Source organism: Neodiprion virginianus, chromosome 4 (genome assembly GCF_021901495.1).
Source record: "Neodiprion virginianus isolate iyNeoVirg1 chromosome 4, iyNeoVirg1.1, whole genome shotgun sequence".
In the NCBI taxonomy this organism is placed as follows: Eukaryota; Metazoa; Arthropoda; class Insecta; order Hymenoptera; family Diprionidae; genus Neodiprion; species Neodiprion virginianus.
In genome coordinates, this window is record NC_060880.1 from 5,428,142 (window position 1) to 5,710,917 (window position 282,776).

The 282,776-nt window shown below is 37.6% G+C and overlaps 11 protein-coding genes, 4 long non-coding RNA genes and 1 other non-coding gene across 33 annotated transcripts; 7 read left to right on the forward strand and 9 right to left on the reverse strand.

Moving 5' to 3' along the window:
* Positions 1 to 1,112: 1,112 nt before the first annotated feature.
* Trnaw-cca (transfer RNA tryptophan (anticodon CCA)) lies at positions 1,113 to 1,184 on the reverse strand. The gene has a single exon. It is a non-coding gene; the product is annotated as a tRNA-Trp (tRNA).
* Positions 1,185 to 2,062: 878 nt separating this feature from the next.
* LOC124302348 (protein NATD1) lies at positions 2,063 to 3,153 on the forward strand. Its single transcript, XM_046758459.1, has 3 exons — positions 2,063 to 2,424; positions 2,692 to 2,798; positions 2,923 to 3,153. Exons 1-3 carry the CDS (start codon positions 2,301 to 2,303, stop codon positions 3,151 to 3,153), a joined length of 462 nt encoding a protein of 153 aa, XP_046614415.1. The 5' UTR covers positions 2,063 to 2,300.
* A 79-nt stretch (positions 3,154 to 3,232) lies between these two features.
* LOC124302346 (tetratricopeptide repeat protein 21B-like) lies at positions 3,233 to 10,121 on the forward strand. Its single transcript, XM_046758456.1, has 6 exons — positions 3,233 to 5,376; positions 5,793 to 6,106; positions 6,199 to 6,533; positions 6,615 to 6,822; positions 6,906 to 7,219; positions 7,813 to 10,121. Exons 1-6 carry the CDS (start codon positions 3,233 to 3,235, stop codon positions 8,443 to 8,445), a joined length of 3,948 nt encoding a protein of 1,315 aa, XP_046614412.1. The 3' UTR covers positions 8,446 to 10,121.
* LOC124302347 (proton-associated sugar transporter A) lies at positions 9,700 to 20,819 on the reverse strand. The gene is made up of 10 exons (XM_046758457.1): positions 20,646 to 20,819; positions 19,179 to 19,403; positions 17,537 to 17,799; positions 16,607 to 16,861; positions 15,079 to 15,329; positions 14,435 to 14,548; positions 14,074 to 14,370; positions 13,181 to 13,311; positions 12,413 to 12,587; positions 9,700 to 10,986 (listed from the first exon to the last, which is right to left on the reverse strand). Exons 2-10 carry the CDS (start codon positions 19,376 to 19,378, stop codon positions 10,756 to 10,758), a joined length of 1,917 nt encoding a protein of 638 aa, XP_046614413.1. The 5' UTR covers positions 19,379 to 19,403; positions 20,646 to 20,819; the 3' UTR covers positions 9,700 to 10,755.
* Positions 20,820 to 27,240: 6,421 nt separating this feature from the next.
* On the forward strand, positions 27,241 to 35,566 carry LOC124302244 (synaptic vesicle glycoprotein 2C-like). Of its 4 annotated transcripts, none has more exons than XM_046758184.1 (12): positions 27,242 to 27,376; positions 28,241 to 28,291; positions 28,487 to 28,648; positions 29,272 to 29,434; positions 29,532 to 29,653; positions 29,946 to 30,184; positions 30,422 to 30,766; positions 32,093 to 32,240; positions 32,582 to 32,741; positions 33,206 to 33,333; positions 34,527 to 34,630; positions 35,182 to 35,566. In XM_046758184.1, the coding sequence occupies exons 3-11, from the start codon at positions 28,528 to 28,530 to the stop codon at positions 34,601 to 34,603; spliced, it is 1,503 nt and encodes a 500-aa protein (XP_046614140.1). In that variant the 5' UTR covers positions 27,242 to 27,376; positions 28,241 to 28,291; positions 28,487 to 28,527; the 3' UTR covers positions 34,604 to 34,630; positions 35,182 to 35,566. The 4 variants fall into 4 exon arrangements, with proteins under 4 accessions (XP_046614141.1, XP_046614140.1, XP_046614137.1 ...); XM_046758181.1 differs by lacking the exon at positions 27,242 to 27,376 and adding an exon at positions 27,721 to 27,858; XM_046758182.1 differs by lacking the exon at positions 27,242 to 27,376 and adding an exon at positions 27,721 to 27,858 and having other exon boundaries at positions 32,096 to 32,240.
* LOC124302246 (uncharacterized) lies at positions 27,741 to 29,277 on the reverse strand. Its single transcript, XR_006907662.1, has 3 exons — positions 28,580 to 29,277; positions 27,935 to 28,450; positions 27,741 to 27,860 (listed from the first exon to the last, which is right to left on the reverse strand). It is a non-coding gene; the product is annotated as an uncharacterized LOC124302246 (long non-coding RNA).
* LOC124302247 (uncharacterized) lies at positions 30,077 to 40,201 on the reverse strand. Of its 4 annotated transcripts, none has more exons than XR_006907663.1 (5): positions 40,063 to 40,201; positions 38,040 to 38,277; positions 32,565 to 32,835; positions 32,076 to 32,218; positions 30,077 to 30,203 (listed from the first exon to the last, which is right to left on the reverse strand). It is a non-coding gene; the product is annotated as an uncharacterized LOC124302247 (long non-coding RNA). The 4 variants fall into 4 exon arrangements; XR_006907665.1 differs by having other exon boundaries at positions 32,076 to 32,270; XR_006907664.1 differs by lacking the exon at positions 40,063 to 40,201 and adding an exon at positions 38,821 to 39,347.
* On the forward strand, positions 40,133 to 52,370 carry LOC124302245 (synaptic vesicle glycoprotein 2B-like). Of its 3 annotated transcripts, XM_046758188.1 has the most exons (12): positions 40,133 to 40,268; positions 43,127 to 43,283; positions 43,608 to 44,312; positions 45,379 to 45,435; positions 47,036 to 47,197; positions 49,235 to 49,397; positions 49,537 to 49,658; positions 49,777 to 50,242; positions 51,208 to 51,425; positions 51,542 to 51,701; positions 51,813 to 51,940; positions 52,036 to 52,370. In XM_046758188.1, the coding sequence occupies exons 3-12, from the start codon at positions 44,309 to 44,311 to the stop codon at positions 52,089 to 52,091; spliced, it is 1,536 nt and encodes a 511-aa protein (XP_046614144.1). In that variant the 5' UTR covers positions 40,133 to 40,268; positions 43,127 to 43,283; positions 43,608 to 44,308; the 3' UTR covers positions 52,092 to 52,370. The 3 variants fall into 3 exon arrangements, with proteins under 3 accessions (XP_046614144.1, XP_046614143.1, XP_046614142.1); XM_046758187.1 differs by having other exon boundaries at positions 43,127 to 44,312; XM_046758186.1 differs by lacking the exon at positions 43,127 to 43,283 and having other exon boundaries at positions 40,134 to 40,268.
* A 1,368-nt stretch (positions 52,371 to 53,738) lies between these two features.
* Positions 53,739 to 64,689, reverse strand: LOC124302654 (homeobox protein Nkx-3.1). The gene is made up of 4 exons (XM_046759025.1): positions 64,193 to 64,689; positions 61,040 to 61,198; positions 55,261 to 55,364; positions 53,739 to 54,364 (listed from the first exon to the last, which is right to left on the reverse strand). Exons 1-4 carry the CDS (start codon positions 64,476 to 64,478, stop codon positions 54,053 to 54,055), a joined length of 861 nt encoding a protein of 286 aa, XP_046614981.1. The 5' UTR covers positions 64,479 to 64,689; the 3' UTR covers positions 53,739 to 54,052.
* A 12,044-nt stretch (positions 64,690 to 76,733) lies between these two features.
* Positions 76,734 to 81,482, forward strand: LOC124302027 (uncharacterized). Its single transcript, XM_046757772.1, has 6 exons — positions 76,734 to 76,981; positions 77,703 to 77,903; positions 78,296 to 78,489; positions 79,013 to 79,287; positions 80,281 to 80,552; positions 80,954 to 81,482. The coding sequence occupies exons 1-6, from the start codon at positions 76,734 to 76,736 to the stop codon at positions 81,132 to 81,134; spliced, it is 1,371 nt and encodes a 456-aa protein (XP_046613728.1). The 3' UTR covers positions 81,135 to 81,482.
* An 8,270-nt stretch (positions 81,483 to 89,752) lies between these two features.
* Positions 89,753 to 101,064, reverse strand: LOC124302185 (odorant receptor Or2-like). Of its 4 annotated transcripts, XM_046758045.1 has the most exons (8): positions 100,897 to 101,064; positions 98,603 to 98,969; positions 97,109 to 97,283; positions 96,877 to 97,018; positions 95,326 to 95,425; positions 95,105 to 95,209; positions 89,951 to 90,109; positions 89,753 to 89,867 (listed from the first exon to the last, which is right to left on the reverse strand). In XM_046758045.1, exons 2-8 carry the CDS (start codon positions 98,891 to 98,893, stop codon positions 89,811 to 89,813), a joined length of 1,029 nt encoding a protein of 342 aa, XP_046614001.1. In that variant the 5' UTR covers positions 98,894 to 98,969; positions 100,897 to 101,064; the 3' UTR covers positions 89,753 to 89,810. The 4 variants fall into 4 exon arrangements, with proteins under 4 accessions (XP_046614001.1, XP_046613999.1, XP_046614002.1 ...); XM_046758043.1 differs by having other exon boundaries at positions 96,877 to 97,283; XM_046758046.1 differs by lacking the exon at positions 95,105 to 95,209 and having other exon boundaries at positions 96,877 to 97,283.
* A 6,155-nt stretch (positions 101,065 to 107,219) lies between these two features.
* LOC124302187 (odorant receptor Or2-like) lies at positions 107,220 to 116,427 on the reverse strand. Of its 2 annotated transcripts, XM_046758047.1 has the most exons (7): positions 116,260 to 116,427; positions 113,965 to 114,331; positions 112,239 to 112,645; positions 110,688 to 110,787; positions 110,476 to 110,580; positions 107,745 to 107,903; positions 107,220 to 107,671 (listed from the first exon to the last, which is right to left on the reverse strand). In XM_046758047.1, the coding sequence occupies exons 2-7, from the start codon at positions 114,253 to 114,255 to the stop codon at positions 107,615 to 107,617; spliced, it is 1,119 nt and encodes a 372-aa protein (XP_046614003.1). In that variant the 5' UTR covers positions 114,256 to 114,331; positions 116,260 to 116,427; the 3' UTR covers positions 107,220 to 107,614. The 2 variants fall into 2 exon arrangements, with proteins under 2 accessions (XP_046614003.1, XP_046614005.1); XM_046758049.1 differs by lacking the exon at positions 110,476 to 110,580.
* A 401-nt stretch (positions 116,428 to 116,828) lies between these two features.
* LOC124302028 (uncharacterized) lies at positions 116,829 to 118,541 on the reverse strand. The gene is made up of 2 exons (XM_046757773.1): positions 118,426 to 118,541; positions 116,829 to 118,179 (listed from the first exon to the last, which is right to left on the reverse strand). Exons 1-2 carry the CDS (start codon positions 118,539 to 118,541, stop codon positions 117,138 to 117,140), a joined length of 1,158 nt encoding a protein of 385 aa, XP_046613729.1. The 3' UTR covers positions 116,829 to 117,137.
* A 19,498-nt stretch (positions 118,542 to 138,039) lies between these two features.
* LOC124302339 (uncharacterized) lies at positions 138,040 to 140,490 on the forward strand. Its single transcript, XR_006907689.1, has 2 exons — positions 138,040 to 138,102; positions 140,433 to 140,490. It is a non-coding gene; the product is annotated as an uncharacterized LOC124302339 (long non-coding RNA).
* Positions 140,491 to 140,917: 427 nt separating this feature from the next.
* LOC124302338 (acetylcholine receptor subunit alpha-like) lies at positions 140,918 to 281,987 on the forward strand. Of its 6 annotated transcripts, none has more exons than XM_046758443.1 (11): positions 140,918 to 141,121; positions 195,794 to 195,838; positions 200,676 to 200,785; positions 217,953 to 218,133; positions 242,497 to 242,612; positions 247,056 to 247,224; positions 258,526 to 258,662; positions 277,859 to 278,005; positions 278,834 to 278,992; positions 280,491 to 280,746; positions 281,288 to 281,987. In XM_046758443.1, the coding sequence occupies exons 1-11, from the start codon at positions 140,918 to 140,920 to the stop codon at positions 281,477 to 281,479; spliced, it is 1,716 nt and encodes a 571-aa protein (XP_046614399.1). In that variant the 3' UTR covers positions 281,480 to 281,987. The 6 variants fall into 6 exon arrangements, with proteins under 6 accessions (XP_046614399.1, XP_046614401.1, XP_046614400.1 ...); XM_046758445.1 differs by having other exon boundaries at positions 278,849 to 278,992; XM_046758444.1 differs by lacking the exon at positions 217,953 to 218,133 and adding an exon at positions 219,746 to 219,926.
* LOC124302340 (uncharacterized) lies at positions 265,858 to 268,682 on the reverse strand. Its single transcript, XR_006907690.1, has 3 exons — positions 268,278 to 268,682; positions 266,710 to 266,923; positions 265,858 to 266,096 (listed from the first exon to the last, which is right to left on the reverse strand). It is a non-coding gene; the product is annotated as an uncharacterized LOC124302340 (long non-coding RNA).
* Positions 281,988 to 282,776: the final 789 nt, after the last annotated feature.

Sequence of the window (282,776 nt, forward strand, 5' to 3'; positions counted from 1 at the left end):
TCCTCAAGAATCTGTCCCAAATTTTATGTATTTCAGCCGTACTCTTTCATTATCTAATCGCAGCGTATTCAGACTGAGTGCAATCGATCCTTCTCGCAAAATGATGTCGATACAGAGCATCGGAAATTTTATTCCATCATCTCTCAAAGTCATCGAAATATTGAAAATAATCCAAAGGGTTTCGTCTCTCTTGCTATGTAATTTTGATGCCAACATTTCTTTTGTTCAATATCAAAGCTCAGAGTGTTTGTACTCATCCAATCATGGCATCTCACTCAAGTGAGTTACTAGTTTATGGATGGAGAACTGGGATATTCGAATCGAAGGATTGGTGCGGCTGGGTTTCATCGTTCCAATGTTTCACGTCTTTCATTATTCTGGCTTCATTTTTCTCACATAAGTGAACTGTACCCATAATGGTTCTTGCCATTTCAATTTCTCAGCAATCGCGGTCTTCGCAAACTACACAATAAATTCAACAGGCGGCAGTTTTTCCGGATCACCATACAACTTACATCCTTTCTACTGTGTATTCGGCCTGATATGCCCATAGTTATGGTAGGATTAAACAAAAATTACGTCGATCTGATCTTCACTTTATTTCATTATATCAAGCTTAATGCAATACTCACTTTCAATCACTCCAGTTATATCAATTAATACATAATTTTTATAAATTGCACAAGATAGATTTATTCATTAGTAGCTGTTTTTGCTCGTTTCCAATCAGACCTCAGAGAAAAAAGGGCTGTTTCATTTTGTCAACTTCAATCGTCTCCCCATTTCTATGTACTCGTCTATAGGAACGTGTAGAAATTGACGTGGTATTTGGAGCACTCAGCCAGGCTCTGACATAAGGATCTTCATTGTTCCGCATGCAACAATCAAACGTTTTTATTTTACAATTAGTCTGAAGAAATTTCCTGCTTCATTTTTATTTCTCGATGTACACAACGTGAAATTTTTGTAATTCTGGAAACGATTCTCATTCCATTCTACCGTCTTCCAAAGTTAAAGTTCAACAGAAGTAATTACTTTAATACCCTCGATTGCAGTGCGAACTGCCAATGTAAATTTCATGGCTAAAGAAAAAAGAAAAAAAAAATTTCCCTTGACCCCGACGTGATTTGAACACGCAACCTTCTGATCTGGAGTCAGACGCGCTACCGTTGCGCCACGGAGTCTCTTGTGAAGTCTGATGTACGTTGGTGAAATGAACAAAAGCATTTATTTCAACGGATCGCACATCTGTCCATTTGTTTCAAAATTTGACTATTATCACAGAAATCACGATGCTTCGTTGTAATTGATACTGGTCACAGCTACTAAATTTTAATTTTCAACAACGCTGAATGGCTTAACTAATCGAAGCTTCTCGAGAAGATAACGGCCGTTGGACGTTCGCTGATCCTCTGTAGATTGCGGAGTGTCAGCCGTAGGTAAGATTATTCAACCGACGAAAGCTTGAGAATTGGGCGACATCAGCTGTAAATGAAAAAATAATAATTTAAACCAAAAATATATCGTTTTCATTTTGAAATGAACTCCTCAGCATGAATTTAATGACGGCGTTTCTGTCGTATCTCAGTAACATAATATATGTACCTATACCCCTTATTTATGGTTTTTCCAACAATTACTGTTGTAAGAGCGAACAAATTTTGACATTTCATGTTTATTCTAGCTGGATTACTCGCGGGAACAATTGAATCAACGATATTCATTGAAATTCTGATAGACGTCAATCAATCAATCAATCAATACATGAAATGCGGCGACTCATGTCTTTCAGTTTTTTTAATTTTACTAATGATTTGGATTTGTGAACATATTTCATTATAATTAACTCCAAAATTCACTCGGTGCAATTGTTTTCGATTTATTTGAAAGACCGTAATACAGTCTCGGTTACGGACGGTGCGTTACATTACAGAGAAATATTTGTTCAAAATGGCCACTCTAGACGAAAATGGCCTCTTTTATGAGCAAAGTGGTCCCCTTCACCAAAGCGTGGAAGCACGTGTTACAAGCATAGCCTTCCGTTGCCTAGCAACGCGACGCCATTGGCCAGGATGCCTTGATAGGGATTCAGTTGGTTGTCTAAAGCGTTGCTTAACTGTAAGTCCGTTATCGTTGATAACTGACTCGCCGAACAAAGTTTTACAACGCGTGGAACTATCTGGCTTTTTCTAAGCTGAAATTGAATTATCATCGAAGAAGATGAAGCCACTCAGCCAGTAGGGTTATCCTGCGGTAGCGATAAATCGCAGTAAATCACAAGACAACAAAATTCCAATCACATGCTTCGGCTTAGTACCTTAATTACTGCTCGAATTAAGTCAGCGATACGACCGATCGGCTTAAGGTACTTGTACGGTGTTAACCATGATCCTGGTGTATTCTACGTGAAGCTACACCCAAATGGTATACCTTAGTTTTCAATTAACGAGTGTTCGATTACTGCATTACCAATTCTCATCTCCGATCAATCATGTTCGTCAGTTGTTTTTAGTTGTACGAGAAGTTGTATTTTCTTATCAATAAATAACGTACTGCTCACATCACCTTGGATTATAATTTCGTCGGCAGCTACTCGGCACTCAATTCAAATAATCATTCATTAAAAACTCATAACAAAGTATTGCCGACATCAGTAGCTTTCAGCTCAATTTATTTATTCTACTTCATCAGATCGTGCGGTACTTCTTTACAAACAAAATGATCGGGTATTGGACATGTATGCCGTAGAAGTACCAAAAAAACACGAGGGAAAAGGATTGGGAAGGCTATTGGCAGAGGTAATGAAAGATTACCGTGATTACATTCACGAACGATTGAAACGTAATCGCACGACGAACTAAACACGTGAATTAATCATCTTGTTCTTATCTGATTTAATCCTGATTTTGTCCAACGTTTCAGACAGCGTTCATTTACGTAATTGTTCGCAATTATCGCATGCACCTAACTTGTACGTACCTGCAACGCTATTACGAAACAATCAAGACGCAACAACTCAGTGCATATGTGGTTGGACCTCCGCACCTTTTAACTGGTCCTCATCCAGTGGCAATGTTTCCTACTGTAGAGGCCGATAGGCTTGAAGGCATGCCGGATCCTACGGACACAAAGAACAGATTCAATAAGGACTAGTGTTGAATTAAGGACTTGACATTTTTAGAGATGAAATAAGTCAAAAACTTGTTATTAGACCGTTAAAAAAAAAAAAAAAATGGATGAGACCGAGTATAAAGCACTGATACAGTGGTACTGCCGTAAAAAATATTATAATGGCATGTTAGTCCACGCGAAACAAGCGTGCGATGCTCATCCAGCTAGCGACAACTTGAAAATTTTACTCGCTTTGGCTTACGCACTGATAGGACAAGGCAGAGACGCTGCTAAGGAAGTTTCAGGATTAATCGGCTATGGAGATACAACGCTGGCTGCTTTATTAGTGCAAAGCTATGCTCACAGATTTGGCAATAGTATTGATAGAGGTGCATTGACTCAGCTGGACGCCCGTATCCGCGAAGATAAAAGAAAAGCTACACCTCAAGCACTAACATTGGCTGGCACCGTGCTGTTTTTACTCGGTAAAGTCGAAAAAGCTAAGGAATATGCTGACCGAGCATATAAGTTAAATCCTACGAATATGGATGCGCTATTGATCAAAGGATGGATTAGTTTGCACCTACCAAAAGAGGGGAGCGCAGGAAAATTCACAGATTACTTCGAGCAGGCTCTGAAACAAGACAGAAAACATCTTAACGCTTTACTTGGCTCTGCAAGCTACAAAGAACAGAATGGAGACCACGAAAGCGCGATATCTATACTTAACTCGATCATAGTTCGATATCCAAAACTGTCCATGCCGTTGATAGAAAAAATGTCCAACCAATTGGCCATGAAAGATTGGGAACAGGGGCTAGAAACTTCTAACAGAATACTATTACTTGATTCAAACAACACAAGCGCTGCAAAACTTAAAGCTATAGCATCGCTGTGCAGGGACGGCGACTACGCCGAAGGGTTAAGATACTTGCAAACATTTTTCAGATACTTGTTGCTATCGGAGCCTAAAAATATACACCTTCTCATAGATGGAGTACAATTATTCTCTCGAGTAACTGGACGGGATCCAGCCATATTAACAGAGCTGACAAAAATCACTGAGAAATGTGTACAGCAAAATCCTCAGAGCGGTGAATTGATGGTTGAATTAGGGAACCTGAATGTATTCATGGGAAAAATCAAGGATGCCGAACACTGGTACCGCAGTACGGTACGAATCGATGAATCTTCGCTGCCAGCATTGATGGGACTGGCGCATTGCCAGCTACTCGACACTTCTTCAGGGGCGACAGATTTGGCCAGACAGCAAATTGACTTTCTCAGAGAGATACAGGTGAATGCCACAAGTCCCAAAATTCTGTACATGTCAGCTAAATTGAGCAATCATGAGCCAAGTATAGCTGTAAATTATCTGGACATGGCAGCTATGATATTGTTGGAAGACTCTAAAGGTATTCCTTACGGATTTGAGTATCTCAAAACTTTGAATCCAGATTTTTGTTTGGAAATTGTAAAAGAGTTCTTGATATATTTACCAAGCACGTCAATTGGCAGTGCTCCGGAAGAGAAGAACTCGTCAAGCGATACGTTGAAAAAGCAGTGCTTGAATATACTCGAAAAAGTTTGCGACGCTTGTCCTGGCTTAGCGGCAGCTCTGATGTTGTTGGGAAAAGTCAGATTGCAAAATGGGGACTTTGACGGAGCTTTGGAAGCATTGAGAAAACTACTAGATTCGGTTGATCCAACCAGCGCTCCAGGTCACTTGTTAATGGCTCAAATTCTCGCTCGCCAAGGAAAGTATCAGCAGGCTTCGCAAAGTTTGGAAGTTGGATTGAGCTACAATTTTAAAGTCAGAGATGATCCGATGTACCATTTGATCATTGGACTGGTCGAGAAAGAAAATGGAGACCTGAATAGCTGTATTCATAGTTTGCGTGTTGCTATGTCGTATGCCGGTCTAATGCCTGGCGAGGGTATATCAACAACCACTTCGATACCCACCGCAGACAAGGCGACGCTTTACCTTGAGCTCATATCTGCTTATAGTAAAGTCAAAAAGTATAATGAAGCAATTTCACTTATGGCGGAGGCTATGGGGGAATTATGTGGCACTGTTGAGGAGAGTCGCATAATAATCGGAAATGCTGAACTCTGTCTGGACATGGGCGATGTAGACCAGGCCATAAGTCATTTGTCAAGAGTTCATCCAGGTCAACCTTACTACTTGCAAGCGCACACAAGACTCGCTGAAATTCACCTCAAGTGGAGAAAGGACAGGAATGCTTTTGCCAAGTGTTTCAGGTGAGATATCGTGCGAACAAAAAACTAATCCGGGGTTGAAGTCGGTAGCGTTAATTTGACGAATGACTGGAAAAAAAAAACACTTTTTTGCAACTTGAGTATTATTCTGAAGTATTCGAGTTTGATAAACATGAGTATACTAATACTGATTGTGAGAAATAATGACATTTCATCAAAATGCATCATTGGATTGGCGTTACTTGCTTTCACTATTAATTTCTCTCATCAATGACACTGTAGTCAGGACGGCTAGGTGGTCTAGTGGAGTAAGTCTCCGGTAAAGCATCTCTAGATACCAAGTTCGATTCCTAGCTCCGTCGTTAATGTTTCAACTCACCTGGAAATTTTCGAAATTGTACTCCTTCTATTATAAATAAACCAGCTTGTACGTAACCCACCATCGTTTTTGCAATCAGAGAACTAGTCGAGCACTCTCCTGGTCCGACAACATACAGCATGCTTGGGGATGCCTATATCGCCATTCAAGAACCGGACCGAGCGATAGAAGCCTATGAACAGTCCCTGAAGAAAAGTCCATCGGACAAAATACTGGCTAGCAAAATGGGAAAGGCACTGGTCAAAACACACCAATACGGAAAGGCAATAAATTACTACAAAGAAGCAACGCGCCAGGAAGGTTGCGGTGATCTGAAATTGGATATGGCAGAATTGTTCATGAAAATGAAACAGTTCGACAAAGCGGAAGCCACTCTTGCTCAAGAGTTGCAAGTTAAGTCCTTTTGACGGAAATGAGTATTGGCTATACACATCAGTTTCTCGTCCAATGCCCAAATTCTCACAGCGATTTGTGATCGTTTACAGATTGTCGCAATGCAAACGACCTACAGAGCTTAGAACTGCGAACAAAACAGCTACTGTTATTGGCCAAGGTTCGCAAAAGAGCAGGCAATACGCAGGCAGCCCTCGCAACTCTGCGTGAAGCCAGAGAAAATCAAAGTAGGGCTGTTCAGAGAGCTGCTGTCACGCCTGGTTCAACAATGCAGAAAGAGTTGCTGGCTCAAATATGCTCGAGTATGGCGGAGCATGCTTCATCTCTGAGAGATTTTGACCAGGCTATCGTCTACTACAAGGAGGCTTTGAGTCATAATTCTAGTGACACTAAAGCTCTGCTTTCGCTCGCCAAGATTTACATGCAGGTATATATGACGTGTTCTACTCAAACGTAGCAAGCCTCGCAAAGAAATTTATGCCAGATCACATGACCATATTTTTTGCAGGTAAACGACCTGGATCGTTGCGCTCAAAACTGTGCAACCTTACTAACAATGGATCCGAGCAACGAGGCAGCACTGGTGATGATGGCTGATCTGGCCTTTCGCAAAGTGGATTTTGAAACTGCTGCGTTCCATTTTCGTCAGTTATTAATTCGTCAGCCGACTTATTGGACAGCGCTGGCAAGACTGATAGAAGTTTCTCGTCGAACAGGTAGAACAACGAGGGTCAAATGTTAATTATTTTTCTGCGAGCGAAGCAAAGTTTTCATTAAATGAACGAAAGTCGTACCCTAGGCAACATGGATGACCTTCACGAGTGGATCTCTAGGGCAGAATCTAGTATGAGTGGTTCAAACCAAGAAGCTGGCTTCTCTTACTGCGCCGGTCTGTTAGATTGGAGACTTGGCAAGCTGAATTCTGCGCTTCGGTACTTTAATGCTGCTCGACGAGATCCGGAGTGGGGTCAGCAGGCCATCTACAACATGATTGATATATGCTTGGACCCTGACGATGACTCTGCGCTAACCAATGATACTTTCAATGACAGTAATTCTGAGTACCAAGATTCAAGATCACTGGCATTGAAAACAGCTCAACGATTATTGCAGGTACCATATTATGATACGTTTGAAAGAGAGTGACGTTTCAAAGAAATTCTATTACATTGCAAAGAAAAGTGCCGAGTCATATTCAGGGAGGTGGGAATCAGTAAATATACTGAAAGTTACGGTAACTAGATAGTACCTAATAACTTTTTCAAACTTAGCAGTGTTTTACAGGATAGTGACTATCTATTAATTAGGTAATATCTAGATGAAGATACAAATATTCGTATACAAGTTGTCGATAAAAATGCTTCTAGATAATATAAAAGATAGTTTTTCAGGCAATTATCTCCATAAAATGTAAGATTATCTATTTAAGATTAAAATTAAATCTAAAATCATATTTTCGGTACATGATTTGTTATGTATTTTGTCTCATAATCTATACTCGCTTTGCTGCACATGATTTGTCATGTGATTTGTTATATATGAATTCGTATCCAAATGTTAAATTACATGATAAAATACATCGGAATTTCGGTAATAACGCTGTGTGATCCATCACAAAATAATTTTCATTAGGCACATTACCTGATAAATTTCAGGCCTCCAAAAGTAAGTCGAAATAACGTTAATTCCAATAATTTTGTACCCAGGAACTGAACCCAAAGGGAGGCATCCAGGAGATGCTGACCCACCGATTGCTGGGTGATTTCTTCCTCTTGGCGACGAAGCAGAAGGGAAACATTGAGCGTGCCCTACAAGATTGTACAGCTCTGGCGAGCCAGGATGCGCTCAAGGATCACGTCGGTCCAGCGCTGGGCTTGGCTACGGCTCACATCCTGCTTAAGCAAACGCCGCGAGCACGCAACCACCTCAAGAGAGTTTGTAGGAATGTTTGGTCCTTCGAAGATGCCGAGTACTTGGAACGTTGCTGGGTCCTGCTGGCCGACATTTACGTCCAGTCGAGCAAATACGAGCTGGCCAACGAGCTACTGAAGCGCGTTCTTCAGCACAACGCGACCTGTGTACGAGCCCACGAATTGTCCGGCTACATAGCCGAGAAGGAACAGAATTATCGCGAGGCCGCCGTCCAGTATTCCCAGGCCTGGAAGTACGGAGGAAGGTCGAAACTCTCCGTCGGCTACAAACTCGCCTATTGCCATATGAAGAGTAAGGCTTACGCTGACGCCATTGAAACTTGCAACGAAGTGTTGAAACAAAATCCGGATTATCCACGGATAAAAAAAGACATACTGGAAAAGTCTATGAACAATCTGAGAACTTAGTTTTACAAATATCATTCTACCGAAAGGCAATATTTGCATGCAAATGAGATTGTACCGGGAGGATTCCTGGAAATCGTATGATTTCAAAGACGCTTCGCCGGCAGATAGATCTCCGAAGTTACGTACGAAGTATTTTACTACGTGTAATATGTAACTACGGTTGCCCATTTGACTCCCAATAACTGCAAAAGAATAAAATTTCTAATATGATCCATTCCGATTTCTTTATCCGAAAATTCAAATAAAAACGAATTTGAAGGAGGACGATCCGAATAGCTGCGAAACGTCCTTTGAAATGTTCGTTTTCAGGGAATCCTCCCGGTATAGTTGATTATTAAATGAATTATTCCGTCCACTGTAATCGTAAGCATTAATCGCTCATAAAACTGAGGAACAAATATTCACTGCAACGACGTTTAAAATTTCACTCCTGACAAATAAAATGCGATCCGATTGAATTTCATTCTTTTTTATTTTCACTAGTGAGTTATGAAAATTTCTGCTATTACGAATATTTATGGAAATTGAAACATTTTGTATTATTTCGTACAAAATTGTAAATATGCATAGTTTTTCGTAAAGAATTTTTAATATTTGTGTTTAAAAATTTGAGTAGCTTGTAGATTTTTTTTTTTGTATAAAAATACAAATTTTCATGAAAATCTACAAGTTTTTATGAAAAACTATGTTAATTCACAATTTTGTAAGAGAACAATTTGTTGCACAAAATTGTACGAAGTGTCCCAATTTTCTGAAAAATTCGTAAAAAATCGTAGACATAATTTTCACCACGGATTATACGTCAGCATATTGATGGTTCAAATTTAATCACCACCAGCTGCTGTCACAACAAATTACATGAATCAAAATTATAAAGTATACCTGTAAGATAAGGCGAATACTGTCTTGACTATAAATATTTGACGATACATCTTGATATGACATGTACGATTACACTAGTATCCGCACGTCGGCTGGTGATGAGGAAGCGTGGATAATGCAACAAAATGTATACATGTATAACTAAACGATATATCTACTTATTGAATCGAGCTTGAAGTGTCAGTTAGCTGCAAATAGATATGTGAAAGGGCTGCTGCGCAATTCACGTGATTTTATTCGTTGGGAATTTCGGTGATTGCATTCAATTCGTTTTCCTCCAATATCTATTTACAGTTGAAATATATCAAACTGTTGAATTGCTCCGAGGCATTTTTTTCACACGTTATTACCACGGGATTCTTGAAACATTGATTACGATGTTCGTTTAATTTTATTAACTCTATATGCTACTTGATTACAGTAATAAGTAATATTTACACGTTGAAAGTGACAGTTTTACATCATACCTATTACGATTATTACGTTACATTATGTACAATGACAATTTTGTTTTAAATAAATCAGATAAGATTAAAATATGTATGTGTATGTATATCATAGATTTAACGCGACGATGTATTTCAATCACTTTACATACCATTATATGTATACACTATTGGCTATTTGTGCATGCTCAAATATTTTGTTTGATTCAAAATTGGTAGTTGACAACTTATTCAGCAAATAGGAGCGAGGAATATTCCCCTTGTATCAATAAAAGTAACTTTTCACTGTGGTTATTACTCTAAAATGACACGATGTAATATGAATAAATGTCCATCAGCTTGCACGAAGTTTCCTGCGCCTTCGATATTAACGAACTTAATATTTAAATCCATCGCAGCTGATGTAATGTTTCCCACATATTTTTTATTTCAATATATAACAACCGAACTTTGAAATTGTCGAAAATTAAACAGACACAAGTCGCTAAGATCGGAAACGAGTTTTTTTCCCGCTTCTGTATCATACCATGATTCAATGCGTTTTCATTTTTCCCACTCCCGAATGTACGGTGTACGTAATTTTTAACACCCAAATTCGCGAATTCGTCAGTGTTGTACGTTGCCTACATAATTTTATCAAAGATAATTATCTTCGATAAATTCAACTCACTTTTCATGTTACATAGAGATAATTTGGGTAAAGTTTATCTTTAATTTTCGTTCAGATGAGCCTGCTTTTATCTCACTGATGTGTAACAATCTCCCGTCATTATCGTCATCTTTTCGAATATTCAGAGATAAAAATAAGGATAATCTTGTATCTTTCATGCCGGTTACAGAGACAATTAATTTTTATATGCATAATCTCTTCATACTTTCCTCTAGACAACGAAACTCATTATCTTGTACGACACTGGCAATTGCGTATATCCATCAACCAGTGGCTCTGTGCTCAAATTTGTCTACATAGTACGTGTGCTGTTCAGAGATCCAAGTACATAATTTGGGTAGCTGAAACGGCACCGCAAGCTGCCAGCATGCATGCCACCCATACGACTGCTGTTGTCGTTCCCGAGACGCTGACTATGGTCCCAAGACCACAGGACAGGAGGAATTGCGCCAGGAACACCATCGACGAAACGATCGCAACATCCGTACCCAGGCCTCGGACACCGCCACTTTGAACGGCAATCCCATCTAACCCAACCTCGAACTGTAGAAGATATGAAATGGTGGTTTTATTAGGTATTTATTATCTCCACCTAGAGTGGAAAGGATCGATAGAGATCACGGAGTAGTAGGAAATTAGGATGGAGACAACAGTCAGGCAGCTCTCGGCTCAAAAGTTGGTCCAGTTTCTCGGGCAACGGAGGAGGAATTGTCAAGATGCGATTTAAGCGCCTCTTGCGGTCTAAGCCCGCGTAACGCTCTCCCCTCTTCCTTCTATGATCTTACGATTCGGATCTAATGTCGGTTGAGGTTGGAAAAGCAATTGCTCGGTTTTCACTGGTTTTCACTCACATCAAATGCGTATTTTACGAATATACGGAGTGTACTTATAGCACGGAGGTTTATAGGTTATGATCGCCGCCCTTCATTTCTTACATTTTATAGCGAAAAGTTCACTTTTTTCCGTAAGAGGCGCTTAAATCGCATTCAGACAATACGTCTCACGTTATCTGAAAACTGGGGAAAAGTTTTAGCGCAGTGCTGTCTCCCTCCTACTACTCCGTGAGCGACGAATTTTTTCCCGATTAATCGAGTATAATCGATTATTTTTCTTCAAAATCGGTTTTTGTTTCCTACTCTCATGAACGCCGCGATACAGTATCAATTTATGTTAATGAAATATCAATTACTATCATTCTCTTATTTACCAAGTACCTATTTGATACAATAAGCGAAAGATGAATGAATATTTTCACCTGGAATTGAAAAATATTTTGAATTAAACTACAAATCATCAACAAAATTTTCCGCCATTCAGTCTACGTATTGAAATAAACGAAATTTTGGTTTTAAGTGCACCGTTTCAAAAAATTACGAAATAATCGTTTACTCGATTAATTTCTATCGATTCAATCGAGTCCTGTTGGATAATTTTTTTGGAATCGATTATTTTTATATTACCAGCCATAGTTACGAGATAGGCTACCGGGGTGAAAATATTCTTTGAAAAATTTTATAAGAATTTTGGTACAAATTTACCAATTACGTCAATCAATAAATTTTCACAATAAAATGTCCCGTATTTATTTTAAAAGTTGGAAAAGGCCTCGCTTTCGATGATAATCATCTCATCGTCAGTCCGCCAAAGAAATATCTTCATTAAATCATCTTTTGCATCTCGCTTTGCAATTCAACACGTTGTAACAGTATGGAATATTTTTTTATAAATCTATTAACTGACATATCATGTTGAGTAACGTATAGTTGAATTTTCTCTCAAGGTTCACCGATTTCGTTCGATTTACTCCCGAATTCCTCACCGATAAACCGTCGAGCTGTATATTTTGGAGCTTGATTGTCGGAGATTGACTTCTGTTTGATTATTAATTTATTTATTTTTTTTCCTCTTTTTTTCTTTCAGAGAATTATTTTCACCGTAGCTGCGTCTACTGCGTGTGGGCTTGTATTACCGTTGACGAAGCGTGATAATGGGCAATCAGCAGATACGGCATTGTGAAGAGTGTCGAATACATAACGCCGGCTGTCCACGAGAAAATAATTACACCCACCGGGTGTTTCGTTAACGCCATCATCATCATTCCCGTACTGTAGAACAGCAGTCCACATATATACACTTTCTTGGCTCTGTGGATGACCCGAGGAATGAATTAATAATTCTCTTGTTATTTTTTCGGAAATTCTCCTAGAGTAGGAAGATTAGTATGCAGTTAAAAATGAGTTAATAATTTTGGTTTTATACCAATGTTCTTTCCTATTCAACTTGCGAAACTCATCAAGCTTATCGAGCAGCCGATCGACTGCTTTACGCTTGACCGAACAGTGAGTTGACAAATTATTTGAATTGATGTGTTCGCTAGATGAAGATTTGGATGTAACTTATGACACAGATTTAGCAAACGCACAGCCGTGTTTCAGAATGAAAAGCACATCTGCGCTCAATATAAAGATTGGATTGATTGAATTTAATAACCATTAATCACCTTGTGATGTGGTAAGCGTAGATTTGATTCAAACGAATTAGTGTGCCACTTTCCTCACGTCGATACAATACAAATTAGCCGTAACTTGCTGTTATACCAATTAAAACTCACAGGCGTCAAACGAACATTGAGCAAAGGACACGAAACAAGTAATGATTTAATGACATGGCGAATGACCTCCGTTTCACAATGACGCAGAAAATGTTGAGTATGATAGATTTTATGACTAAGACTAACTTGTAGCGTTTAATGAGTTTCTCAATGACGAGCGAGTAACAGGCACATGATAGGGAGTACATGGACATTCCCCAGCACCCAAATCGAACCCCAGATTCGTAAAGTTGTCGTTCATTAGATCCGTCAGAAGCCTGAAATGAAGATTGCAAAGAATTGGAAAGGAACGGGGTAGAATTCCGGAAACCGCGTAACAAAGCTAAAACTGCTCAAAAAGACGTTTAACGACCCATTTTTTCATCTGGGAAATATGGCTTACGATTATTGTCCAAAATATGTCTTTCGCCACCTTGGGATGCAAAAAATGGGTTATAAAACATCGTTCTGACATCATGTTTCACTCTTGAAAAAGGTAAGGAACTTTGAGTAACTTTGAGTAAAGAAATTAAACTTAGGCAAAACATCAGTTTCGAAAGGTCCGAAACCCGATGCTCAAAGTTAGGAAAGTGCAAAATTTCGTAAGGGCGTAACTCCGAAAAATCAAAGTTCCAAAAGTACGAAAATGAGAAAATTTAGAATTCCGAATGATCGAAGATTTTCAGTTCTGTGCAGTTCTGACTTCGTACAATTTCACCACTTTGATCGTTCTTCCTTTTGGATTTTCGATATTTTTACGTTCGGAGTCATGTTCATTCCGATTTTCGATTTTTCTGATTTTTTGCACCCACTCATTGAATAAACTACGCTGTGTGAGTGTATTTTAATTTTCAGAATTCCACTCTATCGAAACTTCATTTTTCTTTACTTTTCGGAACATTGCTCTATCGTAACTTGAATTTACGAAATCTTGGATTTCGGAACTTTGAGCCGTCGGGTTTCCGGCCATTCAAAACTCTGTCGTTTCCCAAAAGTTTGATTTCTTCCACTCTACTTATTAATTTCCGATTAATCCTGACCTTAGGGTCACCACCGTAAACCGCCTCGCCAACGAAATCGGTGAAGTAGAGAGAGTAGCAGACGTGTGCCATCCAGCAGAATAGATTCGTCAAGCACAGCATCCTCATGCTGTGAGGCATGTAGAGTATCGACAGGAGATACTCTCTCAGAGTTGTTCTGGAATTGGCTTCGGCCCCGTCGTCCAATTCGTTGTTCTCAATCGCCATTGATGCCTCCGGAAGCACGTCGGGAATAATGGGAACAGCGCCAGGTCGCTTCGGACTTTCGTCGTTGGGAAGCTGCCTGAGGATGAACTCCTGAAACCGCGGATACGTTTGATTTTTATGTTTCAACTTTCTCTTTATTTCATCGTCAACTAGCCTCTGCATTGTTTCCAACGTTCGTTGGATCCTCCGTCTGCGTCAGGGTTCCGTAAGACGTGCACTCCTCGGCCGCAATCTTGTCCGACTCTTCCGACTTTCTGCTCTCAGACATCTGCGGAGAGAAGTTTGCGAACGGTTAAAATCAGCGAGAAAATCATCAACGAACAGAATATCATCATTGCGGTACTAGATACTCTTATGACGGAGAAATTATTCGTTTATATACAAATTCATCTAGATAAAATGTATTATCTCCATGATTGACATTAGATTATCCTTATTTCCATCTGTTTAGTGAAAAAAATAAAAATAAAAACGACAAAATTTGTGTAAAAGGTATGTTATTACCGTGAATAATTTTTTGCCAAAGCAACGATAGCTCGATTTGGTTATAAGAATAAAGTAAAAACTAGTCGAAGCAAGAGAATGACTTTTTTCGTCAACGTCAAAGGGAAAAAGAAAAATGTTTGCTAGTCTCATGGTAAAAAATCCTTTTTCTCTTGGAAAGGTTATTTCCATTCAATTAATTTATAAGAAGACAAAAGGCGAATTTAACTATGACAATAAGACACCTAATTGTTCTTGATAAATTTATCTGACAGAGAACGTATAACAGTACCGTCGGGATATCTTCATCGTTACCTTCTGATCGTGGAATCGTTGGTACTGATCCCGCTCGAGAACCTCGAGTGGAATTTCCTTGAAGCTGGTTATGGTGCAAAGTACGCATATTACGAATATTATCGTGATCAACGTGAAGGTCGCGTGAAGGTGGCCCCCCAGCATGACCCCGAGGGTTGTTGCGTCCCAGTTGATGCCCCCCAGTCCGTAGCCCATGAAGCCCCCCAATCCGGCCATGATTGTGAAGGTGCTGAGTCCCCGGGCATGATCCTCTGCGTCGTGGGCACGTATAAGGTATAATCAGGGTTTTAAAATGGTGCGAGGTTTATAATTAAGTTACAATTAAGCGGTAACTGCCCAATGGAGTTAATTAGCGAACCACCTCAATAATTAAGGGGTTGAGAGAGCAAGTGCAGGGCTGATAGCAGTCTCCTTGATCGGAAAAAGTGAAAATCGTGACCAGGAATATTTGAAAAGTCACCATACAGTGACCAAAAACTGATTAAAAAGTTAAGTATTTCGAAAAATTTGTAGATCTAATTTCGGATTAGTAGTACTTAGGTACTGAGTAAATCACTAAGTCAGTTAGTCAGTGATTAAGTAATAGGAATCTGCTAGAAAAATTCTTGAATTAGCGACTATTCGTCGCTCTCTACGAAGCAGAGCATATTTGAGATTCACCAGTTTCTTGGGAAAAAAAGCCTGGAACGAAAAATAATTATTTCTCAATTCTTTGATCCGTACAAATACTTTCTCGATAGTTCACAAAAATGGCTCTTCTCTTATTAGAGTGAAAAAAGTATCACGTTGAACTAACCAGGAACAGATAAAAATTAGAACAACGTCCAGAACAAAAAATGTTTTAAAAAAATGAGCATGCTTTTACTTTTAAGTAGTGGGTTATGAATGCGTTTTTTTATACGTTTCTCAATAAGATACGATGAACGAGAATGGCATGAATTTGAGTTCATTTGAAAATAATGCTCGTGCATACGTGTATAAGTGCGGAAAAAGTAAGAATTTTTGGATTCATCGGGAAAACCGAATCTTCAAAGCCTTTTCCTTTCGAGACTTTTGGGGTCCGGCAAAGAATTTTCTGTCCTTACGCGCGGAGCTGAAGCTTTTAAATTTTTGAATAATTTTGTATTTCCGGTCCACCCTAATAAACAGGATATAGGCATTGAAAAAAAAATCTCGATCATCGGGATACAGTTGGAAAAAGTGACTTATCGCAGAATAGTGACAAATAAGTGTGTTTTATAAAAAAAAGTGACTAAAAGTGATGAACGTGACACGCTACGAGCCGCGCCAGTGGTGTAAGTTTAAAATTCAAGTTCAAGAAGAATATGCATAAGTAAGCATAAGTAAGAATTTGCATTTGCGATTAAACAAGGTAAAAATTTTTTTATCCTAAAAACTTAGGCCAGACTGATTTGTACCACTTGCATTTCCAATCCCTCAACTTCGAGTTGGGTGAAAGTAGCTGACGACGGCGCGGTGAAATTGGACTCGAAATTTGTTTTCATCGAAGAGGAAATTCGATGCCTACCTGGAACCGTGACGTCCAGAAGATAGGCTCTTGCTGGGCTTTGACAGGCGTCAGCGTCAAAGTCAAGGAGAACAGTGCCGAGTATTGTGAAGAATATCCCCCAAGAATGGGACGATGTTGGCGACGAGTGCCGGTTTTCGTCAGTAGAATTTGTGCCCGAGGTCCGATGCCCCAGAGGAACGGTGTGATTGGCAAACGTCGGGGTGTCGCCGAAGGCGTATCCCATGTTTTCGCCGTTGGGGACGAGGATCAACCCTGGAAATTGAAGCCCCGAGTCTTACATCGATCGCACCTCAGGCCTCACGGATAGTTTCACTCTCTCTCCCTCTCTATACTTCAATTCACGTATATTTTCACGTGAATTAATATTTATAATAATTATATAATGTCAATCAAGGTCGCGATCGTAATATTTTCAGGTTCTAATTGGTTCATGATTCATGCTATTCTAATTTTGTTAAATTTTGTTCAACCCCTCGAGAACATATTGGGTTATACTGACCTACACCTTTTTGCTTCTGAAACAAGTAATTCTTTTTTCAATTTATTTGTTTTTTTTTTATTCTTCCAATCTATGAATTATATTTGTACTATGCTATAACACTCTAAGATAGTAAAAGTATACCGGTGAATTTTTTCAGGTAGATTGGATTAGTATATTTGAAATGGCAACGCGTGAAAAATGGAACAGGGTCATTTTGACCCAGAGTGTTCTCCATCGTCGAAAAAAATAATGCTCTTCTCGGAGGGTTGATTATATATCGATAATTTTCTTCTTCAAATCACCGTTACGGTGATTTCTAGATCTTGCATTGTTTTTCCTGTACTTATTTATTTATTTATTTTCATTTGCAAAAGGCTTGCCATGGTTAATAAAACTAATCAACAAATTAATCGATCGATATCTCTCTCTCTCTCTCTCTGTCTCACCTATGAATACACCAATGGCCAAGAGCAGGATGAACGGCCTTCTTCGTCCCTGTCGTATTCTGCAACGGTCACTCACGCTGCCGAGGAACGGGGTGACGAAAAAACCGACCAGAGGACTCAGCGCCCAGACCAAGGTCATGTGCTGGTGGTCGACACCGATCTTGAGGAGCGTCGGTGATACGAACGCGGTTTCGGCCGCGTACGAAAACTCGATTCCCATTACGGCGGCCGAGATCCGGACCAGCTCACCCCGCGTTTTTTTCCTAAATTTTTCGATGCTTGTTTCACGTTCTTGTCACACTCAATTACGGGTGTATTAAATACGAGTAAATTCCCGAAGAATTGCAGCACACTTGACGATCAATTATTCAATGCGATCGGATTTTGTTTTAAGTGGTTAGGGCTGCTCAGAGGTGTGAAAAAATGGTTATTTTGAAAAAAAAAAAAAAAAAACAATGTGTTCATTGTAGACCAAGCTATCGCCATATTTGTTGTAACCCGTCTCACAAGTAGTGCTTTCTGGTGACCATCGTAACTTTTTTTCACAGGTCCGTCAAAAATCAATCAAACAAGAAAAAATCATCAGTTCAAGTAGTTAATGCAGCCCGATTAGAGCTTTTTTTCTGAAAATAATAAAAAAAAAAAAAAAAATGGCGGCCTCTGATAATTTACTTGCGAATCTTTGAGGAAAATAGCAATTGTCTATTGCTTGTAAAAATATAAGTTGGAATTAGAAAAAAAAGAATAAAAAAAATAAAATTAAAACACAATCCTACGATCAGGCACTATTTTTTTTTATGCCCACAATAAACTGCATAAAACTCATTTATATCCATCGAGTGGTTTTTGAACTACAGTGGTCACCGACTTTGAAAACACAGTATCGAAAAGAAACAGGTTTAACGGAAATCGGTCGCTGAAAGCTGCCATCCAGGGTCATCTAGCCCTTCAGTTATTGCATAATATCTCGGAAACTGTTCGTTAAATTTAGTTGAAATTTTCAGAGAATATTTTCGAGGCATCATACTTTAAGAAAACGCAAAAGAAGAAATCGATTTTTTGAAAATCCTGAGTTGCTCCAACTCCTTGATAAAAACTATGTCGATCGAACTTCATTCGTATTTCTTTTAATCTTATTTTTTTCATCCGCTATGATCGATAAATAGAAAGCATTGTCATTGACAATATTTAACATCTACCATCTTGCGGTCCTTGTGATACCTCAAATACGGTGAAAATCGATTTATCTATTTGAAATTTAGAAACGGTTTATAACTTTGTTTATCCTCTTTGCCACGACATAATTTGTTTTGTTTTTTTTTTTCTGTGAAAAAAATTACAACAGTCTCGCGTTGAATTTCGATTTTTAGTCATTAATTGACAACTTCTTCATTCAATTATCACAAGAAAATTACCATTGCAAGAGAATTGGGATTCTGGGATAGAGACCCTAAAACTATCCAAGTATACATTGTCTCGAAATTTGAAATAAATCGATTAAGATCGATTCACATACTTTTGAATAAAACGCGTCCTTATCGAATTGAATAATCGAATGTCGAGATGTATAAAGTCCCGAGACTCAGCCCATTTTTCAGCAGTTCATTCGTACATGCATCCTATCAAAGCGGTTCTAACGCACCTGTATATGTGCGAGTAGTCGTCGAGGGTCTTTTCCAGCTTCGGAGGGCCTCGGATATGGTTCAAAAAACCTTCGATTCCCTGATCCAAGGGAATACTCTGTTTCCACTCTTTCCAACCGTTCCATTTCTCACCAACTTTATCTCGGACACCGTGAATTCTACCGGCCAATCCCTCGTACTCGTGCAGTTTATCCACCATTATATCCGACTCTCCTTATACGACCCTGAATAAAACAGTTTCAAACGTCGAGTAACAGCTCCGTATAAAAGCCCAAATTCGATTGACCTCGAGAAAAATTTAATTCAAATGGATGGACGCTGCTGCTCCGTAGTTATAACGGTTCTCATGCTTTCCGTTCACTGTCTCTTTTTCTCCTGACAGTAAAAACGATATTATTCCGTAGAATTGAAAATCTGAATTTTTGAAGCGTAAAATGATACATCGAATAAATGAAAAATGAAGAATTCGAAAACTTTTAATTGGTCGGAAATTCTTTATCTGAGGTTTCTTGGTTTGCTTTAATCGAATCCCCGATTAAAATGAATGGAAAAACTGTAGGGGATACGAATCAAAATGGCCTAACTCCCGAGAGTTTGCTAATCGGATTGAGAATAAAAACGCTCGAAAACCTATCGAAAGTGAAGAATAACATTTCTTTTAGGTTCAGGCTTCTTTGAATCGAGCAAAGTGTTTGCTCAAGTTTCAGGGTAGAAGATATAAGAAAACACTGGCTGTAACTGCGATTAATGATTCACGTGATTATATTTTTGTGTATTTTATTCGTTTAATAACAATGAAACATTAACGCTAATTCTTTCGATCGGAATAAATTCAATCAATTTTGCTTACGCACCAGACAATCAGATTATTTTTAATGACTTATTGATCTCATTTACACGCTATTTCTTTTACTGATTTTAACACCTAGATGGTGATTTTCACAGTTCTGTCATATAATAGTTAAAAATATAATAATGACAATACGCACTTGAAATAAGTAAAACATGAAAAGGTACATCGTCAAGAATGTGAAAGTCATCACGACATGTGAAAGTCCAAAGTTTCCAGCCAGAGACTGATAATTATATTTACTTAACGTTTGTCTCGTCGATGTGTAAATAGCAGTAATTCTCAAAGCGAAATTAACACGGTAAAAAAAAAAAAAAAAAAAAAAAAAAAACAAAAAGCATTGAAAGTGAATTGGGGCGAATACGGTATACCTGTTGATCCGGATTGCGATAATCCAACGAGATTACGCGGCAAATGAAAGTATCCGCAAGTCTGAATGGCGGGGATGTTGTGAATAAAAAGAGCAGAAGAAGAAAGGAGAAAAAAAAATAAATAAAAATATGCCGACAATCAGTTGCGTTTTTCATTGATAGTAAGAAAAAAAGTTTATACTACAATTATAATTTTAATGAATAAGGGAATAAATGCGCGCAACGTAAAAAATGCAACAACCAACCTGGATTATCGCTCTCTGATATCCCGTGGCTTCAATCCATTTTAAACCGCAACGTTGCAAATCAACCGGCTTCTCCCTCCCGAATATTACAAGATCGCGTCACTCTTCTTCCGCAGCTAACGTCAAGGATTACGTTCAACCCTGTCGACGGACGCTGCTCGACTACCAACCCCGAAGCTCACCCCACCCTCGAATCGAGCCGGTGTTGCGACGTCGCGACGCGCTGCAAGTTTCGCGTTATTCTAACAAGAACCGATGCCTGTGTGAGTCTCTCTACGCGCTTTCAATGTTGGAAAGAACTTGGCTCGATATTTTATACGTGCAATCGTAACACGAACCATGAAGATGGCTTACGTTTTAACAAAAGCTCGTTTGTTTCAGTAATGATGGAAAAGTTTTTCGTTCAAAGAATGTTTTCTTCGATGGTGCACGATCAAAGTTTGCTCAATATTTGGAAGGGAACAGTCTTCGCCTGTTTTGTTCTCCTCATTTTTTACTCATTTTTTTCACTCCCTGGTCCAATGAGGATACCGTATATTAAGTATATTCTACGATAAAAAAAAAAAGAAACAATTTATATTGTAGACAGTCGTTCCAAGCGTTCAATGTTGGACGAAACTTGGCTCGACATTTTATACGAACAATCATAACACGGACCATAAAGATGGCTTTCGTTTTAACGAAAGCTCGTTTGTTTCAACAACGGTGAAAAAAACTGCGTTCAAAGACTTGTTTGTTCAATGTTGCACGACTCAAGTTGGCTCAATATTCGGCAGAGATTAATTTTCACCAATTTTTTTATTTTTTTTTTTATTCTCATTCTTTCTTATTCTTTGGTAGAATGTAAATACTCTAGGTACAATACGTACGTCGTACAAGAAAAAAACGAATACATGTTTCAAAGATTAAGTTAAATGTTTCCCCGGTGCAGTGAACAAAATTAATAAAAAAAAATAAATAAAAGTACAGACCTTCCTCAGCGGATGCTAGAATTGCGTGAAATTGCAGACGGAATGTCTGCGGCGAACGATTTTGTTATTTGTTTTTCGTTTCGTTAATCCCGTTTCCTCTTCTTCCTCGACTTTTCTCTGCAAATACTCGAACTGGCGGCTGCAGGTTGTGTCGATGCAACAAGTACCTGCAACGTGGACGATTCCATTCTCGGTTGACCTGCTTGCAGTTATAAAGATACCTTCATCACCTCTGAAATACGTTTGCTTTTACGTATAATTCACTCAGTAACAGAAAAAAGAATTATTCCGAGTACGTCAGAAAGTATTTCCAACGAATTAGAACTTGGAATTTCTTATTGTTAATCGAAATAATCAATTCAACTAATGAGTTAGTGAAAAAAAAAAAAAAACATTAATTCCGCGAAAAATCACTGATAAAATTTTGCAGAAAAAAATCTATGGAACTTTTGTTGAAGTCGTGAAATATTCTAAATACGTACAGAGTTTATTCTTATGGAGGAGGAGAATTTTTGAAACTTGATTTATCCAACGACTTGTTTTTATCGAACGATGAATTTTTTTTTTTTTTTCTTATTTGAGCTTTATAGCGTAATCTTTACGGTGTATAAGGAACCGCGCTAAATCTTCAGCTGCGATTTAGCGATGCTGAAAAATTAATTAGTGCACAAAATGCCGGCTGGATTTCTTACTTCGTAATTCTCGTTACGAAAGAAGGAAGCACAAACGCGGAATGGATCGAACGAGTATTTTCAACTAATAAATGAGCCATCGAGAGTTAGATTTCCAGCAGCAGTAGTCATATACATATACGTACAATTTCCTTCATGGAAATTGCCGCAGCTTTCCTTCCAGCATTATTATTCAATGAGTGAAATTTTTTTTTTTTTTCTCATTCGCAGTTTACTTCTTATCGCACGGGTAATGATCATTACAGTGGTACGTATTACGGAGATTTTTTCTGCTTTATAACGTGTAGAAAGTAAATCAATACCTATTCGATTGTCGAGTTGCAGCGGTGCTAAATGGAATGATTAAAGTCGGATAAAATGTGTACCTCTCACAATCAGCCGGTGTTTCATCGCCTCAATAATTGTTCCTCTTTCCTCCAGATAGCAATCGCTGTTAAATCTCTGGTGACTTCATTGCCATTTACACTTGGAGCAAACACCTGGGACTCTCGCCCTTCGCTTCGGACTCTTTCGACGTTGTTTCGTTTTTATCCGCGATGAAACCACTGAGAGAAATTTATGTAGGTGATAAACATTCGAGTCGGATGGCAGAGAAAAAATTTATCAGAGGTAACAGGGAAGCTCGGTTTACACAAATCTTTGTTGTACGAATACTAAGAAATGGTCTAATGGGTTCGTAAATTTGGATTTTGAATTTTAAAGAGATTAACTGATCCAAAATTCGTTATTTTTATCAACTTTATTGTGAAATAGTAAGATTATCGTGTTTCTGAGTTGCGAAGATCTCTTTAACAATTGAAAAATCAAAAATATTGGTGGAATAATACAGAATAGCTCAGACATCGATGTTTCGTTTAAAATTCCTTCAAAATTATTCAACACATCTAGCAGCTTCGTTATATTTCATTCTACTATAGGTTATTTTATTCGGAAGACTATTCTCAATGATTTCACTGAAACACTTTACTTTTAGTAATTAATTTAACAATATCGATTATGATCAACAAATCTAGGAGATTAATAATCATTTTAAAGAGTCTTGAAAAGAAACACTGATATCTATAAAACCTTTTCTTCTAATTTTTTATCTCTCACGAATACATCTGATTTGATAAATGCTCAATTCACGAATTTTCCGTGATAAAAATTGTTAAATAGTATAAATTTTTCGGAAGCCAAGTTCCTTAATCGATGAAGATTCGATGATGACGTAGACGCTACTGCAAATTAGCGTATACCTATAAAGGTATACGGAAAGCACTTGGAAGAGTCTTAAATTATTAACAGTATAGCCGTCACCCAAATGAAGTCTTACAATCTGGGTCTTGCCTAGAGCAGCCTTGGCTAAGGCTCAGTGTTACATGTTGGAGGTAAGGTAACGGCTGACAGTTTTTTTTTTTATTCCTTTCATTCCCTGACGCATAGGAAAAATTGACGATGCGTTGTTTCACGATTCTGTACACCTATACTGATTATTGTTTATACGTTAAACTAGTTATTTATGCATGGATTTTTACCGAAAAAAAACTATCGTGCCATTTTATTCTATCTCTTCGCTTGTTACTTATTAATTTTCCCTGGTAATAAACCAAGGCCCAAAAATTTATCCAGATTATTTATCCTCCAACATTCGACTCGATTAATTGGGTCGGATTTCATTCCGAGGACAAACCGGAGAAACAATTGAAAGAGAAATTTCTCGAAGCATGGCGCAGAAGCATCAAAGCCTAATAACGACGAGGACGACTCCGTTCTACCAATCGGATTAAGTTGTATTCTGTAAAGACTGAGACGCAGCGTCGCTGATACTTTTCTCTCCAGATTCCCTCATGAGGCAAATTCCATCTTGGATTTTCCGCGGAAATAAATGAGCAGGAAAAAGGGGAAGCAATTATTTTCAAAGGGGATTGATCGCATGTAAAAAAAAAAGAAAAAACAAAAAAAAGAATTTCAAACGCGGAGTAATAACTCTGCCGTAAATAATATAATATTTCGTTAGATTGAATTTCGTCTAATCAACAAAGTGACAAAACGCTATATAGGCGTTTGAAATTAGACTAACGACTATGTAATAACTCGGAGTTTTGAGAACATCGAAAAGCGTTTCACGATAGTCAAAATTATTCACGATAATGTTAAACGAAAAATTTGTTTTTATCTCAACGAAGGGAGTCCCGGTCTATTTTTGTAATTAGTCGATCCGATGATCGATCTGTCACAGAACAAGTTCGACAATAGTTGAACACCTGCTGATCGTTAATGTATTTAAGGTCAATTTAAAGAATGGTTTTACTAAGAAAAACAACGAGAGCAAATTACTGTTGTGTGAGGTGTTCGCTTTATTGTTTACAGCTAAGCTAATCGAATTTGATAGTGAAAATGACCATGGATAAGATTACGACCTCAATTGTCTTCTCTCCCGAAAACTGAGCGAACAATAGTTCGCTGGGTCTGACAAACATTTCTCTGAATAAATCAGTATAATTGTTTTGAACAAATATAACAATCGGACAGATGTACCTTCGATTAAAGTATCGGACGTACAGTCGAGTGAAACAATTTGTACCAGAAACGAGGACGTAAGCTGAGTTTGAAATAACGATCGTTTCTTATAAAATTTGAGAAAAAATCGAGACTCCGCGAAATCAAACGAACAAATATTGGTCTTAATAACTTGAAAAAGTTCGCATTATTCCTATTTTTTCATATTATTGCGCCAATGAAATCCGTACTACGCGCTCAATCTTACGACTCGTTTCATTGCCTGTACCAACAGCTCGAAACAAGTGTTTAATATTGATAATATGTTTCTCAACAAAGCGTCAAGGTTCACGCAGACAATAAGTCCCGAGTGATTACTCACAGATAATTGGACGGTTTTCCTCGCGCATCCTGAATCTGTGACTGCATGTAGATTCACAGCCCTACACTAATTGAAATTTTTAGTTCCGATTACCCCTTAACTTAGGTTAGTCCTTAACTATTTTCATTTTTTACAACAATCGAAAAATATAGTTCTAGGTAGAAAATGAAAATTAGTTTTCTACCTGCTACCGGAAAGTCTAGTATCCGTTACTATTCTTTCTCATTACGATCACTGTTACTATATTTTTTACTGTAACAAATGAAATTTTTCTCAGTGTAAACGTGTGATTTAGAAACATAAGGCATGCACCCCAAGTCTTATTCCTTCCTTTCAAGCAGCGCACACGTGAATCCGCACGAATGTCACGGTGCAAAACTATCGGCTTTCGCCAATCTGGGTTGCCCTCAACGATCGAAGAACAATCGGACCGCGTCCTGATTAAGGGGTTTGTACCAACTCAAGAGGCCGAAAACAGGCGATTTTTCAAGAATTTTTCACGAAGACATATTTCAATTTATCAATATAAAAATTCATCCACACATTGGGGTAGCATTGAGCTTCATTTTGATAGTTTTTCATTTGTAAAAATAACGATTTTTAAAGTTGCTATAACCGATCTCCGGGAGCACCTGATAAAAAATAGCGTTTTGCGGCGAGCAAGATATATCTGGACTGGATTTCATCCGAAATGAAAACGCAGAAAGATTCAGTTAATAGAAGGTTTTACCTGGTCTTCGTTCGAAGAAATAAGTAAAATATTAATTTTTAACGGAAGAGCGGCTTTTCAAAAAGAAAGATTCAATTTTCCATAAAAATTTTCGCCTTAATTTGTATATAAAATGGAAAATATTTATCTTCGAGAAAATACCTTCTATGAAGAACTGAAAAATATATTCATAAAGCTTGTGTACAAAATTTGAGACTGATCGGTTTGGCCGTGTCCGATAAATCCTGCTCACCAGCTTTGAGAACATAGTTTTTAGAAAAACGCGTTAAAAATTTCAAAAGCACTTTATACCCTACAAGGCGTCTTTGCATATATTGGTGTAACTTCGAGAATATTTGTTGGATCGACATGAAAATTTTCGTGCGTATACTTGAATATATATACGTAACGAAACAGAAATTAAAAAAAAAAAACTCGATTTAAAAAATTCAGACCGCATATAACCCCTTAAAAGATCCAGAGCGGATGGGTGAAAAATTTGTTACTGTACATTTTTGCCAGGCTGAAATTAGTAACGTGGTAACGATTTTTTTTTTCTATCAGCTGCTACTCTTTACGCGAGATACAGATGCATCGATTCTGTTTTTAGCAAACCAGCCGATCAGCGTCAGCCCGAAGCCATCAATTTTCTCCAGTGATTCCAAGGCTGGGCAGCTGCTGTTACGCAGCGGGAAGAAATCCCTATTGGACGATATTGAGTCAATTTATTTGCAATTTAAAGGCTACAAGCCCTGGTTCACTTTGAGCTGCTGCACGAACGATCACCCGGAATCGTAATATTATACGCAGTACGTTCGTTCCGTGTGTTTATAAATTGGATCGGGGAGACAGAAATCCCTTCATTTGTTATTGCACAACCCGTCGGCGAAAGCGTCATCCCGATCGCATCACACCCACTGGCACACTCTGTTTTCAGAAATAAGATACCGTTCGGGTCATCAATGATTTCTTAATAAGTCGTTGATGAGTTGCCGTAAAAATTCCCCTTCTAGACCTAGAGTTGATCGAAATAAATAAGGAAAGAATAATAAAAGAGGAGGAAGAGGAATTGGAAGAAAAGAGCGGTCGCAACGGAGCGCAATAGTCTTTCCATCCGAGTATCGATCGAGCTGCGGCTCGGATCATTTACTCTGATTCGGTAAGCTCCGTGCATACGCAGAGATTGCATTCGCGATTTTTATATTTACCGAGTATGCTTGAAAAAATTCATCATCGACGTTACAAGAACAACAGCGACCTGGATAAATAAAAATAACAGAGAATAAAAAATTCAAGATAAACTACGAGTGACGTGATTTAAACAAATACCAATTTACGACGTGTCACGTCATTATTCCAGTGAATATTGTGTGAAATTATCTTGACTATACGTCAAGCGTAAGGAAACCGATCGAATGAAAATTGGGATCCTTCATGTTCTCCAGTTTTTATCAGAGAACAAAGTGTTCGACAGACTAGACAAGAATAAATCTAAAGTAAGTGATTTACGCTCGTCTGAAACTTGGTCAAATGATACTTTCGTAATTATAATTATCTTAGTTTTGTGTGCGTGAATCAGCGGCGAATGATACGCAGAGTGTGAAGAAATTAGCTCTCTGGTAATAATTTGTGTACGGATAACAAACTGTTTAACATGATACGGTCCATTTGACCTTTTGAAATTGACCCAAATAAAATTCAATTGTAGGTAATCATTAAAAATATTCATCTTCTTCTTCTCCTCCTTCATCCTGATCTTCTTATTCTTTTCACACGTGTGTAACTACTTAAGGGCATCAACGTCTCTCGCTGCGTTATAGCTTCCTCCTTCTATTTGGATATTATTTTTCGACTGACGAGAGCGTCGGACGGAGGTGAATTCTCTTCGGCGTCGATTTTGCATCTACGTTTTTACAACGTACAATTATTAACGTTAACAAAGCTGTTATGGAAGTCGAAAATCAACAACGAACGAAAGGTCTGTACAACAATAACGTAATTTCAGAAAATTATACACACCCTCCGAGAAATATCGGATTTCAATTTTAACGTACCATTTTAACGTAGCAAAATTTAAACTGTCGTAAAATCTGACGGGAGCCGCTTTGTGGTTTACAAAACTGACGGGTCACTCCAAATTTTTACCGACGAATCCTTTTTCGCAAAAAAATCCTCCTTTGTTACGCATTAACTTCCATCTGCTTGAAACAGCGGTCAAAATCATGGTGTTTCAGTTTATTTTTCGGCTCCACGAATCGGGGTTTTCTTTAATTGCATGTCGAAAATTCAAAGAGGTCGCGACATTGGTTCAGAAGGTTACAGTACTGTTTAATACTGATGAGTTTTTTCTGTTTGTACAGGTGTAAAGCCGCCGTTAGAGAGTGAAGTCCAAGATGCAGTTGATCAAACAGGTAAATCCAGGACAGGTTTGAACGTCAAACGCAGCTGTAAGCAATTGGCAGTTGGCTTATTCTTCGGCACAACAACATTCGGCGGAATGTAGACGCCAATAATTTAGTCCTCTTTGTGTTATTCAAAGACCCTCATCCGCAACTGACGACCATTCAACCCTAAAAAGTCCAATACTATCGTTATCTTTATCACAGGTTTCGGAAAATTTCACTACAAACTCTTCGTCATCTGTTCAATGGTGTTCATGAACACCGGACTCGGAGCCAGCAGCTCGGGTTTGATCGTACCTGCGGCTTCATGCGACTTCAAAATGAGGACCGAGGACAAGGGTCGGTTGACCGCCGCACCGATGCTCGGTAATCCAACGCCCTCTCAGTTTCCTTCTTCGTCCGAATTCACCTTCTCGTTGAGAAAGGTTCTTCATGGTCATATCTCTCAGTTTTTTCCCGACATTCCCACCTCCCCCGTTCCTCCCCTTCCTTTTCTGTCCGCAAGTGCAACTGACGAAAAAAGCTCAACCTCATTTCGAACGACGAATTAACTGCACGGCCACTCACGTGATGCATAAAGTGCCCCGAAGCTTTGATCGATATGTCCGACACTCGGGACGGTCAAGTGTCTAATTTCCATTAGTGAGACCACGTGACAGACCGACTCACAGACGCACCGCGTGATACGGTATCACTTTTAACTAAACGATGTCGTACGACGCGTCTCCCGGTACGACGGTTATTAATTTTCAATTGATCAAAAGTCGGTGATGAAAACTGGATACGATGATCGACGTTTGCGCGCTGTGGAAACATGTTAAAAATCCATAAGCATCGGTGGAACCATTCTTCGATAATCCCAACTCACTGACATCTCGGTTGGAATCGCTATCGTCGTCGTCATTTGCTACAAGCTACACATCCGATCTATTCATTGTCTGAACAAATCACTCAACATCTTGCGGTTCATCGTTATCTTCATTTTTCAGGCATGGTCTGCGGCTCGTACTTCTGGGGATGTTTGGCGGACATCAAAGGTCGGCGAACAGCGCTGCTGGCAGCACTTTTCCTCGACGGATGTGCCGGTCTTACTTCAGCTTTCGTTCCGAATTATTGGGTCTTCGCTTTCCTCAGGTTCCTAAATGGATTCGCGTGAGTGAAACCCACGGGCACTAGATATTGGGTGCAATTTTCAGCCTCGAAATGTAATATATACATATATATACGTATAAAAGCATTCGTTTTCCAGCATCACCGGACAGAGTGCCATGATATTTCCATACCTCGGTGAATTTCAACCCAAGAGATTGAGGGAGACTATTCTCTGCTGGCTGGAGATGGCTTGGACTGCTGGGATCATCATGCTCCCTTGTACGTCCGCTAATACATATAACCCACTTCGCCATCATAATTCTTTCAAAGGATTCATAATCTTATAGTACATGATCCTTGTACTATCGGTTCGAGATTTATCATCGTCAGAATATATCCGGAAGGACAAAATGTCCTTCGTAAAGATGAAAGTGTGCAGCGTCTGGCTGATAAACGGTTCCTTAAGTCTTTCTCGTTTCATGCATCTGAAAAGTGACAGTCACAGATGTCAACGCACGTACCTACACGCCACTTTTGTAATTCACCGTCACAATGAATCTTCCTATCACAGTGCTGGGTTGGCTGATAATCCCAATGACGTTCCGCTACACCTCGGAGAACTTCTCCTTCGCCTCGTGGAACCTCTTCGTCCTGATCTGCTCGCTGCCGGCTCTCTCGTTCAGCGCGGTGCTCCTTTTCTTTCCAGAATCACCAAAGTACCTGTTTGAGGACAGTCAGGATCACCGAGCGATGCAGATTCTGGCTCGGATGTACGCTGAGAACTCGGGAAAGCCGGCCGAAAATTATCCCGTAAGTAGTGGGTGATGTGCTGGAGACGGTACAATTCAAGAATAATTATTCGCCAGATGAATAATCGGCACCGATTCATAGTTGTACACTGAGAAAAATTTCATTTGTTACAGTAACTAGAAAAACTGAGTAAAACAGGTATCGTTAAAAAAATCTGTTTGAATATTGTGTAACCGTAACTAAAAATTTCTCTCAGTGTAGAGTTTTACAAACGAGATTCACTCACTTTGGGTGCAGGTGAAGTTCGTCAGGAGCGGCGGCGATCCTTTGGAAGCTAAATTGGCGGTAGTTTCAAACGACGGTCTAATTTCACCGGTGAAAATAAAGCGCCGTAAGAAGCTGATAGGGAAAATGTTGGGCGACATCGTCAAGCACACGATGACGATACTGCGGCCACCGTACCTTACGATAACGCTTCTCACCTCGACGATACAGTTTGCAATGACCGCCGCTTATTACACCCTGATGAGCTGGTTTCCGGAACTCTTTCGAAGGTTCGCCGAGTTCGAGAAGGAAAATCCGGATAGCTCTGCCGGCATTTGTTCCCTTTCCGTCGTAATGCCAGTCGCCAACTCTACCACGGTAGGTTTCGTTTCAAGGGTAGTTAGGGAAAAACGGTACGAGAGTCCCAAAATTTGGTTGTTCGATTGAAAAAAAAAAAAAAAAAAAAAAAAAACCAAGAATTACTTTCCAGAGTTTTTCAAGCCCTGTAAAATAGCCCAACTTCCATTTTTATGATCAAACAATAGAATAGTTTGGTAACTCAATTTTATTGACATAAATCGAGGCATGTAGCGAAGCATTTCGATGAGGCCCATTTTTTTCTTCTCAGTCGTGACATTAAGCGATTTTTCGAACTTTGAACTGACTAGGACCCACAGAAGATCAAGGCTGATCGTTGAGAAAGACCGATTAAAATCTGTTTCGTAAGTTTAATATTGTAACTATGTTTTTAGTCAGCATCCAAACTAGAAAAAAAAAATTAGGACGAACTGCTTTGGAAGGATTTGGGCCATTTGAAAGAGCATGAAAAAATCTAAAAAGTACTTTTTGATTTTGTGTTTTAAATTGATAAATCAAATTTTGTGACAGTTTTTTTCACTTCTAAAAAATAATAATGATGGCACTTGTACCGTTTTACCGTACCAACTTTCATGACGAATAAATCTTTGCCAGTCATGCCGATCGAGTTTCACTTGCACATTTTGTTTTATTGGAATCAATGACAATGCGAAGTATTGTTATTGACAATGTAACCTTAACGCGAGGTTAGCTGGCGGAAAATCGATGTTGAGTTTAACATTTATCAAATTGTCATTCTCATAAGCTCTGAAAATCTTTTTAATATTGAAATAATATAAAATGGTGGAACAACAAATAAAAGTTGAAATACCGATACTTCGTTTCAAAACCCTTTGAAACGTTCATAAATATAGTATATCTGTTCAGTTCTAGAAGTTCACTGAAAAATTTGCTTATTATTGTCACGATTGAAAATTTAATCTTGCAACATCGCACCGACATTGATTACGATCAGCAAATGTCGATATGGAATTGACAGCTGAAAAAAAAGTAATCTTCTTTGCTGCAAACTTTCTAAAAAACAGTCTTCCGAATAAAGCGAGCCATCGTAAAGCAAAATCGGACGAATCTGCTAGACTTACAATAATTTTCGAGCGATTTTAAACGAAGCATCAACATCCAAGCTTTCGTTTTTAACTCCAGTATTTATGTATTTTTGCACAGATTTTGGCGATTTAGAAATACAATAATTTGATAAACACCTCAAGCGCGGCTACATGTTAATAAAATGACTAAAAAATCATCGATTTTCACCCAACCCACGGCTTTGTCAAATCGCGCCTGACCAATTTCAATGTACAGAATTTACCTTAAAACAATCTTCAGCAGGTAGACGTCGTAGATGAATTTGGGTGTGAGACCAAACTCCAGGGTTCCGTCTTCCTTTACACAATTTTTCTGGGTCTGGCCTGCATTCCCACCAGCGTCTGGCTTCCTTTATGCATCGGACGTCTGGGGTACAGATTTTTTTTGGGTAAGGCTCTTAGTTTCACAAGTATCAAAGCTAAATTGAAAATGTGCTTTTATATAACTCGTGAATTTTTTACGCGTTTTTTTTCATGACGGTTGAGCGAGTCTGTGAATGCGCATGCGCGAAGTACAGAAAAGTGCTCTTTTCCGTACTGCGCGCATGCGCCGTAGCAAAAAATCTGACATTACGCGACCCTAACCTCAATTTCGGGCTTTGTGAAAAAACGCTCAACGCTGCTAAACAATATACGATTTTTACTATCACTGCTAATTTTTGCGACAGAGACTTAAAAATATAAACGTAGTTGTTAAACTATTACATTCTTACCAACTTTCATTTTTCAGTCGTCAGCACTGTGTTTCCGGGCGCTGCTGCCGTTGGTCTCTTCTTCGTAACGTCATCGACACAGAATCTGATAGTTTCTTGTATATTCGAAGCCCTGACATCGATGGGAGTTAGTGTGGTTTACTGTGTGCTGGTCACTTTTTATCCCACACATTTGAGGTAATACGATCGATATCTGTACGTTTCATTTTCCCCAAGGAGCAGTTCACTTTTCGAACCTTTGTAATTGCTTCGAATAACTTCGGAAGTATCTCTGTAACAATACAATTATCCAGTAATTTTTTTTCACGATCAATTAAAACAGTATCACAATTCATCAGAATTTGATTTTTTTCTGTAAATCGTCTAAAAAAAAAAAAGAAAAAAAAATTAACAGGAAACACTAGTTATCTCGTCGTTATGTCTTCTGCAAATTTTACCGAATCATTTCGTCCCAATTACCTTAAATTTTCACCTTCCTTAACTTGGAATTTGTTTTTCGAAAAGTTTTCACTTCGCACTGAAGAAAATCCCCGGAAATTCGAAGATTTAAAATAAATTAGGAGGAAAATGGAAAGGGATCAAAAGTATTTGGCTGATAAATATATTCGAAAACAGAGTTTATACTCGCGTGTTGTTTTCAGGGTAATCGCGGCGTCCTTTTCTGCATTGTGCGGTCGTTCCGGTGCGCTAATTGGGAACCTGATGTTCGGCTACCTGTTGGACCTTCATTGCATTGTTCCGATTGCGGTGGTCGCTGGCCTACTGTTCTGTGAGTTTCATTCTAAATATATCCCAACCTTCCGCTTTCCTATTCTCGACGTAAATTAGGGGTCCAATAATAGCACGCACTGTACATACATCTCTGTATACTAAGGTGGTCGTTAATTTTCAACGGATACTTTTCGTTCCTGGAATCGATAGATAACGACGAACAAACCGTGAGTGAATTATTTCAGATTTTTAGGTTCATTGGGAATGGTGGCGAAATCTATTTGAAATTTGTAAAAAAAAGAAAAAAAAAAACCAAACACACATTTTCGAGTAAAATGAAAGTAACCTGTTCTTTAATTCATTTTATATGATCGGAATAGAGGAAAAAATCGAAAATTACAAGAAAGAAAAAAAGAATGAAAACCAAATAATTTCGACAGAAAAATGTATTTGATGGTGTTTTTATCACATTGCAACGTTGTCCGGACTATATTTATTTAACATAAAACACCCATCTACGGTATAAACGTTAAAACATATCATACATCGTTCATAGGTTTGAATATGGTCATGGTAAAATAAATAAATAAATATATAAAAATGCAGCTGCGGTCGGCTTTGAAATGCTTTTCATTTTTGAAATTCATTTCGACACCTTTTCAACTTCGTGACTCGAGAATTTTTTCTTTTCTCCCAAGTTTCGAGCAACAAAGAGAAAAATGAAGTAAGAAATAGTTTTCTACTTTTTGTGCTTGAAGAATGAGATCTTTTTCCACTTGAAAAAATTTACAAATCAAATAAAACGAACTGTTCAATGGTTTTTTTTCCTGTCTTTTTCTTTTCAACTCGAATACTGAGATTCTTGTTTTGTTTATTTTTTTCTAACCTTTAATTTCAAACCGATACCGGCACTCCTTCCAATCGAGCTAGAAATCTGAAAGAATTCACACACTATCATTTCGTCATTATCTGTCGATTCCAGGGTGAGAAGTATATACGTTGAAGATTAAAAAAACACTCTGGTGTATAAGTTATATACACGTACAGACTTATTAGCCAGCATTTGGTAATTAATAAAGTTGATAGGTCAAGATCTTAGAACAACAATTATCCCTATTATTAGCGTGATTTCCGTTTCAAAATATGACCAACCGAAGCTTTATATTCTTCTCAAAATAACCGTCGCCTATTCACATAACATCAGACCTTACACCAATTCACTCACGTAATGTAATTAATTACACTGCACAGTTGGCGCAGCTCTGACCTTCTTTTTGCCAAGGAAAGCTAAACTTGAGAAAACCGATTCTACGCCTGTGATGAACTAGAACACGATGCCAACATGTTCCGTTAAAGTAGGTATTAGAAAAAGTAGAATAAAAAAAAAAAAACATAAATAAACAATCATGTCTCACACGTTTTCCATCTCTTTCGTAAATTTTCGTACTTTTAAGAATCAATAATCGTTGTAAAATAATAACCATCCTCATTTTGTGAATAAATAATGCGTCGAAATTGTTTGCACCCTTCTTCGCGCACATCGAATTATCAGCTTGTACAGAAAGCAAATGACAATATTGACAATAATAACGAAATAAGGACGCAACGTTTCGCGATGGAATTACACAGGTGTACAAACATTCTTTTCAACAATTGGACAAACTTGTGTTTTCATCGCTTAAAAGTTAACGAGACTGGAAAAATACCGCAATTATCACAGCTTAATAATTGATATATTGCAAAATGGACGATCTCATTAACTTCGAATGAGGAAAAAGTGTGTCAAAATTTATCGAACGCCTGGCAGCGAGTATAAAATATTTTGATTTCAAAATTTAATTCGATGCCTTAATGCCTTAATTTGATATTCATTGTCAGTTATTTACCTATTAATTTATTCCGGCAGACGCTGACCATCTTCGCGATTCTCGCCTTGCAAGGAATCGCATTTCTGCTCTACGTTGCGACGAAATTTCCTGGGATCGGATGGACGGTGAATTTTGGTAAATGGAAAAGCGCGCAAGAATCATACCGCGACATAATTAATCATTCGCAGTAACTGTAATATCGCATTTTACCTACTTTGCGCAAGTGAGCCATGACGTACCAATAATTATTACCTTCTATAGATAAATAAATAAACGTATAGTTAAAACAAATGCGTGCGTAACTGCTCACGCCGCGTGTGCGTGTGTATTTTTATGTCAACTTACAATATCGATAAATATGTAAAAATAATTTGCACATCGTGCGGACGTGTGTATATTGTAATAAAAATTTACACTCTTCAATTTCACCGCCTACCTAATTACATTATTTCTCCAAATGAAAATACAGGGAAAAATCATTCGTGCGATCGTTTCACTTTTAATTTGTTTATTTTATTTATTTTTTTTCATTCGTTTCACCTACGGAGGAAAGATATCCAATGCAATAGACACGATGCCAGGTATAATGAGCGGCGTATCTAGTTCAACAAAATTGATATCAGTGGCCGATGATGATCGGAACCTAACTTCGAGGCAAGTATATGGTCTAAACGAGCAAATCTATTTCCGTACACGGATACATTAATCTAATCTTCGAATGGATCGATATAGAAGTCTTCCGACAATTACTGCCTCCCTGTTATTATTACATTCCACGGTATAATGACGTGGTTTTTTTTTTTTTCTTTTTTTTTAAATTTTTTCTACGTCACAACTCGTACAAATCTCCGACGATGCTGGTAGAAATTCAAACGGTTTGTCATTAAAAAATAACGGGAAATTAACGATCAGCTACTGAATCACACCTGTATCGGAAAATACCTGATATAATCGCGTATGCGTCTAAAAGACTTGTTGTCAACTATTCCCAAGTGTTAAAAATGTGTCACCTTGTTTTCACGTTGATCTCTTCTCTCTCTCTCTCTCTCTGTTTTTCTATCTTTTTTTTTTTTCTTCTTATTCTTTTGCTCTAGGTATAAATTTTTGTTTACTTCACACCGATTTCTCGTCACTGTTTCAGTAGTCTATCGAAGCCACGCGGGAGATAAGATCGTGACGTGAAATCACCATTCGTAGAAAATGGATTAGAAAAAGAAAAAAAAGAAAAAAAATAAATAAAAATTAACAAATAAAAAACGTTATCAGATCTTACCGCGACGCGGCGTTATCTACAGCTATAATATAACGCGGTACTTCAGGAAGCGCTTTAATAAGATTCGATATCGCGATATCAAAAACCTGCTACTACAACGAAAGGGGATAAAATAACATATAACATATATATATATAGAGGTCGGTCACTCGGTCGTCGTAATCAATTTTATGAATTGAACACCGTTATTATTTGAATCAATGAAAACAGTGTCACGTGTATGAATGAACAGCTCGCGTTTTAGAATCTTGGTTAATATCATGTTTGAGCTGGTGATGAAAAAAAAAAAAAAAAAAACAACTACACCGTCAATTATTATCAATTATTATGGTACCAAGAAAATGCATACACTTTTGAAGTTTATGCCTGAGTTACAATAAAAAATAATATTTAATTATTGAGCTTTGAATATTTCATAGAATTTTCGTGAAGACGAATTTTTCACATTGCGAATTTCCTGCGTGTAAAAATTGTCCCTCGAATGATCGCGTCTTATTAAAGATCCATTATACGGAGCGTGTCATACTCGCGTGTTTTTTACCCAACTATGACAGTCACATATATAAACGTCTTCAACTGTGTAAATAAACGATTTCTAATAACAAGATGCGAGAATAATCGAAGGAAAATTGGAGCCACTAAGATCTGCAATATTATAATCAACACGTCTTTTATTAGACATTATAGATCGAAAATTGCAGATAGCACGCGGGGACATTTCGGCGTAAACAAGTTTACAATTATTAGCCTGCTAAGGATTTTGCCTGAAAAGGAAATTACGTCCAACTATGCTGGCCAATTATCATCGCAGGCTTGGAAACATGAGATGTTAATATAATTGGTCGCTTCGAATCGGGTTTTTAGCTATGCAAATTTGAATGAGCGAGAAGCCTCGACGCGTGATAGAAAAATTTGAAAAATCGATCAATCTTATCCCAGAACTATTTCTAAAAAATGAATAATTCATTAGCTATAATTTAAACGAATAATTATCGCACAAAGCTTCAAGCCGAACAACTGCCGTGCGAATAAAAGCTCAAATGATCTGAAATTTCATTCTAATCATTACTGAAATCAATATTAATTTTAATTTTTTTTCAACGTCAAAATTTTATAAAAATCGTATCAATTTACTTTGTATGAATCGATTATACATTACGGGGTTAAAAGTACTGCGACTAATGTGAAATTTTTACAATAAACGACCACCGTTGGTCAAGATTTGCAGCAAAAATTTTTCTTACGATTACTTGTGAAAGATATTGTTTTCGTCAAAATTCGCTGTCATTAATTGTCGATCAATTTCACCATTATCGATTTCAAACTGACACCTAATTCGTAACTTTCGTTTGAGAAAAGTTTCTCAACTTCACGAGCATGAGTTTCCAGAATATTTGTTAATTCTTACGGTTCCTATTTAGCACTAAAAATCTCGATTAACGAGTTCAACTTTAAACTTGACATACATCTTATTACATGTATATAACACACACATACACACACCTGACAGACGACAGTACGAAGTTTGTTCGTAAGAAAATTTTATTCCTCATTCATCCGCATCAATTGAAACAATATTTAACCATTGATATATATACAATTTCAACAATATACAATACATACCCGTAATAATTCAAGGAACACGCACAGATGTATGAACGTCTTCGTTGAAAAGAAGAAAAGCTCATCGACGATTCTTATCATCGTCGGCAATAACAATCCCGGTCTTATTTTGACAACTAATTCTCCTTCTCTCTCTGTTTCTAAGAAACCGAAGCCTTGCCGCAGTCTCAGTGTCGCATTCTCGTCGCGATCATTTCCGCGATTAGCGAAAAACACTGTAATTATTCCACTTTGTTCTCTACGGCAAAAATAAAAAATTAAAAAAAAAAAAATAAAAAAAAAAAAAAAATAAATAAATAAAAAAAAAAAACAAACAAAAAGAAGAAGAAGAAGAAAACAAAATTAACAAAAATAAAAGAAAAACGTGTATACTCCTACGATATATATGTCATGTGTATATATATATATACCGTATATGTAGATATGTGTATTATTTTTGCGACATTGTTTACGGCAATTAGTGATGTCTACAGAGCGAAAACATGTACTGTTCATCGATGACAAAGCGTCAATGGAACGACGTATATATACATGCGTGTATGCACATATGTGCACATATATATATATACATATATATATATATATATATATATATATAAGTTAAACAAGAAGAACCGTTGACTCACAGAGTCGCGTCGGCGACGAGTATTCGCGACGGTTGAATTGTTAAGAAAAATGCGTGTGTAAGAGGTGAAGCTAGAAGTAAAATAAAAATAAATCGGCGGAAGTGATAGACAATGAAGGTGAATTGCCGCGGCAAGTATTTGGGACGAAGTAATACCTGAGTATCGGAATAATTGAGATATACATCGAAGTGGAGTAAGACGTGTCAGTCGTTGTGAAGTCGTCGGTTGCAATCGGTTGTGAATTCTGGGAAATGATCTGTCCGAGGAGGATATATCGACGATCCGAATCGCGGATAGTTCTTCTGGTGTAAAACGAAAGCTGGGCGACCACACGTATCGGGAGATAGAGAGATAGAGAGACTCACGGACGGACACGATGCGTGTTTGATACGTACGCGAAGACGTCGATTAATACAAAGCTGATCGAGGAGAGATCGAAGCAACGCGGGTGTCTGCGGAACGATCGTCGTCAGTGTTTGTCGGAACTTGACGGTATCGAATCGCGGAGACTTGAAACGTCGATCGGCTCTTTCACTGCAACGGTAGTTGGAAACGATCTCGGAAATATAACGGGGAAGAGATAAAAGTTATTCGGCCGATATATCAGACGCGCGTAACGCGCTGCAAGCTCGGCGAAAGCTCGCTCGCCGATGATCTTCGAGATTTCGCCACGTAACGCATCCGACGCGATACGCCTCGCGCAATTATAGCCCTCTGACAAAACCGAGTCTTCTAAGCCGTGCACCGCTAAGTTCTAATTAGGGATACCAAGCCGAACGAGCTGCATGCGCCGCTGATCAACGACCGCCTTTTCTGACATTGAGCCATTTTTCTCAAAGCCAAATTCCCTTCCCGATAGACGGACGGCAATAAAGCTCTACAGATTTTCAAACATACACGGAACGGGTCCGAAAGTCAAGTGCGCTTTGATTTGTTGTGCAATTTTTGTTATTTTATTTATTTATTTATTTTTTTCTATTAAAAGTTGCCTTCTACTCGTTCAGTTGTACGGAAATTAATTTCACCGTCCGGTCGGGTGCGTAAATTTAAATACACACACACACACACGCACGCAATTTTTATACCGTTTAATTCGATCGTTTTTCGCGCATTATTTTTCACTCTACGTTGTATTTATAGAAATAAATCTACGACGATAAAGATCTCCGATAAATAGTTTGTATTTTTTTTGTTTTTTTTTACGATACTCCACGGAACAATTGAATAACGTAACGCTATTTGAGGCAGCGACGTGTTTTAAACAATCGTCACAATTGTTAGGTACGCGAAACCGTTTCCGTCAACCCTGCAAGTGTCTGCTCTAAAAACAATCTCGATTGCTTGAAACTATAGATACTTAAACCGACCAAGAATATATAATTAAATGTAAAACGTACCTGCGAGTCTCCACGCCGATTTCGCAATCGTTAAACTAACTGCAGCATTGAGCGAAGCCATTCATCGTAGACGAGATTTCGACGGAAGTTGGATGCGTTCCTACTCGTCCATAATTCGTTTCGGATTTCGGTGAAACTTTTGTCGAAGTTCTCATCACGCCGCGATCTATGATCTGCACCTTTCAACGATAGCAAAAATCAATTTGGTAAGATATTTTTCGAACAAGATCAACGAATCTATCCGATTCGTTGTTATACAGTACGTAATTTAATTAACACACGCTTGTAACAAATTTTTTTCTCTCCAAATATAGTTCGTTTCATAGACGTTTTTTCAAATCGTAATCTATGAGAACATGCGATTCGAGTTTAAAAATAACCAGCGATATCTTTAATTGCCTGTTTTCATAGATAAATTTTTTAACTTTTCATCGTATAATCTTACAAATATTTTTAACCTTTCAGAAGTTTACGGTGAATTTTTTTTTTTTCTTGTCTACTTGACTTCTGTTTTCTTTTTATTCTTCTACCTTGCAATCATCGTGAATAAAAATTTATAACTGTTCGATTATTTCGTCTCGTAGAGATTGGCATCGAAACGTTTGAAAATCAAACTGAAGAAAACAGAGAGGATAAAAAAAGAAGAAACAGAGTTCCGGTGATTAAACGCTACAGAAATGTACAAAGTAATCCAAAAGCGTGCTTGTAATTCTCTAATAATTCCAAACAAAATGCCTGCACTGAGGGAAATTTTTAATTCCGGTTACCGCTCAGTCCTTAACTATTTTCATTTTTATCACAATCGAAAAATACAGTTCTAGGTGGAAAATGAAAATTAGTTTTCTACCTGTTACCAGAAAATCTAGTATTCGTTGCTATTCTTTCTCATTACGATCAATGTTGCTATATTTTCTTGCAACTGTTGCGAAAATTTAACGCTCGCGCAACGATAAATTGACGTTAAAGCCTCGTTTAACTAAAAAAGTAGAGTAAACCTCACAAACCGACTTTGCGTTGCAATAACCAAAAAAGGATCGACGATAGCGCAAAATGTTTACGCGTACCTCATTTTTCGTAATTCCAACAATATTGAAACGGTTTTTTTAACGATACCTGTTTTACCGAATTTTTCTAGATACTGTAACAAATGAAATTTTTGTCAATGTACGATTTTTTTTTTTCTTTGGCTGGCCCGTCTCGATTTTAAGATCGATAAGATGAACTTTTCCACCAGCGAGTTCATTCGTGTATCGAATGGTTCGAATCGTCGGTGATAACTAATTCGATCCATCCATATTAGAAATTATACAAGTTTAGCGTATTTAAAGGTATGCATGCGTACGAGTGTCGGAAATCACGACTCTGTTATAATATTTATTGAGAGGGCTGTCAATTGTAGACTGTCAGGCTACTACTCGAAAGTGTCGATTGATATCGGCGATTGAATTGATTGTCCGTATCTTTCAATAACTCACGCTGCCGACAAAGATCACCGATGGATCAAACAACGCGTTTATATTCTTGAATGATACACGCACTCGAACTGCTACTTACACGAGTACGTTTGACTGGTAAATTTTTCTGTCTCGTTTCCTGATTTTTCTGACGCGTTCAATCTTTCTGTCAAATAGTACGATCGTGTCATGTTGTGCAGTGTCACTCGTCACCGTTGAGAAACACTTCAACCTACAAGTAGCCAAAATAAAAAATCTGACAATGTTAATCGTTAAACTGTACAACACGTCTAAGAATTGTACGAAATTTCACTTTTTTTTTTTATTCAACTTGTCAGGTTGAAAAATTTCGCCTCTGAAATTCGAAATAATTCGTAAAAATTTGAATCGATTTCAATTCGGCTGTCCTACGCGTCACTAATTTTATTTACTCATCCATGTATTTCTATATTTGAAAATTTCCTGTCCATAATTCGTTGAACATCGCGCAGTTTTCAATCAAATTCGAAAGCGAAGTCTGTTTTTTTTTTTTTTTCGTCTTCCTTCGTTCGTGTCAAATTTTACAGATAAAAAACCTTGACTCGCTGTCTGATTTTCTTCACGTTCTTTCGTTCAACTTGACAGTAAGATTTCTTCAATTTTCTCAATCAAGTTCAATCTCGCTGTTGCCTATTGCAATTCAAATCTAAATTAGTTTTGAAGGACGAACATAAATGATATTACATACCGATGCAATATTCAACTGTACGGAATATCATAGCAAATTTCAAACGAATAAAACTGTTCCATTCCGTGAACTTTGTTTGAAATTTGAAATTCATATTTATAACAAAAATTTATCATAACACGACGCCTTCACGAAATTTCCGACCAAACATTTCTCTCGTTGCGTAAAAGGATGTCTATCCTCAAAATTTGCGTGTCATCTTTCACGTACGAGTAAAAATTACCTGTAAAAAGCCAGGATTGTACAATTTTTGCGATATCGTGATCGACGAAATTATCGAAAAATCCTTTGAAGTATGTGACGTTAAATAAACAATATTTAGCTTCGAATGAAGGGAAATAATTGCAATAAGATATTTTATCGAAATTTGTTTCAGTTTGAGTTTCAGCGATTTCCTAGCTGAAGAAATTTTCAATTGATTGTTGAATTATAAGTCGAACTTTACGAATTCGGTCTCGTATCTAAAATCGTGAATAAAATTCTCAATGTCACTGGCATAAATTGTATCAAATGTAAAATTCAATGTGGTAGCGTGAAAAAAATTTCACGTAGCGTCTTTATTTTGGTTTATTTCACGGTGATCTTAAAAGGTGATCCGTAATTAACTGTTCACCCAAATTTTTGGTACAAATTAGTTCGGACGGTTTTAGGCTATCGCGTTTAAATTCGGTGATTTTAATCTTCTAGAGCTGTCATAAATTGTAAGAAACAGCTGCATTCTTATACAGACCTTTTCATTCGGATAAGACAACGCCTTAAATGCAATTTCGCAAACAATACACATGTTTTCAAAAGATATTGATTCATTTTTCGTTAGTTGGTAAATGAATATCGCTTATTTTTCACCTTTCGTTTCGTACTCTTATTATTTTGTCGTAAACAGGTATGATTCACTAAGTGACACGCATGACCACGACATGTTCTAAAATAAATTTTAACGTTACTGAAAATCATACGTATCCATAAAAATATATATCCAGTGGAGATGAGATTGAGGATACGATTTTTTCCGCAGCAAATTTCACCTTTTACAACAGCAGGTGTGTTCAAAAAGTTGGCAATAATTTTTAAATTATTACCATTGAAACTTAAATTTTGTACGGTAATTATTACAGGAACTGATAAATGTATATTTAAAATTTTATCCAACTTTGGATTTATCAGTTTGAGAAATTTCAACCGTCCGTCTGATAATTTCTCGATATCTTCACATTGGCAATTGAGAATAAAAATCATTCGATACGATCAATTTCTCCTTCTGTGCTTTCGTCGCTGTTCTATCGATAAAAGATTACTTATTTTCAATCGTCAAATCAAGCATAAAATACACCGTTGACCAAAAATAGACATGAATCATTTTGCAGAAAATCCAGCTATAACCTTCGGCGTCATCGGATGTTGAAGAATCGATTGAAATCAAAAGAATCGGAAGAAGGTAATCAACATAGATTGATTGGAACAAATAATAATCGGTGAAAATTCTGTTCGCAATAAAATTCCGCTTTCCGACACATGAGACGTATACGCAAAAATTTTTTACATAAAAATGACAGTGTCGAAAGTTGTGAACCGTTCCGAAATGAAAAACAAAGCTGGATCATGTTTGGTATCTTGAAGTAAGGAGTGAAATCGGCAAAACCAAAACAGAAAATAAAAAAAAAAAAAAAAAACGGCAACGACCAAAAAACTATAAAGAGAGGAAGAAATTGAACAGAAACTAAAAAATATAAAAAAAAAAAAAAAATAAAAAAATCATTCCTGTTACGTATCTGCTGAGCGAGATACCAGGTTGACAGGCGATTAGCCGGCGCTCCTTGGCTTCGTAATTCATAAATAAAAACAATAATTTTGCGGAGCGATAACCGCGATCGGCAGATATCGGGGTGCGAACCAATGAGCGAGGGGAGCCGGGGTTCAGAAAGACAAAACCCGCGGACCCGACGAAAAGTTCGACATTCTTTCATTTCACACGCGGGGATTCTTCGCCGGCGATTTAACCAGGGCCGATTCTCCACGGAGGAGTACCGATTTTCATCGTCAACGTTAAAGATCGCCAAGACTGAACATGGGTACGTTTTTACTTTCGTAACAACGCGTTCGTCGATATCATCTCACCATATTTTTTCTCTGAAATTAAGTTGCCGAGGATATTAAAGCTGCACCGTTAAACGTGTTTAAAAAAAAAATTGGCAGGTTGTTTTCATACGTTTTTGTTGTTTTTTTTTTTTTTTTTGTTTTTGCTTTTTCCAACATTCAACTTCAACAGTCACTCAAGACGTACAGTATTGTTCATTTACAGTTTCGCAGTGACTGAGTATATATTTTTTTTTTTTTCGTTTTTAATCACAACTGAAACGAGTTTTATGTGTACAGAAATTTTTTACGCGTCGAATCCACATGACGTGAGTGAACTTATTATTGAATATTACCGTGCCTTATGGTGTCGCTTATTTACGGCGAAGCGAATTTTTTCCAGTTCACCCTCAAAATCAGCTTAAAATAATACGAAAACAATTGCGATACTTTTTCAGATTTTTACTTCAACCCTAACCCGTGTCACTAATAGGATGGATTGCTCCATTTAAAATGAGCGTGTTTCGCATACATTCTCGGTATATATATGAACATATATATTTTATTACGAGAGCAATAATGTTGAAAAAAAAAAATTCTGTAACTGCGAGGTTTTAGTGGGCATTAGTGCTACTATCTGATAAAAAATTTATATCACCATACTAAGCAATCTAAACGAATTGCACTCCCTTAGAATAGAAAAAGAAAAAAAACATGAGTTTTCGAAGGTGTGCAATTCGTCTTAATTGCCTGGTATGACGATGTAGATTTTTTTACACATAGTATCACTAATGCCCAGTAAAATCTCGCGGTTTTAGATTTTTTTAAACGTTATTACTCTTGCGATAAAATATATACTAAGAATGTGAGCGAAACACGTGTATTTTAGGTAATAATCTGTAAAAGTTAGGCAATTGGTTTTGCATTATTTGAAGTTGATTTTGGGAGTGATCCGGAAAAAAAATCGTCAACACCCTAAATAAGGAACACCCTACTGTACCTACATTTTTATTCTGCACTTTTTATATTGTTCATTATATACGATTTTCTATATTTTTCCAGGCTTCGATTTCTTGGCAGATGGAGGCGCCGACTTCGAACATGCCATCACCGTCACAGGTACGAGAGAGATCATGATTTTTTCGTTACTTATCGTTCACTCAAACCATTTTTTGCACCTTTTAAACGTTTAATTAACGTTCGGTGATTCTTTCGCCGTATTCGGGTTTCAACGAGACTTCGACATTGTTTGATTAAAGAGATACGCTTTGCCTGAAGCTTTTTATGCTTATCGTTAAACAAATTGTGAATCGGCACTATTTTCGCTACTATAATTCAATCGAATATACTTATCAGATTTAATTTTTACAAGCACTTACCGAGTATATACTCAACGTTGTTAAAATGGTGAATTTTACTGCGGTAATTACGTAAAGATAAGCGATATCCTGAGGGTGTTGTAAAATACCAGAAGGTGCAATCGAATATTCGTATCCTGTTATATTGACGTTAGTTTACCGCACGGTGTTTGCCTGGAATGGAGCGTTGCGTAATACGTAATTCGTTCAAGAACTGAAATTTATTGCGGTGATATGATATAACTGCGAGAAATTGAGCAACCTACAACGAATCGACCATAAATCCGCATTCCTCTCTTTCCCTCACGTGTGAAACATGAACGTGGTGGTCAATCGAATTTATCCTTCTCAATAAAAAATAACACGTGACAGAATGTCATACGAATCTGCGATGAAACGGATACCGACTATGCATCTATACATTGTTCACAAAGGCGCCACAATTAACGTATCAGATTATTAACGTTATGATTTACGACGTGTGACGGTCAGCGGGTGTAATCAATTGACTTAGCGGATTAGAATAATCGTAGCTTGTTGACGGATTATCTCTGTAATCTAATACAGCCTCTTCACTTTAAGCTCTTCCCCCGAAAAAAATAAAACGACAGCGTTAAACGTACGCACTGGTCTGATATATCGCTCGATTTACCGGCGATCTAGTGATTCATTGCCGATTTAAAAACGGATTGCGATCTATAGGCGGATACGAGCGGACTAGACGACCGGCCTTTAAAAGCTCCCGATCGTGGCGGGGTTGAAATTCCGAATTTGAAGAGAACGAATGCATCAAATTTCGAATTCTTTGCTGGCGAAACTTACAGTAAGGAAATCAAACTTTGACGAAACATCAAAGTTTAGAAAGGACAGAAATGAGAAACTTAAAAAATCGGAAACGTCAAAATTCCGAATGATTGAAGATTTGTGGTTTTGTGAATTTCTGGCTTGGTGAAATTTCACCACTTTGATCTTTCTTCGTTTTCGATTTTTGATATTTTCACGTTCGGAATCCTAGTAATTTTGATTTTCGGTATTTCTCATTTTTTAATCCCACTCTTCGAATAATTTACTCGATATTTTTCGAAATTCCGCTCTATCGCAACTTTACTTTTCGGAACTTTGCTCTACCGTAACTTGAATTTTCGAAATCTTGCATTTCGGAACGTTGATCCGTCGGAACTTCAACCATTTGAAACTTTGTCGTTTCTTCAAAGTTTCATATCTTCATTTCAAGTTTCGGCGCGAAATAATTCGGAATTAGGCGCTTTCGGAACTTCTCAAATTTTGAACCTGAATCCCGCCCCCTCGGATCCTCACAACCCGAGGTCGCATTATGAAAAATATTGCTTCTTATTTTCCAGGTTTCGGAAAATTTCATTTCTCGCTGCTCGCCGTCAGCGGGCTGATCTACATGAACACTGCGATCGGCATAACGATATTGTCCTTCGTTTTGCCGGCGGCAAGTTGCGACTTGGAGATGGACTCGACGGCGAAGGGATATTTGACCGCGGCTCCTATGCTGGGTTAGTATTTTTCATTGTTTAAAAAACGGGGCTTCGAAATATACGGGTGAAAACGGATTTTGACAGCGCAGTGAAAAAAGTGCTCGACGCAAACTTTCGCTCGTTTTTTTTTCTAACAACATCAATCTGTAGACATGTTTTGTTAAAATTTTATTTAACGCGACACAACGTTTCGTTGCAAATGAAAAAATCGATCTAACAATTCCTTTATGGTTACTAAAAAATTCCATTTAATTCGATATACTTGTAAATAAAAAAACTCGATTTTTATATGGTTAAATCAATGAAATAATTCTTGCATAAGGTAGAAGCTTGATTTTATCAAATCATCAGTGATATTAATTTGCTCTCGCAGCTAATTAATCTTGATGTTGCATTTAATTAACGATGTTCAGATATTGAAGCAATTGAAGATAAAATACTGAATTGTTGAGGTGTTATTAATTGCTAATAAATGCGTGTAAAATAATTTTTTGAGAAAATGTGTGTGATTAATTATTAATTATTAAAAATTTGATAATTAACATGTAGTTAATAGTGAATCTCGTGTAAAACGCACATTTTTTATACAATTCAACCATAACTCTTAGAGATAGAAAGACAAAAATGCAAAAATGATTTTACGAAAACGTATTCTGACGAGCAGTTTTGTAAATATTTCATTCTAAACGATCAAAAATTCACGAAAATATCAGTCAGCCATATTTAAAAATAAATTACATATCCGACTCAAACGTCAAATGTAAAAACTTTTTTCCATTTTATATTTTTTGTCTACGCAAATCCTCCGTTGGATGCGCTGCTGCCGGATCTATTTTATGCAGAGAGATGCTTGAGTCAGAAGAAATTTATTTGTTATTGTTGGTAAATAAGTAACGAAGTCAATCCGATTAGAAGTGATCTTAGGTTACATCTAAATTTAAGTTATTAATTCGCATGTTCACATTTCTTATTTTAGTAAAACAAAACAATCTAGATTCTATTATCATTTATGTGGAATAAATAGTACAAATCACACCGAGACGATAATTTTTTCAACAACAGTTGAACCGAACAATCATTGTTTTATAGAATGAATTTTTATAGAACAATTTTACCGCGCAGTAAATCTGATTTCTGAAAATCGCTTCTATTGTGAAACCAAAGATTTTCGTATAACGGAACGAGGAATGTTTTCTTCGTGCAGAAAACTAATTCGAGTGTATTGTTTGATTGCTCAGACATAATTTTGGCCGTCAAAAGACCGGAAGTTTTTACCGAGTGCATTTTCACATCGACACTCGGTATGTGCGAAGAGAATGATATTGATTTGCAACGTCCGAGAGCAGCGAAGCCTTAGATCACGCTTATTACGGGATTCCCTGGCTTCGACAATACGGGACATTCTAAAGTGATAAGATCAAATCGCTCAGTCGGATTGTATTTCTGTAATTCAACGCTGTATTGATTCTATCTGTGGAGGAAACCGCTCGGTATTGATATTGATGAGTTGGGAAAATACGGACTCGCTCATGCCAATGCGTAATCATTTTTACTGACGGACATCAAACCAATTCTAGGTCATTGACCAACAACGACTCTAGACAACAGCTGTACGATAAAGAATATAAACGAACAGGTCGTAATTTGTAAAATAAAATATCTACTGTATTTCGTATTGATTGCCGTACAATTTCGGTCAAATTCAAAAACGATTTCGATATTTCAACGAAAATACAAAAAATAAATAAATAAGAAACTAGCGGTTAGTGTGTCACGAAACAATTGTAAATGCCAATTTAATAAACATTTTGAAATTCTTCGAGAATATCCGAAGCAAATTAACTTTTCCGTAAAATTTTTAAAAAATCTACAAACCTCTTCCGATTTCCATCTCTGAAGTTGGAATTACTCAGCTACCGATGACTTTTGTACACTTTTTCAGAATCGTATTAATTTTTTCAAACAGTTTTTTCGAATAGGGGCGAATTAAATATTTTTTATACCAGGTTCAACACGGATCGAAATAATCAACCATAATCTTGAACCTTTCAACAGGTATGGTGATCGGTTCCTACATTTGGGGCTGCTTGGCTGACACTAAGGGTCGGAAAGTGGTGTTGATAACAACGTTGCTGATGGACGGTATCGTCGGTGTGATTTCATCCTTCGTCCAGTATTATTGGGTGTTTCTGGTTTTCCGATTCTTCAACGGATTCGCGTGAGTGTTACTTTCATCTTTGGCCTGCCATCTGAGAAGTTTAAAGACTTCGTCGACATCTCAACGATTTGTGAACATTTCAAAAATCCATCATCAATTCAAAAGACAAAATCATGAAAATGTAAAAAAATTTTCTCAGCATTACCGGTGCCATGGGAATCTGCTTCCCTTACCTTGGAGAATTTCAACCAACGAAATACCGAGAGAAGATCCTTTGCTGGATGGAGATGTTCTGGACGGTTGGAGTGATAGTCCTGCCTCGTAAGCAATTATTGTTACATATTGGTTGCCTAATCGGTATAAGCGTTTGGTACATAAGAACGTAAGATCAGTGAAAAGAAATGACTAGTAGCGAATTACCTACTCTCAAAATCCGCAGTTATCGCATGGCTGATCATCCCGTTAAACGTAACGTACGAGTCGGACACGTTCTACTTCAAGTCATGGAACCTATTCGTCAGCATTTGCGCGCTTCCATCGTTGATGATCGGTCTCTGGCTTTTCGCCTTCCCGGAGAGCCCGAAGTTCCTGCTGGAGTGCGGAGAATACGATAAGGCTCTGGACGTTCTCAGGTACATATACGCCCAGAACACCGGAAACGATCCCGCCGACTATCCGGTGAAGAGTCTCCGCGAGAAGCCCAACGCCCCAGAGAGGAGTCCCCGGAAACTGAAGCTTCACAAACGGAAGGAACTCTCCCAGCTGATGGCCGAGGTCTGGGACATGACCAAGGCTCTTTGCAAGCCTCCGTACCTTCGCAACACCTGGATCACATGCGTTATCCAGTTCGGTCTTACCAGCAGCTACTACACACTGATGGTCTGGTTCCCAGAGCTGTTCACCAGGTGCGCTGTTGTTGTTGTTGTTGTTGTTCGAGGAGGGTTTAATTTTTTGAAAACTGAAACTGAACTAGGTCAAGTTGAATATCGTCGAAAGGATGAAAAGCCGATTCTTTAGTCAAGGCTCGCGAGTTTTGAATTGATTTTATTTGTATGCTCGACTAGATCGAACTTCGTTTTCAAAAGAGAGGTTTTCAAACCTTTACCTCCTCATCCGAGGGTCCGTTTAATCAAGGATGTCATACATTTACTTACTGAAATCGTAAAACCACTTTCGATTACGATCGTTCAGCGGTTGCATAAAATTGAATTCGTTTTGAATCAGTCGGAAATCGCTTCATACCAGTTTGAAACTTCTTGCAATTAGTTTGGAACCGTTTGGAATCATTTGGGAACTGCTTAAAACCACTTTAAAATCGTTTGAAACACTCTGAAATTAAATTGAAACAGCTTGGAATCGTCACCGAAGCGTTTGAAACCGTTCGAATCGTTCGTCACTTTATCTGTAACTGAATAGACCATTGATAAAATAATTCGAAATCGTAGAGAATCACTCGAAATGACATGACATCGTTGATGAAGCGAACCTTGAAAATCCTTGTAAATTCTGCGATGAGTAGCAAATTGTTACGATTCGTCAACATTACGGTAACTTTCATCTTATCATGTGCTTTGATTCATCAATCCAGTTTACCAAATGATTACCATTGATTTCCAAGGATTACCTTACATTCTAGGTGATTTCCATTAATTTTCAATGCCTTACTGCAATTTCCTGTGAATCTATGAAATCCAGAAATTAATGAGAATCGCACGATAAGGTAGAAACCAACAGAAATCACTGGAATACATTGTCCATTAATTGGAATCATTCATCTGATTTCCAAATGAATGACCATCTGCTCGGCTCCATTTTCTTCTCGGACAAACCTTACCCATTATCTAGATCTTTTATCCACTCCTCTTTCCAGGTTCGAAGAGTTCGAGCTGAATTATCCGGGAGAGACGACTTCGGTCTGCATAGTTTCATCGTTGGAGGACAACTCGACATCGAGTGATCCTTACGGTTGCCAAGAAGAGATAGCGAGCTCGGTGTACCTGCACACTGTCTACATCGGTCTAGCCTGCATCCCTGGTTCCATAATCCTTCCGCTTTTCGTTCATAAGCTCGGAGCAAAGTTCTTCCTGAGTGAGTGTTAATTGATTGGGTTGTAAGATGTGCGATCATCGCTGATAAGATGAGGCAACACGAGGTGTGAGATCCCTCAATGATATCATTTTAATCTCTCTGTCTTTCAATTCCAGTTGCTTCACTACTGATATCGGGTGCCGTTACGATCGGCTTCTACTTCGTCATAAACGCTGATCAGAACCTGATACTTTCCTGCATTTTCGAAGCTCTCACTTCCCTCGGCATCTCCTTACTCTATTGCATAATCGTTGATCTGTTTCCAACAAATCTCAGGTGAGAAGAAATTTTCCCCTACGAAATGACGATTCGTAACTGGATAAACGTATTATTTTTTGTTTTCTTGTTTTTTTCTCACGTCATAATTATTGCCATACAATTTTTTAGGGTGATGGCAGCAGCTCTTTCACTGACCATGGGTCGACTGGGTGCATTGATAGGTAATCTTGTCTTCGGATACCTGATCGATCTTGCCTGCGTCGTGCCGATCGTCCTCTTCGCAGCCTTCCTGTTCAGTAAGTTCAGTGATAGAAGCGAAAAACCGACCGGTCGATCAATCCCAGCTGATTCCTAAGCTTCGGCCACTTTTATGTGTATTTTTGTGTTACAGTTACCGGATTCCTGTCGTTCATGCTCCCAAAAACCGGAAAAGAGACTCTGGAATGACGAAACCAATGGTTATAAACAAGACGTACGAGTTCATCAGTCAAAAACCAAAGGATCGATCGTAACTTCTTTCATTCGTCAAACATGCATGATCCAGTAATTGGAAGCTTCGATTCCTCTTCATTTTTCATTTTCAAAATCGCATACATACAACACGCACGCGATGCGTTTTAAATTATGATTCATTTCCATCGTCGTTTCTTCTCAACCATTTTTTCTAGCATCGTAGTCATTTTCACACGAAAAAAATTGAGCTGCCTCTTAATATGTATATATATATATATATATGTATATATATATATATATATATCCAAATACTCGCAGGTTATTAGTGTATGTGAGTTCATTTGCGATGCCAAAGTACATAAGCTACCTCGCCACATTCATATACGTATATAATAGTATATATACATATATATATGTATACGCACATATATTTATCCAATCATGCACAGTGTTCAGTGCATTAGTGAAGTGTATCGTAAACCTGTATACATATATTAGAACTCGACTTTCATATGTCGGATCTTAATGTTTGTGCATTACGTAGTAAAATCCGTCAATATAATTATGTCAATTGGAAATAAATATTATATATAATATGGATTATGGTGAAATATACATCTATATATATATACATATATATATATATATATATGTATATATATACGTACGATATTCAATAAACGGGAACAGCGCTGTAAAAAAAAAAAAATATATCGCAGTTCCAACCGTTATCATAGTTGAGATAATTATCTAAACAGTATTACGGCTCAATCCTTAAATAATATTATATGATTTTCTTGATAAGCTATACTTATATACATACATGTATATACAAGATACATCTATAGTGTACATATTTTACAAACACACGAGATGAATTCTGTCGCAAGTCAGCTACATTCGACGATCTGTAAATATTAAATTCAACTACCGTAATTATTATTATGATAATAATGTTAATATGTAATTGTGATATTTATCAATTTAAATACGACTAAGCTGTATATATATATATACATACACACAAACATATGTGCAATGTAATCGTTCGAAGAGTTTCACTCTGTGCATAAGTTACTGAAGGAAACATGTTGAAATCAATATAAAATTATACAAACGGATGATATTCTTACTATATAATTATTTCATAAATGGTCATGATTTTTTGCAGAATTACCCGTTATAACTTGTAATATTATTTACATGTACAGTGTATGATTTATTATTTGTTAAATTTTGTTAACAAGAATTCTATGCGGGAAAACGTGGAAATGGGTTGACGTTGTGAAACCCGTTTGAAACAAAAGCAGGTATGTGTGAAAAACGTTTTTTCTTCCATTTTATATACATGCATATATATCTTGATTTTTGGAGTTATTCTTTTTCTCTGCTTTTTTTACTAAACATTTTACGTGTACGACAACCTGACAGAAAAATCAAATGGTACTCATGAAGGGAATGCTAAGATAATGCGGTGGATTGATTCCCATATTATATGATCTAAATCGTTTACATAATAATATACATTTACAATATACATAATAATATATACAGAATGATATAATTCTACTCATTATAGTTATAAAATATATACCTTACAAATATAATAAATGATTCTTGACAGGTCGTTGAGACAAAAAAAAAAAAATAAATAAAACTGAGACTGCATACCCAACATTGATATTATGCAAAAATGTAGATAACGCGCTGGGAAAAATAAAAATACACTCGCTGTCGAACAGAATTGATTTCCAGAGTCCATCGCCCTCTGTGAATTTGATCGCGAAACGTCGTATAAAACGTCCACGTTTGAGGTTTCTTTCAATATTGCACTCCCCCAGTAAATGTTCGACGCTGCTGCAACCGACAGCACAGTTTTGATAAAACAGTGAACCGAACAACCGTTTCAACGATATTCCAGTTGTCTGCAGTACCGACCGGGCATCATTCCGGATTCAAACCGAGTTACCGGCCGAGGAGACGACGGGACACGGTGAGAGCGTTGCGACACCGACACCGGTGGCGTCATCTGGTGTCAGGGCGCCGAACATCAGCGGCGCCGCGTAGTACGGAAGCAGAGGATATTGCGCAGGCGGGAAATACGTCGGGGGTAAAAGTCCCTGGCGTTGGGCGATCTTCATACGCGACGTGAGCTGCTTTTTCCACTTTGTTCGTCGATTTTGGAACCACGTTTTTATCTGGACTTCCGTCAGATTCAACGATTTTGACAGCTCCATTCGCTTGCTCACGCTCAGATATTTGTCAACCTGTCGACAAGATTTTTTTTTTTTCTCCTTTCTTTCCGAGGATAGTTCGAGTTTACAGTCTGCTCGAGACACGTTTCGAGTCTAAGACGACAAGAGAAAGAAAGAAAAAAAAAAAAACGACAAACGACAAAGAAAGCTTTCGAAAAAAGATTTCGGTACATCGAAAAATTGATACGGTTCATCCGGTTCTGTAGTCAGCATTAGCTTGTTCTATTCACAAATGAAATCCATACAAATTATCTCAGACCATTTTGTTTTCTTTCCAATTTGTCAGTTGGAAGAAAAAATTGGATAATTACAATCGGTATAATTTAAAGATGATTAAAAGCAGTTATTTAGGAAGAATTGTAAAGAGATACTTCAATCCTTTGTATGATACATTTTTGTTTCGACAATTCTTTTACACGCCTCTGCATCCCATACATGCACTCTTCGATCCAATCGTACAAAAATAAATAGCCGACCACTTTACTGCAGCAAAGTTCCTCAAAATCCAATTTTCAACGTCTCGAAACCTTCGGAATGTAAGCAAATTCTACCCTGCGATAAGTCGACACTTTGCCGCAACTGCAGTCTCGACAGATTTTCTTTATTCTCGAATAACCGCGATATTTGTGTTTTTCGTTTTGTAACCATCGTTAAACTAGGTCTGAAATTTCGCCAGTCAAAGGACGGAGGTTTTCGTTTCCAAAGAATTATGAGAGGCGGTAAAAATCTTCATCGAAACTAAAAAATTCTCGATCTTCGTGACCGTTCTAAACGCGAATGACTTCGCTGATAAATGTTTCGATGACTTGGAAGAGAAGACAAAGTTAAAAAAAAAAAAAAAGTACAATGGTTGCACTTCCATAGAATCTTATTGCTAGTAAGTAGGTAGACACATGTCGTTGACTTACTTTGAATTCAGCCTCCAGTCGTTCCAGCTGCTTAGCACTGTACGCCTGTCGTGGTTTCCTATCTATTCCAGGCTTCCGAGATCGTCTACCGCTTGGTTTTGGAGCTGAGCATAAAGATGAAGGAAAAAAAAAAGAAAAAAAAAAGAAACGAACGTGATTTCGTTGCGAACATTTTGAATAAGTAATATTATTCTCCAAGCTTTCACCCTTTGTCTTACTCTAATAGATTTAATTGACTGACTTTATTCAAGAAATCGATAACACTGTACAAGTCAAGTTACCGATGGTCAGATTTTCTGCATGTACAAATGACCATTTCAACAAACTTGACAGATATAATGACAGTGTTTTAAATTTCGACGATTTCTCGACCATCTTTCACCCGTCACGTATTTCATTCCGCTATTCGATGTAAAACTGTAATTTGCGAAAGCGGTAATGAAATTTCAGTGTTGCGAGTGAACCGAGGATTCTCTTATACTATTGATGCGTTTCTTTCATGATTTTTTTTTTTTTTTTGTTTTCTTTTCACTCCAATGGTTTTGAAAACGAGGACACAGCGCGATACGAATTGCAGACACGCGCTTAGAACGGCCGTATTAAAAATCGTCGCTTGGCAAACACGGGAAAAATGAAATTACCAAATATCTAAAATATGTGGGATTGTTTGAGTAACGTGTGACATCTTAGAGTCAATAATGGACCCGCGTGGTGGCAACAAGATGGGCAAACAATTTATCCTCTCGAACGTTTGGGTGCGATTATCGTCGAGGTGTAAAAAAGTTTTACACATTTCCGTTAGTAAGTGAATTTTATACATACATTATCAAATGATTATTGTCACTTTTGAAACAATGGCGTATGGATATGCCGTTGCACGTTGTGGCAAAAAATATATCACGTGTAAAACTTGTGTTTCGCTGAAGTAACTAACGCGTACCAATCTCCAGTGATTAGAAACTTTGGTTACAATTCGACACAACGATTACACACACGTCAAAGATTTACTGCTATTTACCAAGAGTTTGCTCAATCATTATCACCGAAAAATATGCGATTGGAATAAATCACTGCTCTCTGGTTACTTCGTACGATGTTTTTCATCTACGGCTAATGATTATTTTTTTTTTTTTTTTGTTTCATTACGAATTCGATAGTTTAACGGATTGAAAATTCATTACACTAATAGTAGAAGCAAAGATTTGTTTCTTGTTAAAACGAATCATTAGCATATCCGATGATTTAAAAATTGAATTATTACTTGGACTAACGTTTCAGCTATCATGTTTCTTATTGCTCAATCGACTTTACGACAAAGAAAGCTTGTAAAAACTCGATCAGTCATAAGCAAAATCAGTGTAAAAATCCTGGGGACTACGAATAACAAAAAATTATTTCAAGTATATTGGGTAAACAAGAGTCGTTCTGCTGGAAAATTATTTTGTGCATTGTGTTAAATCGACACAAAAACTGATGTAGGATTAAGCGGGTATAATAATGAAATTTGACAATCCAAGGTATTTTGTTTCACAGTTTAAAACCACCGGATACGCGACGATGAGTATCGATTATGAGAATCGTCGTGTAACAAAAAAAAAAAAAAAATTGCTAAGGACTCGGTGTGTGAATATATATATATATATACATATATGTATAAATATATACCCATATACGTGCATGGAAACGGAGGGCCATTAAAAGCTCGTAAAAAAATTCTACTTCACGATTTCACAAGTCTCCTCGGCAGGCACAACGAAAGTTTCCAACGTCGATCTCTGCAGTATAACAAACGGTGAAGAAGTTTTCGTCTTGTTTGTTTATCTAATAGATTTTTTCTAAAAATTGCATCGCCTTTAGGGACGAGCCCAGGTATTTTGCCCTTTTACCATACCCATAATGTACCCGTCTGGTATTTACCAAATGATTAGTCGTGCCGAGAGAGAAAAGTAGAGAGAGAGGGAGAGAGAGAGAGAGGGAGTGAGAGAGAAAAGGACTCCGAGGTTTCCCTCCGTTCTCTGTAGTTGACCAATATAGTGTCACGTGTTTGAACAACAGTTTAGAGTTTTTACAAGGGTTTTTCAACCCGCCTAATGTATCGCTCGCCACAATGTTATACGAAGAACTCTCAGACCCTTTATTATTATACCCGCATATACGAAGGATCTCTACATTTTTTCAACGGCTCTGTAGAGCGATGTCACATCCTGTGAGAAACCGTCACTATACGACCGATGCTGCTGCAGGTGTCACAGTTTCCCTACCGATTCGTACAGGACCGCTCTTTCACTATTACACGCTAGTGAGTGCATTTTAAAAACGGCAATTCATTCTAAAATTTATTATACCCAAAGGCAAGAATGTGAAGAAATTTATTGTCTTATTAAATTGTATAACTTGTGATGAGTTCGGTTTACTCGATTGATTTACGGTACTGACCGTTCATCGACGCTGTGCAAATGCATTTAGAGAAATTTTTAGTTTCGGCTATCGCTCAGTCATCGACTATTTTCATTTTTTACCACAATCGAAAAATATATTTCTAGGTATAAAATGAAAACTAGTTTTATAGCCGTTACCGGAAAGTCTTGTATCCGTTACTATTCTTTCTCATCACGATCACTGTTGCTAGATTTTCGCGTAACTGTTGCGAAAGTTTAACGCTTGTGCAACAATAAATTGACGTTAAAGCCTTATGTAACTAAAAAAGTAGAGTAAACCTCACAAACTGATTTTGCGTTGCAATTACCAAAAAAAGATCGACAATAACGCAAAATGGTTAGGCGTACCTCGTTTTTCGTAATTCCAACGATATTCAAACAGTTTTTTTAACGATGCCTGTTTCACTCAATTTTTCTAGCTACTGTAACAAATGAAATTTTTCTCAGTGCGCGCGGAGGTAAATAAATACTGTAAAAAATTGACGGTGTTAAAATTGACCCAACAATTTTCTTCGTCGATTAAAGAAACTCGACGTCAAAAACGTCAGACAGTGTTGGATTGACGCAGAAAAAAGTATTCTACAAAAGTCGAAACCGTATTACTTTAACAGTGAATATTCTACTGTAAACAATAGAAGGTCGCTCTTACATCAAAGTGTTACACGGTATAATATTCTCCTCTTTTCAAATGAAAAATAATAAGTCAAATCCAGCAGGCGAAACGAGCTTTCGTAAAATGACATTCGTGACTCCGAAACAGTATATATACACATATATGTATAGTTCATTAACCAATTACCGCTGTTTCAACGGACAGCTCGTATACCGATCGCGTTGTTCACACAGAGATGTTTGCCGATACACAATTAGAGGCAATTCGCCGCGAGAGAATTTGTACATTGAAGCTTTCCCGGAACGGTGATCATCTCGGTCTTTGCCTACGCGGTATAAGAGCCAAGCGGTGTGGTCGAGCTGCGGAGGAAAATACTGTGTAAAGAATCGAGGAAACAGGTAGGTAGGTAAGTAAGTGTAAGGTAGGTAGGTATAAGGTAGGTGTAAGCTGCGCGGGAGGCGCAGGAAGAGGACGAGATGAACCGTGCTCGGAGATGGGCGGAAGATTTACGAGTGTGTTCAACTATTTAGCACCTCTCGCGAAGGTAGTTAGCGCGAGAACGCCAATAAATGGCCCTCTGACAACATGGCGGACGCTTCGAGCCATCCGGAGTTTTGTCGCGATGGTTGATGGTGATGGTCGTGGTGATGGTGGTGGTGGTCGCTGCCGGGCGTGGCTTTCGCTCGCCGATACACCGACTCGAGTGACGAATGAATGATTTTACACGAGTTTAAGTCGACGATTTTCACCGCTGCACCGAAATCTGTGTGATCTATGACATTGGGTGTCATTTTTTTGGTACGAAAAATTATAAAGCGGAAACGCGGCTGATGCCGAGTGGATGTAAGGGGCTAAATAAAGGGTGCGGTAGTCAAATTTCTTATGATTAGAAATTTCAGATTCAGGAAACAAAATCTTAGTCTAGGTTGCTGAATTTGGATCGTTGAATATCTTGGAGGATCAAACTTCGATCAAGTTGATACTAGATTGTTATTAAATCGAGTTGCGTGTCCGAGCGAATTACTGGAAACTTAAAATTTCTCTAAAATGTAGATAATGGAAAGATCCAAATTTGAACATACACCCTTAAAACAACGAGAACTATGTATGTATGTATATATATATATTAGAATGGTCATTATTTGGGGTTGGGAAAAATCTTCATGCTTTCGCCCCCAAGATTGGCTCCAAATGTATTTAAAAAATCTGGGAAAAAGTTAGTCCTCAGGGGCAACCCTTCACATTAAGATAGAAAGCTCGTCTTTTCCACAGATTTTTTTTCTATATATTTGGAGACAATCTGGGGGCGAATGCGTCAAAATTTTTCCCAAACCCAATTAAGGACCACCGTAATATATGTATATACATATATATATATAATATAAATATAATGTAATGTATTAAGCAAAATACGTTTGGTCTTCTTTCATTTCTCACAAGTTTTATCAGAATATCAAGCGTTTAAAAAATTCTTCTGGAGGAATGATCATATTTAATGAAAATCTGCTACAATCTTAAAATCTCGATATACACCCGTGACAAAATCGTCCAGCAGAAAAAAAAAACAAAAAAAACCGCAAGTATGACTGTTTCTGGTGTATAAAAACATTCTATTAACTCTGAAAAATTGCCAATGAATCTCGCATCTGCCCTAGATTGCAAAATCGTGTTGCGTTTTCCACCTTTTCCGGTCTTCAATAGGAAATATTGGATATGAAGAGAGCCGTTCTCGGTTAGTAACAAACTATTTTCCTAACAGCTTCCGGCACGCGAGCTGCTCATCAACACCCGCGGATCTCACCTCGGTTCTAACGCCTCGTACACGCTGCGTAACGGAGGTGCCAAAATCACCCTCGATTCGTTTCGGGGAACGTCATTTTGATAGACGATCGCTCAACACAGGGAAAAGATTCCTTTCCGAGTCCATATTTCGGAAGAACTAATCGCGTTTTAACGAACTTGTGAAAAAAAATTTGTTCGGTGATTCGAGATTTTCTATTTTATTTTATTTATTTTTTTTTTTTTTTTGCAAGTTTCGTCTCTTTTTTGGATTCATTTTCGATCGATGATTTCGCGAAGCAAATTTTTCTGCATTTCTCTGGATTTTAAAAGTATTGTTACTTTTTTCTTTAGAATTCTATTAAACTGTCATTTGTCGAAATTTTGCACTGGTGATTTTGGAAAATCTTTAAACTTCTCTTGACCCTTTCCGTTGCTTCTTTACGTTAATTTATCATTTCTCTCAATTTGCGTGGTATAACATCTGAATCCCTTGTATTAATATCGTTTGTTCGCGTACGCAGTGTGAAAACAGCCACAGATAATGTTTCATTCAGTCCAACCGAATACGAATCGCTTACCCTTTACACATGTATTCCAGGTTATAGCCTGAGAATAGAATATCCATTTGAAGTGTTCAATTTAAAAAAAAAAAAAATTAACAAAATTAATCCATTCGCTTTTACAAATTTAAACTTCAGCAAATGATATAAATATAGAATGTTTTTTTTTTTTTTTGTTCAATTGCGCAGAAATCAGTCAAGTAAATTTCAAAAATGCATGAAAAATAACAATTGAGAAAGGAAAGGGTGAAAAGACGTTCAAAGAAATCTCAGCTCCATCGAAAAACCAAAATTTACCTCGGTTTGATAAAAAAAATGTTAATCTCGTTGGGAAAATATTTCAAAAGTTTTCGAAGCTCTTGCCTGATTGATCATGAATTTCTTACCTTGTAGACCGAAAAGTTGTCCAGGTTTGGATTGCGCGAACCAACCACTGTAGAGGAGAGAAGCGGATGCCAGGGATGCTGCCGAATATCCGGCGGGGTCTGTTAGGGCCGTTTCAGGGTAGGTCAGACCTGCGGTTGAGTAAAGCGCCGTGCCGAAGCCTGGAATTTTGAAAATTATGATAAGTCAGGAAAATACTCGGGCAATCATCGCCTTTGCAGGCTACGTTTAAATTCACTTTGAACCCGTAGGTGAAAAGTTTCACATGTATTATTTCACAGGTTACACGAGGATGTAAATAAAAAAGTTGAAGTTGAAAACGCTGAAACAGAAAATTAAATTATAAAATTATTAGCAGGAGACGGAATGTTTCAAATTCTACACCGAAGCTAATAAAAATTTCTCAAATACGCCGAACTTCATTCTTTGTCTTCAGTGAAAATATATTATTATTCCATCATTTTAGAGCGAATATGTGGATCGTTAAAAAGTATCGAAACAAAAGCTTGATAAACCGAAGGCTTGAAAAGTCTCGTTGAAGGTTATCGAAGTTACGGCTGAGTAAAAAAAGCTCTTGTGATACAGGAAGTAATTGAAAACGTTGGATTTCAAAGTCTTTATATCAAAAACACCACAGAAATTGTTTCAAACTACGAGATTTCCACAAAAAAATCTACGTACCGCTTGTTCTATTCTAAAAGATCAACAATTTGTTATCTTGGTAAATGAATTCTCAGCAAGACAAAGGCGAGTTAGATTTTTATAACAATAAATATACATGAATTTCTGTATGAATCACAAGTTTATCATCTTGGAATTAGAACGGCTATTGCAGTGCATGATCTTCCATTTCCCAATTTCCTTTCCTTACCAATTAGCAAGCTGAAGAAAAGAAAATCTGTCTTAAGTCTGATGATTTGTAGTAAATTCATTTACGAATAAAATTCTGTATTCTTCACTAGATTCGGAGGATTTTTACGAAGTTTTCGGCAATAGAAAAGAATGAAATAACCTGATTTCTCACGATATTATCAGTTCCAATAAGATACAAACAGTTGTTCTTTATGGTGTTAAATTTTTCATTAGATAATGGGGTAGAATTTTATACAACGGACAAGTTTCGTCGTGGATTGATAAAAGCATCCTGCTTCTTACGTGTGCATAAAGTAAAGTATTTTGAAACATGTATAATTAGATTGTATAATTTTTCAATTACACTCAAGAACGATAATTGAAAAAGTAACATTCAATTGAATAAGACCGTGTTTTTATATAAACCGAGAATGTGCTTTATCATCGGTAACGTCGCTGAGTGAATTACTTTCAATTCAGTTTTATGTACATTGCATAGATATCTGCTTTCAAGTTTGTGCCAAGTGAAAAAGTAAAATATACGTCACAGAATTACGTTTTGCCAAACTACTTGCGAAATACGATATAAAAATATAAAAATAATTCAATAAAAACATCCATCAAACTTTCTTTAAATTCCATCATATTACATACAACTCGATTCTTTTCAACGTCATCGTTTTTCAAACCGTTTGTTTAGTCACGTATTTTCCACCGTACGATGAACTGCATATCATTCGAGCGTCGGATTCGTCATCAGTGACAAAATATGTACGGTCAAAAACTAAAATTTAACGCCGACTCTCTTGGTGGAATAATCGGAAAAGATTATCGTGTGAAATTCGATTAAAGGGATCCACTCCATTGTAAAAAAACAAAAAAAAAAAAAAAAAGTGCGATCAATTAGGCTGAACCTAATAGGCCTTCATAAGAAATTTTCACTCGGGTGCGTTTCCAGCATAAAATTGAACAACCCAACATCAATATTGGTTGGCTCTTTGCATAATAAATTTATAATTTTATTGGATTATGAAAAAAAAAACCTCTTTGAATACTCGAATAACGAAACGAGTAAAACGTGTTCACTTGCAAAAAGTTAGTAATTGTGAATCGGTGAAAAACACAGTAAGATATAAAATCTCTGAACATTTGTTGACTTTGTTGTTACGTCAATAATTCTAAAGCCTTGGTGGCCAATGTGACACAAATTTTGACCAGTTCAAAATTATAAAACGAGCCGCGTTAATTGGGATCAAAATCATTCAGATTCGTTCTTAAGACATCAACATTTTTATTTCTTTCTTGACGTTTTTATTCACACGTCTTGAAAACTGCTGCGGCGATTATATCCAAGCTCAAATCAGTTCGAAATTAATAATAAAATTCTCCTTGATCTGGACTAAAATTCGTTTACTCTTTCTCGAAATATCGTTGGACTAAAAACTGATTGCACACACACACACACACACTCACACACACACCCACACACACGGACGCGGACGCGGTTCATATAATCATTAGAGAAAAAAAAAGAAAAACAAAAAACATCGAGATATCCGCAAGTGACATGCAAACCTTACATTTTCGGATTGGTTATAAAGAAGTAAACTTTTTCCCCAACAAAGTAGAAGCAGTAGGTTGAAAAGGAGAACAAAACAGAAAAGAAAATTCACATGCGCTCACATATAGATGGATTTCCATCCAAAAACGGTCAGAGATAATTGTCCAGACTTTATACAAAAAAAAAAAAAAAAAAACACGTCGAGATATTTGAAAGAGATGGTTGAAGAGATCATCTTAATCTTTATGGTGAAACATGGTTTTCAGTACACGTAAAGTGAAACGTCGGGTCTTTCGCGTCTTGCCTTTATATCGGCCATTTAAAGCGGTGGAAAAATTGTAAAAAAAAACTTGGACAAGTTCATCGAGGCTTCTAGTTCAAGATCCAATCATCCCAAAATTTTTTGTTCTGACAGTATAAAAAGCCGCGAGTTTTTTTATATTTAAAAAATATACAAGCAAGGTGATCGTACCAGTCATTTCACAGGGTTAGACCCGATTATCGAACCTTTTATTTTAAAGATAATTCCAAACCGACGTCACAAATTGTTAATTTCTCGACGACTAAGCCGAATCGCCAGATGCCCAGGCACTGTAAATCATTTCTTTGCTAATTTTCGAACCAAGTATCAACCGTATAATGCAACTAATCGTCACACTGATTTCAACAAAAAATCAGGCGAGAGCACAAAGGGTCCGTTATTATAATATTCATGCTTCACTTGAAAATGTTAAATCGTCACCGGAATGGGATGCGGATACGGCCGTCGGCCTGACGAAGTTTCCTCGATCCTCGTCCCTCTCCTCCTGTTCGTCATCATCGCGTTCCCCGTCGGTTGTGGCAGACGTGACGCCTTGGTTCCTCTGGGACCGTCCGAGGATGCTGTCGATGGAGAAGGCGTTCGGTGCGGAAGCGGAAACGGTGCGGACATCGTTCCGGACGCGTAGAAACTGATCGGCGGAACCGCCGCTGCTGGAGTCGCTTCCGTAGCCGGATGGCTCCGGCCCTTCGCCTCGAAGCTGCTCCATTTTTGGGCCCGGTTCTCACCATCAGAGGGAGCGGCGCCTCCCGAATAATCCCCAGAAAATTTCAATCCACCTTTGTATTCCAAGAACGATTTTGGTCCCGGATCCCGATCCGCTTCTGCACCACCGCCGATCACCGCATGCGGAAAACTGCCGATATCCCAACGGGAATCAACCAGGTCCCTCTTCGGCGCCGTTCTCACCGGCGTGTGACAGGTGGCACGTGTCGCCCCCGCCGCCCAGCATCCCTGCCCCCACCATGGATATTCTAGGACGGCCCCCGCCGCCCCTTAACAACGCGTCTTATGCGCGGCATTGAAGCCGAAAGTGGGACGTCGCCGTATTGGTTCGGGTATTTTGTCGTTCGTTTTGATCCAAAATTTTCATTTTATTCGCGACTCGACCGTAAAGTTGACTTTTTTTTAACTCAAAAGCGGGACGAAGGTGACATATTTTTTCCTAAAACGCGTCTGCGGGAAATATCAGGCCAACTTAAAGGCCCCAATTTTCAAATGAATATCGCGGCCAGAGTCGAGACGGAAATAAAGTCCTAAACCGACAATGAGAGAAATTTTTGGTTCCGGTTACCGCTCAGTCCTTGACTATTTTCATTTTTTACCATAATCGAAAAATATAGTTCTAGGTAGGAAATGAAAATTAGTTTTCTACCTGTTACCGGAAAGTCTAGTATCCGTTAATATTCTTTCTTATTACGATGGCTGTTAATACATTTTCTCGCAACTGTTGCGAAAATTTAATGCTCGTGTTTTTCTAGTTTTTCTAGTTATCGTAAAAAATGAAATTTTATCTCAGTGTATATGTAACACAGAAATAAAATTCGACTTTATTCCCTTGTTACATAATGTGCTATTATTTCCCTCTCCTTTATTTTGAAACCGCAGGTATCGTTGTGTCGATAGTACAAATGTGCATGAAATATATTGTTAGAGTTACACGTAAGAAAGTTTGATAGATCTAAGACGTACTTGTCAGAGTGATTGCATTGATTATATGTATCGGTGTTGGCACTACATTTTTTTCATCTGAATAAGATCTTGGCATTAGTTTATTCTGCGATGATTATATTTTATCATCGCATGTGATACAAGCGATCGTGATAGCAAAATAACGGACACCCGATTTATTGGATTTTTTGGTTATTGGGAGCAAAAATGTTTTCAACCAAAATCGTGTGTAATAAATTTTCTGGCTTCATAAACGTACAACGAAGAAAAGGTTCGATTTTTAACAAATAAATTTTGGCCCCGTGTATTTCAACGATGTTTTTCACTTGTCGTTTATACATTTATTTGAGTTATGAAGAAATTTGAAAAATCTCGATACTAATGTGTTGATTGATCTTTCGGGATCTGAGTAGTAGTAGAAATTCTGTCTGATAATTTTCACCAATCACGTCACTTCGAATGAAGAGAATCCTTATGAGTGGAAATTAAACGATAACCTGCATTTGATATCTTGAAAATTTTTTTTAGCAATCCTTTGACAAGGTTTGAATAGTTTGACTAATTTTAATTTACGGTTTTATTTTTTTGCCTTTCTCTCCGGCTTTTCTTGTCACATTTATCGAATGCTAATTTCTATAAGCTTGTCTACGACAAAACCACAATATTCTTTACCGTAGTTAAAAAATGATCCTCAAAAACCTTTGAGAATCATTGCGAATTACAGTACCAGAAACAATCGTTCGCCAAAGTTGAATAAATGCACGCCCTTCTATAATCGGCAATAATCAGAGCAGTTGAAATTTTTACGTTCCTCCGATTGAAGGATGAAAAGATATTCAAGCTAGAGCAGAAATTTCAATTTTCCAAATTATAACTGATTGTGAACATGAAAGTTTCGAATGGTCCAAAACCTGACACTCGAAGTTCTAAAAGGGCAAAATTTCGAAAGGTCAAAATACCGAAAGGACGTAACTCTGACAAGTCAAATTTCCAAAAGTGCGAAAATGAGAAAATTAAAAAATCGAAAACACCAAAATTCCAAATCATCCAAGATTTTTGGTTCTGTGAATTTCTGTCTGGGTAAAATTTCACCACTGATCTTTCTATTTTCGACATTTTTACATTCGGAATCTCGTTAATTCTGATTTTCGTTTTTTCTCATTTTTTTAAACCCACTATTCGAATAAATTACGCTGTGCGAGTATGTTTTAATTAACTGAATTTCCCATCATCGAACCTTTATTTTTCAGAATTCTGCTCTATCGTAACTCTACTTTCCGGAACTTTGCTCCGCCATAATTTTCATTTTCGGAATCTGTCGTTTCGTAACCGTGAGCCGTCGGGTTTTCGACCACTCGAAACATTGTCGTTTCTTCAAAGTTCGATATCTTCACGTCAAATTTCGCCGTAAAATAATCCGGAATTAGGCACTTTCTGACCCTTTCAAATTCGGAACTTCAGCCTCGTCCCAGAAATGTCGCTGCCAAAGATTATTCGACGCGATAAAAGAAGCCTTGGGATGATAAAAAAAAAAAAAAAAAAAATTTTTTTAAACAGAACAGCGTAAACAAAAATCGTATAAAAAATAAATACACTTCTGCTAGATTTACAGAGTAGAGAAATATCGGCGAGAGTGTGTTGCGTGGGTGTAAGTGCGGGTTAACACGCTTTCGGAAAATCGAGTCGTGGCTTACTATACACAATACACATACTAACGCACCCCTCTGGGTCCTGTTTCACGTCTTCTTATTCCTTTTCTTCACCTTCTTCTTCTTCTTCTTCTTTTTCTTCTTCTTGTATGCTTCTCTCCCCCCATCCTGCCTACTATCCCCTTTATCAAGCAGCATTGAAAGGCTCCTCCTTCCAACTCAACCGACCGACCCCCGTTCTGCGCTCCCTGAATGCGCGGAATATGGCCGTGTTATGCCGGATCCTTGAGTGCCGGCTAAGATCTTCAACCCCCTTCAAGCATCCCCAACCCCTTTTTTCTCGCGGCGTGATTTATATGTTTGCAAGTCTAAAATGGGCGCTTTTCACAACGTATTTCTCCCCCTTATTCTCTCTCTCTCTCTCTCTCTCTATCGCTCTGTCTGTCTCACCCCTTCTTCCTCAACCGTCCGCTTTCAAGTTATAAGGTATGTATAGGTATTTTTGTAAAGCGAATAAACTCAATAATATATCGTTTTAAACGTCTTCCGTATCCCCGAACAGTTTTTTCCGCTCCTTTTTCGTTCGTTCTTGCGGTATTTCATCCCTATTTATCAAATCTCATGCATATTTTATTCCCCTTTCATTTTTCGTGAAAAATTTACAATTCAAAAAACTCTGTCGATAATATTTTGATCCGCTTATTTAATAGTACCGACGATAACTTGGAAAAGAATATCCTTCAAACGTTCTCGATTTACTTGTAAAAGAATTAAAATTACTCCCAATCAATCAGCCGTTGAATAATCCCTTACATAATTGCGTGTGATAAAATTGCAATATTTATAATGTATGTAATTTATCAAATGGATGCTATCATATTTACTGTAAATGATATATCGAACAAGCGTTAATTTTCGTCTACATTTTCCATCAAATTTACAATTATCGTATTGTTTTTTTTTTTCTTTTTTTTTCTTCTTTATAATCGAGAGAAATAACCGACGCGACGTCTTAGGCAAGGTTGGGGAGAATTTTTTTTCTCGCGGGAGAAGTTCTTCTCGATTTGCAGAGTAATGCGCTCTGTGATTGGTGAGAAGAGCGCATGCTTTTCACAAACGCCGCCCCCTCCCCCCGCCTTTTACCACCCCTAACTTGGCACCCTCGGATTTTTCTGTCCGCGAACTAATGGTTATCCAACCCTCTTTCTCTCTCTCTCTCTTTCTCTCTCTCTCTTTACACTTTCTCCAACCCTCTTTCTCTCAAGACCTCACTTACCTCTCCCACGGCACCATCCCCATTTCATATTTTCGAATCTTCGCAAGATAGGATTAACGCCTCTACACGTTACGAAAAAGCCTCGAAACACTGCTTCAGTAGGTGTTAAACCACCGCGAAAACAGCGGTTCTCATTCCTTTCCACCCTCGATTTTATTTTCGTTTCTTTAAACTTTGATATAACACGCGTTATCTTGATAATATACTGATTCTTCGATCGCAGATCAAACGGCTTTTACGAAAGAAAAAAATTTCCATTCAATTCTGAGATTTCGTTTTAACTATATTATATGAAATCTTCACTGACGTAATCGGATAATTTATCAATAACAAATTTATGTAGTCAAATATAAAAAGTATTTTATTTTTTCTCAAAGAAGCATGCCTTACAGTTTAGGTAGAGTACAATCGTTGTTTTTTAAAATCGTCTAAAAAATTTTCATTTTCGCATTGAAATTAACCGTCAGCATAATTTCTTGTTTACTCTCCATCTATGTATAACCATCACTTTAATTTTCGCAACGATAATATTCGGTTGCTTCGAGAAATCTTTTTATTTTCGCTAAAATTTTGTTGCAATTTGTTATTGTATTCTTGATTCATTTTATTAGAATTTTTTGGCCTGTTTTGAAAAAAAGAAAGTCACAAACATCAGTTTAGAATTTTTCACGAAATATTTCACTGGCAATATTGGCACGTTTTCACTAATTGTAAATATATTGTTAATAGTTTGTGACAAATTAGAATTACTTTTTTGTTTTTTTTTCATGTGGTTGTTGCCCTTAGCGATGTTTCAAATAATTTGAGAGACGAAAATGTCGAAATTACAAGTCTCGGAACTGAAACTGTAGAAAGGAATGAGATGCGTATCCCTTTCTTTGTGTGATTCGTTGGAATTTTTTCCTGAACACGTTGTGATAACGTATAGAAAATATTACGTCAGTAAAAATGCGAAAGAAAAATAAAATTGAAAGACGAACCGGAAAATCTGTTTTTTCGCGATACCTTTTATCGCCAGAAAAAAGAGAAAAGAGTCTCTCAATCTGTGCGACAAACTTCTGCGATAATCTCGGAAATGGCTGAGTGAAAAATCTGAAACTGATAGGAGTTGGCAGCCAAATGAAAATGATATTTATAAAAAAATTTTAAATCAACCTATAAACTTGGAAAAACATAATCTTTAATTGATAAAAAGTACCAAAGACGACAAAGTATAGGTTTGTCGGTAAAACTTTGAAAATCGATTTATTTCCCGTGGGACAGGAAGTTCAAATAAACCGAAAGGTGGCAATTTTTCATGCGCATCGTTTACTTGTAAAATTCTGCAGGTTTCAAATTATTTAATTTTTTTAAAAAGCTGTTTTCCGAATTCCAGAGCTTCGAAAACTTAAAGTTGGGTTAAAATTAGAAAAAGTGATTCTCGACAAAAATCGTAATGCAACTTGCGAAAGAATGAGAATACATTCAACCGCAACGCTTCGAGAATTGAAACATTTATCGGAATTATCGTACCGCCACCATTTCAATTTCGGAATTTCTAACTGTGCATGCAAGCTTTTTGAATCTTTGATCATCTTCTTACTTTTCAACCCCCGGCCGTAAAAAGTTCTCAAAGGTGGTTGTAAAATACGACGCTACAGGAATTCACAAAGTGATTTCTGGCCAGTCGGAAGATGGAAAGTAACGCAACATCAGAAGCCCGGAGAAACGTTGGGGAAAAGCAATTCCGGATGGGGAAAGGAAAGCGCTTCGAGTGGCCGGTAAATCTTACGGTTTATATCGCGGTGCGTGATGGTTTCGTTTATCGAGCAATATCGAATGCGTTTACCATTCCGATTCAGGGATGAAAAAGGTTAGGAATAAGGATATATTATATGCATATCCGCGTATTCGATAACTCGCTTTTCTTACCTCATAAAATTTTACCGATCGATCGTGATTTCGTGGTAATAGTAGGTTGATAATATTTTATTGGAAATGTTTTTTTTTTTCTCTTTATAGATATTATTTCAATTATTGTAATATTACTAGTCTACTGGTTTTTTTTTTTTGCATTTTATTTACCACTGATCGTTGTATCCTTTACTAAAATCGAGACCGCTTGATGACATGTATACTTTATTCGAAAAATTTTGTATACCTATGCGATGAATTATTAAGGTGAATATTATTATATCCCTGAAAGTGAAAATGTAATTATGTAACAACGATATAGAGTGATTGAAATAATTCAGGGTGGATAAAAGGCAACAACTTTGAAGCCTGAATACGTCAAATCTTGTATCATTAAAAATTAGAAATTGGAAGCGTATTTGATCAGCGATTGTTCGTATACTAAGCTGTGCTTAAAATGCAAGATTTACTCTAAAAACAGTAAAAACTACTGACAATGCAGATTAAAATCTATTGAATTTATAGTAAAAGTTACAGTCGACGAAGGTATTGTTTATCGAAAACCTTGATGTGTCCATTATTTCCTGCACTGAGAGAAATTTTTTGTTTCGGCTACCGCTCAGTCGTTAACTGTTTTCATTTGTTACCACAATCGAAAAATAAAATTCTAGGTAGAAAATGAAAATTACTCTTCTAGCTGTTACCGGAAAGTCTAGTATCCGTTACTATTCTTTCTCATTACGATCACCGTTGCTAGATTTTTTTCTAACTGTAGCGAAAATTTAATGCTTGTGCAACAATGAATTGACGTTACACCCTTATTTAATTAAAAAAGTAGAGCAAACCTCGCAAACTGATTTTGCGTTGCAATTATCAAAAAAAGGATCGACAATAGCGCAAAACGTTTACGCGTACCTCGTTTTTCGTAATTCCAACAATATTCAAACAGTTTTCTCAGCGATACCTGTTTTACCGAATATTTCTAGTTACTATAAAAAAATGAAATTTTTCTCAGTGTGCAGTTTTGAGCAAAGTCTGCTCATTTCATTCACACCGTGCACCTAATCGTCATCAGTGTCGGAAATTTCTGATATCGAATAAACGATCAAAATTCGTACCAAATACACTTCTGATTATTTCAATAACTATCGTAACGATATTAAACAAATTTCACTATAAATTATACGCTAAAAATGAAAATTCCGATTCTTCTTTATCATCACAAAAGTTTTTTTTAAACCCGTAACGTCTAACCTACAACCGTATATATATTCTCCGAGCGTGGATGGTCATAAAAATACGACGAGGCAACCCTTATGTAACCGAATCTCCTTCGAGGGGTGGGAGTAAAAACGCGACGTTAAGTAAGTGTCCGTACATATAGACACTGGGAGGTGTGTTTCTGCGGTATAAGGGTTGTAAGAATATTTGGTTAACGGAATAAATCCCCTATCATCTGATGACACCGTACCGAAAGGATTTTCGCCGCTAGGAACGTGACACCGATGATTAAACACGTTTATTAAAAACCACTTGCGGGACCTCTTATGAATGTTTTAGGGTCCCGGTAAGAGGCTGGAGGCGGGAAAGCGGGGATGAGGGAGGGGGTGGCGGCGAAGGGGCGAGGGGGGGAATCTTCCCGGATGAGGAGCGCGGCGGCAGCAGCAGCCTGAACCCGTTGTACGTAAGTGGGGGTAATGGGAGCTTTGTTCCCCTGGGAACACTCTCACCTGTCTAATATCTCCCCAGAGTGGCTATATTTATGTACCTATAGGCTGCCAGTTACGGAACAGCCCGTGAGATGAAAATTAATAACTATGGACCGGCACAACAAATGCTCGGCGTTGCGGTACCGCAAAGAACCCCGGAGAACCCCATACTCTCCCTATTTATCCTCGATGGGTCGCGTCAGGGATCACGCTTCATCCTTTTATCTCTCCACCGGCAAACACCGCGCTAACACGTAAATTTATACAAGCATTTTGCACACACACACATCCGACGACTTGTACCGCGTTATTTTGCAATAACACCTGTGGCGGGGATTTATTTTTTTAACAAATTTTTTTTTTTTTTACGATAAAAATAAAAAACAAACAAAAACTAACTGTGCACCGAAAACCGAAATCTAATTCGCAACTGTTGTTGTAATTTTTTATTTGTTTTATTTTTTTGCACAATTTTTCGAGAACACTTCGTGAGAATTTCTTGCGGTGAAATTATTGAACATAGATATGTATGCTTTGGCGAACTTTTTTTTTTTTTTTTTTTTTGAAACCACTTCGTGACACTGATAACTATTTCGAATATAATGATTTTTCTCCGTCTGATCTGTAGGAGTTTACTCGGCGTTCGCACAAGTGTGTGAGTTCGTTCCGACTTGGTTTCCAAATGTCATCATATATTATAAACTGTTTATCCGATTGTCACGAAATATTTATTGCCTCAGACCTGGCAAACATTGTAGTTATTCAACGAATGAAAAATAATTGAAATCGGTCAAGTAGTTCCGGAGTTACATACGAATATACGAATTTATACAGAGTGAATTCCTAACGACTGCATGGTCCGTCGTCTGCTGAAATTTAATGGGCACGCGCAACAATCCGAGAGTAACTGTGGCGAGCAAACGTAATAAATTTAGATAACGTTTCGTCGCGATGTATGTAACTTCAAAAAATTTAACAGTTATCGGTGGCAGTTGTGGTCGATTCATAACTGTCAAAATTCTTTAGGTTAGAGACAGTTGGTCGCCCTGGCGAACAGCCTGATATTTCAAATTGCGGCGCGTGTGCCTTGATTTTCAGCAAACGACGGACTGTGCAATCGTTAAGAAATCACTCTGTATATGTGAAAAACACGCGAAAATGTATTTTCAACAACGCAAAATACTTTTGATGTTGATGTTGAATTCCTGAATTGATTAAAAAAATTAACCAACAATAAAAGACTGCAACGGCCGAGGAATTTGGTCAATTTTGGTCAATTTCAAGACCATTAATGTTTTTGTACAGCCATACAATATGAGGAATTTTACTATTTTAGCCGAACGACTTGAAGTAATATTGTATTTTGACAAATTGACATTGTTTAATTATTGACCAACGATTTCGTTCAACAATTGTCTCGATTATTTACATGTATATCAGTTCCTATAAAACTGGACAACAATTAGCACCGCCTCACATGTATGGTGGTAAAATTCAAAACTGTCTTCAAACAATTGTATTCAACAATTGTAGAAAAATCATCCGATCACTGAAATGTATTTCTAACCACATCTAGTGTACACTCCTTAACTATTTCCTTTTTTCACCGTACCCGAAAAATATAGTTCTAGGCACACAGAAGATGAAAATGAGTTTCGTGGCTACAATCGAAAAATCAAGTACCGATAAAACGAAACAGTTACTTGTACCTAATTTTTATCTTTAATTTTTTTTTTTTTTTTATTTCGAACGACATGCAAACCGTCGTTTATTAACGACACCCATTGTATATCACAATTTTTCATTAACCATACATCAAATGAATTTTACTTCAGTGAAGAATCCAAACCTGTATAATTTCTATAATTGCTTACTTTTCTAAAAACGCTACTGTTACAACAATTATTCTACATCGATATAATTTCTCTGCATTAATAATTCCGTTTCCTTTATACCTGAAAAAATATTTCACTCGTCAGACCTTTTATATTCTCACATATTTCACTCGTCTGTTATAGTTTGTTCGGTTTTTCCAAGTCTCTTTTTTTTTCCTTTTTTTTTTTCTCGTCTCAGATTGTTCTTTTTCATTCGTTATACGTTTCGCGAAAATACGATTAAAATGAAAATTCGCCGGAGAGTGAGAAGGAAAGAAAGAGCGGATATATATATATATATATATATGCGATGCTTCACGGTTCTCTCTTACAGAATAGCGCATCGCTTTCTATGACCATTTCGTGTATTTTCCCTTGTACCTAACGCGAGGGTGAGAAGGTGCGTGTTGACCCTCCCCCCGACCACCCCCTCTTCCCGCAATCCCTTGGAACTCACCCCTAATCGTCCAGGCCAGGTTCTGCTCGGCACAGTGCTTCTAACGGACCGCGTGTGATTGATCGTCCCAATTACATCACCCAGCACGCGTTTCGAAGGTGTAAATGTTACGTGAGAATAATATAGGTTATACCTTATGACGGGTGGCTGTGTGTATGCGTGGGCTCCGACGAATATAAACCTTAATTCCTTTTTTTTTTTGCCGGTTTTTGCGGAAAACAAAATATTTTTATCGAATTATCCGATTCAGAAGCCTGATTATATTATACAAAGATAATTAACGGATTTGTGGTAGAGAATTGGGTCGGTTTTGTATACTTGCGTCGACGTGCTTACATTCTGTATACTGAGAAGAATTTTATTTGTTACAGTAACTGGAAAAATTGAGTAAAACAGGTATCGTTAAAAAAAACTGTTTGAATATTGCTGGAATTTCGAAAAAACTAGGTACGCGTTACCATTTTGCGCTATCGTCGATCCTTTTTTGGTAGTTCCAACGCAAAATTAGTTTCTGAGGTTTACTCTACTTTTTTAGTCAAACAAGGCTTTAACGTCGATTTATTGCTGCGCGAGCATTAAATTTTCGCAACCGTCGCAAGAAAATCTAGTAACAGTGATCGTAATGAGAAGGAATAGTAACGGATACCAGACTTTCCGGTAACAGCTAGAAAACTAATTTTCATTTTCTACCTAGAGCTATATTTTTCGATTGCGGTAAAAAATGAAAATAGTTAAAGATTGAGCGGTAACCGGAACCAAAAATTTCTCTCAGTGTATAATGAAAATATAATATAACTTATACCTACCTACTAATACTTTTTTTTTGCATGCGTTTTGTTTTTCGAGAATTTATTAACAATACAGTTTTTTTACAGCGAAAACGTGCGCGTTTTTTGATTCAGCGGCACTATAACCTCTGTAATTGGATGAAAATGATTGCGATTATGATTATTTACTGTTTTAGAATTTCACTTGGTTTCGATAAAAAAATTTCGAAATGATGGAAGACCGATAAAAGATATGAGATCGTTGGTTATACTTATTATAGTTCGTACGAAAATTCGGTGACGCAAAGAAATACTTTTTTACACACCTTCGAGAGTAGAATTGAAAAAACGTCCAATTATCTAAATTATCTGGACGGACCGTGACGTAAAATTCGACGTATTATAAGTCGGTAAATTAACTATTAATTAAATTATTAAATCAACAGTATTTGAGTTTCGAACTGCCGGAGTGAATGCATGCATACATTGTGTATGTACGATAAACACAGTCAGAAAATTGATGCCGCAATGACTACAGAGTTGTTTTTTCGCCTGTATAACCGTGTATCAACGACCAACTATCGCTATTTTGTTAGCTGCGCGGATAGAATACTAAATATGCATCAGATAATGTCGCGGTTTTGAGAATTTTGTACTTTACGTTACGGAAGGTCAGCTCAAATATGCGTATGATATGAATTCGATTCTGAATCGTACAATGGCATCGAAAAAAATACACCTACGAAATTGCCTAGAATTTGAGATTTCATTTTCAGAATTGTTTTTACGCTTCGAAGCAAAAGCAACTAGTTTCGTTGTCCAAGTGACAGAAGATGAAATTGTTTGTCAATTCGAGTAATGCGGTAATGGGAATTTCCGATCGGTGTGTAAAATAAAATACAAACCGCGAAATAAAATCGACGCTTGTTATTACGTGGAGGGAAAGGATTATTTGAGTCAACTAACACAATACTTACTTAATTCAACGCAATACTTTTGTCGGACGAATTACTTGTGACAACTTGATATAAAATTGAATCAAGCCTTTGATCATGCTGATTATCAACTTATTCAAGATACTAACACGGCGTGAGTTCTTTGCAATAACGTGAATTTTGTATCAAGAAAATGTGTGATTGAAATGATTAAAAAATTGATTGAAAGGACTCCAACGAAATCTATTTTGTCGGATGCAAAAATTCCTTACCCTCCATATGTAGCTAAAAAATTTCAACTCTTCGGGCTAGTCGACAAACGCCTAGACGTTGTCATTGCTTCGCAAAAAGCAAACTTACATCCATCTTCTCCGCATCAATTTAACGGGCGTAGGAAAAACAAAAAAAAAAAAAATAAAAAATTACGAATTTATAATGTTGCAAGAAAAAAAAAAAAAAAAAAATTGTACCGCTGTCACTTTAAAATCGCGTCGTGAAAATCGTCCAATTAAAAAGAGACGAAGAGGTAGTTCCGTGTTCTTGAACTCGCAAGTTTCCAGGTGACGGCGCCCGGAGAATCGCCGTGAAATTACACAAGTGTTAGCTGGCTGCACAAATTACTCGACGCCGGGATGCAGAGCGTCGTGACGGTGTCGGGTTCGAAACAGTTAGCGAAATTTCCTCGTCTCTGACAGTCCGGCCTTGGTTTCTATCCCGGCAAATTATATGCGAAATGGCTCTTCGTCGACTTTTCTTCCTCGCCTGGCTCGCTGTTTTCGCAGTTAAAACAATCCAGGAATGCTTCGACGACGGTGTAGAATTCTGCGTCAACTCCGAGGACATTCTCGCCACCGATTTACTCCCGGATTCTTTCCTATTCGCCGATCAAAAGCCTCAGCATATTCAAAATTACACCGGCTCGCGTCGAGCCTACAACAACGGCACCATAAGCGAGGCCTTCAACGCCATGGGATTTCACAGGTCAGAATCTTTAATTATTTCATTTCCTTCAGCTCCCACTCCCACGACTCTTTTCTTAATAGATATTATCATTCTTTACGGTATACACGCAGAGAAATACATTTTTTATCGCACGATTCAGTCATTCTTTTTCAAGAACCGTCCCTAAGGTTGAAGAAAATATTGTTGTTACAAATTAGAGCAGAATCTATTCAACTGTATCGAAATGCAAAAACTCTTTTTGATTTTAAGAAATTTTATTGAATTCCAACAAACTTTTCTTCGCGTGGACATTTATTTTCCGATTTTTCGTGAAGCATCGTAAGAAAGTTTGAGAAAATTGTTGTTACTAATAATAGTCATTTTAAGTCGCTTAGTGTTTGGATTAAATTCATCTGCAATATATACTGTGAAAATTATATAATATGACGTTTGAAAAATCTTTACGAGTTTTTTTTTATGCAGTTTGAAAAATAAAATAATTCCACGCGTCTTCTGAGTTTTTATTAAAATTTGAGTAGCTGACAATTTTTAGAATAATAACCAGTTCAAATTTAATTTCATGATCCACGTTTGAAACCCAATTGTCCAATGCTGTGTATTTTGTGCTTTGCATACAAAAAACGAAACCATTTTCATGATTCTTCATATCTCGAATGCCACACATCAATACAAAATATCACTATTTTTCAAACTGAATCCGTGAATGTGATTGATTTAAACAGTTTTCATTACATTACAGAAAGAAAATGAACGAGTATCTGTGCCACGGGTTTTTGGCGGAGAAAATTCTCACCGCTTTCGGTGGCTCTCGTGTCAAGCGACGTCTCGACATTTCGTCGGAAAATTCCTACGTCGATTACGTTGATGACAATAACGTTTCTATACACGAGAAAATGCTTTCTGACGAAGGAAGCTCCAAGTACAAGGACTGGCTGACCAAGTAAGCGCGTGAAAATATTTCCGATGAATCTTTGCTTATCTCTCTGTTTTCTCATTGACTTTCGGAAATATCTTCAGAATTCATCGACGTTTCTCTGAAAAAAATCTCTAAAAATCTCGGATATTACCGTTGTTCGGAAATTTATTTTCCTTCGTTTTTTCGATCGATCAAATATCTTATAAAAATCCCGGAAAATCCAGAGAAAAAATTACGATTTCCAAAAAGCTCTTTGAACGTTGCCTGAGCATTTTCAGATTAGTAATCTTCACGATTATGATCCACATAAATTCCACCTGATTTTTACGGAACTCGGGGATGTTTAAAAGTTGGGATGATTTCCGAAGAGAATAGACATTGAAGAGAAATTATGACAGACCGATTTTTGTCGACAGAACGACGACCCTCGATGATATTTATCGCCACTACTCGCCTCGGCCAAGGGACCCAAAAATAAAGAAGAAACAATTCGCCGATCGACAGTACGACAACGAAGAAGAGGATGAATACGATGGCGCGGTTACGGGATTCGCGATGCCGGCGCCAATATCGACGGGAAAAATCGGGAGCTTTGATCCATCCGGTCCGGGTAATTAAATAGTTACCAATTTTCAAATCCGTCAAACCGCGAAAAATTTGGCAAAAACGTTCTGCGAACTGAAAGTAAATGAATTGTAGTTGAAAAAGTTACACGGCAAACTTAGCATTGGACAATTATGCGTTCGTAAATGTATAATCTCAACGTATGGCGACAATTAACTTCTTACCGCAATCACTGCGATTTTGATGTCCAAAAAAACCAAGGAACAATTCATTCGGGAAGAGTCGTGATAATTTAACAATTGGAAATCGAATCTAGTAACTACCGATTTACAATTTACTGAGTAATTTCCATCGATTTTTTAGAGTTCCAGGTGATTTCCAGTGACTTGTCGTTATTTCCAGTGATTCCGTCTGATCTCGGGATGACCAAAAATCGCGTAAAGTGCTCGGAAATCAGTGAAAATCGTTAAAAATTAGCGAGAATCGATGTCGATGAATTAAAACCATCCGCTCGATTTCCAAGTGAATGCGCGAATCAAAAATCAATGTTTTCGATTGTCCCTTCGCAGATGAATATTCGTCGGCGGCCACCCACCACTTCCATCACTCCGACTACATCGACCATCACTTTGACCCTTACCCCCAAGTACACGAGGAGCATATTTACGTCCCGAATCATCACGAGAGTTATCATCATCACGATCATCACAGACCGAGTTATCATCACCACGGGAAAGGAAAGGGTCACGATCTTTCGCTCAAGGACTTTTTCGAGATCGCTTTAACGGCGCTGGCTTTCCTCGCCTTCGGCCTCTTCATCATTCAACTTATGGTGAACGTGACGGTAAAATAGACGGTTCTGTTTTATTCGATTTCGGATTTGCGAGAATCGTAATATTCCGAATGGATTCAAGCACGCGAAATCGCGTCGGTTTCTACGGCGCAAAATTTTCAATCACCTGAGATTCAAACCTGTCGAAGAGACCCGTAACTCTAATTCGGGATAATTGATCGAGGAAAAAAATTTCACGACTAGTACGGTTTAAAGTAAAAGTTTTCACCGGAAATATCGTTCTTTGAAACTCGAAAATTTCAATCAACACTAATTTTATGCAACGAAACTCACGGATGCAGGTGATATTTTTTACAAATGAAACGAAATTCTCTAACCTTTTTCAAAATTCTAGCTACATCAGCATCGTTCAATAATAATCAGTGAATAGAGATGCGTTGATACATTCAACTCTTGTAATTTCATTCTAAATTTCATTGTATTGTTTTTTAACCAAAATCTTACGTGTTACGGTAACGTAGCGTTAGACGTCTATTTTCGCCACTAAGTGATAATTATGCTCAATTGCTCTGAAACCGAATTATATTATGTGGTCAAATTTTTATTACAATAAGACGATTATTTTCTACAAAGTTCACTGAAGCGGATGACATTTTTTTTCCGTTGTCGATTCAAGATTGCCGTTTGTAGGTAACAATCAGTCTCGGTGCGACGTCGTGAAGATTGAATATTCAAAAATTCCCACACGATGGAAAAAAAAAAACAATCGTACCGAAGTGAATTTTCAGAAAATATTCTTTAAAATAAAATTAGCTATCGCAAAGCGAAATCAAACGATGCTACCAGATTATTCGATAATTTTCAGGTGAATCGTCACGGAGCATCGATATCCAAATTATTGATTTCAATTCCAGTAGTTTTAATTTTTTTTTTTTTTTTTTTTCCAAATCCGAAGAGATCCTCGTAGCTTCCCAATTTTAGTATTTGACGAGTAGGATTTTTTTACTCAGTAACAACGAGCTCTTTTTTTCATTCATATCCCAGAACTCCGCAACCGCGACGGCGGCGACTTTTCTGCAAGCAGACATCGACGGTACGCGATTTAAGCGAGAGTCTTCGCCTCCAGTTTCCCCGCCACTTTTGTACGCCGGAAACGTCGAATTAAACGAGCTGTCGCATCGGGTTCTGAGGTCAATCGAGGCCGTTCTGATCGCTGAAGAAGACGGGGGCAACTGCCTTAGGAGAGCATTGTGCGAGGACAATAGATACTCGAGGGAAACGACGGGAGGACGAAGAATCTGGTCTCCGGTCTGGAGGTAGGTATTTTTTCGGTTTTCAAACAAGTTGAAACTACAAACTTTGCGTTACTGCCCGCTCGGATCACTTCCGCTAAATGTTCGTTCGTATTAAGGATGTGCGGGTTGATCGATCGATCGAAAAAAGAATCAGTCAATCGATATAGCCGATCGATCAATTGATCGAAGAAGCGAATATTTTAAATATCGGAATCATCAAGTAATCGAAAAAACGATCAACTAGACAGTCGAAAAATTGTACATCCAACATTCGTACTCACAAAGATATGACGACGCTCTCTAACTTTCCGATTCTCAAGCACGCTGCTCGTCGAAAGCTCGGAGATTGGACGGTTACTCAGCGTCAGGTCCGCGAACTTTCCGGCTAAGAATCTCACGTGGTACTAACTTTTGATTGATAGTTTGGGGATGAGCTGGGTTTCAGGCAGAATGACGCGGAAAACTCCTTGGTCGGCAATGTTGAGCTCTGTCAAGGCGGCGGTGCTAGGTTTGGGTGGAGCGGACTGTGCCATTCTATTTTCCGACTGTCACCTCGAGCAGGAAGTTGCTAAAATGAGGCGGCGAAGGCGTCGGCGGAAGTAGAATCGACCGTGTTCTGCACTGGCCGCTGGAAATGAATGCGGGATTTCTTACTTATCGACGGAACTTCTTACCCTTCTGCGATTCCCATTATCAGCTGCCGGTAATCTACCACCGGTCGATAATTTATCGACAGTTAGTTCTAAATCTAGTTTTAACTTCGGTAATCGGAATTTTGCCGAATTAAAATGTCGCGGAAGACAATAAATTACACTTTGAGTCGATACGTATGGTGGAAAATTCTGTCTATTGTTTCAGCAATATTTTGAAGGCTTAGTCCCAACTTTGGAAGTTTCTCACAAGAGAGTTCGGCACTTATTCTTCGGCATACTCTAACTATTTTTACACGATTTCAACACTTTTAGAGATAGACTTGTTTAGTCATGACTAATAGCGAATGAAGATTGGACCAAATAAAAAAATTGCATTCTTAAAAAATAGCGTATTTTTGAGGCTTCAAAGGTAATTTACACCTTTGACGAATGACCGCACACACATGTTCCTTCTTTGCGGCCAATACTGTGCGTGTGACGCATGTTTAACACGTTGCTTGGAAATTAGAATGACGTGTCCCATGTTCCGAGGGGATGTCGAGTGGGTCTGGCAGATATTCGATCCATAACAGTTTACAGATATATACATATACTGGCGAGCAAAGTTTTCCGTTCATAATTTAAGAAAATTATACTTGTCACTGGCAGGAAAAAATGTACTACGGTAGAATTTTTATTTGACGCAGAAATAAAGAGATGGCATGAATTCTACGAATTTACAATTGTGATTTCGTGGGATCTGTGCCATTTTTTATTTCTGCGTCAAATAAAAATGGACAGAAAAGTTTTTTATCAGAATTCTGTGTAAAATAGGACTGTTTACCCATTTTTCGCGTTTGCGATACGTGGAATTCGATATTTGGAGATATATACGTCAACGTCAAAATCGATCAAAGCAGTCCCTTAAGAAACGCACCTAACTCCGTTATCATAATCGTAGAATAAAACAATGTATATATCATGAGTAGGTAATATTAATCAATACACTAGGAAGAATTCATTTGTTACAGTAACTAGAAAAATTCAGTAAAACAGGTATCGTTAAAAAAAACTGTTTGAATATTGTTGGAATTACGAAAAACGAGGTACGCCTAACCATTTTGCGCTATTGTCGATCCTTTTTTGGTAATTCCAACGCAAAATCAGTTTGTGAAGTTTATTCTACTTTTTTAGCTAAACAAGACTTTAACATCAATTTATCGTTGCAGTAGCATTAAATTTTCGCAACAATTACAAGAAAATATAGCAACAGTGATCGCAATGAGAAAGAATAGTAACGGATACCAGAGTTTCCGGTAACGGCTAGAAAACTAATTTTCATTCTTTACCTAGAACTATATTTTTCGATTGTGGTAAAAAATGAAAATAGTCAAGGACTGAGCGATAACCGGAACTAAAAATTTCTCTCAGTGCACATTATTTGACGTTATAATAATTTCTTGTACCAAAATTGACGCCCATTCGATATTGCATATGAAAATCAACGAGAATGTGTTTTGTTTAAGTATTCACCAGCTACTGTTCACTCGCTATCAAGAGATTACAAAACCCTGTCGGAATACTCCAAGATCCATCGATCGTACAGTAACTTCAGTTCCCAGTAGATATTTCAAAGAGATAAAAATCAACGTCTGCTGCTACGTTCTTTACTACTCCGACGATGAGTAGACAATGAATGTTACCGTTTCGTTCTTCGGTAAGGAATATCTGCGTTGTGTTTTGCGCATTCTGTCTGATGCTGGAAAGTTGTTAGCATTCTATGTCTTTGTTCTACCGGCATCGACGCCCTGACTGTTGCCGGGTTGGTAATTAATTTTTTTGCACATATCGGCTGATATACCTGCGAGTGCGACTTGTCATAATTACAAGTAGATTGCAGCACTAAATAATGCAGCAAAAATATAATTATGTACATCCATTATACTGCATTACGGACGAACGTTTGTACTTACGTCTCGTTAGAATAGAGAACACATGTAATAGATGTTGAAGCTGGTAACATTATCGTACCGGAACATGGGGTGAAGAAGTCAAGTTTTTGCGGTACGCGTATGCTTTGCTTTGTTACGGTTCAATGAATTTCCAACGGTTCTAAACTTGCAAAATGACCATTTTTTTTTCAACGTGCATAGTTACTGTGAAATCCTAAATACGATAACGAGTAAACAAAGTTCCAGAATTCACTGTAACGCGATTTCCAAGGGTTGTAAAATAATACGATCGGTTACCCTACGGCGCAGTCACTAGCCTGAATAATTAGACAGAGAGAGATAAGAAAAGAGAAAGATATGAATGTTGGGCGCCAGACGCACATGCGTCAGAAAATAGATAATTAGAGAAAAAGATACAGATAAAGGTAAGGTCAGGTTCTACGACGGTTTTGCACAGCTTGCTCAGTATAGACAAGATAATGGTAGAGGGGAGGGGTTGAATCCAATAGATAAAATAAGAAACAGGTGAAGCAGGAATAGTATCGAATATATTGATTAAGAAGCGATAGATTTTAATAACAAGCAAATAACTCAAGAGATTGAGATACAATTAAGATAGATGCGATAATTAATTTACAGCCAAAGAAAAGTTAAGCGAGAGATTTAACAAATAACAGAACGTTCTCCGAATAAGCGCGAGATATGCGTAGGCTCGCGATACTATGATTCAAGGTAATAATTAATACGGCTTCATAATGAATATGCAGAACAGAAAAAGATATACGGTACTTAAATTAAGCATCGATCAAGTAAACCATAAAATATGAGAAGCGATTATAAGACACATGCGAGATACAAAAATTGTAATAGTTATCACATTACCAGAATTATCAGAAATATACAGAGGCAGGGAATTATGAATTACGAGGTAAATTCAAGGAAACAGGTCAAGTAGAGAATTATTATAAGATATAGAAAATAACGGATAATACGTAGTCTCTAGTTTGCGGTAAGTGCGAGAAGAAAGAAAGGTAATATTCGATACGGTGAAAGATAATTTCGGGATTAAGACAATTAATACTCAAAAGAATTAACACGCAACGTACGACAAACCAAATAGACTACGGACAACTACGATCAGCGATATTAGCGAAGAAAATAATGAAGAGATGTTAGGCGATACGGCGCAATACTCCAACGTCAAATGAACGACGATCGCTAAGATCGCTCACGCGGTACACTCACTAAGGTAAACTAACCAAAGATGATAGGTAAAGAGACAGTTAGGAATTAATCAGAGAAAGTATAGCGAAACAGTAATGCTCAATAACTAAGATAAGAATTGACCATTTAACGGAACGCGCTGCTATACAGCGATATTAGACATTTAGGTATTCTAGAAGAGAAAGATAACAAAGTAAAGCGACAGTCACTAACAATGCGTAAGTAATAGTCAACCAGTCGCGAAGTTACTTGCAATAAGAGATAGAAAGGGACAAGATGAGAAATAGTAGAGAATAAGATACGAGCCCAGGTGGCTCACGCAGACCAACTGCAAGATAGAGAGAAAGAGAGAGATAAAGATACGATATATTGCAAGTAATCTCGTGGCTTCACGAAATAGAAAAGGAATCTCACTTACGTTAAAAAGAAGATAGAGAAGGCACCGAAGATGCGGTCACAAAAGCGAGAAACTGAATTTACGATACGAGAGATACAAGAGATAGTAATAGCGGTACGATATAGCGATAGCACGTCTTCTTAGAGTGAAAACTGAACGTAGAGTGTCGAGACGAGCGATGATCCGGATTTTCGTCGCGCTGCTGTCACGTGATTCTTCCTCAAATTTGCGTTATTCTAATTGGACCAGCGGGTCGCGTAGGTCTGGTCTACGGATATGGGGCGATAATCCCTCGCCGCTTGTTTTTCTTCTTCCTCGACGACAGGTATCGAGGTATCGGGACGTCGGAAGGTGGTCGGAGATGTTTACCCTCAGCTGTGCCGCATCGTTGGTGAAAGGGGAGGTCGTGCCGCTCGTGTGTTGCGAATTGAGGTGTGCGATAATATTACGTCACCGATCTCTTGGACTTGCGACCGACTGTACTTCACTCCTTGCTTTACTGGTACTCCCCGTTTAGTCTGGTCGAGAAGTGAGTTCACTGAGAAAAATCGTCAGAATGGTCTTAAAAATATGGCGATTGGTGCATTGGATTCAGAATTTAAAATGATGAAACCGGTATTTTTTAATTAATCCGCCATTAAAAATTCCAATAGTTATAAACAAGAACAAAAAAAATTTTTCAAAAATATTCAACTTGTCTATTTGTTTATAATAAATTTTTAAATAATACACGTTAAAAAATTTTCAGCCAAGCTAATAAACGCAACATATTAATTTAAAAACAACCAAAATTCAAGATTTATGAAAAAAAAATTTTTTTCATAACATTAGCCGGATTTTTCCATTTATGATAACTTTGAAAAATCATTATAAACAAATGAAAAAACTTTTATAAACTTTTACCACTGAATCTTGTTTATTATTTGTATAAGAAGAGCTCGGAAAAGAAAAAAAATTTATAGACCCATTTTTTAAACTTTTACAAGTGATTTTATGAAAAGTCAAGTCTACGAAAAATGAGTTAATTAACAATGAAATAACTTGAACGAAAATCGAGTTAAAAATTTTTTTTTGGTAAGACTACATTCCTTCAAGTGTCTAGATAACACTATAATTTATTCAAATTTTTAAATTAATTTTGAATGTTATAAAAAAATTGTTTCGTGTTGCATGCTTCGCTAGGCGGTGACGCCTAGGCACCGAAACGGCCGCGCGGAGCCCTATTTTCAACGTTAAATTAAAATTATAAATAATAAAGCTAGAATTCCGGGAGTACGGACTTTTTCATCGGAAATTTCCTCCTCTTTTAGGATCTTTTTTTCAAAATTCATTCATCTTTTATATTTTTGAAATTATAGCTATAAAACGGAGACTCCCTTTTGTCTTTTCGTTTTTTGTTTATAACTATTGAAATTTTTAATGGCGGATTAATTAAAAAATACCGGTTTCATCATTTTAAATTCTGAATCCAATGCACCAATCGCCATATTTTTAAGACCATTCTAACGATTTTTCTCAGTGAACTCACTTCTCGACCAGACTAGTTGTAGCTATTTCGTTAGCGCTGCATCCCGGCCCTCGCTCATTGAAGCCCTCATGCCGGAACGATCTGGTGGCGATGGCCCTCGACCCGCATGTCCACACTATATCCACCAGATCCACGTGGTCAGCATAGTCTAGCCTATTCCACGCCACAGCCCTTCGATAGGACGGTTCGTGAAGAGAAAACCGTCCTCTATTTGATAGACAACGACTTGGTAGGTGTCATGGTCGGTTCAGCTCCAGGCTGATAAGTATCGTCGACGGGAGGCTTTGTTGTGTTTTTGACGCACAGCCCTGTACGCCGCCTAACGATGCATCCGAGCGGTAGAAGCATTGATTCGTGGTTCGGCTCCTGGCCGATAAGTCTTAAATAGTTGGAGGTACTGTTTGTGCATCACGCACGACCCTGTTCAACAACTTAGATAGGCATCCATCGGGAGTGGTTTCAGCGGTATTCATTCGTCTTGTAGTCGGTGGTGGTCGGTGTTGAGCTGGTACGTGACCCCTGTCGGGCAGTGTCCTGGCGTCTCGAAGCGGAGGTCTCGTAGATGGTTCTCGAAGAGCGTTACAAAATTAGAAAATGGAATAAAATTAGCTTAATCGAGAGAATTTCACTTAAAGGTAATTAGTCGTTCATTTTTGGAGTATTGGCCTCAGACGTGCTTTCGTTATTTTTAGCGATATTCGTACGTAGGGAAGTGCGATAATTAAACAATGTGGCGGGGTACGAAATACCACGTCACATCACATTGATATTTTTCTGATCTACGATGTGAAAGTACGCTGTTAAAAATTTCTGTATGGAAATTTTTACACTGTGTTAGAAGTTTTATCCGGATACGAAACAGTGAATTCACCATACATTTAGTGTGAATTCAATTTGCAAACACGATAAATTTACTATAAAATTTAGTGAAATCAAATTACTTTTTTGTGTTTTTCCTATGAATTTTAGTAAAATCAAAAATTTTCATTGTAAATTTCAAACAAATGCATAGTAATTCACGCTGCTGCATTGAATTTGTGAATTTACACCTCTTTTGTACAGTAAATGGGTAGTAAATTCACAATCATTTTTAACAGTGTGTGTCGCACATCAAAGTCTGAGAACCGTGTGAAAAATGGAAATGTTTTATCGAGCTGAATGATTTTTCAATTTTGGATTAATATTTTCTCTTCAATGTTCATCATTGATATTCAATATTTTGTAGTATTGCCGTAAAGTGTCGCCCTTGATACTGTGAAATTACACAGGGAACATTTTTATCTACAACTCCATTTTTCCGAAATATTTATATACTTCGATGTGACAGGAAAATAAAACTCTTCCTCGACGTCAAAACTCGAATTGACTCCTCGAGAAATCAATCAACCCCCGAGCCCTGATAATCGACACTCACCCTGTAGGTGGAAAATTAGTAAAAGCATAATCGTCATCTGTATTGTCAACCTATAGATTAGACCAAGTATCACGCTCTACGAGGAAAGACTCACACTGTATTTGACTGCGAAATAAACACCCCTGCCTGCACACGTTGCAGCAGATCGGCAGCAAGATCGGCAAACTAGCTGCGCAGAATAAACACGCTTCAGGTGTAAGCAGTCCTGGAGGAGTCTCGGCCGTATTAGGTCCGATACCGTCAAATTTAATATTAAATATAACTGTTTTGTGTAATTTAAAAAGTTACTTCGACCGTCTGTCGGCGATTTAACTAAGTTCGTCAATTAAAAGGATAACTAGATACAATATATCGTCAAGTAGTAAGTAAATAAATTTATATATATTCGCCTATACGCTTTTCTATCGTCTTGCAATTACTTTTGGTCCTTCACGTATCCTCCTTGCGTCGTGTCTTCTATTTCAATAATTGAGCTAGTCGAATTTCTCATTTAATTATTTATTCATCAATGGTCAATTTATAAAAGGAAATTTAGGTATCGGTTCCTCAAACCAATCGGCGCCCAACGAATTTATAGAATTAATTAACTAATTAGCCTAGAGCCCTGTCAGCCGACGGACCACGGCCGCGGCAGGTGGTGTGTATTTTTATTTAATATTCGTCAAATTGTCTTTGTCAAAAAGGTACGCCGTCTCAGCATATTCAATCGCGATGTGAAGAAAAATCGCGACTAAGAATAATGTAACGATACGAAACGATGTCTCACCAAATCCAATCAGTCGAGATCCTCGAAAAAGTCTCACGCCAAATGGACGCCGCAGGAGCTCGAAGGGAATAGCAGCCGTCAACTTCTCCGCAATTCTTCGACACCGTTCACAATCGCGTGTAAACGGATCTTCTCAATCGACAAAGGTTCGAAACTTTCCATTAAGACCTAGATCAAAATATTATCGGTGCCCGAAGAGCAGCGACGTGATAACTTGTAGAGAGGTTCGCCCAACAGTTTCTTGGCGGCGATTTGACTCCGCGAATATCGAACGCGACATCGAATAATATCGTTTTCATCTTGTTGAGACGTTGCCACGACCCCGACTAACAATAAGTCACGCTGGTTACAAGTAGCCTAATGAAATGCTGCAGTCGTGCTGAACTGCCTTAGTGTATTCGGAATACGCTTGTAATCTGAGATCACGTTCTAAGAGTTTTTTTTTTTCAAAAACGAAGTTCACATAATAGAACAGCTTTTTATAAATTTACAATAACTGTATTTTCTGTTTTACTTAATTGCAATTCACTTTCTGATGAACTCGATTGTTTTTCTTCCAAGTTTCTGAAGCGCTTTGGTGATTTTCATCGATTGGAATGTAGACGAGCTTGTAAACCTTTGAGATTTTCGAATGATTCTGAAAAATTGGAGTCGCCTTTCGTATCATTTTATATTACATTACGCAAACTGTAGAATATTTCTCATATTCTCGACTCTTTCAAAACATTATATAATCTCTGATTGTTACAAACCGACATTTTTTACACGTACTGGGTCATTTATTCGTCGCGGAACAGGAGTATGACCGATGCAACCGTTTCATCCGGGTTTCGCGATCTACAACGATTCGGCCGATCAGCCACTTTTATAAAAGTATTAGAAGAATTTGTGCACAAACGTGTGTGATGCGGGCGAAGTCTGGATGAAATTTGCTGAAAAATGTATCAAGATTTCTACTACACTTGACGCTCTTTATAGTGGTTTGGATTATTCGTTTATTCTATGGGTTCCAGTGTATTCTACGTTCCAACTATTGCAATCACATGAACCAAAGCTGCATTCGATCTTTCATATACCTATTATGTGCTACTGAAAAAGATCGTCACAATACACCTGCCAGCTTCCAAAGTCTCACTAAGCAATACCTCGTTAAAAACTTGATTTGTTTGCTTTTCGCATTATAGCTCGTACTAGGTATAATGATTTTATCACGTAACGTGAAAATGGGAATAACAGACGAATCAAATTTTCGTCGCCTGGCTGCTGAGTGTAAATCACTAGACAGACTGGCTCATACGCAGAAGATGGTGTACGTATCTTGATGCGACAAAAGCATTGTGACCTTACGGATTATCTGCTTCCGTATTCACTCGTCGAAAATAGCGAGCAGCGTTGCGATGTACGAGAAACTGGTTGATAACCCCTGAAACAAAAAACCGAAAATCCGAAGGTTAAGCTAGGTTGTGAAAAAGTGAAAATTGTACTACAGGCTCGTCATATACGTACACTTCCAAACATTTCCAGGTTCAAGGGAGGAAGCACGCCGTCGACCTTGATTATGGCTGGGTTATTGGCCCTTTGCATCATAAGCAATAACGAGCTATGCATCCTAGGCGATTTTCCTACCCACTTGCCATTTAAAATGGATTCCGCTACGCGTTGGCTCTACGGGAGAAATTTAATGCTATCAATGACTCTAATGACTTGCGAAAGTGCAGGTGATAACAACACATCGATCATTTGAGTGAGCTAAGAAAACGGTACGCAAAATTTATTCATGATTTTTGAAGTACGGTAGAAAAATTCAAACAAGATATTCCCTAAGTATCGAAGGTGTCCATGCCCCAATAAAATGACCGAAGGTGAGCTATCCTGTTTATTATCATTATCATTATCACGATCATTTTCGTTATCGTTATTGTTAGCATTATTATTATCGTTGCAACATATGTGCCAAACGTACTGCCGCGTCTGGCCATTGGCTTACGGGGCGTTGCCGCAGAACGCAATTGGCTGATCCTTGGAATTTTTCAGTTCAAACGTGTACAAGTATTTCTTCCAATATTGCGAATTGGTTTCTTTCGCTGAACTTTGCAATCCGGGGATCACCGGACTTCACAAATCAGCTGAGCAGTAGCGTTAGTGTAGACTTTGAATGAATATTACCAAGGTTGTTCCCTGTGATTCCTGCATGCTGATGATGATTAACCGATTCCTATACGCGCTACCTAATATTTAATAACCAAAAACTGGTAATCCGGTACGTTCTTCGATGTGTATCGACTCACATGTATGCGGCATTCGGTTGAAATGTGTCCGAAGAAACTATCAGCCACAGGGTACCGAAAAGTTATAAGAGAAACTGAACAGAATAATGAAAAATTAGCCAAGCGGGCTAATTGGTGAATTCGGATCTCCGGTTCGCCCAACAATAGCCCATAATCAGGTGAAATCTTGCGTCCAATAAAGACGTAATGAATGAACCAAACGACCAGATAGTTAATTATTTTATTTCTAATGCTAATTATGTCACATTCAGGACAAATTGTTGATGAAGTACCCTGGAACCCTTGGACATCCGAAATTCCAAGAGGGGACACTTAGCGAGTAGCGAATAAAATATTTCAGGCATCTTGTCTTTTTATTATTTTTCGAGTTCCAACGGCATCGAGCAGTAAGTCGGCAATGAATTCGAGGAAATTGCGGAATGACGGAATAGCGAAAAGTTTTTAGGTTTCGAATTGAGAGTTGCGCACTTGCGACTCGTAAATATTGAGTTGGATTTTAGTTAAGGAGCTGCAAGCTCGGTAGATTAAGAAATAGCGTAGGTTACGAATAATCTTCTGTTGTTTAATTTTGTATCGCAAAGAACGAATTTTGAATCAATTTTTTTATTTTTTAACTTCCCGTTTCTCTGATTTCCGAGAAAGTAGGAAGTTATTGTAATCACTCCGAAAATGAAAAGTTGAGTTCTCACTAGATCTCCACGTTTTGAGGTCCGGAGAATCACCTCCGATCATTTTCAAATGGACGTCTGTGTGTGTGTATGTATGTATGTATGGATGTACGTGCGTGATCAATTTTTTGTCCGACGATATCTCGAGAACGAGTAGTTAGATTTTGATGAACTTGGTCTTAATCGACGCACCTCTTTCATACTTAGACCCGATTAGATTTTGGCTGTAATTGGTTTAGTGGTTTTTGAATAATTTGAAAAACCAAATACACAAAAATAAAATGAAAGTTGTGTTATCTTCGCAACGGATGAACGGATTTGCATGAAAATTGGTATCCGAAGGTGTTTGGGGTCGCTGATCACATATCTGAAGTCACATTTGCAAAATAAAGATTTCACGTAGTAAATATGCTCGAAAAAAATTACAAGATCCGGAATTCGATGAAAATTGAAAAATTCATATTCTTTGGGTCGCTGATCACGAATTATTACCTGCTCGGCTTTCGTTGCCCCCAAACTCTACACAAACCGGCCTTCCATACAAGCGTGAAGAAAAACAGTGTTTGATACGCCAAGCCAAACTCGCTTGTTGCGTACTACTTGTCTGAAGGCTCAACCTCGGCTTCGTGCTGCTATCAGACTCGCAGTGCGCAAAACGCTCGTTTGGCCTCTTGTATCGAAATATACTAGTTTCAAGCACAAATAACGGGAAGTTCAACGGCTGACTCACAGTGAGCCCAAATCCGCTTGTCCAGTGTCTCTCTCTCTCTCTCTCTCTCTCTCTCTCTCTCTCTCTCTCTCTCTCTCTCTCTCTCTCTCTCTCTCTCTCTCTCTCTCTCTCTCTCTCTCTCTCTCTCTCTCTCTATCACCCGCGCCTTGGATATCACTAGAAATCAGAAGTTTGATGAAAAAGCGCAATGCCTGTTACCGGTCCTTTAAGAGATCTCGCAGTGTGGAAGTTTTCGCCGAATATGTTGCGTACCGTAGAGATGTGAAGCGTGCTTTAGCAGCCGCCAAGACTACTCACATACAAGAGCGGTTCAATACTTGTGGTGGTGCGCGATCGTTTTGGCGTGAGATGGAGAACCTTGGTCTTGCCAAGTGTAAAAAACCACCGGCTGCTCTACCTAGTGGTATTACTGTCGATGATCTTAATGAACACTTTCTGTCTAGTACTGTTACTGTGCGGAATGACTGCCCGGTGGTACAGAACCTTGCCGAGAGGCAGATAGAATCCTTCACCTTCTCACCGATCACGAACAGATGCGTCAGCAGTGCGCTGTCACGTATTACAACTCGTGCATGTGGCCCTGATAACCTTCCGATACAGGCGTTTAAGGCATTAAAAGATCTATTGATGCCGCTGATTGTATATTTTCTGAACTCTCTACTAACAACGGCATCGGTTCCTTTGTTGTGGAAATCCTCAATTGTCGTGCCTATAGCGAAGGTCCCCGATCCCACTGGCCCGTCAGATTTTAGGCCAATATCTCTACTCTGCTCGCTGTCTAAAGTGCTTGAACGGATAGTATACGATCAACTCACGGTGCATCTTGCTCGTGGTAATTATCTCGATCCACGTCAGACTGGATTACGTGAGGGTATGGGAACGCAATCAGCCGTCTTGCGTTTGGTGGATGACTGTAGGATTGCGATTGATGATCGCATGGTTACTTTGGTGGTGTTTTTAGACTTCTCCAAAGCATTTGACATGGTAAACCATGCGCTGCTTCTGTCGAAGCTGCGAACTTTCGGACTATCTGACAATGTACTTGAGTGGTTCAACTCATACCTATCTGACCGTATGCAAGCGGTTCGCGATTCTAGTGGTACGACCTCGCGGGTACGTCCTCTCCTGACAGGTGTACCGCAAGGCAGTGTTCTCGGACCGTTACTATTTTCACTTTTCATAAACGATCTCCCCCATTGCCTCTCGCGATGTCGCCATCTACTTTACGCAGATGATCTTGTGATATATCTTAGTTGCTTGCCGTCTAAAGTAAACGAAACATTAGCCTTGGTTAACGCTGATATTGAGAGTATCTGGTTATGGAGTGTAGAAAACCGTCTTAGACTGAATGTAGATAAAACTAAAGCCATGGTTATTGGCAGCTCTAAATATGTTAACGTGGTCTGTGCAACGCAGCTTCCTTCTCTCAGTCTGGGGGGTCATCCTATCGATTTTGTAACCAGCTTTAGGTATCTTGGGGTTATAATAGATAGAACGCTGTCATGGTCGGAACACATTACTGAAGTGTGTAAACGTAGCGCGTCTACTCTGTATCGGTTGAGGATGACAACTTACGACGTGGATGTTGCGCTTAAGAGGCGCCTGGTCGCGTCTCTTGTCCTACCGATAAGTGACTACTGTGCAGGAGTGTTCACTAACCTTTCCGAAGGCTTAGATAGAAAAATTTCTGTAGCGCTCAACAATTGTGTGCGCTATGTTTTTCGTCAAACGCGGTTTGTGCACATATCTGACTTTCGACGAAGGCTCGGCTGGCTCACCATGCGCGATCGACGATTGTACATCATTGGTTGCATTTTCTATAAGGCCATACATGAAGGGCTTCCTGGCCTATTCGACTGTTTTCAGCCAAGTCAGTATGCATCACGTCGTCCTGACCCGTCGCGAACTGACACTCTTGTCCTACCATCGGCTCGTACGGTGACGTATCAAAAGTCTTTTGCGTATGTTGGCGTTAACCTTTGGAACTCTTTGCCTCCGTCAATCACATCAGCGTCCACTTTGCCGGTGTTTCGTATTGGCCTGCTAGAATATCTGCGAGCGGAAGAGGCTGAGCGTGTGCAGCGAGGGTGACGCTTGTGAAATTATTGAAATCGACAGATGTATTGTATGATGTATGCTGTATGATGTATGATGAATGCAGTACGATGTGTTATGCGCGCAGAATGTGGCTGCCCTCTCTGTATGTACGTTTTTTTATTCGGCTTGTGTCTATTTCTATTTCTATTTTTCTTTTTTTTTTTCTTTTTTTATTTTATTTTATTTTTGTATTATTTTATATTATATTATTTCGGTACTGTTCACCAACCGCCATATTATTTATATTATATATAATGTATATGTTATGCCTATGGTTGCTAGGGGGTATTACCCCGCGATCAAATAAATACTCTCTCTCTCTCTCTCTCTCTCTCTATTCCGTACCTCATTATCGTAATTATAAGTGTTATTTTGTTATCTTGTTACATTGCCCTTGATAAATCTCAGAAGTGTACTTCTCTATTTTCTTTTCCTATTTATATCTATATACTATTATATCTATTTAGTATTATAAGTTTGCTGTTACTCTTCCTGTTTATGTTTATACTATTAAGATATTCTATTATTTTCTCTGTCTCTGTTCAACTTGCCCATTGGCTCCCACGGGCCACGGCATAAAATCAAAATAAATCTAAATCTAAATCTCTTTCTCTCTCTCTCTCTCTCTCTCTCTCTCTCCGCGGTACTGAGATACCGAGCATATTACCCGAGGTTCAGCGAAGATGAAGGTTTCGAAGTGTGTTGACCACGCCAGGCGCCCAACAGAATCTCGCGATATGGTTTGTAAGATGAAATTTTTTCCAGCTTACATCGCGGGCCGCTAAATTATTGTGCGCGCTGTAACTTCTGGGTCACTTCTCCGGGTGGCCGAGGTGCAGTAAAAATCAAAGTCACAATATAAATTGAAGTCAATTACCGACTGAGCCAAGTAGTCCGCTGGCCAAGCGTACAGAAACAGGTGAATCGTGGCTATCATCATGAAGATCATCAACTTGAAGAAATCGATGGAATCAAATTTCCTCTGTATCGCCGTGAGATGCAAAAAAAAAAAAAATATAATTTTGACGAATCGTAGAGACGACGGACATCAACCGTTTGGAAATATATAAATTTTCATCCGTAACAGTTCAATCTTACGTAAGTGATCACGACTCCTCCAAAAATAACGCCCAGCAAATTGCTTATGGCCACCCCAAAAGCCATACGGCCCACAGTCGTCCCCAGTCTGTTCGCAAAGCTGAAAATCGTAAAAACCCCATTTGATTTCCTAAAAAGTTTCAATATCTATTGGAAGAAACAAGCGTTTACAAGCTGGCCGCGTAGTAAGAAGAGAGTTCATACCATTTATTCGCCACGACATTGATCATCCAAATTACCTGTAATGCTTAATTCCACCCGATACACGGCTAAACTGAATGCACAATCTGTATGATCGTTTCACAAAAACCAAAGTATACATTTGTTTGGTGAAAATGAAACTGCGAAATAGGAAATGTTGGGAAACAGGCTTCCAATGACGAATCTACTGACATTAACGTTCTTCTGTAAAATGTGAGGAAAGCTCATCTGCCTTGGAACATGTTTTGCCTGGAGAACTGTAACTTTTTAATACTCCGCGAAAAAATTATCAAATTTACTCAAGAATTTTTCTCGAGATTTCGTTCAACCTGCCAAAAATATTTCAGAGGGAAATTTCAATGTAAATTGGATACTTCCGAACGACGATATTTCTCAATGTCGCATTTTCCCGAGATAGAAACTCGGCAAGTACACTTGGGGACGACGAATCTGAGACGGCTAATTTTTCACACTAGACAATTATGTTGGCAACACAGCGAAACTTACAACGCCATAGCGCCAACTCAATCTCAATAACTAAGGTTAGATTCGACGGTCAGGGGTTATGTTGTGTTCATTGAGATTGAGTTAGTTTCACACTTGGCCGACTACGGCGCTGTAGGTTTCTCTGTGTTGCCAACATAACTGTCCAGTGTAAGAACTTAGCCGTCTCAGATTCATTGTCGCCAAGTGTACCTTGGGACAAGAGGACAACAGATGTATACGTTGTTACGAATGTTTCTTCCAAAACTTTGAACATATAAAATGGATGAGGTTGATCAGTTCGTGACCCCCACGGCACTCGACCGTGAGGTTACGGACGGAACGTCAACGAAAAGCTTTGCCGCGCAGAGGATTTGAACTCAAGTCCTCCCGTTTCGCAATCTTGCACGTTATGCGCGACACTACTAGGATTGGCATATGCCGTATAGGTGTGTGTTTCGCTATATTTTTGTAACAAGGCCATCTGAGGTCCCGATTTCGGTGCCTGTGAAGCGTGTGACAAGTGGCGCTTTTTACAAGGGTATGGGCTGCGCATGCGCAGACTGATTACAGCCTCTTTGATATCCATAAGTTACTTTTGCGGACGCCATTTGAACATTATAGTTACTTTATTTTGGACGCTTCAGAGGCACTGTAAGAGGGACTTTTTCTGCACTCTCTACAAGAAGTGATAGGTGATATTCGTACAAAAAAGTAAAAGTCATCAAGTCGGCCAACTACGTTACTTCCGTCAAAGATTCGCTTTCTTGCTCTGGTAACACAAAGTACTATTTTAATTCCGCTGCGTGCCCGATTCATCATTGATAGATACGGCATATTGAAGGAAAAGTACAGAATTAACCTTACTGTATCGATTCCTGGTGCCTTTTAGCACATTTCTTCACTTCAGTTTCTGTGGTTGCCTTATTGATGTCCATGCACACCATATCAAATCTTGCAGCGCCGAACCAGATTAGAACCACAAACGCTATGGTCATGCATATTGCGCCTTGAATTTGAATAATGATAACAGAGTGTGACATAAATAGCATAATATAAATCCAAAGTGGCTCTATTGAAAACGGGTATGCGGTTCTACCGGGCAAGGGCTGATCTTGAATAAGAGGTGAAAAAATATATGATACTGGTATGGACAAGGCCACCACGACAGTTCCCATATGTAGCAATGAACACTTTTTCATGTAGAACTCAATCGCAGCCAATTCTTCGTCGTTAGCTTCTTTCATGAACGACGTCATTTCGGTTATCAATCCCTGGCAAAAAGTTTTACGAATCAAAACACTTATTTGGAAGCATGACAAAGAATGTGAAACAAGTCTTTCGAGGGTAAGTTTGGTGGAGATGCGTGCAGTTTTCAAAAAATAATTTTTAGAACCGGACGTCTTCCTGATTCATTCAATATAGCATGAAAATAGGTAATTTCTGCCGTGAATCACTCAGTGTATGAGCTAGAAATAATTGAATTATGGATAGCCATTCACGTATATTCGTCACGCAAGACAGCTTACTGATATGTCAACGAATAGATAACTTAGTTCTATTGAATGATCCGAAACATCATGCATCTTTATCGAACTCACTGAGTTTAGCTTTTACGCAATAGCTACTTTGGGAAGATGAATTACAGTACGGAGTTTGTGGAACTTTGACGTGTCTATAAAACGTCAATATTTCAACGTATCATAGGTTGACAATTTTGTAAACTGCCGGAGTATGAAAAAGACAGGCAAGATAGAAATTCACTAAATATCTGGAGACGGGAATGCGTGTGAGAGCGAGTAGGTGTAAGGTAAATATGAGCAGCACGCAATTTAGATAAGCAGCTGACATTCCGATTGAATGATGAGATAATCACGATAATTTCACGGAGTCGCTAATAAATGTTGATCGGACATACTTCCGTTTTGTAATACGTTTACACCGTTACACACAATGACCGTCCTCTTCTAATTCGGTTACCGTTAACGTATGAACATAAGAAATTAACCATATTCTTTCACAGCCAGATGGGCAACTTTATGATAAGAGACTTTTTTGCAAAAGCCGACACGTTTACACGGACTTGGCGATGAGATTCGACGCTGAAATGAGTTCTGCAACTTAATTATTTTCTGAAGTCAATCTACAGGCGACGATGTATAACTTCGATGTAAAACGTAACTACTGGTCTCTGGTGGTGAAAAGTTGCGAAATTGATTACCAAAATATGAGGAGTCAGTAACATGACGAAAGTAACCTCATTCAAATTAAGCAATTCTTTCCCTAATTCAAGCTACTATTGACAACTTGTAGATTAATAAGAGAAGTGTGTTAGAAAGAAAAGTGAGGAAGTGTTCGGGGTCACCGTGTAAGTATAATTGGTAACGGTAAAACTTGCCAGTCGTTTTGTACTACATGGAGAAAAAGTTTCAAAAGTTCTCACAATTTAAAACGACTATAATTATGACCACGGAATTTCCCTCCGCTTGGAATGCAAGATGCACGTTTATTGTCAGAAAATCAAACATCGGCCCGTAACTCATTTTCTTTCAACATAAATTAGTGAGATACATAAGATTTGATTATACTCAACATGAAGGCGAGTTTCCTCGATGTAGCAGATACCGATATACAGTATCAGACCACCGACTCCTATCATGTCTGTGCTACCCATGAACATGTCAAGGCGGCTTTCCATGTTTTCGAGTGTTCCACGTATCATTGTTGGAAACGTTACAGCTATATGAGCTAGCGACAAGAGCGTCAAACTCCGACGTCTTATGACTTCGATACGCTTCGCATCAGGAGCTAGCGGCCATAGTAATATCAAGGTCGATAGAACTCTTGCCAGGCGAAGCGACGTATCTACCGACAGGGTCTTCATCGCTACTTCTTTCTGTCGAACTTTCTCTGGATTCAAAATTCTTCTGAGGGTGGTGAGGAGCCACCGATGGATTATTCTGTTCCAATTTTCAAATAGACTTGACGTGAGCTAATGGATACCGGTGCCGTAACCAATGGGCGCCAAGCGTCGGTACAAGTAAGAACTCAGGGAATACTTAATCGATAATATCGTATGAAAATGCGAGCCGTCTACCGTAAATCATTATCGAGATAAAGTGGCACCGACGTACGTTGAGGACCCTTATTAAAATTACCTTCACGAAAATACTGCGAGGATACGGGTCATCAGCCAATTTCGGTACGTGTGATCCACACAGCACAAGATGTGACAAAATTTAACAGAAACATTGCAACTGTTATGTCAATGCTCGAGTAAATTTTCAACGCCCCTGTGGTTCTTTAATCTGTGACAACCTATTCGCCACATTTTTGTTCGAGCTACCAGTGTTTCGGGTATCGGCGTTATCCGAATAACCCGGATCCGCCGGATCCAACGCTTCGAATTCGGACATACGAACTATTCGGATAGTTCGACCTAGTACGTGAATTCCTGGGTATTCGAACTATCCGAACTATTCGAAAAGGTAGGTCTCATCTATTCGGATACTTAAATTATCCGAGTCATCCAAACAGTCCTGTTTACTTCGTAGGGTTCGAGTCAAAATTTTTTTACTACAAGTAATACAGGTACGCATTTGTTATAACCACTGTTATCTGTTCGTTCTTGAAAATTGCTGTCAATTCACTGCAGATGTCTTTTTACACAGAAGCGAAGCAGGAGTGCAATTTCTGTACCGTAGAGCGGAATTGCCAGACATTTTGTGCGAATTCGACAACTAACTCACAATCTTATAAAACTTTTTTTGCAAAAATACGCAATTGTTTCTCAATATACCTGGATACGCGGTATAAACGTAATATATTTGCAAGTTTTGCACGAATTCTCATGGATTTGTTGTCCATCGATAGAGATTCATCGATCGTCCGTATGCAAAATGGAAGATTGAATACAGTTATTCCATAATCACTAATAAATAAAGGAATTGAGTTAAACTTTATCTGAATTTCACAGCTTTCGTCGAATATTCTTTGAGCCGGTAAAACGACGGTACGGACAATGCTTCATTTCACTAATCAATTTAATTCAAATCATTATTTCACGGCTAACAATTGAGGATTTCAAATCTTTCGGAGAGATGAAATGCACAGAAGTGACGTTTTATGTAAAAAAATTCGTGTAAAAAGCAAATTCGACGCAGTAAGAATAATATTCACAAAATTTGTATTCGTTCCAAATAATTCGTTCCATCGAATCACCTTTTCCATCATGTCCTCAATGCTAAATAATACAGAATTTCAAATAATCGGAAGAACGAGAGTTCCCGTTGAACTGATATTAGTTTCGAGAAATTGAAGTAGTTTTCACGCGAGCATTTTGAGTCATTGGTGCATCCCCAGACGGTATAACAAATGTTGCGAGCGATGCGTTCGTTCCAAGTTCGAACCCCGTACGTTAATTAATTTACATTTTCTCATTTCGGCGTTGTTATATTCCGATTTTTGACGTTGAAAAATTTTTCAAACGGACCTTCACGTTCATGCGAATCCGGGAAATCTCTCGGTACAGCGTCGACGATGTCTCGGAAACCGATCAATAGAGTTTTATGAAAATCGAAGGAGAATGACCCGTCAATTCCTTCTCTGGTCAGACATCGGGACCGAATTACGTAAAGAATAGGGATGGTGAACCATTATTCGCGGTTGAGATACGTGGACTTCAATGTTTGGGGATCAGGGCACCCCCTTAAGGGACGGATGTAACTCCGTCATAATATTCGTAGAATAAAACAACGTAGATATCACAAGTAATGTTTATCGTAACGTTAATCAACGTCCTAATAATTCCTTGTACCGGAATTGGCGCCCATTCGACATTGCATATGAAAATCAACGTAAATGTTTTTTGTTTAAATATTCACCGACTCGTTATTCGAGGATTACAAAATCCGGTCGAAATACTCCGAAATCTATCAGTCGTACGGTAACTTTAATTCAGAGTAAACACGTGAGAGAAATGAAACTCAACGTCTGCTGATCCGTTCTTTCCTACTCCGACGATGAGCAGGCAATGAATCTTACTTACCGTTTAGTTCTTCGCTAACTGTAAGGAATATCTGCGTCGTGTTCCACGCAGCGGAAAGCCTTTCGATTCCAACAAGGTAGGGATCGCCGATTCCTGGCTAACTATTGGTTGAAACAAGTATGCGGGGGGGGCCTTTTGTTTCGCAGACTTGAAGCGAAGGATATAATGTCTGTAACACAATAAACAAGCCACGCCTAGTCTTGAATCAAACCGGTGATAATTAACGATTAAACGAACTTACCTAAGTGAAGTTCAATCGTGATTGTATTTTGCGCCTCTTCCTTCAGAGATCAAATTGTAGTACCCCTCACTTGCCTCATTTGTCGCCACAAGTTTTAAAGCAAGCTTTTTTCCCGGGTTGCTATGCAACCCATAACCTGCTCCGTTGTTTATTCTCATTTTTTTAAAGTTCTATTTTCTAAGCCGTAATTGATATATTTTGGGTATCTCATACGAGATTAATGGGTGGGCGGGACTGATCTCTTCGGAAGAGGCGCTCATACAATCACGATTGAACTTCACTTAGGTAAGTTCGTTTAATCGTTAATTGTATTTTGCGCCTCTTTCTTCAGAGATCAAATTGTAGCTGTTTAAAGCGAGTTACGGCTGTTTAGAAAATTGTTATATTTATTTTTTAAACATTTTTAAATTTTCATAAAATTTCAAACCAAAAACGCAATAATGCATTAATACGCATGTAATTCTTCGAGAGCTTACGCTAGACATAAAGGTCCTTTGATGCACGCTCAATCGTCTCTGCAGTCTTTATTTTTTCTTCCAGATTTTCCCCGAACAGGAAACCGTCGACTGTCGAGCCCGTCAAGATTTCTCTGACGGATGAATTAAGATTCGCGAGGATTAAACTCTGGCGAATTTCTGATTCCTCCCTCTGGAGAAAAGCCAGGAGTCTTCCTATGTCGCTCTCAATTTCGAGCCGTTCGAGTTTATCTGGACTGTCCGATTTTAAAGTAATCGAGATAGCTTTGCCGTTGGCTGCCATGCAGGCAGCGATGCGCTCTTGTTTTTCCGTAATACGCTTGTCTCTTGTTTTGACATTCTCCTGTATTGCAGCAATAACCTCCGAATTTAGCACTGGGGCAGCTATGAATCCGCAATTTTTGGGAATATTATATTTTTTCACTAGGTTCTTGTTTTCCTCGTTAGAAATTCCTTTTTTAAAGATCTCTTTCCAACGAATGACAATATCCTTGTGCAATGCAGGGGCCTGTTTCTGGTCCGGTTCCAAACGCGGTCCAATAACGTTTAATACGTCCTCTCCAAGGTCAACTTCATGATCAGGCTGGTTTTCATTGTCCGTTGCGGTCACGCTCGCGTGTTGTTCCCTGTCGACCGGGGCTGTTGATTCGGCCCCTAGTGCGCCCGCTGGCAACTGCTCGGTATCGATTTCCACCTCGTCATTTTTCCGAGTCCGTATCGGAAATTCCTCTCGTTCTTCCTCCGACTCCTGCGGAAGTTGTTGTGAGCCCTGGCCGATTTCACGCGAGTGACTCCGCTCTGAGCGACGAGAATGATCCGAGCGACTACGCTCTGAGCGACGAGTGTGACGCGAAGAACTTCTCGAACGTCGTGATCGACTGATGTCGTATCGATTTTCAGGAGACCGGCCGCGACGATCTGAACTTCGTCTGCGTTCGCCGTTTTTCCTGTGACGGGTTCGAGAGCGATCCCGACGATGTGGCGAACTCGATCTATAACCTGAAAGGTAAACGGGCAATTTGCCAATACTTGTCTCACATCGTCTTTAAATTGTTCAATTTTTCATTAAAAGGAAAAATTACATTTCCGAGGGTCAGACCCAGAAAACTGAACAATGCATGTTGCATTCCTTCGTCAGACCGAAGGCACGCGGCCGAGCAATCGAATCGCTGGCATAGCAACAAGGTGTCGAGACCAACAAATCTTTGTCAGTAATTGATCTTTCGGAAAGAGTCAATTTTCGTGGTGGTCATTTTCGCCCCGTAAGCACAGATTAAGTTCTTCTCCACTTACGTTTCTTATTTTTCCGGTTAATATTTGTCACCATTCCTCTTAGTCTCTCAGCGAAGACCTTCTTTTTCTTTTCCCTTGACGGTGAATGATCGTGATTCCTCTTCTTTCCCATTTCTTTTTAACTTTTTGCTTTTTTATTAATATTTCGCGTGTGACGACGTTGACACAAAGCGAAAGAATGAGAATAAACAACGGAGCAGGTTATGGGTTGCATAGCAGCCCGGGAAAAAAGCTTGCTTTAAAACTTGTGGCGACAAATGAGGCAAGTGAGCGGTACTACAATTTGATCTCTGAAGGAAGAGGCGCAAAATACAATTGCCAGGCATACGCATCACTCCCAGCCTTAATGAGCCGGCAGCAGCGATGCTGGAAAGTTGTTAACATTTTATGTCTTCGTTCTACTGGCATTGACGCCGTGACTGTCGTAGGGTTGGTACTCAATTTTCTGCACGTACTAGCTCAAACACATGCGAGTTTCACTCGTCATAATTATAAGTCGATTGCAACACTAAATAATACGGGAAACAGATTATTTTCTATTCACTCTACTGCATTATCAACGAATGTTTGCACTTACAATATCGGAAGTTTAATTGAGTAACGTTATCTCATCGAAATGTGTGGAAGGAATCCACCATTTTACAATTTTGAAATGACTTTGAAGCAGTCAAGTTTTTACAATATGCATTACATGCTTTGCTTTGTTACGATTCACTGAATTTCAGACGATTCTCAAGTTGCGGAACAACTATTCTTCTGCACACACATCGTTACTACAAAACTCCAATACAGTAATAAATGAAGAAGACTCCGGAATTTGGTTGCATGGTTATTCTTTCAACCAACGGTTAGAGAAACATTGATCATCAAAGTCTGAGAACCGTACGAAACGTCGAAATATTTTATCAAGCTTGAATGTATTTCAATATTTTCTTTTCAATATTCATTACTGATATCCAATATTTCAATATTGTACATCAATACAAACCTGCCGTTTTTATCTTATGAAAAGGTAGCTGATTTTGACGCATGTTTAACACGTTGCTTGGATATTAGAATGACGTGTCCCATGTTCCAAGGGAATGTCGAGTGGGTCTGTCAGATATTCGATCCATAACAGTTTACAGATATATACATATACTGGCGAGCAAAGTTTTCCGTTCATAATTTAAGAAAATTATACTTGTCACTGGCAGGAAAAAATGTACTACGGTAGAATTTTAATTTGACGCAGAAATAAAGAGATGGCATGAATTCTACGAATTTACAATTGTGATTTCGTGGGATCTGTGCCATTTTTTATTTCTGCGTCAAATAAAAATGGATAGAAAGGTTTTTTATCAGAATTCTGTGTAAAATAGGACTGTTTACCCATTTTTCGCGTTTGCGATACGTGGACTTCGATATTTGGAGATATATACGTCAACGTCAAAATCGATCAAGGCAGTCCCTTAAGAAACGCACCTAACTCCGTTATCATAATCGTAGAATAAAACAATGTATATATCATGAGTGGGTAATATTAATCAATACGCTAGGAAGAATTTCATTTGTTACAGTAACTAGAAAAATTCAGTAAAACAGGTATCGTTAGAAAAAACTGTTTGAATATTGTTGGAATTACGAAAAACGAGGTACGCCTAACCGTTTTGCGCTATCGTCGATCCTTTTTTGGTTATTGCAACTCAAAATCAGTTTGTTCGGTTTATTTTACTTTTTTAGCTAAGCAAGACTTGAACATCAATTTATCGTTGCAGTAGCATTAAATTTTCGCAACAATTACAAGAAAATATAGCAACAGTGATCGCAATGAGAAAGAATAGTAACGGATACTAAAGTTTCCGGTAATGGCTAGAAAACTAATTTTCATTCTTTACCTAGAACTATATTTTTCGATTTTGGTAAAAAATGAAAATAGTCAAGGACTGAGCGATAACCGGAACTAAAAATTTCGAGAGATTTAAGCGAGAGATTTAACAAACAACAAAACGTTCTCCGAATAAGCGCGAGATATGCGTAGGCTCGCGATACTATGATTCAAGGTAATGATTAATACGGCTTCATAATGAATATGCAGAACAGAAAAAGATATACGGTACTTAAATTAAGCATCGATCAAGTAAACCATAAAATGAGAAGCGATTATAAGACACATGCGAGATACAAAAATTGTAATAGTTATCACATTACCAGAATTATCAGAAATATACAGAGGCAGGGAATTATGAATTATGAGGTAAATTCAAGGAAACAGGTCAAGTAGAGAATTATTATAAGATATAGAAGATAACGGATAATACGTAGTCTCTAGTTTGCGGTAAGTGCGAGAAGAAAGAAAGATAATATTCGATACGGTGAAAGATAATTGCGGGATTAAGACAATTAATACTCAAAAGAATCAACACGCAACGTACGACAAACCAAAGAGACTACGGACAACTACGATCAGCGATATTAGCGAAGAAAATAATGAAAAGATGTTAGGCGATACGGCGCAATACTCCAACGTCAAATGAACGACGATCGCTAAGATCGCTCACGCGGTACACTCACTAAGGTAAACTAACCAAAGATGATAGGTAAAGAGACAGTTAGGAATTAATCAGAGAAAGTATAGCGAAACAGTAATGCTCAATAACTAAGATAAGAATTGACCATTTAACGGAACACGCTGCTATACAGCGATATTAGACATTTAGGTATTCTAGAAGAGAAAGATAACAAAATAAAGCGACAGTCACTAACAATGCGTAAGCAATAGTCAACCAGTCGCGAAGTTACTTGCAATAACAGATAGAAAGGGACAAGATGAGAAATAGTAGAGAATAAGATGCGAGCCCAGGTGGCTCACGCAGACCAACTGCAAGATAGAGAGAAAGAGAGAGATAAAGATACGATATATTGCAAGTAATCTCGTGGCTTCACGAAATAGAAAAGTAACCTCACTTACGTAAAAAAGAAGATAGAGGAGGCACCGAAGATGCGGTCACAAAAGCGAGAAACTGAATTTACGATACGAGAGATACAAGAGATAGTAATAGCGGTACGATATAGCGATAGCACGTCTTCTTAGAGTGAAAACTGAACGTAGAGTGTCGAGACGAGCGATGATCCGGATTTTCGTCGCGCTGCTGTCACGTGATTCTTCCTCAAATTTGCGTTATTCTAATTGGACCAGCGGGTCGCGTAGGTCTGGTCTACGGATAGGCGGCGATAATTCCTCGCCGCTTGTTTTTCTTCTTCCTCGACGACAGGTATCGAGGTATCGGGACGTCGGAAGGTGGTCGGAGATGTTTACCCTCAGCTGTGCCGTATCGTTGGTGAAAGGGGAGGTCGTGCCGCTCGTGTGTTGCGATATTGAGGTGTGCGATAATATTACGTCACCGATCTCTTGGACTTGCGACCGACTGTACTTCACTCCTTGCTTTACTGGTACCTCCCCGTTTAGTCTGGTCGAGAAGTGAGTTCACTGAGAAAGATCGTTAGAATGGTCTTAAAAATATGGCGATTGGTGCATTGGATTCAGAATTTAAAATGATGAAACCGGTATTTTTTAATTAATCCGCCATTAAAAATTTCAATAGTTATAAACAAAAAACGAAAAGACAAAAGGGAGTCTCCGTTTTATAGCTATAAATTCAAAAATATAAAAGATAAATGAATTTTGAAAAAAGATCCTAAAAGAGGAGGAAATTTCCGATTGCAATTCACTTTCTGATAAATTAGACTGTTTTTCTTCCAAGTTTCTGAAGCGCTTTGGTGATTTTCATCGATTAGAATGTAGACGAGCTTGTAAACCTTTGAGATTTTCGAATGATTCTGAAAAATTGGAGTCGCCTTTCTTATCATTTTATATTACATTACGCAAACTGTAGAATATTTCTCATATTCTCGACTCTTTCAAAACATTATATAATCTCTGATTGTTACACAACGACATTTCTTACACGTACTGGGTCATTTATTCGTCGCGGAACAGGAGTATGACCGATGCAACCGTTTCATCCGGGTTTCACGATCTGCAACGATTCGGCCGATCAGCCACTTTTATAAAAGTATTCGAAGAATTTGTGCACAAACGTGTGTGATGCGGGCGAAGTCTGGATGAAATTTGCTGAAAAATGTATCAAGATTTCTACTACACTTGACGCTCTTTATAGTGGTTTGGATTATTCGTTTATTCTATGGGTTCCAGTGTATTCTACGTTCCAACTATTGCAATCACATGAACCAAAGTTGCATTCGATCTTTCATATACCTATTATGTTCTACTGAAAAGGATCGTCACAATACACCTGCCAGCTTCCAAAGTCTCACTAAGCAATACCTCGTTAAAAACTTGATTTGTCTGCTTTTCGCATTATAGCTCGTACTAGGTATAATGATTTTATCACGTAACGCGAAAACGGGAATAACAGACGAATCAAATTTTCGTCGCCTGGCTGCTGGGTGTAAATCACTAGACAGACTGGCTCAAACGCAGAAGATGGTGTACGTATCTTGATGCGACAAAAGCATTGTGACCTTACGGATTATCTGCTTTCGTATTCACTCGTCGAAAATAGCGAAAAGCGTTGCGATGTACGAGAAACTGGTTGATAACCCCTGAAACAAAAAGCTAGGTTAAGCTAGGTTGTGAAAAAGTGAAAATTATACTACAGGCTCGTCATATACGTACACTTCCAAACATCTCCAGGTTCAAGGGAGGAAGCACGCCGTCGACCTTGATTATGGCTGGGTTATTGGCCCTTTGCATCATAAGCAATAACGAGCTATGCATCCTAGGCGATTTTCCTACCCACTTGCCATTTAAAATGGATTCCGCTACGCGTTGGCTCTACGGGAGAAATTTAATGCTATCAATGACTCTAATGACTTGCGAAAGTGCAGGTGATAACAACACATCGATCATTTGAGTGAGCTAAGAAAACGGTACGCAAAATTTATTCATGATTTTTGAAGTACGGTAGCAAAAATTCAAACAAGATATTCCCTAAGTATCGAAGGTGTCCATGCCCCAATAAAATGACCGAAGGTGAGCTATCCTGTTTATTATCATTATCATTATCACGATCATTTTCGTTATCGTTGTTGTTAGCATTATTATTATCGTTGCTACATGTGTGCCAAACGTACTGCGGTGTCTGGCCATTGGCTTACGGGGCGTTGCCGCAGAACGCAATTGGCTGATCCTTGGAATTTTTCAGTTCAAACGTGTACAAGTATTTCTTCCAATATTGCGAATTGGTTTCATTCGCTGAACTTTGCAATTGGATTCTTCGATCGTAATCCGGGGATCACCGGACTTCACAAATCAGCTGAGCAGTATCGTTAGTGTAGACTTTAAATGAATATTACCGAGGTTGTTCCGTGTGATTCCTGTATGCTTATGATGATTACCCGATTCCTATACGCGCTACCTAATATTTAATAACCAAAAACTAGTAATCCAGTACGTTCTTCGATGCGTATCGACTCACATGTATGCGGCATTCGGTTGAAATATGTCCGAAGAAACTATCAGCCACAGGGTACCGAAAAGTTAGAAGAGAAACTGAACAGAATAATGAAAAATTAGCCAAACCGGCTAATTGGTGAATTCGGATCTCCGGTTCGCCTAACAATAGCCCACAATCAGGTGAAATCTTGCGTCCAATAAAGACGTAATGAATGAACCAAACGACCAGATAGTTAATTATTTTATTTCTAATGCTAATTATGTCACATTCAGGACAAATTGTTGATGAAGTACCCTGGAACCTTTGGACATCCGAAATTCCGAGAGGGGACACTTTAGCGAGTAGCGAATAAAATATTTCAGGCATCTTGTCTTTTTATTATTTTTCGAGTTCCAACGGCATCGAGCAGTAAGTCGGCAATGAATTCGAGGAAATTGCGGAATGACGGAATAGCGAAAAGTTTTTAGGTTTCGAATTGAGAGTTGCTCACTTGCGACTCGTAAATCTTGAGTTAGATTTCAGTTAAGGAGCTGCAAGCTCGGTAGATTAAGAAATAGCGTAGGTTACGAATAATTTTCTGTTGTTTAATTTTGTATCGCAAAGAACGAATTTTGAATCACTTTTTTTATTTTTTAACTTCACGTTTCTCTGATTTCAGAGGAAGTAGGAAGTTATTGTGATCACTCCGAAAGTGAAATGTTGAGTTCTCACTAGATCTCCACGTTTTGAGGTCCGGAGAATCACCTCCGATCATTTTCAAATGGACGTCTGTGTGTGTGTATGTATGTATGCATGTATGTATGTATGGATGTACATGCGTGATCAATTTTTTGTCCGACGATATCTCGAGAACGAGTAGTTAGATTTTGATGAACTTGGTCTTAATCGACGCACCTCTTTCAGACTTAGACCCGATTAGATTTTGACTGTGATTGGTTTAGCGGTTATTGAATAATTTGAAAAACCAAATACACAAAAATAAAATAAAAATTGTGTCATCTTCGCAACGGATGAACGGATTTGCATGAAAATTGGTATCCGAAGGTGTTTGGGGTCGCTGATCACATATCTGAAGTCACATTTGCAAAATAAAGATTTCACGTAGTAAATATGCTCGAAAAAAATTACAACATCCGGAGTTTGATGAAAATTGAAAAATTCATATTCTTTGGGTCGCTGATCACGAATTATTACCTGCCCGGCTTTCGTTGTCCCCCAAACACTACACAAACCGGACTTCCATACAAGCGTGAAGAAAAACAGTGTTTGATACGCCAGGCCAAACTCGCTTCTTGCGTACTACTTGTCTGAAGGCCGCATGAAGCCGAGGCTCAACCTCGGCTTCGTGCTGCCGTCAGACTCGCAGTGCGCAAAACGCTCGTTTGGCCTCTTGTATCGAAATATACTAGTTTCGAGCACAAATAACGGGGAGTTCAAAGGCTGACTCACAGTCAGCCCAAATCCGCTTGTTTATTTTGTATCGCCGCTGTTGTAAAATATATGATTTTATTTAATTTTTGTCAAACAGCGTGTTGTTTTCGAGTGTCTCCCTCTCTCTCTCTCTCTCTCTCTCTCTGTCTCTTCAAAATCATCCCTCCCCTCTCCGCGATACTGAGATACCGAGTATATTACCCGAGGTTCAGCGAAGATGAAGGTTTCGAAGTGTGTTGACCACGCCAGGCGCCCAACAGAATTTCGCGATATGGTTTGTAAGATAAAATTTTTTCCAGCTTACATCGCGGGCCGCTAAATTATTGTGCGCGCTGTAACTTCTGGGTCACTTCTCCGGGTGGCCGAGGTGCAGTAAAAATCAAAGTCACAACATAAATCATCCCAGTGAGGATCGCTGACGTACGATTACGATCAGATCGAAGTTGACAAGCATTACAAAACTTAAGTTTTGCCGCACCTGATATAAAGGACTCAACAAGAAAAATTTAAGTCAATTACCGACTGAGCCAAGTAGTCCGCTGGCCAAGCGTACAGAAACAGGTGAAACGTGACTATCATCATGAAGATCATCAACTTGAAGAAATTGATGGAATCAAATGTCCTCTGTATCGCCGTGAAATGCAAAAAAAAAATTTTGACGAATTGTACAGACGACGGACATCAACCGTATGGAAATATATAAATTTTCATCCGTAACAGTTCAATCTTACGTAAGTGATCACGACTCCTCCAAACATAACGCCCAGCAAATTGCTTATGGCCACCCCAAGAGCCATACGGCCCACAGTCGTCCCCAGTCTGTTCGCAAAGCTGAAAATTGTAAAAACCCCATTTGATTTCCTGAAAAGTTTGAATATCTATTGGAAGAAACAAGCGTTTACAAGCTGGCCGCGTAGTAAGAAGAGAATTCATACCATTTATTCGCCACGACATTGATCATCCAAGTTACCTGTAATGCTTAATTCCACCTGATACACGGCTGAACTGAATGCACAATCTGTATGATCGTTTCACAAAAACTAAAGTATACATTTGTTTGGTGAAAATGAAACTGCGAAGTAGGAAATGTTGGGAAACAGGCTTCCAATGACGAATCTACTTACATTAACGTTCTTCTGTAAAATGTGAGGAAAGCTCGTCTGCCTTGGAACATGTTTTGCCTGGAGAACTGTAACTTTTTAATACTCCGCGAAAAAATTATCAAATTTACTGAAGAATTTTTCTCGAGATTTCATTCAACCTGCCAAAAATATTTCAGAGGGAAATTTCAATGTAAATTGGATACTTCCGAACGACGATATTTCTCAATGTCGCATTTTCCCGAGGTACAAACTCGGCAAGTACACTTGGGGTCGACGAATCTGAGACGGCTAATTTTTTACACTAGACAGTTATGTTGGCAACACAGAGAAACTTACAACGCCATAGCGCCAACTCAATCCCAATAACTAAGGTTAGATTCGACGGTCAGGGGTTATGTTGTGTTCATTGAGATTGAGTTAGTTTCACACTTGGCCGACTACGACGCTGTAGGTTTCTCTGTGTTGCCAACATAACTGTCCAGTGTAAGAACTTAGCCGTCTCAGATCCATTGTCACCAAGTGTACCTTGGGACAAGAGGACAACAGATGTATACGTTGTTACGAATGTTTCTTCCAAAACTTTGAACATATAAAATGGATGAGGTTGATCAGTTCGTGACCCCCACGGCACTCGACCGTGAGGTTACGGACGGAACGTCAACGAAAAGCTTTGCCCCGCTGGGGATTTGAACTCAAGTCCTCCCGTTTCGCAATCTTGCACGTTATGCGCGACACTACTAGGATCGGCATATGCCGTATAGGTGTGTGTTTCGCTATATTTTTGTAACAAGGGCATCTGAGGTCCCGATTTCGGTGCCTGTGAAGCGTGTGACAAGTGGCGCTTTTTACAAGGGTATGGGCTGCGCATGCGCAGACTGATTATAGCCTCTTTGATACCCATAAGTTACTTTTGCGGACGCCATTTGAACATTAAAGTTACTTTATTTTGGACGCTTCAGAGGCACTCCAAGAGGGACTTTTTCTGCACTCTCTACAAGAAGTGATAGGTGATATTCGTACGAAAAAGCGAAAGTCATCAAGTCGGCAAACTACGTTACTTCCGTCAAAGATTCGCTTTCTTGCTCTGGTAACACAAAGTACTATTTTAATTCCGCTGCGTGCCCGATTCATCGTTGATAGATACGGCATATTGAAGGAAAAGTACAGAATTAACCTTACTGTATCGATTCCTGGTGCTTTTTAGCACATTTCTTCACTTCAGCTTCTGTGGTTGCCTTATTGATGGCCATGCACACCATATCAAATCTTGCAGCGCCGAACCAGATTAGAACCACAAACGCTATGGTCATGCATATTGCGCCTTGAATTTGAATAATAAGAAAAGACTGTGATATAAATAGCATAATATGAATCCAAAGTGGCTCTATTGAAAACGGGTATGCGGTTCTACCGGGCAAGGGCTGATCTTGAATAAGAGGTGAAAAAATATATGATACTGGTATGGACAAGGCCACCACGACAGTTCCCATATGTAGCAATGAACACTTTTTCATGTAGAACTCAATCGCAGCCAATTCTTCGTCGTTAGCTTCTTTCATGAACGACGTCATTTCGGTTATCAATCCCTGGCAAAAAGTTTTACGAATCAAAACACTTATTTGGAAGCATGACAAAGAATGTGAAACAAGTCTTTCGAGGGTAAGTTTGGTGGAGATGCGTGCAGTTTTCAAAAAATAATTTTTAGAACCGGACGTCTTCCTGATTCATTCAATATAGCATGAAAATAGGTAATTTCTGCCGTGAATCACTTAGTGTATGAGCTAGAAATAATTGAATTATGGATAGCCATTCACGTATATTCGTCACGCAAGACACCTCACTGATATGTCAACGAACAGATTACTTAGTTCTATTGAATGATCCGAAACATCATGCATCTTTATCGAACTCACTGAGTTTAGCTTTGACGCAATAGCTACTTTTGGAAGATGAATTACAGTACGGAGTTTGTGGAACTTTGACGTGTCTATAAAACGTCGATATTTCAACGTATCATAGGTTGACAAATTTGTAAACTGCCGGGGTATGAAAAAGACAGGCAAGATAGAAATTCACTAAATATCTGGAGACGGGAATGCGTGTGAGAGCGAGTAGGTGTAAGGTAAATATGAGCAGCACGCAATTCAGATAAGCAGCTGACATTCCGATTAAATGATGAGATAATCACGATAATTTCACGGAGTCGCTAATAAATGTTGATCGGACATACTTTCGTTTTGTAATACGTTTACACCGTTACACACAATGACCGTCCTCTTCTAATTCGGTTACCGTTAACGTATGAACATAAGAAATTAACCATATTCTTTCACAGCCAGATGGGCAACTTCATGATAAGAGACTTTTTTGCAAAAGCCGACACGTTTACACGTACTTGGCGATGAGATTCGACGCTGAAATGGGTTCTGCATCTTAATTATTTTCTGAAGTCAATCTACAGGCGACGATGTATAACTTCGATGTAAAACATAACTACTGGTCTCTGGTGGTGAAAAGTTGCGAAATTGATTACCAAAATATGAGGAGTCAGTAACATGACGAAAGTAACCTCATTCGAATTAAGCAATTCTTTCCCTAATTCAAGCTACTATTGACAACTTGTAGATTAATAAGAGAAGTGTGTTACAAAGAAAAGTGAGGAAGTGTTCGGGGTCACCGTGTCAGTATAATTGGTAACGGTAAAACTTGCCAGTCGTTTTGTACTACATGGAGAAAAAGTTTCAAACGTTCTCACAATTTAAAACGACTACAATTATGACCACGGAATTTCCCTCCGCTTGGAATGCAAGATGCACGTTTATTGTCAGAAAATCAAACATCGGCCCGTAACTCATTTTCTTTCAACATAAATTAGTGAGATACATAAGATTTGATTATACTCAACATGAAGGCGAGTTTCCTCGATGTAGCAGATACCGATATACAGTATCAGACCACCGACTGCTATCATGTCTGTGCTACCGATGAACATGTCAAGGCGGCTTTCCATGTTTTCGAGCGTTCCAAGTATCATTGTTGGAAACGTTACAGCTATATGAGCTAGCGACAAGAGCGTCAAGCTCCGACGTCTTATGACTTCGCTACGCTTCGCATCAGGAGCTAGCGGCCATAGCAATATCAAGGTCGATAGAACTCTTGCCAGGCGAAGCGACGTATCTACCGACAGGGTCTTCATCACTACTTCTTTCTGTCGAACTTTCTCTGGATTTAAAATTCTTCTAAGGGTGGTGAGGAGCCACCGATGGATTATTCTGTTCCAATTTTCAAATAGACTTGACGTGAGCTAATGGATACCGGTGCCGTAACCAATGGGCGCCAAGCGTCGGTACAAGTAAGAACTCAGGGAATACTTAATCGGTAATATCGTATGAAAACGCGAGCCGTCCACCGTAAATCATTATCGAGATAAAGTGGCACCGACGTACGTTGAGGACCCTTATTAAAATTACCTTCGCGAAAATACTGCGAGGATACGGGTCATCAGCCAATTTCGGTACGTGTGGTCCACACAGCACAAGATGTGACAAAATTTAACAGAAACATTGCAACTGTTATGTCAATGCTCGAGTAAATTTGCAACGCCCCTGTGGTTCTTTAATCTGTGACAACCTATTCGCCACATTTCTGTTCGAGCTACCAGTGTTTCGGGTATCGGCGTTATCCGAATAACCCGGATCCGCCGGATCCAACGCTTCGAATTCGGACATACGAACTATTCGGATAGTTCGACCTAGTACGTGAATTCCTGGGTATTCGAACTATCCGAACTATTCGAAAAGGTAGGTCTCATCTATTCGGATACTTAAATTATCCGAGTCATCCAAACAGTCCTGTTTGCTTCGTAGGGTTCGAGTCAACATTTTTTTACTACAAGTAATACAGGTACGCATTTGTTGTAACCACTGTTATCTGTTCGTTCTTGAAAATTGCTGTCAATTCACTGCAGATGTCTTTTTACACAGAAGCGAAGCAGGAGTGCAATTTCTGTACCGTAGAGCGGAATTGCCAGACATTTTGTGCGAATTCGACAACTAACTCACAACCTTATCAAACTTTTTTTGCAAAAATACGCAATTGTTTCTCAATATACCTGGATACGCGGTATAAACGTAATATATTCGCAAGTTTTGCACGAATTCTTATGGATTTGTTGTCCATCGATAGAGATTTATCGATCGTCCGTATGCAAAATGGAAGATTGAATCGAGTTATTCCATAATCACTAATAAATAAAGAAATTGAGTTAAACTTTATCTGAATTTCACATCTTTCGTCGAATATTCTTTGAGCCGGTAAAACGACGGTATGGACAATGCTTAATTTCACTAATCAGTTTAATTCAAATCATTATTTCACGGCCAACAATTTAAGATTTCAAATCTTTCGGAGAGATGAAATGCACACAAGTGACGTTTTATGTAAAAAAAATTCGTGTAAAAAGCAAATTCGACGCAGTAAGAATAATATTCACAAAATTTGTATTCGTTCCTAATAATTCGTTCCATCGAATCGCCTTTTCCATCATGTCCTCAATGCTAAATAATACAGAATTTCAAATAACCGGAAGAACGAGAGTTCCCGTTGAACTGATATAAGTTTCGAGAAATTGAAGTAGTTTTCACGCGAGCATTTTGAGTCCTTGGTGCATCCCCAGACGGTATAACAAATGTTGCGAGCGATGCGTTCGTTCCAAGTTCGAACCCCGTACGTTAATTAATTTACATTTTCTCATTTCGACGTTGTTATATTCCGATTTTTGACGTTGAAAAATTTTTCAAACGGACCTTCACGTTCATGCGAATCCGGGAAATCTCTCGGTACAGCGTCGACGATGTCTCGGAAACCGATCAATAGAGTTTTATGAAAATTGAAGGAGAATGACCCGTCAATTCCTTCTCTGGTCAGACATCGGGACCGAATTACGCAAAGAATAGGGATGGTGAACCATTTTTCGCGGTTGAGATACGTGGACTTCAATATTTGGAGATCAGGGCACCCCCTTAAGGGACGGATGTAACTCCGTTATAATATTCGTAGAATAAAACAACGTAGATATCACGAGTAATGTTCATCGTAACGTTATTCAACGTCCTAATAATTCCTTGTACCGGAATTGGCGCCCATTCGACATTGCATATGAAAATCAACGTAAATGTTTTTTGTTTAAATATTCACCGACTCGTTATTCGAGGATTACAAAATCCGGTCGAAATACTCCGAAATCTATCAGTCGTACGGTAACTTTAATTCAGAGTAAACACGTGAGAGAAATGAAACTCAACGTCTGCTGATCCGTTCTTTCCTACTCCGACGATGAGCAGGCAATGAATCTTACTTACCGTTTAGTTCTTCGCTAACTGTAAGGAATATCTGCGTCGTGTTCCACGCAGCGGAAAGCCTTTCGATTCCAACAAGGTAGGGATCGCCGATTCCTGGCTAACTATTGGTTGAAACAAGTATGCGGGGGGGGCCTTTTGTTTCGCAGACTTGAAGCGAAGGATATAATGTCTGTAACACAATAAACAAGCCACGCCTAGTCTTGAATCAAACCGGTGATAATTAACGATTAAACGAACTTACCTAAGTGAAGTTCAATCGTGATTGTATTTTGCGCCTCTTCCTTCAGAGATCAAATTGTAGTACCCCTCACTTGCCTCATTTGTCGCCACAAGTTTTAAAGCAAGCTTTTTTCCCGGGTTGCTATGCAACCCATAACCTGCTCCGTTGTTTATTCTCATTTTTTTAAAGTTCTATTTTCTAAGCCGTAATTGATATATTTTGGGTATCTCATACGAGATTAATGGGTGGGCGGGACTGATCTCTTCGGAAGAGGCGCTCATACAATCACGATTGAACTTCACTTAGGTAAGTTCGTTTAATCGTTAATTGTATTTTGCGCCTCTTTCTTCAGAGATCAAATTGTAGCTGTTTAAAGCGAGTTACGGCTGTTTAGAAAATTGTTATATTTATTTTTTAAACATTTTTAAATTTTCATAAAATTTCAAACCAAAAACGCAATAATGCATTAATACGCATGTAATTCTTCGAGAGCTTACGCTAGACATAAAGGTCCTTTGATGCACGCTCAATCGTCTCTGCAGTCTTTATTTTTTCTTCCAGATTTTCCCCGAACAGGAAACCGTCGACTGTCGAGCCCGTCAAGATTTCTCTGACGGATGAATTAAGATTCGCGAGGATTAAACTCTGGCGAATTTCTGATTCCTCCCTCTGGAGAAAAGCCAGGAGTCTTCCTATGTCGCTCTCAATTTCGAGCCGTTCGAGTTTATCTGGACTGTCCGATTTTAAAGTAATCGAGATAGCTTTGCCGTTGGCTGCCATGCAGGCAGCGATGCGCTCTTGTTTTTCCGTAATACGCTTGTCTCTTGTTTTGACATTCTCCTGTATTGCAGCAATAACCTCCGAATTTAGCACTGGGGCAGCTATGAATCCGCAATTTTTGGGAATATTATATTTTTTCACTAGGTTCTTGTTTTCCTCGTTAGAAATTCCTTTTTTAAAGATCTCTTTCCAACGAATGACAATATCCTTGTGCAATGCAGGGGCCTGTTTCTGGTCCGGTTCCAAACGCGGTCCAATAACGTTTAATACGTCCTCTCCAAGGTCAACTTCATGATCAGGCTGGTTTTCATTGTCCGTTGCGGTCACGCTCGCGTGTTGTTCCCTGTCGACCGGGGCTGTTGATTCGGCCCCTAGTGCGCCCGCTGGCAACTGCTCGGTATCGATTTCCACCTCGTCATTTTTCCGAGTCCGTATCGGAAATTCCTCTCGTTCTTCCTCCGACTCCTGCGGAAGTTGTTGTGAGCCCTGGCCGATTTCACGCGAGTGACTCCGCTCTGAGCGACGAGAATGATCCGAGCGACTACGCTCTGAGCGACGAGTGTGACGCGAAGAACTTCTCGAACGTCGTGATCGACTGATGTCGTATCGATTTTCAGGAGACCGGCCGCGACGATCTGAACTTCGTCTGCGTTCGCCGTTTTTCCTGTGACGGGTTCGAGAGCGATCCCGACGATGTGGCGAACTCGATCTATAACCTGAAAGGTAAACGGGCAATTTGCCAATACTTGTCTCACATCGTCTTTAAATTGTTCAATTTTTCATTAAAAGGAAAAATTACATTTCCGAGGGTCAGACCCAGAAAACTGAACAATGCATGTTGCATTCCTTCGTCAGACCGAAGGCACGCGGCCGAGCAATCGAATCGCTGGCATAGCAACAAGGTGTCGAGACCAACAAATCTTTGTCAGTAATTGATCTTTCGGAAAGAGTCAATTTTCGTGGTGGTCATTTTCGCCCCGTAAGCACAGATTAAGTTCTTCTCCACTTACGTTTCTTATTTTTCCGGTTAATATTTGTCACCATTCCTCTTAGTCTCTCAGCGAAGACCTTCTTTTTCTTTTCCCTTGACGGTGAATGATCGTGATTCCTCTTCTTTCCCATTTCTTTTTAACTTTTTGCTTTTTTATTAATATTTCGCGTGTGACGACGTTGACACAAAGCGAAAGAATGAGAATAAACAACGGAGCAGGTTATGGGTTGCATAGCAGCCCGGGAAAAAAGCTTGCTTTAAAACTTGTGGCGACAAATGAGGAAAGTGAGGGGTACTACAATTTGATCTCTGAAGGAAGAGGCGCAAAATACAATTGCCAGGCATACGCATCACTCCCAGCCTTAATGAGCCGGCAGCAGCGATGCTGGAAAGTTGTTAACATTTTATGTCTTCGTTCTACTGGCATTGACGCCGTGACTGTCGTAGGGTTGGTACTCAATTTTCTGCACGTACTAGCTCAAACACACGCGAGTTTCACTCGTCATAATTATAAGTCGATTGCAGCACTAAATAATACGGGAAACAGATTATTCTCTATTCACTCTACTGCATTATCAACGAATGTTTGCACTTACAATATCGGAAGTTTAATTGAGTAACGTTATCTCATCGAAATGTGTGGAAGGAATCCACCATTTTACAATTTTGAAATGACTTTGAAGCAGTCAAGTTTTTACAATATGCATTACATGCTTTGCTTTGTTACGATTCACTGAATTTCAGACGATTCTCAAGTTGCGAAACAACTATTCTTCTGCACACACATCGTTACTACAAAACTCCAATACAGTAATAAATGAAGAAGACTCCGGAATTTGGTTGCATGGTTATTCTTTCAACCAACGGCTAGAAAAACATTGATCATCAAAGTCTGAGAACCGTACGAAACGTCGAAATATTTTATCAAGCTTGAATGTATTTCAATATTTTCTTTTCAATATTCATTACTGATATCCAATATTTCAATATTGTACATCAATACAAACCTGCCGTTTTTATCTTATGAAAAGGTAGCTGATTTTGAAAAGAATCCGAAGCCTAAGAAGACGATCTCTCCACCATGAAGTACACGGAAGTTATGGCACGTGGAAATTTGGAAAATAGCGCAAACACACCATCGTCTTCTTTCGTGGCAAGTGATGCAAGTGTTTCAGCCTCAGACCGCAAGCCAGCTCAAAATACATCGCTGCAAGCTTACGGCCGCAATAAAAATTATGCAAAACAGCACTGTTGTCCGTGGCATTGGATTCCTCTCAAAATCAGCTACTTCGGTACGAGATAAAAGTGGTACGTTTGTAATCCGACTATCGCAAGTTAGTTATACGAAATCTCGCCAGAGCGTTGGCAAAAATTTCGTAGCATTTATACCGTAAAGTGTCCCCCCTCGATACCATGAAACTCTGATGGGAAACATTTTCGCGTACAATTTCATTTCCCCAAAATATTAGGTTGCTTCAACTAAACTGGAACACCTGTATACTACTGATTGTGAGTGTAACCGCAAATTCTCGTGCTCGCTAAGATCTGGCCCTAGTCCTGGGTTATTTGTTCATTCGTTCATTGTGACGGTTTGGCTTTGCATATTGCTTATTTTAGGAAAAACCAACTCGCCACACAATTTACCGCTATTTCTGAGACAGAAGACAGGGGACAAAAAATATTTTAAGTAGGACGAACTTCTCTTCTCAAGTTTTCGTTATCTGATAGCATCCTTGAATGGTATACGGGATTTTTTTCCGAATGAATAAAAATTCATATTATCATTTTCAACATTCGGTGATTTAGTATCGACTTGATGTCGAGAACCTCTGTCTCTATCAACAGCATTGTGATACGTACTAGCGTTCACCTTATTATAATTGTATTTCGCGCCTCTTCCTTCAGAGATCAGACTGTGTAGTATCCCCACTTCACCCCAGTGTCGCCGCAATTTTAAAAAAAAAAACAAAAAACAGCCTCTTTCCCCCCTATGGAGCCTTCCAAGCGTGCCATAGGAGGCGTGGTCGGTGATCCTCATTCTTGAAAGACTTTTTTCAGTGGCCGTAGCTTAAAAAATTTTGGGCATTTCGTACGAGATGAAAGGGAGGGAGGGACTGATCTCTTCGAAGAGGCGCTCATACAATCACGATTGAACTTCACTTAGGTAAGTTCGTTTAATCGTAAATTATCCCGTACGTATGAGGACCCTGTCAACTCATATCTCGACACGTGTCTGTCTTCGCGCAACATTGATCTTTTTTCTTTGTAAGTTTTAATGTCACCGTCGACCCGTACGTTATTCTTTATATTCTATGTCGTTCTCATATAGCAGCATTAACGTGTTAGGTTAGGTGTTATCGCTCGATAAGTCTTATCCCTGTTCGGGCTTAAAACAAGCGGTTGATGGGAAATCAACTTTCATACAATGTACTAATTTTATGGTAACTTTTGCTACCAGGTCTGAAGTATTTCTTGGAAAGAAACCAGGGGATTTTAAAGGAGATTGACGGATCGCGGGGTTACGGACTTTTTGAATTTGCGTCGTCACATCGTTCAGGCGACTTGGCATTTCTGATCTGCCTTCGATGCGGTCCTTGTTATAATGTCTTGTAAACGTAAATGAATTTCTTCACTTTCGCGTCGATGATATATACAACGAATTTCATTATTTCTTTCGTGTGCAGATTGTAGTAGTAGTAGTTGTTGTTGTTATTGTTGTTGTAGAAACTGTCGAATGATTTTTGCTCAAGGTGTAGTGATCGGTTTTGGGGCTACGTTTCGACTGACGTTGATGGAATTAAATCCTCAGTAGTTTCTTGTGGCGAAGACTTAATCGTAGCTATTTCGAGTGCAGTTCCCAACAAGCGATAAGAAGATAGTGTACACGGAATGGTGTACGAATCGAATATTTTCAAAATTCACCATCACTGCTTTAAAATCGAAATTCCACTTCTGACACCAATGTGAAGATCTTGTGTTACTTTGAATAAAGTGGTCCGTCGATCAACAAAGCCAATGCGGTGAAACACAGAAATTATCGTTAAACGATGTATTTTGCGTAGTGCATCGAAATGCGTGTACTGTTTTTTTCAAGTCTGGAGCTTGACTGTTTTTTTGGCATTTTCGTACGCCGGAAACGTCGAATTCCACGAGCTGTCACATCGGGCTCTAAGGGCAATAAAAGCCCTTCTGGTCACCGAAGAAAACAGGCGAAACTGCTTCAGGAGAGCATTGCGCGTGGGCAATAAACACTCGAGGAAAACGACCGGGAGATGAAGAATCAGGTCACCGGTCGGGACGTACATTTCTGCAATTGTCAAACAAGTTACACTAACGACTTTGCATAGGTTCCCGCTCGGACCACATGCGCCAAATATTCATCCATACTATGGATATGCGGCTAATCGATCTAAGTATCATACGATTAGCAAAACGATTTATTAGAACAATCGATCAATTGTTTGAACGAAAAATCGAGTGTTTGAAATGGCGGAATAGTCAAGTAGTCGAAACAACGAGTAATCGAAACAACCGTTTAACTAGATAGTCGAAAAACCGATCAACCGTTACGATCGATTCAATCGGTCTAGGTATCGAACGATTGTCGAAACGATTGATGGAAAAAAAAGCTTAATCGAAACAATCGATTAATCGATCGATAAAAGAGACGAATATTTAAAATGGCTGAATGATCAATTGTTCGAAGAAACGATCAATCGGAACAACCAATCAACTAAATAATCGAAAAATCTAATAACCGAGCGGACCGATTTATCTATCAATCGTACGGCCATCATTCTTATTCACGGAGCTGCAACGACGCTCTCTAACCTTCCGATTCCCAAGCACGTTCCTTGACCCGGTAGCCCCGAAACCGGGAAGTTACACAGCGTCCGTGCGCTTTCTAGCTAGAAGCCTCCCATTGTTTCAACTTGTTATTCGCAGTTTGGCGATGAGCTGGGTTTCGGGCAAGATGACGCGGCATCTCCTCGGTCGGTAATGCTGGACCCTGTCATGGCGGCGGTGATCAATTCGGGCGGCGCCGATTACGCCATTCCTTTTTCCGACCGTCGCCTCGAGCAGGAAGTTGCGAGAATGTCACGACGAAGGAGACGCAGGAAGTAAAATCAATCGAGTCGCGTGCCGGCCGCTGGAAATGAACGCGGGCTCGGATTTCGTTCCGCTTCCTTCCCCATTTATCGACGGCACTTCTTACCTTTTCTCCGGTTCTCATTATCAGCTGCTGGTATGTAACCAGCGGTCGATAATTTCTTGAAAATTAATTCCTAACCTAGTTTTACTTCGATTTTCGGAATCTCGTCCGAGTACGATGGTGCAATAAGAAAAGTATCATTCAAATACAGTTTAATCGGTATCTCTGATGGGAAAATCTTTGCATCCTCCTCTTATCATCACCTCGCTATCTCGATTTCCATATTCTGTCAGTAGATTGATCCCTAAGCTGCTACAGCTTCTCACTACATCTGCTAATTTTAAACTGCAGCTAGCCGGTCTCTCAGATCCTTACTCCCATACACGCACCCTTAAGTCATTTTACATTCGGCCCACACTTAAATACACTTGAAGTCCTTCAATCAAACTAAGCCTATGCCTTTACCATCCAACGAATAATTTCTCTTTCAAATTTTCTCGCAGTATTCGTCGTATCTTTTAGAACGAATCAAGTGTGTGATCAATCACTGTACTCCTTCTATATTAGGTTCCTTCACACGTCATCCACTCCGTAACATCTTCTCACTATTATTCCAATAAAATTTTTACAACTAATTACCAACTCTGAAAGTCAATAATAAAAAAAAAAAAAAAAAAATCAAGACTCATTTTTCAACATACTTTTCACTATTTTCACACGGTCGAAACACTATTCGAGATTTGATAAATATTTTACGAAAAGTCTTCACAACAATTGATACAGTGTTTAACGATGAAAAAATCCAACCTGTTACAATTTCTTAGAACTTATGAGAAAATATAATCTCATTTCCATTTTTTCGCAAATTTCACCTCAAAATTATTATTTTTCAGTGAATCACTACAGAAGATTCTCAAGACACAGTCTGTAAAATCTCCATCAGTAGTCAAAAAGTTTTCAAAATACGTGAAATTACTCGTACTGCATTTGTGAAATCAGAGTATCAAAACTTTGGTACAAATTTCGAAATACGGTTCGAAGAAATGTGTGGCAAACTCTGGAAGCTGTTACTTTTGAAAAAAAAAGAGACGAAAAAACATTAATCACCATTTGTTTTGAAAAGATGAGGCAATCCCAAAATCTTGCAATTAAATTATAGTAAAATCAAAATTTTTCTTCGCCAATTCAGAGATGTCAGTAAAACAACGAAAGAAAGTCGTCGAACGTTCCAGACTGTACAAATAATACGAAACATTCTCTAGAACCAATGAAATTGATTTCGCTGTGAATTATTTTTTTCCACACGTTACAATTCTCGACAAGACTGACTCTTAAAATTACTCATAAGATCGTAGAGGATTTTGGAGTGAACGAAGAACGTGGAATGAAAGAAGAGAAAACAAGTCCAAATATCGTCAAATTTAGTAAAGTCATCGGTATAAATATTGAGAGTACATTAGTTTTTCAACACAGTGTAGGTACGAATAAGTTACGGATTCGAAATTTCAAAGTTCTCCGAACATGCGAAGACCAACGTGATTATTCCAATTTTCGGATGATCCGGGATCCGGTAAATCGTCGAGCGAGTTGGCCGGTGGCTGAGGTGATAAATAACAGTTGGCGGTAGAAGTTTGCGCATAAATTATGATGCCTTCACCGCCGGCCATAATGGCTCGGAAAAGTTTTTTGACTTTTGCATACTCGGGCAGCTGTGATCCATTTCGGGCGAAAATCAATGCCGAAGAGCATGCAAGCCGTCAGACGTGACGGAGTACGTTGCTTGTTTTATCATGCGCGTGAGAAAAATTTTTGCACCCTCTAATCTTGAGTGATTTCAAGGGAGAAATAAAACGAGAAAGTAAAACGACAAAAAGAAACTACCGACTCTCCACTTTTCCCCGGCCATAAGGTAAATTTCCATTAGCTCCGAGGATCGGAGAAAAAAAGAAAGATGGGGGGGCGGGGGGGGGGGGGGGGAAATAAAAAGTACCTAACGAAGTATAAGAGAGAGAGAGAGAGAGAGAGAGGGAGGGAAAAGGTGAACCTGTCATTCGATTCGCGCGAAGTGAGTAAGCGATAAAACTTTTCTTCCAAAAGTTCTTCAATATTCATATCCCTAAATATTTGCCCGAGCGCCGAAATCTTTCGCGCTGTCTGCATTATAGATAAATATATATCAAGTGTACGCACGTATAAATGCGTGTATGTACCGTATTATTGCATAATACCAATTAGGACGCGGCACCCTTCGAAACTTTCTAATTCCTCGTGCAATGCCGACGAGACGGGTCATTCGCAACGCCGTCGTTATTTGTTCGATAAAAGTTTTAAAACAGTGATAAATCCTTTGTTTCCGAACGATATTATTATACACGCCTGTATTTGTAATACGGCATACCACACCGCTTTGTTTCAGCCTTCGTTACAGAACAAAGTCGAGACAAACGAATAATCGCCATTCTCCAGCCGAATTCCGTTTCAATTTTCTCTCTCCATTGCCGCCTAAAGGTTTACGGGTATAAGATGTATATCGAATAAAATTTACACAGGAACAAAGAATGGGCATGAAAAAAAAAAAAAAAAAAAAAAAAATCATGGTTCAGGTATTCGGAGCAAAAAAAAAAAAAAAAAAAATAGTCAAATTACAAGTCACGCTTTGAAATTCTGCAATAATTGATCATCGCTCGCTGTTTTACTTTACAAGTTCATTCGCTCGTTTGACGTCAATTTATTCATCTTCTTATCGATTCTCAGACGATCTTGAATCTATAAAAACTGACATTCTGTCACGTATTATATTATCGCTCAGGTTAAGTCAATTATTTTCGCTAAGATTTTTCGCTCCCGTTGTCACGAAGTGCGGAAGATATTATTGTACATGTCACGATCAGATATTTTACACAAGGACTTGGAGATATCCATTCCTCGACTATTTCTAGAACATTCTGAAATAGATATTCCGAAAGCTGTCCGCGGTTTCTAGGGCAATTTGTAGGATGACCTCAGTTGGCACCTGAACACCTTACGGACTGGAGACTCCCGGAATCGCAGAATCACCGTGGAAGTTGTACTGTACTTCAAATTGAGTCTCAGGTACACCCGTATCGCAGTAATTTTGAGGAAAAATATCCCTGATTCTCGATCATGAAATATACCGAATACGTTTGTTGAAAAAGCGCGGAAATCGAAGTCAACTAGCAATTCACCAATTTACTGTAAAATTGATATTAATTTAAATAAGAGTGAACAATTTCACGATGGTAAATTTTTTTGACAGAAAGTAGAAGGAAAATTTCGAGTGACAGCGAATCTTAAATATATCAGGAATTCGCTGGAGTTGATTAAAATTTGTGCGATCTTACCGAATATAAACGCACACCTCACCTTCCTTTTTGTCGGTCCCTCTGTTTCACCCTTCCGAGGTAGGGGGTTGGTTCTCGGTTCAATACCAGCCCCGCTGAATCTCGATATGTAAACGCTTAAAGGCACGTCCACACCGTTCTGGGAGTTTCGCCCCTAGGCTTAAAGACTGTAATTATAAGCTGCCTAAATATGCTTTACATTAAGAATGACCAAAAATAATGGATGTTCGATTATATGAATTATTTCTTACCCGTTCATCGAGTATAATGAAATATTTTTCAAACTCTATTAATCGAACGACTAAATTATTTTACCTAACAATCGATTTTTGCGATTGAATTATCAATTATTATCATTTTCTTGCTTACCTGTTTGATATAAAAAGTGAAAGATAAATGTATACATTCACCTGAAATTGAAAAATATCACTAATGAAACTATAAATTATCAAAAAACTTTTCCGCTATTAAAACTGTGTACTGAAATTTACGAAATTTTCCTTTCACATGCACCGTTTCAAAAAAAAATACGAAATAATCGATTAACCGACTAATTTTCACTGATTTAATCGAGTCGTATTCGATTACTTTTTTGGACTCGATTAATCGATGCATCGATTATTTTTAGCTCATTGGCCATCGCTAACTTTGTATTGGCAGAACGATCTCAAACTTTGAATTGAACTTGAAATAACGGCGCCAGGTTTTATATAATTTATTTTGGTTCGGTGTTATTATTTTTTTTTTTTAATTTTTCACTAATTTCAAGAAAGGTATCGCTTTTGTTTATACTTACACATGTGGTTATAATTTTGTATAGCAATTCAAACGACACGCCTGCACCAGCTGATTAGTGTCGACGGGATGAGTTACGATCGTTTTTCAGACTTGCCAGAGGGTCCGGTTAATTGATCATTGTTGAAACCAGTGAGCTTATGTCAGCCGTTGAGATATTGCGAAATCACTCGAATGCTCCAAATCCTGAGGGATTATAAGGTAATATTTGAGGAAATCTATTGGAAACTTCGGACCTGCTCGTGCAATTTTCGAAAAATATTCTTCCATCATCATGCAATTAATTGAAATATTAAAATGAAATCTGTGCAAATATATTCAAAAAACTTTGACCTCGAAGTAATCATCGTGTGTGAAGTACTCGAAAATTGTTAAAAACATCGGGAGAAACGATCAACATGATCGATCCATTGAAATTTCGTTTAACCCTTAGGTTACACACTTGGGTCAAAATGATCCCCCGTCATCTTCGCTGTAAATTCCATGTGAAAAATATCGGAAACAATTTGGTTTGATCCAAGATAAACGATGAAATATCGTAAAGATCGTTAATCCATAAATTTACCAAAAATTTAATTGCACTAAAATAAATACCTGTTTTCATCGTTCAGTATCGCCATATTTTTTTTCTCAAATATCCGTCTCTTGTGCAATTTTCAGCACAAGATATTGCAACTTCGGTGAGTTATAATTTTCCGAGTAAAATGACCCATTCTCTGGTGATTTCTTATTTTATGAATTTTCTTTTCGTATTCAAAATTTCATTTTGCCAAAAATAACCGATCCGCTTTGTAATGTAACAGTCAAAGAGAATCCCAGAATTTTTTCAAGTCATTCGAATCAATACTCACGCTCTACGAAATGTTTTTTAACGTGTAGTGAGGGTTAATCCGATAGCTCTCTTTGTAAAATTGCATCAAGATTCTGAACGGTAAAGAGCGTGTATCGAAATCTTTCCTCGTATCGAAAATCTTCGAACTCGCGTTACTCGAGTCTTTTGCACCAGGGTATAATACGGAGCCAGAAAAACTAAAACCGAGTCCCGGACGACGCTACCCGGAGTAAATAAATTTACCCTCGGCATAAAGCACTGTGGACAGAGCTTACGGCTCACACGTGTAGGCGGATGAATCGAGCATGCATCAAGCCACGGAGCTGTGACGTAATGACGGTAATCCGGAATTCTGAGCGACCCGCGTTTTCAATATCTGAAGGATTTCCTTCGGCTTGGATACACAAGCCGCCACAACGAAGGGCGGCGCCTTTCGAAAAATTGTTCGCGGCAATATAAAGTTCGAGGCCTGTACAATATTATAAATGGGCTCGAATTTCCGGCCCGTCTGCGACCTCGAGCCCTTTATAAACGTTGATAAATTTTATCACGTTCCGAATTTTCAGCGCATCCTGCCGTCGAAAAAAGACCGATATGTGTGTTTTTTTTTTTTTTTTTATCCGTATGCAAAAAAAACTAGTTTTTTGTTTTTTTTTTCTCGTTTAATCTCTTAGTTCTGTACATGGGATGAAAAAATAAACTGTTTATTTATCCTGCGTGAGAAGGTAAAATTTTTTTAAGTACATCTTGAAATTTCTCAAGTCGAATGAAAACGGGATCGTAATTTTGGATCGGTATAAGTTTTTCAGGTATACGGGATGTATTGTAGGAAGATTGAAATTTTTGATTCAAGAAACCGGCCGAAAGTTGAGGAAAAAAAAATCCTGTCAAAGTTTGAGCTTTTAATATAAGTATTAAACGGTGTAACGTCGCGATTTCTTATTTCCAATTCAAATAACGTGGGAAATTGTTTTTTTTTTTTTTTTAATTTCGGGATCTTGTCATTCGTCAACACGCATCGGTGCACTGATAAGACCGAACCGAATTTTTTTAGCGAATTGAACGCTCTACAAAATAGGTCTTCTATAATTTTATGAAAAATCTACTCTTTCAAAAGTTATTCGAAGTCAAAGTAGAATTTACAGTAAATTTTATGATTTTTCTACTTTTTCGCCGAAATTATCAGACTAATCGTAAAATTTTATGAACCGTTAAATTTCCTTCAAATTATCTCTGACAAGGTTTTAAAATTCCTGATGGATCTATTATTATTAACATCAAGTGTTCAAACTTTGACAGCATATTTTTTTTTGTTCTTTCATCATTTGAAACAATATTTCGAACTTGAATTTTGAAAAAAAAAACCAGTCGATTTTTTTACACATTCCTTTTTACACCGGTTTCATCTTTTATACCATCGCCATAAAGAATAGCTGGTGTCAACGGATAAATCCCCGCTCAACTTACTCATGAATATTTATAAATTTTCTCCTTCGATTTGAACAATGAACGATATTTCACCGGCATAATTTTCTTCACTGAGAATTTCTGGAATATATTAAAGCTTTGGTATTCAACGTATAAAATATCACCGTTTCACCGGCAGCTTTTCCACCATTTTCGAAGCAATTTTTATGAACAAAAGAAACTGATGTCCAGTTTTTGTTCAACTGTTCCAGATGTCGGAATTTTCAAAGTAACGTAAGGATTTCAAGCCTCACGCATTTCTTGCGCTTTTCTTTTTCATTAACTGTTCTTCTCAATTTCTATCGATAATTTGTCTCAGAATCGTTATTGAGTCTAATGAAAGTGAAGGAATTTAAAATCATTTAACTAACTGAATACAACATTTTTGAAAACTTATCGTACCATATTTGAAGCATGGAAAATCTGTCAGAAAAATCATTCTTCTCTCCTGCTTCATTTGTAACAATCATCCTTCGACCGGAAGTGAGAAGCTTCCGCGATGAATTCTACGTTAAGCAGAGAAACCAAAAAAAAAAATGAAAGAATACCGCAATTTCGTTCTCCAACAGTTTCTAAACTGTCTGCTGACTGTACGGACTGAAGTTTCTTTTTTTTTTTGGTTCTTTGAGGAAAGGGGATTCTTTTCTTCTTCGCGGTTATTCTGCGCGAGGACGTATGAATAAATCATCAGGAAAATAAAGGCACTTCCGGACGTGAACAGGAACCTCCGTCACATTCCCAACATTCCGCGTTTCACCCCGTCAGACGTTATTGTACGTATGTTGCGGATTTCTGTTTCGCCTATAACGATATTCCCGAAGAATTTTCTATTCTTTCGTCCATCCTTCCGCTTCGACTATACAGTCGCTGTTCTTCCTAAACCCCCCCTACGGAATATTGTTACAATCGGTAATCGCAACGTTTTTCCTAACAATATGACATAATTTTGCTTAGAAACAGATGGAAAATAGTGAAAAACTATTGAAATAAAATTCAACGATAGTTGCGATACTTTACTTGACAGGAAGAACTTCATTCCACGGGAATTTGATCCGTTTCAAAGACAGTGTTACGTTGCATGTCGCCAAAATGTCAAGAAACAAAAAAAAACTCGTTTTTGAAATCTTATTCGTGAATTCATGTTAAATCGTCTGTCCTGTCTGAAATTGAGTGGAAAAATTCTGCGGGAATTTTTTAATAACCGATGATTTTCTTGATCTCGGTGAGTTTGTTGAAGAAACTTTCACCTGAACAAGTCTGGGCGTAATTATTTCAAAAATTGATATTTGCCAAAGTCGTAAGTTAGTCTCCAAGTACCGGAACAATTAGAGAGCGTGTCTATAATATAATCTATGACACTAGCGATAGCAGAAAAGCGGTCTAATCCACTTTTTCCAATTATGCGTGTGGGTATAATTTGCAAGAAACCGTCGTCGCAAGTGTACAACGATTCGTTTTTATCAAAGAGCGGGATTGTTAAACCGACGTAGGGAGGATTTTTCCTCGACGAATATTGCATCGAAAGGGTCGAGATTTCACCGTCAAGAGAACCTCTCGAGACTTGATAAGCTCCAAAAAGGTGCGTTTAACTTTTTCGTCATTGTTGTTATCATGCCCATAACGAGCGGAGGTAATATAGTGAAAATTCGCGTAAGCCAAGGAGGCCTCAGAGTTCGTATCCGTCGTACGAATCGCAGAAATATTCCGCGTAAGGAATAGAAATTCCCGCTGTATCTCCTTACGCTCAATTTAGCCATGGAAAAAACGTCGAATAAAATTACCCGGGTGGGAATTTCCTCCCGTATTACCCGGCGGCTTCGCTTCTTCCAAAAGCGCCGATCTGCTCGAGGAAGTGTCCAAGTCCTCCGGGGCTGATCGGATCGGGATTTTTGGCTTTTCGCCAAAGTCCTTCGCGATAAAGTGACGCGGGGGGATTTTTCCCTCCCACTTGAGACGGAACGTGTGCGGCCTACAACGTCGGCGAGGATCAACCGACTCCCGACGAACGTGTCCGTCGATCACCGGCACTCGCCAACTTTTTCACATTTTTCATCCTCGCCGCGTTCCCGACGAATCGATCCTTTCGATATGTATTTTATTGCGAGATATTCGCGGGATCGAATATTAATCGAATTATTATTATTATTATTATTGTTATCATTGTTGTTATTATTATGTACCTTATTCCCGGCTCAACCGTAACTTGAGTAGACTTTTTTTGCCTAAAAAACGAGACAAAGTATACGGAATATTATTAGTACGTAAGCGTAAAGCATTTACGGGAAATATGAGGTCAAGCTCGGTCAACTCGGGCAGTAGACCGACTCGCGGGAATAAACCTCGACTTTATTCCCTTGTTGCGTAATGCATTATTAGCCGTGACGGGAATTTCTTTTGAAAATATTACGGTAATATAAAATGATGGAATATCTGGTTGCGTATTTAATTTAACAAAATTACACTGATATTAACGACGATGAAAAAATTGCAACGCCGAAGGGACTATTCGGGAAAAATGGTATCTGGTAAGGTAACTTAGCGTAGAAAATAATATTCTCAATACAGCGGAGTCATTGTTAAGACGTAACATCACCGTAGAAAGATAAAAGATGCAGAGTATTTTTTTGAATGTAGGAATGGATAATAAGATAATAATGTTTGAGGAAGTTTTTAGGCATATATTGACGTGTGATACAAAAAATTGTTATCGAAAAATATTCAAAAATTGCGACATTGGAGCTATTTTGACGAGAGAATGATTTTGATTATTTGTTGACGTTAATTTTTTTAATTGTGATTGAATGTATGCCTAATGACTTTCTCAGATATTATTATCTTACTACCTTTTCTTCCGTCAGAAAAATAAGTGGTCAAAAAGCGTTTTTATTTCGTTCAATGAAATTTCAGGAATGTAATAAATATTTCGCCGTATTTGAAAAGATTTCAAACGAATCATCGACGACCAAGGTTTTATCTTTATAATTTCAGTACTTTCGATTGCTGGTATTTTCGAAGAAATAATTAGTCGTTGAATACTCAAAATGGATATCGAATAGGTGGTAAGATTAAACAGTTACTACAATGACTCAAAGGGTTAATTTCGACATCGCTGCGTGCAGTTAAGGCAGGAAAATTTTGAGGCAAATCCCGATTCCCGCAAGTTACATTCCCACCGGGCATAATCCAGGATGGAATCAGGCTTTGTCTGGGAACGGGTTGTGTCTTGCGGTGACTGAGCTTCCCAGCTGGTTACGCAAAATGTCTCGTTAACCGCTCCTTTACTGGCACGATGCGCGTTATCGCCATAGAAATGCCACGTAACGATGTGAACTCGGTCATATAGATCCGCTGATTGCGGGATAGTTGGAAAACAGACTCGATCTGCTGTTTTCAAATCTCGCAGGAAATCGCGCCGATATGAGTATATAAGTCGACACGTCTGTTTTGAAAATTTGAAATCACAACATCGTTTCTCAATATTAGGTATGCCATTTTTTATGTACTTAACTGGATATATTTTCTGTTCGGAAATTTAGCGCGTGATTTCTTGAAGTCTAAATCTGTTTAAAAAAAATTTCAGCAAAGGAGAAGAAACATTGAATCATTGATAAACGATATCCGGAAGTTTCATGGCTAGAATTACTTTTTAATGACAAATATGTTTTTTTTTTTTTTAATACCCACGCCCGCGTACACAGAAACTGTTGCGAGAAGATATCAATTTTGGTCACTATTTTCTTGAACTGAATTTTCAAGATTTTCTAATGAAACAAATTATCAACGCAAGTGAAATAATTTCAGCGAAAGTTTAACAGACGAGACCTCGAATTCTGATAAATTTGTTGCGTTTTTTTAAATTTCAATATGGATCATTTTTATACGGACATATGCTTGACGAGTCGCCTTATAGTTATGAAGCAGAGAATTAGAAAGAAAAAAAGAATTATAATAACAATAGTAAAGTACACTATCATCTGCATAGAGAATAAAATAAGGAGAAAATTAAAACGACGCAACTTCCAAAGTAATTACTTGAATTACTTGAATTACACGAGGATTAGGAAAATCCTTGTAATAACAATAATAGTATGAAAGTTATCAGTCGGTGTGGGTAAAAATGTATAGGGCATCCCTTGCCAACCGACGCTCAAGTTCTTCTTTTTTACACCGGTTATAAAACTGTGAATCGCATAAATATTGATTCAGGTTGTTTCGGAAGGGTCGTGAAATAGTAAATTCCTTTTCCAAAAATTATCTAAAAATTTCGATTGTTTCCTATACCTATGAATTTACCTAGATTCACGGGTCAGTCGGATAAACAAGAGAGTGAAAAAATCTTCTGATTAGATTACCTTTTTTCAAAATCTACGCGTAAAGACTTTACCATTGAATGCCAGTCGTTGATTTATTTATAACTTCATAAACCTGTTTATTACACATTCAACCGACACTGCGATGAAAAAAAAAATAAATAAAATAAATGAATCAACAAAAAACGTCGGCGAATATTTCGATTTGAGGATGAACATAACTCGTCGATGGTGAAAATCTCGCGAGCCAGGAAAGTTAAACTCTCTGCAGAGTGAGAGGTTGCGAAACTTTGAAGAAGAGTTTTCACCGCGTCGCACGAAACTGAACGTTCCAACTTCCGGGTAATAGGTAGAATGGGAATTAAAAAATATTTCGTCGCCATAGAAACGCCGTCCGCGTTTAAGCTCCGAGAGTTGGAGGTGTGGCGGCGTCGCGACGCCGCAGCTGATTGCGAGAGAGGTGAAGATAGGTATATATATATATTCTACGTCCACATAATTTTCCCCTCCCCTCCCCCTCCACCCACCCGCGACGCCTCGGCTTCCAAGCGGAGCGACGAAGATCATTAATATCTTTTCTGCCACCCGTGGGAAGCCCTCCGTCTTCGTCTAGGTTTAAGGGAAGAATTCTGCAAGGCTTGACGGTCATGTTCGGGATGTACAGTCGGATTGAAAAAGTTTGGTAATGTTTTAGCGAGGAAACGGTGATATGCTTACAAATTTTAAGTGTTCGATCAGCGCTCCTACCACGTAAATCGAATAAGAAAAGCAGTAAAATGCATGTGGGGTGCAAGGACGAAAGAGTTTCATCGGTTTACACTCTGCGAGAAGACGCCGAAGCATCAACGTATAATTCGATACCTCGTAGGCTGAATTTTTCAATCTATATTCGCACGTTTCAATATGTTCAATTTTACAATCTGTATTTTTTTTTTTTTTATTGTTATTAGAGAAAGTATAGTCACATTCTTCTGAAACTTAGCGTTACGATTTTAGCAAGTTTATAGCCGTTGACAAAAATAAGACGCATGTTACGAAAACGTTCAAACGTTCGTCAAAATTGAAAATGAATATTTATATACAGCGAAGGAGTATTTTAATCGCGGGAATGTATGAATGAATTGATGAATGAATGATTAAAAGTAATCAACAATCGACAATTTTATTTGCGCAAGTTTATACACTGTCTGAATTGTTGATTTGTTGAAAGAAAAAAAAGAAAGGATATCTACAGTTTAATTGAAAAGAAGGAAATTCATTCAAAACTGATAATAAAATGAAATTGGCTGATATTACTTCCATAAATATGTTTAAACAATTTTCTTTATAGTTGAACCTTGTGTTCTTGATAATAATTTGTTTTTCTTCGTTTGTTTTTTTTTTTTTTTTTTTTTTGCGTTAATAAAACAATACTTACGACAGACAACAAACTTTATAAAATGATTTCATTGAAGCCTATTAAGCTTGCCCTGAATTGTAAAAGTTACCGTGATAAAATAGTACGTCTCGAAATACCGAATTTCAAGTATAAACACCAAATTATTTTAACTGCGTCATAGAAATCTAATTGTTCTAATATTTTCTCACCGAAAAATCAATAATTTCTGTTAGATTCTCACGAGCAACAGCCGATTCAATTCATCTCAAGTCGAGTCGCGATGAGCAATTACGTATTTCTTGAAGAATTGTAACTTCAACTTATATAAATTATTATAATTGTTTGTATCAGATTTTTCTTGTGCCAACTGGCTAACCAAAAAACGAAATCTGTCTTGGACAGATTTTAGGAAAGTCTTAAGCTTGTAGAAAATTCATTTACGAATGAAATGAGATATTTTTCAATAGAATAAAACGAACTGTACGGATTTTTTGGTGATGAAATAATGGAATAATTAGATTCCTCTGGCGTTGTTAATTCCAAGATTCTTGCAATTTATATTCAATGCCGAAACGTCTCTTTCTGAATCACAGAGACTTTTTTTAAAAATCAGATTCAACTTGACCAGTTCCTTCAGTTATCTTGTTCAACTTTCGTTTCTTTTTTTATTTGTTGTTTTTGTTTAGACATATTTTTGACCTGACTATACGTCCCATGCATCCTCAAAACAATTACGAGTTCAGTCACGTAGCGGAGTGTGTGCAGAACATTCTTTTGCCTTAACTGAGAAAATACACTTCGCTCTTCTCGTTTTGTTTTTTTCTTTTTGCAGGAATAAATCTTGTCCGATTGTTTTTATCTTTATTACGTGTTATATACATATATATATATATATACACATTTTTTTTTTGTACCCCATACCTTGACGTATCAACGAAAAGTCATTAAACGAGCGTTTAGATTTTTGCAACGATTAGTAGATCGCATTTTTTAAAATCAGATTTTCTTTGTGGCGCAAACTTCTCGCTGAAAATGATTCGAACTTGAAGGTTTACAGCGTCGTGTTTATATCTCGAAATATTACTCGCAAACCTTTGAGGTAAACCAACCTTCAAGCGATTATGGAAATCTCACGTAGTAAAATGTAACGCATTCTAGTCTTTTAATTAAATCTTCCAATTTGTAGAGAAGAAAGAAAAGGGAATGTGTAGAATATACGTAATGTGGTTGTGGGAGGTACGTAATCCAAGTGTATAAACCCCGAGGATTACAACCTGAATTTGCATAACGAAACGAACCGCGTTATGCACGGAAAGGTTGCGTGATTTTTAGAAATTTAGAAGCCGAATCGAATCTCGAACATTCTTCGCAGTCGGATGTAATTAATTACGCAACAATCAATGCGATTGATCCTTCCTTTGAATTCGACGAATTTCAGTGAAAATTTTAATAACAATTGCGGTTCCAAGATTCTCATCAGATTTTATTTTATCTCTAGACTATATTTTATGATATTCACTCGTTTGAACACCATGTAAGACGTGACCTGTTGAGCCACGGTAGATTACTCACAAATTTATTCAACGCTTTCACAAAAATTGAAACATACGGATTACATTGCGAGAGTTTAAACAGTTTGATTTAATGTAATAAATTAAAAATGAACATTTATGTACAGAGAAGGCGTATTTTAACCTTGCCGAGGATCGAATGGGCGATTGATTGATTAAAAATAATCATTGTTCACTATTTTATTTGCACAAGCTTATGCACCTCTGATTTATTCATTTCTTAAACAAATAGAAAATGTATGCAGCTTACCTCAGGAGAAAGAAATTCATTCTCATTTCACTGATATTACGTCCACAAACACATGTCTAAAAAATGTTGCGAAAGCTGCCTGAGAACGATGAGAGTATCTTCAAGGGTTGATGAATAACAATTAGTTACTAGGAAATATAAAGTGGATGAAAATAGTCAAGTTTAGTGTGATTATAATAAATTTGTTATCGGCAATGACTTCTTAAAGGTTCGATAATTACATTTCACTTTCACACATGACCGAACGTACGACGCGCGTAGAGACGAATGCGAGTGTGGAATCAGCACGTGTCGTATCGAAAATTATTTACAAGCAGAATATATACACGACTGAGGGTGAAACGGGAAACGCAGGAAACGTTAGAATTAACGACGAGCTTATTAGTTATTGAACTGTCGGCTGTGTTTGCCTCGTGGAGAAGGTAAAACCGTTCGCTCCTCTCTTTGTTGCCATTTCACGACCTACGCTACAATGCGTATAATCTGGGAACCAATACTCGCTGTGAACATTACGTCTGTGTCCGTGAGTGTTTACCAACTGTGACTAACTGAAGCAGAAATATACGGGCGTTAATTATCACTCCGAGAAACAGTTATTACCCCTGAAACGTAACGCGTAACATCCAACACCTGACGTGAAAAATATACAACAGCCAACGATTAGTGTAATTGATACCGGCCTCGGTTTTAAATCAACGAAATTTGGGAGGGATGGAGGAAATTCAAAAGAGCGGATAATCGCAATCTGCGCTACCTTTTGTTATTTATTTATTTATTTATTTATTTATTTTTTTTTATTTCTCTCTTCCAAGTCAAACACGCGAAAGTGTCGATAAAATAACTAAACGGAGGATTTTTCACAAAAACTACCCCCAAATCCTAGGATCGCTTACATCGAATCTTACCCGCCTGCCGGACCAATCAAATATAAAACGTCAACGTAAAACCGTCGTTCACCGGTGTAAACAATACCGGCAGCGATAAAAATCGCCTGCGGGGATACCGAAAAGCGTTACAAAAAGAGTAGACGACGGGAAGAAGAGAAGAGAAAAAAAAAAAAAAAAAAAACGAGTAAAAAAAACAATTAAACAAAACAAAAGAAAGCATCGCCGGAGGGTTCGACGGAAGAAGGGTTCGGGTTAATATTCGGGGTTTCTGGCTGGTATAACGGAATGTTGGTAACAGCTGATGCCGGCTCCGCTTTGTCGGAGTCTCTCCCCCCCCCCACCACCACCACCCCCACCCTCTCTCTCTCTCTCTCTCTTTCTCTCCCCGAGAGTGGCGCGCGCAGCGGGTCCAGGCCAGGTCGCAGCATCCATCCCTCGGGAGTCGGGGCGGCCGGTTCCAGTGGCGCCCTCTTTGCCAACAGCCCCTCTCGCCTTGAAACGAGGGGCCGAGGCGCAGTCAGTCGTGGGTGAAGTGCGCGCGAGTGTGCAGGCTGCGCGAACCTGCCGAAGTGCGAGAGGCGAGGAGAGAGAGAGAGAGAGAGAGAGAGGGAGGGAGGGAGAGGATACGACGTGCGCTACGTCGGCGGGAGGGGGCGGGAAATCGGAAAGTGCCCCGACGGTACTTAGGTCAGTGTCCAACCCTCGCCGATCCCTAAACTCTCGCAATTATCATCAACCCCCAGTCGTGGAAATTGAGCGGTTCGAGCCGCGCTCGTTTTTTCCGTTCCTCCTGTCTACCCTTGAGCTTTTTTTTTTCTTTTTTTTCCTTTTTTTTTTCCCTTCATTCGTTACTTACGGTTGAATTTCGCTCGAGGTATTTGTTTTCACTCGTCTTATTCGTACCGCATCTCAAGATAGTTTTTTTTTTCATTTTTTGATCGAAATATTACCACCGACCGAATGACAAATCATGCTTTTTTTTTTTTGACGAGAGTGAAAGAGATGGCGTGAAAATTTGGTCGTATTTAAACGGTGCGGATGTTTAATCGTTTGATTTATTTTACGTAATCGAACTGAAACGATAGTTGGGACTCTTTTTATTAATTCTTGTTTATAAGTCGAGAAGTGTAACTTTGACGAACGTTTTTGCGAGACGATTTGAAATGGAGAATCTAATATCAAGCCTGAGAATCAAATCGGTATTCGAAAATTGGCGAAATATGCTTTTTAAAGTTACGATACGATCGGGAAACGTTACTGCGGCAATTACGAGTGCACCAGTTTTGGAATTCGAGTAACAATTACGCGGTGAAATATCGTCAGCGAGGATCATTGATCGGATTTTCAAATTTCACACACGGCTGAGACATTAGCATTGAAATAATCGCTTTGTTTCTTTCGGGCTTTCCGAGTCGCTCTGAGGGGATGATTTTGAGAGGCGAAAAGATACATCGAACAAATTTTCGAGACCTTTTACGTGTCCGGAGCCTGCACGGAGAGAATCAAAGAACAGATTTGACCGAAAGCTTCGGGAAAATAGGAAAACACGAGATGTTTTGGTGAAACATAATTTTTAAAGCGTAGAATTTACTCTAGAAAGAGTTAAAACTGTTCAGGGTAAAATCTGACGCATTTATAGCGTGAAATATTTTCACTTAAATTTTCTCTTCTCTTTCTCTCCGTGTGCAAAATGTGAGGGGTAGAAGGAGAGCTTAATTCGCGGTGGGTGAAATGAAAGGGCAGCCGTACAACGAAATTTTGCGAAATTCTCAGGAATTTCGCGGAGCCGTTTTCATATCCGTAATGAAATTCAGCCGAGCGGCGCCGCGATGATTCGCTGCAGGTTGAAACTCCGGAATTAGTACATATCTCACTTTAATTAAGATTCGTATCTGGCGTATACTACGAGGCGCGGAAATCCATCCAACCAACCAACCAGCCAAGTATAATTTCGCATCATATCTTGAGAAAGGGATCATCAACGCCGCGAAGCGACAGACTGTTTCTTATCTTAACTTCTCCGGGTACGATACGTGCGCTATAATTATCGGAACAAAGTTTATGCAAATGCAAAACGACGAAGCTGAGAACGACGATAACCGTAAACAGCAGCAAGCATCCGCGAAAAAAACATTTTTCTTTACTTCTTTAAATCCTTTTACCGGAAGTTATTTCATCGGGTTCGTCAGGTTGAATCGTATAATTTTTATCTCAATTCTGCGTTCAGAATTTTACTTCATGCCGTATCGGCAGGAATTTTATTCGATTTATCGTTCTTGCCAATTTCTCCTTTTTTTTTTTTTCTCCACAATTGCAACACGTATTATTATTTCTTACAATCTAGACTAATTATCTTATACTCTTGTACGAAAAGTACAAATTAAATATCTTTGTCATCTTTTAAACAGATATGATATATATATATATATATATATATTACAATCCTGAACTAAGTTTAGCGTATTATCATTTGTCAGAGAGAATCTAAATTACTTTTTGCAGAAATCGTTTCAAGTTTCAGGTTGTCTCGTCTGAGAAAAAAAAAAAAAAAACCCGAACGCATAATATAAGAACGTAATCTCGCAACGAGACTTGACAGAAAATCGTTTCAAAGTTCGGGCATCGAATTCATTCCAATTCTTACGTAAATTCAATGATCAAAAAGTAAAAGGACAAAAAAGTAAGCCGTGTTTTTCCAAATTCCAATCATATCGTACAACCTTACGCACCGTTTCGAACTAACAATCGGGCAGTAAAATAAGTATGTGAAAAACAAGAGCGAAATAGGAAATTATTCAGTCGGCGTTTTCCTTCCAGCCAGTGTGGCGTGAGCCTCGTTCTTACAGGCTATCCCAAATCGAATCCGCGCGATCTCGCATAATAATTCTTCTCGCGTTTTTATGCAGAACTCGTATTCAGGATTGTGGGTCTCCCTCCATTTCCCGCCCCACCTTTTTTCGATTTTCTAAACCCTTCGTCCATTTCTCATCTCTCCAAATATCGCGATCCTTTTTCAGGTTCTCATAGCGAAGCTGTTCGAATCACCGAACACACTCGTGCTGTTTGTCAAAAATCGATTAACGAACGTGAAGTATTGACGATAATAGTTGAAAAAAAAAAAAAAGAAAACTATGTAATACAACAATTGTTCCAAAATTTTCATCAACGTAAAGAAAACTCTCGTCGACGAACGACTGGAGGGGAAAAAAAGGTAAAAAAAAAAAAAAAACTTCACCTTTAAAACACCCGTGACTGTGATAATTATCGAAGCTGGTGTATCAAGACTTGAAGTGAATAATACAAACAACAGTAATAATAACATAACAAGGAGTGTGTACCCTTGAAGTAAATCCACTTTGCTGTGAAAGTGACCGAAGGGATAAAAAAAAAAAAAAAAAAAAAAAAAATAAGATTCGCGGTGGGGTAAATAAGGGTTGGGTCGGGGTGGGGGGGGGTGGAGGGTGGAGGGTGGAGGGTTGGGGGGTGGGGGTGGGGGGCAAGCATGTCCCCGACAATCGGGGAGACTCTCCGCGTTTGGCTTCTCTCGGCGTTGGTCGTCCACGTCGCGGTCGCCGGTAATCCAGACGCGAAACGTCTATACGACGATCTACTTTCAAACTATAACAAACTTGTGCGTCCCGTCGTCAACACGTCGGACGTACTCAGGGTTTGCATCAAGCTGAAACTCTCCCAGCTGATCGATGTGGTAAGTCGTTTGATTATGTGTACATATATATATATATATATATATATATATCTTAGGTTACGTTTATCCGTCTACCAAACCAACCGGGAAGATATTCAATCCGTTGAAAACGGTTGGGATGCGAGATTTGTACGATTGTTAGAGCGATTGCAGGTTTTCGTTAGCGTAACGATTTGAATCGTTTGATAAGGAGAAAAAAGATGTCAGGTTTTCATCGCAATAATGTCGTTGGTCAATTTTTTTTTTTTTTTTTTTTCCTGGCTGTTTACAAATTGTACGTGTTTATTCTACAGATCGAGGGGTCGATCATTGTGAAATAATTGAGGCATACGTGACACAGTTCAAACCCACATAACAATGAATATTTCAGAAAAGCTTCTGAAATCTTTCATGAAAGGAAAGCAACATTTCACAAATATTACAAAAAAAGATTGCTGCAATTTGAAAATTTCCGCGTCAGAAACTTGCGAAGGATTTCTTGATCGTTGTTGTTCGTAAAAGATTCTCATAATCTTTCTATGAAATATTTTATTCAAAGTTTCTTAGAAAGATTTCATGTTATGTGGGTACAAAGAATGCGAAAGCTTACATGGAATGTTAAAGATTACAAAGAATACAAGAGATCACTGTAACCTGTGTAAGCCAGATTGGAACAACGATTAATCCCTCGTTGACTGGATATTTTTCAGTTAGATAAATCTGTGATATTAATTTATTGTTTCACCGACGTTGAATTATTCCAATTGTTTGAATCTCAACCTCAAAAGTTTAATCACGTGACGTTGTGCGATCCTTCGTCATTTTTATGCTTTATTTATTCGTAGATGATAAATTTTTGCGTGCACGTGCTTTGCCCTTCGTTTAATCCTTGCGTTAAACCAATTTTTAATCTCCTCTTGTTTCTCAATTATTTTCTTACTAATTTTGAAACGTAAGTAGCATCGTCGATCACTAAAAATGACAAGCATAAATAATATCTAAATGTAAGAATTAAGTGTATAAGTAAGTTATCGATTTGTCAACGGCCCAGAAAATCAAATTGACGAAACGAACGTTCGTAAATTTTCTTTACGCAAACAACCACTTTGTTTAAATAATCGATCGCTCCGAAACAAAGTGCAACGTTCCACGCGTGATAAATAAACATTAATATATCCGTTGACTTGTAGGCAAGAATTCTCGTAGCGCGTTCCTATGCGAATTACGTTATAATCACACAGCGTAATTTATCTTTTTCGGTGTAATTTTGGTAAAAGCTTGCGGTTCGCGGTTAGGAAATAAAACGAGGGCGCAAATAAAGGGATCGTTTTTGCGGCAGTCTCGTACTTAAAACGGAGCAATAAACTAAACCAAGAGGGACGGTAGCTTTAAACTTTTCTCTCTCTCTCTCTCTCTTTCTTTCTTTCCATGTATAAAGACGACGTAAAAAAATGCACGAAAAACGTTGTTACTTTGACGCGCGACGTTCAAAAATTTCACAATTTTGGCTGGAGAGGCAGGAGGGAGAGTAAGAAAAGAATTGAAGCAAAGAGAAGCGAGGGGAAAGGAGTAAGGAAGGGTGAAGGAATATTTCTCCGGGAGAGAGATTTTTGCCCCTTCCATTATGATGACGGAGAAGAGAGTTTGTTGATGGTTTTAGACGGCACCGAGTCAGGTAGGCTTGCATACCTCGGGGTTGGTACGAGAAAGCTCTCCGATGTGTAACAGCCAGCTTGCGACTCCCCGTGGATAGGCAGTAAACATTTGTTTCCCCTGCGCAGACACCGTCATTTCATTTTCGCTAAGCGTACCGAAATGTAACGCTTCAACGATGCTTCGCGCGCCTTAATATGGTTTATGTAAGTTTGCATCTGTGTGTGTGCCAAGGTGTACATATGCTTGAGTTATGCTCGTGTACAGGCACATAGAAGACTCGGGGGTTTAAATTGACGAAAACTCGCCAGGCTCGAGATTCTCACCAACGCAACGGTATGAATATTGAAATTGTTACTTTGCAACGCGTCGTCTGGTGGATAAAAAAAAAAAAACTTATGGAACCAGACTGAGAGCCGACCGTTTGCCGTGTTTTTTTTTTTATTTTTTTTTTTGCTTGCGGATATAAGTAGAACGGGAATATTGTCGATTACGTTTCACTGATTTATGCGTTATATTCAGTTATTTGAAAGCCAAAATAATTTGGATTTGATCTAGTTAAGATTAAAAACTTTGCGTGTGTGGCGACGAAATCGCACCGACAATCAGGCTCTGATGTCATGAGGATATTTTCGAATATTACGAGTTGTTAATATTATGTTTCGCATGGAAGGTCACCTGGGATTATCGATTTTAACACGGTATTAATTCGTGACGTTGGTGGGGGTAAAAATACAGAATGATGAAAAAGTAGATGGACTTGAATTAATTGATAAATTTCATTTGAAGAATTTAAGAACGTATGAAAGCAAAATATGGAGAAGTAAGAAAATAGAAAGATCAGAGTACGGAATGCCAAAATTTAGAATCGTCAGAATTTTTTTCGTTAATATGTTTTGACCCCTCTGTATCTTGTCTTTTTGCACTTCAACTTTTCACATTTTCGATCTTCTATACTTGCACTTTGTACAGTTTTATAACTCTACGAATTAGATTTTCGTATCTTTGAAAATTCGATATTTCAATCCCATCATTCGCTGATTTCCGGTATTTTGCCTCCTTACAGTTTTTTTTTTTTTTTATTTGTTTTTATGTTTCTCAAAGCTTCTACATTAGATGATTATAATTGATGGTCTTGCAATTCGCAAGGCAGAAGTCTTCATGCGCGTTGTGTTCATGAATATATGATACAATATACAGAAAGTCGAAATATTCTATGGAAAAAATCAAAATGTAAAAAGTCCAATTTTATAAAACCAAAGTTTGGAATCGTTGTAATTTTTTTAATTACACACGAGACAGATTTTCTCATCTATGGAAATTTATTGTTATCGATTTTTTTTTCTACGTGAATTCTTTCACATGCGGAGTCTCCACGAGAAGAGAAAATCCCATACGTGTCGTATTGTTTGTCGAGAAGCAAAGAGGAGGGCTGAAGGTGTCCTTACACATGGAAAACCTGAATAACCTAAAAATGTCAGGGTATTTAAAAGGGTCATGGAAAACCTGAAAATGTACGGGGATTTTTAACTTATTCATGGAAAGATGAGGTAAAAAGTTTACTTTTTTATTTCGAGAAAACAAATTGATTTAAGCTGACTGTTTTTGTACGTTACATGGTTCTTTAATTCGAATTGAATTTGAAAACCGAATAAAGATACTAACAAGCCGAAAAATTCAGGTTTCAGCAACTTACTAGAACTGGGAAAATGTCAGGGAAAAGCTGGAAATGTCATGTCATTTTTTTGTCAAAAATTTGTGTCCACCTTGAGCACTGCAAGCCTCAGTGGGTGAATTAACGTTTCGGAATACCGTTTTACGTCTCTAACGAAGTTTCACGAAGGCGTCCCTCTTTCACCCTCTACGTTTTATTCGTGACGTTGTACTCAATGCGAAAGAGTTTCGCACCCGTTTTTCTTCCTCTCTCGTAACGACACGTTGCGGTTGTATGGATTCTCCGCAAGGAATGAGCTGAAGTCTGAATTATATATATACCTACATTGAACCGAGACGATATTTAAAAAAATGATTTTATAACAATTAATCACTCACCGACAAAAATTTCTATTCATGGTTACCGTCAAACGTCCTTGACTATATTCATTTTTTACCATGACCGAAAAATTAAACACATAGCTCTGGTTACCAAATAAAAATTAGTTTCGTAACCGAAAACAAAATAAAAATCTAGTACGTGGTACTATTTTCGTTATTACGGTGAACAGAATTTTGCTGTAAATGAATTGAAATTTCTTTAACCTTAAAAAACGATAGTCAAATGAAAAATCGTATTTAATGTTAACAATAACCAGAAGATATAGTATCGACGATTAAAAATAAGCCTAAACAGTTACTTACAATGGTAAAATTTTCATCCGATTCCAACGATATAATTCAAACCGTTATTCTTTAACGATAATAATTTTACCAGAATTTTCCAGTAACTATGAAGATTATTGAAATTCTTCTCAGTTCAGCTCCTTATCAATACTCTTAAACCTGGTTCTTCAACACAGTGAGAAAATCAACCAGCAATAAAGAGATTTTTCTTTGTCGTCAATAATGTATCCTGCGATTATCTCCGTTCAGTTATTCTACTACAAATCACTTGAGGGTATTTTTTGCGCGGAGTGAAGTGTTTTATTATACCCGATAGGTAGAGTCCGTTCTCAATAATACGTAAATTATACTGGCTTTAAATAAACAAGGGTTATAATTAATTATTACATCTAACGACGAGCCAGAATCGAAATTATTCGATGAATCGTGTTGCCAAACGTAACGTTATTTCGTTATTTTTTTTTTTTTTTTTTTTATCGAAATTTTCTTCCGCTCGTGACATTTTTCCACGTATTATCGTTATTATTTCCTCAAACATTCGATGATCTCGGGTTTCTATCATCGTTACGGATTTCTTGAAATTTTTTACGCATTTAGGGCGGCTTGCATCAGACATGTAAAATTATTCAGTACATAAATTATCAATTTTTTAAAGTTGTAATTTTTGGATCAATGTTTGGTAAATTGGCTTGGAATTTTTCTCTTTCAATGTCACGTATTTGCGCCTTATTACAAACAAAGGTCGGTAAATAGGCAAACAATATTCGGGTTCGTTCAAGGAATACAGTAGAAACATCCCGCTATGATCAGACTCAGCGTATCGCTTCACTGTATACGTAATGCAGCTGAGAGAGTCAGTTTTTTTTTTTTTTTTTTTTTTTTCAGCTGTTCTCGACCGTATCGGAAATTTTACCGCAGTATTATCTATCATACCTCTGGTAATTGATGGAAAAGATCCTTTGCAAAAATACGAGCGGTGAAGGAAGTAAAATGTCTGATAGAATATTCATCGGTTTCCTTTCGATGGGCAGGATACTTACCTGTACCCGATTCAATCGAAATCCATCGCACTTTTATGCGACTCGTTCAGGAGCAGAACAGTAATTTGTTGCATGTAATTTACACAATCTGAATTCAATTTTCCAAAGCAACTTGAAACTTTTGAACTCTTCTCGTTTTCCACACTCTGACAACGAAGAAACGATACTCTGTTATTATTTTCAGAGTCTCCGTTTCCATTTGACTTTCATTTATCCCCATTCGAGAATCGACTCTGGGATAATGAGATTCTTGATTTTAGAACCGATCAATCGTTGTTCAATCTCTGGACATATTTTTGGTGACTAAAAAGAGCCTCTGAAATAATCAGAATAGGATCAAAATCATTTCAAATGTTCTCATTGTAAAATCTTCTTTCTCAAATCGTTGCAACTATCTCATCCTGTGTTATTTCGAATTTTTTCGGAATCATTTCTATCAAATAGTCGGGATAACACAAATAACGGCGAAAGAGATTTTTTGAACAGTTCTTTCTTGCTTTTTTTATATTCTGACAGAGACGATCCGGTTTACTTAAAGTTTGGATCGATCAAGTATGAACGAAAACTCAAGTTGCTTGGATTAATACATAGTTCCAATGATGGATTTTTCGGGATTCTATAAATAAATAAACAAATCTCTTATTAGACGGTAAGAAATTGTGAAAAATGTCTGACTACTCACGATCAACTCCTTTTTTTTGTTTTTTTTATTGCAACCTTCGGGATTTATAAATCGTAAAAAAACTGTCGTGTTGCGGTAAAAAAATGTCACATTGAGAGAGAATGAACGAATGAATGAACGAATATGTCTGAGAGAAAGAGAGAGAGAGAGAGAGAGGGAGGGAGACAGAAGCAAAAGTAAGAAATAGGTATAAACCGGCAATAGCTATGTTACGTCTCTCAAGATATCGAACAATTCCGGTCCAGAGAGCAGAAAAGAACCCGATTCGATATGCCGGGAAGTGGAAGGCGGACCTTGATCGACCATCTTTGCGATAGGCCTGCGGGATGAAGGCATTGACGAGGAATCTACGCTCTGGCCTTTTTCTGCCGCTGCCCATTGACGGAGCGAGAAAGAAAACGAAGAAATGAGAGAGAGAGAGAGAGAGAGAGAGAGAGAGAGACGCCCGTTCGCTTTCCCCTTGAGTACAAATCGGTATGGATATGTGGAAACTACCCTCAAGCTTTGTTCGGTCAGCAGCAGCAGCAGCAGCGTTAAAGATGGGATGCTCGATTAATGCCTTCTAACCCTGATCGATCCTCCCGCAGGAAACTGGAACAGGATTCCAGGATGCCCGAAAATTTCTAATCCCGTCTATTTTGTTTTTTTCCCTTTTTTTCTTCACCCCCGTGAATGATTTCTCCCCACGAGAGAATCTGACTGACAGCTGTTATCTGGGAGGTACGGAAAAGTGGAAAATGCAAAGATGAGCGACACGGAATTTTTCGGCTATTTTAAAGACGATGTAACGAATCGAGTGATCGGTAAATTGTGCATATTATTTTATGTAGCATAAAGTTGGCCAAGCTTTATTGCCCGGATGCCGAAAACTAAAATACATTGAAACTGAGTTTGTATTGCGGAACAAAAACAAACGGGATGAAAAGCATTGGCGAAAGCCTGAATAATAACTTTAAAGAAACGAATCGATTAGTTTCGTCTGGATCGATCGATTTTTTCCGACGAATAATACACTTGCTTGCAAGTCACTCAGAAACGGCTCAGGATCATACCTGATTCAGGAGTAACCGCGTCGATTTAGGTAAGATTGATAAAAGCTCATCGATTCGATTTTGCGATACAACGTTGGACAAAAAATTGATCGTTACAAACGACGAGTGAAAACTCTTTGGGTAAAGAGAGAATTTAGAGCAAGTTAATAAACGATAATAGTTAGGTGAAAAAAAATTCTTGGATAATTGCATTTTTGATTTTTTATTCTTTTCGGAAAGGTTACAGCGAATGCGTTCGAATAAAATATCACGAGATGCACACGTGGCGAAATGGAATCGGAGGCATTGATCGCAGGGAATTCTTGCGAGGGTGGAATAAAATTACTGGATTTCAATCCGAAACGCGGTGCCGGAAGATTTATACCGCACGTGAAATAGTTCCCTGCGCCGTTCCTTCCGCACCACATTCGGTAAAACTTACAGACTTAAAGGTGCAGAGATCAATTCAAGGCAGGATAAGAAAAGTTTATCTCATCAAAATATCTCATACAAGCACAAAACTCGCAAGGTGGTGAAAAATGCGCTGAATAAAAGATATCTTACGAGCCATTTTTTCTCGTCGCTCGGGCACAAACGTATCTTTTGGTCGTGAAAAAACGAGGCGACGTTGAAGTTCCGAATTTGAAAAGTTCCGGAAGCGCTTAATTCCGAATTATTCGATGGTGAAGCTTGAAGTAAAGAAATATAAAAAGCTTTATGAAACTCGAACGAAAATCCAAAACAGAGAAAGATCAAAGTGGGGAAACACCGAGTCAGAAATTCACAGAACTAAAAATCTTCGATCACTCGGAATTTCCTTGTTTCAGATGTTTAAATTTTCTCATTTTCGCGCCGTCGTAACTTTGACTTGTCGGAATTGAACCCTCTTGGAAGTCTGCGCTTTCCGAACTTTGAGCATCGGGTTTCGAAGCACTAAAAATTTTGTTGCTTCGTCAAAGTTTGATTGCATTACTCAAAGTTTCGCCGTCGAAAAATTTGCTATTTCGACACTTTCGGAAGTTTTCAAAATTCGAAATTTCAACCCGGGCACAAAAATACAGGTCACAAGACATCCTTCGAACGGAAAATTTCTTTTCTTTTCTTCTCTTTCGATGACGTTCACTTTCGTACTGCCTGAATATGCGGCATTAAATTTTTCCCACCTTCTTCAATCGACGCAAAGAATCTAAAGGTTTTACATATCCTGAAACGGGTATCGATCGGAAATCGGTAGATCATTTCGAACTCCTTTTTTTTCTGCCGCGTGTTATGCTGTATCATTGCGTGCTAGATATAAGAGGTTGGGAGTATCAGTTTTACGAAAGCCCCGATAAAGGATCAGCCTCTTAATATGATCCGCGATATTTGAGTCGTAACGCAATTTGGGATTAACGACTGCTCTGCTTAACGAGCCGTGCATCGATATAACAAGACGGGTTTCTGCTGAGCCGGTAATAAAATCTTTGAAAAGGACACGCCAAACGTTATTACACATCACAGTCCAGTTCGAAGGTTCGAAAGTGCGACTGAAGTTGATCGAGTTGAACTTAGTTTAGTTGGAAAAAAATTACTAATAACATAAATTTCAGCTACGGTAGCACGATTATTGATAACCTTGAAGAGGTTGCAATATTGCATCAACTTGTTACGACGATGACAAAAATCTCGTCGTTACTTGATGGATTTTACGTAAATACGTACCGCTCATTTTGTATTCGTAAATGATGAATTTTATACAAATATACAAAATCATCATCCGGGTAACTGTGAAGTGTTTTATTTTTTTTTTTTTTTTGTCTTCTACGTTGAATGATTTTTTCTTGGTTACAATTCATCTGCACTTATGTGTAAAGACGTCAGTAATCGTGTGCTTTTTACCAACCGGAATGCAAGATAGAAAACACAATTTTATTAGTTAGTTTACAGACAATTGACCAAGGAAAAAAATCAGACGTAGTTTATTGAAATCGGTAAATCTTTGCAATTTCTTTATCGTAGAAATGATTCGACAACGTGACTTCTTCAAAATCATAAACAACTGTGTTAATATAGCTAAAATCTGTAATTTTTATTTACTGTTTTCGTACTGATGGAATATTGTTTCAACCAAATTAAACTCGATCAATTTCATTCGCACTTTGAAACGTTCTTTATGTCGTATTTTTGGTATCGATACAGATTTTCGACCGATCTTTAGGTTCGGTTCATCCTTAACAAAAACGCGGAGCTGAAGTGGCAAGTCGAACGTCAAAATGCTCAGCGTGAAGCTTTCTTGCTCAACTCGAAGGTTAATTTGCCCGCCAGGTGGTTTGGATTAATGGAACCGATTAACCGTCCGGACCTTCTTGCTGAGTTTGCCACAAATTCACCGACCGAATGGATTTCAAAGCTGCTACATTTGAATACAGCTTGCAAAATTATCGCAACGTTGCAGTTGCAGCGGGCGGACAAATGTGGAGGAACATTATGCAAAATATCTCTCTTGATTGTGTCTCCCGCCCCCCCCCCTCTCTCTCTCTCTCTCTCTTTCTCTCTCTCTCTGTTTCTACGTGCAGTGACATGTCTCTACACGGAGCTTGCAAGCTGCGGGCTTCGTACTGCGTCGGGTTACTGGCTCAGGGTTTACCTTGCAAACTGCAGACTTGCCATATGCAGGCGTGCAAACGTGCGCACATCACTCGCAGGTTTATGGAAATCTGCAGCCGAGGGACTCGCGACGATGTCAAGAAATGTACCTGGGGAGGAGTTGAAATTTCGAATTTGAAACGTTCCGAAAGCTTGAGATTCCCAATTTTTTCGTGCGGAAAATTAGAGTAAAGGAGTCAAACTTTGACGAAACATCAAAGTTTCGAACGGTTCGAAACCCGACGCTCAAAGTTCCGAAAGGACAAAATGCCGGAAGGCAAGTCAAAGTTCCGAAAGTGCAGACATGAAAAAATTTGAACTTCAGAAACATCGAAATTCCGAATGATCCAAGATTTTTAGTTCCGTGAATTTTAGGCTTGGAAAAAATTCACCAATCTGAGCTTTTTCTGTTTTGGATTTTCGACATTTTTACTTTCGGAATCCTGGTGATTTCGATTTTTGGTTTTGTTGATTTTTTAAACCCACTCGTCGAATAAACTACTCTATGCGGGTACATTTTAACCTTCGGAATTTGACTCTATCGAAAATTTGTTTTTCGGAATCGTGGATTTCGGAACTTTAAGGCCGTCGCGTTTTCCGACCATTCGAAGCTTCGTTGTTTCTTCAAAGTTTGATTTCTTTACTTCAACTTTCGTCGCGAAACAATTCGGAATTAGGCGCTTTCGGAAGTTTTCCAATTCGAAACTTGAATCCTGCCCCAAGTACCTCAGCTCGCAGTTCGTTAATCGAAAAAAATCTCAATTCAAAATTAAATTCGATTCTAAATTGCTTATAAATGCGAGTCCGTTTCGATGAAACTCATCCCGAACAGCACAAATGCAGGTCGATTCGACCCTTGCGCGTTAAACTTCCCCTCTTTACGGGTATACGTATATTCCACCCATACGACTGTACAACGCGACTAGCTGTCGAAGGTAAGCTTGACGGTGGCAATAACATCCCCTCCCTCGAATCGTGGTACGTGGCACCCTAATCTTCTGGCAGCCCCTTAGATAGTGGGGCATAAAGCCGGTACATGACCCAAACATTATCTCTGAACTCTCGAAACGGCCCGGCGAGAACCCAAAGTGTTTAAACAACCGGCGACCCCTCAGACAGCTGAACCTCCCTTTTGGCTTCTCTCTCGTCACGACCGGCGGCGGAGGAGGTGGAGGGTTGACGAGCCAATCTTCTTATACTCACACCTAATCGCTAACTCCTGACAATCCCTTTTCGACTCGGCTTTTACCCGGGGAAAAAAGGAACTTTGCCGATACACCCGCGTCACTAACAAGGAAGTTATCCCAGCTCGATCTCTCGGATTTTATTTTCTTTTCTAATATGTTGCTGGAAACTAAAAACTAAGCGAGACATTTATATATTTTTTTTTCATCTGCCGTTCGACACTCTAAGGGGATGAAACGACCCTCTGAAGTATCGCATGTCAAGCGACGATTTGGCAGGTATTTTTTTTTTTTTTTTTTAATTGAAAAAATTACATTTTTCATTTCTCGTTACGAAAAAACTTTTCCAGTTGGATTGGTTGCAGTTTTCAGTCGTCTATTACTCTAAGCCACGTATCACGGTTTGCAATCTATTCTATTGCTTTTCGACACGAATTTTATACACGAAGTTTCGACTCTCGTTTGTCACATTTCGGAACTTGACGACCGTTTCGAAACGGCGGGTCTGCAAATTTCTGTTGGGAAAGGTAATAAAGCTCGCAAAAATTGATCAGAGTGTCAAATTTTGTACATTAAATTTCCGCCGAATGATATCGTATACGATCTGCGATCGTCGTAATGAATTTTCACGTTTTGAACCTGTATTTCATCATTTATCCCGGCAGTGGCTGAGCTTCCTTACAAGAATTAGGAAACGTAATTGAGCGAATTTTGACGACGCGCGTTTCACCCCTAATTCGCAATTGCACAGCTCCGGATGTTTCTCGTTAGCTCGAAGACTTGATGATAAATTGGCGGATGAATTATATATCCAAGTATATTAGCAAGTTTTACCCCGAAGACTGGATGCGAGAAACGCGTCAGCTCGACGCATGTTCCGTATACCAGATTTCCGCTTCAAGGTAAAATAATTTAATATCCCGCATCATGGAGGCACGAGGCCTAACCCGATACCACCCCCGCTATACGTTACAAATTTCACCCGTGTTTCTATGCTAGATTAACGTAACATCCGGCTGATCCAGAGTCGCTGGCGGCTGGATCTGATTTCCCTTACACGTAGGTTCGTGTCTCGATACTTACATGGATATACATACGATAAGTCGCAACGGAAAAACCATTCTCACCTATTTTACATCCATTTTTTGTACATTGAGAGAATTTTTAAAAATTTTTTTTGCAGATTTTTTCTAGTTGTGACGGTATACTCATAGGTTTTCGATACTCGAGAATTATTATCGCGATGTAACAAATTGATTTGAAAAAAATCGTGAAAGTTGAAGGAAGGATTCATTCCTGAGAAAGTTACCACTCTACACGTATATACATGGTTTACATAATTTATGAGTTCTTCGGGTAGCTGATGCCGAATCTGAAATCGTATTTTCACAAATTTAAAATAGCGGATCCAGTACAGCGGATGAAAATTTCAAATTCTATCGAATCCGGGGGAAAAAAACTCTGTCCAGGCTTTTTTATCCGAAATTAAAATTTAAAAATTGAGTAGGCCGAATCCAATCAACGACCTCAAAAACCTCTGCGGAGAGTTTTTTGACCGTATTGAATCAAATTTGAAATTTTTGCCCACCGTATTCAATCCATTGTCCTGAATTTTCAAAATCTTATTTCAGATTCGTAATCAGCTACCCTAAAAACGTTAGGATACTATCTTGTTATAAAAGTTAACTCACGATCAGTACAATAATGTGTGACTCGAAAAGTTGACGTATTTTAATAAGAAAGTGATGAAGGAGGTTCTTTTTTTTTCTCTCTGGTGTTTGGTAAAGAAGATTTGCCCCGTGTACGTTTATCAGAGTGTTTCAAAAATTTTTTCAGGTTGAGATGAGGATTCAGGATTCAAAGATGATGAATTGTTGAATATCGTTTACACTGGACTTTTTATTTATTTATCAAACATTTTTAAGAACTTACGCTGGATGATAGCGAATCAAAAACTTTGTATTCAACACAAATGTCACGATGCATAATGTAACAACATATCGATCGGGAAGTTTATTTTCCTCAATCAAAACTTTATATCGAATTGTGAATATTTCATGTGTCAATTGAATTATTAATGCATAATTCGTCGTCAGATACAATTCCGAAACATAAACCGGAGGCCAAGTATTGCAAGTGCGTGTCTTATTTACGGCGTGAATTGATATTTTGATTAATACAGGCAATGAAAAAAAAAACAAAAATTGTATCCACTTTTTAATAGATAAAAAAAAAAAAATGTCAGAAAGAAATAATGAAAAATCGAATGAGGACGATCTTTCGCATAACTTGGAACGCTCATTTTTTACCCAGAATATTTCTTTTAACGTAAAGAAACTTTTTAGGGGTTTCCACGTTGAAAAATGGCAAGTTATTATTATTATTATTTTTTTTTTTTGCAACACCCTAACGTCTACAAATGTATCACGGTTCCGATGTTATTCAAGCCTCACCTTCGCCGGTCGACCGCTAAACAACGACCCTGCCTAAACAGATTAACCCCGAAATTGTTCCTCTCGTACGGCTAACGAGGTAGCAAACATATCGACGAAGGAGATTCGCGAATTTACGAAAAACAGATACAGCGGCTGTTGAGCGTTGGTGTTGCCAAAAATCGATACTATTCGACGGTTACGTAACTATTATACTGACGTTGATTTTTTATAATCGTTATATTCTCTTCAGAAATAAAAAAAAAAAAAAAAAAATCGAATGTGTTTGCTTGAATTGCGTAAAAAAAAATAAAGAAAAGAAAACAAGATCAGATAACGATGATTCATTGTCATTTTTTTTTGATCATAAAATCGATTTCCGTACAACGTTTGGAAAATAAAAAATTTTGCTGCAATTCGTCGAAATTGTTTTGTAAAAAATAAACATTGGCAATCTCAGAGTCAACTCGAACGAATTTATCAAGTTCTGTACAATTTTCAAACGAAGCTTCGATGGTTTAAGCTTTTTTTTTTTGATATAACGAATGCCTAATGTATAAAAATCTCGTTTTAGAATTGAAGAAAATTATTGATTTTCGTTAGCACGGTTCAATTTTAAAGCAGCGGAGAAATTTTCACAGAATCGTCAATTACATTGAGAGGACTTTGCGACTTGTTCCGCATTTAGGAACAAAATACAATTAATTTCAGAACAAGAGAGTTATTCTTCGCTTTTCCGAAAACGTGTAATAACGGAGCGTTTAATATTTGACTCTTCTTCTTATTCGTGGAGCCTTCGGGCCTTTGGAAAGCTTTCCCGCTTCAATGCCGCGACCGGATCGTTGCGACTTCGTCAAGAAACCTCGCACAACTTCCTTGGGGGGTTCAACGATCAAGAAGCGAGTTAATTTCGCTCCGAGGACTCTCGGCTTTTGATTTTCCAAATCGATTTCCCCAAACTTGGTCGAACAACTGAAAAATTACACTTTCGCGTAGGATTTTCCTCGCGTAATTTTGTCCGGGAACGACGTTGATTTCTCAAATTTCTTTCTTAACACAACCGACGTAGAGTGAAAAATAAAATGACAAACAAACCTTAAGGGTGGATAACACGCCTGAAGATCAGTTGTCGAAGCTGTTTGGTTTGGAAAGCGGAAAGGTCGAGAGAGGCCGGGGGCAGATTTTCGAGTTGAAGAAGAAGACTCGGGGAAATCGCTAAGTGCCGAGATCAAAAGTGGGCCGAGAGTGGAACGCTGCTCGAGGTGTTTGGGAGGGTTCAAATTACAAGATTAATAGTGACGAAATACGGGGCGAGTTGGGAAGAAACACCGCGAAAGGGGGAGAGAGAGAAAGAGAGAGAGAAGGGGGAGGGGGGGGGGTGGTGGAGGCTTTCGACGGGGCGCTTTTTATTTCCGGGAACCAAAAAGGGGTTAACCGGCCTCGTAATTCAAAGAGAGAGAGAGAGAGCGAGAGAGAGAGAAAATGGCGCGCGTGTCTTGAATGTTTCTCAACAGAAAAGCTCGATTATTGCATGTTTGGTATCGCGAAACGCCTGAAGAAAACCTGTCAATATTTGTGAGAATGGTTGAAGGCAAATTTTGTTTCATTTAAGGATCGATAGATATTTGCTCGGAACAGTTTCGATCGTTTTAGGAATTTTTGAATAATATTTTGACGCAGCGTAATTGAATAAATTTTAATTAAGCAGCTGAAAATTTTCGGGAAATTTTGAGGTTCTTTCGTCGCATGATGAAATTTTCTCCACAGCGAGAGAAACTTTTAATTCCGGTTACCGCTCGGTCCTTATGTATTTTCATTTTTTACCACAATCGAAAAATATTGTTCTAAGTAGAAAATGAAAATTAGTTTTCTAGCTGTTACCGAAAAATCTAGTATCCGTTGCTATTCTTTACCATCACGATCGCTGTTGCTATATTTTCTTACAACTGTTGCGAAAATTTAACGCTCGTGCAAGAATAAATTGACGTTGAAGCCTTTTTTAAACTAAAAAAGTAGAGTAAACCTCAGAAACTGATTTTGCTTTGCAGTAACCAAAAAGGGATCGACGATAGCGCAAAATTGTTAGGCGTACCTCGTTTTTCGTAATTCCAACATTATTCAAACAGTTTTTCTAACGATACCTGTTTCACTCAATTTTTCTAGTTGCTGTAACAAATGAAATTTTTCTCAGTGTACACAATTCACGGGTTTCATGAAAATTATATACCTACGCTGATGTTTCTCAAGAGTGGAAATGAATTTCTAATTTCTATGTATATATCTGTAATGAAATCAAATTATTTATACGAAGTTTACGGTCAACATTTTGACCCCGGTGTGCGGTGTAAGGGTTAAACAATTCTACAGTGTTGTATTTCCGTTATTTATCGTCATTGCGGTATCGGAAATGATATTTGCAGGTAAACGGAGTCAATTTTCGATCCCCCCCCCCCCCCCCCCCACCCCCCGCCGCTCCTTTGCCAAGTTAAATATAATCTGTATTAATCAGACGGCAGGGGATTCACAAGCAGCTACATCGTAACGAGCGAGTCACTTTTTGCGAAGGATCAAGATAAGCGGAAACTTTGCTGTTACCTAATTTGCTAAGCCTACCGAGCATATTATATACGGGTATATTTGCCGAGTACCGCAAAAAAAGGGGTTTTGGCAAAACCTCCGGGTGAAATATTTTCACCCGACTAACGGCTCGTGTCGCTTTGTCGTTTTTCCACCGATATTCCATCAGTTTTCCGCTTTCATTACATTCTTCTGCTTTCAGTATTTATTCGCTTCTTTTTTTTTTTTTTTGTCTTTCCACGCTGAAGGGTGCAATTCCGGAAATAATTGACCCATATTTACTCGGACAACAACGTCCCACATTTCTTCGGGTAATTGAACGTGCAACGCATCATCTGATCGATACGATTTGTTTTCTCCCGAAAGAATTATTCACGATTATTGTATTCTCGATCGATTCGGAATTGAAATTTTTCGTTACCGTTCCAATTCATAGAATTTACTCCGACGGTGAAGTTCATTTTCACATATTTTTAATTAACTTTTGAACCTGTAAATTGAACTATTCCGGTAAGCGTTTTCTTAGTCGAGTATTCAACGCAATGTGAAGGGAATGAGAAAGTCGTTGACGATTCGATAACTTTCATGACAAGAAATCGAACCGAGGAGAGAAAAAAAATATTGAAGGTTAAAACCGGATTTACGATTGATTTACGTATTATTATTAGTATTTATTATAGTATTTATTATATTTATTAGAATTTACGAAAAGATCACTTTTGCAATTTTTATTTTATCCTTCTCCGTTTTAGTTCTTCGGGTTTAAATTCACACCCTCAACTTTTTTTCTTATGACAATCTAGAGTTATCTAGGAGATTCGGGTGCGTCAAACTTACACCTGAGTTCAGATTTTTTTTTTTCCATAAGGGCAACAAGGGTGCACTGAGAGAAATTTTTAATTCCGGTTACCGCTCAGTCCTTAACTATTTTCATCTTTTACCACAATCGAAAAATATAGTTCCAGATAGAAAATGAATACTATTCTTTCTCGTAACGATCACCGTTGCTATATTTTCTTGCAACTGTCGCGAAAATTTATTTTTCTCAGTGCGAACATTCGAACACTCGAATTTCTCGCCAGAATTCAATCAAACTCGCGAATATGCAGCGACGCGTTTGTGTAGCCCGAGTATCGTCATAACTCGTATGAAACAACTGGCAGGTCGACGGGAATGCTATACGAGTATATAATATATATATATACCTAGTAGAATTACGGTGAAGATATAATGGCGAATGTAATTACAATCCTCTGGAGAGCAGAGAAGACTTCGTGCTGTCCGAGATAAACGGGTCCGTCGGTTTCCTCAGGTTGGTGGGTGATTCGAACCCCGTTTTCATCAAACTATCTGCAAACCCACCCTCCCGAAACGTACCTATTATATTCCACCGGACTGGTATGCGTTGACGAGACACACTCGGGGAAATATTTGTGGATCCGAGATACATTTTCGGCTACAATATTACGTGCTGACATAAATTCGGTGGAGAAAAATCGGTGACGGGATTTTTGGAAATTCGGGAAAAGTTCATTGTCTCGAGCATTGTAAAACAAGCCCTGATTTATTAAAATTGAATGAATGCATGTTTTATGTTATATTTTTGAAATGATTGATCCTGGAATGAATAATAATGGGACACTTGTCAAGCAGGAATCAGTCGATGGCAAAGATTTTAACCACGAGCTAAGAGGTTGGCTTAGCAAAATACAGAGCCATACGAACAAACGGTTATCGTCTTTAAATGAGCTGCAATCTCGTCAGGTATTCAAAGTTGCGTTACTTTATACTCACAGCCGTGAGAGCGTATTCGACTTGTCGAAATCGCAAACAGCTTTGGAAAGTAGTTACTCCGATATCGTTTGAAATCACTTCGAAATCACTCGAAATTGCTTCGAATTGCTTGAGATCGCTCGAAATCGCGTTTAAGGGGGTATTCTAGTGTAGAAATTTGAAAAAATCGATTTTTTTTTTTTATATTTTCAAAGCTTAACCTTTCAAGAATGTGTCCTTAAAAGGACAAGTCAAAATTTCAATTATTTTCAGAGATATAGCTATTTTAGTGACACGTCTTCAATACTAGCTCGGCTGGAACGAATTTTACTCGAAACTTTACACGCTTTTTTCTCAAAACTACATTTTTCAAAACGGTTGACATGATTTCTCAAGTTCTATTGAACCGATTTACTTGAAATTTGGTGAGAATCTTCTCAATACATGTCTCTATCGCACGAACTATTATTATAACGAAATAATAATTTTTACTATTTTTAAAAAATTCAGAAACGTCCAAAAAAGTAAAAAAAAACGTATTATTTTTTCGGACAGCCGTAATTTGGCAAAAAAAAATTTTTTTTGCCTTTTTTTTAGTTAGTACGATAGCTGCATTTATGTAGATTAATAATCTTTTTTTTTTTTTTCTGATTTTGAAAATGCTTACAATCGTGACAACATTGGCGCGCCATTTTTTTTGTACCCCCCACTTCAACAACTCATAGCACTTTCAATTTTGTATTTTTTGACTTGTTTTTTTTTTTGTAATCGTGAAATAATAATAAACGCCTGATAAAAAAATGGATGGTAAAAATATTTTTTGTTTTTTGTTTATAGCACTTCAAAAAACACCTCAAATTCATGCCTCTACACTAGAATACCCCCTTAATTGCGTGAAATCGCTTGAAATCACGTTTAATCTCTTGGAATCGCATGAAATCGAACGTATATTTTTACTTGTTGAACTGGCAAACCGCTTTAAAAAACACTCGCTTGAAAAACCAATTCGGAAAGCAGTGACTTTAAAATCGCTTGAAATCACTTATAATCGTTTTAAATCACTTAAAATCATTTGCAATCGATTGAAATCGGTAGAAGTCGCTTTAAATTGCTTGATATTGTGTGAAATCGGACGTATATTCGCACTCGTTGAAATGAAAAGTAAACCACTTTGAAAATTAGTCACTTTAAAAATGTCTTGAAATCACTCGAAATAGTTTGGAATTGCTTGAAACGGGTCGCAATCGTGTGAAATCGCACGTGTATTCGTACGTGTTGAAATCGCGAATCACTATTGGCAAAGCCAGTAACATTAAAATCGCTTGAAATCATTGCAACAGCCAATCACCGATCTAAGAGTGAATCTCACCTCGCTTAGCCGTAAATAAGAAAAAACGTAATATCTTATCGCTGAAAAAAAGAATCTATACTTGAAATTCCCCGCGGACTATTTCCGCTTGTGATTACCTCATTTGTTTAAAATAAAAAGAAAAGCAAAAACGTAAAATCCGGTTACAAGTAAAAGCTTACGGAAAAACGTTGGAAATATTACGACTGAATAAAATGGCTCAAGTTACCGTTTATTATACCTACACGAAAGTTTGCCGCGACTCGCATTGAACAAAGCCTGCGGATTAATTTATCATATCGAGCCATAATTTTGGTTCATCATTAAATATTACATATAGCCATACGACAATTCCGCAGAGTTCCGAGGCTGTTGTATGATTAATTATTATCACTCGCCGTTCCGTTACCTTCATTAATTATATTTCCAATGTAACGATGCGTACACTTTATATAAATAGACACAAATACACACACACACACACACACGCCTGTGTATAGAAACGGGGATACAAAGGGTGCAGAAATTGGAAAAGAAATTGTTTTCGTCCCGTTCAACCTCGAAAAAGCTCGCCGCTTGCACTCTGGCTGCCATCTGCCGTCTGCACTCGCTAACAATCGGAGATTACGAACATTGTGAATACAGATCTTTTACGCCGCCGGAGAAAAGTGGCCGGCAAAATATACTCACGGCTGATCAGCACCCTTTCAATTCACCGAGAAATCAATAACGTCCGCGTATCTTTTCTCACTCCCCCCCCACCGCCTTCCATCCTCTTCTCAACCTCCACTCCAACTTTCTCTCGACATTTCTCTCGTTTCCCTCTCCTCTTTATCCCTACGCTCCCAAGTCCAGAACCTGTTATAAGAAATAACAGTTTTGATGAGACTGCGAGGTATAAGATATTGTTTTTTGATTTACTTTTTCGATGGTCTGAGCATTAACAAATTGACTATTTTTTTTTTCTTTTTTTTAATCGTACTCAGCACACCCGGCGTTGAATCGACTCCACGGCATCTTCGCCGTAAATTCCGTACGAAAAACATTGAAGATAATATGATTTGATCCAATATAATTGATAAAATATAGGAAAAATCGTTGATTCAGTGAGTGATGATTTTTTTTTTTTTTTTTTTTTTTTGCCAGTAGAACGATGTATTTTCCGATATCTCGTCGTTTTATGACATTTTTCATTTTTTCACGTTGTCAAAAATAACTAAATTGCGCTGTAATATCACGATGGTTGAAGAGTATTTTTTCGACTTACTCGAATCTATGTATCAGTTTCTACCCAGTAATTTTTGACGCGGGGTTCTCGGCGATCCCTGTTTGATATCTGTAGATGTTAATCAAAATCGCAAAATTTCTGCTTGACTATTTTCTGTTTTCAACAATCGTCGGTTTTCAACGTTCATAGTTTCAAAAGGCCTGAATCTGAACTTTCATCATCGTGCATCGATGATTTTCTTCCCTCGTGTAATGTCAAATTTTTTTTTTTTTTTTTTCAATCTTCGCTGCAACACTTACAACGAATTAGTCGAACGATCGGATAAACCGGGGTGGAAAAACGAGGAATACCTAAAGAGTTTGAATAAAAAATCATTTGTCTGAGAAATATAATGAAACGTATAATTGTTGTGTTAAACGTTGAAATTTGACGCACAATGTAATAAAATCGTACTACTGTACCGTCAGATTTTGAATTCGTACGAGTTAGTGTAATATCGTGAAATTTATCTATAATAATATTAACGGCAACGAAATCGTCGTTCATACAGCTCCGATTTATACGGATCATAACTTCAGTCCCGGTATTGATGAATATCTGGAGGATTGAAAAGCGGACGGGGAAGTGACACGCGGGATATTATATTCGCGGATCGGAATATTTCGATTATAGGTATTTCATGCAGCTCTTTATATATTTCCAATACAGGATTATGTATATATATATATATATATATATATATATACCTATAAATGTGTAGCTGCAGCAGCAGCGGCATCAAAGAAAACAGCGGAAAACGAGGAAAATTGCGGAACCGGTCGAGTTTCCTTTTTTTCTTTTCTTTTCTTGATTAATACAAATTTCTCGTATATACAAGTATAGGTATAATAAATAACACGGTTATACAAAATTACTCAGGAAGCGGTTGGAGGAGAAAACTTGAAACTTAATTCCAGCCGTGAATATAAAATCGTACAGGCAGTTGGTGTAAAGTTATGTTATTCCGCTTTTCACCAGCCGAAAATATTCGTGTCCGTTTTTTTTTTTTTTTTTTTTTTTCATATTCTAGAAACTTTGGAGATAATACAAGTTTCGGAGCAAGTTTAGAAAATTGTTTCCAAGTTTGTGAAATTCCAGCGAATTAGTGAAACAACAAAAACAACAAACAAGAACCTGAATCTCATTGTCAGATAAAATGACATCAAAATTCATTTACATTTTTATTTTTTTTTTTTTTTTTGAAATATTTTCACCTTAACTGCAGAAGTTCGAATGAATTCTTGTGAATTATAAAGATTTGATTCAAATAAATTATCTTGTGCACATTCATAGAATGTACGTAATCATTATTTATTTATTTATTTATATCAATTATCCTGTAAGCCTGCCAAAGGTCAACGGATAGAAAAAAAAAATAAAAATTGTCACAACGCTTCGACAAGTTTGGTTTAAAATTTCGTGAAAAATCGAAAACATGAAGTTATATACACTTTTTTTCTGTTCGTTTCAGACGCATTGAATTTTTTCTCAACAGCAGCAGATAATTGTTGTATTTTATATTTTATATTGACGCTATTCAAAAAAGGTTTTATTCACCGTATCTGCCGTGTTTCCTGCCTAGAGTTCGCCTCTTGGGCTTTTCTCTCGCTCTAAATTAATAAATAAATAGAAAAAAAAACAAAAAAAAAAAATATATGTATATACGTATCATAAGAGAACCAATTATTATCACACAATTTTTTGCGATCACGAGTTATAGAGAAGGAAGTGACATTTCGCAGATAATTGAATACGAAAATATCGACGATCGCGTCGTCGCTCAATCCTTGAAACTAGATGAAATTTGATAAATAATACGCGGCTCGTGAGATTCTGGCACGCGATGCGAACCGAAAAGGCTCCTTTCACCTGAAACACGGAGTCTGCAGCTGATCGAACAAAAACTCTTTCGTGACATCTCGCCTCTCTTCTGATTTTTTAGCGTTGTTAGTTTCAACGGAGTGTTTTTCTTTTTTTTTTTCTCCTTTTTTTTCACTTTCATTAATTTTTCTTTTCGTCTTTCTCTATCGCATCGCAAATCATTCATCCCCACTCATCGTCAGTTCACATCAGTTGATCAACAAATATATAATATTCACCCGATTTTACTTCCGTGAGTTAATATTATCGCAAATGAAACCGATGAAATATCGAAATTCAATCGGGAGTATGTATATATAATTATATATAAATAAAAAACGAAAGAAATGAAAACATGCATACCAGAAAAAGTTCACTGAATATTTTTTCAAACTCATTCCAACCGATCAATTTATTCATTTCGACGATACTTAAAGTATAACTTAAACGTAAAATTAATTGAAAATTATCTCTTTAATCTTCTATCGACCGTTTAAAGCCGCTCGCAGATCTTTTGCAATGAATCGACATTTCCATTCTCGTTCTTTCGCTATTCATCTTTATTTCTCTCCGAGTTTATCGCCTTTCAAGGGTTACGACATATTGTAGTAGAAAATATGAAGAGAGGCGTTTGATTATTCATCCCATCAAAATGGGAAACTTTTTTCGGCCGAGCATAATATCCCGGTTCTTATCCTCGTCCATTTTTCGCCTCGCATAGCGTATATTCTCCGACATCTGTTCTCATATCCTCTAGTTTCATAGACGGTTTTACGATTCTTTCGAAACCCGTATCTCATACACGAAGACACGTAAGAGTGACGCTGAAGGAAAACTTAGCGATGTTGCTTCGAGACAAAAGATAGACTCGCAAAACGAGAGATGGTGAATACTTTTTTCTTGCAACGTCGATTCGTGTTCGTTTTAATCTTTTTAATCTTCATTTAGGATTTTATACAATCTCTGCTGCAGGTGTGTTTTTTCAACAAATATCGAGCGATGATAAGCTACGGAAAAAGTGGATGAATAAAATTGGTTCGAGCTTTTCGAATTATTAATTTGAAAGCTTACAAGTCGGATTTGGATTTTCCAGGATCTCTAATTCTCTAGGATAATTATAATATTGTAAGTTTCAATTTTAGTTGAAAATCGAGTCGAAAAATAACGGTGGAATAAAAAATTCAGCTCTCTAATAATTCGCTCTGAATTTAGTCCAAAATTGGCTTGTCGCAAAGATCAAGTCTTCTTCGTTTTTTCAAAAATACCGGATATCACACCTCGACAGTTCGAATTATTCGGAGTTCGAGTTCCTGGCGGTGGTTTTACTCAAACTTTTCTCATATCTGTAAGGCTGACACGCGTCAATTTGAAACGAAATGAACCCGCACGTCAAATCTGAGCAACGAAGTTACGATGTTGTTTCTTTCATTCTCGCGTCTTCGAACTCTTTCCAGTTTCCAACATTTCATCAGCAAGAAGTTTCTCTCTCGTATTGCCAACGGACGTCTTGAAAACCGTGTATAAACTCTCTTACAAAACTTTTACACGTCAACGGTCTTAATTACAGCTTATATACTTTTCATAAGAGTGAAGTTTGCTTCGTTTACGAAGCAGAACGCGGTGGCTGAAAGAGAGTAACGAATTAATCGCCTGAATGATGGAAAGGTCTTATTTTAGGCGGTGAAAAAAAAATGATAATTTGTGCACTCGAATTTTGAGAATTATATCAGACGAATGAACGAAATTTTTATACGTGCAGTTTTATTATCCGGAAATATTGTTTACGGATTAAGTGAAAATTTCAAAGTTGAAAATTACGGACACGATGTGGAAGCACAAAGTTTGTGTAAAGAGAGATATCGCAGATTGTATTACATTATGCATTCATTTTTCGGATCCGATTATAAACTGCAGCACAAATGTTCAGTAATAATTCATCGAGCGTTTTCTCACTCGGTCTGAGATATGAAATCTACGGTTTGAATTTTTTTTAATTTTTGCCTTAAAATCCAAATCACACTGAAACAAATTTCATTCGTTATTATAGTTACTAGGAAATCTTAGAGTAATTAGGGTGTTTTTAAAATAACGGTTGGAATGTTTGTGAAATTACAAGTAAATTCGTGACCAGAAAAGCATTCGGGTTGATTAAAGTTGGTTGTAGAATATTTTCTGGTTACTGCAACGTTCAATCCGCTTGTTTAGTTAACTACAAATTTACATTTGGTTCAATTGATTCCGGCAACGATATAGAATTATTACAATAGTTGCAGGAAAATATATTAAAAGTGACTACAATAGTGAAAAAGTGACGTGTACTAGATTTTCTGGTTAAAGTTATAAGAAACTGATTTTAATTTCACGGCCAGAACCGTGTTATTTGCTTTTGGCAAAAAATTGAAAAGTAGTCAAGGAAACTGTCTATTAACCACGATTAGAAATTTCTCTTCGTGCAGAAACCAACAAACAACGACAAAAACGACGATCCTGATATTTCTGTACTTGGTGACTTTTCCACATTCCGATTTCTCTAGTATTTCTCATTTTCCATTAAATGATATCGGTAAAGATCATTCGTTAATTTGAATATATTGAAAAATCACCATCGATTTTCGAATCGTTAACAAAACTTGTACAATAATTGAAGCGAACGAAACGTCAAGCGATCAGCTACCCTTGTAAGATTGAGCTTTTCAATATTGAGCCATTCGAACCGAGCTTTTCGACGTAGCGCTTTTCAAAATCGAGCCGTCGAAGCCGAGCTTTCAAAAACCGAGTCCTTAAAGTCGATCTTTTCGAGGGCAAGCTTTTCGAAATTGAGCCACCGAAACTGAAGCTTTTAAAAATAAGATGCTTCAAAAACAAGAATGTTTCGTACCAGTATAAAAATGGCCACACCGCCGATTTTTCTCTGATCATTTGTCAGTAGCGTTTTCTCGAAACAGCGAAAACCACCCTCCCGGTCTTTCCTCGTCTTCCGATCCTTCGCCACGCCGCTTTTCATTCCTCGAGCGGAACGAGGCGACGGAAGGGCGCGGAGTTATTTGTATGTTAATATATTTCGAGCTTGGCCCGAGGCCAACCAAATTGGCCCCGATTCGACTCACTGGAGCAGCGGCACGGAGAGTATAGAGAGTATAAGGTACGTAGGAGCACAATGCCCGGCTACAGGGTAAAAAGAGCTCCCTTGACACTTTTATAACTACCCATGTATGCATGTATGTACGGCACATACGTATCTATGTATTTACACGCTTTTGCCGTTTCTCCTGCAACATCCGCGTCGCCGAATGTGGGACGTCGGGAGTGGTGAGCTTTTATTTCACGTGGCGCCGCGAATTGCCCTCAATGCAGGTGCAAGCTCCATGCACCTGCATCGGAACTCGCTGTTCATTCGCCTGTTTGAATTCATCCGCGCTCGCTTCGTTCCCGTCCGGCTATTTCTACTTAATTTCTTTAACACCCTTCCTGCGTCAATAATATCGTAGTAATTGCTTGTGAAGGAATAAAAATAAACATCCCGGATGAGTAATGATTTAAATCGCGGAAGATAATCTTTCTACAGTTTTCAAATTCCGGGAAAAATTCGGGGGGGCTGCGGAATATCAAGTTTTCATTTTTTTCGTCCATGGAAAAGTTTCGTATATCGATTCACCAGAGATTTGTGTGTTTTTTTTTTTTTATTTTACAAAATCGGCAAACGGTTACCTGCGTTCATTTACAATAATAAATTCGTGATTTTCGTAAAAACAAAAATTTTCGGCAATTTTTCACAAATTATATACGAAACGGAATATCAAGATCTGTACCGAATATCGTAAGCTATTAAATTTTGGTTAAATTTTCATTTAAATTCGAAAATTTTCGATGCAAGTGAAAAATATTATACGATTGATTTAAAAATTGTAAATTTTACTGAAGATTTTTTACTTTATTGGTGAATTTATAGTTGCGCATTGTATTTATTGTCTGTGATCAAACAAATTTCGATTATTCGGTTTTTACGGTTCAATATAATGTGAGCATGAAAAAGTTTGATGCAGACTAATCGAAAGGAAAGAGACGAATTGAACCTGCAGGCATTATTTTCTTCATCCGAGATTATGCAGCGTCGCATATAACTTGGTCGTCGACGTCATCATCATCATCATCATCGTCGTCAGGATTAACTTTGCGCGTTGTATTTCTTACTCTAACTCTTAATCCCAGATTCCCAGGAGAGAGAGAGAGAGAGAGGAATGAAGAATGAAGGAGAGACGTAGACGCCACGTTCAAAGCTGAATTTATTACTCACGCTAGTTTCTCGACTTATTCTTACTTAGCGAGATTCTTCCTCACCCTTCGTGCCCTCTGAATAATCCAGGAAATGTATTTACAGCTAAGCCGTATTCGACCTCCGCACCGTCTACTAAAGTTTTCACCCTCTTCCCGGAATTCTTTATCATCATCGTTGTGTGGATCTGAAACCGAGACAGCGAGTTATTTCTGCATCACACCGAATACAAACACACGTTGCTGGAATTTATTTTCTGCCGCATTTGACGGATGCACGAATTGAATTTTCCCTCATTTTCAAATCACGATCAGTTCCGAGCTTTCGTTCGGCCGACAATTTATAAGGCACTTAACAAAAACTGGCAAAATACAGAAATTACGAATTAGAATTATCGTTCGTACACCGATATAAATTCATGATTCGAAAAATCACTGAAACAGTTTGAATTCTCTGCGCGAAAAAAGAAGTTCAATGACGCACGACAAACTTTCATCGGCGTTATTCAATTTCCTCAGGATAATAATCAAATCAAATCTCGACTACCCGAGGTACGATTTTTTTTTTGTATATTTAGAGAACTTTGAAATTTTTTCCCCTGTAAAGGAATTCATGTTGCTCGTAAATTATCAGTTTTTGAGATCGCTGATTACGAATCTGATATAGGATTTAAAAACTTCAAAACGTCGGATTCGATATGGCGGACAATAATTTCAAATTCCATCGAATTGAGGAAAAGATAACTCTGTCGAGGGTTTTTGGGATCGCTGATTACGAATCCGAAATTAGATTTTGAAAATTCGGTATGGAAAATCTAATCAGCGAATCCAGAATCCTGTGCATAGAGTGTTTTCACCGTGTTCTGTTAAATTTCAAATTTTTGATCACCGTGTCGAATCAACCGTCATGAATTTTCAAAATCTAACAGATTAATTTGTTTTCACTCTATAATCAGGGTTTATTTTATTCAGATATTCCTTTTCACAAAATAACTGGATCAGCTTTTCTTCCTTGTATTCAATACTCAATGATATTGTTACTACTATTTTTCAATCGTAATAAATGTCAGTACATCGTACTAACAATGAAACCGAATACTTAACGATGCCAACACGATGAAAAAAAACGTTTCAGTCTATTTTTAGAAAATAGTTATCGGACTAAAATGTCGAACCATTTTTCGATAGTGAAATCGAACGAATTCATTGAATTGATATATTCAATCGTTCGTTCGCAATTACCCTACTCTCCATTTCTGTGTTTCTGAAGAGATTTTCGCAGCTCATACTAACGTGATTAGAATTTTCTAATCGCACAAATTTTACGACCATCGCTGGTAATAAAATCCACAAATACTTGAGACTTTTGACCAGCCAAAAGTGTCCTGACAAAGCTATTCTACGATTTAATTACGTTGTAAGGTTTCAACTAATCATCTAAACTGATAACTGAATCAACGTCCCTGATTTCGAGCGATTCCTTTCTCGCCGAAATATACCGCAAAGAACTGTCCAGGATACGTAGTGAAAATACGACGCTGGGTGTGAAACATTGTTCGCGGTAAAGAAAACAGCGTGCAGGCACTTTGTCAGGGAATTTTAAAACGAAACGTGGGGGGATGACCAGCTATAAGGGATGAAGGGTTGACATTTCTCTGCTGCAGTTTCTCTGGGAAACTGGGCCGCTCGGTTCTCTTCCTAGTACGTATATGAGGCATTCCACGCCAATTCGACCTGGGTTTTACCCTTGACCTCTCAGATTTGGTGCGCGATTTTTTCTACGATTATCCTCACTCTGAAAGGTACTCGGTTTTTTCTTTTTTGTTTTTGTTGTTTTTTTTCTGCCTCAATTTAAATTTTCTACAATTTTTAGAAACGATTTTATCGACCGACCACAATTAAAAATCTGAAAAAATTTTCCAAAATCCCGTGTGACATATAAAAAAGTTTCAGCAACCACCCATAGTAAAATGACTTTCGCTTCGAATTTTTTTAACGATATTTTTTCGGAAAAAGGTTGAAAACAGTAGGAAGGGAGAATCGGCCCACTCCGAGTCCAAGTTTAAAAATTGTGATATCTTCTAGCGCAGGATTTTTCAGAATTTCTTGGAATTTTTAATTATGGTCGGTCGGTAAAATCGTTTATAAAAATTGTAGAAAATTCAAATTGAGTCGAAAGAATACAAAAAAAAACCCAGTACCTTTCAAAGTGAGAACAATCATCGAAAAAATCTTTCGCCAAATCTGAGAGATGAAGGGTAAAACCCCGGTCGAATTGGCGTGGAATGCCCCATATATACACACACGCGCATGGGTATGTATATTACGTTCGAAATAAATCAAGCAGGAAAGTTTCTATGGCCATAAATAAAGCCTCGCGGTTGGATAACTTGGCGTTCGGCGAATCTCGAGTCGAATAGACGGCTTCTGGTGGCTAGAAATACTCGGTTTTCTCAAACCTCGAGTAGAGAGGATCGGGTTATGCTGTCTATGACAACTCTCCGCTCTCTCACCGACAGACTTGCGCTTCCTCTTCCGAGTTTCTGCGCCTCCTGCAGACTTGTCGATCGGTTTGACAGAATCACAGGTTTCCATCCGAATCTGTTCCCTTCTTTTAGCTCGCGCCTCATTTGTGTTCGTCACCCGATGCAATTCGGGGTGTAGTTTAACGGGGTGATAATTTTTGTGACACGAAATCGAGTATCATTTTTTTCAATTTATTTAAAAAACAAAAAAATGAACGAGCATTTGTTAATTTTGTTTTTTATACGCGTTAATATTAGTCTTGAAGTACGTGATTTTTTCTTTTTTTTTTAGTGACCGATGAAAGGAAAGTTGACTTTTTTTCTGAATGACCTATAATTTTGTATTTGGAACGAAAAAAAAAAGAAACGGTAAAGATTTAAAAAAAAGATGCCAAAATCCAGTGAAGTACGTCAGATTTTTCAGACATGGCGTCAATTGGAAGGAAATGATGTTTTTAATTAAACGAAACGAGCATTAAATTTTCGCAAAAGTCACAAGAAAATCTAGCAACAGCGATCGTAATGAGAAAGAATAGTAACGGATACCAAACTTTTCGGTAACAGCTAGAAAACTAATTTTCATTTTCTACTCGGAACTGTATTTATCGATTGTGGTAAAAAATTAAAGTATTTAAGGACCGAACGCTAACCGTAACAAAAAATTTTCCTCGGTGTAATCGTAAGATAATTGAAAGATCGGAAAAACAACGCGCACGCTGAGAAATCTGTTAATTCGTGGGTGAAAATCCATTAACCCGGTGACTTTACTCGTCGAATAGTAAAATTTGCGAAATTGCAATATTTTGTAAATTTTGTATAAAGTGTCAGTTTAACTCTTATCCAAAATTGCGTTCATTCATTTCTTCCCTAAGGCGTTGATCACGCACTGAAATCGGGATAAACGGAAGAGCCGCCATGTCCCTTCGGGGAATTAACGGGATCCCAGAATTGAATCATACTCGCAGTTTCCGGGCCGAAATTGGGTCGAATGATTGCACAATTCTGTGGGACCCGGATCTTGATCTAAAGTTTAATTACTTGGGTAGGTGGTCAAGTTTTGTTGGCTAAATTGCGCGGCAAAGTTCGCCGAATTATTAACACGCTCAAGATGCGCATCTTTGTTTCCAACAGCTGTTTTTTTGACAGTAAAAATATTGTCCGAAAATGTAAAAATATCAATATCAGTTTTTTTGGGTTTCTGAGTTCGTTTCAGAAATCATTTTTTGAATCTGCCACCCCCTGAGAGCGAAAATAAGGATGAGGTGAAGTGAATTTTTGGTTTTATTGCTGACTGTTTTTTTTTAATAATAATATAAAAACCCCCCGAGTAAAGAATTTCAAAGGACTGTGGAATAAGTTCTTGTCTTTTCGGTACAAGGGTCGTAATTAGCGGTATTTTTAGTCGCCATTTTGAATACCTCATATTGAATTTTTCAATTCTGCTTTCAAATTTGGATTCAGTGACCCCCGGAATAATAGTGTACCAATTTTCGTTCAAATCCATCCGGAAATATCAGAATTATTTAAATATGTAGATACATATATGATCCACTACCAGTCAACCGGTTAAGCGAATAGTAAACGAAAAGACAAAACTTGTAACGATTTTAGTTTCTTCTACAATTTACGCAATAAAGTCAGAAAAATAAAACAGACACATAAAATCAGACAGCAAGAGGAATTGAGTCTTTTATATAAATTTGTGAACTTCTATTTTTTCATTTCTTTTATTTATCTACCCATTCTTAAGTTCGTTACTTTATTTCTACAATATAAAATAAGCACTACTCGTCGCACGCCTAACAAAATTAGCCTGATGGTTAGTAAAAAAAAAAAAAAAAAAAAAAAAAAAAAACTCATAATTAATAACAAATAACACATTAATGTATAAATAAAAAGATAAAAAGACGAGTCCGTAAAATGAAATTGAGACGAGTGTAGATCTACTACGTCTCTCTCTCTCCCTCTCTGTGTCTTCTCCTATTTCCAATAAGGATCGTGAAAAACTGTGTTTAAAAAATCTTATTATTTAATAAAAAATGCTCAGAATCATTCCATTGTTCTTCAACTTTCGTACGGATTTCTGGAGGTAGAGTGAAGAGCGTTTTTTATACACAAAGAAACAAGCGCTTCGTCGGCTATGTTCGGCAGATTTATTTCGGCGTCGCCTCGCAGACGCGCTTCGCGATGCTAATTTGTGCAAATCCTTGAATTGCTTATCGGAATTCAAATACGAACTAAAATCATCCCCATACATTTCCATATTCCGTATAACCCCGAACCTTCTGCCTTGATCACTCAATGAATGACGGCCGGCTTTCGTGAGTTCGAATAAACGTCTCGCCGAGATTCGCGTTATGCGAATCCCTCCGGCTCATTGATATTTACCATTTGAAACTTATCAGAACCACTTTGCTTTTCTTCAAAATTAGATACGTGCAGCGGAGAGTAATTTTTCGTCTGTTTCTTGGTATTATTTACTGTATTACGTAACGTGAAACGAATATTTGTAATATTTTACTGAAAAAAAAAAAAAAAAGAAAAAAACGATATTTGTATGCAAATTATTTGAATACAAACCTGTAGGTTAAAATTGTCCTGCTCGATAGGTACGAGAAATTGAAAATCTTTTGGACACTTTGGAATGAAAAAACGGAGAAATAATTCCAATTATATCCGTTTTGTAATAATTAATCGCGAGTAACGTTAATTACAGATTGCTCTTCTTGCCGTTCGGATTTTAGCGCTGCGAACTTACGAGAATTGTAAATCAGGGCTGGATTTTAGTCGGAGATCATATAAAGCTAGGTCGAGTGGTTCACCGACTCAAGATAAATCACCGGAGCGGTGAAGTGTGGCCAATTTGTCTCCGAAATTGTCCGCGGATCAAGGTTTTGGCTTTGTTTTACCAGCGGCGAGCCAAATCCTGCAGCGCACAGCGAAATCAAACCTCCCCCGCCCCGTTCGCATTTTCTCGAGATGTGATATATTGATATTAATTCCCTCCATTAGCTTGATTCATCGCATTTCTCCGTCTGATATTATTAAACCGATCGGAGCGATAGCCGTATTCGATAGATCCAGCTCGCGGGTCTCTTGATCAATGATTTTCAAAAAACGAAAAACCTGAAGCGTCAATATCGAATCTGAAATTGGAAAATTTCAAGCGTAGCTGGCGGAGTCAAAAAAAAAAATTTTCACGGTGGTTTTCAATATTTCGTTTGGAAGAAAAAAAAAAAAAAAAAAAAAGAAAGGACAAATAAAAGGAAATGAAAAACGAGACAAGATCCACATATCGTTGCGGAAATCTCGGAAGAATTTTACATTATTGGTTTAAGGACAGGATACGAAGCGGAAAGTCCGCGTTGCGACCGGAAAGAAAATGAGGGAGCATGAGGATTAATGAAAAACAGGAAAGAAAGAGGTCTCGTAAGGTGAAAACAGAGGCGGAGGAGAAAGCGGTTGATGAAATTGAAGCGGACGAGACGCGTGCTTTCATATTAAAACTTGAAAACAAAAACTTGCAGAAAAAGGATTTTCTCTTTTCCCGTTCGCTTTTGCGATGTTTTTTTTTTTTTATTTCTTATTTGTTGCTGGGTAAAGGTGAAGTTTCAAGTTGGCGAATAACTTTCCAAGGCTTTCCAGCAGGAAGCTGTGGCGATACTACGTATGTAATTAAGCTTCTCTTTGTAAGCTGAAAAAAGCTTTGATTCACTTTCCTTTCCCTGTACACCTATTTCTCCCGTATTCTACGCCCGGCTTTGGATTTTCACCGATTCTCGCAATCGATGCAAGCAAAATATCTCAACCCATACGTTGATCTTTTGACAAGAATGACCAATAATAATCGATTATTCTTCAAACTCGATCAATCGAGCGACTAGATTGTTTTTTCTGACGATCGGTTTTTGTTTTTTACTTCCATAAACGATCCAATGCAACGTCAATATAGCTCATTAAATTACCAATTATTATTATCATTATCTTACTTACTAAGTATTTTATTATGATAAGTGAATATTTTTACCTGAAATTAAAAAACTTTTCTAATATTAAGACCAAGTACAGAAATTTACGAAATTATGGTTTCGTACGCACCGTTTCAAAAAATACGACGTCATCGATCAATCGATTAATTTTTACCGATTCAATCGAGTCGCGTTCGATTATTTTTTTTCGTTCTGAATTCGCAATTGCGCCCTACTTCACGCAGGACCCAGGTGTCGACTCCTTATCGAATTGTCGGGGCATCGCTGATACCTCAGACTATAAAAATCACGAGTATTTGTCAGGCGTACCGTCAAGCCAAAAAGTATGCCAGGGAAATAATTCAGATAATTTTTGGAATTTGTACATCTCGAGAAGCAATCGTTCAATTTGTTTGGGGTTCGTTTTATTCGAACATTTTTTTTTTCTCATCAGAATCAATAAATAGAAATATATACACTTCGAAATTAAGTATTGGTTCAACATGATACGCCATTCGTTTATTCACTTTTCATGAATTATTCCTTCCATTATTCGAAGAGCTTATTAAAAATTTGAGACTCAGATCTGTTGAATACAATTTAAATATAAAAATCATAAATACAATTGTATAAAAAATCAGCTGTGATATCTTGAAATCGATTATAGATTACGAACAGTTTTTTTTTTTTTTTTTTACACCTTCGAAAAAATTCAGAATATTGGTATAATTTAAAAAAAATTGTTACAAGTTAGTGAGCTATTTTCGTGTTAAATGCCTAGCATTTGTTTTTTCTCCCTTTGTGTTTCTCCATCTATTCGAAGGACGTTGTTTCGACTCAATTCAACCTGATTATCCGAGTGATTAACCCTGCGAATTGAACTTGTTTCGCCTTTGTTTCGTAATTCGTTCAATTGGACATTGTTTTCTATCGGACTGTACCTGAATCAGACAAGACTTTAACGCAACGTCATCCTTTTCGAACGTACAATGCAATTTAGCTTTCGCTCGGTCGACTGGATAAAGAAAAGGAACAGAAAGAATTGCGAAAGAAAAAGAAAGGTGGAGACAGAGAGAGCTTAATTATACTCCCCGTTCAAAGTAAGAAAATCAACTTTTATTATCGCAGTTTTAACCCAATGAACATTAAAAAAAATCATAGAAATGTTTATAATTTCTGCACCGTTGAGCTTCCTGCGTCAAATTACTTATAATTACACTTTGCTCTGTGGAATATTGAGACTGTATGAATTATTCGAATTTAACGAGATTTAAACGTTTCAACGTGCGATTCCAAATGTTCAGCGAATTTCACTGAGGCTAAAGTTAGTAACATTAACGTAACGAAACGTCAGAGAAAAAAAACATTATTGCAGAATTTTAGAATGATTTTAAACAAGTTCGCTTTTAAAAATAAGAGCATGTTTTTTTTTTTTTTTCTTTTTGTCCATCATGATTTACTAAATTTCGGACATTGCTAAAGGTGTGAATGAACGATTTTTCCTAAACATGCATCGTTACAGTAACGTTATGATAACTTCATCCTCACGAATTTCACAACGCGACGCATGTTATCCAAAATTAATTTCCCTGACAAGAAAAAAATTTGATCGATTTAACATAAACATTTTCATGCAACAATTCCGTAAAAAAGTTGTGTCGACGATTGAATACAATCGTAGTTGACGAAATGCTGTTTGGAATTCAATATTTAAAGACCGCCATTTTTTCGAAACAAAGAATAACAATCAAAATGTTAAAAAAAAAAAAACAAATTTTCTCACCTCCAATCACGCGGTGTTATTATTCACCTGTAATGGCGTCGACGCATGATTACCAGGGTTGAGAAACGTGATCACAACAATTACAGGAAGTAAGCGTGACAGTCGTGTTTGTAGCTCATATCGCGGGGTCGACTGGAGAATTTGGGTCGGCATTGCGAACCGTCTGCGATGGGGTGAAAAGGGTTTTACTAACACGGGAGCAAAGAGACTGTGAAAACGACCGGGCGACATTAATTCTGCAAGGTCCGCTCAGCTTCTATGGGCGCGAAAGTTGAAAGGAAACGCCGCGACTCCAGCCGGGAGCCAGGGGGGATGGGGTGGGAATATTCTACCGATTTACATTTCAGTTTAAAACTGGCTTCCCTCCTTCTACTTCTCCTCCTCCGTTCTCTCCTCATCGCCGATTCACAGGGATTGAAAATGAAAAGGAAAAAGCTCCGCTTCTCTACCGTACTTTGCAAGCTCTACCTCTCCACACAATACCATCAGGGGCTTCTGCGCTCTGCTCTGGATTATCTTTACGCACTACGATACGTGGAATGATTTTTTTCATCTTTTCTTATCCTTCGAGATCGTTTCGAGCTTATCGCGCTCTCAAAGCTCGTGGAAAAAAGAATGAAAAAAAAATAAATAAAAATTTATTTCCATCCTTAGATTTACTTTTCGTTGTATTTGTCTGCAGTTTGTAGATTATTATCTCATAGGTTGAAACGAACTTTGAAAATATTTCGTTTAAACACTTTGAATGAATTTTTTTTATCTTCGAGATAATAATTTATTATACTTTTTCATCGCGCATTGTCGATACAAATTTGAATGATTTCATTTTATCAGTATGAAGTCTGACATCTGTTTTTGTCAACATTTCGTTGCGAAGAAATTGTTTGAAGATCAATTTTTTCAGTGCCACTACGACGTGTAATGTGTAAAACTGAGTTAGCGACGACGATTGAAAAGTTTGATTGAATATCACTGAAAAATCATTCATGACCGGGAGTTAACATCACAACAACGATCCAAACCCAATTTTCAAAATTTTTCCGACAAGTCTCGAACGAAACATTTGCCGCGGGACAATTCATTGCAGTCTTGAAAAAATAACCGTCGTTTTTACGAGCATATATACATATAGCTATGGGATATATACGCGATGGGCAATTCACGAAAATATCTCCAAGTATAATGTCTTTCAACGCTAATGGGCGAAGGCATATTTGCATATTTCTTAATTTACACAATAATCCGTTTCCCCCCTTTAAAGGTGAAAATTTTTTTCACACCCGCTTCGAAGCCGCGGTACGTGAAATTTTCACGGATTTTCCTCAGAAACTTTTCTCATAATTAACAATAAGTTTTATGTCAATGCATGCATCATTATATACAATATACAATATACATATTATCAGTCGATAAGCAAGGAGAGTCCTGAACACAGATTCCGTTACCGACATGTTACCGACACTCCTCGCCCAAGACTTGTACCTTGAATTCTTCTCACTTATCCACACGTATGTGTGTACATCGCATTCGCGTGGAAATTAATTATGAAACATATTTAACAATAGAACGAATTGAATGAACCGCGGAAATAAAATTTCAAGCAGACAAATCTACGCGACAGTTTATATTGAGTAGTATTACCTGAAAAAATTAACTCGATTGTTAAAAACTTGAGGTTGTAAAGTAATTTTCAGGCTCCGTTGGAGAATCCTGTGGAATGTTCGATTCCTTGAAAAATAACCGCCAAGCGTAACGAAAATTAATGATTTTCGCTCTTTTTATTCGCGGTAATTAAACGCCGCCTCTATTACAAACATTTTTCATTCAACTGATTTGTCTTATTTATCCTGTCAATGGTAAAATTGTCCACAGCAATTAATCATCAAAGTTGGACTAATTTGATTCGATTATCGCCTAGCTAATTTTCAGTCGTCGTTATATGTACGCTACCCTTCCTGCAGGATATCGCTATTCAACTTTAAACCCTATAAAAGCGGTTCAGAACTAGTTTTATCGCGATGATAAGCGGGCTGCGAACCGCTCGGATATGGGAACGATTCCTCATGGAAAATGAATTCACCGCTCGTTTATAATCCGGGAAATCCCGCGGGGGTTGTTTTTTTTTCTTTTTTTTTTTTCACCTAGCAGAGCGGTTCATAAAAATTCCATTCAATTCCGCGGGTAGTCGCTGTACGAGACCTTCGAGTGTCCGCCATAGAATTCCGCGGCGGTTCGGAAAAGGTCGACTTGAATCCTGCGCAGGAGAGAGAGAGAGAGAGAGGGTAACACGTCGTGCCGGCAAAGGCGGGAATTTTGAGTTCGGAAGACCGTTTTAATTAAACTCTAGTCTGGGCGTATGAGTCTCTCTCTCACTCTCTCCCTCTCTCTCTCTCTCTTTTGGTTCTCCCACGTGTAACGCCTGGAAAGTTATGTGATACCACGTATATCACCCCGTTATCAGGGGGCGTGGATTAAGGAAGTCAAACAAATGGCGAGGCCGGAATCCTCCTCGAGGAGTGAGGAGAGTTGAAAATCATTTGGATTGAACGACTCGAGGAAATGGGTCGTGGATTTGGAACAATATTTTCGAGCCTTTGTTACCTGAAGCAACATACATTTATTCATGTCACATACACTGAGAGAAATTTTTAGTTCCGGTTACTGCTCAGTCCTTAACTATTTTCATTTTTTGCCACAATCGAAAAATATAGTTCTAGGTAGAAAATTAAAATTAGCTTTCTAGCTGTTACCGGAAAGTCTACTATCCGTTACTATTCTTTCTCATTACGATCACTGTTGCTATACTTTCTTGTAACTGTTGCGAAAATTTAATGCTTGTGTAACGATAAATTGACGTAAAGCCTTGTTTAACTAAAAAAGTATAGTAAACCTCAGAAACTGATTTTGTGTTGCAATTACCAAAAAATGATCGACAACAGCGCAAAATGGTTAGTCGTCCCTCGTTTTTCGTAATTCCAACAACATTCAAACAGTCTTTTAACGATACCTGTTTCATTAAATTTTTCCAGTTACTGTAACAAATAAAATTTTTCTCAGTGTAACTTCGACCGTTTCTGATGGAACGATAATGATGATATTCGCAAGAATTGATTGGACGCTGATCACTTGCTTCGGAATGAATTAGTCGTTGTGATGGCGGGAAAAAAAAATTATCGAATATATCTTCAGGAATCAAAGTTATTTGCGTCTTTGGTGACGAACATAGATGAAACAACATTCCTACTACGTGATAAAAATCGATCCAGGCAAATTCGAGCGATACAAGCTCAGGCGTCAACGATATGAAAAAAACTTTTTTTTTCATCAGAAATTAAAAAACGCGAATTCAACCCTTGTGAAGTATCATTCAAACGTCGAAATAAATTATTTTTAGATACAGTCGAGTTACGTAAACCGTTCGAAGGTACAAAGTTTGTCAGAATCTGTTGTGGTCGTTGCAAAACAAAAAAAAAAGAAAATCAAACAAACGAAGAAGCCAAGAATTGTTCGAAAATTTGACTAAATAATTTTTGTGATTTAAACAAAAATTGCTGTAAATTACATTGAAATCTTTTGAAGCTTACAAATGCAATAATTACTGTAACTAGTCAGTGGTAAATACGTTTAATTTGAATTAAAAATTCGTTCGAAATTCATGGGAGCTTTTTAAATGTCGTACAACTGCGCAACCGATGACAATAATCGTGAAACTCGTCTCACCGCAAAACTTTTCGAGTTGCGAATGGTGAAATTAATATACGGGCTTATGTTATTTATAAGAGGATCAGGAACATCGACGGATACGAAAGTCCGGGTGAATTTCGTCGGACGTTTTGAGCTGCAGTGCTGCTCGTCGCTCTCTGCTTTCGTACCTACGGTTGTATACCTATAAGTTGAAGGTGGGGTCCGTCGCGTCGGCCGTCGGAGCGACGATAAGATTCATTATCGTTTCATCCCATGCTACGTCATCCCTCCGTAGTAGAAGCCGGCTGGTTCAGCTCGCTTGACTCTAATCTGATCTCGACATTCTAATTGCTGTCGAATTTAATTACTCAGACTTTATCACGGCGTCTGTGTAAATTTCTAACCCTTGACGCGTTGAGATTTTCTGACGTTCGTCCGTCGTTCGTTTTCCACCCACCCTCCGAAAAATAAAAAAAAAAAAAAAAAAAAAACTAGGTATCAGAATTTCTTCTCTGCGTCAAGATATTTCAACTCTAGGGAACGATACGCGAATAATTGCCACGACTGACTTTTGGTTACTTTTCGCAAGCCTCCCTTTTCCCCCAACGGATTACATATTAGTCCAGTCAAAATAGGTCTGAGTTAGAGATATTCGGGGTACGGCTGCATTTGTTCCGTCGACAGGGATTTTTGAACCTCAGTAACTCCAGTTTGAAGTCATTTTTGAGCTGCATAACCGGCGTTTCGAGAAAACAGCAAAATTTTACGTTTTTTTGCGGTTTTACTCAAAAACTGGTATCGATAAATGAAAAATGACTTGACCATCATGCAAAGCAGAAAATTTTGTGTTAAATTATGTCCACATGTGTCGGAATCGGAGTCGGATTAACAAATTAAGGAAAAGAAATTATTTCACTAAAATTCCCCAGATGCCGTCGATAAGTAGAATATTTTTTTTTTTTCTCGGCAAAAACTGCTATCGATAGATGAAAAATGACTAGACCATAATGTAGAGCGGAAAATTCCACATACCTAGAATAATGTCCTCATATGTCGGAAAAGGAGTTTGACGAACAAATTGAGAAAAATGAAATTATTTCAACAAAATTCCCCAAATACCGTCGATAAGCAGAATTTCTATTTTCTTAATTTGTTAATCCGACTCCGTTTCCGACATATGAGGATATAATTCGATGTAGAATCTTCCGCTCTACACGATGGTCGAGTAATTTTTCATCTATCGATAGCAGTTTTTGAGGAAAAGGCAAAAAACCTCATATTTTGCTGTTTTCGCGAAACGTCGGCTATGCATCTCAAAAATGACTACAAATCTGAATTACCGGGGGTCGAAAATCTCTGTACAAAAAAATGCGGCCATACCCCGAATATTTTTTATTCGGACCCATTTTGACTGGACTATACAGGGTGTTGCAAAGATTTTGTTGAGAAACGCGACACGCAAAGTGTCTGGAATTTTCTTGGTTGAGAATGTCGTTACAGGTGTAAATAAGGCGACATCTGATGGATCGGATATATATATCGTACATTCGTGTCAGCTGCAATTCCGATAAAATATTCCGCTTCCCGTTCTATTCACGGATATACGAATAGCGAGTGGGTGAATTTTTACAGGCAAATAATGAGGCGGAAAGTTAATCAGGCTTGATGGATGACGGAATGGCGCTAAGGCGTGGGTGTAATTGAAGGGGCGGAATACGAAGAGAGGAGTGAAAAGCGTCAGAGAGAAGACGCGGCAGACATCAGCGTAAAATGAGAGCGATACATTACGGTGGAAACTTTGCAAGGATCGGTATTTTTACCGCTCATTTAATTCGGATGTTCTTCGAGGCTAATTGCATCGGGTTTATTTGACCGGCGAAATCTAACGAGTAGAATTAGCTGCAGCGATCGAATCGTAGCTTTAATTATTACGTCTTGGAAGTTTGCAGAGCGAAGTAAAAAATTTATCAAACTTTCGTCATGTGGCATAAATCTCACGTTCGGTAAAGAGTTCGAAGTCCAAGTTTTTGCCGAATCGTCCGGAAAATTCGCGACGTAGATCTACTTTGAAATCGGTGTACAAACGTTGTGTTCGAAGTCATGAAAATCGTCATCGAATATCGCGGTAAAACCCCAAACGCTTCGGATTCAGCGACATTTCGATGTGTAAAATGGAAATTCGACCAGTGGCTTACGGCCAGCCTGAAACAAGTTTTTGTTTTCTTATTTTTTTTTTTTTTCTTATCGTTTTTTCTATTTTTCATCATTCTCGCATCGTTGTAAAAGTCGCGATCGGTAGAAGCGGGACATCGCGTGCACGTATTATCATAGACGGGGGTTGAATATCCACGGCAGTGAGTGCAATGCGCCCGGAAACACGTAGAGAGAGGCGCTCATTGATCAAACACTATCTCGTTCTCTACCCCGCTTCTCAATCCAGCCGGCGAGGCGTCCGTGCCGATCTACCTTCAAGTGGGTTATCGCGATAATTGCATGCCGCTTCCTCCCTCTTTTCCACAGCGAGAGACTCTGATTGTGATTAATTATTAGCCTCTGAAACGCCCCGAGTATCAGCCAGTCGGAGCTTTAAAGCGCAGCTTGAGTACCTCGTGCCATCGGAATGTTTTTGTACGCAGCTCCGTTCGATGGGGGGGAATTTTGATTGGAAGAAATTTTAATTTGTCGAAATGATTTTTCTACAAGATTTATATTACGCATTGTGAAAAAAATCTCATCTCATCTCATTACAAAAGGCTCGTGTTCAAAATCTAATTGAACTCGTGTGAAATTGTAATCGTAGTCGCGACAACTTTTCAACGATTTAAAATTCCATTTAAAATGTTTTTCGCACCGTAACGTTCAGCGCATATTTGTATCCGTACTATAACCTACTACCTTTCCGCACAAGTGTGTTTCTCAACAGGCCAAATTGACGGAATTGAAGTTCCAATCCTCGTTTACATTTTCCTGCAGTATCCTTCGTCTTCCGTCACCGGAAACACCGCAGCGACTTCCGGATGCCGGGGATTATTGACGATCGGTCAAAGTGACGAAGCGAATTTCGCGGGGGACACGAGAGCGGAAAATACAGTACAGCGAATCGCACTCAGGACTATAAAATCACTATGTGAGAAGGAAATGCGGAAAACCCGTTCGCTGACGGATATATGCGCGTGCGGTAGTCGTTGCATCGTTTGCTGATCGCATACATTCGTCGTGTTTGTTCAACCGTGCAATTTACACAAATTCAACCGAGAATTCAGACACACCGAAGTATCGATCCCACGTCGATTGTACGTTCCGAACGTTCGAGCCTTGGTGTTTTAGGGGTTGTAATAAACGAGTGTGTGAATAAAAAAGGCTGAAAGAGTTGTTGAATTTATCGAATTTATACCTCAACAACCAATCATTCGAGATGGATTCTGCTTTGTTTTATTCGAAAGTACGCAGATCGTTTTTTATTTGCACATTTCTTTCGTCAGAATCAATGAATCTGAACCATTGTCATTGACAATAACTTTCACCATTTCAATCAGCGATACGTTTCACGATTCACTTGGAATTTGGAGAAAATATTCTTGGACGGTTTGTACATCTCTTACGTTTAGTAATCATTTTTTTCTTTCCCGATTTTCATGTTTCTATCTCTCTCTCTCTCTTTGGCAAGTGAATAAAAAAGTCTTTAACCTTTGACGATGGATCGAATCTCAACCTCAAGCGCTCGCTTTGCTCGCAATCCCACGAAACTAATCGAATATTTCATTACAATTGGAAACCAAAGAATTGAAACGGATAGACCGAATCTCTTTCTGCTTATAACAGAGAAAACTAAGAAACTGCGCATCCGGCTTACAGCTTCTAATTACCGGATCGACGAGCGTTAAAAAGCGGCAACCATTTGTCTCGGAGACGTTTGGCAGCGGCACGGCAGGTTTACTTCTAAGCTCGTGATTGCGAATCGCATCAATCTTTCCGCGGCTGCAAGCTCTGATATATTTATACCTTGCCCAGAGCAAACTGCCCTCCCTTCGCCTCCATGCTGCGCAGTTTTAACCGATACATCACATCGTTTTTATACACCGTTAAGTAGCTCCGTACGGGACGCCGGAAACTCATAAATAACAACCGAACGACGACATTTCTGCAATTTTATACGTCAAAAAATAGAGATCTGAAATACCGGAACGTGGTTAAAGTTCGACTGAGATTTTTCTTTTTTATTGTACTCGATCCTTTGAAGAATACTTTTTTTTCCTGCAGTTAAATTCATTGAAATTGGACCTACAAAGGTTCTCGATGTCTCTCACTGATTTCAAAGATGGGGTCAGATCTGAGAAATTTCAAAATTCGAAATGGTCGACCTAATACGAGCGAATAGAATCAATTTTTATATTTTGAGTCCGCCACATTGGATCCACTGTCTCAAATTTTTCGATTCTGACATCGGATTTGTTTTCAGCGACCCCGAAAATCGCCCGGCAAGAAATTTCAATCAAATCGAATTAATTTTTATGTTTTGAGCCCGCCATATTGGATTCGCCTTTTCTTGACATCGCATTCGTTATGAGCGACCCCAAAAACCCGAGATCACCGAATTCTAGTTTTCTACTCCCCATTATCTTCCCACAACTACATTGATTCTGTAAAAACAGGCATTTTCAACACTTTGTTCATGTATAGCACTGACTTAAAACATGTACATTGCCATCTTAGAAATCCAGTGATGCAAAAAAATGACAGCGGTATTTCAAAAATTGTGTACAAATTTTGAATAACCGATTCAAAGAAGGTGTCTCGTATATATAAGACGCTGTGCCACGAAGGGTTAATCTTACTGTTTCACTGATCTGAAATATTTATTTCTTTGAGCAGGAATTCGTTGACTAAAAACTGGTCATTTTCATTAATGTTACTACGAGCTAATCGTAAATGTATATATATATATATCACTCTGTTTATTCATGAACGAGGAAACTTACGAAGACACTTATTCTATGAAAATAACTTGAACCAAGGAATTTAGTTGGGAAAAAGCCGTAAGGCATAAAAAACCCAAATTTATTTATATTTCAACACAAGAACAAAAGTTAGATGAAATCAATTAAATTTGAGGAGGTATGAATATTTAATAATGTGTGAATGATTAAGTGTGAGAATTTGGAGGAGACCGCTCGACTCCACGAAGAAAGTCAGGAGGAGAAAATGCTCGACTCCTACGGACGGGCTCGTCAGCCCGTCGCGTTATATTGTGAGAGACAAGCTCGATCGTATGATTTAGTTGAGAGACAGCGCTCGATCGTATAATTCGTTTGCCAAAGGCAATTGCTTTAAGAAGGTGTATTCGATTTTATATGGGTTTATGTGTTTTTTGCTCCGGGACTCCGTGCGTACGATACAAAGGTTTCGCGATAACTGAAACTTCAGTTGCTACAACAAGAGTCTTCTTTTTTGAAAGAAGACTTTCGTGAGCTAGCAAATGTTATTTGTTTATGTATGTGTATATATGTGCTGATATACATATATTTATGTTTTTACTCTTCCTACGGAACATACTCCCCCCGTTGCGAGGGAAACGAGGAATATTGTGTCAATTTTTGTGTAAAGGTTTGTGAAACGTTTAATATTTAATTCTCGGTTGGGAGCGGACAAAGCTGCGTAATGTTTCTTTTGTACGTTCCGTTTGCTGTCTTTATAGTAGCTACTCGAATGATGCCGTCTTTTCCTGGGTGCACTTCGACCACCATACCCAGTCTCCACTGCATGCACGGGATATTCTTGTCGATGATGATGACGATTGTGTCGACTTTGATTTCACCCTTTGACTTATGCCATTTTTGTCGCCTTTGTAATTCATGAAGGTATTCTTGATACCATCTTTTCCAAAAATCTTGGCGAGCCTTCGTGATGAAGTGCCAACTCGAGAGACGATTTTCTGGAACAGATGAAAAATCATCTTCGACTAACATAGTCATAGGACGACCAATCAAAAAATGAGCCGGCGAAAGTGCAAGGGGATCGTTTGGGTCTGTAGAAATAGAGCAGATAGGTCGCGAATTCAATATGGCCTCTATTTCGATTGTCAAAGTGTTGAATACTTCAAAAGTCAATAATTGGTTGCCTATTGTTCGGTAGAAATGGTGTTTGAAAGACTTGACGGCTGCTTCCCAAATACCCCCAAAATGAGGAGATAAAGGAGGGGAAAAGTGCCAAATTATATTTTTTCGGATGGCAAATGTATTCAGATTCTTCTTGAAATCTTCTGAGTTTAAAAGAGCGTACAATTCGCGTAATTTGTTATTTGCACAGACGAAATTTGTACCGTTGTCGGAATAAACGTGTTGAGGTATTCCCCTTCGTCCGATAAAACGTTTAAACGCGCCTAAAAAGCCATCTGTTGTCAAGTCACTCGTTATTTCAATATGAATGGCTTTAATTGACATACATATGAAAATGCACCCGTACGCTTTTACCCGATTGCGATTTCGAAGTTTCTTTTCTTTTATGTAAATGGGACCGAAGAAATCGACCCCTACATGGGTAAAAGCTCCCGTAGCCTTGACACGCGACTCCGGAAGATCTCCCATTCGAGCATGGAGTAAACTCGGTCTATGTCGAATGCAGCGCACGCATCGTCGTACAATCTTTCGAACTTGATTTTTCCCGTCTGTTATCCAAAACCGATGACGTATCGCGCTCAAGGTACCTTGAATTCCGGCGTGAAAGTTCTCATGGTGAATCTTTTTGATAATTAAATCGGTTACATGATGCTTAGGGGGCAACAGAATAGGGCACCGATAATCGTCCGTTACTTCAGCATGTCGTAAGCGTCCACCTACACGAAGTAATCCATACTCGTCTAGAAACGGATTGAGAGAAGAGAGTCGTGAGCCTTTCGCGCTACCGGTCTTTTTTATATATTTTATTTCGTCTTGAAATTGTTCTTGTTGAATAATTTGCAGAATTCGGCGCTCTAATTCGATTTTTTCTTGCACGCAGATATTTTTTTGAACATATGTATTGTTTCGACGTACACGAAGACAAAATGCTAACACATGTAACATTGTTTCATACGACGAAAAAAGTTTGAACAGTTCGTTGGGCAATTCGACTAAGCAACAGGTGTCTTTTGACCTTGAAATCACAATTTCTAAGTTCTCTGGCCATTGATTTTTTGGTTTTGAAAGCCACGATGGTCCCTTGAACCACGTCGTGTTTTTTAGAAATTCAGCAGGAAGTTGTCCTCGCGAAAGTGCATCCGCTGGGTTATCCTTTGTACGCACGTGTCTCCACTCGACCTGATCTTGAAGAGATTGAATTTCGGAAACACGATTTCTTTCGAAAACTTTCAAGGTCTGTGGAGATTTTTGAAGCCATTGTAATACGGTCGTCGAATCTGACCAAAAAATGATTTTATCGAGATGAAATTCGAAGGTCGACCGAGCTTCAATGAAAAGTCGCGAAAGAGTTAGAGCGCCGCAAAGTTCCAACCGAGGAATAGTAGTCCCATCTTCATTTCCCTTTAAGGGAGATACACGAGATTTTGCGCAAGCTAGTCGTACGATCGTTTCGTTATTTTGATTCGTAGAACGCATATATAAGCATGCTCCATAACCTATCTTACTAGCGTCACAAAAACCATGAAGCTCAATTCGCGTTGGATCTTTGATTAAAAGCCGTCGTTCTACGGATACATCGCGTATGAGATTCATTTGGCTCGCGAAAGAGGACCAAATAGTAAACAAGTCCTGTGTGACTGATTCGTCCCAATCGATTTTCGCGTTCCAACATTTTTGCATGATGGATTTTGCAGTTAAGATTATTGGGCCTAACAAACCGAGAGGGTCGAAAATTTTAGCGATTTCCGATAAAATGATCCGTTTCGTAATTTTTGTTGTTAAATCAATGGGCTTTGCACTGTAGACAAAAGTGTCACGTTGCGAGTTCCAAGTTACTCCCAACGTTCTCAACACGGTATTTTGCTCCACCGCGCAATCAACTCCTAAAATTTTCTCATTAATGTTGTCGAGAGCGTGTGTATGATTTGACGCCCACTGACGTATAATAAATCCGCCGCGTTTCAACAACTCGATGACTTGATCACGTACTTGTAACACTTCTTCGATAGAATTCCCTCCCGTAAGAAAATCGTCGACGTAAAAGTCGCGTTTTAGTACCTTCTGCGCCAGGGGAAAAGCCGCTCCTTCATCATCCGCGAGCTGTTGAATTGTCCGAATAGCTAAATACGGTGCGGACGCAACACCAAACGTCACAGTGTTCAGCTCATACGCTTTTATTTTATTGTCGTGGTACCAGAAAATACGCTGGTATTTTCTATCGCGAGCGTCAACGAGAACTTGTCGGTACATCTTAGCGATATCAGCTGTGAGCACGTACTCGTACATGCGAAATCGGAGTATATGCTCAAACAATTTATTCTGTATGGTCGGGCCGACCATCAACGCGTCATTTAAAGAAATGCCCCTTTTAGTTTTCGCGGACGCGTTATACACTACCCGTAGTTTTGTCGTTGAACTTGATTCTTTAATCACAGGATGATGAGGCATATAATATCCTTCTTCAATTTCATTTTCTATTACTGACATATGCCCAAGAGTTATATATTCTTGCATTACTTTGCTATATTCCGCAAAAAGATTTGAATCCGTTTTGAATCGACGTTCGAGACAATAAAAACGACGCAAAGCTAAAGATCGAGAATTGCCTAGTTCGATATTCTCTTCTCGGAATGGCAAGCGCACTATGTATCGTCCAGCCGTATTGCGCGTTGTATTTTTCCTATAATGTAACTCACACAACGATTCTTGGGAATCTTTTGTGTTTTTCGTATAAGGTTCTTCGATTACCCAGAACTTGTTCATTTGTGACGTTAACTCGCTATAATTGCACGTCACACGATTCTTTGCATCTTGAGAATTATTTCCTCCCACGATTGCCCAGCCAAGCAAAGTCTTTTGGGCGTAAAGGTCGAAATTTCCTTGGGATAAATTAATCTGACCGATAGACAACAATGATATTGTAGCACCCGAACCTATCAACATATCTATTGGACGGGGTATATTGAATTGCGGATCGGCTAGTGGTAAATCAGGGGGAATGTTGAAGTGTTTTCGCGGAAAGATTTTGTTCGGTGAGAAATCTGCGATTTTCGGAATCATTAGAAAATTCAACGATTTTTGATAATCGCTGTGCAACGATCGGAAGCTAATATCAATACACCCGTTTGATTTCGTTTCCATCTCGTCGATCGCACTGATGGATATCGCACATTTGCGTATAGGTAAATTTAATGACCGCGCGAGTTTTGTTGTGACAAAATGTGCTGTTGCGCATGTATCGAGTAACACTCTTGCTTGAATAAATGTCCCGTTCGCGTTTCTTACACGAACAATCGCACTCATTATCAATTGTGGTTGAAAAGTGTGTGCAGCAGTACTCAAAGCAATGTTGGCTAGTCATGCATGTTTTTGAGGATTATTCGTGTCTTGATCTTTTTTCTGGTAGGACAACTGCCCCAATTTCGTCGCAGATTCTCCGTGTAAGAGCGTATGGTGATAAACGTTACATCGCTTGCAATGGGTGGCGGTACAACGCCCGGGATGAGCGCGAAGACAATTGCGGCAAAGTCTTGCTGTTTTAATTACGTTCCATCTTAGATTGATCGGTAATTTTTCGAAAATTGGACACTTGAACAACGGGTGAGATTCTTTGCATTTGGGGCAAGAGTCTGAGGTACCCGTGATGAAAGCGCGAACGCCCGACTCGTGTCGTCGATATTTGTTTCCGCTCGAAATTTGATGTCCGCCGCGTTTTATAGCGATACTTCCTCCCCGCCGCGACTCATCTCGTTCAAAGGTGCGAAGTCTAAATATCGTCTCATTAATGAACTGATAAAATTTGTTTAATTCCGGTAGCTCGTCCAGGCTCAAAGACTCTTCCCATTTTCTATGAATATGCACTGGCAATGCCCTTTCTAATATTCTGATGATGACTCTCTCGTCTGGCTCTACTTGCAAAGATTGTAACATGCTCATGTGTTGTCTCATGTCGTCAATTAACTTTGACAAATTAGTCGAAGTGGCGTTGTCAATAGTCGAAATGTTTAATATGGCATCGAGATGCTTGGATACGAGCACACGTTTGCGGTCATAAGAATCGGTCAAAAGTTTCCACGCGTTCTCGTAATGTTCCGCGCTAAGATCGTAGATTGATAATTTGTTGAGAGCTTCTCCTTGTAACGCGTTTCTCAAGTAAGTGAACTTTATGACGTTATCTATGTCAGTACGCGAATCTACCATAGACTTAAAAGTATTCTTGAACGATAGCCACTTGTCGTGATTTCCATCGAATTTCGGAATTTCGGCCGCTGGCAATTTCAACAATCTCTGTCTCTCTATGAACGTTGAATTTCCGATAGGCGCGGTAAAATTATTTTCGGCGTTAGCTACTTGCATCGTTTGAATTCGGCTCGCGACCCGGTAATATTTATCTCTGAGACTGTCAATCTCTTGTATTTGTACGTTATCGGCATCGAGAATAGCGAGTTCGTCATGGTGTTCTTCATACGCGTGAAATAAAACAGTAATTCTTTCTAAGCGAAGTTTTGCATTTACGTAATCAATCTCCGCTTGTTCGAGCCCGTTGGTCAATATATTCAATTGTTCGTTAAGGCCTTTGCCTTTTTGAACGATAAGGGCAACCTTTTTCGCGTCTCGACTCATTTTTTATCAAGGAAAATATAATATTACAATCAAATTAAATGAAACTGGTAAAAATGTAACCAGGAAAAAATGAACGTATTCTTTCAACGAGGTATGAAGTGCGTAACGATAATCTTCAAACTTGTTATCACAAGGAGTATCCAATTGTGTTCACTTATCTTTTTTGATCGACGTTATCCGTGGTGAATGCTGCTGGTGGAGACTGGGTGGCTGTTGTATCGTGATGATGTAGTCCAAAACGTTGATAAAGCAGAATTATAATCCAATGGGAAATGCTGACCGAGCTTCACAGGATGTACTGCCACAAATTCTCTTGCATTCACACTTCAATAATGTTTTATGTTATGTTTGTGTTTTTGTTGAATTCATACCTCACAGGAGGCACCAAAATGTTTATTCATGAACGAGGAAACTTACGAAGACACTTATTCTATGAAAATAACTTGAACCAAGGAATTTAGTTGGGAAAAAGCCGTAAGGCATAAAAAACCCAAATTTATTTATATTTCAACACAAGAACAAAAGTTAGATGAAATCAATTAAATTTGAGGAGGTATGAATATTTAATAATGTGTGAATGATTAAGTGTGAGAATTTGGAGGAGACCGCTCGACTCCACGAAGAAAGTCAGGAGGAGAAAATGCTCGACTCCTACGGACGGGCTCGTCAGCCCGTCGCGTTATATTGTGAGAGACAAGCTCGATCGTATGATTTAGTTGAGAGACAGCGCTCGATCGTATAATTCGTTTGCCAAAGGCAATTGCTTTAAGAAGGTGTATTCGATTTTATATGGGTTTATGTGTTTTTTGCTCCGGGACTCCGTGCGTACGATACAAAGGTTTCGCGATAACTGAAACTTCAGTTGCTACAACAAGAGTCTTCTTTTTTGAAAGAAGACTTTCGTGAGCTAGCAAATGTTATTTGTTTATGTATGTGTATATATGTGCTGATATACATATATTTATGTTTTTACTCTTCCTACGGAACACACTCTTTTATGACTCTTCATATTTTTACACTCGATATTCGTGTTTTTGGTTCTTCTATCTTCTATCCGGGCAGTCACTTCACTGCTTTTTTTCCACACTTGAAGTCGACCGTTTTTTTCCAGTCAAAAGACAATTTCTTCCATTATTGCAGTTGAAAGGTGGTCAATAAGTTCATCACTTTACAATCGCCAGCGCTTATTCTTATTTTCATAAAACTGGAACACATAAACTCTCATTACTTCGCTTCCTAAGAGATCACTCTTCGACAAGTTTGGTTAGCAAACCGCTGGACTCAAACGCGTGCACTTGCTGCCCGTAGTAATTGCTGACAATTATTAATATTACATTTGCTTTGTTGGTTTTTTTTTTCTTCCACTTTTGTATATATATATATATATATATACGCACGCATATCCCGCGTTTTCGAAGGACTAGTTTCAGGAGGAACGTCAGGATCGCGAACTCTAGCCGCGATTGTATATGCATAATGCATTTCTATTCGAGGTATACATAATCGCGTCAACGTTCGCATTATCGACTTGTGATTCAAACGATTCATCAGGCTTGTGCGAACCATAATCAGCTAGGATTAGGCTGTTATACGTGTCCGTTCTCGCTTGCAAATTATTTACTTACACTAATAAACCAAACTCTGTATAATACATTTGCAGATCCAAATGGATTGATGCTTTATAATCAAACTATTACGCAGAGAGAACCGATTTAATACTCGAAGCTATTAGGACGTGTGTAAAAAAAATATTTGTCAATTCATTCGGGAAATAGAATTTTGAAATTTCGAGTTTCAAAGTTTCAACAAATTACGGAAGACTTTTTCAATTGATAAAAAAAAAAACATGGGATGAATAGTCTATCTGAGATTATCGAGTGAAAATTATTGAGCTCTCTGGAAAACGGAAAACAAAAATCCGGTTAAGGACTGTGAAAAAAAATAAATAAATAAATAAATAAATAAAGAAAGAAAAATTGTTCAAGTACCTGGTAACGGGAATGGAATTGCTATCTCAGAAACTAAAATCCATGTATACACTTTGCCTGTGCAGGTGAAAGTTGTTCAAGCGGCAAGTGGAGGAATTGAAGGTTTATTAGTTGGATTTGGTGGTTGTGGTGGTGGTGGTGGGGTAGAGAAGGGATGAGTTTGAACCGCGTTTAGACCGCGATTGAAAACTCTCGAGCGAAGAAACTTTAGAAAATTCCCTCGACAGACTTGCGAGGGTTGAGAAGGAAGGGAAAATTTAAGGGGGGGGGGGGGGGGGGAGTGGAGAATATATGGGATTGGGAGGGGGTGAGAAATGCGGGACTCCCGTATTTACTAGGAATTATTGCATTTAGTCACTCCGTGCGGCGGCTACAAAAAGTTTCTTGAATTTGAACCTGGAAACTTTTTTCCAGGTCATGAAACGTCACGTGCAGGGTAATATATAAATAACTCGCGGCTGTTTTGACGTCGGTTTTCAACTTTTTACCGCTTTAGAGAAATTTTTATTGTTACAGGATATCGAGTGCATTTATCATCCACCTTGCGAACGGTACTTTATAAAAAATGTACGGTACAATTTACCGCAGCGATTTGCATATTGTGATTTGTATGAAATCAGTTAGCCTATAAAAAGTTTGTCATTCGTTATGTTGACGCTGAAATATTACAGAGTAATTACGATGCGACGATAATAAAATGCCTGAAATGTAATGAGAGTCAAAACGATGTTTAAAAGTTTGGAAAGGAGGTAAAAACAACTTGGTCTTACTTCCAGCGAAAAAAGTGCAACGAAGCATATTTTTGCAGAAAACAAGAAATTTTTTTTTTTTTTTTTCCGTAAGTACTTCATTTGTCGTAAACTTGTTGTGATCCTTGATATTCCTTTCTTGAATAAAATTCTTGAGGTCTTGCATGAATTGCACTTATCGAAAGTTTTTCTTTTGTACCAAAATTTCTTCTGTACTGTTACAGCAATCCATATTTATATTGTAAAAGTCGCATTCTAAGATTGACTGCATCTAGCGTTTCTATATTGAAAATTAGATAGTGAAAGTTAATTGTCTAAGAGTATCGTCGATACGTTTATTTTAACACTTTGAGCGATCTTCGTAATTGAATCGATGAATCGAGAATAGAGACTTGAATACATTCATAAATATTGAATTCAGTCTACGTATAACAATAATTAAACACACCTAGATACACGGAATAAAACAATAATTCTATTATTTTCCATACTTTCAACCCGTTTTCCGTAAACATCGTTTGAAAAAATATTCCCTAAACGACCGAATCTCCTTACCGACCGAGTAATCAGTCATGTCGAGATGTCAGAGAGTCGATCGTTATGGATTACCAGAGTTGGCGAGTCCCAGAATTGCGCGTCATAAACAAGCACGAATAACTCGTTCCGAAATTCCCGTTGGGCCGGATTTAGTCAGTGTACAGCAATTGATCGCAGTTAACAATGTTTTTTTGCAATATACGATATCACGCGCAGCGTTTCGCGAGTGTCTCTTTTACCCAAATAAAAAAATAATAAAAAAAAAACATTCACCCTTCGATCTACCGACAATTGCCTTGATACTGCGCGCACCGTAATGCCTCCGCAATTTTTCGAGGATTAATTTTCAGCCACAAAATTCACCCCCCCCGCCCCGTCAGACACGCCACGCGTAAAGTGCCTCGCAGGCTCCAATTTCCCAACCGTCGAACGAGCCTTCGAAAATCGTCCGGATAACACATCTTCGCCTTTTTTCACCGCTTCCACGGTAATCAAATTGAGTGGAAGAAAAAAAGCCGATGGCATTGGATTTTTATTTGTTTGTTTATTTTTTTTCGCGGTTCTTACTTTGTTGTTTATTTGTAATCAGTTAACGATTTCGATTTTTTTCAATTTTTATCTATTTAATTATTAGTTTTACATTCACCCGGGTAGAAATTTGACGACGCCCTGATCAGGTTGCAATCAGACATCTCTTATTGAAGCGCGCCTGACGTAGCCCTGGTTAGGTTTTATCAGGCATGTCTGAGTACCTGAGTACCTGCTCTACTTATTGTTAGACGTGCCTGATCTGGACCTGACCAAACCTGACACCTTGCAAGTACCGCGAGCAGCCACCAGGCGTCATGGTAGTTCGTGGCGTTCTCGTGATAAAATTATTCTGTGACTTGTAATATAGTGTGGCTATCTACTATTTTGGTATTCCCAAAATCAATAAACTTGAACAACCGTTGCCTGAGTCCAATTAAGTAGTAAACCGTGAACTTGCTCAGACAAACGCCTGCTGAGGCCCTGATCCAGTTCTAATCAGGGTCAGCCACGTTGTCTAAAACCCAGCCCTGAATCTGATTAGGGCGTTCCAAAATGACACGTTACGTTTCTGGCCAGGCCCAAATCATGGTCATAATCGGGCCCGATGTGTAATATCTGTCTCCTTTAGCGATCTTAGCTGGAATTTGTATTTAATCTTCAAAGAGTTTTAAATTATTAAAAATTCTACCGGGTGTACGGATGTGTAAAACCTTGGAGAACTGACGTCGAAGGCAGGGATGAAAGTGTTGAAAAATTGTTAGTGGGAGAGTGAAAACACTTGCGGCAAGGGGTGGGAGGCGTAATTATAACGCGTACGCGACGCAGCCGCCTTGTTGCTCGGTAAACATTTCGCGTCATCAAAGTGATTACCGGTGGTGTTAATGCCTGGTAATTGCTGGTAACGGTCGGTAATATGGCTTGAATTACGCGCGGAACCGAGGGTGAGTTCAGGGTTTTCGAACCCTTCGGAAACGCTTTGGACAAACCAAAATTCAACCCCAACAATTTTAACTGCCAATAATATTTTTTCCCTGCTAGGAATAATTTTGTTTACTATAATTACTGGAGGATTCTAGTCACATTGTTACAGCAATGGCTTCAATATTGTTGGAATTAGGAGGAAATTTGACACAAGTAACTATTCAGTGTAATCGTTATACCCGCAGGTTATCGATTAATAAATTTTATGGAAATTGCAACGCTGAGTTTGTTTGTTTAGTTTTGCATTTTATTCAGGTTGACAGAACCTTAACATCAATTTATCGATCGCAACAAAGGCAATAAAATACTGTATGAATGACATTGAAGAAGAAAAACAAAACGAGAGGAAGAACACATCCTACATTTTTTTGGTCAATTCTAAAAAACTCATTTCCATTTTGTATCTGGAACTAGATTTTTCGGCTCTAGTAGTAACATGGAAATGCTTCTGGACTGCACGGTAACCGTGACTAGAATTTTTTTTTGTTGCGATCACCTAGCTTCGATTATTCATTTTAGGTAATCTGGCCATGGTAGGAAATTCGATTTCTCTTTCATCGAGTCTTGACGGTTGTGGCCGCGCTGTTTTTCAAAGTTTCACCAATGATTTATTTCTATTCGTGGAATGTAAATTTATGCAAACGAATCATTCCAAGAGTCTTGATAAGAAAAGATTCCACAAGATTCAGTTTCAGTAAGTCCTCGCAAGATCTTCTTTTGATGGATTATTATTATAACAAAAAAATTGTGAAAAACGAGTTTCCTACAAGTTAAAATTGTTTGGTAAGAATAACACAACGAAGATTCGATCGGTCGATTCGGCAAACTTTATTCGATGAATTTGCAATCATATGCGTCTATACTTCTTCACATTCCTTTTTCTCCAACCTATAATATTTTCAAAATAGTAAAAGAACATTCAAGCAACCGAACCTAATTGTCTTTTCAGAGAAATGTTGTAACGTTAAATTAATCACAGAGTCTGTCTAGCTTAAATCAGCCATTTTTCTCTTTTACCGATAATCAGGTAGTTAAAATCTTGTGTTTCTCAGGTGGTAATTAAAAACTAAAAAAATTAACTAATTATCCGACTGATCAAAATTTGAAAAATTCGTGTGTTTCAGAATCTGAAGAACCAGATCATGACGACGAATCTCTGGGTGGAACAGGTGAGTAAAATTCATCACTCGACGAGATGATTGGACCTCATTTTCGATGTTCGAATTTCAATTGTCAAAAACAATTGTCAGATTCTCGATGCATGCCGTAATTGTGAGTCTTAAATTAACCCTAAGCCTTACCAATTCTCACTTTCGATCTCCTCTCCCAGGACGCCGGGAATGATAATGGATTTAATTAATTTGGGCGTGGTCGCGGCTTCTTCTATCTTCTCCCCTTTCTCATCTGGACCGAGTCCAAAAATGACAGCCGTTCTTCTCTCCCTTTTTCCACTTCCGGTATAATCCCGAAGATGAACCATTCCCGGGAAGTGAGAGGTGAAGGATGGATACCAGGCACGTCTTGGAACGACGTTTCATCCCTCAACGTCGCGTCAGTCGAATCCTCGAACACCCCAGTTTCCCCTTTCCCCTTTTCCTTGTTTTCCCGGCTCCTACCGTTTCCTTCGTTCAATTATTTTCGTAGTTCGAATAGCGAGTTTGACGGAACTCCGGGCGTTCGGTCATCAGTTAATATTCGTTCGGATTATCGACAAGTCTTGATCGCTTATCAATGTCACGATTTGGTTCATTACTGTATCCGTAAGCTGGTACAACGTCAAGATTCAAGTATGATATCGCGTAGAAAGGATTTCAATTTCAGCCGCAATACGTAAATATATCATACACCCACCTTTAGATGCTCGCTACGGATTCAAATGTATAAAGGTCGCGTTTTCGCTTGGAATGAATTCATGATGTGTGCAGTTGTTCAGGAGAACACGTCGGCATCGGGGTAATACTGCCAACTTTGTATACATTACATCTATAACACCGGATGAATAATTCACTAAAGTTCAGAAACTGCGTCAAGAGTATGTAGCGATGGTGAATAATGTATACCTGAGCGTAAGTGCGTATTGTGATACCAAAACAATAACTTCATTGCCGTTTATATTTCATCGAAGAAACTCGTCGACGTTAAGAGACAGGAGGAGCAGTGAAACGCTAATTGCCTTAAGGATGAATCGGCCGTAACGTCTTTCCATCAAAAGTCTTAAGCAAGGAGACAAAACCGTTTGAAGAATATACGACAATGTCATATTTAATTTCTCCAGTAATAGCGAACACCAGTGGAACAGCATTCCTGTATTACGTCAAAGAAATCACGCTCAACAAATTTGAATAACGCACAAACAAAGACGTCAACAATTTGAAAAATAATTTGAGAGTCGGATCGTTCAAAATGACTAGAATGTGGTCGAGGGGTAACCACTGGTGTAATCTGGTGTACAGAGGTTAGTGTAATCTCATTTATTCTCTGATATCTTTTTCAAGTCTCCATCTAATCTCAGGTAATATCTGTAATCTCTGTGATCTTTGTTATAAGTCTGTAAGCCCTGTAATCACTTTCATAAATTTGTGATCTGTGTAATTGTAGGTAATTAGTGTACGCCATTTTTTGCCCAGTGAGTGACCCCTCGACTCTGGCATTTTTCATCCGATTATGATATTCTATCATTCTCGAACCGGCGGAAGCCGGCATCGTCGTAGAACTGGTATCCAAATTACGAAACCGAATGATCGATGGGTTCGAGCCTGTCCTTTACTGCCACATGCCCTGCAACCTCGCCATCCGCGTTTTCGATTTCGCAGACTGCATGGCTGCCATGATGCTGGTATGTAACGCATTTTGATGTAGAAATTGAGCAAAATCACGGTGGAGATGGATCATGGCATCGAATCCTTCTCGGATTTGAGTGATGAAGGCTGGTCTACGACTGGACATCCCGAACCGCCACGTCTACAATTCGCGAGGAGAAATTTTCGCCCACTTTCAGAGCCTTGTGCGGTATGGGAACTCGTGTTATAAAAGTTGAAAATCCGGGAGTCAGGTGCTTCGATGTACTTACGTGTACAATACACGTCACGCGGAAGAGGAGCGTTTAGAAAATCAAATCATTACACAGTAATATTTCTGCAAGAGCAACGTGAAGGTGATTATGGACCCATGAAACCTGTTCCACTGCCTGAAAACGACCGTTCAAGGACGAGTCGATTTTGCTGAACGAGTCGAAGCGAGTGGCACAGTTGTTGGATAGCAAGGTATTTCGAGTTACATGTAACGCAGGGGTCCTCAACGTCGTAAATGATTCATTCGGGAAACTGATTGACGGAATTGTACACAACCAAAGGTGATTCATCGGCTAACCATCCTAAGGTTGAATGTCTGACCTATACATTACTGAAGGATACTCTTGGAATTTGATAGAATGTTACAGTTTATTCGATACACAGAAAGATTCGTTGTACATCTTTTGAATACACGATGACGAAAATGAAGAACTCCAACGAGTCCTCACCGCAGCATCATTTTCAAGCATCGTCGAGGCGTTGGTTTGCGTCTTCGAAAATCGGACATGCTTTTGGCTGCGGGCGCCGAATTCTACACTTCGCGAGATCACTCGTTGATTGGGATCTCACACATGTAAGTCCTCCGAATATCGCTATTCCAATTCCCCAGTCTGTTACTATCTGCTAACATTGACGCGCAGTCCGATTCACCCAACGGTTCGTTTGGCGCCCAGGGTAAAGTCTGCTGGATCATCCCTGAATCGCCGGAAAGAAATTGAATTAATGAATCACAGTTATGACACAGGGAAAGGGAACCAGGTCCAAGGACATTACCTGTTCGAACATTGATCCATTGTTTTTTATCAGGCTTACGCAAAACTCCAATGTGCAAATGGCGATCTCTCAATATTCTCTGGTTGGAAACGCGCTCGGATTTCGCTGCGGAATTAATCGACACCAAATCGGCACCTTCGCCGATGCATCGCCGTCTCGCCCGCTGCCACGTCACTTTTTCATCGTGAATTTAGAACGCGAAGCCGATGTCAGGATCAGGAACCTAGCCCTGCGGAAGATTGGCTGACAATCGCTTGGCGATCTGAACCGACGTCTGACTTCCAGCCGAAGCTGCCAATAGAAAAAGCGAACACATAATTTACGCGTGTGAGTGAAAAGGCGCAGTTTCAGTCTTACCGATGTTGAAAACGCCAGAGTTCGAATTCGAAGCAATTAGCTGACAAAGCAAATGGAGCGGCAGAATGGCACTTGACGTTGGCATTTCGACTCGCGATCATTCCACTACTCGGGTTAACGGCAGAAGTACTGCCTACACGTATACCACTCTTGGTATTTAAGGCTTGAGAGACGATGACATTGTTGAACTTTGGCATACATCTTATCAATTCCGAGTATCGTAATACACTGGCTAAACTGTAACTGACAAACACGATTGATTGAAAATCATCGTACGCACTTGTTTGCACTTCGTTAAAGGAACTGCAGTTTACCGCGCAATGAATAACAAGGAGTCGAATCTGGTTGGAAACGAAGAATTTTCATCTTGTACAGCGTAATCGGTTTCGCGTCTTCAAAATTTCAGATTCCACAATTCACGGTCGTTTTTGAATTGATGCGTGTGACTAACCGAGTGCAACTGGTTACGAAACGCGTCAAGATATGTCAAAATCACCAACAGACACTTTCTCCAATACTATTCCAACGCTTTTCTTTTTGCGAAATTAACAAACAGTGATAAATCTGGTTGATTTTTGAATGAGGGTTTTAAAAATATAATCGTAATACCAAAGGACTGCTGCTACGATGGGTCAGATATTTTCCTCATTGATCAGTTACTTGGAATACTATGACCGATATGAATACTTTTTCCTCAATATGTTGATACACTGTTCAATAATAGCTATTCAAGCTACAACCATAAGCCTAATCATGCTACGCCGCATTTCTTAGCTTATGGAAATTTATGTATACCTAAGGGGAATTCCTACGCGAACCCAACCAACGTCTGACCCTCACCATTGCTGATTATGTTGAATTGTTTTTCTGCAATTGTCCCAGCTTTGAAACAGTACCCTGAGTTTTGCCAGATTTTTAATTCAATCGGTTAATTATTTATAAATACTGATTGATTTTGAGAAGAACCTTTTTGAAAAGTCTCAAAAAATTCTGAAAAACTGCGTATTCTTTTCCAAACATTTCAAGACTGGACCCATAATGGACCGATTTTTTAAATATTTCTTCGCACCATTAAACTTTTTGACCAACTGAAACATCGTTTAAGCGGTTTGAAAATATCCAGAAACTTCTCAAAATTTCTGTTTTTCACTTGGAACATATCTAAACCGGTTTCATTATGAAGTTGATAAAAAAAGTTGAATGCTCCAAAAAAAAAAAAATGGATCGAAATCGGTCCATAATGGAACCAGTTTAGAAATGTTTTAAATGAAAAGTAGAAGTCTTGAGAGTTTTCGCGCCAATTTTCAGACCGTTCAAACGATGTTTTAAGTTGAACAAAAAAATTCAGTGTGCTATGAAAAAAAAAATGGAAAAAATTCGACCCACTATGGGTCTCGTCTCGAAATATTCAAAACAAAAAAATACAGCGTCTCAGAATTTTTTGAGAATTTGAAAGAAGGTTCTTTCAAGATCGTTTTAAATATTTATAAATAATTGAGAAGTCGACTAAAAAATCTGGAAAAATTCAGGCTACTGATTCAGAGTTGTAACAATGCAGAAATTTTTTTAAACAAAATCGAAAATGGCAAAGGTCAGCCGTTGGTCGAGGTCGCGTGGAATTCGTCATAAACGTAGGTACTTCAATCAGTTGATCAATATAGAATATGAGGGAAAAATGTCTCGTGAAAATGATTCAGCATAAAATCAACACGGGTGTGTATATATTTGCTTTTACTCATTTGTCGTTAAACTTTACCGCGATACGATTTTTCTGAGGTGTGTTCTTACTCTCTTCTGTTTCAAGTCATGGTACGACTACAAACTTCGATGGGAGCCGAAGGAATACGGCGGCGTTCACATGCTGCACGTTCCCTCGGATCACATATGGCGGCCTGACATTGTTCTCTACAACAAGTAAGTCGATCCTTAATGCGTGATGTTCGTTGTGTTCAAAAATTACGCCTAACCGGGCACCGCATGAGGCCCCAAAATCTGACCGATGAACGGACGTCGATTATTCGCAATCTCATCTATTTTCCTAACTTCGTCTTCATCAAACACGAGGAAACAAATTTCAAATTTTTTATTTATTTATTTTTTTTTTTTTTTGCTTGCGTTTTAAAATTCTTCTCCCATTCACCTCTCGATCGTTGAAATCGTTTTTCGGAAACATTCGGCGATTGCCGAAGCGTTCAATCGTTACGAATATTATATCCGTTCATCATGGTCGAAATAGCTCTGCTCGTTTTCACAATCCAAGCGTATGATGTTGGAAAATTGGAAATTCTGCGGTATGGATTTTGGAAACTATCCGTACTCATGCATATACATATGTATGTGTGTCAATTAAAACAAACACACACGTTCGTCTCTACATATGGATACGCATACGCGGCTTAGAGTAGCGTTACACGGTACACGCTTCGTTGAAAATTTTTCGCAAATTACTGTGTATCATTATAATTATAATACGTAACATCACCGATTTCACACGCAACAGCTGATGCGATTAAAATGCAGTATGTGTAATAATAAGCTGATTTAAGTCTCTTGCAAACTTGTGCGATAAACGCACGATTAAGAAGTGAAATGAAATATCATAGATGTACGCAGACTGTTTGGATTCAGCGTTTTATCGCATTGTTTAGTTGTAAAATATTATACCTACTCGCATCGATGCGTGCAAAGACGTGTCGGTTTATATCACTATGTATAAGACATTAAGTATATATATATATATATTACCTGTACTGTAGTAGGGTCGATAGATCATCTTTATATCGCATGAGAAATGGGCGCTGCGGCGGCGAGTAAAAATCTTCGAAAATTATAATCGTATTATAAAACGAATAAACATAAATAGAAAATAACAATGATGATAAAAAGAACAGCTCTTTAAATAGACATAAGTAAACGGAAGCGATAATTAAAAACTGGTACGAATGCAGGAAAAATTTTAATCTCGAATGAACATCAACTGCCACGTAACAAGCGACAAATATTCTCCAGCTGATACGTTAACCATAATTATTATCAGATGTGTATTCTGTTTGTTAAGTTTGATTCGATGGTGTAATAATTTCACCCCTTGATTAATTATACGTAATTAAACGGTCGAAAATTTGCGGGTCAACCCGTATGTTGTTTACCTGTTTATAAATATATTTGACGTTTGTTTTTTACAATGAATTAAACAAATAAAATCACAACGTAAAGTTCGCCGATCGTTCTAAGATAAAAGAAAAAGCGAAAATTTCTTTTTTTCTTACTTCTATTTGTGCGGTAAAAAATTCCTTACACTAAGTAGCTGGAATTTTGGTGATTTTTGTCAAGCGTACTTTATTTTCTCGCGTCTCGTTTCTTGAGTTTCCTTTCACTAGATGAAATTTCTCGAACCCAGGCGAGCGTTCCATTGAATATCGCTTATTTCCCCGCACTTCTCGCCACGTCAACCTTCTCCTTCTATACTTTGCCACGACGAATCGAAGATGCCTCTGCAGCCTCGGTCACCGTTAGTAGCTCGCCACTTTTCTACCTTCCAGATCCGAGGTCGGCCCATTAGCTGTTTACCCTCTTCTCTTTTCGTTTCCAACATCGCCGTTCTTCGGTGACGCGAACTTCCTTGCGCCACCAAATGAGACGATTTATTTGCCCCGGTCTTTTCACTTTTATACCTACGGTTGTACGACCTTTTCTTTTTTCCTTTCGCTAAGAAAACGAGAAAGAGAAAGAAAGAAAGAAGAGAAAGAAGACAGAGAGAGAGAGAATTAACAGGAGTTAAAGTCGAATTTCAATGTCGTGAACATTTTCATTCTTTTGAAAAAATTTTCGGTGTATCAAACGTTATCGGATAATTTATTACGGTATATATTCTCTTGAAAACTATTGAGTTTAAAAAATTTTTTACAAACGTCCAAATTCTGAAACAGTATCCTGAATTTTTCCCGATTTTTTTAGTCAACTGATCTATTATTTATGAATATTTAAAACGATATTGAAAGGTTCTTTATTAAAATTCTCAAAAACTGTATTTTCTGTTTCGAACATTTCGAGACCACCCCCGATATCGACCGACTTTTTTTCCATTTTTTGTTCAACTCCAAACATTGTTTGAATGGTTTGACAAATTTTTGAGAAAATTCTCAACACTTCTACTTTTCACTTAAAACATTTCTGGACCGGTTTCATTACGGAGCAATTTTGAACCATGTGCTTTTCGAACATTATAATCTCTCAGCAATAATTTCAGGATATTCTTCGCAGAGCGTACGCCGTACGGTCAAAATATGAGAAAAAAAAAAATGTACAAAGCCAGAAACAGTGAGACCGTGATTCAGAAAGTCCTTAAATGCGACTGTTTATTGAGGAAAAATGAAATTTTTCAATAAAACGATGCCCGCGATTTTCACAGATCAATCTTTTAGAAACTTGTAAAACAGATAATTTTTCCCTGAACAGGTATTCGATATTTCGAGTCTCAATCCGACTGACAGCTTGCATGGAAACTTTACACATCTTTAATATTCCGATTGAAATATGATGCACGTGTCGATATCGCAGACGTCATTCGTACTCACCGTCTAGCATCGATATCAGCGACTGAAATACCCCGTTGAAGAAAAAAAAAAAAAAAAAAACACTTGAGTGAATCCAAAAGAGGGCTTGCATCAATTTTCGGCGTCGAGCCTGTGGCTTGAATTTCAAAAACTCTGTGTATTTTATTCTTTCAACGAATTTTCCATCGCCGCGTTAAACTACGTTAGAAATTTCCAGTCTGTCTTAGGAAGGCGACACGTACGTGATGGGGGACGGCGATAAAACTTGGTACAAATACGAAATCGATATCGAGACGCCTCGCTTCAAGCCGACCGAAATGCGCCCGTCAAATACCGCCGGCCATTTTCACAGCTGTATCGATAATCCCGAAGCGCATTTATACCCTTATGGACTATCGATTCGCAATCTCTACACGCCGTTTTACGGCTCTGTATCTCAGCTCGTCATTCCTTTACATATTTTTATACACGCCAGCTAGCAGTCGCTCTACGCCACGTTATATAAGACGGTTGAAGATAAAACCCCTCGTCTTAAGGCGAAACGAACGACTCGAATATCGCTGAATCGTCTTGAAGATTTTCCAAGATTTGGGGGGGGGGGGGGGGGGGGGGATATATTTTCACTCATTTATGAATGTGGAACGTTCCCTGCTAAATCAACCAAGTTTTAGTATCATTTATTTTTTTGCAAGTTTTTCGTGTAATAAATATTCGAAAGATACGCAAATTTATCAACTTTTGTGAGATTATTTTTACCGAACCGATTACCCAAATATACACGCGCATTCGTTTACCTTCATCTCAAAGTTCTACCTTTCAAAAGAAACTCGAAAAATTCTTGAGCATTCAAGTTTTTACTCTCATCGTCTTAAGATCTTTTTTTTTATATTTCATTTCGAAAAACCGAACTTTGCGGTTGATTCAACCATTTGTTTTGCCAAATTTTTCAACACTTTGACGATCTTCGTTGAAAAAATTTATCTCATTATCTTCGAAATATTAGAAACAGTTTGGAAGATAAATTTCTGTCCCTCTATAATTTTCACACATTTTTCATAAACTGCGAAATGTTTCAGGATTCTTTTTCGTTTCTTCGAAAAGATTGAACATTGATTTTTGTCGATTAGGTATATTCAAAAGTCTGCGATCAACTGGTCAAAATCGCTCTTTAGTGAGAGAATTTTTAAATTGTAGAATTTTTGGATCAAAGTTCAAATACTTGTAACTTCGAAGTGATATAATAATCAAAGAATTTTTTATTTCAACTGCAAAATCAGAGGATACCGATAATCATTTACGTAAAATCGTCAATATCACTTTAAATTATATAATTCTTGAGCAAAATTGTCAACCTTTTTTCGGTTCTAATAATTCACATGTTTTTGAGGTGTAATCTTTTTCCAGCTATCGTGTTCAAGTTTTATGAAATTTTTTTTGACCTCTCAAGTTTGATTGTCGATCAATTTTGCGATCAATAATCCTAAATGGAAAATAATTTTTGCTTGTGAGATTCAAAGATTTAATATTTTATTGCACAGTCATTTCACGTCTGCAATGACATCCGTATTTTTTAATTAAATTTCACGCAATCAACACGCAACGAATGTTGATAAATGTAAAATCTCCGCTTGCGAATGACAGCCGCTAAACCTTGTGCTGCGAATTCGTATCATCGCACATCAATCATCTCATTCATCACTATATCCTCGCTTAGACAGAACGTCAAACGTAATTCACTGTAGCGATCAGACTGCAATTTCGGGGGAGATTAAAATATGAATCTTTGATTTCCTTTCGTACCTCGATTATCCTTTTTGAACACATACTATTGTTTCGTTTTTACGTTGGTCAGATCCAAAAATCTGTTTACGCAACGCAGCCCTTTTTTCAAATATTTCCAACACGTTCCTACAGATGATTAGTTTATCAATGAGTCGGTAATAATTACCGAAATTTTTTGATTCTAATTACACTTCTGGTTTTTTTTTCTTCCCTCATTCTTTCAACGACAGCATATTTCGAAATTCCTTTCAGAGAATGAAGTTTGAGGAAAAGAAGAAATAGCGAGATAAAAGAAATGAGTGATCCCAAAATTCGAATTTTTGAAGAGAGTGAAAAGAAAAATTCTTGGAACAGGATCAAGGATTCAAAAAGTTTCAAAACACTACGGATGATTCAAATATTTTTCTTTTTCAACTTTGATTTCATTCAGAAAACAGAGTCGAACGATAAATGTTCATGCGACGTCAAGATTTTGATTTACCCTTCTCGTCTGCACGGCCTGAAGAAGACACGTGAAGCAAATTGCTGCAATTTGAACGTGATAAACCTATCGTACGTTATAATACTGACGCGATTACCGCGGTCTAATTTCACGGTGAATAGCCTTAAGTCTCGTTAATGGATGCAAAAAGTTTTCACGGTGTGTGTATGTAATGAAGGCTATTACCGAGATATTATCCCGGTTATGCAGGATCCTCGATGCAGGCTGAAACTTCTTTGCATTCTGCTCTTGTCGTCATCAATCCGAATTAAATGTCAGGCGGTTAGTTGTAGAATGCTGAAGAAAGTTTCGTCGTTTTTTGAATCAATATTCACATCTTTTATTCCTATTTGTTGTGAACGTTGATTAGAAAATCGTTTCTTACATCATCAGTTCCGACCAGATTCTACTTCCGACACCAAAAACGTTTTTTTTCGTCTGCTGCACGTAGACTTATTCGAAATACTTTGAAATTTTTTCACACGGATTACAGTTGAAGTTAAAATTTTCACGGTTTAAAATTCAGATTCACACGCGTTTTTTCATACAATGTGATTTAAAGTTTTGAATTTTGAAGTTTGAGTCCAGTGAGTAAACCAGGACCGAAGAATGGAAAAAAAATGTTCGCTAACTAATTAAAATAAAAATCTGGGACCATTATCAGATTTCGGAGAATTGCACCGGATATGTAATTTTTTAATTTTTTTTTCTTTTTTAAATTTAAAATTTACCAATCAATCGTTATTGAGAAAAAAACGTGTCATCAAGGTCATGAAGTACTCCTACCCTTACCGACCGAGCAAACTTGTCCTTTTTCTTCCTATATCAACTAAACAAACGATAAGAAAGGGTTCAAATTTCGACGTTGCATCGGTTTTTTGTAACGGAATTCAGGTACTCAATTCCGTAATTGTGAAAATTATCTCAGCTGTGCACTTTTTGGCCCCTGAAATATTGGGAATATAAAAATAGTAACGCGTGTCATAAAATTACACATTTTTCTTACGATTCTCGGAATATCGGTAACTTTTCTGAATTCCGCTAGAAAAGAGCGATACACCGTTTAAATTTGAACCCTTTCCGTTCGTCTGTTTATTTCATATAGAGATAGAAAAGGGTGAGTTTGCTCGGTCGGTAAGGTTAGGAGTAAAACATGACCTTGACGTACCGGAAAACCTGTGAAAAGAAAAAAAAATATGTATAAAATAAAAGAAGATAAGATACTCGGCTGCAACTTCATCCGGAATTCCGATACATACTGACATTTTTTTCTTTTTTCTTTCCTCTTCTCTCTTTACGCTATTTCACGCGTTTCGCGGAGAAATCTCAAAAGCGCGAAATGCACAGAACCTGAGGAGAAGAAAACCCGTGAAAAAAATTTTTTCGGCGATGTTGCGGCCTGCCGACGAAAACCCGACGGCTGCATCATCGGACGAAGATTCCGTCGCGGTTTTAACCTCTCGAATTTCTAACCTCCGCGAAATTTTGAAAAATCTTCGACGCGCGCTTCAAGACGAGAGAAAAAATCTCCAACAGGAAATCGACAATACTATTCGTCACGTGGTTTCCGTTCGTTCGAAAATTCGTCCCCCTCCGGTTCAAGGTCAGTTTTTACCATTTTTCCAATTTGGTTTCATCTTTTCCTCAACTGTGTATCAATTTGAAAATAAGCTTTTGTACGTAATTCAGTATTACAGATTTTGTTTCTCGAATCCTGATTCAAATTTATCGATTAACTGAGAAAACACTCGCTCAACTTGTCGCATAATTATCACCCTTTAATTGTTCTTCTCGTACTCTAATTACGTGTATACCTCCATTCAGATCTCTCTTCGTATTCAAAGTTCCACGATTACCAAGCTATTCGAAACTATTTTGGATATCAGCTGCAGCCACCGAATTTAATCCACTCGCAATCAGAAGTGAGTCAATTATTTCTTTTCTTTCGGACTTTGTTTTCCGAACAGCTGTAGAAGTTCGAAAATTCACAGTACTTGCAATAAATTTTCTCAATTTCCGCATTCAGCTTCAACGAGTTTCTCGATCTCGTGTAAAACATAAAAAAGAAAAACCTTCAATCTGACGGGCAAAAAAAAAAAAAAAAAAAAAACGTATAGTTGTAATGTTTTGAAAATTATGCAATTTTGGCCAATTTTTAAACCCCTCCTCCGAATTTTATTTTGCATCGGTTCCTCGATCAGGCCTTGAATCAAAAAGGGAACGAAAAAATTTCACGTTGTAATTGGGAAAAGTTTTGAAAATACTTGTAAGGATCAATAATCGACGGATCGATTCTCAGGAGCTGCAGGATGATGGAAGATGCTTTAAACTGCATCGGAATCTGGACTCGGTGGAGTCGAGCTGCATTTTCCGGGCAACGTCACCGAGTGTTTCGGACTTTTACAAGCGGAAGATACTGAGCCTGGAAGCGGACTGTTCGGCGGGATTAAATGAAGTCAAAGCGAGGTTTACAGAGTCGCTTCAGGCTCTCGACGACTGCACAATGCTGTGCGAAAACTGTGACGACTGTGCTTTGCATTCTGAAGAAATAACAGCGACTCCCGACAAAAACTTGAACTGCATTTTCGCCCCGAGTATCACTGCGATTAGCAAATCCAAGTAGGTTGAAGGAAAGGATAGGAGAGAAGTAGACAAATGTCGGAAAAACAGTTTTCTAGCGAAATACCTCAGAATCGGGTGAAAAACGCTCGAGTAAAATTAATTTGAAAATTATTTCCTTGCAAAACTTGGAGTAAAGAAATCAAACTTCAACGAAACGACAAAGTTTCGACTGTTCGGAAAGTCGATGTCTCAAAGTTTCGAAAATTTAAGTTACGACAGAGCAAAGTTCCGAAAAAATAAAATATACTCACAGTGCGTAGTTTAGTCGACAAGTGGGTTTGAAAAATGAGAAAAACCAAAAATCGGAACGGGCAGGATTTCGAATGTAAAAATATCGATAACCCAAGACAAATAAAGATGAAAGCGGTGAAATTTCACCAAGCCAGAAATTCACAGAACTGAAAATCTTCGATTACTCAGAATTTCGATGCTTACGATGTTCAAATTTTCTCATTTTCACATTTTCTGAATTTTACATTTACCCAACTTTGTTCGTCGGGTTTCATGACATTCGAAACTTTGACGTTTCGTCAAAGTTTGATTCTTTTACTTCAGCTTTCGCCACAAAAAAAAAAAAATTCCAAATTTGGCGCTTTCGGAACATTTCAAATTCGGAGTTTCGATCCCGCCCGAATATCAATAATAACTAGGATAAAAATACGACTCATTATTGATCGGATCGAAATTGGCCAACAGATCGCTGCAGTTAATCGAGGACGTGCAGAGTTTGTGGTCCGTCGAAATCGGGGTTGCAGGTGGATTTTGCGACGAGGGTGGCGAACCTTGCGGTCTGATTTACCAGGCCTCAACGCTGCGCTTGGCTTCGTCCCAAAGCTTTGACATTCCAAACTGCCTGAGTGACGTTGCCCTCGACGATATTTACTCGAGAGAATTTTCCCCCGATACTTCCGTATCTAAAACGGCACCAAGGCTCGGGACACTTGCCTGATAATTGTGTAACGCGCAAAGTGCACGGGAAGAATTGAATTTTCACGAGCTGTTTTTGTTTTTTTTTTTTTTTTTTTGTTTTCCTTTCTTTTTTTCTTTTTTTTCTCGCATTTTATTTTTCTCTTCTTTTCTGCAACATCTTGTTCATTTTGGTACGGTAAAAAAAATTTGACTATCTAATCGCGTACGTTGTTTTAAAATTAACATCGCTGCTATCTTTCGTAGTTTTTGTATACTTTTCCTTGCAAGACGTTATATACACGTTTTTTATTATTTATGTGTAGCGCTTTTCATGCGCAATCGACGAAACAGGGTGGAATTAACGTTCGTGGATAATTCGCGATGTGATTTTGCGATTTCGCATAACGTGCGAAATTTTTGGTGAACGGGTATTTCTCATCGCTTATTATAGGGTATATTCTCTATTGAGCGAAAGGGTCACGTTGCAGCTCTTATTGTGCTGTCGAGGACAATGGCGAAATGATGATGCCGCAGTGTTCGGAATAACGCTGGTCGAAACTTTCTCTATTTCCTCTCAATTCCCTGCAGTTGCATGCGGAAAATACCGATGGAATATCAATGCGGTATAATAACGGGAATCGAATAACAAATTCGATTTTATAACTCGCTCATTGTGAGCTTTCATGTGCAATATATGGGGTATCCTGATTGAAAATATATCAGAAACTAAGCATTAAATTGAGCAATTTTTTTTAACAAAAGTCGTTGTATATGAAACGGAACATCGCTCGAGCATCCCAGTTTTTCGGTCCCAGGCCTCTGCTAGGCCCATTGAGGCCCAACTTTTGTTTTTAAAATGAAACCTCCTATTTTTTTATTACACTTGCAGATTCCTCATTGAAAAGTCGATAACTTTTACTCCAAGTCATTTTTTCGGGTTTCGTTTTCGAACAGACCCAAAACGTTATTCCAAGTTATGAAGAATGGAAACGACCGCTTAAAAACTTTACAATGTTGAACGATTCTGTTCATCGTGGAACTCGTTCTCATTTCTAAATTCCTCTCAATGATTCACGCATTGACACTCCTTTCGCGAGAAAACTTCGTATAATAACGTCTTGGGCCCGTTCGAAGCCGAAAACCAAAGAATGACCAAGAGTAACACTCACTCGATTTTCAATGAGAAATAAGAAAACGTAATAAAAAATAGGAAACAGAAAAAAAAAAAGAAAAAAAGTTGGGCCTCAATGGGGCCAGCAGAGGACACAGACCCAAAAATTGGAATCCTCGCCTGATGTCCCCTTTCATAAACAACCACTTTTGTCCGAAACATTTTTCAATTTAATGCCCAAGTTTCGATATACTTGAAAGAAAATTAAACACCCTGCTTTTCTTCGTCGAAAATCAATTTTTAACTGTGCGAAAACAATAACAAATGCACGATACTTTTTAGTTCACAATACATCATGTACCGTAAACTAAATTTTCTGGGTCAGAGATTTCGCGAGTTATTTCCGAAATACATTTTAAACTTCCGCGATTAATTTCGCGGGTATGGAAAACGGAAACTGCTGTAATTTTGAACGCTCATAAGGAAAATGGAAATTCCCACCGCGAGACGGGCTGCGCATTATTTTCACCGGCATGATTGAATGCCGCACGTTCTTTGCTCCCTCATTTCTCTGTACTCGCGGCTCCAGGATAATTTTCACGACTTATAATACACGTTCATCATGTCCTGCGGGAAGCCCCGTTCAAAGGATCCTCGTGTTACACTTGAGCTTGACAAGGTGGTAGGACGTTTTTTTTTTTTTTTCACCGATCCCAAAAAGCTGCGCACTTTGAGATAAATGTCCGTTTCTTTTTGAATATATATTCAATTTCTCGCAACCATTTCGATAATTGAATGCTGGTGTGGAAATAAATTAGCGTCAATGAATTGTTTGCGTAAAAATATTTGGTCAATCAACTGAACAAATAAATTCAACGTCTCAATCATCAGAAAATTTAGTATCGACAACTATAGTCAAACTAAATGTGTTGCTTGTACGATACTTTCTTGTAATTCCAATAATGTTCAAACCATTGTTACAAGAAATTCAATTTTATGATAATCTTTTAATAACTATGACGGCCCAAATTTTCCTAGCAATAACACGCAGCTTTTTCGATACATGCATGCCTAGAATCATTCAAAATTTTGCAGTATAGTTACACAACTCTGACCTTATACTGGTAAATCCGGTTTAAAAACGATTGACGGTACTAGAAATAAAAAAAATAAATAAATAAATAAATAGAATCAAACCAAACTTCAAGTCCAAGTTTCAAGCCGCGCGAAAGACCTTCAAGAGTATCGAAATGCGGTCGAGTTTCTCACCTAAGGAAAATAATGTCAAGGTTTAATAGTGAAAAGGCTTGCGAGTTTTTTTGGCCGAAGATGAAGACGAGGTGGAGTGCAGGCGACGATGGGATGCTGGAAAAAGAAGTGTTAACGGAAACTTGGAGGCGGGGGACGAAAGCGGGAAAAGCGGTCAGGGATATAACCATTCGCTATTGTATCCAGAGAACCGGAGTGCACTCGGTGCTAAATCAGCGGTACTTTTTCGCTCGCCTTTGTACTTTGAGAGGGTGGTATTTAGATTTTATTTTTACTATTGTTTGTCCGCCAGTTTTCTTTCAAACGAGTGTGTGTGTGTGTTTTTCAATTTTTGTTCGTTTTTTTCTCATCAGTTTCCTTACTTTTACACATAAATGTTGTCGTTTTTTTTTTTTTCTTTATTCCTTCTTTCAATTCATTTACTCGCGTTTCTTACCACTTTTGCACCGATTTTTCATCCGTGGTGGTAAAACGAATTTGCACGATCGATTTTGCATCGTAATTTCAATTCTTGGGATCGTTGTAATAACTGTTGATTGAATTTTAATTGACGAATATTTTTACAGTTTCTAGTATTTGTGTTGATCGATATTGTTGGTTACTTGTTTATCGGTTACGTAAAACAATGAAAATAGTGAAGCACTTTGAAGTAATCCGCGCAACGGTAGAAATTTCCTCTCGGAATGAAACGGATTTCGTTGAATAATGTAATTGGTTTACGTCATAAATTATTAATGAGTATCAAAGTGGAGGATCACTCGGCGATCCGGATGTCAAGAAGAAAGTCGCCTTTACAATTCGAATATCCGGGGTCGGTCCAAGTCCTGAGATTATCAACATAGCGGCCTCCTTTCACTGCGTACCTCATTCGAGTTGTTTCGTCAAATGATTTTTTCCGTCCCCCCGTGGAGTTTGAAAGGGTAAATTAATTGACGGTTGTCAATGGAACTGGGGAAGTTTTTTTTTTTTATCATCGAATCGCAGAGATTGTGCACTGCGGCTACTTTCTTCGGAGTCGAGTTTTGTAAATAAATTGGTAGCCTTTAAAACGTTGAGGAAAAGATTTTTTCGGTCCCAAGCTCCGTCGCCATTATGTATATATACAGGGTGGCTCAAAAATAAATAAATAAATAAATAAAAAAACCGGGACCGATTTCAAACGTGAATAAAATCTGAACGTGTTAACCGACTTCCGGAAATTTTTTTTTCTAGAAAATAAAAGAACGAATCTTTCATTTCGTGTTTTAAATTCTGGAAAATTCTGTATCGTTTGTTCAGATACAACAGGTTTTGATCAAAATCGCTGTGAGATTGAAGAAAATTAATATTAAAGAAAGTTCAACTGATTTTTCTTTTTTTTTTTTTTCCTGAAATTGTGATTCTAAGAATAATTCTGGTGTTTTTACAAGTTCTCCGAGACTTTATTTTCACGATACGAAACGTTTCCTGTAAAACTGGAATCAAAACGCGCGCTTCAAAGTTAAAATTCTGTCATCGAAAATCGGTCGATACGCTTAGATTTTATTCACGTTTAAAATCGTTCCCGTTCTTTTGGCCCACCCTGTATACATGTATCGTCTTTCGGTTGAAAAAAATAAAAATAAAATACAATTATTAAAGTTGTGGAAAAAAATATTCCAATGGTGCGGAAAATTTCATAAAATAATCAAATTTAACTTCCTGTGCTATAAAAAAAAAAAATATAAAACCAAAGACAAGAAATTTGCCAACAACAGTTGGAGGAAAAAATCTGAGTCCTTGTTGATATTCGTTATGGAAAGAATGATTGCAGAAAAAAAGAAACGTTACAAATTCGAGATAATTGGACTTCAAGTTGAACTGTATAGGTTGAAATTCCGTTTTTGGGAAATATCGGCGAGATTATTTAATTGTTATTCACAACTATTTACAGATTAATTGTGAATAGCGAGTGAAGTAGACGAGTCTTTGAATATTCAGGTAAAAAACGAAGCGAGTTATTTGGTCGTAACGATAAGGCCACGAAAGCGGAGGCTGTGAAGATTTTCAGAATTAATTCAACCGCAAGGAAATTGAATATTCAGTTGATATAGCCGCCAGAAAGAATTCGATATACAATTTCCGGCTTCATCGTGAAGCGACGAATCTCTCACGCCTCGATATCGTGCACGCCTCTTTTCCATCGGCAACGTTTAATTTTCACCCTCGATCATACCGCGGTTTTCACTCTCACGTTTTGTCCCGCGCTGCGAATAAAAAAAAAATAAAACAAAAGAAACGTTGACTTGAAACAAAATGAAAAAAAAAAAAAATTGGATACAAAAATCAATTTACATGTTTTTTCACTCAACTCAAAAACATTTTCAAACCTCGATTGCAGGCTTACAATATTTGACCGCAAAAATTCGCCGCTTTATAAAGATATAAATATACCCATATATATATACCTATAGATATGCCTATAACTTAATAAGACACGGACGAAAGTTTAACAATATTTTCCTTCGCTCAGCCGTTTAGATAATATCAGCCGAAAACCTAATATCGTCCAACCCCTGAGAAAACTTTTCAAATACTTTGAGGGTATAATATTCTCTGTTGATTTTCTCCACAGTGTTGGCAAAAAATTTTCTGAGTGCAGTTCACTTTCCTCTTTCATAAATAATGAATTTGTTCGATTACATTTCAGAGTATAATAAGAATTCAATCGATTAATCTTTCGTTCTCTTTTTTATTTATTTATTTATTTATTTTTTTTTTCACCTACTATCTCACGGATCACGTGAATAAACAAGGAACGTGGTATATGTAAATGTACATATGTATATGTCGGTGATACATGCAGACGTTATAATGTGGTCGAATCAGAAATTGAAGCAATGAATTTCGTTTCGAACTAATAATTGCGTTGCACATCCTACGGCACGAGATTCGACATTTGACGAGCCATTACTGTCAGCAATTTGACAGCTTTGGTAAATTGGAAAATAATATTTCATCAGGCAGAACAAAACAATTCAAAGCGACTCATGATTTTCATTCTTCACAATAATTTCAACCATTTGTTCCCAATTGAACGAATTTTAGCTCACGTTGTTAGCTGAAACGAATATTTTGCTTGACGCGAGTGTTCCCAAATATCAAAAATAGATTGTTTTCAAAATCGTGATAAAGTATTTATCAATAAACTCATAATTATCAAAACAATCGTTTCAAACAATAATTTGTAAATTATAGATTCAAACACAGAATTAACTCTGAACCTTCAAACTAGGACATGGAAAAAAAACGAAGAAAGGTAAAAAAAAAAAAAAATGAATAACATCTTAATCAAACAATGCGAAGCGAGTAGAAATATCATTTCTGAAATTGGAAAGAAATTGAAAAGTGAGAATTTTCTTCCCGTTTCGCGTATTCTAGAAACACTTTAAATTATGGCTAAGTGTATTAAAATTACCTACAAACGGTTTTCCCTCAGCCAGACGTTTTCTTTAGTTTTATATTTGCGAGTGGCGTGGGAGGAACGGCGACTGCGAAATAAGAGAATATGGGTCGCGAGTGTATCGCTGGGGAAATTCCCCTATTGACTACTAGGGTAGGTATATAATACGTAATTGGATGGAGACCGAAAAACGTGCGGCGGGTCGGAGAAGATGGAAACCATTACCCAAGTTCACTGTTTTCACCCTCGAATACTTCCTCTGCCCTTGTTGCGAACAAGGAAGTAATTTCAAAAACTTGCTTAAAAAATTTGCGAACAAAGAAGCACAGTTTAGCTCGATTGTTCGTTTGAAAAATATTCGTTTTATTCACGTTTTCTAATCTCCGGAATCCGAAAAACAGCTTTCTAAACAAATATCGGTCTCTCGAAAAAATTCCCGCGATGATCTCGAAACGGCTGGATGTGAAAATTTGAAACTTACAGGATTTCAAAACGAAATGATGGGCATGAAAAATTGCCATGTCTCGTTTGATTCGAACTTACGTTTGTACCGGAAATAAATCGATTTTTAATTTTATTCCAAATAAACGATTATGTTTTTCCCAATTCGTATATTTACTTTTTTTTTTTTAATTTACAAACTTATTGCGTTTCAGACATTTTATTTTCTAACATGCTTTCAAAACTTTTTCATTCAACTGCCAAGTTCTGTAAGTTTCAAATTTTTCAATCGGACGTTTCTTCGGATCATCGCGCGTAAGTTTGTCGGACAGACCGACAGTCTTCGATCCATTTTCAGGATGACGAAAAGTATGGAGAAAAAAATTGTTTTTACGGCTTGTTTTCTTACCGAAAATTTTTCAAGCTCGTGATTATTCGAACTCTATGAGTGAGAAAATCGAAATATTATCGATAACCCAATTGATGAAAAAAAAATACGACCAACACTTGACCTCGTATTTTTGAACTTGAAATAACAATAACCCTGAGCATAAAATGAACCGCGTTTATAATTATATCTGGGAATTATCTCTCCCTTCGTACAAACTCGCGTTACATGCACGCGATAACGATGACGAGGAAAATGTACAAATTTTCAAATAAACTCTACGTTCCGTCGTGCAAATATTTAACCGAATTTCGGTATTGAATCCACGGCTTGCTTGCTCAGGGCTGGGCAATTTATTTCGAAACTCTCCGCGAGGGGAGGAAAGTAGAAGGAGAGGAGGGCCCTCGAATCCTGCGAGGTATGAGGGATTAGACGCGGCTGGTTTGTCGAGGACGAAGAACACGGGCACGGGACTTCTCCGCGTTCCCAGGGGATTAACCGAGGCGGGAATAACCGTTCGGTAAGACGCGATCGGCTCGAATTCTCGCCGAAACTTGCCCTCGATACATGCCCACGTATCCCTTATCCGGTATTTTCTACCCCTCGCGGCAACGTCGTCAGATTAACCCGATTAGGGAACCACAAACGAGCGGACAAATTCGTCGAGAAACGTGCGCCTCCTTCGATCGAACAAATTTCGACCCTTTGATACCGATCTTATCGGCCTCTCGTTATATCCTGAAAGATTCAGATTAAGCCGTGATCATCAAATCATTTTACACAGAACATTTACTCGTTGTTTCGATCACATTTTTGCCAAATGAAATCTCCTAATGATTACTTGGACAGAGTTGATGTCTAAACTATTCGACACTGTCTTTTGAAATTTCTAGTTCATCTGCATTCTATCGATTGGAGCTGAATTTTTCCGAAAAGTGATCGTCGTTTGAGGAAATTTTGATGAACGTGTTATCGTCCACAAATTTATTCTTCCGGTTTTATTCAGTTTATAGAAAACTTCATTAAGTTTAATCTGGGGCAATCCAATTAAGTTTCTTCGTAGGGGAATGACGACATTTTTTATTAATATCTGAACTGAATTATGTACAGAAAGATGAAACGGAAAAGATTAATTAATAACTAAATCAATACATTTTGGACGTATTGTACGCACGTGATATAAATTATGATGTTTTCAGAGCGTAAGAAACATGACAACTGCACTGTTGATTAAAATTATGGTTGATACATCAGCTCGAGAAAGATTGAGGATAAGCTTGGAGTGGGAAGTTTGAGTGGGCTGTGTAAACAACAATATAAAACAGAGAGAATTAAGTCTGAAATAAAAAAATTAGGATTGGAAGAGCAGAAGATGTAAAAGAAAATGAGTAAAATGATTTTTAAACAAACTGGATAGGGTTGTACGTACCAAAATAGAAAAAAACGAAAGGTTAAAGGCTAATGAATTTCAGTTGTATAATATAATAATCCCGTTGGAAAGTAAATCTCGACTTGAATTAATGAAGTTGCGTCATTCTGCCAAATCTGTCCCAACAAGTTGGTGAAAATATATCATTCAAGGATGAAATGAAGAAGAATTTTCTTCAAATTGAATATTATACCTTTATTTGGTGTCGTCATAAATTTTCATCAAATTCACATACAACTACAATAATTTAGCTGCCTTTACCATTCAGTTTTTTTTACATCCAGGTGTATACAGAAGGTTTTCTGTAAAACTCGCCGCTGAACGCCGGCAGATAGGCAACCGATGCTACACGTCGTATAGCTTCGTATTGAAAATGTAGCCTCGGTTGCCTGCCCGCAGGCGTTTACGCCGCTGAACGCCGGTGGATAGGCAACCGATGTGGCACGTTGTATCACTGCGCATTGAAAATGTAGCCCTGGTTGCCATGACTGCAGGCGTTCAGCAAAAAGTTTGACGGAAAACATCGGGGATACAAAGCTAGACGAGGATAGTAGGATTTCATGTGATAGGGTTATTAGAGATCGGAGGATGTTGATAGATGAAAATCATTGAAAGTAAAAAAATGCGCACGCCCGCCGCAGCGCCCAGAACCACTAATGTCCTCGATCGCAGCGCGGACGGTAACTTCGAGGTGACGCTAGCCACGAAGGCGACGATCTATCACCAGGGTCTGGTCGAGTGGAAGCCCCCCGCCATATATAAGTCATCCTGCGAAATTGACGTCGAGTATTTCCCCTTCGACGAGCAGACCTGCGTCCTCAAGTTTGGGTCGTGGACCTATGACGGCTTCAAGGTAAATTCCGCATGGTAGATGATAAGCCCATTGACTGATTGATTTATTCTACGATTTATCAGCCCGCATCTTTAAACCACGACAGCCAATTCTTCAACAACCACCAACCTGTGCTCCGCCACCTTTTACATATATATTATATATATATATATGTATATGTATATTTTGTGTATTATCGATTTGTCTGTATCTGTGTTATGTGTTACATTATGTACGTCTAATACCGTGTACATGTATACGTATCGTGTATTTGTTCAATTTTGGGAAAACAAAAAAAACATGAAAAAAAAAACATAACCTACTCACAGGTATACATGTACAGGCCGTGTGATTTGAACTCTCATTTTTCGACAGATTTTTCCACGGAAATTCGCTGCTCCTTTAACTTCATCGTTCTGGCAAATTTACAATTATAAAGTTCATCGGGGAACGTTTACAAATTGTTTAGTCTTTTCTTATCAGCTCCTAACTTCCCGGCGAAAAATCTGCGTTTTCGTAAATACAAGTCGAAGAAGCAAGATTTTGTTTGAAAGGGATTTCTTTCGATAATTTTAAACGTTTCGCGATGCTTACCCCGAGTTGTTTCGTGAAATTGTCACGTGGGCAAAATACAAGGTAAAGTAAATCCGCCTGCATTTATGCAACACAAAAAACACGAGTCACAAATCCGTCCAATTTTTGGTAACTAAAATTACATTTCCATAACGTTAATTCCGAATTGCATAAATTCAGGCGGAATTTTTAGCTAATTTGAGCCTCAATTGCATAAATACAGACGTTGATTAGACCTGTGCTATAAAATTGCCCGTCTGACTCGTTCATGAAATAAGATGCGGTAAGACGTTTCGATGGTTGTTTAAAAGATGTACAAAATAGGCTGAAAATGCTTACTGCAATGGCCTGAAATATGTAGAAAAGCATATTAAATTATCGAAAAGAAGTAGTTTTCGAAGTTTGCAAAAATCTTGGACGTTTTTCAATCTACAATTTCAATCTCACGTTACACGCGGTGTTCAACATGTAGTCGAAGGAGCAACGAAATTACCAGCGAATAGCAAATATAACGTGATTTGAAGGACTGCCACCGATTTAACAAACGTCGATTCGCTTCTATAATTTTGAAAATTTCTCGTCCCCCCGTTGAGTTCTCAGCTTCGTTAAATACGGTACTGAAAACCGATCATCCGATGATTATCGTCCTGCATAGTCGTGTTCAAACTTACGAAGACTAAGCGCGGTTCGTGCAAACTTATCAACTAATTGTGCGAGAAACTACTCCGAGTACTCAAAGTTACAATATATATCACACGAGCACCAAACTTGAGTTACTCGCTTTATAATTACAATTTCCATCTCCCGAGTTTTCAAAATTATCTAAAAACTGTACGGGATTTGAATCGTGGAGAAAAAAAAAACAAGAACCTTCCATAAATCAGATATCGACGAAGCGAGAAATCGATCCGGTTAAAAACGATCCTACATTAAGTTTATCCCTTCATCCATAATAAAAATGATACGTTACACCATAGAAACGGTGGCAGACCATCTTCTCCGAGGACGTTTCAGGATTATTCCCAAGGGTCACGCCGCGTTCTTTCTTCGGTGATTCCAGCGCCGACGGAAACTACGAGGTGACCCTGATGACCAAGGCAATCGTCTACTATACTGGACTGGTTGTATGGCAGCCACCGGCAGTTTATAAATCGTCCTGCTCGATTGACGTTGAGTTCTTTCCATACGACGTACAAACCTGTGTATTGAAGTTAGGCTCCTGGACCTATGACGGTTTCAAGGTGGTGATTAACAACGATTTCCTTTTTCATTTTCGTTTACCTTCTTTTGTTTTTGTTTTTTGTATATATATATATATTTTTTTTTCAAAGTTTTTTCCTTCGTTTCTTGCAACACTTTTAGGAATGCTGCGTGCCGCCGGCTGTACGTTGGACGTGTCATATATTACATTATATATATGTATATATATATTACATAAATATTATATAAATAATTATTAGCAGTTTGATCGATGTCGTTCATTAATATTGATAGATATATATCTATATATGTGTTACGAATTGTTGAAAATTTTTTCATTTTATTATACGTTATTATTATTATTATTATTATTACATATTGTTATTATTATTGTTATCGTATTTATGAAACGTGCGTTCGATGATATCGACAAGTTTGCCGATACAGTTTAAACGCTCGTTTAACAAATTCTTTCGTTATCGTGAAAGTTCGTCTTGTAATATTTGTAGGTCCGTTGGAAGATCTTTATAATTAAATACTACGGATAAAGAGCAGATAAATTGTAAAGGCTAAGCTATATAGGTACTGATTGTGCATAGCTGTTGGACGTCACTACGCTCGAAACACGTGGGAAAGGTATAAAATTGGTTGTACAAAGGATGACCGAAGTTAATAAATGTGCATACAGTATACGTCTTGTGTATAAAAATGTGTAATTTATATAGTTATTGTACGAAAAAAGTATTGACATACTCTCGCCAAAAGTACAGAGATATATTGCATATGTATATACATTTACATATTCATATATATATGTATATAATAATCATACAACGAAGCACAATGTTTACATACATATTATATTATCATCGTATAATATAATAACATAAGCGGTATATGATTCAGCATCAAAAACGAGTACGATATGGAAAAAAAAATACAATATTCCGATGAGTAATTATTCAATATCGTTGGTAAAATTGCAGTGACGGGTTTTTTTTTTTTTTTCTTCCTAATTAATTCATTACAGGCGGATAATTAATTTGTACGACAACTTGGCGTAGTGCGAAACGAAAATGAGAGGGAGAAAAAAAATAACGTAACCTCTGTACAGGCGATAATGAAAATCATTGACACACACAACACAATAAACGTTACGATACTCTGCAGATTATTCATTATTCCCGTAATATGCATTGATAGATGATGATTATTCGGCTATTAGCTTTATCTATAACGTATTTACATGTATACTTGTATACATAACGAGACATCGTAGAACGTGTGTTTTAGATTGTTTGTCATATAATTGTATAATACATAATACATTGTGAGTAATTAATGGCTGATCATTTTTGCTGAACGTTACATATTATTAGAGAATATAGATTTGCACGCATGAGGCGATCATAGAGCAATAATTCAGCAAGCATTTTCCTTTCACTTGTTAATCTTTGTGTTATTTATTCGTTATTTTTGTACCATCTTTACATATCTTCACTTTTTTTTCGGTTACAAAGATCTTCATTCTACGTAGAATTATGCACAATTCTAATATTATTGCATTGTATGGGTGGGTTTGTTTTTTTTTTTTTTTCTCTTTCATTTCCAACTACTCGAGACGATGCGTAGATTTTTTTGTACAATTTCTTCAACGGCACTTGGAATTTTAATATCGCACAAATATAGAAAAATAAAATAAAGTAAATCAAAAAAATCTGCTGTATGACGCACTTGTATTTCAACTGTATAATACGGTCACAAATTATTGGTTATAAACTTGAAAGAAAAAACTTTGGCTACCTAGATCCAGCAAACGTCAAACAAATTACTCGAATTCGTTAAATTCACGTGTAAACTTTATAGGAACGAAGCACTGATCGGTTGAATCAAGCGAATGATGTTATTTCAGTAGTGTAATAAGAAGAGTACTGCGTACAGATCCCGATACCGACGTTTTTATCCACTTTACAGCTCAGACACAAACCGCTTTTTCCGATGATCGATAAAGTTGACCGGAGTGGGGGTTAACCTTAATCGAAAAAAAAGGGTTTGTGTCTGAGGTGTGAAGTGGCTAAAATGTCGGTAAGACGTCGGTATCGGGATCTGTACGCAGAACTCTTAATATTTTACTGCTTGTTTCGTATAATTGAAAAGAGTAAGAGAAAAAAAAAAAGGAAAAAATAAAAATCCAAGACTACTCGCCGGGCGGGAGGATAAAGAATGAAAATATTCCCTCGGCTTTTTTACACGATGAAATATCGATGGTCGTATCAAATATTAACGCGATGGCGTTTCCTTTTTGTCAACATCGGGAAGTCGCGATACGCGATACGCATCCTGTGCTTTTATCCTCGGAGTGCCGAAGGATTCGGATGAAAAAAGCTGGGGTGTCACGGCCGTCACTCCAGCAATTCCACCCCTATTCTCGGCACCCCGTTTTCCACAGATTGAAGCCCCCGCCTCGCGTAGCTCTTTAATGTTGAAAGTGCTTCGCTTCTCTCTTTCGGATGTTTGTTTTATATTTCTTCGCTGTTATTATCAAGTTCTCCCTCCGAGGTTCGAAACGCGTTTCATCCTCTTTCGCGGCACATCGACGTCACTAATTATCATCGGGGAAACTCGCGTGCGGTTCGTTATGCATTATATTGTATTCCGGCTTCTTTTTATCTCCGAAGTTCGATTTTTTTTTTCATTCCTCCCGTTGCCCGTCGGACTCGTCTCGTTAAATATTCTACGTAATATCTCGTCCGAGTTGTTAATTGCAGCCATTCAGAAACTTCTAGTCTATGTTATATTCGCGGTTGCCGAATTTTGTTCGTACTATGTAGAAATGCAAACTGCAACATTTTATTTCAGCAACGCAATTGATGAGCCACGATTTATTTCTTTGTATACACATATATATAATACATGCATGCAGGGAGTAACATGAAAGGCAGAAATAATTTTCTTTCTCGAGATAATAACGAATCAAAAATTTTCTTTGCTTACTACTTTCCTTTTTATTTTTACTGTCTGTGAATTTAGGAAACCCGGGATTAAAATTTCACGCAATACAGAGCTGCTTTTTTACAATTTTTTCAAAATTTCACGCAGAAAATTAAAAGTTTAAAACCTCAATTCTTTCTATAAGAAAATTTCTTTGTCACGCGTTATATCAACGCTTTTTACATCTTCTACGCGTAGACTATATAATTAAAGATTCTCTACCTCTTCAATTGTATGAGAATACAACTAAAATATGTATATAAATATATACATATTCAAGGTGTAGCAAAGTGCGATAATTATATACACGTGGTTAGTTTTGAAGTCTATAAAGGAACACCGTATTTGTCAACTATTCTTCTACACCTTCAAAGACCGGTGAAAGTTTCGCTTTGTGCCGAAGGAATATTATAATTATATTGCACGCGTTTATAATGAGCTCGTTTACACTAGATTTTCCTGTTTCTGCTTCAAAATTTAGTCTCTTTCGCGAAACAACTTCTAATTGTTTAGTAATTATCCTGACACGTGTGTTTTTATCCTGCCTTCGAAAAATATTGTAAACAGCGTTCTGATTCCTAGGCAAAAAAAAAGTCCAAGCAGTTCGTGCACATTGAAAAATATTCCTCAACTTTGAAAATGATTTTCAATTCATGCTATTCGATGTACGAGTATATATAATAATTTTCAGAAACGATCCAATATGAATAGAAAATTTTTAATTGGCGCTTAATACATAGATATACGCGTATTGTAATTCTGATTGCAAATTATAACGCGTACCACAATTTTTTTTTTCGAAAAACTTGAATAAGATCACGTGAATAATGATCTTTGCTGCCCGAGAAACGACGAGCAACGAAATAAACGCGTCTTTAACTCTTCAAAATGGTTGATTAATCATTTTTTTTCGATCTCGAGTGGATAAAGTTGAGAAGTCTTTTTTGCGTTTCTTTTTTCCTCTTTTTTTCACTAGATAGAGTATCAATAATAATTAAAAAACTGTTGAAATTGAGATGCAATTACGCGCATCGATCAGTCGCTGATCTTACTTTTCGTAGAGTTTTCTTTCATTGGAAATCGCAAAGCTGTACTTCCGGTAAATAAGCAGAAACTCACCGTCGCGACGCCGGCGTTCCGCACCCTGCAACCGGATATACGGTATTATCGGTATTCCGGTGGAAATTATCACCCTTACGGGTATAACAGGCACTGTACAGCTTATCGAGTTGGTTATACGAGGCGAAGCGAGTTTATCCAAGACTTGTTGAAGAGGAACGATCGGCAGCTTTTTATTTTCAGCAATATCTTTGTTCGGTAGTTATCAATTATATTTTACATCCGTTGGCTTGCTTTATTTTCGCAGTAGTGAAATTAATCAATATTTCAACAATCTTTCGGTGCATTAAAGCTGAAAATCAATTTTTCCGCAATTTCACCAGTGATTTGTACGGTTTTTAATTTTTAATCGTTGTTAGAGAAACAATTTATGCAGTTGCGTTAATGAAATTTCACATCCAGTCTTTTATTTTATTTCTGCAACGGTAAAGTTATTGAATAATTTTAGAATTTATCGATACTGTACTAAAATGGAAAATCAATTTTTCAAGAATTTTACATGTGATGTTTGCTGTTTTTAATGATTTTATTCTTTGTTAAAGAAACAATTTGTGCATTTGTTTTGCTGAAATTTCACATCCGGTTGTTTAGCTTAGTTCTGTGATGGAACAATTTTACAACTCATCGATATTGTATTAAAATGAAAAATCTATTTTTAAACAATTTCAGTAATGATAATTGCTATTTTTAGTCTTTGGTCGTTTCATTGAATAAATAAATTTATACTGCCGCAAAATTAGCGATTATCATATCAGCTGGTTTGTACAACATATAGATAATTCTGTTGATGCAGAAAACAAAAAAATTCCTTATATCCGGCGAAACAAAATGTCAAAAAAATCAATCAACTTCTCAAACATTTGCCGCTTATCCCTCATAACAATTTAGAGATTACTGGAACGTATGTGGGTTTTGTTTGATAATTCGCCTGACCTAAAATGGAAGTAGTTAGCTGACGTTGATGGATGAATTCTAGGGTCATAGGTGGCGCCTCGTTGTCCCGAAATAAACACATACCGGGACAATTTCTTGAAACTTGAAAATCAACCGCGCATGCGCCAAATAATTCAATCTCATTGGTCGGCCAAATCTTGCCGCAGCGATATTCTTGTCTGTGACGCAGGCGAGCCAACCTGCGCAAAATGTGTACGTTTGAATTTTCAAAGAGCGTAAGCGTTAAATTCCGACCGTTCTTTGAAGAATCGACTTTCCGACCCGACAACAAATGCTTCCGAAACCTTTCCGAGTCGCTGCCTCGATTATTTGAGATTCTAACCTCAAAAATTCGTATCAACTACATCGCCGCCAGAAACAGTTTGACAGCTGAAAACTCGGGATGGCCAGCCTGCGCGAACAGCCGATAAAACTCGCGCATGCGCGGTTGATTTTCAAGTTTCAAGAGATTCTCCCGGTATTTAGGTGTACGAGACAACCATATAGCTATTTGTAATTGAATTTCGTGGTTTTCTGCCGGTTGTTCGATGTCCGATTTGCCTTATTTGCCAGCCAAAGTGCGCGCAGCTGATTCCGAGGCTGGAAATGACAGTCGTTGAATTTCAAAATCAAGAATTCAGGTACAGAGTAACTCACTCAGGTGATTTGTCGAGGCAGCCGGTGTTAGTTTAACCGATGAAACCAAACCGTCGAAACGTTTCTTCCTTACAAAAAGATATCGAACACGACAATAAAATACAACGTTTCTAATAATAAGAATATTTAACACTTGCAGTAACTGATAATTTTTATAATTTTCCTTCGTTTAAATAATTTTACTTCTAAATCGATTTATTCACTTTTCATTCGAAATTATTACCGGTAATTCGTTTTGATATTTTTTACGAATGATCAGATTAGTTTTAAACGGTTAAAAAAAAAACCTGTGACATGTATTCCTAATTTGCTATAAAATTTTTGTGCAGACTCAACGTCATTACAATATATTAACATCAAATTCAAATTGCTCGTTGAATTCTGAGAGGGAAAATTTTTATGCGGAAGAAAAAAAGGAATTACGAAAACTAAGAATAATTGATGGGTAGAAGAAAAAAAATGTAAATTAAACCGCCAGCTGTGCGAGTAAAAAGCTTTCGCTTTAGGGGTAAGGAATAATAAATAAACGTTGTAATTTATAATATGCCGAGCGTTAATTTCATTGTCAGTTGTAGATTCTTCCCGGAACCGGAGAGTAGGGAGAATCGTTATTGCTTTCATCCCTGCATTCTTCTCTCATCCCCGTTTATATATCCCTCCGTGTCTCTTCTTCCGCTATCGCTGCAGGGGTTAGAAGGATGGAAAACCGTGGCCGCGCCCTCGTTCGTTATGGGTTTGAATGGTTTGATGAAAGCTCGCCATTACGATCTTTGAACTCGGTGTGGATTTCGGGATTTTCACGATTATTTATTCATCAATTTATTTATTCCTTTGACGCGAAATTCCCCAAGCTTTTTTCATACTCGTAAATAAGCGTCACGAAATTTTCAATTTGCACGAATACCCGTTTTTTTTTTTTTTCTTTTTGCCCATTTATAAAATATTCATAGAAAACGTTGGCGAGATTAACATTCCACGTTCGGAAACAAAAACTTTCCCACTCACTTTCTCTACTATTTTTCGAATCCAATGACGTTAGAACGATAAAATAAGACGGGAAATCGATGCCACTTAAATTGAGAATTTTCGCTTAGTAAGTAACTTATCTTACTTCTTATTTTCTTCTCCTTCGAATACTTCATCGTAACGCGCAAAACTTTTCGCATTCAAACAACAGTTGTACATCAAGTATTTCTGTTACCCGTTAAACACTGCAGAATTTTCTACAATCGTTGTTTTCACGAGCCGTTCCGTTAATCACGATTAAATATTATCCAAGAACTTTGTTACATCAGCTCTGATCCTTCTGGAATTTTGTCAAAAGCGTGCAAAAACAATTATATACTTCAATTAAAATTTTAGAAGCATTATTACTTTTCTTTTTTTCTGTTTGCGAAAACTTGCAAATTATGATTACTCGATTTCCAATTTGCAAAATTATTGCAATATCAGTGGTCTGATTTCTGTAGCGAAAAACTTGTTTCTAAACTCAGTGATTAGAATTAACCATAAGCGTAGTGAATCGTGCTAAAATTAAACTCAAAATCTTAGATGACTGACCGCGTCACGTGAAGTCATCACGGTTGATTAGCGAGTCATTCGTCGAGTCATTGACTTTGCACTTGGATTACTGCGACTTAAAGCTGCGCTTCATAGCCGCAAAAATATAACTAGTTCCAGCTTTTATTAACAAGTTCACTTGCAAAAGTTCGCGTTTATTTGTCGTAATTTCCCGTGTCGAATTTAATGGTATTTCAATTAGGTTTCAAACCCATTTTCTTATCCTAGTCGTGGCGATCTTTATCTTGTGTAGAGTTCGTTTCATGTTTTGGAAATCCGAAATTTTCACAAAATCTTCGCGGCGTTATCAGAATTGTGAAAAATTTTTGAAAATTATTCAAATTTTACCGAACTACGATTTTATCCGACAGCAAATTAAATTCCGTAGCGTTTAATTTATATGCTGGTAATTGCTTTGCTAACTTCTTTCAATTTTCCAAACTATGCTTACGGGATTCGTTTCAAATTCAATAACCTTTTACGATTAACTCACAATTACAAGGAATTACAGGATTTCATAATTAGATACGAATTGCGATTAATCGAAGCGCAGAAAAAAAAAATATTCTTAGTAATAAAACAACCACTGAATATCCAAAAAATTTCCTACTAACCGTCAAAAAGTTTAATTAACTCTAGTTAATTTTGTTCGTAAGTCAAGTTAGTGACGAAATTCTTTCACCGCGAGGTTCGCGATCCTTTCAAAGACGTTCGTATCGTCGACGCTGATGCCAAAGATGATTTTCAGAGTAATTAGGGTATCGGGGTAGTTAATTAGCGGAGACGCAATTGCGTCCTAATTATAAGAAAGGGTCTTTTGGCTTAGACTCGCTTTGTCTAATTTCCCTTCGTTCCTGATGATCAATATAATAACAAAATTGCGAAAACGTTGTGAAACTAGAAAATGAGTTAGTTTATCTTGGGAAGTTTCTTTGTTGTAAAAGGAAAAAGAAATAGAAAAATAAAAACCAATCAAAACGTCAAAGGAGAAAAAATTCTATCTATTCGCTTATTGATTATTCAAATGCAATCTATTTCCTTCTTATCTTTTACTTCGTACATATTTTATCCTGGAGTATTTAATAACATCGTTGTGCTTGTGCTGTCAAATATTTTTGAGAACGCACATATCATATTTTATACCTTTTCCATGAGGATGCTGTTGGAGTTGTGTGGCGTTGTTGGGTAATTATTTATCTATACATGTATATGCATATGTACGTATGAATATGTATGAGGCATTCCAACACAAATCGACCTACGTCTGACCTTCGTCATCGACGATTTTATTTATTTTTAAGTATGGTGTAGAGTGTACAAAAAAAAATCATGTGTCGTTGAGTTTTGGATTTTTTGGTATTGCAGGTTTTATTTTTACAGCTCCCAAGAACACAAAAACACAATTTTCGAATGACTTTTAAATTTTTCTGATAAACTCTTTATATATATTGAAAAGTATAAATTGAAAAGTGAGAAACAACGTGAAAGATATAAATTTTTATTCTTTAAATTTGTATTTAATTCAATTTTTATCACTTTTGAATTATTTCTTTCGCCTGTAGCTTCTACACCAAAAGCTTCCCCAATTTCATCTTGGTCTCAAAATTTATGTTTTTTAACAAAGAATTGATGAGAAGAATTTAAAGCCAATCGATCAGTGCTATTCCATCAAAAATTAGGTCATCTTTCTTTCAGTGAGTATAAAATCTGTAATTCCCAAAAAAATATAAATTTTCAGTGAGGGATAAATTTTTAAAAACTTTTTTTACATTACACTCTACACCGTACTTGAAAATAAAAAGAATCGTTGATTGCGAGGGTCATACGTAGGTCGCTTTCGTGTGGAATGCATCATATACGTAGGTATAGGTATATATGTATGTGTGTATATACGTTTGTTACGTGTTTCGTTCCGTACGCTATACATACACATGATATTAAAATACCTATTAAAACATGTACATAAAAATGTGATACACACGTATAATACATATGAACGAAATAAATCATACCGCGGTAATAATTAAATAATTATTGTGTCCTATGTAAATCAAGATTGATTGTTCTTTATTGTCTGTTCTCTAAAAAGAGAGATCACATTTCCAGCGATAAATCATCTGCGTATAATTCACATTCGAGAGCAATAATTATTGACAATTCTTTTTCTCTCTTCATGCAGACATGCGGTCTCGTCTGTTAAATCCTTGAGGAGGTTGATTCGCAAAAAATCGATACCTTTCAACAATCTTATTATATGACTGTCGTACATTGAGGATTTATCAAATTTTATCACTTTTTTTAACAATTTACATTTCAAACGATTTGAAAGCGATTTAAAATATAGCATCGATATCTAAGCTTATACTTCACAATTCGAATATTTTCGATTGTTGTACTTTTTACGAGATCTTCATATAACAGTTTGATGAATAATCGATAAACGACTATTACATAATAAAAATAATTTAAGCATCAATTTCTTGTCGAAACAACAAATTCGATACGCCTATTGTTCACTTCAACTTACCTACATGCAAATTCATCGTGTATTATACGTGTATCGCAAAAGTGTACTCAAAATAAAAATCAAGCTATAAAATCGCGCGAGACGCAAAACCGCAAATCATTACGTTTTTGTAATAAAAATTACTTTCAACAAAATTGCACGAAATTTTCTTCGATGAAAATGACTAGATTTCGCAGTGTAATATGCATAGGCGAAAATTCTTAGCGTTGTTAATGTCGTGCTTTTCATTCATCTGTATTCACTGGCAAAAATTATATTCATCTCCCCCTCCTCTCCCCCCCCCCCCCCCCCTCCCCCCGCGTTCATACCAATTTTATACGTCCGAGTCATTTTAATCGTAATTTTTATACGAGGCTGTAAAAATAGTCTTTTGTGTTTCTTTACTCTTCAAACGTTTACATCGAGCGAAATCTCTTTATATATCTTTTTATTCGTACATCATACATTATAGTACATTACGTACCAAGGCAATAAAGTGGACTTTTATTCCTGTGTTACATAAAGGACTTTATTTCCGACTCAACTCGGATCGCAATATTTATTTAAAAATTGGGACTTTTAAATTGGCCTCATATTTCCGGCTGATTTGGATTTGCGGGAAATATAATCTCATATTTCCGGCAAATGCGTTTTAGGAAAAAATATGCCACTTTCGAGGACAAGAAAATTAACTTTATGCTTGAGTTGGGAATAAAATCAATATTAACACCAATTATAGAACAGCCTTACAATTTTTTCTCACAGATTAAAAATGTCAAATTCATGACCGTCAAACGATGTTGATAACGATAAGATAAAATTCAGTCACCGTATTTGTTGTAATTTTCCAAACTTATCATGCATATAATTATAATCAGCTTGGTTCATATTTCCGTCGCTAAGAATTGTTCGACACTCGGTTTATTTTAATACGATAAATTGAATTCGGGTAAACAGACGTTTAAACAGATAATTTAGGTAAGTTTAATATCTCAGGTTTTGCGTAATCCTCAATTTGCTCAGATCCTCAGGGAGGGGTTTTCCACCCCATTTACGCATATGTATTAGACGTTAGTCTTATGCTCACACAGGGTGTGTAATACTCGTAAATGCTTCCGAAAATTAGACAACGCAGCTGCTAATTTATCCACCGAACGTGCTTCGAATTTAACAAAGCAATCTCAAATCTTTGAATATATGCGTAATGTTTACTATGTGGTTTAAAAATCATAGTTAAAATACACTAGCTGAAACTAACCAGATAACGTGAAACATTGATCTTCAATAATTAACGTTTCGAAACGATAATAAAATGTTTCAATTTCATAATATATTGAATTTTTATCCCGTGATTATTTCGTGTGAAAGCTTAAACAAAGATGCGGTTTTTTTTATAATAAAATTATTTGCACGGATTTTGATATTGTTTCGGTCAAATTTCAGACAGTAAAATCTATTCTTTTTTTCCTTTTTTTTTTTTCTTCATTTTGCGTTGACCAACGATTACATTTATGACGAATATTCAACTTATTCAAAAAACTATTACAAAATATACGTATTTTTCAGATTCACAATTTTTATTGTAGTTGAAATTCGGTGATAAAATCATTCTCGAAACTGCAAATTCATCGTTACTATTATTTTTATAACATTTTTCATAGAATCTGTCTAATTTCAACGTGTATTACACACAGCGAAAAATGTTTCACGATATTTTTTGTTACACTCGAAACGTCAAACATTGATTTCTGTTGACACGAAATTATTCGGATCGGTCGAAAGTAATTTAAAATCAAAAATCAGCTCATCGTGAAATCAATCAAAAATAGTTTGGAAAAGAAAATAAAATTTTTGTGAGATCATTTGAAAGAAGGTGAAACTTTGAGACGGTTTTGAATGTTTTTTAATAATCACATATAAATTCACTTTCTCAGAGACGCTATAATCGGCTAGAAACGTTTCAACAAATTCAAAAATAACCGTGCCATATATTCGCTTGAACGATTTTTAGAATATTTTTTCGCCCCGTCTCTTCACCAGCGTTTCAAACGTCGCGAGTATTCCGAATGAGATTCATTTTTATTTGCTTTTCGGTAGTTTTTTCTCTCTCATTCCGACTCTATTTTTATTTAATTTTTTTTATTTTTATTACTTTTTTTTTTTCTCACCCACTCCACCACAATTTCATACGTAACGGTAAATTTTCACGCCCCTTTTTGTATTTCCTCACTCTCGCAGCGACGGAGGGTTGAAAATTAATTTTTCGGTAATGTTTTAACTTGGAATTTAGCCACCTCGTCCGTTTGTATATTGAAATGTTTCGAAATTCGACAGATTTTCATCGCTCTTTAGGGGTTGGTTAGAATTTATAATAGTTTGCGATCCTGTCAATTATACACGGGCAAATTCTATGCGAAGACGACCAGTGTCCGATCCTCACCGTTTCTGTTTGTGTTTAAACAAATTTTCCGCAACTGTTCCAACTCTGAAACAGTAGTTTGGATTTTTCGGATTTTTTATTGAACTGCTCAATTATTTATGAAAAAAACTTCTCTGTATCGCAGAATAACCTATTCTTATATATATATTCTAAAGATAGCTCAAAAAAATAAACAAAATAGATTATAATGAATAAATTCGGTTACAGCTACTGGAACATCGATATATAGATATAGATAATAAATTCACCGTCTAAAAGGAACAAAATTAATATTGATAAAAATAAACTAAGGGTAATTAATTAACTTTTAATCAGGCTTCTAATTATGCGTTACGTATTCATCTCTGGATATGCTTCAAATGTGAAAATGATAAGTATAAAATTAACGACGAGGAAACGGCTGAAGAAGTGGGTGAATTTTGGAAATTTATACATCGATAACAGATTACTCAATTCTATTGGGATTTGTTTCATTCAAAAGTACGTAAATTGAGCTTGTTTCGAATTTTTTTTTTTTTTTTAATTCGAATTACTCCATAGGGAGTATTGTTATTGGTTATAAAAATTAGTTCGCTTCAAATTTGATGACAGTATTCTTAGTGAGTTTATCCACTTTTCCATGATTCAATTTTTTCAATTAAAATCGCGGCCGTTCGAAATGAAAATGAAATTGGGTTTTCAAATTTTCAACTTTCTTACACAACCGATAAAAAAAAAGAAAAAAAAGAGAGAAACATGCGAGATAAAAAAGTTGATATCTCAGAAAAAAGGATCAAGTGTCTAAAAATACTTCTCGTCAATCGATTCTAATAAAAAAATGTATAAAAATTAAACACTATCGACAAACTTCTAATTTTTTCCAAGTTTTTTTCGCCCTTGATATTCAAGCGCGCCTGTTAAGATTTCATGTCAACGATCCCAGAAGTATAAGTTAGTTTTTCGAAATTAGCTACTGTTAATTATTTTATCGACATTTTCATGTGTGAATCAAAGAAGCAATATTCAGATGATAAATTCTATTTTGTTTTATGCTTTTTTTTTTTAACTAAAGTTTATTAAAAAAATAATACACAGCTTGAGGGAAAACAAGTTTTTTGTTTTTTTTTTGTCACCTGGATTATTTTGATGTTTGAGAAGAAAGAATTTCCGAATAATAATACATTACGTAACAAGGGAATAAAGTCAACTTTCATTCCTGTATTATAATATAGGACTTTGTTTCCGACTCAACTCTGGCCGCAATATTTATTTGAAAATTGGAACTTTTAAATTGGTACTTTTAAATTGACCTCATATCTCCCGCAAATTCGTTTTACGTAAAAATATGCTACTTTCGTCCCTCTTTCGAGGTATAAAAATTGTCAACTTTACGGTTGACATGGGAATAAAATCATTACTACATTAGAAACCATCACCCTCCTTACAACGCTACAATAACGTAAAAACTAGATCCAATCTAACACAATCATGATTATATTGGTAATTTCTACTTTCTCAAAACTTCAAAATTCACGGAAAAAATCATAGCAATAAGAAAAAAAAAAAAAAAAAAAAATTCTCCGAGACATAAATTTCCAAATTACCCCAATTTTTTCACCAGTTTACTCTCTCGTTTTTAGACCCTCGTAAGTCGAAGCTTTATATTTTCGTCACTGCTCTACACGTGCATGGCATGTTTCCCCAGCATATTTCCACTCTCATCCTTGTCGTAGGACCCCCATATTATACCTTGTGCACTCAATGCACCCCGTCCATCTTGCAATCTTGCATATATTTTAACAACACGGGAGTTTAGAAGATATATCGCACGATGCAACGGCATGAAATCTTGTCTCTTATTCTCAGCGCGTGGTTATAATGCATGTATGCATGTGTTTGTGTGTGTGTGTTGTGCGCATCGTGCACCTGCAGCTACTCTTCCAGCTTTGACATCTTGAAAGCACCCTTTCGCGAATTTTCTTACACTGCACTCGTGCTTCAAGCTCAGCAACGCTTCTTCTTTTTCCTTTTCTTCTTCTTCTTCTTCTTCTTCGTTGCATCGTCTTCGTCCTCGTCGTCAGATTCAAGCTTGTAAGCATCGTACACACTCGGGATAAAGTTTGTATTTTTCCACTTGAAAAATTCTCCACATTCCTTGTGCACACGGGCTCGTTTCATTCGACGACAAGCATTCTTATTTTCATCTTATTCGTATTTTTTTTTTTGTCAACTTCTTGTCGACAATTTTCGAGATTTTTGTCAGTTTTGTATGTTTGCGAGAATATTGCCACGAAATCGTTTGGTCTGAATATTTAAATAATTATTCATCAAAATTTATCCGTTCCAAATCAATTTTCAAACACAAATTCGAACATCCCTTGTATTGATCCGATGTCAATAAAATTGCCTGGAGAAAAAAAAGGATTCAAATTTTACTAACGCAACGGAATTTTTCTTCTTCTTTTTCTTCTTCTTTCTCTTTGTAATCTTACTCTACAATTTTTCCACTCTTTGTGAATGCTTAGAACTATAATCACCTAATCACTCCACTCGGAACGTTAAAATAATATCAATCATGTATTCAAAGAAAAAGGTTGGAGGAAAAATATTTTTCATCGTCGATTTTCGAAGCTGATATCAAAAAAAAAAAAAAAAAAAAAAAAAAAAACGCACAAAGCTCGAGAAAATTTCTGATGATAAAATCCGTTACGATAATTTTCAACTTTTGTATCAAACGATCGATTACCGTTTTCTCACGAGTTTTTTTATAATTATCAATAACACCAGGCTGCGTTTGGCAAAAAAAAATTTCACCAATCAGAGACGCTTTTCAATGTAAAAATTCGTGGATTTTTATACCCAGCGACTTATTTCAGGACTCGGAATCTCCTATCCTACAATGTCGTCTCTTCGAGCATTCGCGTTTGTCGCCGTAATCTGATTCCTGCACGCGCCTCTGCTATTGGATACGCTCAACGTATCCCGGTTTTTTTTTTACAATCCAAAGGGTCGCTGCCCCCCCCCCCTCCCCCCCCCTCTCCCTCCGGCGAAAGGTTCTTAAAGGGGCCGGAAAATTAACACTTTACGATTTGCCGGAGTATCACGCGATCCGGCGGCGTCCGACCGTTCCGAATTTCTATCACTCGATTTGTCCAATTTTCAGGGAAACCGATTTGCTCGAAGCGGTATAAAAAAAAAAACCGACGGAATAAAACAGGCGAAAAACAAGAAGTAGCGTCGAATTTGTTTTTTTCCTTTTTTCTTTCACTTTGTCGCGAGTTCCTCGTGCCAAAATTTTCCTGCAATTGTTCCGAATGGGAAATTGCTTGTTTCGAAATCGGGATTCGGATAAAAAGTTAAAAGAAACGAGAAAATCCGTCGACGATAAAAGTTGGTTGTTTCAATAATCCCAGACTAGCCTTAAAGTATTTTTCTCCTCGATGTTTAATCCTTGCGCCGAAAGTTGCTGGCGGTTAATTCAAACGTCAAACTTGAAGTAAAAAGTTGCCGTCAGTTTTTGAATTTAAAAACCACCTCGAGGTATTCAAAATTCTTGTCTTTCGTTTCCTCTGCTTTGCTTCGCTGATGCGGAGACACGAATTTCTTGCACAACAAAGTTATTATAGGATTGTATGTAAAACGTCGACTTTTTCCGAGTACCTTGCTCGCATTCGGGTATTTTGAGGAAATCCTTTAACAACGGATACGTGTGCGAATTTATGTTCATCCTTTTGAAAGTGCTCGACTTTAACGCAGCAGGAGATTATTTGCGACTGACAAGAACATTAACTAAAGTCTTAGGATCCTTGCAGAAAGGACAAAACTCAACGTTTCCACAGCCTTTGATGTTCACCGTTAAGGGGGTCGATAAGAAGATTCTATTCGCCAAAATTTGGCACTTTTCAATTTCATTAACACATTATGCAATGGTTATTAAATTATCGTGCTTCACAAAACTACGAAGATATCTCTTTATAAAATACAAAAATAGAGAGTAACGGAATTATGTACAAAAGTTTAGGTACGCATACATCGATGCTTTGTTTCGAATCACTTCAAAATGTTTCAAAGTCCATTAAATTCGCCCAATTTTACTTTACGATGTAATTTCACTCAGAAGACTATTTTCTACAATTTCACTGGAACACGGATTTCCTTTTTTTCAGTTGTCAATTTAAGATGCCGCCATCTTTTTTTTATGACAATCAACATCAGTGAAAAGTTGCAAATGTTATGTGACGAAGAAAAGTGTTTCAATGAATTCGTATGAAACAGTCTTCTCGATAAAATTAATCGTCTCAGAGTAAACTCGATTTTTGTGCGATTAGACTAATCTTCGATACGTAAAATTTTCTTTACGATTCTCGTATTTTCTAATAGATTTCCCTAGCTCTTACTAACACATTAATGTGACAGATATTCAATGCACAATTATCCAGTGATAAAACGTGTCGACAAAAAAAAAAAACCCAAAAAAATTAAAAAAAACCACTGATTTCAGGAATCCTGAATTTCTCGATAGCTTTCTCAACTTTCAAAAATTTGCGCTTTGATTGGCTTTAGGGTGAAAAATTCAAGGCTGCTGATCTTGGTCCGTGACTTTTTTTCGCGCGTCTAAAACGCGAGCCTAAATCAGCAAGGATCGATAATGGGGAGACAGAAGGACAAAAATTAGAGTTCAACAGAAGCAATTTAGGAACAAGGCGGCAAGGTGCGATAGGTGACTGTGTTTTTCTACTTTTCGCCATCGATCCATCAGTCAAGCACAGCTAAGAGTTTTGCGGACAAAAACACAAAGGCAAACCAGATTAACTCGGCTTCCCGATCCCGCGGGACTCTGATTAATGATATTTCATTTTGTTGCCATTTATTTATTTTCACCGTCTTATATTGTTTAATCTTCTTCCATCCGTTTCTTCTTGACATTTTTTCAAGCTACCGAAACGTTTCACTATTGTTTTACTTTTAGTTCTTCTCTTTCGTTACGTTTACGTTCATTTATCTTCAAATGTATAATTCTTCCAAGGATAAAAACGACGTGATAATTTTTCCAACCAATTCACTTCGAGCTTTTGAATATATCTTTCGAATACATTAGATTTGAGAACAATAAAATTCCACAAACATGTCAATTATAAATTAGATGATATCAGACATAGGAAAAATACGAAATTCGAAAGAGTTTGTTAATTAGCGTTAAATTTTTTCAACGAGTCGGAATTATTTCGTCAAAACGTAGGAACGTACTGCTGTACTGTAACACAATTCGTTTTGTGAATGAATGAAATCTTTCGTCTCTTTTCACATCGAGTTAACCCTTCTTGTTTGCCTTTTGAATATCCTCCGGCCTTTGAAATTACGCCGAGTTTACAAAACTCGAAAGAATTCCGTCATACGGTCAATGGGATTAAATATGAATGAAAAATAAACTGGAAATTTTGGCGGGACGATGTTGAAAAGATCATCCATAAAAAGAATATAAAATAAATAACCTGTGCGCGTTTCTTCCGATGAAAATCGGGGGAAAAAAAAAATAAACAGACCACTCAACGGGAAGAAAAATAAATTAAAACGAATTGAAAGAGAGGAAAAATTTCGTCGAATTTTTTTTTTCGAAAACAAGCTTACGCCTGACAATTCGTACGAGTCAATGCAACTTTACTATGTATGTATTCGAGGAATAATTTTACGGGAGGGGTGTAAAGTTGAAATTAACATTTTGACAGCGTCGTGCGAGATTCGAAATATAAAGCGAGACGAGCGTGCTTCCGGCGACAAACCGGATATTATAGTTATCGCGAACTCGACTCACGGGGTTAGTTTTCCCGGTCTGAGTTACCCGCGTAATCCAAAGCTGCAGGTTCAACGTGACGCGAAATTTCAGGATCTAATTTCGACCCCTCGGTTTATGCTGTGTGCATACCAGCCCAGCGCCATTGTGACGGACGATTTACATAATTTCTAATTAACCCTAAATAACGCCACCACATATGTATATATATTTTCAACCCCCAATCCATGTACAGCTAGACTTACCGTCTCGTTAGATGCGCACAGACATGAGTAGAACTCCTTGTTTTCAGTCTCTGTTCTCTGTATACTCGTTGAATTTCAAATCCGAATGACGAATTGAGGGTTAGGTATATTAGTTTGAATATTGGGAAGTGCTAAAAAAAAAAAAAAAAAAAAAACAGAAAAAAAGAAAAACTGCAAAATAAAATGAAAATTCTATTCGCATGAAACAATCTTGGTTACTGTTGAGAATCTTTGAACGAAAGTTGATGATATCTGACCTAACCTGAAACTTAACCTGATGCAACCTAATCTAATCTAACCTGACCTTACCTAACCTAACCCAAGTTGACCTTTTGAGTCACACATTATTGTGCCGAGTCAACTTTTACAGCAAGATAGTATTCAATGATTTTCGGTGACGCTGATTACAAATCTGAAGTGAAATTTAAAAAATTCAAGATGGCGGATCCAAAAGTATGGCGGACGAAAATTTCAAATTTGACCGAATCCGGTGAAGAAAATCTTTACAAGGGTTTTTGGGGTCGCTGATTACGAATCTGAAATTAGAATTTGAAAATTCAAGATGTTGCATCCGATATGATAAATGAAAATTTCAAATTTGATCCAATACGTGCAAAAAACTCTATTCCGGGGTTTTCGGGCTCGCTGATTTGATTCGCCATACTGGATTTTCATAATCTGATATCACATTCGTAATTAGCGACTCCAAAAACCTCTGGACAGAGTTTGTTTTTCATATTCGAGTTTTTCATATTCGAGTTTTTCATATTCGATCGAATTTGAAATTTTTGTCGGTTATATTGGATCCGCCATTTTGGATTTTGTATCTAACAATAATTTACATTATATCACAACAATCACTTCCAAGTATTAAAAATCTATTAGTATACTATCAGAAATGGCAAAAAAAAACCGCAAAAAAACATGTTTTCAAAGTTCTCTAAATATACAAAAAATGGATACAAAATGGGTGGTAAGAATACTTACCACTATGGCTCGAAGGGTTAACCTAACTTCCATCTGCAAGAGTTTCTTATTCCGACTCGGCTTACAAATATTGTTAGATCTTCAAAATTATTATTCTAGTTGTAACGAAAAATAGCCTAAAATCTGACCAAACATTGCAGCTATCTGCAGAAAAAATTAGAATCAAAATCGGTGCTGTTCATCTCGAGTTATGAACGAACAAACGGGAAACAGATTTTCAGTTTTCCATATACCGGGACAATCTCTTGAAACTTGAATATCAACCGCGCATGCGCGAGTTTTATCGGCTGTTCGCGCAGGCTGGCCATCCCGAGTTTCAGCTGTCAAACTGTTTCTTGCGGCGATGCAGTTGATACGAATTTTCGAGGTTAGAATCTCAAATAATCGAGGCAGCGACTCGGAAAGGTTTCGGAAGCATTTGTTGTCGGGTCGGAAAGTCGATTCTTCAAAGAACGGTCGGAATTTAACGCTCACGCTCTTTGAAAATTCAAACGTACATATTTTGCGCAGGTTGGCCCGCCTGCATCGCAGTCAAGAATATCGCTGCGGGAAGATTTGGCCGACCAATGAGATTGAATTATTTGGCGCATGCGCGGTTGATTTTCAAGTTTCAAGAGATTGTCCCGGTACAGAGAAAAGACTAGAAAAGAATAGTTTCCGTAATAATCTTTTAAGACACGACATAGGTAGGTACGAGAAAAATCGAAAGGAGGCCAAGTCATAAACGTTTAACGTAAAACGTGGATGTGAATCAGGCAATCAACCGAGAAACGATAGACATGTATCGCTATTTACACGAAAAACGAGTTCTCGTTTAAAAGTACTCGAAATATCGGTAAAGAAATAAATAAAGCGAAGCTAAGGGTGGGGAGATAAAAATGAATTCGACTTTGATGAAATAGAAGCTGCACGATGCAACCCTCTTATATTATTATTATACGTACGTAACGACTCGGGCGATGGTATAAAAGGTAATAATGATAACAATAACATAAAGTTAATTACCCGTGATGCGATACGGTTGGCAGAATAAACCGATTCGGTACAATCTCGCTACACTTGAATTCAATCAAGTGTTTCTCTCCCCCCAACTTTCTAACAAATTCTCCTGAAGAAACTGACTTTGTTCAACCTCGTGAAATAATATCAGCTAGTGTGCTGCATTGAATAGAAGAAGGAACAAAATTGAAAATTTATCAATCACTGGCAATTTAGCAATTTGTTTGATTTTCGTGAAGGAATTAATTTTCGAATAAAAGAAACATTAAGTATCGTTTTTCAATACAAAGGAATGGAAAACGAACGTAGAAAAGATACCAAAAAAATTTTTTTCGAATAATTGGCACGTCGCATGTTTACCGAGGTTTATTTCTCACCGAATATCATTCACACGGAACCGACCAACAAGTCTCTGGTATATATTTACTCGATTTGGCTCCTTGTCAATACATAAATACGTAGCTTTTTCCGCATCCTCGCGCACTTGAAACATGTATATTTGGCAATAAAACTCGGTCGCAGGTTTCTCACGTATCTACGTACATGGTAAGAAACGGGAAAGCGATTCGTTCCTCACATTGTCGAATACAGAAACAAAAAGAGAGAAGAGGAAATTGTTGTTTCTATTTTCTCTTGCGTCATTTCATTTTTATCTTTTTTCCTTCTCGTTTTTGTTTTATTTGCGCGATCGAATTTCCAACGTATTCAAACTGCGGTTAAAAAAAAAAAAAAAAAGAAAAAAAAACCAACGTTGCGATACGTGTTATCCTTTTTCATTTTTACGCATTTCTTTGATTTTCGCTGCTGCTTATTGTCACTTGTGATTTTCAGGTGTGAACTGATCACGAGAATCGCTTATATATTCTGTGTATAAATTTGTGTCGATGAGTGTTGAAGAGGAAACGAAAAAAAAAAAAAAAACTATGTGGTTTTAGCTAATATAATACATGTAACATAAAAGTATTCATAGATTATCATCTTGCTTGATAACGATATACATATATATGTGCTTTATATATATATATATATAATATACATATATATTTATAAAAAATAAATGTATTGCCTGTTGATTTCAATATGTGTGCTTCGGTTTTTGTTATATCATACGATGTAATATAAACTCTATTACGCTTTACATAAAAATCCGCGCAAACACAAACACACAAACACACACGCACATTATACGTACGAAAATAAATAGGAAGTGGTAAAAATTACACGCGGATGCATGTATTTATCGCCTATAGATTCAAGTGTGGATTTACGTACGCACGTATGTACGTTATTAAATTGACTACGTAATTACTCGCGGTACGTAGAGAATGAAAATTGGCAAATATCATATTACGTCACTAATTATTATTACTACTATTATTATTATTATTATTATTATTATTATTTCTCGCGAATTTTTACGTGCATATTACCGCGTTCATTCGTCTTCGGTCTTCTCTTTCGTTCTTCGCAATTTCTGGTCTCCTGATCCATCAGGTCCGCCTCGGTCGCTCGGTCGAATCAATACCTTATGAGCTATATGTCCCCCCTGTTATCGCGTAAAGTATAAGTATTACGAGCATAAACGGGACTGTAGAAGAAAAAAAAAAAACAAAAAAAAAAAAACAAAAAAACTACATGCCTCAAGCTTATCGCCGCAACGAACTACCAGAAATACATGCATCCGTGTAAATTACTACAGTTGTAAATATCAATGGGCAGTATAAGCTTGACTCGCGGCTATATCGAATTCGAAATCGTGCGGATATATTGCACGCAATTTGAAATCGTATTATAATCGTATAAAACTAGCTTTCATTCATGCTCATATCTAAGTATATATATATACACACATATGTACTTAGATATCAATATATATGCAATAATCTCGGGTATATCGGTCATTCTACATAGAGAGAAATTTCCAGTTACGGTTACAGGAAATAAAAACGATTTTTACATCCGCGTAAAAGGCAAAAATCTCACGTGTTTCACCACAATTTTTTCATCACCTGTACTCGTCCCGTTCTTTTCTTTAAACGCAATAGCAATAATTTTACGTTAAGAAATGTTTTTTTTTTTTTTTTTCTTCAACTTAAAAAGCTTGGGAAACCAAACGAACAGGTTTAACGTTGCGGTGATCATAAATTTTGCGTAGAAATTCGACAATGTTTGATATTTTTATTCAACGATGTATCGATATACGATCTCAACCGTAACGGATGAAATTTTTCTCAATGTGATTTCGACACGAAGGACGTAACTCGATTCATTCGGATCATCTACCATTTGTCGCACAATTGTCACACTCCTTTTTTTTTTTTTCTTGCAACCTTCACCGAAACTCGAAACGAAATCATCGTTAACGCAATTATTCGTCTAATCATCGAATTGACTCGAATCACAGGTGGACCTGAGGCACATGGACGAGAAATCTGGAAGCAACGTCGTCGAGGTTGGCGTCGATCTTTCCGAATTCTACATGTCTGTTGAATGGGATATACTCGAGGTTCCGGCGGTCAGGCAAGTATTAATTTCACAGAAATTTAGTGATAGAGGAAATAATACACTATATACGGATTATTGTTTAACGTACGGACAAACGGGGCTTCGGATTTCCGTACAGATAGTAATTACAGCTGCAGACACTCTGTGTGTACCTGAACACGATTTTCCACTATCGAGTGAAATTGTGAAATTCATCTAAACTATTCGTGTACAAAGCCTGCGAGCAGAGAAATTATAGAGGTATAATCTGATTGTGAAAACAAGTAACATTTGAACGAAGATTAATCCGTGAACAGCACTTTTATTTTAGATTGTTGTAACGAACGGTTTTCCGGATAAATTAATTGGAAAGCGTGTAAATTGAGAAAATGGCAAAAACTAAAATTGCATTTTTCAAATGGATTATTTTAAAAGAGAATGGAAATAGTGGATTGGAAAAAAAAAATTTGAAACAACACTCTGACAGTATTTTTAGTCTTGATGGCATAATTGAATGATTAAATTATACATTTTGAAAATTGTGTGAATTATTTAAAATCAGTTGAAAATACATTTTGCGCGAGTATTGATCACAAACTTATGATTAGAAAAACAAAACAAGGAGTTTGAAATAACCCCGATATTTCCAGAAAAAGACACACTAATCAAGGCTAAATTTTCTTACAAATAATTTTACAATAATAGTTTTATCATGTCTAAATAGACATTTTTTAATGATGTTTGGTTTTCTGTTTCCTAGCTTCTCTGTTTCTTTTTTTTTTGTGGTTGAGGCAGAAAAATGAAACATAAAATTCTGTACAACCACAATCAAAAGTATTTATTTATTTATTCATTAGATAATCAGTACTTCTGGTTGCTTAATTGTTTAAAAAGGAGTACAACATTGAAGTTATTAAGTTGAGACTGTCTTCCCAGGGGTTTGTTATTTTGAAATTGTTCGTCGTTCTTTCTCACTACGATGACTGTTGCTATATTTTCTTGCAACCGTTGCAAAAATTTAACGCTCGTGAAACGATAAATTGAAGGTAAAGCCTTGTTTAACTAAAAAAATAGAGTAAACCTCACAAACTGATTTTGCGTTGCAGTTATCAAAAAAGGGTCGACGACAGCGCAAAATGGTTAGGCGTACCTCGTTTTTCGCAATTCCAACAACATTCAAACAGTTTTTTCAACGATACCTGTTTTACTCAATTTTTGCGAGTTACTACAACGAATAAAAAATTTTGGAATAAAATTGGAAAATAATAAACCCTAATTAATAATTAGTTCTAAATTCATCCACGCATTTACATCACTGTATTTCAGTTCATCAGTTCATCCATTAATCGCATCGCGACGAACTTCTTTCCAAAAAATAAAAAAAAATAAAAAATCAACCGTTATTCATTGGAATTGTTCCAAATTGTTGGAAGGTTGAAAAAAAAAGAAAAAGAAACGAAAAGAAAGGAAAAACCTGTCGACTTAAAAGGTAATTCATCGCCGCGTATGATATTCGTTTAAATTTTTCATGTTCCTTGTATCGCATCGACTTCCCGTCAAAAAACCCCTCGATATAATGCGTTTTCAAGTATCATCACTCGAAGCACGTGTGGCATGTATCAAACTTATGTACGTATATGTATTGAGGAAGGTTTGATATACAGAGCGAAGGAGCGGGGAATCCTAGGCAAAAGGGTATAAGCTAGCAGGACGAAAGGAGGGTCCTTTCTCGGTGAATAAACGAGGCGTTGCCGCCTGGCAGGCACTCGCCCGAAGTGGTCCAGCGTGCAATAACATTCGTATTGATGCTGCGGCTTTCCAAGCGTCGCTTTTCTACCGCAAGCCCTCTCAGACCAGGGATCTAAGTAACTGTTTGACGTCCCTTTCGCACGACTCCATCCGAAGACGTAGAAAAACTCGCCTCAGCGCGAATTGCTCTTTTCATATTTTTCTTCGACGAGAAAAAAAAAAAAAGAAGAAAATACAGAAATATCGTTTTGAATAATACACCAAATTTGCGAATATTTTGTACGGGAAATTATCGCGCAAATTTTTCTACGCGATATATCAATTGGATCTGCAATCAGAGAAAATTCACGTAGTTACATAAATGTATGTAAAACTTTTTACAAAGCTACCTCTAAATTTATTTTCTTATTTTTTTTTTGGGGGGGGGGGGGGGGTTTACCGTCCAAAGTGTATTTTTCAAATTTTTGCAAGAGCATTTTTCAGATTATACGCAGGTTTTTCTTATTTACTTATTTTATTTTTTTTTTTGCCAATTCGATCACATTGAATAAAGTAAGTTCCCGCAACGCTGCGCTTCTGATGAGAAATGCAAGACCTGGGTTAAAGGAGAGAATAAATTCCTGGGTCGTTAATCTGCGCGAAACTCGCTTCGCCCGATATGATAGTGGAAGAAGTTCTTCCGACGATTCTCTTTCAGGATCTCCATGTTCCGAGGCTTTGTCCGATTATCGACTTGTAACAACGAAGAATATATTACGCGTAAAGATTTGAGACTTAAGAGTATTTGAATTGAGATTCGGTCGTTAATTAAGCCCAAGTTTATCACTTCGAAAACTCCTGATTTAACTGGTTCGGTACCTAAGAAGTGAGATAATATTCTTCTTCTTAAACTTATACAATACCAGCAAACGGAATTTCATTTCACTCGTATTTGAAGCTACAGAAGCAGAAGCAAGCTTGGCGTTAAAATTTTTATCAACAAAGTAGAAATGCTTTCGATACAGTTTCGAGTGATTGAAACGATGAAAAATTCTCACACGAAATGCATCATCAATGTGAAACCTGAAGCTCGGTGTCACAGATCTCAGAAATATTTCCTGATCAAAGGAACGACGTGAAATAATTTTCAAATGAAAATTTTCAATAACGTATAATTTGATTTAATTAAACCCACGTCTTTAATTCGAAAGGGATACTTCAGACGCCTTTTCGAATAACAAAGAGCCACGAACTCCCGGCTCTGCGAGTTATTATTAATCAAACCAGGGTCTTATTTGCCGTCGAGTTTCCGGCCTATATTTGCCAAAGACCAAACCGCAATCGGGTTACGATGCCGGCTAGGCGTGTGGCGATTGCGAATTGGTCAATCCTCAAACGTTGGCTGACTATCTTTTGACAAGGGTCGCCGGGAGTCCTGCAGGAACAGATGGGGTCCTCTGGTTTGCTCGCCCAAAGGACTTCGACCGAGCTAACGAAGGTCTGACAAAAAAAAAAAAAAAAAAACCAAACTTCCCCTCGATGCCTCTCGGGGTTCGTTCCGTTACGAAACTCGCGATTGAGCTGTTTGAGAAATCGGCTCTTCGTAACTCGCAAAAAGCACGGTCAGATCGAAAAAGTGTCGAAAAACAAAGGTTCGACAATCTTATTCACGGTACAATGTACGCAACTTTTGATTATAAGGAAAAAAAGTTATTCGTAATATAGGAAAACAAGATGGCCGTGAGACAGCCATTCAACTTCCGGTTTTCAAATATGCAGGATCCAATTTCATATAAAGAAAAAAAAATCTTAATGACCAGTTTGAATTGGTAACTATACATTTCGGATTTGTGATCAACGATTTGAAAGCTCTTGCATACCGTGTTACGTGAAAATGTGACGATGTTTTTTTTTTTTTTTTTTTTTTTTTATTTTAAACCATTAGAATAGATCCACCATTACGGATTTTCGATTCGTTGTCGGCGACTCAAAAATCAGCCGGTTACTAATTTCTACGAAAATTCTAATATTTGGTAGATTTTTTAGCAATCGTATTCGATTCGCCGCACTTTGGATTTCGCAAATCTGACCTCAAATTCGTTGTCAGTCACCCAATAAACCCCTGAGTACCAATTTTGATCGATATCCAAATATTTTCATTATTATTTATTTTTTTTTTTTTTTTGAATACGCCAAAATTAACTGTTGCAAATTTGACTTTAGACTCGTGATCAGCTGCGAAAGAACCTTACATTTCGAATTTTTATTCTAACCCATTCATTCATTCATCCATTCTCAAGAGATCATAATGTTTTTTTTTTTTTTCTTTTTGAAATTTTGTTATTTAAATAATTCAGAACGTACCGAACCGATCAAAGCCAAAACCCGGTCGGTTCTAAGTTAGAAAAACAACTTTTCACTTTCGGCGTTATTACGATAGTTTCGTTTTTCGTTAAAAAAAAGAAAAATGCGCATTTAAAAATGGTGATTACCTGTTTCAAAAATTCAGATGCTTACATAACATTTAATTTCATTTCATTTCGCTTCCTAAACCAAATCTCGCCGTTATAATATTATATATTAATTATAACAATATGAGATTTGATTTTTGCACACACATCAGTTTTTCAACCATGATCGTTTGCCGCGGCTGCAAGTTTCTTTCCTACCCCAGTTTACGTCGTTCTTGTCTTTTTATTACCACATAGGTGTGTACGTATATGCCTCATTCTGCTTCTTCTTGTACCGCAGGAACGAAAAGTTTTACACTTGCTGCGACGAGCCGTACCTGGACATCACGTTCAACATAACGATGCGGCGTAAAACCCTCTTCTACACCGTAAACATCATCATTCCCTGCATGGGGATATCCTTTCTCACCGTTCTAACATTCTACCTGCCGAGCGACAGCGGCGAAAAGGTGAGTCTTTGACTATAATTTTTTACCGTGATGTTTATGAAAGTTAAAGGTGAAAACTGCGCGTCTCACGTTTGAGGTATAAGATTTTGAAAAACATCTCGGTGTAATATCATTACTGAAAAACACGAGCGAATATTGATCCTTCGATTCGACGACGATTAACGATTTTCACATATTTATGCGTACTGATTTTTATGCATATATTCCGTAATTATGTTACTGTATACATTATTACACTGCCACAGAAAAAAAAATCTCGCTTCACGAAATTATAGTTTACAACATAACGTTGAACCTCGTGAAAGGAAATCGCTGTTAAAAATTTAAAAAAGTTGAACATTTTTGTTTTTTTTTTCTTTTCAACTTACACAGGCACGTTTTATTTTTTTGCTCCTCTTCGTCTTGGCGTTGCTTGTATTCACCTTCATTTAAACAAGGGTGAAGATACTTGAAACCCACGGGAGGTTATAATTACGCATCTAGATTTATCGTGATCTTTCACTTCTCCTTTCCCCGGTTCAAAACACCCACGTAAAAGACGCTTTCTTGTCGCTATTAAATTTTTCTACCACAGTACGTCCCAACGGGAAAAATTATTGACGAAAAAAATCATCGTTGACCTTCTTTCGTTGTTGATTATAATCGGCGTATTGTTGATTGTTGAGTTACGTTGGTAACGGACTTTCAGTAATTTTAACTCCAGTTCTTAAAGCAATTATTCATTTTGAACGGGGTTTGTTTTATTCAAAGGTATGCAGATAGAGCTTCGTTCTCTTGTGCATTTTTTTGGTTTTCTTTTTCATTTTTTTTTTTTTTTTTTATCCGAAACAAATGCCAAAAAGCATTGTTATCGACAATGATATCAAACAATTCGTTCAGTGACCACGATATCTCAAAAACCACTTTATTTACATTTCACGCCAGATTCTGAGACGATATTCTTATGTTGGACAGTTTATTCTCTTTTCCACAATCCCATATCCTTCTAATCATCGTCATCCTTATATTTTCTATAATCATTAAGTGGAAAAAAAAGGTATTATAAATTTTTCAGGAAAAATCTCGGTTTAATTTCAAACGATCGCTACTTTATTAAAAAACAAAGGATAAAAAAAAAAATTTTTTTAAACCATCCGAATCGTGTGAATATATATATATATATATATATATATATATATATATATATATATATATATACATATATATATGTATATGTGAACAGTAAACGCACAAACAGTTGATTTATATCACTGGAAACAATTCATCGAATAGTAAAATCGATACACCTATTCATTTATGTATAGGCAGCGGGGAAATGGGCGAAGCTTTTTTTTTTCGCGCGAGCAGAACGAGCGTGTAAATTAATTACGGGTATTCAATTGTGCCGCAACAGCAAAAACGGGATTGAATAATACGCGTCGTGGCGAAGAGGCGGATTCGCCGCGTTGAATAACCGTCGAACGTAGTTTCGAGGGATGCATTTTTCGTGCGGGGAGAAGCCGAGAGCGTACGGGTTGCAGGAGAGAATTAATAAATATTCCACACCTGACCCCGGGGTTAAATTTAACCACCAAGATCGGCCTTGTAAAACTGAACTGGTGAAAATATAAAAGTGGAAGGTGCAACGAAGGGGGAAAAATCAATCGGTGCAGGAAAGTTCAGTCGATACTCAGTTCCGGAGAGAAGCTGTCGATCTATCAAGTTTCGAGTTCCGAATTTAGAGTTTAAAGCGAATCGCCTGAATACTGTCAGAAACATTTTGCATATGTGATTTTTTACCAGACTCGTCAAACTGAGGATTTACTAGATCGCGCATTTTTGGATGAAAAAAATTGATAAACGACATTTTGAATCTTTTTGTGACGCTGATTATTGAAATGGAAATTATCGCTTTTCAAACAGCCTGTCAAACCGATTTTTTATACGATTATGCACGAAATAATTTTTCCGATTCATTTGACCTGAAAGAAGTTTAATTGACTCGTAGAAGTTGGAAATTTTTACTCAATTTACAAATTAGTAAATATAATTTCATCGAGACAAAAAGAGTTTTACTAATTCTATGAAAGTATTAAGTATCGTTATTGTACAGCTTTCATTGACAGTGAAATTATTTGATAAAATCAATGAAATTCCGAACTAAATGAAATGATATAATTTTGCAAATTGTGCAAGAATTACGCAGTGAATAGTTTTTATTTTTTCCTCCGCAGTGTTTGCGCGTACAAGGAATGTAGATTTTTTCTTATTTATAAATAATGTAAGCCACTGAGACGTTTTTTTTCCTATCAATATATAAACTATACGGTGTGTATTTATTTTATAGAATATTTTATCCGGTGACAAAAAACAGAGAACAGCGAGGTTGAATCATTTTTATACACTGATTTCTGAATCAGGAGTTTCTACTTCTTCTTACGATTTGTAAGACAAACTGCAGCCGTGCATGATCTGGAAGGGTGGCGATAAATTGGCATGAGCGTTAAATCTCCTGAAATTTTATTTTTATTTCGATCATGGAAAAACTGAAAATATCAATTTTCCATCACGGGAATTAGAAATGATTTTCTGATGCGAGAAATTTAATTTTTTACTTCGAGAAAAAAAAAAATAAAAAAAAAATACAACGGAGATTGTCTTAATCTGATTTTTTTGTACATTATATATTTTTTTCAAATCGACTTGAATTCGAAGCGAATACAGAGTTGATAATTTCAACGATTTAGGTTTCAGTAACTTACACTGTGAGAAATTTTTAGTTCCGGTTACCGCTCAGTCCTTAATTATTTTCATTTTTTACCGCAATCGAAAAATATATTTCTAGGTATAAAATGAAAACCAGTTTTCTAGCCGTGACCGGAAAGTCTAGTATCCGTTACTATTCCTTCTCATTACGATCGCTGTTGTTATATTTTCTTGCGACCGTTGCGAAAATTTAATGCTTATGTAACAATAAATTGATTTTAAAGCCTTGCTTAACTAAAAAAAGTAGAGTAAACCTCGCAAACTGATTTTTCGTTGCAGTTATAAAAAAAGGATCGACAATAGCGCAAAATGATTACGCGTACCTCGTTTTTCCCAACAATATTCAAACAGTTTTTTTAACGATACCTGTTTCACACAATTTTTCTAGTTACTGTAAAAAATGAAGTTTTTCTCAGTGTAACAAAAGTGGTAAAACGTCAGGGAAAAACCCGGAAACGTCGCGGAATTATTTCCTAAAAAATTTATGACCAGCCTGATTAAGAGCAACTCCTGCAGCTGCAGGGCACAATTTACCTCCTCTCCCAAAGCCCTCGACATCGACTCTAATTACCATCCGATTCCGTGCGCCCCGCTTTCTGCGGGTGGTACAGTTTAATCACCGTTTATAACTTTTCGAGTTATAAAGAGAGGCTGGTAATATTTTCCGTGGGGTGTAAGACGCACGTAATCGTTGCCCAAAGGCTGCAGCTCAACTGTCTGGGGGCGTTTTTTAATGCCTGCCAAACCACGCGCAGCGACTCGCAATAAATTTTATCGCGGGTCTCGCATTTTCCTCCCACCATTTCTCCCTTGTATATCTTACACTCATTCTATCGGGGATACGGCGTTGGAATAATGAAGTTGAAACACAAGATTAGGAGGGAAATTGGGCTTTTCAATTGGCCCGAACCGCCTGCTGATCAACCCGAACTTCGTCCCAGCAGAATAATTATACGCGCCTTTAACCCTTTCGGAACTGATTTTAATCTAGTGGTGGAAAACGCAAATTTTTTTTTTTTTTTCCTCAACGTTTATCGATTCTTTATCTTTCACCTAAAATATCTTCTTTTGTCCGGAATTTTTTCAAGTCCGTATCAAAAGTTAGACGCATATCCATTACAGTGGACACGTACATAAATGTTTCGAAAGTTTCAAACTTTGCATTAAGATGTCCCGAGTTTGTATATTTTTTATTCATGACTTTTGAAACTGTTCTAGAAACATGTTTTTTTTTTCTTTTTTTTCTTTTTTCATTACAGGCAAAAAATTGATTTCCAACAGTCTGTCAAATTAGGAACTTAGAGAACTAATATTAAACGCATCTTTTTTTTTAGGTAGTTATTGGACCTTTTAATAAAACCGATCCTGTAAATAGAAAATCTGACGAGTGAAACTTCTTTTATGAATTTTTGAAATGTATGGTCACTGCAATGGAGAGCCGTTCTGAACAGATTAAGGATGTTGGTTTTCCAAAAATCGATACGTTTTATCAATTTTATAACGGTTATGTGTGTACAATGAAATACATAACGTGTACAAGCACCATAAGCGATATTTAAAAAAAAAAAAAAATAACCACGTATAATAAGCCGTTTTTTTGCAAAAATTTTCAAGGAAAGTAAAACGAGCGTGATTTTGTCGCTTGGGTAAAAAAACGTTTTTTTTACATTTTGGCTTTGATTTTGGAAGTTCTTTTCAGTTTGCGAGGTAATCGGAAATCGGAAACTTTTTTCCATATAAGAATATTGCTATTTTTATTCCTTTATCGCGACCATTGCACGATTGTCATTGATATTTAAGCCGATGGTACGACAAGTGAATATTAAAAAATCCTAGGCAACCATTGTTAGAAAATTGTAATAGAGAAGAAAAATTTTGCAAATAATCAGTGTTACGTTTTTAATGTGTGCTATCACCTGGTCGAATAATGTTTTCAACCGCTGATCCTCAGATATAAATTTGTTTAGGCATTAGACCATATTCTAACTTTTTTTCATTCGGTATTCGAATAGTTGACGAAAAAAAAGAATTTGGTCATAATCTTTCTCTTTTCAAATTGCACAAAAATCATAACTCACATGGCGGATTGTAAAACAACAAATGACGTCACCCGTGCTATGATATAACTGTAAATTGAATTCAATCGCATATAACAATCGAAATTGAAACTTTTGGGAACAAAGAAAAAAGACTGGTATGATTATTTCAACTTGCTTCGTCGAACGCACGTATTTTCGTTCGAAAATAAATTTTAGGACGAAGACTGATTTGTCTGTGTCAGGTTTAATTTAATTTAGTTTATTATAATTTAATTTCTTGCTACGGGTTATTTTTTTCTTGGGTTATTTTTGCACGGGTTATTAACGTCGGTCACAAATTTTTCCGCTAATACCGTAAGAATGTGGATATATTCATACCGAAATACATTCGAGAACACAATGAAAAACATCCTCGCCTGACAATCACCGGTCTTATCTATGGGATGACTCGGAGGGATTTTCGGCGCCCCCTTTTGAAGAGAGACTTATCGAGGGTGGAGGATAACGTATTGCCACATATACGTGCGAATTCTTCGACACACATAAACGAAGGCCTCGGATTAATAATAAGGGAATATGCTTCCGGCTGCAGGGCTCTCATTACGAAGGCAATAAATAGTCGCATTGTTGAAAACTGTTGTAGAATCTTCGACATTGTTTTTTCATCTTTATTCAAAACTTCATCAATCTCTATCACCATTCGCTTTCACCCCTGCAAGATTTCGACGAGCGAAAATAGTAGTAAGCCATTGTTGTTTTTACAATTCAACATTGCTAATCGGATTACCGATAAATTTCACCCGCATATTGTTGATTACAGAAAATGATGTGAGGAAAGAGAGAATTTTTCAAAGTTTAACTTTGTTTATTTGAGAAAGGAATTTTTGAAGCGCTTTTTTACCGGTCAGTGCCGCCCTGAAAATAGCCAGAAATATTTTCCTTGCTCGAGGAGGGTCCGCGGAATTACATATATATAAAAAGCAAGAGAAACACGAACGTGTACAGAGGGGTCGACATCCATTTGTGAACCCATAACAAGTCGGCTGACTACGTTGGCAAGAGGTCGTAAAGCTTTCAGAGGGAAAAGGTGGACATCTGACATCGGATCAAAGTCGCGTCGTCTCGCCTCGCATTTTCAAATATTCTCTCGAATAACACGGGTCAACAAAAAGAAATATTTTTTCTACGTGATTATATTTAAATTGATACATTTTGATTCTGTGCATCGAATGATAATCAAAATCTTCATTCGTTACTTGGAAAATTTAATTTGGTCTTTTTTACGTTGACAAATAAATGTTGAAGTTTTTTGATTGATAGTGTGTAAGCAGAAGGTGGCAGCAAGTCGAAATAAAAAGCACACTTTATCTAGTGAAATTATCTTTTCTTTTATTAGGTAAGTGAAAGAAATCAAAATTTAATATACAGAACACAAGCTTAAAATTCTTGTTGACCGGTGTAATTATTCGGACGTTAGCTTATTCATTGGGGTGTTTCGTTTTGAAGTAGGATTTTTTTTTTTTTTGTCTCATTTCGAAAGAATATCTTAGCCGGAGGATATCTATAAAACTGAATTTTCAATAATCGATCTTGGAATTTGAAGTCTTTCCAATTAAATAACAGAAAGAAAGGTGTAATTTTTTGTTTGTACTTTTTTTTACAATTGTTATTACTCAGTCGTATTTGATGAGACGGGCTTGATCCCTAGAATATTTTATACAGAATTAAACTGCTCCCTTTATTTGTTTGTATAAATTTATGCTGCAGTTGTAACAAAAATAAAAAAACTGGGTACGAAAAACGTCAGAATATGAATATTCACATAAAATTGACATCCGAGGCTCGATTATGTTCTTCAAACCGTTTGGGTGGTCAACTTTGTTTAATTGACGCAACTTTTGTAATTAGGAGTTCAATTCTCGCCGAAATTCATTCGGGATCAAATCCCCATCATTAAATACGGTTGAGAGGTAAGTATTTGGAAAAAAACTGATATTCTTACCATGTTATTTCAAAACATTGGTCTCACCAAAAACCGATAAGACTTTTTATCAATTCCATTATGAGTACTAATAAAATACCGGGAGCGAGAATAAATATGCTACTTTAATACAAAACACCCTATAAATGTAGATAGAAAACGGCGAAACCGAAATCCCGCAGAAATCCGCTCCTTGACCGTTTCTGGCCATCCCACCGTGTGCCACCAGTTTATTTGACGCGACATTTCGGTATTGGGAGTTTCAGCTTGTTCTCGCTATCTCTCTATCTTTCTCTCTATCTATCTCTATATATTGGTCTACATTTCTATCTATCTATTTATGTCTCCTTTTCTCTCTTTTTTATTACAGAGTCCGCAGAACTTTTCAACTGTTGAATTGGTAAAATGCCATGCTTCTTCTCCTCTGCTCTCGTAACTTGTTCGCAGGTGGGGCTGTCGAGGATGGAATGTCAAAGTGGTTAGCTATTTACAGGCCGCTATTACGCGCCACAAGGTTTTACACTCGCCAAGGGAGACTTTCCGTATCACGGCTGTAATCACGCCGCGCCGGTCCAATCCGATCCGGGGATATAGAGGGCCGACTAATCGACCGCGAGACTAATTCTCACTACGGAATTCACGTAGTTTAAATAGTATTTTTCCCCGCGTAACGTCGTATTATTAAAAAACGACGAGTCCTCGCGAATCCTTTGACCTAATCTGAATATTTTCATTCAGATATTAATTTACGATATTCGCTGAGAAATGTCCAGACTTGGTAAAAGGTTGGAAAGTCAAATAATTTTTTATGAAACAAGGAGAAGAAAAAAAAAAAAAAATGTGATGAGAAAAAGATGTAGAAATAATCCACTACTTTGATTGATATTATTGTTTTAAACGATATCCAAGTGAAAAATGACGTGAATCAGTTAATTATGTCTATTATGTACGATCAAGCTGTCAACTTACCAATCAAATTACGAGTTTTAACAGTTATTTATACAGAATCTAACATTATGGAGTGAAAACATTTGCCTATCATCAATGCAGAGAAAGAGAAATGTAGTTTAACATTTGCAAAAGTGCTGAAATAATTTTCTCTGAACGATTTCCGGAGAGTTGAATAGCAATTAAAGCTTGCATGAAAATTCAGAAGCAATGTCACATCATTAATTTATTAATTTATTATATATTTCTTTGGATCAGTGGTAACAAATGAATGGAAAAAATTTTGCGTTACAAATTTCAAAACTTTGTCAATGGATCAGTCTGTTTCTGATTATGTATTGGAATTCAAGGGTTGGCCGATCGACACGCGAACTTAATATTAAGGGTGGATATAAATAATTGAAGCAATTACTTGGATGATTTGTACAGGGTTCGCCGACCTCGAGTGAGATTCGATTATACGGAGAGGGCGAGAGGAATGAGAGAGAGGGGCGATGGGGCGATGGAGGGGGGGGGAGGTATGTGTGGAGCAACGATCGCGAAATTACCTGGGAATTGCTAATCCAGCTTATCGCGTTGCCCTTTCAGGGTAATGCTACTTCACGTCAACGATGCCGTTGTTGCGAGGAAACTTCGCGAGCCACATCGATGCCGGATTTCGCATCGACCCGATTTATCTTATTTGAACGAGCTTAGCACTTATTGCGATTTAAAATCACGATCAATTACAGAGTTGCGATATGAATGATGTGAAAAAATGAGGGTCCTCGATTCTCGGAATTCAGGAAGTATTATTAGGGTGGAGACATGTCTCCCTGTTACGTCGTATGGCAAAAGTGGGACAGATTTGGGTACAAGTTTTGTAGTACCGATAGCGCCACCCGCAGCGCTGGCGACGTTTGAAGCATCGAGAGTATGCGCGCGCAGCTGCGCGCGCAGAAGTTTGACGGTTTATTAGTGTTGCCGGTGTTGCCGGGCATCAGGCGCAGTGCAGCTAACTATACTAGCACTGCGAGTAGAGCAGTACTGCAAACTTACGACCAAAATGTAAGTCCACTTTTGTAACGCGGTGATATGTTTTCTCCCTGATATTACTTCCCGTAGGAATCGAAAATACGATTCCCCTACCGCATCTTTTCGTGAAAGCGCACCACTGAGACTCCAAATTATAGGCAATTCGAGGTACAAGTTCAATCTGAGCAGCTTAATTGGTCTCCTGTTTCTGTTAGCGCGACGCTGATGCCGCCACAACGAAACTCAGAGCTGCTCAGAGCGGACTTGTACCCTGAATTGCCTATAATTTAGGGCCGTAGTGGTGCGATTAGGCTAACAGACACGGTGTAATCATAAAGAAACAAAATACACACTCGGCCTCATCACCTTTTATCGTATTACCTTCTATGTAAAAGCCACCGATTACACCGAGCAAGAAAAGTTATTTTGTAACTTGCCTTGATAAAATTCGAGCATTTTTTATTCTACAGGATCTAGCATGGTGGCAAAAAATGAACGTAAGAAAAATGGTGGATCACATCAGGATTTTCAGATATTTTAATTTTAGAGTCAAAAACCGAGGGTTTCTATCGTTTGACATCTCAGGAATAAAGTCTCCGACAGAGTTCAGCCTATGCTTAAACTGAAACTCAAAGGATCGTCGCTTTTCAGAAAAAATATCAACTCATTGGATCGTATGATAATTGATCTGAAAATAAAGCTCGAGTTTTCACCTTTTCGTAGAAAAAAAAAAATATCCGTACTTTATGGGACTGTAAATTCAAAGGGATTAGAAAATAGAAGGATTACAATATTGAATTTTGAATAAGGCGAGAATTTACTTTACAGAATTTCATAAAGCAGAAAGTTGAAGTACAGAAAAGTTGAAAATGTACAAAGATAGAGTACACAAAACCAAAATAAAAATTGGTGAGAATTCTGGCAATTCAATGTTTCGACTTGCGATATTTTTATTTAATTTGACGATTCTACACGTTGGCTTTTTGTATCATGTAACGTGGGAAGCGGCGCAAAACGTTCGATTAACTATCACCTGCGGCTCGTTCTCGGTTTTGTGCCGCATCTGTACTCACACACGAAATTGAAGGTAATTGATAGATCCCCAGGTTGTATCTGTATTACGACAGGCAGGGAACCCTCCCATTTTCAATTAAAACCTATTCCCCCGGGAATTGTTTTATATCGGCCACAAATTTTCACATTTTAACAGGGATGATGCCTCATAACTCTAAAAAATTACTGAACAGCGGTAAAAAAATTATCACTTCGTTTACAGGGAGTCAATTTTCCATTCGGGAAAGTAAGCACAAACAATTTTTCACCCCTCTTCAAGTGTTTAGAAGAAAAGGGTCTGAAAATATTGTCTCATCTTTTTCGAACCACAAACCAAACGCAAAGGTTTCGAACTCACAAGTTTATTTTTTTCGTCGAAAAAAAAACCCAGTTCACAAGTTTTAGAGAGTGTAATAAATATTTTCACACATTGTGACAATTGGAAAGAACAACTTTTTTCCAACAATTCGAAATTCCGTGTTCAGTCCGATCTCATGTGATTTTTCAAACGACTAATTGGTTAACCCAATAGTTGGTGACAGAAGTGGGATTTCATGACATTTACGTTTCTACACATTTACACAGTTGAAAATTGGACGATATCATGAAACTAATTCATTTAATTGTGATGCGATGATTGCGATATTCTCAACAAAAAAATAAATAAATAAAAAGTGTAATAAAAAAATGCGTCATGTAGGGATTTAGATTATTGTCGAGGATTTTTTCACCGAGGTGCGAAGTTCAGTGAATATATTTTGTTGGGCCAAATTCATTTCGGGTATATTGGGCGTACATTTACGTTGGTCCCTTCAGAGGCGAGGGACGAAACGACAGCCTGAATCCCTCAAGGAAGTCTCTCTTCACCTTTCCTTTCCAGCGGCTGCATATATCCCACATTCAAATCACCCCCCTGATTACCGTGGCTTTTTGTTAAGCCAGCACGAGCTGAACTTGCCTCAAGAAAACGTCCCAATGTAACGAAAGCACGTCTGTCACAACACAGAGGAAAGAAAAGAGAGAAAGCATAAGGCTCCGAATTATTCGCCCGAAAAACCCACGCCTTACATTCGAAGGAAATCGTGCGGAAAATTTGAATGATGGGGTTCAATGTTACACTACGAATTATCGACCCCGGATATATCAGACCTTTGGTTTGCTGCCGTGTATTTTTATCGTTGCTTTTCAAACTAAGGTAAGTGTACCAGTTATTGACCCTGTCCCAATTATTGAACTTTTTTGTTTGTATCTGTCTGATCGTTGGTTCTAAAATGACGTAAAAATAAATTTCAATGTTTAATGCCGTAGCAATTGATTTTGGTCATCGAGAAATTCATGATTCGTTCCGTTAATCTATCATTTTGGAAAAAACGAGGGTCAATAACTTGTACACTTACCTTATTGCGTTAATTTGACATTTTTGGAAGAGTCCAAATTTTACGTAGAGCTTTTTCGCTGTTTCTATTTCTGGTTTTTGTATTTCGAGGTGTAACTCTTATCTGTGCAACGATTCTGTTTCAGGTGACACTCTCGATCTCGATCCTGATCAGTCTTCACGTCTTCTTCCTGTTAGTCGTGGAGATAATACCGCCAACTTCGTTGGTTGTACCACTCCTTGGAAAGTATCTGATATTCGCGATGATCCTCGTGTCCATAAGGTGAGTAAGAATATTCGCGCGTGTGTGAAAATAGCCATCGTATTGTGAAACTGGGAAGAAACGCGGGCGTACAAATCTCGCGGGAGAACGGTAACGGAGCCTAGCTTGCAAGCTCGTTCCTCCGCAAGCTCGGATCAACGGACATCGCGATACCAAGATCGTGCAATAAAGCGAAAAGTACGACATGCGCGAATCGCATGCAGGTCCGTTTACACGATAACACAGAACCGAACAATAACCTTTTGTTTCCAGAAAATATCCTTCGCGGTACTCCGAGAGTGCTTTTATGCCGGCCCATCCTCGGCTCTCTATCGATCTAGGGACTCGTTGTCACGCCTGTCTGACTCGGTCGAATACTCTGGACCGGAAAACCGGAAAACTAATCACGATGTCCACCGGACGAAAAGTCGATAGTTGGCGTTCTTGGATTTCGAAAATTGTCTAGAATTAGTCTTCCTAAAAAATTTAGCCACCAAACCGAAAGGATGTATAAAATTTTGTCCACAATTAGCATCGATGTCCGAGCTTTTGTTCACAGTTTCAGTATTCTTTGTATCCTTTTTTTCGTTTTTTTTTTTTTTTGTTTTTCGGGAAATGACGTTCGTAGCTTGCTAAAGTGAGAATTTGACGAAGACTCGGAGTGAAAATATTCCGTATGAAAATGAAAAGAAAAACACACGACTACGGATTCTCTGATTTTACTCTTGGAAATACTCGGACCTTGCTGGGGTTTGATAAATACTAGACACGCACGGATTGATCGGGGAACTTGGGGAACCGTATCGAAGGATCGTCCATATATCTGTTTCTTACCCACGAATCTCTCAATTGGCTCCGAGATAGGAGTCTGCAGAGTTGAGTAGTTCGGTATCCAACTGGGATGAGAATCACGTGCGATTACTGAAAGCTTCGAAGAAGTTTGCAAATACGTGATATAGCTGTATGAGAATTTTAAGCATTTTGCTTTGTACGTGCGAGAGTTTCGAATGGTCTGAATCCGGGAAACGGTCTCACTCCCCGTCTCTCTCTCTCTCTCTCTATTTCTCTCTCTGGCCATTAGCGGCGAGCCGCCCTCGTCGCCCTTAAAAAAAAAGGAACGCTGTTTTCTTTGTCAAGAAAAACTTGGCAGTCAGAATGAATTACAAAGTTTCATACCCAGCGTATCTCGAACCTTTCTTCCACCCCGCAGAATATTCCTTATCTTTCTCTCTCTCTCTCTCTTTCTTTTTCTCATAATATCTCTCCGACTCTCTTAAGGTTTCGAGGAACACTTTATGAGTACATGGAATTAATCACAGTGGCTCTTTCGAGGCAAACGATTGGCGATTCTCGTTTTCTCACGCATTATTTATCCGTTATACGCAATGTTCACATGTTAACTATAATTACCGACGTCTCGTTAGCACAGTTTTGAAAACAACGCTATTATTAATACCTCCTCGTATGAACGGGCATGGTTACAATGGTCCAAACTTCCTCGCCATGAGTTCATGTTTGAGTTGGGCTTATTATGCGGACTACGTCGGAGTTGTTCATAGGTAAGATTATAATTATAAGCACTCGGGGTTATTCTCTCTCTCTCTCTCTCTCTCTCTCTCTCTCTCTCTCTCTCTCTCTCTCTCTCTCTCTCTCTTTCTCTCTCGATCTCTCTCTTCCTCTCTGTTATCATGCTCACGATTCCACGTATTTCGACTCAGCATTGTCGCGAATAAAACAAAGCCTGACCTTACGAATGCCAAATTATTCTAAATCAAAATTATTCATACTTTCACGTTTGATATACTTTTATTATTATAGGACTATAATTGACATTATGTTTCACATTTATTCCCCAAAAATTTGACGAAATATTATATATATATATTTCAAATTCAATTTTCAAATTTCAATTTATCAACAATAATGCTTTGTTATATGATAAAAACAAATTTGTCAAAGTTTTCTCAGTAATAACAGATTCTACTTGTCGATAAATCAGGCTGACATTTCATTTCAGCGAATTTGAGATCAATCGAGGAAAAAAAATTATTACAACGATGTTACTAAATATGTATATTATTACAGAATAATTGAAGCTAAAGAAAAAAAAACAAAAAAAAAAAAAAAACGCAAGAAAAATTATTTTAAATGTGGGTTGTTGAACGAATTGCAACTTTTCGTATCCCAGGGGATGGAATCAGGTATAAAACTCGGCATGAATTTCGTCGCGAGTTACGTTTCAACGGCCGTTGAGAGTTGGAGATTCGCTTCCGTCTAACGATTATTATTACTATTATTGTGATTGTTATTGCATAGGAGAAAATACAAGCGCGAACGTAGGTACAATTCAGAGATGAGAGAACCGTTGAATCGTCAGCGAATTTTACAACAATCTCGTCTGTATTTTTTTCCTTCTATTTTCTTGTCCCTTTTCTTGAAAAAAAAATATATATACATATACATATATTCTCCAGCATCTTTTTTTATCCTTAGTTTACCGCCGATCATCATCGCCGCCGATTTCCCTCGAGTATCCATTCTGCACTTTTCAAATTGCACGTTTCCTCTGGGTAGTGAAAGTATAAAAAAAAAAAAAAACGAAGAAAAAAAAAAGAATCAAATCTGTAATATATCTCATAAATTCGATCATGTTTGATAAAATCTCAATTATACTCTGTAATAATTACTCTTGTCAAACTTATCGTCACAAATGTCAATAGCTCAGATCTTATTATCAAGTTTGTTTCGGGATTTTCTTTCCGCCACTAAATTTCAGCCAGAATTACGGTGCTCAAAGGTGTAACCTAAGATACTGTAGGTTCTTATACAAAACCATATCCGGTTTAACAAGAGTTTGCGGAAGCGAAACACTCGTAACCCGTACAACCAGAGCCGCGCATCCGGTACTCAGCTTGAAGCCAACTGTGCACGGAGTTATGAATAGGTGCATAAATTCACCTACTCTGTGTAGATTCGCCTACCTGCAGAAGCGAGAATTGTAGAAAATACGATGGGACAAAACCGCGCGATGCGGAAATAAAATATCAATGTAAAATAATTTTAGGATCTGGTGGTTTGCAAAGTTGGATTTGATTTCTAATAAGAAAAATTTTGAGATACAGTTTCAATGACATCTAAGAAGTGATTAAGAATTACTGACGTGTCATTCCAAGTGTTTTTCGTCTGCAATTTATTAAAAAATTTTACATCAACTCGATAATGGTAATTGCGTTCGATTGGAGAAATTTAATGTAATACTATTATACTCGATAATTATTCCGTATCAACTAAGTAAAGTTCAATCATATCGATTTATAATTAAATTCAATTACTCTCCGATTGAATTGTATTCAGAAAATTGTTTTAACCTTGACGTTTGAACGTCTGTTAAATTTCTGTAGTTTTCTTGTTTCTTCAATAATTGCCTACTGTATTTATCACACATTTTTAATCCTATTGACAATATAATTTTTCCGAAAATTTGGAAATTTAAAGTTTCAAACGCGGTCCGCTTTCTGTCGTGAGAAAAAAGTAAACGGTGTGTGTTCGTGGCGCAAACGTCAAATAAACCGTGTCAAGAGCGCCTCGGCTCGATGTGCGCGTGTATTGCAAAGGCTTAGCCGCAAATCCGCAATGCGCAAGTGGAGAGTTCGCGTTTTTTCTTGCGGAAAGTCGCGTGTTGTAATCTTTTTAATTAACGGAGAAATTTCTCTAATTACGGTTTAGCGAGTTAAGCTTTGTTCCTATTCATTCGGTTACGGAACGTCCGAAATATTTCATTTAAACATTTCCATTTCAGTTATAAAATATGTGTATTTATAAGATATTTTTTCAATTCCACGAGAATGAAATTGTATCTCATGTATAAATTATGTAACACGTATAGTCTACGTTTGTCAGATCCGCTAGAAAACATTTCAATTTACAGATATCGAATGAATTTTCTCGCAGTCATTCTGCTGAATTGAAAATCTTTTTCAAAAATAAACTCATTCTCAACCGAGCTTTCTTTTTCATTCGATTTCTCTTCTTCGAGAACTGCTCAGTCTGCGTACCTACGTAATAAAGCTATCAAATTTCACGAAGAGAAAAGAAATTCTTACTCCTATCGAAAATTAGTTTCTGAGTGGTTAATGTTTTTTTTTTTTTTCTGATTCCTTCTTTCCTCCTTCCGAAAACTACGCAAATGTTCACAATTTCCTTTTGCTGTTAGTTTCGGTTTCAATTACCACGGATAAAATATCGAAATGCAATCCTATCTTGAACAGAAAATTTATTCCGTATCGTCGATCGAATTTGCGATAATTTAAGTGACAAACCCGCGGAGTGCGAAGATCAATCGTCGTTACTGGAGAAGAAAATTTTCCAAGCCTCAAGGGACACTTTGGTGGCGGATTCCGATAAGTTTCAGCTCTGCGGGCATGGATATTGCGATTCCCGTTAACTTGAGCGGAAAATTTGGGAAAAGTGGCTTGTCCTGCTTTGCCAAAATCCCATCTCGATTTCTCCCCCGAGTTTCAATTTCTAAAATATACATCCGGCCGATAGTTCAGGGGTTTAATTGACGTTTGATTGTCTCTAATTTGTAATCCACCGTCGCTTCTCTCACCCTTGCACACCTTTACCGTCTCGAAATCGAGCTCGAGATTGTGAAATATTCAGAAACTGCACTACGCCGCGGCGTTCAGCTGTCGGGGAAAAGCACTCAAATCAACTGCTTTCTAAATTCATCCCTATTTCAAGGGAATCACAATATATAGGCGTGTGAGAAATATGCTCCTATCTACCTTGTACAAGTTTCGTCTTTTTCACGAATCTCACTTTGACGAATGAGAAAAACAGGGATTACGACGCGGTGGAATGAATTTTAGGTTTATTTATCGTTTAAACGGGAAACTTAATCTTTCTACGAAACTATTATTATTTAATTTTTAATACCGTCTGGTTCTTCTTTTACCTACGTTCAAATACTGGAGGATATTTATATACGATATGTCAAAATTTATGTCACGAAAGGGTGCAGAGAGAGAGAGAGAAAGAGAGAGAGAAAGAAAGTTAAGCGTTTATTAATCCTTTGAGTCATAGTGCTAAGTACTCTTACCATATATTTAGACAAGTTATCAACATATTTCTTTGCAGTTTTTTTTTTTTTGCTAGTTCTGATAGTATACTGATAGGTTTTCAATACTCGAGAGGAATTATTGTGATACAATGTAAATTATTATTCTTGGAAAGCAAATGATTGAATAAATTGGTGAAAATTGAAGAAACAATTCATTTCCGAGAAAGTTAACTCCTCTACACGTGCATATGTTTTACATGAATTACGAATTCTTGGGGTAGCTGATTACGATTCTGAAATCAGATTTTCACAAATTCAGAATAGCGGATTCAATATAGCGTACAAAAATTTTGAAATTCGATCGAATCCAGAGAAAGATACTCTGCTCAGGGGTTTCTGAGGTCGCTGATTACGAAACTGAAATCAGATTTTGAAAATTCATTAGGGCGAATCCAATCAGCAACCCCAAAGGTCTTTTGACCAAATTTGATCAAATTTGAAATTTTCGACCGCCACATTGTATCTGCCACCTCGAATTTTCAAAATTCGATTTCAGATTCGTAATCAGCGGCTCGAAAAACCATGGAATACTATTTTGTTCTAAAAGTTTTCTCAGCATAATAATGTGTGACTCAGAGGGTTAAAAATGTCCTAGAGCAATGAGCGCCCTGAGGACAACACAAAAGATATAATCAACCAAGAGAGAGAGAGAGAAAGAGAGAAAATGTATCGAAACATAAAATTCATTACACAAAATGAGCTTTATTTTTCTAAAAAATGTATTTTCATACTTTTCAAATATCATTCCTCTTGTTTTCTTTTTTTTTTATTTCCAACCTCGTAGCAAAATTCACATTCCCGGGGGTGAATTGTTTATCTGAAAAAAATAAATAAATAAGAAAACAGGAGTCGTAAAGGGCAAGTGTTCGGATCGCGACTGCGTTCTAATATACATTAATTCCGAAAGTCTCGGCATGCACTGAGAAAAATTTCATTTGTTACAGCAGCTAGAAAAATTCATTGAAACAGGTATAATTAGAAAAAAACTGTTTGCATATTGTTGAAATTACGAAAAACGAGGTACGCGTAAACATTTTGCGCTTTCGTCGATTCTTTTTTGGTAATTGCAACGCAAAATCAGTTTATGAGGTTTACTCTACTTTTTTAGTTAAACAAGGCATTGACGTCAATTTATATACTATATTTTTCGATTGTGGTAAAAAATGAAAATGGTTAAGGACCGAGCGGTAACCGTAACTAAAAATTTCTCTCAGTTCGCTTGGAGTTCCTCGCGATTTTCAAGCTGCAAGCTGCAGTTGAAAGTTCATTGACTCGCCTCACGCTGCGCGCATGCATCTTTCAGCCCCCGTGGTGTGCTTTAATATACAAGCGAGCGTGTACATGCATCTGCCCAAACTGTACGAATGTGTACAGATGCCTTGAGGTGGTGGTGAAAGGTCTTTGAAATCGCTGTGACGCCGGGTGTTTAATATTAATGGACGCATTATTTCAATGTTGGTACATAACTAACATACTCCGAGCTTTTATGCAGGTCATTCGCGTGTCACAGCCTCTGCGGGTTGAAAAGTAAAATTAAGAAAAATATTCAAAGATTTCTCCATTTTCAAGAATAATTACACTCCGCCGTGACAGTTCGATTTATTATTACAGAGGTGACAACTTATCGATCAATCATCACCGTTGTTTGTATTATTCTCTACGAATCGGGCTGAAAGAGATTCCGTATAATTAATTATTTCCATCGTCGAAAACAAGTCTCGATGAAAATATAATCCATGAAATAGGAGGTGATTGATTGGTATTTTTTTTTTTTTTTTTTATATTTATTATTATTTTTATTACTTGTAGATATTAGGGGAAAAAGAGCTCATTTATCCATCGCGCAATTTGATCTAATTCTACGTACTATAACGGATTAGAAAAGCCATTTTCTTTGATTAAAGGAAAATCTAAAGAAAATGAAACTGTCGTTTGACTGTTTAGAAATTATCGATGACAAACCATGGAATTATTCTTTGTTTTTTTTCCTTCTTGTGTCTATTTTGAAATATTGAACTATGAGTTGCTGCGTTATAAGTACAAATTCTAAATATTATATTCGTTGTCACGTTTTCATTATTATCGTTTATTCGATGGTTCTTTTTCTTTTTTTTTTTTCTCTCTTACTTTGGTCAAGTAACGATCATCAAAGCTGAATGTCGCCTCATTTCTTTCGCCCTGCAAATGATGAAAAATTGTTCCAGTTGTGAACGGTCAAGATGGATGTGCCCCTTAAGCCTTCTTGCTCCCCTCTCGTGTTTTCTTCTCTTCGTTTTTTTCCTCTGCTTCTGCTTTTTCCGTATAACTTCTTGCTCGCGCGTATTACAACAGCCCTGCAGCGAGTGGAAATAGTACAAGTAGAAATGAGAAGTCATGAAAGCTGCGGACTAATGACGAAAGGTAAAACATTTTTCAAGATTACACGATGATACGAGTGATAATGGATGACGGTAATGTTGATGATGATGTAAAAATATGCAGTGATACGTTTTTTACGTAAATAAATAAGCTCTTCTTTACCGATTGTCATTTTGGTTTCGGAATTGCTTTTGCTTAATTTTTCAACGGATCATCGATGCTTTTGTTTACGAAAAAACTGAGAGCTTTTTGTACTACTATATTCGCGTTTATAATTTTGTTTGTTTACCAGTTGATGTGATGAAAACTAGTTACATAATATGTGATAACCGTTTTATTCCACAAAAATTTTACACTCAGGAATTTTTCGTCTGAATTTTTCCCTATGAAATGCTGTTTTTCAAATGATTATGTCCAAAATAATTGTGTCGTAACGAGTAAAATTTTCCAAAAAGTAACGATGATTACAATTGGCACTAATCGAGGTCTTGGATTAATTTAAGCTCGAAATCGGGTCGGTAACGACGAAATTCTCTACGGTATCTGTATTTTAAACAGTATTTTAGTTGACTCCAAATTTGCAAGTACCATAGGGGAAATTTAATCCCAGTCTTGGGAGCTGCGTGGGCGAAAGCCGTTGGCTGTTAGGTAACCATTCGTTTCCAAAGTTGGGGAAAATTTATGTCCCCGGTAGGAGCGAGGCGCCGTCCCTTCTCGTAACCCGCCATCCAGCGCCCTTCCGATGCTACAGGGAGAGCAAAATCCGAACTCCTTTTGCAGGGCTCCCATGGGGAGAGGAAAACTGCGGAAGGAAGGAAAGAATGGAAAAAAAGAGAGTAAAGAAAAATACGTAAAACATAAAAGTACGGTAGGACCGAGAGAAAACTTTTTATCTAACCTGGATGCTTCTCTCTGAATGATATTGTTCGCTTACGCTGATAATTAAAATTTGAAAATCAAACAGGCTGCAGGCAGAAGCGTAAGATGTTTTTTAAATGTTGTTTTTACTTCTCTCTCAAGGGTAAGCGCATAGAAATTGATTAATCTACCAGCGATTATACGTTATCAAAAAACACCCTTAAAGGTACAATTTCGAATTAATATTATAGATTTTTCAGTTGCTATGAAATTCAAACTCTTAGAAGATTATGTGTCACAGCTGGTTTACAATTTACAAAATTACAGTAAAACGGGTATTGTTACAGTGGCGGTTTAAATGTCGTTGTAATTACAAGAGAATGTGATCCAAGTGACTACTTAGAGTGACTACAGTTGTTGAAAGCACAATATTTACTGGTTACAATATTTTTCCCGCTACACGAGGTCTCAATATTAATTCGTTTTTCCACCAACATAAAATTATCACAATAATCACAAGAAAATATGATGTGAGTAACAGTAATAAAAAAAATAATAGTCACAAATGGTAGACTTTCTATTTACAGTCATAAGGCCCATTTTCATTTTAGTACCCAGAACTATGTTCTCGATGTGTTTACAGACGGTTGAAAAAATTGGGTTCATTTTGAATGTTCGAGTATTGAAAACCAGCCATTCGATTCTTGATCGAGATATTTTTCACCCTATCCGATATCTAAAAAACGGCTCAAACGATTTACTCTGAACTCGTCGAGAGCATTCTCGGATGATTCGAGATTGGCAATGCGAAAAAATCTGAATTTTTGTAAGCACAACATAATCCATGATCGTAGAATTTTGTATTTTGAGGTTAGATTCGATTAAATTGGTAACGATTCTGCATTACCACTGTAAACGACTCATAGAAGAAATCTGTCGTATCATCGAAGAATGTAGAAAACGTGACACAACCCATAACCGTCGAATCTAATCTAAAAATAAAAAAAAATTCTGCGATCATAGGTTACGCTGTACTTACAAAGATCGATCCCGTTTAAACCCCTGACCGTAAAATTTAATATTCTTGTGTTTGATCCGACAGTCATTGGTTGTGTGACGTTTTCAGCATTCTCGGATGATACGACAGGTTTCTTCGATTAATCGGTTACCGCGGTAACGCAGAATCATTACCAACGTAATCGAATCTGACACAAAAATACAAGATTCTACGATCATGGATTACGCTGTGCTTACAGAGATTCAGATTTTTTCGCATCGCATTACGGGTACATACTTACAAACATCGATCGTTTCGAGGTTGTTCCGCAGCCGTCCGGGTGCGGCGCTGCGGTCGGTGTCTGCGTTGCCAACATAACTGACTCACCGAAAAAATCAACCCTCTCAGAGTCATTGCAGCCAAGTGTACACGGACTCGGTGTGATCGATCGATCGGAGAACGAGGCTCTCCTGAGTTCGGCGTGCAGTGTGCAGTGTTCAGGACACGTTAGGGGTTCCTCGATGGCATACCGTAGACCAATACATGCCTTCGAGTCTGTATAACCCAGGGGTTGAACATGTACACCCCGCATACCCGGCGCAATCTGCAGTTAATTAATCGTCCGCAGCACGCGCAACCCGATAGATAGAAGCACGACCAACGTCGTGTTCCCTTACTGAGCTTCCGATACCGTTCTCCGATCCATTTGTCCAATCCCCCTCCCGCCGACGCTTTAACCCTGGCTAGCGCCTGTGTGTATACTGATCAATAACCACCCCTCGGCTTTGGCGTACCTACCGTCGACTCTTGCTACTCGGTACATCGTTCGTTATGATCTCTTCGCTTCCCGTCACGCATTGCACATCGCTCCCCCCGATCTCCATCTCCAGGCATCATCCGTCACCGTGTATAACTGCGATATGACAACTGCACGACTACCCCGTGTCAGGGTTGTCGCTGATCAAGGCTGACCAATTTTACCGCACGTATCTGTGTAGAAAACTTTTTCACGGTTCTACGGCCTCGGAGAATATTTGGGAAAAACCGGGAAGCGGACGGGAATTCGAGCAGAGTTTCTGGAATTTTTTTACATTCTTTAACGTTTTACCGCAAACAAGGAAAATGTTTTTAGGCAGTGTGTTGTAGGTATGTAAAAACAAATACGTGTATGCGCGTGCTCGACTGTAAATTAAACTTTCATCTCTGTCAATTTGATTCGCAAACACAAAATGTTGTTTAAGCACGGAAGAAATTATCAGGGCTGTAGGTACGTCATTAATTTTTTTTCATGCATTAACGTTTTCATTAACCATTAATTTTTGATTTTTAATACAAAATACATCCACTAGTCATGTAATATCAATTTTCGATTGTAAGATAATTCCGTTAACCATTATATTTTAATTTTTGATGATGTATAATTCCCATTAATCATTGAATTTCATTTTGAACGAAAAGTGTTCTTACAACAGAATAAAAAATTCACGTTTAACGCATTAATTTTTTAATTAAATTATGATTAAAAATTTCACAGCCCAGAGAATGATCAGCGAAAACGATGAAGTTTACCGGAGCCACGAAGCACTTGACCTAACGAGATATCTGCTTCTCCTGGTTCGATTTCTGTCTCTCGTCTATATTTTTCACCACTCGAAGCTATTCGAGCGATGTTCGCGATTCATCTCACGATCAGTTTCGATATCCTGCCTCATACATATCATGTATACAACTACATAAACACAGTAACCGAAGAACGCCTAAACGACTCTTTGTCGCTTCACCAACGATGGTTATTTATTCTTGAAAGCATTTTTTTTTTTTCTATATTTTCTTTCGCCCTTTTTGTGGGGAGGTGTGGATAAAAAATGTCTTTCACTTCTTTATATTCGCCTCCGCGGTGAAATTCAACGACCCAGAACTGAACTGATTGAATTTTCTGGGAATGGAATAATTTGCTATGTATAATATATATTATATATATATACTCATAGCACTCGGTGTAAAAACTTTCTGTACGTGATGTGTACAAATAGTGATATTGGTGATTTTTCATTCTTCGTTAATCTTCTTCTCTGACCTTATTACTTTTAATCTTAACGAACGTATTTTCCGGTACCATAAAAGATCGAATACAGCAATGAGAAAAATTTCATTTGTTATAGTAACTAGTAAAATTGAGTAAAACACGTATTGTGAAAAAAACTGTTTGAATATTGTTGGAATTACGAAAAACGAGGTACGCCTAACCACTTTGCGTTATTGTCGATCCTTTTTTGGTTATTGTAACGCAAAATCAGTTTATTCGGTTTACTCTACTTTTTGAATAGTAACGGATACCAAACTTTCCGGTAACGGCTAGAAAACTAATTTTCATTTTCTACCTAGAACAATATTTTTCGATTGTGGTAAAAAAATGAAAACAGTTAAGGACCGAGCGGTAACCGGAACAAAAAATTTCTCTCAGTGCGGCGAATAAAAACGCACCGCCACAAATAAAGTATTAATTGGTTTCAGAGGTAATGAATGTTTCATTATATATTATAATTGAATGCATATTGGCAGTTATGAATATCACCCCAAGTCAAATAGTTCGTTTCACTTATTATGTGACATAATTTTCCGCTAGAACTGTTTCGAATATGAAAATCTTCGTTTGTACGTCACATTTTTCACGGGAAGAAAAGAGAAGAATAATACTACTCAGTCAATCACAACAATGGTCTTTCGAACTGCATGCAGGAATGAAATCGTTACCGTAACAACGGAATGGCAGCTACTAAAAAATTTTGCCAATGAATTCTGAAAATGTTTATCGGACATGATTGAGATTCATGGGATCGAAACGCGAGCCGTTGTACTGTCGAGAACGCGGCATGGAACTCGAAGCCGTCCTCGAATATAGTTATATAGGTTATTCCGTGCCAAGTCAATCCAAAGCTAAAGTTGAGACTTTTGATTTGGCCAAGCTCAGTCATCTTTTTGGATTCTGTGCAATCAAGTTCCATGAGTTTTGCTCAATTTTTTTTTTTGTTCAAACCGTTCACGAAATATGAATTATTGAAAAGTTTTTTTTATACATTATCAAACACTTACAACTGTTTGAAAAATATATTATTGGAAAGTTTTTGTTTTTTTTTTTTCGTCCTTGTAATCGTGCGTTTATATTTGTACTTTTTGAAAAATCAAACGTCAAAAAATATCAAAAGCTTTTTCAATAAATTTTAATTTTTTTCTCTCTTTCTTTTATTTGAAGATTGAGAAATTTTTTTTTCTCACTTCTGAAAAGTACCGCAGTGTATTCCATAAATTTGAAAAGTCAGGTCTCATCGTTTCATCGTTGGGTAACGTTTCTTTATACTTTTTAATTTCGAATTCTTGAAATTGATGAAATCTATCGTTCTTATTTTTTTTTTTTTTATTTTTGTCCTTTTCCCTACTCAACACTTCAAATGTTATTTTTTTTTTATATCTCGTGTATTCAACAACTTTTGCAGTAGGATAAATAGTCGCAGAATAACCCATACACATGTCATAATGTACGTGTATATAGGGCGAGGAAGGAAGGTGAAGCATTACTTCGAGATTAGAATAGTCGGAAATTCTCCTCCCTTTTCGCCGCTTATACATTTTCGCACAAGTGCGGCCCGCTTTTCCTGGTGATTATGCGACCCTCGTCCCCCTTTTTCCCAGCTTCCTTCTCTCGCCCCGCGTCCAATCGCCCCTCGGAGAGAGAGAGAGAGAGAGAGAGAGAGAGAGGGAGGGGAGGATGGTATGTAATTGGTCCAGGAAGAGGAAATTTCTCTTCCGTTTAATTGCGCCGTGCTGACGCGTTTCCGCATGCGTGTTTCGTATTATGGTTCTATTTCGTTGCCCGATTTATCCTCCACATCGCGGATTTAAGGATCATACTTTATACGACGCATTTCCTTGACTCAACTTTGTTTCTTCATGTACCAAATTTGTAAACGGTTAGCCGTGAAATTTTTTTAATTTTATCAACGACTTCTCCTATGTTGTTACAAACCCTGAAAACCTTGCGGAAATTTTTTTTACATTTTTCCAATCACCGGTCCTTAGACGACAAATTTTTGAGTCCATTTCAAAGCAAAAAAAAAGACGTTCCCTTTTCGAAAACAAAACATTTTCACGCAAGATTTAGATTGGATGAACGTTTTTCGATTTTTTTTTTATCATTCTTCCTTTGATTTGATTACTGATTTTTGAAACTTTTTTTTTCCAGTTCTAAAACACACAATCATGATTCAAGAAAAAAATAATTCATTTTATATGAATACTGCCAGCCATTTCGATATTTTAAAACAAATAGAAAAAGTGATTGAAAAACGTAAAAAACCGTTATTCAAGTCTGAATCCTGCAGTGAATTTTTTTTATTCCAAAAACGGAAACCAATGTCAATCTTCGTCAGTTTTAACACTAATATTTTTTACACACAATATCCCAATATTATAGTTACCTTGAAAAATATTTTTACAATCAGTTAAACTATGTAAAAAAAAACCAAATAAGAGTTGTAAATTAAACAAATTTAACGTGCACTCGGTTATTCACTGTGAGGAAGAAAAAAAAGCATCATACGGTCAGAGTCTAAAACAATATTTCATATTCCATTATTATTCGTGAGTGTTATATATTTTATAATATTTAAACCAGTAAAAACTACACCGTCCGTATAAAATACATGCATATCATACACTAAATCATTCTTATACAAAAGTTAAACTTTTTTGATAAATTTTTTACAATTTGATTATAGCAAAATATTCTTTTTTTTTTATCCAATTTCAATTTTTTTCACGTCACTCAGTACTTTAATTCACCTGGAGAACTTATCCGAGATAATCCGGCGAAATTTTTCCGCGCATAATTTTCAACAAAGTAACAAAACAAGCAGCGAAGCGGTCGCTTCTCTTAGAGCCGAACTAATTACCGAACAAATTCGATCAGGCGGAGGAAATCGGGGTCAGCAAGTTACGCAAGCCTTCGCAATCAACGACTAAACGTAGTTAGGCGAATATGCATGAGAGCAGGATGTTTTGAAGGATCGATGCAGCGAACTGATCCCACTGATTAACGATTGCACAGGCATGCGAAATATAACTTGTAATTTCTCCCTAAAGTAACGATGCTTTCCTTTTTTTTTTTATGTATTTAGGTATGTCGAATTGAAATGTAGCGCTAGTTTTTTTTTTTTTTTTTTTTTTTTTTTACAGCACATAGAAAATTTATTTTGATGCATTTTCTGAACTATTTTTATGGAAACAAACAATAAAATGAATATGGAACTGAATGTTTACGTACAAAATGAACAGCATTAGGTTCAAACAAGACTTAGGATTGTAGATAAATCAAATAGAATTGTGATATCTTTTTCTACTTTCTTCAAAACTCCTGTTCAATCGTTTTCTCTTGTACCGTCGATTCGGTTAATCTTGTCATTGAACAAGAGTTTTGAATAAAGTAGTAAAAGATATCACAAGTCTGATTTATCTAGTTTCTTATTTATTTTATACCTGAAAATTCAGTTTTATATTCATTTTATTTCTTTTCCATAAACATAGTTTAAAAATGCATAAAAATAAATCTCGATGAGCTGCGAAAAAAAAAAAAACTAGTGCTATATTTCAATTTAATTACCTTTTTGGAGATGATTCAAGAATATGAGAAAATTCGGACTCGAACGGCTTTATTGAAGAAAAGTGAATTGAAAAAAACATATAGAAACAATTCTAACAAACCATTTTCATACGTAACGCGAACACGACTTTTTACGTGAATAAAACTGAATAAAATTCGGATCGCAATTGAAAATTGATGGAAAAATTTATTTCCTACGTTCATACCGGTTATTTCTCCTTGTAGCTTACGCAGCTGCATCTGGCATAAAATGCACGAAGAAACAATATGCGGAATATCGTTCCTGCAGACTCATTTTTATTCATACCGTGTTCTGTTCGTTTCTTTTTATTAAATTGCAGTTCCCCTTTAAAAAGGGTGAAAAACATCAGCTTCACTTTTCCTTTTCAATTCTCCACCGTAACTGTACGTAATTCGAGAAGTTGAATAACTTTTTATACAAATGTTCCAACGATTTTCTTTCGCGTTATCTTTTCACTCTTTACCGTTCTTCTCCCATTGATGTAATATTTAAAAAAAAAACAGAATCAACAACTCTTAGACTGCACACCAATCCATTGTATCGGAAAATTAAGTTTTACAACTCCTGCGATACCGCACACATAAAATCGCGTATTCTAAATTTCGCATTCAATAACGATCAATATCGAAAAACGAAATTTTATGCACACTTTGAACGTCTCGAAATATCTTTCGAGGCAACGCACGTTTCTAGAAAAATTGTGTAAAACACTTATTGTTACAAAAACTGTTTGAATATTGTCGGGATTACGAAAAACGAGGTACGCGCAACCAACGTCGTTGAAATGTGTATGGAAAATGAAACTACCCTTCATTTGCAAGAAGTAGCGACACGATATTTTATTTTTGCCAAAATTTGAAAGAAAAAAAAAACAAACATTAAAGATATAAAGAAAATAATGTAATTTCCAGCTATGAGTCTCTTTTTATACTCGAATATTTCCCTCTTATTTCATAGGACAAAATACATTATTTTCAGACTTTTTCAGGAATGAATTATTCAAAACCAGACGAGGTATCGAGCTACGCGACCATTTTAAATTCTCTAATAGCGTATGTAAAATAAGAAAATAAGAAGAAATTCCAGCCGTTCGACATCGGGAATAAAAGAAATACGGTTTGGGGATCGGAGTTTTCTTCTTCGAAACGCGGTAACTTACCTTGTAGATTTTAATTCGCCCGTTGCCGTTTAATTTCAGCCCCGAAGAAACGGCAAAACGGGTTTACCGAGCCCCTTGAATCGACTTTTCGGATGTTTATAGACGGTTTTACGGGGCGGCTCTGATTGCCCGTGTACAACAGGCGGCGTCTTTTCAAGACAATGTCAGGGGCTCAATTCCGTGTCGACAAACGACGACCTTTCGTTTCACCGGGACGCCGGATCTAAGCCGGAAATTCGAAGGATCGGACTTTAAGATCAGCGCTCTTCGAGTCCGGCGCAATTTCGTTCCTCCGAGTCCGTTCACTCGGGACGAAAATCGACCCCTCGTTCCACGGGGTGGACAAAACTAAACCCCTAGGTGCGCCTGCGGCGATTTCCGGAAATATACGACCGTGAAAAAAGTTGGAAAGTTTAATGCGCAGTTTAGATTGCCGTTTCTCGGCTGAGAACCCGGATTTCATCGGTTCTGGTCTCCGCGGATTCGACCTCAAGGAGACCTTTGGTTCGTCAATGATCGACATTTTTTTTTTTTTTATCAGTATTATAACAAGATAGTCGGACATAAGGTATTTATCAAATTATTTCATTTCTGAGCTACGAAGATCTGTTTGAAAATTTACGAATGAAAATATACTTGAAAACTGGAGAGGATGAACTTATGCTGTGCGATTAATCGATTAACGATTGAGCTTTTCAATTGTATTTACAATTGATGGATTAATCGACGATTTAGATTAATAGTTTTTCCGATTAATCAATCAATCGATATCTCTGATTGATCGTTTTTTTTCGAATCGATCAATCGACGGTTTCGATCCATTTACCGATTGACGCGCAGAATTCTTATGAGACAGCTTTGATTCATCGATTAATCGAAGAAACGATTAGTCCAAACTTCCGATTAATCGATTAATCGCACAACACTTGTATAAACACAAATTTAGACGTCGGCGGTTAATTTCAGATCGTTTTTAAATTATCAAAAGATGTTACCGTCCGTTCGGTTTCATCCTACGATTTGGAAGTCAGTTCGAAAGACTGTTTTCCACGAATTAACCGGAACAGTTTTTTTCATTACCCTTTACAAAATTACAATGATAGATCGATTGTTATCGACATATGACAGTGTAACTCGTATGAAATTATAAATGGATCGAGCGACTGCTGAAAAAGAAGAGAAAATCTATTGAAGTAAATTTTTTCAGTATACTGATTTATAAATCGACGTTATCGATTCTTTATTCCTTAATATCTCAAGCGCTGGTATAAAATTGCAGTAAGCAACGATATCGACAGATGGATTTTCGTTCACATGTACGAGAGTGAAATTACGCAGATAACCCGGAAATATTTTCCGAGGAATCCCGTCGTCCCATGAGGATTTCATTCTCCCCTGAGGAACGAACAGCTTCGTCGGCTCTTCCGGATTTTCAATTTTTCCAGATCGTAAAAAAAGCTACGCTTTTTTTCCCCCTCGTTCTTCGGTTTACGTAATTCAATCTCGTCGTCAGCTATCGACTGAAAACGTTCCATCTCCTAGCCACAATTTCAAATGTATTTCACACTGAGAGAAATTTTTAATTCCGGTTACCGCTCGGTCCTTAATTATTTTTATTTTTTTACCACAATCAAAAAATATAGTTCTAGGTAGGAAATGAAAATTAGTTTTCTAGCTGTTACCGGAAAGTCTAGCATCCGTTACTATTCTTTCTCATTGCGATCGCTGTTGCTATATTTTCTTGCAACTGTTGCGAAAATTTAATACTTGTGCAAGAATAAATTGACGTTAACGCCTTGTTTAACTAAAAAAGTAGAGTAAACCTCAGAAAATGATTTTGCGTTGCAACAACCAAAAAAGGATCGACAAAAGCGCAAAGTGGTTAGACGTGCCTCGTTTTTCCTAATTCCAACAATATTCAAACAGTTTTTTTCAACGATACCCGTTTTACTCAATTTTTCTATTTACTGTAACAAATGAAATTTTTTGTCAATGCACCTAAAGTCGATCAATAAAACTGCATTTTTCGGAGAATGTTAAAAATCCGTCATGTTTTTAGTTACGTTATTTTCAACGAAATTTTTCGTAAAATAAAACGCTATCTAAATTTTCCAAGAAATTGAAATTGCAAAAAAATTTAAATAACTTATAATACGGTAAAAAACGAAGCTTTCAAATTACCGATCCTTCCTGACGAAATTTTTTAAATATCCGCCAATTTGGCGAATGAATTCTCGAAGGATCACGGAGAAATTTAAAAAGCCTTCGAATCGATCACCGCAAGCTCACATGATTCTGCAGTGAAAAAAATCGTCATGTTTTACAGGGTAAATTAAAACCACGTGATACGTTCGACTTTATTCTTGGCTTTTCTCTCTCTCTCTCTCTCTTTTTAGTCTTCAGCTTGTCCAGTTTTATTTACTTATTTATGTATTTACTTGTTCTTTCTCTTACTTATTTATTCACCCATTGAATAACTTTTTCATTTATTTTTTTTTATCCTTATTTACTTGTTTATTTCTCTTCTATCATACATTAGTCTTACTTCATTTTATTCGCACATGTCATCCTCCTCTGTGTTATCATTATATTTTTTTCTTCGTGTATTCATACATCCACATTTGGTTTCACCTCTTTTTATTTCTTGTTACCGCCTTACTTGTGTCCAAGATTTTTTGTCCAACATTCCCACGGGCATAACAAACCTTATCTATCTATCTATCTATCTCTCTTTGGCTTTCAGAAAAGTTATACACAGTCAATTTCTTCCTCCCTTGTTTCCCGCGGGTTGTAATCGTTTGGTTTGGTTTTGCCGGCCGAGCGCTCGCGGATATCGAAAGCAGTTTAAGATAAACGAGAGCCCGGGATTAGGATCGTTGAAAAAAAGATCCCCGCCCCGAGTTCATCGGCGGATATGCGTCAGTCGGCCGCATCAAAAGCGATCCTGCAGGAGGTCCTTTGCTGTCCTATCATCCTATTATTTATATCCTAGACTTCCGTCGATTTTACCGAGCGTAACTAAACCGCATCCCTTCACTGTTTCAGCATCTGCGTGACGGTCGTTGTTCTGAACGTCCACTTCCGGTCACCCCAAACCCACAGAATGGCGCCCTGGGTGAAACGAGTATTCATCCACATTCTTCCACGATTGCTCGTCATGCGAAGGCCGCAGTACAAATTTGAGACGAATCGGTAAGCTAGTTCGAATTATTCATGGGTAAAAAAAAATGCCACGTGTCACCGTGTGTTGGAGAACAATTGAATTAATTACGAGCGGATATTTTTCAATTTCCGCTTGCGGGGCAAAGATTTTTTTTCTTCACCTATTCTCATGAAAAAGGAACGGTTCTCATCGTAAAACCTTTTTAAGCTTGAAATACGATTCGTAACTTAGCGAGTCGCACTTACGAAAAATTTTCTAATCAAAATTCTCGAACGATACCCAATCCCACAGCTTTCAACATGCCAAGTACCATATTTATTACACCTACGTTATAACTTGACGGTTCCTAAACAATGAAAAACCAAAAAAAGAAAAAAGAAAATAGAAAAAAGAAAAGCCCGTCCGAAGCTCAAAATCAGAGATACATTTTTCTATCACGAGAGATGTATTATCTCTTTCTGGAAGCTTTCCAATATCACGCGGGCTTGCACGTAAGCTCGAAAAGAAACAGCAACAATTCATCGATTCGAAGGCGCAGTTACACGGGAATATAATAGAATTCAGAACCTTGTATATTATATAAGAGAAAGATTCTCCGGAGTCTGGACTTTCTCCTTTTTTTCTTCTTTTTTCTTTTTTTTTTTGTTTATGATTCAGCCTTCTTCTCTCTTTCTTCCCTACGTTTTTATGGTACATCCTTTCACGTACGACTATTCCGTATACAAAAATTTTCCGCATCCATCAAATACGCGGACACACGAGCGTGCTCGGATTTCCTTGATATCTTATGTATTACATTGTATGTATGTATGTATGTATGTATACATACCTTGTAGTAAAAGCATATTTCACCGCAGATACTCTTCCGGCAGAGTTCTGATGAGGACCGTACGAGGCAAAGAAAAACCTTGCTATTATCCTTATCATCCAACAGCGCAAGAAGACACCGATGATCATATCGGTTCGAAAAGATTCCAAAGCCGCGTTTCATCGAAAGAGGATCTCTCGCCGTCTAGGTAAAGTGAAATTTGATGCGTTTTTTTAGAAATTTTTTTTACTATTACTCTGCGAGGAATTTCGTGAAATTCGATTTAAAGCAGGAAAAGTATAACTTTCATGTTGTTTTATCAGTTTTTCGTTCACTATTTTGATGAATTTCTTTGACAACTATCAGCATCAGTACCTACTAGTTTGGATGGATGATTGGATACTAAAATTTTTCTTACTGACTAATAAGAGATATTTTATTTTGTTATGTAGCTTTTGAATCAAGAAATTATCGCTATAATTAGCTTTAATAAATATTGATGTATTTATAGCTGTCGGAAGTTTTCAGATTATATTTCAAAGTTGATCTGTTTGTTAAGTATATTTCATTTGATTATCTTGGACTCAAAATTGTTTTTTATTTGTTACGATTGAAAATGAAAATAACCAGATCAAGATTCAGATTCAAACAATCTAATCACAACTAGACATTTTTTTTTTTTTTGGTATCTGCATTTGACGTTCGAATGTATTTAATTTTTTCTGTAAGAATTCAGTAGCTTTAAAAAGAACAGCTTAATCTAAAAGGTGCGTCTATCCAAAGAGTCAATATTTTTCAATCGGGAAGATCAATTCGACTAAATGGATGGTGAAGAAAAAACAGAAATAATTATTACCGTATAACGGTGACAAATTTCTCGGAAGAATCACAGGAAGTATAACAAGTATCGTTAAATCAGTACAGAACAAAATTGAAAAAATTTAGTAAACTTGTACTAAAGTTGTGAAAACTTAAGAATATTGCAAAATACTAAATATTTTGACGAAAATTCACCTTCCAATTTTAGAATCATTTTCGGAGGAAGTGTCGAACCTCCCTGAACAACGTTTGTATTCCATATTGTTATTTCAATCAGCAAGCGAGTTTATCAAGTCGAAAAATTTCCGCGTCGGGGTTGAAGTTCCGAATTAGAAAAGTTCCGAAACCGCCTGATTCCGAATTATTTGGTGTCGAGACTCGAAGTGAAGTAATCAAACTTTTATGAAATAAGAAAGCTTCGAATGGTCGAAAAGCCGACGGCTCAAAATTCCGATAAATAAAGTATCGATGTAGTGAAATTCTAAAAATTAAAATACACCTACACAGCGTAGTTCACTCAACGAGTGGGTGTGAGAAATGAGAAAAAACGGAAAATCAAAATTACCAGGATTCCGAACGTAAAAATATCGAAAATCCAAAACGAAAACAGATCAAAATGGTGAAATTTTGCCAAGCCAGAAATTCACAGAACTGAAAATCTTCGATCATTCGGAATTTCGGAATTTCGGAATTTCGGAACTTTGACTTTTCCCTTTTAGCATTTCGTTCTTTTGAAACTTTGAGCGTCGGGTTTCGCACCGTTCGAAACTTTGATGTTTCGTCAAAGTTCAATTTCGTTACTTTACCTTGCGCCACAAAAAACTTGGGAATTCGATGCTTTGAGAACTTTTCAAATTCGGAACTTCAACCCCGTCCCGAATTTCCAGCTTAACAGACGGTGTCCGATTCGGCGGTAGCTGCCAAATCCACGGACCAACTTTACCGCCTCTACCGTTGCCTCTTCACCCGGAAACCGAGGAATTATCAGTATCCGGTGACGGGCCAATCGAAGAAGTGAAAAGCCCGGTTCTCCGCACACCTCCGGTATTTTCACACTCGAATTGCCCCCCGGAATTGCACAGATCTTGCATCTGCGTCCGGTTCATCGCCGAGCACACAAAAATGCTCGAGGATTCGACGAAGGTAAAATTTATTTGTTCGATGAATTCAATACCACGATCAAACAAGTTTACACAAACGTGTGGATGTATTTAAACGTTCTTTATAAATCAGGTGTGTGAAATTTTTCCACCAATAAAATTAATAAAAAACACTTGTCGAGTGTTTTTTTTTTTTTTTTTTGTCGACAAAGCCTAGTTCTTGTTATGTGCATGCTTTGTAAGAATTTTGATGCTAAGAAACAATTCTCCCTATCTCTCTAACATCTTCTAATTCAATTTCTCGATATTTCGAAAATTGTTGAATTTCCACATGTTACAAAAGAAGAAGATTCTGTTTTTTTTTTTTTGCTTTCTCACGAATAAATGAGGAAGTTCGTTTGCCGGAAAGAATCAAAATCAGAATGTAAAAAAACAAAGAAAACAAAAAAATCGATTCACCACGACTTTGTGTAATTAAGCAATTGCAGTTCTACGATCGAACCTTGCAGTTTTCAAATAGAAAAAATTTCTCATAAAACTATGCTTTAAAGCCGTATTTTCAGAGTTACGAACTTGATTTCCAGGTGAAGGAAGACTGGAAGTACGTTGCTATGGTTTTGGACAGGTTGTTCCTGTGGATATTCACGTTAGCCGTTCTTGTCGGAACGGCTGGTATAATCCTTCAGGCACCAACACTTTACGACGATCGAGCGCCGATCGACAAAAAGTTCAGCGAATTTGCGACGACGACGGTTGTTCGATGTCCGCCCCAATAGTCAACGCCCGAGCCCTGCACCGTAGCCAAAGATTAACCCCTCTACCATTCGAAAAAAAAACCTCCCCCTCAAGAAAAAAAAAAAAAAATGAAAAACACGAAATTACGGCAAAAGGGCTCCGCCGAATGGCGAAAATGTTAAAAATAATAATGAAAATAAACGAAGGAGAATGTATCGAGTCGATATAAACATTGGTAAAGAAGAGGAGAGAATGAAGCAAAAAAAAAAAAAAAAAAGACAACATCGACATTGAAACGAGGACACATAAAACGAGATCGATACTGCAAGAGAAGAAAATTGAAATTTTTTATGAAAACATTTGACTAAATTTTGAATACCCGAACGTGCCTGGCGGACTAAAATATCCATTCGAATATCGCCGTTGCCCTGCACAGGCCGAAAATAAACAAAAAAAAAAAATAAAAAATACAGCCTTTCACGTGTTTTCCAATTTGTTTCTCTTACTTTTTTTCTTTCACTTTGTTTAACGATTGTTTCGATTTTTCTCGTTTTCGTGATTAGGAAAAAGAGATCATTTTTTTTTTTTTTTTTCTTTTTTTCATTTTTTCTTTTCAGGAAACAATACAAGGGTAAATGTAAAAATAAATTTGCATCCCGATTGCTGCTGAAAGAGCAGACAAACAAAGATGGATGTCATCCGAAACGGTTTCGCATCATCGATTCAAAAATCATCCTTAATGTATATATACATTAATAATTAATATATATTTATATATATGCTACGTGACTAAATACATTTCTTTGTTTTTCCGCTGATAAACGAGTAAAAAAGTATTTCGTTTTATACTATCTTGCTTATTGTTTATAGTTCGCACGATACGCAATAATCACGACGTTTTCCGTGTTTCATTGAAAACTTCCAACAAACGGAAAAGAAAAAAATAAATTGATGAAAAAAAAAAAAATAGAATAATAATAACAGTAATGATAATTATAATTATAATTACAGGAACGAAAAATTAAAAATGTGTAAAATTACCCAGATGACTTAGACTCGTGAATCGTAGTAAGATTAAATATTATGCGCTACACTCACGCGTGTATGTATAATAATGAAATCGAGTGCGTGACAAATACATTATGTATATTGTTATATATTATTTCTACACTGACGGTATACATACATGTATACATGCGACACATATTATAATATACATATATATATACATATTATATATATAAATAGTCTGTGCTCAAATTTTCGCAACAAAGCTGCCATTATATAGTTAATTGTTAGTACAACATAATAATGTATTATAGAAATGATGTATATCCA

Bases quoted from the DNA above. Each gene is read 5' to 3' on its own strand.
- LOC124302348 (XM_046758459.1), top strand. From the start codon at position 2,301: ATGCTTCGGCTTAGTACCTTAATTACTGCTCGAATTAAGTCAGCGATA. The intron at 2,425-2,691 runs GTATACCTTAGT...CTACTTCATCAG, and splicing joins CGTGAAGCTACACCCAAATG to ATCGTGCGGTACTTCTTTAC. The intron at 2,799-2,922 runs GTAATGAAAGAT...CCAACGTTTCAG, and splicing joins TGGGAAGGCTATTGGCAGAG to ACAGCGTTCATTTACGTAAT.
- LOC124302346 (XM_046758456.1), top strand. From the start codon at position 3,233: ATGGATGAGACCGAGTATAAAGCACTGATACAGTGGTACTGCCGTAAA. The intron at 5,377-5,792 runs GTGAGATATCGT...TTTTGCAATCAG, and splicing joins GCTTTTGCCAAGTGTTTCAG to AGAACTAGTCGAGCACTCTC. The intron at 7,220-7,812 runs GTACCATATTAT...TTTTGTACCCAG, and splicing joins CAGCTCAACGATTATTGCAG to GAACTGAACCCAAAGGGAGG.
- LOC124302347 (XM_046758457.1), bottom strand. From the start codon at position 19,378: ATGGTGGATAAACTGCACGAGTACGAGGGATTGGCCGGTAGAATTCAC. The intron at 16,862-17,536 runs GTGAGACAGAGA...TTCAATTTCCAG, and splicing joins GGCCATTGGTGTATTCATAG to GGTTGATCCTCGTCCCCAAC. The intron at 15,330-16,606 runs GTAGGCATCGAA...CCCACGACGCAG, and splicing joins TCTGGACGTCACGGTTCCAG to AGGATCATGCCCGGGGACTC.
- LOC124302244 (XM_046758181.1), top strand. From the start codon at position 27,828: ATGGAAGTCGAAAATCAACAACGAACGAAAG. The intron at 30,767-32,092 runs GTAGGTTTCGTT...AACAATCTTCAG, and splicing joins CAGTCGCCAACTCTACCACG to CAGGTAGACGTCGTAGATGA. The intron at 32,742-33,205 runs GTAATACGATCG...TGTTGTTTTCAG, and splicing joins TTTTATCCCACACATTTGAG to GGTAATCGCGGCGTCCTTTT.
- LOC124302245 (XM_046758187.1), top strand. The intron at 50,243-51,207 runs GTGCGCTGTTGT...TCCTCTTTCCAG, and splicing joins TTCCCAGAGCTGTTCACCAG to GTTCGAAGAGTTCGAGCTGA. The intron at 51,941-52,035 runs GTAAGTTCAGTG...TTTGTGTTACAG, and splicing joins CTTCGCAGCCTTCCTGTTCA to TTACCGGATTCCTGTCGTTC.
- LOC124302654 (XM_046759025.1), bottom strand. From the start codon at position 64,478: ATGGAGCAGCTTCGAGGCGAAGGGCCGGAGCCATCCGGCTACGGAAGC. The intron at 55,365-61,039 runs GTAAGAAATTCA...CTTTATGCTCAG, and splicing joins ACAACTTTTCGGTCTACAAG to CTCCAAAACCAAGCGGTAGA. The intron at 54,365-55,260 runs GTAAGTCAACGA...TCTTGTCGACAG, and splicing joins GACTGGAGGCTGAATTCAAA to GTTGACAAATATCTGAGCGT.
- LOC124302027 (XM_046757772.1), top strand. From the start codon at position 76,734: ATGGCTCTTCGTCGACTTTTCTTCCTCGCCTGGCTCGCTGTTTTCGCA. The intron at 78,490-79,012 runs GTAATTAAATAG...GTCCCTTCGCAG, and splicing joins CTTTGATCCATCCGGTCCGG to ATGAATATTCGTCGGCGGCC. The intron at 79,288-80,280 runs GTAAAATAGACG...TTCATATCCCAG, and splicing joins AACTTATGGTGAACGTGACG to AACTCCGCAACCGCGACGGC.
- LOC124302185 (XM_046758043.1), bottom strand. From the start codon at position 98,893: ATGAAGACCCTGTCGGTAGATACGTCGCTTCGCCTGGCAAGAGTTCTA. The intron at 97,284-98,602 runs GTTGAGTATAAT...ACTTTTTGCCAG, and splicing joins TCGAGGAAACTCGCCTTCAT to GGATTGATAACCGAAATGAC. The intron at 95,426-96,876 runs GTAAGGTTAATT...TACGATTTTCAG, and splicing joins AGGCACCAGGAATCGATACA to CTTTGCGAACAGACTGGGGA.
- LOC124302187 (XM_046758047.1), bottom strand. From the start codon at position 114,255: ATGAAGACCCTGTCGGTAGATACGTCGCTTCGCCTGGCAAGAGTTCTA. The intron at 110,788-112,238 runs GTAAGGTTAATT...TACAATTTTCAG, and splicing joins AAGCACCAGGAATCGATACA to CTTTGCGAACAGACTGGGGA. The intron at 107,904-110,475 runs GTAATTGACTTA...TTTCTCCCGTAG, and splicing joins CGGACTACTTGGCTCAGTCG to AGCCAACGCGTAGCGGAATC.
- LOC124302028 (XM_046757773.1), bottom strand. From the start codon at position 118,541: ATGGGAAAGAAGAGGAATCACGATCATTCACCGTCAAGGGAAAAGAAA. The intron at 118,180-118,425 runs GTGGAGAAGAAC...AACAATTTAAAG, and splicing joins CGGAAAAATAAGAAACGTAA to ACGATGTGAGACAAGTATTG.
- LOC124302338 (XM_046758443.1), top strand. From the start codon at position 140,918: ATGTCCCCGACAATCGGGGAGACTCTCCGCGTTTGGCTTCTCTCGGCG. The intron at 218,134-242,496 runs GTAAATTCCGCA...CTCGAATCACAG, and splicing joins GGACCTATGACGGCTTCAAG to GTGGACCTGAGGCACATGGA. The intron at 258,663-277,858 runs GTGAGTAAGAAT...TCACTGTTTCAG, and splicing joins ATGATCCTCGTGTCCATAAG to CATCTGCGTGACGGTCGTTG.